Source organism: Cygnus atratus, chromosome Z (genome assembly GCF_013377495.2).
Source record: "Cygnus atratus isolate AKBS03 ecotype Queensland, Australia chromosome Z, CAtr_DNAZoo_HiC_assembly, whole genome shotgun sequence".
Lineage (NCBI taxonomy): Eukaryota > Metazoa > Chordata > Aves > Anseriformes > Anatidae > Cygnus > Cygnus atratus.
In genome coordinates, this window is record NC_066396.1 from 24,271,682 (window position 1) to 24,481,301 (window position 209,620).

At 39.0% G+C, this 209,620-nt stretch overlaps 2 protein-coding genes and 1 long non-coding RNA gene across 5 annotated transcripts; 1 reads left to right on the top strand and 2 right to left on the bottom strand.

The window, feature by feature from the left end:
• Positions 1–21,547: 21,547 nt before the first annotated feature.
• Positions 21,548–23,863, bottom strand: LOC118251413 (uncharacterized). Its single transcript, XR_004779808.2, has 2 exons — positions 23,612–23,863; positions 21,548–21,749 (listed from the first exon to the last, which is right to left on the bottom strand). It is a non-coding gene; the product is annotated as an uncharacterized LOC118251413 (long non-coding RNA).
• On the top strand, positions 23,212–109,306 carry HOMER1 (homer scaffold protein 1). 3 transcript variants are annotated; one of them, XM_035553486.2, is made up of 9 exons: positions 23,212–23,282; positions 45,210–45,366; positions 52,551–52,682; positions 57,266–57,358; positions 64,503–64,645; positions 88,674–88,830; positions 102,136–102,246; positions 103,751–103,831; positions 108,412–109,306. In XM_035553486.2, exons 1-9 carry the CDS (start codon positions 23,278–23,280, stop codon positions 108,598–108,600), a joined length of 1,068 nt encoding a protein of 355 aa, XP_035409379.1. In that variant the 5' UTR covers positions 23,212–23,277; the 3' UTR covers positions 108,601–109,306. The 3 variants fall into 3 exon arrangements, with proteins under 3 accessions (XP_035409379.1, XP_050572224.1, XP_035409378.1); XM_050716267.1 differs by lacking the exon at positions 23,212–23,282 and adding an exon at positions 23,583–23,653; XM_035553485.2 differs by lacking the exon at positions 23,212–23,282 and adding an exon at positions 44,274–44,382.
• Positions 109,307–112,665: 3,359 nt separating this feature from the next.
• Positions 112,666–201,294, bottom strand: JMY (junction mediating and regulatory protein, p53 cofactor). The gene is made up of 11 exons (XM_035553484.2): positions 200,121–201,294; positions 179,500–179,673; positions 158,915–159,065; positions 156,638–156,807; positions 146,860–147,025; positions 142,541–142,728; positions 135,585–135,671; positions 133,162–133,257; positions 131,186–131,738; positions 128,471–128,781; positions 112,666–125,549 (listed from the first exon to the last, which is right to left on the bottom strand). The coding sequence occupies exons 1-10, from the start codon at positions 200,952–200,954 to the stop codon at positions 128,474–128,476; spliced, it is 2,727 nt and encodes a 908-aa protein (XP_035409377.1). The 5' UTR covers positions 200,955–201,294; the 3' UTR covers positions 112,666–125,549; positions 128,471–128,473.
• Between the last annotated feature and the right edge of the window lie 8,326 nt (positions 201,295–209,620).

The window sequence follows — 209,620 nt, forward strand, 5'->3', positions numbered from 1 at the left end:
TTGAGGACTGATTCACTGGCGAACTTGCCTTGGTCACAGATGGAGCTGTGATGGCTAAAGGTTCTGGCCTGTGCGTTGTGCATCACATTTTGTGTACAGATAAAGAGAAAAACAATAATTTGGAAGAGCATGTGCCTGAGTAACCCATGTTGCTATGTTTTTCATTATGTGCTTTTCCTCTGCTGCTCGGCACAACTTGATATTTTCTGTGTGCCTTAATCTAGGTACTAAATCTAACCTTATTATTTTTATTTTTTTTTGGCACAGAGTGTTCAGTCTTAAGGATTTTACCCCATGTCATACCTGCATCTGTTTTTCAAAATAGCTACACGTTTCAGTGAAGCACCTCAAATAACGTGATGTTTTAAAGATCAGCAACAGCCTTATGAGACAAATCTCTGCTTTGATGTGCTGAGAGGTATTGTTCTATTCTTTTCAATATGTGCATTCTTACATCCTGACCCCAACTGTGATCTCAGAAAGTTAAAGAATAGCTCAGATCCTCTTATATCAGAAAAGAGCTTCAAAGCCTTACTTCTGGTTTTAGTCATTCATGCAAAGAATGAGACTGCTGGTCAAGAGATAACAACCATAAGAGAGGGAATTTGAGAACTAGCACTAGAAATTTCACTTGAATACCAAAACAGAATAGGATTAGGACTGGTCTTGTGTTTCTGCCTCCAAAGAGAATATTGTTCTAGAATAAAAATGGTATAATTATTAGAACAGTTTGTAAAGCAAATTAATTGGAACAACAACAGAGAAACTGAATGAACAATGAAAGAAGTATGGTCTGTAATAGAAGCAGAGTGCTGAATTCAACCTCTAAAAAATATAAATAATATTTATTTCTGGTGGATAGAGAAGAAGATGCTTTCCAGAAGTCAATTCTGGATACAGCAATTCTGGTTACTACTCTGATCCAGCAGCTGCAATCTCTGTCATAGAAAGGAAAAATTTACACAACATTTAAGTTCCTGTTTCATGTTGGTCACAATTTTCTGAAACTTCTTTAGGGCTGAAATGCTTCAGGTTTAGGTGCTGTCTGAAGGTAAATAGTGCTGGAAAGCTTGGTCAGAGCAGTTCAACATTCAATAGCACAAGCAGCATAAGTAGAAGAAAAAGCTATTCTTTTATGGAAACCTTAAAATCTTAAAAAGTCTATAGGCTCTTTTCTTGCTCCCTTAACACTGGGTAGGTAATACCTGTGGGAACTGAAGAAGCAGTATGTTTTGAATACTTTAGCAAGCAGCCCTGTGCTCATGCTTTGCCTACAGGGAAGCTACTCAACTTTCTTGAAACATTTTTGAGTATCAAAACCAGCCATAATACCTTGTTGCTTTTTATGTTACTAGTCTCCAGGACTGGGTCTGAAATAATGAAACTTGTATCAACACAGTATTTCAGTATAAGTATGCCATTTTTGTATTTTGCACTGAGACTAAACATGGCAAATACATTAAAAAAAAAAAAAAGAAATGTGACTCTAATTAAATAAATTGAGCTATACCAGGGATTAATATTGTGCAGGATCCAAAGTGAAGATTGCGGCTTTTTAAACATGATGATATATATGATATTCTTAGCGTTTTGTTTAGAAATCAGGATATTCTGGCAATGAAGCTAAACCAGAGATGTAGGTCTAAAATAAATGTTATGTATAAGACAAAAAGCAGTTTTCCTCAGGAAAACAATACAAGATTGTAATAATAATACGAATAAGTTAAATCAAGTGTACATTAAGAAACTATTTTTAAAAAGCACAAATCTATTGCTAAACATTGGCTGGTGTCCATGTCAATATCTAGGGCATTGAAAACAAGACTCAAAAGTTTAGCAAGCAAATAGTGAAGGTGAAAGTAGTAGTGCTTTTTTTTATTGTTGTTGTTGTTTTAATTAAATAAATGCAACTTTTTTTTTTTTCTCACTGTCTAACAGCCTAGTTCTGATGTTCAGCATTGAACCAGGTTCAGTGATATTTGTGTTACTCCTGTATGTGTTTTCTCTGGTGCTTTTTAATTGAGAAATAAGTTCATATATTTATTGATTACAATAAGTTTTTATTGTATTTTTATTAAGTGTATATACCGATCACACAGTATACAGTGTACTACTTACGTAAGAAGTATACCATAAGCATTGATGCGAAAATGTATAGGAACTATACAACCAGTATACATATACTTATGAATTCTGGCTTAAAATTCTAAAATACAAATTTTATATATCTGTTGTACTAATTTATAGCAAAATATGTTTGCACAGTTGTTTTTATTTGAGAGAGATGATGTAAAAATGTGCATATATATGAGTGATCTATCTTTTTCAGATTCATTATTTGTACTGTGCCATTTTAGGTTACTGCTGAGTCTACAGTATTTGTTTTTGATGAGAACCAAGACTGTTGTGATAAACATTATTGTTGTGCACTAATTCATGTAATGTCCTTACTTGCTAGTAATTTCATGACTTCAGTGCTCCAGTTTTGTAAATTTTGTAATTAGATTCCTTTAGATACAGCTTTTTTTAAAGGGAAGCCTAAGTTCTGATTTTTCCTAAATTTTACTGTTTTCTCTTTCATGTGAATAAAGACAAGTTGTAAAATAAATAAATGGAACCATGAACTTTGATTGAAAACAGTGGATGATGCCAGTTGTTCTGCACAGCTCTACAAAACTGTTTTGTTTCACTTTTTATTTATTTATTTTTAGTCCATTGTAATCCCATGAGGATATTAATGTTCATCAAGTCCTAAACTAGTGAGTAAAGTTTTTGTGAGGTTTGCCTCATAAACCATTTACTGAGGGTTAGATTTTTATCAAGGACTTTGATTACTGTTGTAAAGGTCTAGTAGACATTTCACTGTGGCCCAGTTGGTCTTTTTTTATCAGTGGCTGAGAAATAACCATTTAGGGTTAATAGATCTGGAGACAACACTTAATTAATAAATTAACTGTATGCATATATTAATATAGCCAGACTGGGGGACAAACAGATGCAATCTTTTTTCTTTCTTCAAGCACCAAGCATTTTGTTGAGACATTAAGTATTACCTCTTCTACACTTTGCTAAATTAAGCGTTGACTTAGTAGGTCTCAACTAGGGTTGAAGTTTGAACAAGTTAGGAAGGACCTACTGTGTGCTAATAAATAAGCTACAACTTGCTTGCTACCTGGTGTCTTGAGTTCCTAGCACTGCAGAAGGTTGAGTAGGTTGTGAAAGCTAGTTGTGGTGGTCAACTTAGATACTGTTGTATTACACTTCTTTACTGTCTCCTTCCTGGTTTAATGTCTGTTTTTGCTTTCTTACTTGTTTGTGGATAATGCAGCTGAATACCCAGTTTGTTTGACTCAAACACCCAGTTTGACTCAGTTTTCCCATGTTTAAAAAATAATTTTGGTCACTCAGATATATATGATGATAGTATTTTAGGGGGAAAGAATAGTGGCTTTGCTGACAAAGAAATACGTCTTTCGGCTAGACCTGTATATGAATTCCATTCTCTTTTCCCCTCCACTAGAAGATTATTAAAGGTAAGTCCTGATTTTGGCTGGGATAGAATTAAGTTTTCTTTCTAGTAGCTGGTATGGTGCTGTATTTTGGATGTGGGATGAAAGTAATGCTGTTAACACACCAACGTTTTAGTTGTTACAGAGCAGTGCTTGCACAGAGCCAAGGATTCTTACGCTTCTTGTGCTGCCCTGCCAGCAAGGAGGCTGCGGGTTCACAAGGAGCTGGGAGGGGACACAGCCAGGACAGCTGGCCCAAACTGGTCAAAAAGATGTCCAATATCACGTGGCGTCATGCTGGACAATAAAAATGAGGGAGTTGGCTGGGGGTGCTGCTACTTCTTGGGGAATGGCTGGGCATCAACTGGCTAGTCATAAGCAATTGTGTTGTGCATCATTTGCTTTGTAATTTTTGCTTTTCCTGTGATTTTTTTCTTTTTCTTTTGTTTGTTTCCCCCTTTTTCTTATTAAACTCTCCTTATCCCAACACATGAGTTTTCACACTTTTACTATTTTTGATTCTCTCCCCAGTCCCATTGCAAAGGGAGCGAGGGAACAGCTGTCTAGTAGTGCTCAACTGCCTGCCAGGTTAAATCACAGCACTACTATTCTGGGTAGTACAGGCCTCTGTACACAAAAGCTGTTTTAAAGTTTGCCAAGTTTTGCCACTAGGCAGAATGAAGTACATTTATATGTACTATAAAAACTTTGAAATAAAATGTTCTAGTATTTCAGAGTTTTTACTCTAGAAATCAGAGTATTTTTGTTGTCGAGTGTCAAGAGTACCTTAAACTTTACAATATGTGTATATGTGCCTTCTTCAGTGTTTTTCTATGAAACCTTAAAATAGGAATAACTGAAAATATGTTTTTTATTTAGCATTTAAGTAGAGCAGTCTCTAAGGATTTTGACTTATGTACTTTGACTCTGCAAACCCAAGTGTCTTTCTCTGTCAGGGTACTAACATTTATGTTACTAGTAACCTATAAAAGTGACTTTCTTTCTACAATGCAGGCAGCCAAGAGATGGACAGGTACTTATATGCGTGGAATGCCCATATGCACTCTTTCCTAAGTCAGTTACAGAAGTCTAATCAAAAGTTACAGGTTCAAACTTGGAATACTTCTGTTTACTGCAACAGGTATTCAGTGTTGCTTTTATTCATGGTCATCATTTTTCCAGATGCACATGGTGTATGTTTCTTAGTGAGTTGTAATTCAAATAAACTATTTTTTTCCCATTTTACATTTGCAGACATGTTTCTTCCTGCTTTCAGTTTTAATCTGGCATTTTTCAAGCCAGATAGTTTTTCAGCCAGTGTCATAGAGGAAATGAAACAGGGCTCCAAAGGGAAGCTGCCAGCACCTTATCTATGAAGAGGCTACAACATATCCACAACACATTACCCCAGTTTAAGGCAAGTTCAATCTTTGTTGTGAGCTCTGTATTAGTACAGTTTCTTCTGAATAATTTATAATGTTGCTGTGCAATCTGGGTTAGTATTAGGAGCCCTAGAAACTTCAGGTTTCAAAATAATCCTTCTATTGGTAAAAATATTCAGTGCAAAATACTATATTAAAGCAACACTGAAGCTAAGCTTTGGAAATACAAAAGGCAGGAAATGCAGAGTTAAGGTTGCCATGGAAACCTTAACTCTACACCTTTAGGTAGGTAGTATGTTACTGGTTTTAATTACTTTCTCTTTGTACAACTCCATTATAGGTGCCCTCTTTTTCTTATATGAATTCTGATGATATTGAATGCTATTTATAATACATATTAATTGCACTGGCTACTCAGCAAATGTTAGAAATCAGGTGTTACCAGTGACTGACTGCATGTAAATATCTTGCACGCTGATATTAAGGTGACTATATGGTGTATCTAGAAAATATTACTACAGCTAACTTGCTGGCCAAGGTATTAACAAGTGCTTTTTCTGAAATAGCACAGTGTGGCTATCACATTACAGAGCATCATCACAGCAAGAGCAGAACTGTAGAAAACACAGGCAATTTACAGGAGGTAAATTGAAAGTGGTACTTTGTGGAAAGTTTACCCATGATTGTGGTATGCTTCTTCAGCAAAGCGTAAAAAAAAAAAGAGCATGAGTGCTTTACAAATGTGCATTGTTCCCTCCAGTACTCCATCTTCTTCTTCACAAGAACACAGCTCTTGCTCCTACTCTGGTTTCCTTCCCAACAGCTTGGCAAGCCGTATGAAAACTGCAAATTTTGCGTTAGGCTGCGAAACTGAGATTTCCCCTGTCCAGTTCAAAAAGGACTACCTGAAGTTTTCTCAATTATTGAGACATTTCTTGCTTATATATAGAATCCAATACAACAATATTTTAACTTTAAAGTCCTTTTCTATAACAATCTCCACATGCCCCTCTGGCATGTGTACACATGTTTAATTTTCTTCCCACACCCAGAGTTTTATTTCTGCCGTACAGGTACCTGTTTCTATTCAGTTGTTTTACTTCTACTGCACCAGTATGCACTTCCCTGCTCTACTCACTGTAACTCTGTAGTGCCTATTCTCTCCCCAACATGCTTAAACCAGCAACCCACTCATATACCAGACAGTCAGTGAAGTTTATCTTGACTCCATTCAGTTCAAAACCCACAATACACACCTCCGTTTCCAGCAGATGATCAGCCCCTTACATTCCCAGTCAGAAATACTTTCCTTGCCCCACTAAAATCCTGTCTATTGAGGCTGATCGTCAGGCCTTCTACTGTCTACTTTCAAACTATTCCTCTGCTTACAACACCAGTTTACCCCAAATGAATCAATGTTTCATCTCTTTTCTATCTGAATGTTTTTTTTCAGATGTAAGTGTTGCATCGCACTTAAAACGTAGGGTGCATCCAGGATACCTCTGGTTACATAGGCTTGTCTGGAATCAGCATTCTGCTGTCAGCAATTGCTGGTAACACAACATACAGAGAGAAAAAGCTAAGAAACTCCCGTACAGTCAAGATGAAGACTGACAGGACCATCACCTCAGTGTATCTACCATGCTAAGACATGAAGTCAAATTGAAGGCCAGTAACTAGTTGTGTATCCCAGGTGTCAATACTGGGTCCAATGCTATTTAACATCTCCAAAAGTGATTTGGGCAACATACCCTTAGCTAGTTTGCTGATGACATTAAACTGGGAGGAGTAGCTGATACTTAGAGGGTAATACTGCCAGCTACTGCAACCTCAACAGTCTGGAGAAATGGACTGACAAGAACCTAATGAAGTTCAACAAGGGGAATTGCAAAGCTCTTTACCTGGGAAGGAGTAAGACCATGCAATAGTATATATGCTGGGGGTTGACTGGAAAGATGCTTTGCAGAAAGGAATCTTGGTGTCCTCATGGAAGACAAGTTCAACATGAGACAATACTCCTCTGTACAGCAAAGCAGGGGGGTTGGACGAGAGGACTTCCAGAAGTCCCTTCCAACCTTTGGGGCTTTCTCACAGGAGACAATGGGCAAGTCCTGTTCCTTTGACAGCCCTTGCAGGAGCCAAGTCAGGGAGCTCTGTTTGCACTAAGGCAGCTGTGCTACTTGTCTAGGAGAGAGCAGGAGTCCTGTGGGTCTGGGACTGGGGACAGTGTGTGGGGGTGAGGCAGGACAGGAGGGGCTGTCCTTGGGCTGGGTGGCCCACAGGGGTGCACCTGCAAGGACATGCTTCAGGGTGCCCTTATCTCCTCACTCCCACTGATTTCTGGGTTTTCCTTTGCTTTTCTCCTCCCAGCGCTAAAAAAGCAAAGGTATTTGGGAAACCTCTCTTGGCAGGGCATGGCATCAGGCACACAGAAGGCTCTGGAGCAGAGCAGCTCTGCAGAGATGGGCAGCATGAGACAGCTGCAGCAGGCAGGCTGCCAGTGCCCCATCTGCCTAGGCACCATCCGCCACGCAGCGCACGTGCCCGTCTGCTGCCGCTGTTTCTGCTTCCACTGCATCTGGCAGTGGGCTGCCACGAGAGCTGTGTGCCTGCTCTGCAGGCGGCCTTTTGACCACAGCCTGCATGCGCTGCAAGCAGGTTCTGGCTAACAGGAGCATGTGGTCAGCGTGTCCGCCCAGCACCAGAGGCATGTGGCCAGGGAGAGGGCACGGAGCAGGTCCCCACGGTGGCACTACAACTGCACCTGCTGACCAGCATCAAACAGCCCGCGGACAGAAGAAGGGGGCCTGTGGGAAGCCAGCGAGCACTGCAGGATGACACAGCTGCAGGGTCCTCCAGTGCCTCCTCCCTGCAAGCTCCCACAGCCAGCACTTTGGGGGAGCCAGCACTGCTGAGTGCAGGGCAGCGCCTGGCCAGCCCTGCGATGGGACTGTCCTCTGCTTTGGCATGCTGCAGCTGCGTGCTCAGCTCCTGTGCTTCCTCAACATCCAATAAACAGCTAGAAGCATTTCGGGGAGTTTTCTTCTGAACCAATCAACAACCCTCTGCAGGGAATGCTTTCCAGCACTGTCTCTGCAATGTGGGAAGGCAAAAAGGGAGTCTTTCTTGGTTCTGGTTTGTTTCCCACATATGCTGCAGCACAGCCCAATTTGCTCATCCTCTCCCAGCCTCCCTCTTCCAAGCAGCAGGACAGGGCTGTCTGAGTCCTTTGAGTATCAGCTGGGCCACTTGCCCTAAGGACCTGCTAATCCAGGTGCTATGAAGAGAAGCCATGCTGACAGCCCTGTCCGTGATTCCCTTTTCAAAAGCTGGCTGGAGAAGGACCTGAGCCTCCTAGCATAAAGCCAAACAAGCACATAATATGATGGGTGAACAATTGTCTCATGGTTCAGATTCAAAGGGTTGTAGTAAAAGGGGTTATGTCAGGCTGGAGACCAGTCATTAGTAGGGTTCCTCTGGACTCTGCTTTAGGGCTGGTTCTCTTCAGTGCTTTTATAAATGGTCTGGATGCAGGACTGGAATGCATATTAAGTAGGTTTGCAGGTGATACTATGTAAGGAGAAGCTGTTGACTCCCTTGAGAACCTTGCAGAAAGATCTTGAGTAATTAGAGGTCTGGGCAATCACCAACCACATGAAGTTTAACAAGAGCAAGTGCCAGATCCTGCACCTGGGATGGGGCAAACCTGGTTATACATCCAGGCTGGGGGACAAGAGGCTGGAGAGCAGGCCCACAGTAAGGGATCTGGGGGTTGTGGTTGACAGCAAGAAGAACATGAGTCAACAGTGTGCCCTGACAGCCAAAAGGGCCAGCCAGACCCTGAGGTGCATCAGGCACAGCATTGCTAGCTGAGAGACGTAAATGGTGGTCCCACTCTACTCTGCAGTGGTGTGGCCTCACCTTGAGTACTGTGTGTAATATAGGGACTCACAATATAAGAAGGAGATAAAACTATTAGTGTCCAAAGGAGGGCTAGAAAGATGGTTGAAGGGTCTAGAAGGGAAGACATGAGGAGCAGCTGAGGTCCCTTGGTTTGCTCAGCCCAGAGCAAAGCAGGCTGAGGGGAGGCCTCATGGCGGCCTGCAGCTCCCTCACGAGGGGAGCGGAGGGGCAGGCGCTGAGCTCTGCTCTCTGGGGACAGCGACAGGACCCAAGGAAACAGGGGAGGGTGAGGCTGGGTGTCAGGGAAAGGTTCTGCACCCAGAGGGTGCTCGGGCACTGGGACAGGCTCCCCAGGGCGGTGGTCATGGCACTGAGCTGCTGGAGTTTGAGAAGCATTTGGGCAATGCTCTCAGACACACAGTTTGATTTTTGGGTTGTCCTGTGTGGAGCCAGGAGTTGGACATGATGATCCTTGTGGTCCCTTCCAAATCAGGATGTTCTATGATTCTGTGATTCCTGGTTTGAGCTCCTGGCTTATGCAGCTTGGAGCAGGAAGCTGTTCTGTGCACCTCCCAATATCCTTTCCTTCTCCTTGCCCACACCGCTTCCTCCCCCATCCAGCTGGACCATCCCCTTCCCCTGTCTTTGGGTCTTCCCCGGGACATCCCAGCATAAGCCCCTGAACAACATCCCCTCGTAACATTTAGGTACCCTGAAATGCTCTTGCCCTGTGTCCCACAAGGACTCCCACAGCCCTTCAGGCACTGAATCCCTGCAACAACTTGCACAGGTTGCCCTGAGAGGCTGTGGAGTCTCCACCATTGGAGATCGTCAAGAGCCATCTGGACATGATCATGTGCAGCCTGCTGTAGGTGGCCCTGCTTGAACAGAAGGGTTAGACCAGGTGACTTCCAAAGGTCCCTGCCAACCTCAACCATTCAGTGACTTTGTGATACAGGTGAAGGGGCTTTTAGACTCATAGACATTTGGGGTTCAGGAGGAAACCAAACACACTTCTCTAAAACAGCAGACAAAGTCCTCCATCATAAAATCCTCTGAAATTCTGTTTAATGATAGGAAGAAACTTTTTCACTCTGAGGTTTGTCACACAATGAAACAAGTTGCCCAGAATGGTTGTGGTGTCTCCACATTTGGGAATATTAAAACTCAACTGGATAATGTTCCAAGTAATGTGCTGTAGTTGGGTCTACTTTGATCGGTGCAGTTGGACTGGAGAATTTACAGAGATCCCTTCCAGCCTCAGCTTAGTTTGATCTCTGTAAATGACTGGCAGCTGCTTTTGTCTATTCAAAATTTGTAGACAACAGCTTTGAAGTTCAACTTTGTGCAAAATATTTTAATCTTTTGTCATACCTATACTATTTTCAATTATATTGAAGATGCAAGCCTTCCTCTTAAACTGAAATAGAAGGAAAAGGAAGGGGTGTTAGTGTGCAGTAGTTATCCTTTTGCCCTCTGCCTGCTGACTATCTTATATGCCGCTTTCATTTCTACTGTGCTGTGTACACCAACAGGAGAGAAAAGAAAGATGGTGCTTAGAAGTTAGTCTATAGATCAGAACATAAGAAAAAGTAGAAAATGATGCTTATGTTTACTTTCTTAATTAAGCCTTAAATGTGTGAGGAAGAATTTTTTTAGCTGTGTCTTCCAACATTTTGCAGTAAGGGGAGAAAAATTATCCCTTATCATTTTCTGTCTCTGCCCTGGTGTTGGGTAGAGGAGCTGACAATACTCTTTCTGTGGGATAATCTTGCATATACTTTTTTCTCAACTGCATTTTTTCTTTTATCTCATAACATATGGATGTATTTGCTAATGTGCCTCTGAAAAACATATTAAACAAATACCTAGGCAGCACCTGTTTCATGACCATATAGACTACTGCCGCACATTCTTTTCATGGACAAGACTTCTTCGGTGTCCCCCACAATTCAGAGAGTCTCTGTATCATGTCCTGGCAGCACAGAACCTTGGTGCTTGTCATGAGGATGACCTACTACCCACAGCTCACCTGGTGGTTTGACTCCTGCCATGTGAGAAAAACTGCAGCATTCCGTAGCAGTGGAGCCACATGTGCAGTATAGCAAGGTGTTACATGCCTCTGATTGGAGCTGTGGCCTTCCCCCTGCAACCTATCTGACTCTGAGATTGCATACAGTAAGACAGGAAAAGATGGTTGTAACTTGGTTACCTAAATGTTATAGATTAAGTGTAATTCTCATCCACTTGCCTAGGTAAGTTAGTGGAAGGGATGTATCATCCGAGTTGTCACTGATGGTATGAATCATAACACAAGAATCCCTAGTTCCAGAAATTACAGATATATAGATAGACAGATAGATAGATAGATAGATAGTGATTGATAGCTCATTTTCAAATAATTTAGAGGCATTCCCGAAGGTATTTTTCCCCCCCTCTTACTGAGCAAAGTTTATGTATGTTTACCATGCTATCCCCTTCCCTACCACCCCTGAAGACATCGGGTCTTTCACAACATGGAATTTCACAAATAGCCTATGAATGAGATCATGCTTAAAAGGTAGTCCATAGACCAGAACATAAGAAGTGAAAAAGGTTGCACAGTGCACTCTTTGCTACTCCAAATACCGCAAGGTTCAGGGAACACAGGGCAGTCTTCTGAAAGCTATTGAACTAGCCAGAACATTTTGGCTAGCATTTATTATATAATAAATCCTGTTCTCTCTCTGTCAGAGTTTCCATAAACAGGTCAAATCTAATGTCGATATTCTTCCTTAGTAACACAGCAATATATCTGTGAATCTACTTTGATGAGAGATTGCTCTTATATTTTGGGGGTGGGAGGTATGAGAAAAGCTGTTGTGTTTTGATTACAGGAAGAGAACTCGAAACTACAGTGAGAGGTTTTGAACAGCAAAAATATTTCTAAGAGATAAGAGGTAAAAGTGTGTAAACTGTAATTATATGCTTTCCATATAATTTTCAAATGTTGTCCAAGTCTGGAGAGGTGAAGAGGTGTAGGAAATAACATCCTATTATTCTCTTTGTTAGATGTCATTAAGGGAGTACTGGGCAGCAACAGTATTTTTTCTGTGCATATTTATATGCTGTCAATTCTTTGGATAAACCATTGTTTTCTATGGCTTAAGCAACTGTCTGTTATTGACAGGGAATAACTGTCAGTTCTATATATTTGCATTTACAACTGAGGTAATAAAATAGCTGACTGCTCACCCTCAGAAATAGCTCAAACCTGATTACGACAAACAGATAAGCACCTGTTTGTGCTTTACTTTTCTATCATATATACTGGACAGTTCATGCAGGTAACTCTTTGCAGTCTGAGGAAATTAGATGTCCAAGAGCATAAGTAAACATGTTGACTTCTTCAATTCTTATCACTTCATTTTTTATTTATTTATTATTATTATTGAAGAACTACAGTGCTGAAAGGTATTAAACTTATTCCTCTTGAAAGGTCACATCATGATTTTCCTTCCTCACTTGAAGATTGTTTTATACTTATAACTAGTTTCTAACATAATCCTCAAAACACAGCTGTAATGTAACTACTGCAAGATGGAAGGGAACAACTTTCAGGATATGCTTTTTTTTAAGATCTTGACTGCTGCCATAGCACCATTCTTGTACACAGGGCAAGAAAAAAAAAAAGGAATAAATAAAAAAATTAGGATTAGCATACAAGAAATTGAGATGCAAGCAAGCTATGAGAAAACATCAAAGAAACATCTTAAATGTTAAAATTAGAACAAAATATGATTTACTTTCTTTTAAACAATTAAGAAGACATGCATTAAGACTCTGAGCTTTATTGCTTGTGGATGATTCACTGACTTCAAATTTATTAAAAAATGTAGTATATGTCCTCCTCATCCCACACAATTTTCTGACTATGGAAAAACTCTTCTGAGTGTGTCCAGATAAAATACTTAAAACATCAGGAAAAAAAAAAGTTTTAAAGGAGGTCCTTAAGGAAACAATTGGTTTATTTAAAAAAAGAGCACATCTTTCACACAGCCTGCCACCAGGCTCACCATGAGGACATACAGCATGCTGGAAGTACTGGCAGAGGCCATGAATTTGTCCACAGTGTTGTCACTCTGGTCATCTGCTGGCAGCAGCAACTCAGTGCTTAGTCTTCCTCCCACCCCTCTTTTAAAACACTGAATTTTCTGCCTTGATCTACCACAATCATTTTTAATGCCAACAGCAAGGGGCCTGCAGCAGCAGTGCCTATGCAGAGAGGCCAAGGCTGCACCAAGCCAGACACTGCCAGTTCCATACAGCTCAATGTTGAAGTCTGGGAGAAAAGGTGCAGCATGAGGAGAGAGGGAAGATGCAACAGAACCAGCCCTGCAGCCCCCCAGGTGAGTGCAGCAGGAGGGCAGGAGGTGCTCCAGGCAGGCAGCAGCAGTTCCCCTGCGGCCTGTGGAGAGGCCCCTGGTGGAGCAGGCTGTCCCCCTGCAGCCCATGGGTCCCACATGGAGCAGATCTCCACGCTGCAGCCCGTGGAGGAGCCCCCGGTGGAGCAGGTGGATGTGGCCTGGAGGAGGCTGCGGCCCATGGAGAGCCCCCGCAGGAGCAGGCCCTGGGCCGGAGCTGCGGCCCGTGGAGAGGAGCCCACGCAGGGGCAGAGTCACGGCCGAAAGGGTCACCCAGCCTGCCGGAGTGTGCAGATTGTGAGGGTGGGCTGGCAGGAGTCCACAATGCGCAAGGACATGGAGTGGGGTGTGCCTTTCTAGCATTTCTTTCTTAAAAGTTCATACTAATAAAAGCTTATATTTCAGGTTACTACAAAGTTACTACCAGAAAGCAAGTATATAGATATTTTAAGTTACTACACAAATGACCACTGTTAAAGCAGCAAACATGGTTATTTGCTTATATGCATGCTTATATATATAAGCAGTGAATATATTTTTGAATACATGTATATATATTCAAAGTGTTACCAGCATGATGCTCACAAAACCCTTCCAGGAATGGGGCCAATTGGTGACAAAGTAAGAAATGATCCATCTCACAGAGCCTGAAGTCAGCCAGCATCCCCAGTGAAATTTTGGTCTGTCCAGGAGGTCTGATAGAAGAAGTTCATGCAAGGAGAAGTCTCTGAAAGAGGGTCCATTTTGGGTAGAAATCAAGTCGTTTTTGTATTGTAGAGGCATAAGGGGTCATCAGACGCCACCACCTGAAGCACCCAGTAGCTACTTCTTTTTCACCTAGGACAGCCAATAGAGGATGTTTTTTGTTCTCTCAGACAAATGTTTACTTTTCCCAAACAGTTTTTCTATTCTTCCAGCTGAATTTGCTAATTCCCTCTTTCCCCGGCTGTTTCCCACCCTTTGACTATTGTTTACCTCTCTGGACAATAAGTAGTTTCTAGGTTTTGTGCATCTTGAGGGTATCTCAGGATGTCTGTGGTTCTCTGGTACCCAGCTGCACTTCAAAGCTGCCAGCTGTGCTTCCCAAGGATGCTTCAGGTTCACAGGGCTGGCTTTTAGGTCAGGTTCCCAGCCTAGCAGCTCCCAGACTGGCAGACTTCTTCTGTCAGTGTTTCAGCAGATATTCTCGGTCAGTGTTTTCCTGTTACAACTACCTTGTCTTTTATGGCTGCTCCCATCAGATAGGGGAGGAGTGTGAGGAGGAAGAAGTGGCCAAGACAAACTGTTATGGACTGACCACAGACCCCCATTTCCCACCCCCTTGTGCTGCTTAAGGGAGAGGTGGATAAAGGAATGAAGTTAAGTCTGGGAAAAAGGCAGAGGGAGATGTGTTTAGGTTTTTCTCTTTGTTTCTTATCATCCTACTCTATTTTGAACTGTCAGTAAATTAAATTAATTTTCTGCAAGTAAAGTGTATTTTGCCAATGGTGGTAATTGGTAAATGATCACTCTGTCTTTATACTGTTGCATAGATATTTCATCTTACTTTTTTCCCAATCCTTTTGAGGAGGGGGACAGAAACTGTGGCTGGGTGGGGATCTGCCAGCCAAGGCCAGCCCACCACCTACATCTACAGAAACTAATTTTTCAAAAAGCTACCTCATATCCTTATTCAACTGGAAAAAAAAAATCTTTTGGTGTGCACATTGGAAATATCTCACAGAAGTTATTGTAGGCTCATAACTACAATAATCTTAAACCTTAAGAAATTCAAGCTGATGGTTAAAAATCAAGTATGTTACTATGTGGAAGTCAAGATCAAAAAAGAACCATTTTCCTGTTTTGTTAGAACACACTCAGAGTTGTGGTCTGGGTGAGTGAGGGGAATATCTCAGTTTTTAGAAAAACAGTTTACTCAGCTGTGGAACCACAAGGTCTGAAATGGTTTAACCTTGAGGTCCCTGCACAGTATCATTCAGTAGAAGTTTTAGGTTTCCTTCTGTGACAAGTATGAGGATAGATATTATTAAGTTAATTAATATGCTGAAAATCAGATTTGACTTTCCATCTCAGATTTTTCTTAATTTTTCAGAGTGGGAGTTGTGCCCTTTATGGTGCTTTCCAGAAGGCAAAGGCAGAGATGTGTACAAGAATGCTCCCTAAGGTTTATGTAGTTCCTATGAAGTAAGAGAATCTGTTAAAAATAATAAAAGCACTAACTGCAGCAGACAACAGGGTGGGGGGTGGGGGGGGGGTGAATGCTACCTCATGGCACCTGTCAGGATACTCTGACCTGTTTTAACTTTCAGACTACATGTACTGGTCAATTGATGGGTAATAGATTATCCATATTTATATGGCTAAAATCAATATCAAGCAGCATCTGAAGAGATTTAAGGCTGAAAGCTAAATACTTACTAAATTGATTCAAATTACTCTGTCCTGGTGGTTTGAACAGATTTTGAGTGCTTAGGGCTCAGTTACATGGGCAAACAAGCTTATGAGCCCAAATGTCTGGTTATACACAGACCCAGCAAAAGGCATGCAACCTCAGGACATCGTGCAGTGTCTCAACAGCAGCACCCTGTCCTTTCCTGCCCTTCCATGAGGCCATGCCACAGGAGGAAGATGTTGGATGGGACTGCATGGAAGGCTGCGCTGGTTGCCCTGCCCAGCCCATGAGCTGCTAGTGTGGCTAACAGAAGACAAGGCAGAGTAGCTGAAAGGACACCATGAGGTGTTTGGACTCCTCAGCAGGCGAGAGGAATTAGAAATGAGAGGAAAAAAAAATACTATTTTTTTTATTAGACTGTTTGAAAGAAATATGAGGGTGGAAGTGTCTTTGTTGGTGGTGGGGCAAGACAGCGGGTACTGACATAGGGCTATTACAGAGCTTGTTAAGTCATTAGATGAGCAGGATCAAGATGAAAAGACAAAGAGAATAAACGGAATGCATCAGAAAATAGGAACAGAGATAGAGGAGAAAGGTAACGTCCCAGTCTGAATTCTGTATTTCACAGATTTGTGAAAAGGAAAACCTTAACCCCTTTACATAAATCATAGACATTGAAAGAACTATGCTAAACTATGCCAATTGAATTTAAATGCAAAGCCAGGCATTTGGAGGTTGGGAAATGACAGAAATGATGTTGCTTCTGTAATTTTAATTCAGCTACTTTATGTGTTTGCATTATGTTGAAATAATACATCCTTCAGTCTGTTCAAACAGAAATCCTATTAACACCAATCCTAACTGTTACAATCCCCCAAATCTTTAGTCTCCCAGGAGATGAATAGAACTAACGCCAACTTTAAAGAAGCCCCTCAGCTAGAATTGCACAGGTAGTGGAGCAAGGAGGAGTTAGGTTTCCTGGAACAGCATTTGGCTGCAATGAGTATAAAATCATCCTCTCTGTTCCTTTATTTCTCCTCTATTTGCACTTAAAACCTGCTTCTGTGGCTCTTCTATGGCTCTGTAGCCTTACACTGTAAGCCTTTTGTTCCAGGCAGGTAAAGACTGTTTCCTCCAGGAAAGGCATACTTTCCAAGTAATGCAATAAGCAAGACTTCTTAGAGGGAAGTTTTCCTTCTTCGCAGATCTGTCTTCATAGCAGAACTGTCCTATTCATCGAGTGAGGTGGGAATTCTGTGCAATATATATATATATATATAATCATGTAATAACTTCATCATTATGTATATACACAAGAAGAAGAGGAAGTTTTCCTGTATACCCTCACTTCTGGAATTTCTAATCCTTGGCAGAGGAATGGAAAAGGACTAAAACTGGGGAAAAAAGATATTCAGAATGTTCACGGCCAACTTTCTATTTCCTGCTTCACAGCATGGAGATGTTAGTACTTCTCAAAGGAAGCTTGGTCAAAACTTTCCCATGTGGACAAGATAACAAATGTGTAGGACTTCATTCTTAGCAGCAGCTGAAGTCCAGATGCATGGAAACTCTATGTAAATAGTGCCAGATGTCCTTTATGGAAAGATACACAGAAACACAGAATAAATTTATCCAAATACCACTCTCAAAGTCCCAGAAAAACTCATCGCTAAGAAGGAAAACTCAGGCAGAAAATTAGGCAGTTTCTTCAAATATTTCCAGAGAGATTCCATTGTTAGAACTTCTAGAAGAATTTTTAAAAAATAAGCAGGAAAGAAGAATTGCTGGAAACAGAAGCTAATTATTCTAAGGCAATGTCATACTCAGTAGTAAATGAGTTCTTCATATACTGCAAGCTTTCAGACACTGGGAAATAATCTTAATAGTACCAATCTACTATTTCAAAGATGGGAGCAATAGGAAGAACAGACACAGAAATTGTGGATGAAATTTGCTATTTGTTAGGAGCTCTACTAGAAATCAAGTTAGTCTGTTTTGGCAGGAGTTTGATATTTTTCTCTATCAAAAAGAGAAATGCCATATGATTGCTATGACTTAATCTTTCTGGAAACACAGATCATATTGCCTGTAATGTAAATATTACTGAAAAAGGTTTTTTTTATAAGTATGTGGTTTCTCGGATGTGACCCACAGAGAAAAGATGGCTTTTTGTCTGCAAATACAGTTTTGCCAGGAAAGGAGTGTTCTTGGAGAGGTTTCATATTCACAATGCCATTACTGCTATATTCCAAAACTAATAAGTAAAAAATATTCATCTTCTTCTTCATGTTGTTGTTTTATGTTTGTTTTACAGTATTTTCAGCATCTTCAGCTGAAATTGCAAAAATACCTGCAAGGAATTGGGGAAACAAGTTGAGTAATGTATCTAGATAAACTTGGAGTACTTAGACAGAAATGACAAGCTGACATAATCAGTCTGCTGGCATAAACTGTGCTTTCTCTGTGGTCAGAAAAAACATGGGAAGGAATTGCAGCTACTGATAAATCTGACTAAGAAATAAAAGCATTACTCAGGGCTCAGTATCTTAAAAAAAATCCTGTAGGGGTGTAGTGCCACAGAACTGTGTAGGAGATGTGTGATCTATTTCTGGTGGTAAAACAATGAGATGTTGGAAGTGGGTGCCGGAAAACTAGCATTCACTGGCAATAGGACTGAGTTAGAAATATTGGACCATAAGGCATCTGAGGGAATTATGTCATGCAGTTGCTTTCAAAAACAAATCTAGTCCTAGTTTCGCAGTACCACATTTCCTTGAATATAAAGCAGCACTTAAGTTTCTTCATCTATTCCAGAAGAAAAAAAAATGGTGAATATAAATTCTTCCAGAATCCCTCCAGGCCCACCTGATATGACAGTGAAGATTTTTTTAGACTGATGAAAATGCAGACAAAAACCTTGAGCTCAAGGAAGAAGAGGCCATTTACTCTCTTCCCCTCTCTTCTCTATTTCATTTATAAATTAAATACAGATCCTGCCAGTGAAAATGATGGAGAAGTGATCCCACTCACTGAAAGAACCATGTGTGTGGGGAGAAAGATTTGTGATTAGACAAGAGAAAGCAGGGCAAAGAAAAGGCATAAAAGAGTAGGAGGAAGGAAGAGACACAGAACAGCAGCAGTGCATGAGAAGAAGTGAGGAAAGTATGCGAGGTGCTGGCTCCCTCATCTTCAGAGGGAATAAACACTCCTTAGGGATTTTGGAATTTACACTCTTCGGGCATTAAACCAAACAGCAGCTGATATAAGGGAGCAGCCCAGAGCCGCGGCCGCAGTGGTGACTGCAGGCTGTGATCCACCAGACTGTGTCTCCCTCCAGCTACCTTCGCCTCTCCCATGTGGAGGCAGCGAAGGCTCCCACCCGCATCCTGTGATGACTCTTCAGTCATTGTCTCTTTTGCACCTGGTTTTTGAATTTAGTTCGGATGGCTGCTCTTGAAGCTACTAGCTCCTTGAAAATCAACCTTTGGATTGCCAGGAGAAATTATCAATAGGAAGTTTATACCCTTTATTCTTTCGCCCTTTAATATCTTTTGCTCCGTTGTTTGTGTTGGCCTCAGCCAGAACGTTTGGAAAGCATAATACTATGTTGTTTCACATTTTAGTTTGATAGACCAAACGAGCCAAGTTTTATTTTTCTACTCTCAAATAACAGTGCTCAGGTTCCCTAAACATCCTTATTGTTTGTCTGGTGTTGGTGCAGCTACAATTCCTCTCTTTTCAAAGTGCTGGCTGGAGCTGAACAAGGGATTGCATATCAAATCTTTCAAATGGAATTTCCCTGTCTCTCTTTATCTTTTTTACAAGGATGGTAGCTCATAACCAATGTGTGATCTACCTGTAGAGATCTGGTTTTGCATGGGGAATACAGAGGTACCATGCAGGGTTAGTGAAAACATAGACCCTTGTGTTGCTCCTTGTTTTTCCAGCCCTGTTCTGCTGCTGTTCTGGGACCTTGGCCAGGCCAGTGGCCATGTTGGTGCTCAGCAGGCTAGGGATTGGGATGGCACAGCCACCTGTTTTTTTTTTTTTTCCATCTGCAGGTATCTCACTGGGAGGTTCAACCAATGCTCCTCTCAGAGGTATTGATGCTGCTGCCAAGTTTACAGGTGTTTCCCCAGCTGGTTGGCCATTTAGGGCAAGGGTGTCAGAACAGGGCTTGGCAGCTCAGTCGCTGGCTATGAACACACATGCCAGGAATACGATGCTTCACAGCAGCAGCCAACAGGCTTTCTCCTGCACCATCCTGTGCTTTGCCCTGCCTGAAGCCATCCATCTCTTGTTTGATGGTGGCATTCCTTACAGAACGTTACAGCCACTGACCTGCTCGTAGTTTCCAGCAGGCAGCGTGTGCTCTACAGCTTAAGACCACCTCCACCAGTGCTCCAGACAAAGAAAAGGTTCTAAAGCAATGGCAAAGCTGAACCTCTAGCTATCACCATCAAATTTCACTGCATTGTATTTCTTCAGTCTTCAAGATAAGGTGACTGTGTATCGCTTCTGTTAATGGCACAGTATGCTGCCTATCATTTAAACTCCTAGCTTGCTGTCTTTGTATCTGCATGTACAGTTCAGCTTTAGCTGATGGATGTCACCATGTTTTCTTACATTAATTTGTGGAACGGCAAGACAGAGAAGTGATTTCAGTTAGCTTGGCAAGCATAAACAAAAGCTTTTTCCACCATACAAATAATGTTAACTCAACCAAATCAACCTGGAAACTTATCAAAATTGTAAAAGCATGTAATTGAGAGGAAGCTTAAGGCTTAGAGATAGCTTAGTCAGACCTGAAGAACAATAACAATAAATATGGAAGGGAAGCAAGAAATTACATGGAGCTGCTATGCTTAATTGTAACAATAAATTAACACTGTTTAAAAGAAGAACTAAGAATAAGGAGAAGAAAAATAAGAAGGAGGAGAAGATGAAGGGGGAAAAAGAGAAGACAAAGGAGGAGAAGAAAAGGATACTATAGCTTTTGTTACCCTACACAGGATCTTACCTGTCCTCACATATTTTTATAGAGGAGCATAAAACATATAGGGCATTTCACAAGTCAGTATAAATACATTCTTGGTATTCCCACACAGGGTTGTTCTGGAGATGGCAGTTTTGTTTTGTCCCTGAATCTGTTCACACCTCTGTTTCTCAAGTGCACATGCATTTTTTTTCCCCTGGGGCTCAGTGTCTGTTTGGTTTCTTTTATCTTCAGTCTCAGTGAATTCTGTTTTTGCACCCATGCAGTGGGAAAACATCATACTTCATGCAAGCCAAATACGCGAACGAGTTGAAAGGCAGAGACAGATGGAGCCATCTCTGTGATATCTAAACAAAATACTTTGGGTATAGTGAAATACTAAAGCGTTTTCATTAGTGTGCGAGCTTGAGCTGAAAGAATAAAACTGATGCAACAGTTGCTCGTATACGGATTTAGAGCCTTAGTTTCTTTGCTCTTGACCTGCTGTTACTGCACGCAAAATATCATGTGGGCCTTTTAGAAGCTCATCAATCTAGGCTTCTATCTCCTTGACATCAAGGAAAATATTTATAAGGCGTGTGCTCTTTACATTTGTCTAGACTGAACTATTTTTTATCGTAGTCTGTTTCACTCTTCACTGTTACAATGTGGAAGAAAAAAACCAGCGTGGATCTTTGTTTTTTCCCAACCAACAGAGGAGACTGCCATGAACAGGCTTGCTGCTAGAAACCTGCATATCTAGTTTGGTTTTTGGTGGGCGATGCATAGAGTTTCATCTCTCTCAGACTGAGCATGTGAACCCCCCCAAATGACAACAGCAGTCCAGAAGAGTAAAGCAGCCTAGCTGTAACTGTGCATGTCGGGCGTTGCACACATTAAACCTCAGACTGATGCCACTACAAAAAGACTAGACTTTTTGTAGCTCGGTGCCTTCACTTTAGGTTTTAAGTTAGCACGTGAGAAACGTGAAACTGAGGAAGCTGTTATTTTCTCCCTTGCGAGGCAATCCGCACAACACCTCGCTGCTGCTGGTGGGGATGATTCACGGTAGGCTTCTCTCGCTTGGGTTTGTTTGGAGATTCCCTTTGTTATCTGATCTGTCGTCTTCATCTTTCCTCTTCGACACGGGATTATTTCTACAGGCGAAAACGCTGAGGCAAGGACCTGTGAAAGACGTACATGTATGAGTTGACAACGCTCGTGGAAGCGCTTGTCTTTACCCTGGGAGATCAGACACCCTTTCACCCCAGCCTCTCGCTGGGAGAGGCTCTGTCTCAGGAGAGACCAACAGCAGCGACCGCAGCGGCGCCAGCCGGGCTGTGCCCTGCCGCACCACATCCACTGGCGGAACTCGGGTCTCCTTCCATTTCCACGGGGGGCTGACGCCCAGCGGCTCGCTCACACCCCCCCCCCCCACCCCGCCGGCCCCCTCCGTCCTCTCGCCCCGCCGCGGGGCCCGCCCGCGCCTCCCCCTCTCCCTCGCCGGGGGCGGCGGCGCCCGCAGCGGGCGCACGGAGGCGGCCATCTTCTCCCTCCCCTCCCCCCCGCCCTGCCGCCCTTCCCTATTATAGCAGCGCTTCCGGCCCGGCGGGCCGCTCTGACGTCATCCCCCGCACGGCGGTGACGTCAGCGCCGGGAGCGGTGCGTGACGTCGGTGCGTAGGGGAGCGCGGTGACGTGATGGGCTATTTAAGGGCGGCCGGGCGGCGGATGGAGGCAGAGCGGGCGGGTGCCGCGGCAGGGAGCGGCGGGGCGGTGCCGTAGGGGCGGGGCCGGGCTCCTGTCAGCGCCCGTTACCGGCACCGGCGGGACGGGACGGGCCGTGAGGGGGGGGGGGTGCGGGCGGCTGCAGGCAGCGGCGGAGCAGCCGGGCACCGCCTGACGCGGCGCTCCCTCCCTCCCCGCATCCCTCCCACCTCATCCCTCCTTCCCTCCCTCCCTCCCTCACTCCCACCCCACCGGCGGGGCTGAGCCCGCGGCCCCGCCGCAGAGCATCGCGGGCTCCGCGCCGCCCCTCCCGCCGGCACCCACCGACCGGCCGACCCAGCGCGATGCCCGCCCGCTCGCCGCAGCAGGAGGCGTGACGGCCGCCGGCGGACCCACCGCCGCCACCTCCACCACCGCCACCACCGCGGCGCCCCGCACCTCCGCAGCCGGGGGCGGGCGGGCGGAGCGGCGGCACCCCGGTGCCCGCGGGGGACGCGCGGCCGCAGCCCCCCGCCGCTGCCAGCCGCCGCCTCCTCCTTCTCCTCCTCGTCCTCCGGCCGCCGCACGCCGGGAGCCCGATGCCGGTGCCGCGGCTCGCCCTGCCTCCTCGGGAACATGCGCCGCTGCCCGCCGCGCTGCCGGCGGGGCTGCTGCTAGCCAGAGCGGCGGCGCGGAGCCCTGCGCGCACCGCCTGCCCCCGTCCCTGAGCCGCCGGCCGACAGCGCCGCAGTCGCCGGCCGACAGCCCCTCGCGGAGAAGGCAGGCGAGCGCCGGAGGGAGGAGGGGACCCGTCTGCCCCCGGAGCCGCTGCCTGCGGGCGGCCATGGGAGCCCGGCCCGCGGGGGGCGCTCCCTAGGGCGCGGGCGGCCCCGCTCGGCTGCGAGCCGCCGCCGTCCCCCCCCCCCCCCCCCCGCCCCCCCCCGGGCCTGCGAGGCGCGGCGAGGCGAGGAGCGGCCCGCGAGGCACCGCCGGTGCCCGGCGCCGCCATGGGGTAAGGATCCGGGGGGCTGCGGCGGGGCGGGGGAGGCGGCGGGGGGCAGCGCTGCGCGGCCCGGGGGTCGCGGCCGCCGGGAGCCCGGCACCTTCCTTCCCCCGGCGGGGAGGCGGCTGCGGTGTGGTCGGGTGGAGCTGGAGCCCGGGGAGGGCTGGTTTTAACTCCTCACGGGTCTCCGCGGGGCGAACGCGTGCCGGTTGCTCGGTAGAGCAAGGCAGAAACACCCCCCCCCCCCCCCAACACGCACCCCCTTACGGCGGGTCGCCCAGCCAAACCGGGGCGCGCGCTCGAGGTCTCGATTTTAAGGAAATTGGAAGCAGTAAGACCTTCGCGATGAGCCTGATTCCGTCTAATTCAGGAGGCGTAACGTAGGTACCCGCGGGAACTTTCCGCAGTTGTGTTCTCCGCGATCGGTGTAGTGAGGTGATGAAACGGAGACCCTACTGCTGTGCTTGCCCCGTAACCTCTGAACGGGGTGGAAGCTCGTCCATATGCAAAGGCAACGGAGGCCCGGTGTGGTTTGGCTAACTGCAAGGTGGAGGCAGGCTTTCAGTGCTCGACCAAGACGCTGGCTTTCTAAATGCTGCCACATAGTTCAGGGTATAATGGTTACCGCTCGAGCCCTTTGTGTTTCGGTCGTTCAGGAATTTGAATGTGAGGTCGGTAATGTGGAACTGCGAGTGCTTCTTTCCTCAAGCTGTTGAAGGCACTTGGTGTTCTCTAGTGTAGTAATTTGCTGGGAGGGAGGCAACAGCTGCATCGCTGCCGCTATCCTAGTCGCTGGAGCACGCTCCCTGTACAAGATGTAGGAAGGAACGACTTCTTTTTAGTCATTAGATTTTGGTTTCCTCCTGTATTCGTTTCCATTTAAAATAAATAGATGATACATCCAAGCAGAATAAACCTAAGCTTGCAGCTGCTGTCTACATTTTCAGGGAAGTGGTAATGTGTTTCAAAAACCTGGCAAAAGTCTAAATGATAGTATGGTGTTTGGGGTTTCTATATTCTTGAAACTGCTAAGCAGATAGGATTATTTAGCTTTTTAAATTCACGTAATGGAAAACATTTATTTAAAATCAGTACTGTTTGTAGATTTGTCATTTAGGTGTAACTCATTGCAAATTCTGAGAACGGTTGTAGAGTAATAAACTTTGTACTTTCTCCGGAACTAAACCGAGCATTTCTGGATACAAACACCTGACTTAAAACAAAACTAAACAAACAAAAAACAGAAGACCCCTCAATTTCATAAACTCACTACTGCTGCTGTTCTAGTGCAGCAGTGTTCTCATGCAGCTGTTCCCTAATGAACAGTACAAACCCTTATCTGTAGAGGGAGTGGTAATAACCCTAAATACTGAAGGACTATAAAAATTACTTGGAGAAGGAATGTGAAGTTGTTTGTGTGATGACTTCTGGGTAGTATCTTGGCACGCTGAGATGAGGAAGACAGAATTTGCTGGCACATACTCTGAAGACTCTTTAGATGGTACTCACTGGGGCATGGCAATGTAGAGTTCCTTTGCAGAACATCTTTTAACAGATGGACAAAACCAGGAATGTGGGTGTGTGTTACTGGTAGGCTCCCTGCTATGTAAGTGTGAGTGAGCAGACCCAGCACCAGCTCTGAGGTCTGCAGTTGTGTATTGGACATTTGCTAATATTCAGGGCAGAGGTCCTCTTCCAAAAGCGATCTTGAATTAGCATCTAAATGCTGTTGCCCATGGATTTCAGGCTGCTTTGAGACCAGCACGTGCTAGACTCTTAACACTGCAGTTATAAAAAATACTCTTCTGATATTCTACTAAGGTCTTAAAATTGAGACCTCTAGAAGCAAGTTGCAAGTGACTGATTATTCATGTACTTGACCACATGAGGGTCTGTGTATTATATTCTGTATTTAATGATACTGCTGTCCAGCATGAGCTTGTGTGGTGAACTTGTAGTGCCTGGCTGGTGGAGAGTTTACCTATTCCAGTGGTCAGAACAAAGAAAGTGTGGGACTGTGGAGCAATACTTACTGGCTTACCTAACCGGCAGTAGCTTTCTTAGTCATACGTGCTGTAGCGAAGAATTCACAGTTCTGCCAGCATAGTTCAGCCTGCTCAGCTCACTGTGTGCCATCTAGCACGCAAAGTAATTATGCAGTGTATGCGGTGGATACTGAGCTCTAGGTGACCTGGTCTCTGAAGCTGTACGGCAGCTAATTACTTGTTCTGAGAAACTTGAAGCTTCAGAACAGTTTATAGGGTGCAGTAGTTGAGGAGCCACTCTTCTTAGTGCTGTATCTCATGTATCTGTGGGTGTTTCTCTTCTCTTACTGGAGAAGGTAAATGAATCAAGCCTGAGGCATAGACCAGGTGCTCTGGTGTAGGATGTCCACTCTTGTTCCTCTGCCTGCTGCTCTCTCTCACTGTCTTCTACTTTGTCCTACATCGGTACGTTCTGTGCTAGTTTGTGCTGTGTCTCTTTTGTGTTGCCAGTATTGAGAAATAAAAATATTGCCAGTATTGTACAATGGCATCTTTGAGCAGGGATTTGATTATATTAAAAATCCTGAAGAAACAGTTAAGTAAACATGCTCAGAATGTGTATTGGTAGTCCAGATTAATGTATACATTGACCAATTAAATTACCTTGTTTTACCGGTCATTGGTACTGCTTTTACTTCAGTTTATGGCAGGGGAATTGGAGGTTAATATTTGTAGGCTATGATGCTTTCATTGCTGAGGCTGGAGTGAAAAGCAGTCGATGCTGGAAGCAGTATGGAAGCTGCGCAGCCATGAATTCTGGTAGAGAGTTTGCTGTTCTGTAAAGCTTAATCTCTGGGATTAATTCCCAGTTTATTGATGAGTAGTTTCTTTGTAGCTACTTTCCTTTTTGGCCTTTTGTGTTGTGGACAGGAATCCAAATTCATTTAACTGTCTTTTCCCTTCACTCTTGCTGAATGATGTGGAATTACAAGGTAAAAGTTTCTTTAGATCTGCTTGTCTCTGTCATGTCACGTTAATCAAGGTGTCTTTATAAAGACTTCAGCTTCACTTTTGTAGGACTATATTTAGTATGTTGTCTTCGCAGAGATGGTTATGGTATGTGTCAGTTTGAGATGGCAGAATTACAATACTAGAGTTCTTAAGCTGGCTAGAGAATACTGTGGAAGATGAATATTTTAAGATGTACCTATTTGCTTCATGGTTGCCTGGAAATATGTATTTTGTTTTAATTTTTGACAGTTAGGGGAAAATGGCTGTTTCTGGTTGGTCCACTCTTAGCTCCTACCCTTGTTGAGGTATGGAGGGTTGGTCAAACACATTTCCTTAAGGCATTCCTTAAGGCAAAGCCCTGTTTTGAAGGGAGGGTACTACGGTATATAGAGGAACTGAGAATTATGAACTTTAGGGTGTAATAACTTTTACAAAGCCAGTCTGAAGCCTTAGCATCTGATAATATGCATTAGTTGAGGACATGAAAAACTTGCTGTGGAAACTGGGTTTTGTTGACTTCTTGCTTTTTTTTTTCAAGGTGTTTCCAAACCAAACTCTTATCCTATAAGTTTTCGATTTCCTTTCTCTAGCTGGGCGATGGGCAATATAAAGCTGTTAGGAGCCAGAAGCATTGTTAACCATTGAATTTGACCTCACTTGAGTTCTTCAGCCTTCTTCACTCCCACGCAGATAGCTCTTCCAAAACCTCACCTAAGCAACAGTTCCATCAGCTGTGCTTCTCCTGACACAGAAATATTGCAGATAAAAGAGCAGAAGGTGTGACTTCTTGGTGGTATTTCAGTGTTAATGCAATTCCTGGTCATCTCGCCATTTCAAGTGCAAAATGAGATGCTCATTGTGGGAAAGCAGTGGCAGCAAGGTAGTTTGTGGTGTCTTCTGTAGCAGTGTGTAGAGCGTAGCAGAAACAGATCAACATCACTTGCTATAGGGAACATCCACAAAACTTGATAGTCTGTAAAAATTGGTAAGGTATAAATACCTAGACAGATGGACTGTATGTAAATCAGCTTGAAATGGTTAATAAACTACTTTGTGAGGCAGTAAGGCATGGAGACTTCTACCTGCTTAAGTTATCCTCTGTCACAGTAGTTTTATGAGCATGAAATTAGCATGAGAAATCTAAAGCAGCTCTTCTGGCTTGTCCAAACATAACTGAGTATCCTGAATGCCATGAGGGATGACCTCCATATTGATTCAGTAAAGGTGTTTTTAATAACTTCAGGTGTTTTTTTTGAACATTTGATCTGTTTCGATATTGCCATACATCGTAGATTGTATTGACCAGCTCTTTGGGTGAAGTCCTAGTTCTGCTGAAAAACATGTAAATTCTTCTCATTCATCATGCTGAGATTACTTTTATCTCAATGTCTCCAAGCAAACATCCGATGAATGTTTTCTTTGTCTTCTTGCACAGTCTCCTTCCCAACCACAACTCCTGTCATCTTGCAGGGCTCATGGCTGGATGTCATGCCGGTACTTGAGGAAATATGCAGTCTTGAAACCATAGAGACTGTTATAGACTGAAGTACTGTAGCAGGCTGTCACTTCTAACCAGGGGAAACAATGACCCCCAAAGTGGCATGAGATGGTTTATGCTTGCTAATTAATAACATAAGTTGAAATCAGGTATCGTGTTTATGGAAATTTTGTTGGAAAACATTTTCGTTGTGATTGACTCTCAAGACTGCAATTTGATGTAAAGCTCATAGCTGATCACTCTTTAAATCACAGCCTTCCAAGTCTATGCCTATGCATTAGCATACTACAAAGAGAAGACACGATCTAGCGATGCAGCACTGATTTACTACTAGTTTTTCATTAGTGTAGGTGCCTGGAACATGATTTTAGTTAAGCCCATGATTTTCTAGTGTATTCCAGATCAGTGACCATTTAAACAGTGCAAACATTATGTGCAGATTAGAAACCTAGCTCTTTCATTTGTTTAGATATCTTTAATTTTGAAGTTGTTAAGGCCTAAAATGAGTATCAAGGGATGGTCACTCTTAAAGAACTTCTAAGAGTCAAGAGTGTGAGTGTGGTATAGTGTTATCCACTGAGACTAGAGCTATACCTGCAACTCACAACACTATAGGCACGTATTTATGCAGAAATTCAGTGTGCTTGAGTTTTAATAGTGTGCCTTTTGTACCCGAGACAAACCCGCACTCTTTAAAGAGAGAAGTCTCAGGCGTCCCTTTGTGTGGTTATACTCTTAGTAGCAGGAAACTGTAACTACGAATAAAGAAACAAACTATCCTGTATTACTTGCTAATAAGTAAAAATAAGAGAATTTGGTCCGTCCTCTTTGTTTTTTTTTTTTCTTCCTAAGATACCATGTTAGGTTGAAATGTGTATTTCAAGCCCTTACTTACGTGGAAGACATCTGTAGAAGGCTCTGCAAGAGCATGGTTTTCATGCTGGTCTCACTGCAAAGCTGTTTGAAATGTGTCCAGACACAAATGAGGCGACCTTATCGCTCTCTACAGTTACCTTAAAGGAGGCTGTAGTGAGGTGGGGGTTGGTCTGTTCTCCCACGTGCCTGGTGACAGGACGAGGGGGAATGGGCGAAAGTTGCGACAGGGGAGTTTTAGGTTGGATGTTAGGAAGTACTTCTTTACCGAAAGGGTTATTAAGCATTGGAACGGGCTGCCCAGGGAGGTGGTGGAGTCGCCATCCCTGGAGGTCTTTAAAAGACGTTTAGATGTAGAGCTTAGTGATATGGTTTAGTGGAGTACTTAGTGTTAGGTCGGAGGTTGGACTCGATGATCTTGAGGTCTCTTCCAACCTAGAAGTCTGTGTCTGTGTCTGTGTCAGTGGGTGTGGAAGCATGGCACTAGTAAATGTAAAATTTTAGACCTAATTGTGAATATAGGTTTCTTTTCTTGATTCTGTTGTGAGTATCTTGACTTCTATTTTTCCCAAGGCTGGGCAGTTCAGGATCCACCAAAATTAGCATTATGTTCACGACAAGTTGGAGGGGAAAGGGTGCCAGAGGGAGCTGTGATTTTATACCACATGCAGTCTTGCATATGCACTGTTGGCCTTTGTTGCATCTACACAGTGTCCTGGTGGTAGCGTTGTGTCACCTGCTCCATTCTGCAAAGCATTCGAACAATGTTTGAATATAGTATTGATTTTTCTGGAACTGCCTCACAAATGTGCTTCTGGCAAGACATTGCATTTTGACACACATTTCTGGTGGCAGGTAGTGGTGAATGCCAGTCATCATTAAAAAAAACTTAGTCTAGGCAGACACTGTTTAAGCATTCAATAGGTCATGCTGGATTGCCAGATACAAGCATATATTGACGTTTGCAGTATCTTGTCATGATTTTTTTTCCCCAGCTACAGATACCAAGTGAGCTAACTTAAGAAATGAGTGTGACTGGTTTTGAGTAATAGCTTTACTTGAACAAGGAAGAGCTTGAAATAGGTAGTTCCTCTCAGGTTCTTCTTACTCCTCCAAGTACTTGCAAGCAATTCACATGCATTGCTTTGTCCGTCTCTTGTGTATGTATTCTATGTCAATATCTTGATCATTAAGTTTTCACTGAGCTAGCCACCAAAAAGAGGGAACAACAGAAGATAAGGACTGCTTTTTCTTGTTGCCTCTACTGTGACACAAATGCTTGACTATGCAGTGTGCCAGGTGAGCATTTTAACTGAGCTACTACACAGCTGTAAAAATACAGGAGTTGGCTCAAGCACAGTGTCATTGCGGGTTGGTTAGGCCTACCTTTTTCTACAGCAGTGTCTGTTTACCCTGGCAGGAAGCATTGAAATGTCCTAGTTTGTTCCTCAGTTTTGAAGCTGAAGTCTGGAAGGTTTTTTCTGAGGCTGTCCACCAGTTTGAGTCTCTCAGCATGTTGAGCAGTGGCATTTTTCTTCCTTTCACGGTGTCTTTTTTAGTAAAAGAAATAGCATAATACAGTCATGGTTTTAGAATTTTTGAAATGTTTTTAAATTACTTGTTCTGTAAGCAGTGTTATAGTCTTGAACCCATAGTTAATCTTGGAGCTATTCTTGTAGCAGGATATATAAGGAAATCTTCCTTGAGTTTTGAAAACTGAAGAATGACATTTTAATGGTCAACACTTTATGCTGAAGTGTTGGTGAAATAAATCATCTTTGACATGTGTTCTCACAATTCCTACTTGTGCTTGTTCATTTCCAACAGTCTGCTAGCCCTGGCTTGACTGTACAAAAATGTAAAAGAATATTGTGTTATACTGGTGAAACCAGTATATGTGTTTTCTCCAACACGTGATTCACTGTGGACTACGCTGCCTTGTAGGGTGATCTTAGGGTACAAAGTGTTCTCTATGCCAACAAAAATAAGCATATGTATTCTATGTAGCTTTGTTGTCAAATTATTCCATACCGTAACTGGGGCTCTAAGCAGCTACTTGGCCAATTGACTTTGAAACTGCTTTTGCACCAGCTGTATTTTCCATTGACTTTTGTGTGAGTATAAGTGACAGATAATCTGCAATTAGACAGGAACAATTTCTTCTCATTTAAATTATTTTCACGTTCTGAATGCTGTTTTCCAAATGCTTTGTCAGCATCCCAGTATATGTTTCTTCCATGCCAATATTTGTTCATGTTCTTCTGCAAAACATAACGGAATTTCATTCTTTCCTAAATGTGTGTCTGATTTAGCAAACTTGCTGCTCAGATGTCAAGAACTCTCTATCTAGACATAGGCAGGAATTGGGTTCCTACCATGAAATGATTGACAGTGCTTGGGAAGAGGTGTTGTCTTTTTGAACTTCTTGTCTTGAGCAAGAAATATCCCTAGCCAGAATGGCACAACAGAAGTTAATCTTAACTGAAACTTCACTGTCATGGTGACCTGCTTATGTCACCTGACATCTTAATGAAGTCAAGTTAAAAAATAAAATAGAATTCGACTGTTGAACTAATATGGTTGTATGCCAGAGGTTTGGGGAGTTAGTGGTCATGATTAAGTGTCAGACAATTAAATATTGAATATTAGTTTTATTGAATATTAAATATTTATTGAATATTAAATATTGATTAAAATTGATACTTGAAGCTTTAACAGGGGAATACAAAAGTTTGTTCTAAATAATCAAGTCATAGATATGATGTTTGCCTTTGTAAAGAAGTATTCATCTTCATCTGCATATAAACACAGGTTTTTTTTTGCAGTTAAGTATGGTACTGAACTGCACGTAGTACTCATAGAATTCTGTTCTAAAGAATTTTACCATGTGAAGTAGTTCTATTGCATAGTATGTACACTGTTTCTAAACACAAAACCTGTTAGAGATCAAGAAATGCCAGTTTCTGCTACGTGGACTTGTATTTTCTGCTTCAGTTAAACCTCTGTGGATGTGAACATGTGAGCACTGTGTGCTTTAGTTGGATAAGACTATACTATGTTTTGCATGTGAGAGTAAAATGTTTTTAAATACAGCTTTTTTAAAAGTGACTTTGCAATGGCAAGCATTCTGTAAGTAAGCGATCATAGAAACACAGAATGGTTTGGGTTAGAAGGGACCTTAAAGACCACCCAGTTCCAAGCCCCTGCCATGGGCAGGGACACCTCCCACCAGACCAGGTTGCCCAAAGCCCCATCCAGCCTGGCCTTGAGCACTTTCAGGGATGGGGCATCCACAGCTTCTCTGGGCAACCTGTGCCAGTGCCTCACCACCCTCTGAGAAAAGAATTTCTTCCTTATATCTAAGCTAAATCTATCCTGTTTTAGTTTAAACTCTCTACTCCTTGTCCTATCCCTATGCTCCCTGACAAAGAGTCCCTCCCCAGCTTTTCTGCAGGCCCCCTTTAGGTACTGGAAGGCCACTGTAAGGTCTTCCTGGAGCCTTCTCTTCTCCAGGCTGAACAACCCCAACTCCCTCAGTTTCTCTTCATAGAAGGAATAGTATAATAATAATACAAAATAGTAAACCTACTTGTTTCTGACCACTGTTTATTTCAAGGATATGGAAACAGTAAGACTTCTTATTCCTAGTGTTAAGTATCTGTTCTAACATTTATGCAAAGGAGTGAGGGAAGGAAGCTTTTGTACTTGGTTCGTATGTGAGTTTTGAGTGGATTGAACCCTACCAGTTCATTCGGGTACAATGTGAGGAAAACAGCTCCTGCTCATAAAAAAGAGGTAATACTGAGATAACTAACTAGCACTGGTTCCTGGTCTTTGATTAGATGTTTCCTCTCTATAATGGCATGAATTTATTGCTTGAATATTTTTTGAATGATTAAATACAGGCTTTAACATAGGTAAGTCTAATTCCTAGTGAAGCAGAGAAAAATAGAAAATTCTAGCTTTATCAGGTCCACAGAAACTTGGAAAAAAAACCTTCTGTGCAAACTGCTGTGCATTTTGTTTCTCAGTTCGTCAAAACGCTGAGCAGTTTCCTGAGACTGGATTCTGTATGGTAATTACACTTCCAAGAAGTAAAGTAACTTCCACTTGGGTAAATACCTGGTACCTACCTGCTAACCTAGCCAGAACAACCGTCATTGTTAGGTGCCTTTTTGATGTCTAAATTACATTTTAAAGTGTTGTTTGCAAACCAGTTGATATTCGGGTTCCAGTACAACTGACGTGTGACTCTGCCGTTACCAGTGCAACCAAAGCTAGGACATGAGCAGTCAGTGAAGAGATGCTACTTTATTCAGAAAGCAATACCTGTGGGTAGTACCAATGGGTTGTGCTTCCAGCACTGTCACCTTCCCTGTGAGCTGCTTATCGGTGAGACAGCCTAATCCTGGCATGGCTCTTCCTCTGCTGCAGACAGGGTTCATCCCTGTGGCACAGCATTTTGCATGATGTCCTGGGTGTGCCTTGAATGATTTCTCTTGCAAACTGCTCCGGAGGGATGGGATCTGGGGGTCCTGTGTTAGGATGAGTTTCAGAATCTATTTTGCATATGTGTGCTGTGAACAATCAAGGGAACAGAGATCTGTCGCTTTCAGTTATGGCTCAATATAGATGCAACCACTGCTTCCTAAATTCAATAGTGCTTACTAGGCTGTAAGTTATTAAAAGGGAGGGACTTGCTGGCATGGTAATGGCATACTCAAAGCGAATTAAAGAGGCTTTATAGTTCCTGCAGTGCTCAGTGGGATGATACAAATTGATTTGTTACTTATGAATATAAAATTAATTTGTTTACCTTTCTGGGAGTCTAATTCAGTTCCTTGACACAAATGAAATAATCCAATTCTCATCTTGTGATGTGGACCAATGATTCTTTTTGAAACATAGCATGCAGCTGCAGCAATCTGGAAGGAACTGCAGTTGGTGATGGTAGTGACAAAATGCATGTTTTTCCAGCCCGGTTCATTCTATTCACTCCATATGTAAGTTCAGATACTTCTGCTGTGCTGGTGGAAGTGTCTTCAGCACTAAGGCATCTGCAGTCGAGGTTGCACTAGTGATTTACTTCAAGGCATCTGTTTCTGAGGGTTAAATGTAAAAGCTCTCAAAACTGACTGTTAACGGGCAATTTCTTAATGTTCTATTAAGGGCTTTGTCGGGTTTAAGCAGGAAATAAAAGGAATGACAAGTGCCAAGGCCACTAGAATAAAAAGTATTTTCTCATGTAGAAGGCAAAAATTAGTAACTTAGAGATGAAGAAGGTGAAAAGGATTTGGTTGACGGGGTGAGAAGTGGTAAGATGATGTGGTTATTTCTGTATGGAGATGTACAGGGAAGCAAATGAAAATTTAAATCCAATAAAGATGGTAATGAAAGAGCAGTGCTAAGAAATGTTACAAAGAGGGTTGCTAAAAATGATGGTGCCTGGTGAGGAAGCCTTATTTTGCTACAGAAACTCATTAGAGACAAATTCCAAGTGTCTCATTCTAAGCAGGGAAGATGCCTATTCCCTGTTTTATTTTTTCCAAATGTGAACAAGTTGCCAAGCAATCTATTCTTTAGAACAGCAAAATTATGCCTAGTATTGAGTGTTTTTTCTAAAAGTCAGAGATGATCTGAAAAAATTAGTGAAGTTTAACTTCACCTAAAAATACTTATTTTTAAATACTTGCTCTGTTTATCACATACTTGCTGATTATCTCAGTCAAAGCACTTAATGAAGTGACTGTATGATCCTGTCTTCCTTTTATTCCTTTTAGGTTCCAAAATCCACGCCTCTCTCTATTGACAAATACACCATCTGTGTCCCTGTTGCCACATACTCATGAAAAACAGCAATGAGAAAGTTTGGCATAGGCTATGACGAGACTTGATGAAGGGCACAAAATCACATTGAATGTCAAATTAGAAAATATTTAATTTAGAGGAACTTACATAGTGAGTGGTAAGTTCTTGGTATGGATTTTTCCATTAACACTTTGGCATGTTTGCCTGTCCACAGAACTTGAGCAGCACGTGGTAGCTGGGGGCATTAGAGAAAAGGATTTTCTTCCAGTTTGGACCTTTAAAAATACCAGAATTATAGAAGTGATAGCAAGTTTGAATTTTATCTATCTATATATTTTTTAATCAGGTTAACAGTACACTGTACATATCTTCCAGGTACCTTTTTAATTTTTTTAACCTCTTTAGCCTATGAAGCAAGCAGCTCCACATTCACTGACTCTGTACAAAAAATCCAGAATAATTTTCTTGCTTTTTTCTTTGATGTAGAATACAAACCTTAATTTTATGTGTTCAGAATGCAGAAGTTTGTATCTTCAGTGTAGTTCAGTGTGTTCTGTTTTGATCAGGACATGACGGCACGTTGCCTCTGCTTGTTAGACCTCAGCAGAAGTGTCCTTACCATCTTGGGAGCCCCAGAAAGTAGCAGTGCTAGACTGCAAGCCATTTTGTGCAGTTAGGAGAGAGACTTCTAGCTGAGGCTCATCATGGGGAGGACAAAAATCTGAGACACTGTCTAGGCAGCAGGATGAAATGCTACAGGTGCCATCTAAGTAAGCAGAATTTTATTGCAGAGTGCTCTGTGCTCTGTCCTGTTGTTTCAGGAAATGTGTGCACAGAATCATGTTTTGGTTTCTGCTTTCTCTGATTTGTGACAAAGCAAATCATGAGTTTTTGCTGTTGATCTGAATGTAGAGCATATCTGTTAAGGCCATCTGATTTCACTGTGTCAGGGATGAATTTGATCCATTGCTTGCTTGAAGGAAAACAAGTGGAGCACTGCCGTTCACATTTTCCTTGTATTCTCAGAAATACTAATGCACCTAGGGGATTTGATTACAACTTCTCTGCTATCTCAAATTTGCTTGGGACATGAAGGGGGAAAAAAAAAGAAATTGGAAGCATCTTCATGCAGTGAAGTTACCAAAATAATTTATTCTATCAATCTCATGAGTTCTAATTTAATATACTTCTCCACCTGACATTTTAGGTGTCTGAAGAGAGGATGATGAGGCAGAGGACAATTCTTTGCTTCTGAGTGCTTTTGTATCTTCTGTGCCTGGTGATGTGATGAGGGCCAAAGAGGGCTGGCTATGAGGGGATTATTAATGTAAGATATTTAGGCAGAATCTTTTTGATGCGCTGTGCTCAAGGTATACTAACTGAAGTTATATATTAACTTTTTTTTTTAATTTTGTGTGTCCTTTTAATTGTTTTAAGAAATTTAAAGCAATGGGTCAGTCCTGTCTGTGTAGCTCTTTGTGCGTAATAGCTTTAAGGTGTATATATATGTGTATATATATAGAGAGAGATGTATAAATACTGATCAGAGTGTGTCAAAATGAATGTGATGTTAAAGTAATGAAAGGAAACAGAACAAAAAAGAGTATCAGAGACAGATGTCTAGGGGACAGCTGTTTAAGGGACTCTTGTTCCTGCTGTTTTGGAGGGTTTCACAGTCAGTGAAATGGAGTCTACTCTATTCTTTGCACCTAGTTTTCTACGTTTTTTTAGACTGTTCCCTGTCCCTGAATTATTCCCTGAATAATTCTCAAATTTCAACCAGCCTTTATAAGGGCATTGATGTTTCAAAGATAATAGATTTCTGAGAATTTTATGAGAATAAAGACAGGGTCTTCCCCAACAGCCAGAAAGGTTTCAGGTGCAAGTTTCCTTTCGTTGGACACTGGGGGGTCCAACTGTGAGATAGAATTTGGTGTTAGACAAATATTTTTTAATTCTACTATTTTTACAGATACTTAAATATCTAGCTAAAGTAGAGTAATAGAGGTTGTCATCACCATCAACTCCTTATTAAATGAACAGAATGTGGCACTGAATGATAGGGTGTCTCTTCAGGATGAAACAAAATGGTACAGGTGTAAAACCTGGTGAATATGAAGTCCTCTGTCAGATTTCCACTGGAATGGGTACCATGTTATTTCTCTTATATCTGTATTCTCTGTAAGAGAACCCACCTTATTCCCTTTACTCAGACTGATTTTCTGACATTGACTCATAGTTTGACACCTTATATTATCAAGCAGTTGTGGCCAAAACCAAATCCATAATTACCTACCTTCACTAGGAGTAATACCACTGCTCTGGAGTCTTTTCCTGTAAGATATTTTTCAAATAAACGCATCATAGACTCACAGTAGTAAACAACTTTTAAAGTAACTTGCAATATATTGTGATTTCCCATTCACTGGACTAAAGCTACTAAATCAATTTGAATTCTAAAACCAGCTATGACTAAAAAGTCTGTCACCGTTGTGCAATGCAGTTTGACTAAGAAGGGAGTCCAGCAATGCTTTTGCTTATTTACGTACTCTTTAATATTAGAAGCTGTTTCATCATTTCAGGAGGAGGTTTGCTATTATCTTTTAAAGTTATTTGACGTCTAAGGAATTTTAAAAATCCAATGTTTGAATAATTATTTAGTGTTTTCTGTCTGATTTGTAATTTTAAAGAACTATAATTATTTCAAAGCATGCTGTGTTTTGTACCATCTTTCAGACTTCCTTGTTCATATGTTAGAGTGAATGAGGAGAGAGAGAGCATGGGAGGTAGCACAGACTGTGCAGCGTAGGCAAAGGGGGAGGGGACAGGATGGGACAAGAGTCCACAGACTGGGTTTTGGACCTTTTGTGCCTAAAAATAGGCAATACCCTGTATCAGAATGTCTACTGTAGATTTTTAAAATGAGTTTTGCAAACATAGGCTACAACTTTTGCTTGGAAAAGCAAACAGAGCTGGCCAGAGATGGTTAAGCCAGCAGGCCTTGCAGCTGTCTTGTCCCATATCAGCAAAACCTTGCTTTTTGTTTGCCTGTGACAGAAGGTGAATTTCATAGAAATGAAAATATGAGCAGATAACTAAATAATTTGCTTCTGGCTTCCCATGTTTTATGTCTGTTAAGTACTGCACAGTATCTGACTTCAAGCTGAAGCACTTCAGTTGGTTGAAACTTCAGATCCTTGAAATTCTCACAAAGTGGTGATGTTTCTGGCCCAGGTAAAGGTATTGTTTCCTTAACCTTTTAGGTTTAATGGAATGTTCTAGCACATTTTTCTCCCCTCAGCTCCTGACAAATTGCTGCTATTACTTGTGATGGTATGCTAGCTCAGAAGTGGTCAAAGATCCAACACTGAAAGCTGATCGTTAAATGGGAACAAAACAGTTTAGAAAATAGCTTGAAGGCACTGCTCTCTGCAGAATTATGTAGTCATAAAGCGTACTGTGTAAAGTAAGTCACTGAACGCTACAAGTAAATAGGCATATATCGTATTAACTTATGTCAGAATACAGAAAAATAAGCTTTTAAGAGCAACTTCCTAAACTTTAACTGACTGTGAGTAAGCCTGGCTTAAACCCAAAACCTAACAGCAAAAGCAAGTTTAAGAATGTAAGTGTAAAACTAGATAAATAACTGGTGGTATGGAAGATTTTGATCTATTTGCTAAATTGTAACTTTTTTTCTTACTATTTCAAAACTTATTTTAAGATATCAAAGTTCTTACTACATGTATAAAATATAGAAAGCAAAATCTTAGGACTTACTCATTTCACAAGTATACTGAGTATATTTTGAGTACTTTATAATCTTAATTCTTATTTCAAGATGTCAGTTGTCACAGTCATTTTCTGTCCGGAAAAAGATTTTATTTTAGAGCAGTTTCCATACAACAAGAAGCCAATGTTATGTGATACTATCCCCATAAGCTACTGCACACAGTATTTATCAGACTTCAGGTATTCACACAGCATTTTTAGAACTACGGAAAATTCTGTATTTTTCTCTTGCTCTATTGTGTTTACGGAGCTTGTTGATGCAGACTCATGAGAAACCATTGGTCATGTTTGGATGCCATAGTTGACAAATTAGTTTTGACTGTAGCTGCACTGTTAATCTCTTTTCTCATTTCTTTTCAGGGATCCCTCATGAAGCTGCTTAGAGTAACAAAAGCTTGCTGCAGTTTTACAAACAAGCGAGAGTCTTTTTTTTTTTTTTTAAGACTGCAGCAGGGCATTGGGAGAAACTGTAGTCTCGGTATGCTGTCATTTTGAAAAAGCAGAAAAGTCTTTGTCTTAACCTAAATCTGAGGATAACCAGCAAACGTGTGAGAGATCTTGTAGAAGATTCACACTTTCTGATACAAAGAGAAATTGGCTTGGATGACGAATAGTACAGAGGCCCAGAGCTCAGTGCAGAATGATTGTCTGCAAAAACATGTGTGATGCCTACCAAGAGAGCTTGCAGTCCTTAGGACTGCCAGAGCATGTGATAGGCGTGCAGGCTGCCACGTGGCGGGTTCTTCTGTGTGCATCGCTGCAATGCACTGAGGGCAGTATGCTTTTTGTCCAAGCTTTGCTGTAGGTAGGGAACTCGGTGCATGGCTGTACTCCTCTGCTTTTGAGCACAGGGATGTTGTCCTGTTTTCTTTGAATATTCAGAGCATCGTCTCCCTCAGAAACTCTGAAACTGAAATCTGAAGGGTGAGATCCTGCTCTATTTGTAACTTGCAGATGTGTTGAAAAGGAACTCCAGGCATGTATTGTTGGACTCATCTTGAAAACAGTCTTTATGTGGACTCCATGTTCCTCAAAAACAGTAAGTCTTGATAATGCACGTTAGAAAACCATATTTTAACTTTTCAAGATCCATATCGGGGAAAATGGAAGTGGCTGAGATGATGGACATAACCATTCATTCTCGTGGACTTTCTGTTACTTGAATACTTTAGAGATCTCTCAGCTGAGCTGAGTAGAAGGACCCCATTATACTGGACCTGTTTGTTCTTTCATTTTTGTCTTACTATTTGTGGACGATAGTTTGGCTGGAAGATCTAAAGCTCCTGCTGTATTTCAACACTTCGGGGATCCCAGAGGAGGTTACATGAAGTTTTAGGTCTGACGGTGGGTGGCAGTGGAGAATGAGAGTGTCAGGGGTGGCGTAGGGGCAACAAAGCCATTTTGATTCAGGAAATTTCAACTAATTTAGTTATTGCCAGTTAACATGAAGACAAACAATTAAATAAACACAGAAAACACCTAATCTTTCCTGCAGACACCTCCCTAGCCCCTTCCTGATGTCCCATCCCCTTGTCACAGGTGTCACACAGCCCCTTCAGTGACAGAACAGGAGATGGGGATCTAGTGCCAGGTGGCTCCATTTCTTTTATTGCTGTTTGTTCCTTATGCTACTGCACTGGGAATTTAGCCCAGTATGAGATAGAGGGAGGTTTTTTGTTTGTTTGTTTTATACACACTGAAAGGGCAGGCAGGTAGGACATCAGCTAATGTTGTAGAAGTTCATACCTTTTTTTCACTAGCCTCATAGTTTTTAGGGTAGTTAAGAAAACAGAATACCAGGCTTGAGAAGATGTAGATACTTCAGCAGTGAGAATAACTTGGGAGTTGTGTTCGTTCAACTGTTAGGACACAGGTTTGTCTCCTAAGCCTAACCAAGGACAGATCACATACCAACAAATGGATTCGTGTATCAGTGACAAAAAACAACAACAACAAAAAAACAAAACAAAAAAACAGATGTGATGCTACCTCCTTAAGTGGTGTTTATCATCCTTCTTTAGTCCTCACATTGCCAGTTAAGTCCAAGAGGACTTACCACTTACTTCTTCTAAGTCTGTTTGACTATTGTAATGTTGCAGTGTAAGCAAATTAACAACAGCATATTGGCTATAACGTTTCTGCCATGCCTGAGCAAACATTTCTAATAGTCGATTTGCGTTACTATGACAGTGTGCTAGTCTGTTTTCTTATTCAGGATTTTTCTGGAAAAATGAATGACTTCTCATTGTAATTAGTGATGAGTTCTTGTCTTAGTTCTTATTAGTGTCTTTAATGAGTACTAAATACCTCGTGGTCATGAAAGAATGATAAGAGAAAGCTGAAAGAAAGAGAGGGAAGAGTAAGAAAGTTACAGTTTCCGCAGGATTTTTACTTATTTAAAGTTGTTTTTTATCTCTTGCAGCTCTATATTGGCAAAAGTACTTTTATATGTGTTTATGTATATATACACTTGCACGCTGTGTGTGTCTGAGCTCTTAGCGAGGGAAAAAGGAAGCTGTTCTCCTGTTTAATACAACTAGTAGTACTTCTGCTGAGTTAATTTAAACTTCCATACTGGGTGAGCATCACGTCCTGTGAGGATAATGGAATAACAAAGTCTCAGAGTAAAGACTGGTTAGCTGAAGTTGTAAATATTGTATATGTTTTACATACTAACTTATGTTTGCATCTGAATGTTTTAGCAAATCTAAAATTGAAGTAGCTCTATAGTGTGTTGCCAAATGAAAGTACAAGTGATGTAATTGTACTGCAGCTTTGAAGGTCAATAGTGGCAAATTAGTGACTGATTCTATAACATTCTTTATCCTGTAGACATAAAGTAACTTACATTCGTATGAAGAAATAATCAGTATAAACGTTCGTCATCAAGTGTCACAACTTATTCTAGTTAATCTAATTTTAGGGACATCTGAAGTTCAGCATCCTTGGTGGAAAAAAAAACCACCTAATTACCCCAGTAATGTGGCAAAATCATGATTTATCTAATTGGTTTATGCTTTTATGCCATGGTTTTTAGCAGTGTCGTCTACTAGACAGCTTGTCATTCAGCAAACCTATAGCTTTAGTTAAAGCATGGAAAGAAAAGGCTATAACTAGTTTATCAGAAGCAATAATAATAAAGTGCAAGTAAGCTTTATTGCTGTTCCATACCTGACTGTGTGTACTAGCCACATGCATGTGCCTTGCAAAGTGCTGTGGTTTGTCTTTGAGAAACACAGCTGAGCAATCAGCTAGAATTTGCAGACCACTTAATGAAGCAAATTGCGGAGACTTAGCAAGGACTATGGAAGCTTTTTGTGCTGGTAGTGCAGGAGAACAGCAACTCAGGGTTGAACAATCGAACTTTTAATGACTCTCCTACCTGCTTTAGTTGTATAGTTTTCTCTTACCTTGTACATACTGAAATCCTAACCTGTGGTCTTTTGAATGTCTCAGTTGCTAGATATCTTGTACTGTGATAGAATTGAATAGCAGTGCTGGTCAAATGTGTATTCTCTTTTTTTTTGTCTTTCTAGTTAATATGGTTAGGGCCATTATTTTCTCTTTCCAGTGTCAGTCTTCATCCAAATAATTCTGGATGGCTTCTAAGATTTTTTTTTTTTATGGTCTCAGCGTTAAAGAACTGGCTACGTTATGGTAATGTGCATTACATTGCATTTGGGTATGCTTAACTGGGAGGTAAATGGAAGATATTTTCATCTAATATTGAAGGTGAGAACAAAATTTTAAATTTGAGGAAGTAATTATAGACATTCAAAGGAGCTATAAGAATTAGTTTAAAGACTATATAAAACAAAAGGGCTATAAAAGTCACTTTTGCATAACTTTTCTGTTTGTGCAAGGGATTGGGGCCAGGAAAACAGACAGCCAACCTCAGATAGCTGGGTGGTATAGGAGAACATTAATGAAGCTGAGCGTATGAAGGACTAGCATGTGCATTGATACCCCTCGACTGTATACCTTCTTCTTTACCTCTCACTGAAACAATACTGTCCTTTGGTTTGTTCCATATTCCTTTTATAATTTCTTTGAATACGCAGTGTAGGAGAACACATCTTCTGGCAGATGGGCTTCAAGAAGCTTTAACTTCACAGCCGAGGTATACAATTCTGCTTCTGAAAGCAGCTGGCCCTGAGTGCTGTCACTGCCAAGAATTAGAAATGTTACTAAGAGTTCACATGTACTCCCTTATAATAAGGCCAGATTGAAACCCTTTGACACTGATTACCCCATGTCTTAATTTCTTCTTTTGCTTTTATTTTTGGCAGAAAAATGTATTAAGAATTTGCCTCTTACTTAAAGGGAGATGATGGCAGGGACAAAAGACATGTTTATTCACATCCTAGAAATAGGAGAAAGCAAAATAAATAAATAAAAAAACCCTACAGTTATACCCAACTTCAAATTTCGGTAGTTCATATCTTTGGGAGTTGATGGAAACATTCCCTGAAGTATACAGCAATCTATTTATCAATTAAGTGGAGTTAAATTCAAAGTGACAACTATCTTAGTGATACTAAAATATTTATAGATTTCTTTGCAATACTGTCTAGAATCAAAGAACAATTTCTGGTGGAAAGGACCTTAAAGATTACCGAGTTCCAACCCCTCTGCCATGGTCAGAGACATCTCTCACTAGATCAGGTTGTGCAAAGCCCCATCCAGCCTGGCTTTGAACACTCTCAGGGATGGGGCATCCACAGCTTCTCTGGGCAACCTGTTCCAGTTGCTCACCACCCACTGAGTGAAGAATTTCTTCCTTATATCTAACTTAAATCTCACCTCTTTTAGTTTAAAACCACTACCCCTTTCCTGTCACTACAGACCCTTGTCAAAATTCTCTGTCTTTCTTATAATGCTCCTTTAATTATTGAGAGGCCACAAGGAGGTTTGCCTGGAGCCTTCACTTCTCCATTCTGAACAATCCCAACTCCCTCAGCCTGTCCTTATAGGGGAGGTGCTCCAGCCCTCTGATCATCTTTATGGCTCTCCTCTGGACCCACTCCAACAGCTCCATGTCCTTTTTGTGCTGGGGGCTCCAGAGCTGGGTGCAGGACTCCAGGTGGGGTCTCATGAGGGCAGAGCAGAGGGGCAGAATCACCTCCCTCGCCCTGCTGGCCACGCTGCTTTTGGTGCAGCCCAGGACACGGTTGACTTTCTGGGCTGGGCTGCAAGCTCATGTGGCTGGCTGATGTTGAGCTCTTCATCCATTGTCGTCCCCAGGTTCCTCCCCATGTGGTTGCTTTCCATCCATTCATCCTCCAGTCTGTACTCATTTTTGGGATTGCCCTGATCCAAGCTGTGGGACTTCTTGGCTTTATTAAACTTTGAGGTTCCTATGGGCCCAGTTCTCAAGCCTGTCCAGGTTACTCTGGATGGTATCCCTTCCTTCTGTCACGTCAACTGCATCACTCAAGCTTGGTGTTGTCTGAAAACTTGCTGAGGATGTACTCAATCCCACTGTTATATGTCGTTAGTAATGGGTTATATCAAATAGTACTGGCCACAAGATGGATCCATGAGTGACACGACTTGTCACTGATCTCCATGTGGACATTGAGTCGTTGACCACAATTGTCTGGCTGCGGCCATCCAGACAGTTCCTTATCCACCGAATAGCGCTGCTTTCAAATCTTTCTTTCTTCAATTTAAAGAGAAGGGTGTCACAGGTGACTATGTTAAAGGCCTTGCGGAAGTCCAGGCAGATGACATTGCATCAGTTGACAAGGGAAGACCAACCAGTCACTCCATCACAGAAGGCCACCAGATTGATCAGGCACGATTTGCCCTTGGTGAAGCCGTGCTGGCTGTCTTGGAACGGCTCCTTGTCCTGCATGTGCCTGAACATTGCTTCCAGGAGGCTCTGTTCCATGTTCTTTCCAGGCACAGAGGTGGCACAGGGCAGTCATTAGTACTGCAGCTCTTCCTTCTACCTGTTTTAAAACTAGGAGTGATGTTTCCCTTTTTCTAGGCACTGGGTACTTATCTGACTGCCAAGACTTTTCAAATATGCTGGAGAGAGGCTTGGCAACTCCATCAGTCAGTTCCCTCAGGACTGTGAGATGCATGTCATCCAGCCCCATAGACTCGTGCCTGTTCAATTTCATCAGATGGTCAAGAGGTAGTCCTCCTTTTCTGGCTAATATACCTGTAGAATCCCTTCTTATGATTCTCTGCATCCCTTGCCATGTTCAACTCCAACTCTGCCTTGGCTTACTTTATCCCATCCTCACCTTTCTGGATAGCATCCCTATGGTATTCCCAGGCCACATATCTTGATAATGATCATGAGGAAAAGTATGTTTTACATTTGAAAGTAACTTTTTTTTGCATTACAGAATATTATTTGCTAAGCAGTTAACTTTGAACAGCGTATATTACACATGTTTAGTATTGCTGTGGAAACACTGAGGTGTAAAGAGAGAGGCTTTCAGAACAATTATAATGTTCCTGATCCTAATTAATGTCAGTTTTAGAGCAATCACCTTGAATTAGCCATTTTAGTTTCATATTATGGCCTAAGATTGATTTGAAAAACCAGAGTATTAAAAGATCTGAGAAGATGATCACTCAGTTTCACATGTTCTGCAATATGCAGAGCAATGAGACGAAGTTTTACACATGTATCAATGGCAGCTTAAAGGGTTAGGTGGAGGTGATGGGAGGGGAGGGAAGCGGATGGGACAGGGCTGAACTTATGTTTCGAGATGTCTTTATCTGAATGTACAGCTAGGTGTCGATTTTCGCTGTAGAAGGCTTGCATTTTGCTTGCGTATATATGTTAATGCACTTTATTTGCTGTTTGCAGCAATGCAAAAAAGTTACTGGGGAAAAAAATACCCAGCAAAGTGAAATGTGAACATCTCAGTGGGCACAACTGTTAGATAACTTATGTGCAATAACATTACTTCCCCATCAAATTCATGACTTTTACTTTCTGTCCTTCAGGGAACAACCCATCTTCAGCACCCGAGCTCATGTCTTCCAGATTGACCCAAACACTAAGAAGAACTGGGTTCCCACCAGCAAGCATGCTGTTACTGTGTCCTACTTCTATGACAGCACAAGAAATGTCTACAGGATAATCAGTTTGGATGGCTCCAAGGTAGGTTTTATTTTGGAGAACCTGCGTGCTGATTGACTTTTGTAATTTTCTAGTCTGACATCCTTCATGTATCTTCCTAGATACTTCTGTCATTAGTGATGTGCTAAAATTGTTATATTGTTTCACTAGATGTTTTCAGTGTTCATTGGAAAACAGTGTTTTACTGGTGTTAGTATTTATGTTGATAAAGCTGCTGAATTTAATGATGACCTGCTACTTAGTTAATATTGAGCCATCTAAAAAGACATTCCCTGTGAGGTGTACTAAAAAGCACAGGATGTTACAATAAGCTCTTTCTATCTCGCTGTCAATATCATTGGCTTCAGCATTATGAAAGATATCTGTTCAGTGCTTGTAATCTCTCAGTAGATACTTCTTTGTTACCTAGTCTTCCAATTTTTGGAAGTATAGAATGTGGCTCTCCATAGTAAGCTTTTATAAAAACTCATTTGGGTTGGCCTTGGGGTGAGGGTTATCTTTTTTTTTTCCAAGTTAGGAAAGATTATGTGTTGAGCTGCTATTGTAAGAAATGTTAACATAATAATCTAGAGGACTTGAGGAAAAAACTTGACTGTTGCATAGGTTCTACCCCAAGTGGGTATAAGAACAGTAGCTTTACAAACAGTATGTCAGAAATTTCAGCAATAAGATCATTAAAGATATACCAAGTGTAATCAAAAGCTGTAATTCTTTCAAGGTGCATCACTTACAGCTTCTGGGGATGTGTCAATTTATGATGGTTGGAACTAAAACACTCTGTTAAAGCATAGCAGTATTCACAGATTTCTTGGCTATTTGTTGAAAGCTGAAAAGCATTACTCTGCATTTTTAAGAATATCTAGAGTATTGCTATTTTAGTTGAGGAAAGAGAATTTCTATCCTACAGAAGTTTGTAGGAGTTTTTTGTCAAAGATCACTTATGAATACCTCTTTAGGTGACTGATACTGCCATCAAAGCTTAGAAAAATGTCTCAGAATTTAATTCATACTTTTCTTCCTTTCCCAGCCTTCTTTCCAATGATTATTCATTCTGTCAAATAATTAAGATACCTTTTGTGTGACCATTTAGAAAATACTTTTGGACTGGGGCTAGATGCTGTATGAAATGGAGGCTGGTAGTTGTAATCTGTAGCACCTAAACTGATCTGCACAGTTTACAAAACCCTTCTGATATCCACTGGAGTTCTTTTGCCTTTGTCTAAAGCTGCACTTCTTGCAACATGACTGCTGAGTTTTTGTTTACTTGCTATTTTGTCTACTGCAGCGTTTCCTTTGTATGTACAGTACTATTGGCAAAGTGTATTGATAATGCGGTCTGTCACTTATTTACTCTGGTCGCTGCAATGTTAATAATATTTTCATCCCAAGTGTTATGTATCTGACTAAAATCTAGGATCGCAATCATGATTCAGACCCATAGTTTTAGCTATCACAACACTGCTCTGAAACACACAGGTGAATAGCAGGGGGACCTGTGGAAGAACTTTTAGGAGGTTTGCAGCATAATTCTCAGTGAATTTTTTTATTTCTAATTATGGTCTTACATTTTATATGCACAGATATATTAAAAAGATATGTATGAACAGCTAAATATAAATATAAAGCATTCATTAATTTGGAGCACATACAGGCAATCTCTCTGCTATATAGCATACATGTAGTTGTATGGCAGTTGTATGTCAGTAACACTACTGGTTTCTGAGCTTATAATGCCTTATATTGTCTGTTGGTCACACAAGTTTTAAATTGGTGAAGGATTAAAAAAATGCAAATTTTCCATCTTTGAGTTTTGAATTGAAATTGCATAAAGATTTTTTCTTAATTTGCATTGAAAATATCTCAAACTTACATGTTGTCAGCTGCCAAAAACACTTGTCAAACTATGTTGGTTTTGCAGCGCTCATCCCTCAAGGGGATTAAATCGATTATCCAATATTTTCTTGAAAGACATAGTACTGGTGAGGTTTATAGCACCTTATGGGTTTGTATGTTGGAGAGAATGAAGTGCATGTGGCTGCTCAGCTACGGTGGCTTAGGTGCTGAGCAGTTACTCAGTAAGTGATAGCAAGTGATAGTGTATGTCCACCTAGACTGTAGAAAGGAAAGTTTGCAAGAGAAAGATACTTGATTTGAGTGATAATCCTACTTCTGTCATCCCTGCCCCTTTCTGCTCTTTAGGTCCTTCCTCTTCCCTTAGGGTAACTGAAAGAGCGTTAGCAAAACTTCACCCTCTGCAAAACCCTCTGTGGCTCTTAAGGAGAATAAGCATCTTTAAGAATATCTAGAGCTATATCTCAGACTGCTTATCCTGCCAGAAGCTGGATGTTTCAAATCAGAGTGCAGAGATACCTTCTCTGAGAGCTATTTTCCATACCTGTTTTTAATCAAATTTGTTTTTCTGAATTAGTAACTGGAACGCTTCTTTGTTTGTATTCTCAGAGTACCTTGAAACCAGGGAGTTTTGGTGCTGTTTTGAAGAGAAGAAATACACGAGCCACATTATTTATTTATTTTTACTCAAGTTTCAGTAGGTTTCCTGAATAAAATTTAACTTCTATACTGACTGACAGAACATGATTAAATATTTCTGCTTGAAAACAGTATGTTTGTAAGACATGATCTTTACTCACCTCTGAGAAATCCTACCATACATTTCAGATATCCACTTGAATTCGCTTGTGGAGATCCTTGGTGTGTTTTGAGAGGATTTTTTTCCTTATCCCATATCAATTAGTATGTGAGCCAGATTCAACCGAGATAGGTCCTATAGAAACAAGTTCTATTTATTCTTTTCACAGAAGCAGTAAATAAATGTATCATATAAACTGGATGAAGCAGCAGCCTTCATCCAAACAGCTTCATCCTCATCCAAACAGCTTTATTCCTTCTCAAAATTGTGTGAATTCCATCATTTTTAGTTTGTAGATTAATGCTTATGTAAAACAAAGTATAGCTGGACAAATAATTGGGTTATTGTTTCCTGTGGATGCTAGTACTTAGGTAGACTTAACTGTCCCTTTATGAGTCCTTTGAGGAGTAATTCCACAGGATGTGTTGTTATTCAGTCCACATACGTTACGCACTTTTAAAGCCTGTTCACTGATGTCCTGCCTCTGTGTAACCTCGTTTTCTGAAGCTACTGTCTTCTCTTAAAATACCTCATACAAGAAATGATGCATCTCCCTCTGACTTGCCTCTGGTAAGCACTCTAGTACCATAAAGTGTTCAGTGAACAGGCCATATTTTATAGTCACATACAGTATCTGGATCTCTGACACTGATGTCAGGGATATCCTGATGCAAGTAATCTGGTAGAACTCAAGGCTGATTTGTGTGACCTCGAGTAAATGTCTTTTATGCAACCTTTTTCTCATACAATTGAAGAATCAAGAGGAAGCCTGAAAAATGAAATCTCTAATGCAACACAACATGACAACATCGAGAAGCTGTTGCTAAGGCTTTCAGATCTCATTAATTATATAGTCACTTCATATCTTCTTGTGTCTTAGTGTTTTGTTTTGATTTTCTCCTAGGTTGTAGAAGAATGGCTCTATTATTTCTCCAGTAACACTGCAGACAGACACTAAGATTATTCCCATAACCCCTCTGTCTTTTCCATTCAGTCTCTTGCAGTCACTAAGAAAGGAAAACAAGTAAAGTGGTTCCTGCAGTACTAGTTAACACTGTGATACTGTTTTCACAGATGCAAGATTGGAAAAAATACAGTAATTTGTGCTCATCTAAAATACAAGATGACTCTGGGAAAATAGTAGCCTGTAGGTTCCATAAGCTATGCATGTAATATTTCTGAGTCAAGTCGGCCTTCCGTGTTATTGCAATAAGTGATCTTTACATTTTAATGACTTTAAAATAAACTAGAGTCAGATTAAATTGATAATCTCTTTAATGATAAATTCAGGTTTAAAGTAAGACCTGTAAGCCTAGGTCTTTGGTGATGGTTTTGAAGAAGTTCAAAGGTGCTTTATGTCTTAACTATTATTGGCATCATCTTTAGCACAAGATAAAATCATACTTAACTGCCGTAGCTGCTGCTGTTTTTTCTTGCAGGTGTTGGGTTTGCTGTCAGTAAAATGAACAGCTTAGTTAGACACATGCCCTATTTTCTCATAGCTAAACTCATTTGAAAGGAAAACATGAAAGCTATTTTGTTATTCCAATGAAATCTAAAGATAACAAAATCAGTTTTCTTCAAAAGCTAAATGTCTGCCTGTCAGATTGACTCTGTTCTGTTTTAAGATATTCTTGTACATTTAGACTAACAACATTCTTAAAAGATTGATGAAATATTTGACATTTGTTATATTGGTGACTGTACAGTGAAATCTCATGGCATACAGGAGAGCAGTTAAAAACAGTACCTATCTGAGTAGACAAGACAGGTTTGATTATAAATGATAATTTAAAAACTCTGAGTTTTTTTAAGCTGAAGGTTTGAGGGAGTAATATCTAGTATTTCCAGAAGTGGCTAACAGCATTTCTATCTGTAGAATGCTCTAGGATGCACACTTAAAGCATAATTCATTTTGCATGAAAAATTGAGCACACTAATGCTTTTAATTCAGAAAGAATTGAAAGCCTTGGTTTTCTTTTAAATTTGGTGTTTCTAATGAAAGGATTTGTCTTTGTATCAGTGGGATCTGAGTGTAATCTTCCCAGCGATAAACTTGCTATCTGCAGACTAATGCTGTCTGCTGGAGTGGAGCATCCTTATTTTTCTCTGTTGGAAAAACAGAGGGCAGAATAACAGCAACTCCTTCTCAGTGCAATTATTTTTCCTAAAATTTTTCTTCCTACCAGGAGGAAGGAGGCAAGTTAGGTAACCCAACCTAGATGCAGACTGCTGTCAGAATTGATATCACATCCTGGGCTATGCAGCCTGTTTCTGGATTTTCTCTTATGTAGCCAGCCCTGTGGTCAGCTGAAGCAGTGAGCAGCATCAGCTGAAAACTGCTTGGTTCTTCGAAGGTTTTCCACTGGGTTAGTTTGCAGTCACTGCATCAGATTCCAGTCCTCAGGCTTTCAACCTGCCTGTTGGTTGCAGGTTCTTCTGAGTTTACTCGCAATGCTCTTCTCCACCACTTCATCTGATAATCAGCATATACACTTGGAAGCTCTTTGTAGGCTTTGCTGGCACTTCAGCTGATATTTTTTCAGGCTTGCCCTGTAGAATTCAGAGCAAATTTGATGTGGATGGTAGCTGTTCATGCGGGCCCACGTTTCAAGCTTGTCCAGGTCCCTTTGGATTTTATCCCTTCCTTCTGTTGTATCGACTGCAACACTCAGCTTGGTGTCATCTGAAAACTTGCTGGGAGTGCACTTGATGCCACTGTCTGTGTCATTGGTGAAGACAGTAAACAGCACTTGTACCAAGGCAGATCCTCGAGGAACATGACTTGTCACTGATCTCCATGTGGACATTAAGTTGTTGACCACAATTGTCTGGCTGCAGCCATCCAGACAGTTCCTTATCCACCGATTAGTGCTGCCTTCAAATCCTTCCTTCTTCAATTTAAAGAGAAGAATGTCACAGGTGACTATGTTAAAGGCCTTGCGGAAGTCCAGGCAGATGACATTGGTTGGTCTTCCCTTGTCAACTGATGCAGTCACTCCATCACAGAAGGCCACCAGATTGGTCAGGCACGATTTGCCCTTGGTGAAGCCGTGCTGGCTGTCTTGGAACAGCTACTTGTCCTGCATGTGCCTGAACGTTACTTCCAGGAGGCTCTGTTCCATGTTCTTTACAAGCACAGAGGTGAGGCAGACTAGTCATTAGTACTGCAGCTCTTCCTTCTACCTGTTTTAAAACTAGGAGTGATGTTTCCCTTTTTCCAGTTACTGGGACTTACCTGATTGCCAGGACTCTTCAAATATGCCAGAGAGAGGCTTGGCAACTCCATCAGTCAGTTCCCTCAGGACCCTGCGATACATGTCGTCAAGCCCCGTAGACTTGTACCTGGTCTGTTTCATCAGGTGGTCTTGAACCTGCTCTTTGCTAACATAAAGATTCTTTCTATATTGTTTTCTGCTCACAGTATATATAATTTTCTGTGAAGTTTTAAGGATGTTCTTTATAAAAAGTTTCTCTCATGTGGTTATTAAAAAGCACATACTAACCTATGCTTTTATGAAAAGGGCTGTTAGTTGTTTAACAAATATGGTTGAAACTCTTGATAGTGCCAGACGCATAGAAAGCATATGTGCGTTTCACTTTAATATGCATGTCTTTAGCTTTATGACTAGTCTTTCTTATTTACATTGTCTGGTTATAAACTGTGCTACCTGTCAGTATTTTAGTTAAATTGAACCCATTGGTGTCATTGTAAGACTCTATCCAGGCATACTTTCAACTCAACTGTTCAAATGGTTCCACATCACAGATTTCAAATGTTAGACAAACTTTATTGTGATGGAAATCCTGTTGAAATCTATGGTTAAACTTCAGTTGGCTTTAGTGGAACCAGCATATCATCTAAAAGTTGTGTTTTTCTTTACATGAGAATAAATTTTGTGCTGGAACATGTGTCTTCCATCCTGTACATAACAAGAACGAGAGGAGAAAAATACAAAGAGTAGCTCTTCTTCTGTAGTTGTATGACCCCGTCATTGTTGGCCATGTTTGTGTGTATGCAGAGGAGAAACAATTTCTTGCAATACAGAAACTTAAAAAGAAATTGTGCTTCTTGATTAACTGCATGTTTTCTGGTGAGAGTTGCATTTGCAACAGGGGGGATTACAACATTGGAACTTGAGAGGCATTACCTTAGGGGACAAGGGAACACACTTGTGAGACAAAAAAAAACAAAAACAAAACAAAACCCAACCAACCAAAAAACTTTGCTAGTTCTTTTCTTCAGATCTCAGCCTATGTGGATGCTTTAATGGGCTCTTTTTAGACTTACTATTAAATCACTGCTTGTAATTGCATACAGGTACCCCCCCAGCTTTTGCTCTTTTTTTTTTTCAGAAGGTATGCCAATATATGTTTTCATAGTTTTAGCTGTGACTGAATTAGAAGACAGTTCCCTAGTTGCTAGTTTGTTTCATTCAGTGTACGCAGATAATTGACTATAGTGTTGGTAGTTTCAATTATAAGTAGTCTTCAAAGAAACCTGAAGCAAACAAAAGAAAAACACTTTTTTTTACAACTATTACTTTTTTTTCAGGCAATAATAAATAGCACTATCACCCCCAACATGACATTTACTAAAACATCCCAGAAGTTTGGCCAATGGGCAGACAGCAGAGCGAATACAGTCTATGGCTTGGGATTTTCATCTGAACATCACCTGTCAAAAGTAAGTATGAGGAATGGTAACTATTTGGCCAATCAAACAGCTTAAGAATAATGGATTCCTTCTGGTTGTATCTTGACTCACTGTTATTTACAAATAATTTACAAAATCTGTATCTGTCCTTATAACGTAAAAGATAAGACAGGTCACGATGGCAATATGCTTTTAACACTTTGATACCTGTGAATTTTCTAACTGATTGAGAAAAGGAAGGAGATTAAAGCTATCACACTGTATGCTCTCTATGATTTCTAATTATTAGTTAGGTTTCTCAATTTTAAAGTTTTTCTTCTGTTACAGTTTTTCATGACAGTTTAAAAGAGTAGACAATTTAGTGTTTCTTCTATATTGAGATAGTCCAGAAAAAAAAGTTGTTGATAATCTTCAGATGCATTTTTGTCTTTTAAGCCACATTCATCTTTTTTCTGCTATGTAGCGCATCTTGTTGCCAATATTTCAACATCTGTAGGCTTGAGGTAAAGCTAGTGGGGAAAATTATTCCATGTAAAATGAAAGTACAGTTTCTTGTTGGAATACAAATTTCTTGTTGAAATATTTAATGAAGAAGCTGTGCCCTATATGGCTTTTCTTTATCTGGTCTAGTTGTGTAGGAGGGTGGTCAGCCTTAATCCAAGGAAAGCAGTAACCCCCTTTGAGTTTTTCTCAAAGTAGTGGTATAGTTCCTGTGAGCGCTAATTCTACAATACCTCTTGCTATTGATACCTACTTTGGTAGGTAAGTCCATGAACATGTACAACATCACCTTTCTCCAGATAAGGACTTTCTGTTTAAGAATGTACCTCTACACTAAGAAGAAAATTTTACCAAAATATACCAAAGATCTGGAAACCCAAATGCAATAAAAACGAGTGGTAGTACATGTTCAAGTAGGGAATAATGATTTCCTTGTTTCAAAAACAACAACAACAAAAAAACAACCACAAAAAAAACCAGACCTGCCCACTTTAGAAAATGGTTGTCACTATCCAAGGGGTAAGCATGGGCCTGCTAAAAATTCATTAAAAAGAGCCCCAGTATATCTGCTTTGTTTGGACAATCTGATATGCTTATAGGGTTTCTTCATTTCATAATCAGAGCTTTCATTACTATGAAGCACCACAAATCCACAAAATTCTGAGTGATATTAATGTATTAATGCTGTATATATGCACATGCATTTATGTATATCATTACCTCAGTGAACTTAAACTTTCTCATTTATTTAAATTGGTGTGTATGTCCTAGAAGCACATGCTCACCAATATGGTTATAACTTTTGCTAATATTTCAAAGAATCTAGCCTAATAATTTGAAAAGCTATGGTAGATATTTTGTCAAATGACATGTTTGATTAGCAGTTACTCGGATTGCTATGATTCATGAAGAACACAAATCTGTTGAGAAAAATAACAAGTCACAGACCTGTTCGGAAGATGAATCCTCAGGACGTTTTCAGGAAATTGTTCCTGTAGTATACTATATCTGAATTATCAAACTATGATTTTGATTGTAATAAAAGTTGCTGATCACTGCTACTTAATTTCAGAGGTGAAAATTTTCATGTTAATGTTGTAAAATTAACAAAGATGTATTTGAGGAAAACCAAGCCTATTTAGATCACAATCTGTTTAATCACAGGAGCTGGTAGCTGTACTGATTTTGGAATCAGAAAAGTTGAATTAGAAACCCTGAATCTGCTATGTAGTTTTTAGAGAAATCACATCTGTCTTTCACATCTATCTTTCCTTTCTTGTCTTGTGTGTCTGGTCAAGTTACCAACTCTCATTTCTACGCACTGGCATTGTAGTCATGTTCACCACAGCACTCTTTGATACGCCTACTACTGTAGGACGTGAAATCTAATTAAGGGCTGGAGGTACTACTGAATGGTAGTAACGGTGCTAACAAATAAACTGTATTAATGGTTTTATTCAGAAACAGTTTGCTTCAAGAAGTTGCCTTAAAATTGATTCTGGAACGTTTTTCTGTATTTGATGTATCGAAGTCCCAAAGTGAACAGCCCTGTTATACGTAATTCGTTTTACAGTAGTATCTCTGGGCCCAAGAGAAATATTAGAAGTTCCAGGGAGCCAACAACCACAAAACACTTAGTCTAGTCTGTGAGTGATTTCAGAAGACTAATGAAACATATAATCAGGACTTCTAATAAAATATTTATTATCATGTATCAATATTATCAATATATCATTGTCTGCGTAGCTGTGTCTCTCTAAACAAGCAGGTGATTTCCAAAGCTCATACTAAGCATCTGACTTTTGGACTATTTGGTTCATGTGCCTTTGTCCTCATAAACTGACTACCAGAGTAGAGTGCAACAATGGTAAGCTCTTTCTGTATGATAATTGTGACTGAAAATATTTGATGGAAAAGTAAGGCACATGAACCAATTCCTTACATGCAAACAGAATAAAAGAAAATTAATTAAACATTTGTTTACCTTCACTAGACCTTTTCTCAATATGTCAGACCACAGATTCACTTCAAGATTGTCCTGTCAGTAGTCAGGCAGTAGTCAATGGCACTTAAAAGATGATTTCTATCTTGAAGACTATTCTCTTCAGAGTAGTACAGTAGTACTGTACTTAGTACAGTCCCTCTTGCTGGTGTAGTAGGAGCAGAATGTCTCATGACATTCAGGAAAAACTGAGGCTCATTTCTCAACCAAAAATATAAGTAATAAAATATATGTTATATATATATATATATATATATATATATATATATATATATATAAAATAAAAAACAAATTTTTATATACTTAAATTGTATATAGTGAATGATTAAATTAATAGTCACTAAAATTAAATAATTTTATATAATTGAAATGTTTATATAAAATATAAGTCATAAAATAAAATACCAAAATATTTTGATAGCATTCTTCTGTATGGGAAGAAATGCTCCTCAGATTTGCTGTCTCTTATCCCTTTGAACTAGTTAGCCTCGTTTATTCTGAGTAATTTAAGAGTATGCTATATGGCAAAAGTGTCATAATGGATGTTCTCCTCCCACAATTTTCATCTTTTCCTTAGATTATTAATCCTCCAGAGTACCCTTGTTTTCATACCGTAAGATCTCATCTTTGTTAATTAGGGATTGTTTCAAGAGATTGCTATCATCCGTCACATGAATGTATCAAGGAATTCAAGTAAATTTATGAAAATTTCCTCTACATTAGCCTTGTTGCCACTTTCTCAGAATATTTAATGCCTATCTGTCTATTCGCTATAGTTTTTTTTACAGTTTCTACCTTCTTCTGTGATACAGAAGATCACATTTACTGCCTAGCATTTCTTCAGCCATGTATTCTAAACCTCAGTGTCACGTTTTCCACTTACCAGTCCTCTGGTCCTCAAACTTATTTAAATAATAGGTTACCAATGAGATTTTGAGGTCTATCTATGAGTCCTAAATGAGTATCATATAGGTCTGGGGATCTGTTGCCAGTTCTATCATCTCTTCTAAGACCTTTTTAGATGCTGTATTAGTGTTTCAGCATGGCATTTGTCTCCTCCTGTATTCAGGAAGTGTGTGCTTTTAAATAACCTGCCAACTGAAATATAGGATTCAGGAGGAGAAAAATGATACTTCCTCAAGTACTAATAGTACACTAGGAGAACTTTAAAGACAATAAGATTTTTTGTATCTTGGATAACAAGTGAAATTCTGATTGAAAATAGTTGAGGAGATTGTGTCACACAAAAATAGCCTTCATCTTTCTAAATACATGCAGTGCAAAACAACTTCTTTGTATGCTGTTGCTGGAGAAGTTTAGAAGCTATTGAAGGTCTCCAGTGTTTCTGCAAAATTATTTCAGTCTTTAGTTGATTGTAGTAAGATCATATTCTGTATAAAAGCAGTAGCAAGTGAAAATGAGTGCTTGGCTGCTATAGCAATTGGTGTAATGTAAAGCTGAGACCCATGGAGCCAATTTTTTCTCTGGCCAGAGAATCTAGGCTAAAAGTGATTTAAGTCTGCACGGATTTCTAAACTGTTGCTTTACACGTACATGTAGCAGAGAAATCAAGCTTCATATGACAGTTACTACAAGAAATGAACCTGACTAAGTATTCCCACTGCTGATTTCTTAGTTAGCTATTGGAATTATGAATGTTAAAATTTGGGGAAAAATTAGTATTTTTTCAGTTAGGGAAGAATGGAGCTTTTTGAAGTGAGTAGTGACCACAGTAGGCTTCAGAACCCAATCATTCATTGTGAGGAAGAGAGTAAAATCTGAATCTGAAAGCCGATGTGTAAGTCAGTTTACCACTATTACTAGCCATACCTGAGGGTCTTTTTTTAACACTGTCAACAACAGATGAAACTTTGTTGAATCTCAATTTTCCTGCCATATAAACAGAATACGTTATGTCTGAAAGGTACTGGAAGGTATGTCACTGTGTGACTTGCTCAGATAAGTATCTAATAAGGAGAAAAATTAACAAGTTCCACTGACAGAATTTTATGTTGTAAAATGTTAAGTACAGCGTTCTGTTCTGCATGTAAAATAACTACTTCACGCCTACAATCTCTCTCTCTCTTTTTTTAAACTTATGTACCTTCAGTTTGCAGAAAAATTTCAGGAATTCAAAGAAGCTGCACGGCTGGCAAAAGAAAAATCCCAAGAAAAGATGGAGCTAACAAGTACACCTTCTCAAGTGAGTCTTACTGCTTGATTCAAGCCTAGTACTTTAAAGTCTATGCTACTTAACTGTTCTAAGAACTTGTATTGTATCTTACACATACATGTTGTACTAAAAAATGAACAAGGTACTGCCCAGTTACCCTGAGTCCTCTCAACTGCTCCCCACAAAGTCCAGTAGGCTGGGTGTGCGCAAGAGGTGGGGAGGGGACACAGCCAGGATAACTGACTTAAAATTACCAAAGGGATGTCCCATACCATGTTAAGGGTGGATTTATTTGCTTATTTAGGGAGGAAAAATAGGCCTCATGTTTTTTCCTATTCCTTTCTTTGAGGTTTCCCCAGAAAAGAATAAAGATATGAGTAGTTATGTAAGTAAATCCATAGTGAAGACCTTTTGTGTCTCTTCTTACCATAACTGTGAAACTTAAGTTGATACATTGTAAAGAACTTTATATAAGAATCATAAAAACAAAAATCAAAGCCAAACCAGCAAACTATTTTTGCTTATTTCCTGCTGTGTGGTATCCATTTGTGAAATGTGTTAGAGAGATGACAGTTACATGGCTAAATGTAATAAAAGTCTCATGTTGTAAAACAAGAGTTCAAAAAAGACATCTCAAAACATACAAACTGGCCTAACATAGGCCCGACAGGAAGATAACTTAATATGATATAGTCGTATTGACATTAGTCACGCCTAAAATTAATTTACTTGAAAATGGATGCTTTGAAAAAAACGAATTGCATGAGGAATTTTTGCCTCTGTTTTCCAGTGTTTCTGGCTCTGTGTGTGTAGCTATGTGTTTTATTTTAAGTGATAGTGAAGACAAAAGTAATTCCTGCTTTTGGAGGATGAAGCAGCTTTAAAACTTCAGCAGGGATTCCTGAGTAGGATTAATGTAGCTGAGTCTTTTTTTTTCTTCTGGGGAGTGCATTTTGTTCACTTTGTTCATTGAATCAGTGCATCTCTTGGGTGCTTTGCGCTACATTATGCTCCTGATCTTTGATGGAAAAAGGATGGCAGGCAGTTTACAAGATGCTGTAGAAATAGGCTTATTGCCACCAGAAAGCTACATCTGGTGTTCTTCCAAGACAAGTCAGTGGAACAACCACAAGCGTATACACAATGAACCAACTTCATGTTGTTTTCCCTGGTAGGCATTTTGCCCAGGTGCTCAGTTGGCTATCAGTATTAAAGGGAAGCCGATCACTGTACTGTAACAGGAGAAAAAAAAAGCAATCTTTTTTTAATTCAGCCTTTTTTAGTCAAGTTTTCTTGACTGTCCCTAAATTTATGGTAAATTCCATAAACAAGCACATAGACAATGGATACAGATATTTTTGATGCTATAACCTAGTATACACTTGGTTTTATAGCCAGTAGAGTACTTCAGCGAGGCCTCTAGTTACTCAATGTATATAGGCAAAGCAATTAGTGTGCTTCTATTTTGACATGTTGATTAATAGTCTGGACTCCAAAGTTAAATCTGATATTGTCAAATGGAGTTTGGACTTCCTTGGATTGGACATAATTTTGAATTACTCAGAGACAGGATGCTTTCATCTAGCCGTTGCCTAGGGTTAAAGCTTTCTCTTATTCTGTATAAGCTATTAATATTGTTCATTTTCCTGTACAGATTTCCCTGTATACGTGGAGCCCAACATTTTATACTGTAGGCAGCTATAGAAGTGTTACCTTGAGCAATTCGATAATGCACGTTGAGAGCTGCAATTTAATTACCGCACACTTAAGAATAATTTCATATTCAGGCCTTACTTTTCATTTCTTGGCTTTTAGCTGTGTTGATAAGTTAGTGTATTATTTCAAAAGATACAGTTAGTGCAAGTGCTGACACATCAGCATAATAGCCGTCACATACTTAATGCTTCTCATTAGTTCCCCAGAGAGAAGGGAGCTGAATCAGGAACTTTGGAGTTTGGAACAGATGAGAAGCGATGGCTTCACAGCATACTGTAACATTTCCATAGTGCTGGGGCTCCTTCAAAGAAATTAATAACTTGGGGGGGTGGAGATGGGTAGTTGGTAGTGGTGAAGGGAGCTGGGACCCTAGAGGCACTTGAAGGAGTACTTTCTGTCATTTTGATTGTCTACCAAAAAATGACTTCAAAATATGTAATTCCAGTGTTGCATTTCTCAGTCATTTTACAGCTCTCTTTCCCCTTGCTCTCTGGGGACAGTGACAGGACCCAAGGGAACGGCATGGAGCTGGGACAGGGGAGGGTCAGGCTGGGTGTTAGGGAGAGGTTCTACACCCAGAGGGCATGAGGCACTGGGGCAGGCTCCCCAGGGCCATTATCCCACTGCTCAACTTAAATTCTGCATTCCTGTTGTTTCTTTAACATTGCTTGTTCTCCTCTTATTGACCTGCAGCTTTTGATTTAATTTCCCAGAATATCAGGTAATATATAAACTCACCATTGAACTTGACTCAACAAAGAACTTAACTTGTCCAGAGAAGGACAGTGGTCTCAACCAACAAATTACAAAAGAGATGCTGCTTTGTTATGTGTAAGTCCCACTGAGTGCACTGCTTTCTTCAAATAAAGAGAAAAGCATTATTGCTGTGTCAAAGAACTTGCACTTTCTACCCACCTCTATTAAGATATATATAATAATACAGACGGGCTGTCTGGAGGCTTCAGTCCGAGGTGTACTTGAAAGAAGTTGTCTATTTTGGTACTTCTAAGACCACCTGTGCACAGAGGTACCCCATCTGTTGTTCCTTTATCTCAGGCTTATATAATAGGGTTTTGCAAGGGTCTTACCTTGTTTATATAAAACTAAAATACTGGCTCTCCCTACTCTGACACTTCTTCATTTCCAGACTCATCTTTCAATGGGAGAATTATTTTGTTCATGACATAAAACCCATGACAAGCCACCTATGGCCTATTTTCAGTTGCAACTTTTCCTGTACACTGAAAGAACAACACTTTGTTCTGCAGTTCACCAAGCTGCATGAGGCAGTAGCCTGAAAACTTTTCTATTTCTGCTTTTTTTGTTGTTGTTTTTGTTGTTGTTTTTTTTTGTTTGTTTTTTGAGACTAAACTTAATTAGGTTCAAGTACAGGACCAAATGGTGCAGGTTGGGGTGCCTTACCCCAGTAGTCTTAAAACCAACTGGAGTCTGAACCTCGGTTATTTTCTTATTTAAGCCACAATCTGTCCTCAGATATTTCTTGGGACCATGGTCATTTTAATAATATATCTGAAATTGTGTGGTGAGTAACTTAGTCAAAACAGTTCAACTCTTCCTTAAGTAACTCTGAGCCCCTCGTATGCACGCTATTAGGAATAGTGAACATCTGTTAAGTTTTAGTATTAGAATTTTTTATAGTGCAAGGAATTGGATGATTTGGGCAAAATGGTTGCAGTTCTCTCACTTGTTGGCTTCTTCTTTGTGCAAGCTTGCAAAGCTTTTGTTTGCTTATAAAACTTGTGAAAAAATGACTGTGGGATGTTTCAATTTCTATACTAGAACAATTATAGCGTCATATTATAGTGTCTGAATTGGTAGCTGACAGCTGTGTGCTATTGCCAGTCAGTACTGAACAGAGAAGCTCTATGAAGAATGGCAACTCCAGGGTAGCATATGGAATGCTTAATAACAACAAAAAAAAAGTGAATAATAATTAAAAAAAAAAAATTGATTTAGCTTGTTCTTAATTTTAGAACAACCTCCTCCTTTTCTACTGTTCTGTATTTTGTCACCATTGAAAGTTGGCCTGATTGGTGCTGTGAAGTCTGCTTGTTTTACTTTAGAGACTGTTCTTTGGCTGCATGTATTTTTTTTTACAGGATTCTGAAATTTTAGACATCTTTTGATGCATTGCCCTATGTTATGCATAGTTGGAATACCAAAGGCACTGTCACTTATATATTTCTTGGCATCACTAGCGTCCTGTCTACTCACTAGTAGGGCCAGGGCTCCTTTATACTGTGCAGATCTATGACAAACTCTAGAATAGCAAAATACTCCTGAGTATAATTCTCACTAACTCATGTGTCAATCCAGAACTCGTGAGTGACTGGTGTGAGTTCAATATCCCCCCAAAACCTATATATGGTGTGATAGTGGCCTTATACACAGGAGAGCTGGTAATCCTTTCTTCTCAAATGTATGAAATATCTATTTGTAGCTCTCATGAGAGGAAAATAGCAGACCTTAAAGTATATAATTTTTTCCAGAAATACATGCCATTTTCAATTTAAGCACTGTTTTTTCCATATAGGATCTATACAGTGAATGTTACAACTAAGTTATCCTGCTCTTTCAACAGGAATAGAGGGGTGAAAATCTTTTTAAGCTAACCATGATTTCTTCCCCAGCTGTGCAAAAATCTGATTTGGATGTGTGAAATTATAATGATGCAGAATAAAAACTTTGTTACTTAATCTCACAAAAATGTTTCTAGAATTCTTTTGTTCTCTCTGAATAATATAAAATGCAAATAAGTTATTTGTAAGCCTTTTTTTCAGTGTAAGTAATGCTTTTTCTGTTGCATTTGGTGCTTTATTCACAGACAGCTTTATTACATTTGGCTGCAAATAAATGTGGCAGGGATAGTTGTGAGTGTATGAGAGCACTGACTGACCTACGTTAGCGGAAGAAATATGTACTAGGTTCTGATGCTTCTCTTCTACATACATATCAGCCCCTCATGAATTTGCAGGCAGTGAAACTTTAGGTATAACATAGACTGTGATATTTCTCTGTGTGAATTTTTGTCACTTGAATTTCATTCAAATTAGAAGTCTATGAAAGTACTTTGCTGAAGAATAAGCCTAGGTAGAACCTGCACATTTTTCTTCTACTGAAATAGTTTTCATGCTTTCATAAATAAAACATGTTAATAAATAATCTTTGGCTTTATTTGTGTAATAATAACGTTGGAATTTCAGCTTAAAGATAAAAAGCAAACTAGTCTTTATGTGATATAGTATGTATTTTTCAGAACATGTAGTGCAGCTGGAGAAGAGGAGGTAGTAACAGAGATTTTGGGGCCCATAATGCCTTTCATTTAATGTTAGTGGAAACTGTTTACCACATCAGAGGATAATAATAGACAAAAATGCCTAATTTGTGTAACACAATGTATGTGCCTGAATATCTTGCCAACTATGCTTTCTTTTCACACTTAATTTCAATTCAGTTTCAGTTCATTAAAAGCATTCTGTTAAAATCAAGATTTATTTTTTTACTTTTATATTATTATGACAAAAGTAAAAATAAAAAACAGAATTTCTCTGAAGGTAGGAAACAATTTGCATTCATATAATAAGCAATTTGCATTTATTGTGTAAATTTGTGTAACAAATTAGGATCATTATTTTCTGTTTTATAACCCATAGGAACTTAAAGGTGCAGTATGGAGACAGTTGTGCACATATGTACTGTTGCTTGATAAACACTAAATACAATAGAACTTCAAGTTAGTATTAAAATGTTATAGTACGACTCTGTATCACCCACTAGTTCATGTTGTAGAGTAAGATACTTGTCAGAATGTGAGATGTATGTCTCATTATGTGAGAAGTCAGAATAAAAGCACAATTTTGATAATTGTTGTGCTGCAACTGCTTAATGTAATTCAAAGTACGATGAAAACTTTGATCTACTGTATTGTTGGTTAAGTAACACCAGTGCTTTGTGGAAGGTGATGTTGACAGCCAGAACTTAAATTCATCAAAAGATCTGCGTTTTTCCATCTGGTTAAGTCTCCAAGTCCTGGGCCACCTTTCCTCTAGATGGAGGATCAGATTCAGTACTGCATTTCAAAAAGCCTTATCTGTGTAAAGTAGTTAAAGGCTGCAAGTGGAGGCTCAAAGTTAGAGCTCGATCTTTTAAGACAGTGAGCATCTCTAGGTACTTTGCAGTTCCTTCTGTGACTGCGGTTCTTCAGCTTTCTATGCAGAAAAAAAAAAGGAAAACTCAAAGAGCTGGAAAGAGAAGCAGTTAGCCTTTCAGAGACTGTGCTTGTGGTTCAGTTTAATTATATTAAATAGCAGTGTTATCTGTTACCCATGCAGATGTTTAGATGCTTTGTGGCCATAGAGATGCTTAGTTTGTGGAAAGCTTGTTATTCAGCCATCCTCTACTGTTCAGACACCCCTCCATGACATCCACTGAACTCTGTTCATGAGTCTTCTTCATTGGAGTTAGATGTTACAACTTGATTACTAAAAGCTTAGAAAGGTATTTTAAAATCAAGATGAGCTACTTAGCTTATGACTATATTATCTCCTTTGAAAGCCATTATTTGAAAAAGAATATATTAGGAAAGAAAATGCTAAAATTAAACAACATACAGGGATTGAAAATCCTATAATGTTCTAAGTTAGGATGTGGGCTACATGGTGTACATTTTTTTAAAAGTACATACTTTTTGGTGACTAGAAAACAGCAAGTAGTATTTGTTGGCCAAAATACAAATGTACGTGCTGGCATGGTAAGGGGTGATCGAAAATGCACCAGTGCCTTCTGATAGGAGATAGCCATTGATTTTTTTTTTTCAGTTATGTAGCAGTAGTGGAAGCTGTTTGGTTGTAGCTGGAGTATTATCCTTCCCAGATAGTACCATGAACAGCAAGAGTGAGGGCCAGGCTAAGGTGACTGTGAAAGTTTTGCAGGGACTTTGCTGGCCAAGTGTTCTTTACAAGTGAGGCTCACGTGTGAGGCTGGCTGCACTAACAAGGGCCCTCCCACTGTTCACTTTGGTTAATACAGAATGTGAAGGCTGGATTTTGAAACATGTATCAGAATTTGTTTTTGTGTTAGAATATGGAGTGAGAGGTAAGAATGCTGGGTGTGAGTAGTCATCAGTTTGTGATCGAATGTAGTATCAGGCAAGAATGAGAGAAGTCTGTAGTAAGCAGGATGCTGGAGGCTTACAAAGAAAATCATATGCCAGCTGTGTTTTGCACAAGATAGTGTGAACTGATGGTAATATGCTTCTAAATTAAAATCACATGATGAAAAATATCTATGGGAGATGCAGGAAATCTGTGAGTCTCACATCAATATTGCCTAAAATTAATATCTTATTTGAGAATTATTGTTAGTGCTTGTAAGGACATTGTCTTCCTGAGGAGGTCAGTTTTTAATTCTAATTTATCATTTGTTTGTTTTACTTAAGGAATCAGCTGGAGGGGATATTCAGTCTCCTTTAACACCAGAAAGTATCAATGGGACAGATGACGAGAGAGCGACGCCGGAGGTGACACAGAATTCAGAACCAAGGGCTGAACCAACCCAGAACGCATTGCCATTTACCCATAGGTACAGATTCCATTCCCACATCCTAATCAAGTGATACCTGTCTCCTTCCTCGTTAAAGGGACCTTCTCCCATGTCGTGGCTTCCACCTGGCACACTTAAGAATTAAGTTACCTGATTTCTTATAAAATATAAAATACAGGACTGGCTTTCAGATTTGCAATATAATCTTTTTCACAAACCAAAACCATGTATGAAGATGTATCTCGAAATGAGATTGGGGAGGCATTATTTTATAATTTTATCAGCTGAGTGCAATCACTTGAACACTCATTAGTGCAGGTGTCCCTTTAACAGGAAGCATTATTTCCATGTCTGAGATCTTAGTAAAGTTAACCACTTTGTAGAATATTCCAATTAAATTTATTTTTTCGGCACATTTTCTTTAAATGACTGATAGTATTGGATCAGCCTTTCAGTGACTAGTTGTTGGAAGAAGAGGGGCTCTTACAATGCTTCTGGATTATACAATTTAAAGCAATCTTTAATTGAACAGTTCTGACAGTTGAAAACATTTTTCAACTTTTTTTAAGAACATAGGAGATGTGTAGTCCTGCTCCAGACTGAATTATAATTCATTGCACTAGGAAGCAACCTGGTCTAGTGAGAGGTGTCCCTGCCGATGGCAGGGGGTTGGAACTGGGTGATCTTTAAGTCCCCTCCAACCCAAACCGTTCTGTGATTCTATGAATGCTGTACTTCAGTGTTCTTTAAAAAAGGACTTTTTATTTAAACAATGAGTTAAGATGGATGTATCTTGCTTGTTAAAAGTTATCATTAAGTGGGATACACTTAATAAAACACATTATGGACTGAGACCATGTAGAGTACTATAAATATTTGATGAACTTAGAGCAAAACTAAGTATTCTACATTTATTTATTTTTAAATAACATGGTCTTATTGCAGCTTAAGTAGAGTTTAAGATCAACATCTGGGGAACACTAGCACCTCAGATATATCATGCAAATAATTTGAAATGAGCAAAGATGGAATTGTTGAAGACTTCTCATTTTATGTAAGAGAATAATACTATTAAAGGTATCTGGAAAAATAATCTACATTTTCAAATGAGGAAAAAAGGATACTTTTGCACTAATTTTTTAGCAGAATGATTCTGTTTATTTTTATACTTCAGCTGTTACCAGTGCATCTATCATATATTTTAGAAGAAATGCTGCTTTGTAAGAGTACTATGTGCATGTTGAAAGAGTTATTACAAATGTTGCACATCTGTCAGTGTTCTGTAAAGAGTTCATTTAAACTTGTTACTTCTGCGTTGGAATTCTCAATATTTTTGTGAAAAGTAGTTGTGTTAAAGTCCACACGCTAGAAATGTTTTTATGTTGTTGTTGTAGCTGCAAGATCTTCACTCTTTCTGTACACGTAAATGTGTTTTCTGGTATGCTAATGTAGTGACTACTTTGCTCTGCATTGAGCATGACCAAAGATATTGTTGGAACTTTCCAGTTGTAAGATGGGGTAGAATAGAGGTTACAAAACTTACATTCTTTGCATTTTTCTTTCATGTATGTAGTGAGTGCCTTTTTTTAGTTTGTCCTGTCATATATCACCAGCTAGAATAATTTTTATAAATAAAAATTTGTGTAGGCCAATGAAAAGTCCAACTGAGGCTTTTTATATACTGCTACTTAACTCAAAAGAAAATGCTTTTAAGTGCTTTCTCACAATTGTTTTCACATAGAAAGCAAAGAAGACTTTTGTGTGTGTGTGTGTGTCAAGGAACACTGTCTCAACCAGAGGGAAGCTACCATTTAAAATCTTATATTTCAGAAGTTGCCAGGTACTTCCCAGGCACCATAATATTTTTACAAGTTGATGTCTGAACTTTGTTTGGGAATGAGCTGCCTCAATTGGATTTAATTGTTAGCTCTAATGAAGGCTCTCTAAAATGGCACTATATAATACATGCATGAAAGACATGGAAGGTGGGGCCTCCAGGATTGTGTTAGTTGTGTCTAAGCGGGCATCTTTTTGAGAAGACGTGATAATATTAAGTGGGCAACTAAGCAGAGATACCTAGTTACTTGTGGTGGCTGGAAGAGCACTCTTCCAGCCAGTCTGCCTGTCCCCAGTTTAAAAAGAAAAAAAAAAAAGTAAACTAAACTTTACACTCTGATCATTTGCAACTCCCTGGGCTTTCCATGTGTCAGCGGTACAGAAAAGGATTGTAGTCCTCCTGGTTTCCTGCCCTTTTGCTGAAGCTGTGCATTGGTGGCACTCCACGTTTGACAGAGAAGGGCTGCCACGCTGAACCCTTTCCCTCTGCGCCCTGTTGACTTCTGCTGATCACTGAGCCTCCCGCACCCCGCGTTTCAGCAAGAGGGAAGTTTAGGTAGTGCTTCTGGGTGAGGAGGATAGCACTGGAAAGGTGTGTGTCTAGTCTTGTGTGCAGCAGTGCTTTGTACATATTTACCTTTATTTCAGGAACTGATCAGATGCTAGCTGCTAATTCAGAAGAAAAGGTTGTACAGTATTCCCTCCAATGAGTTCAGCTGTAGGGGATGTGCGAATTACTGATGCTGGCCGTGCTTCATTTCTCCTGTGAATAGGAAAGCTATATTCTGCTATGGCATGACAGTACCTGCTCATCCAGTGAAGGTCCTCAGCATAGGCTGGAGCATAGGGAAGGCACACGTGGAGCCACTTGGCAGGAGCCTGGGCAGCCACGGGGCAAAAGTTGGAGTTCTGTGGGCAGGACAAGGTGCCATGGCACCACACGGTTGAGGTGGGAACCACGTTGCTGCTGAGAGGGTCAGTGAGCACAGCTGAGTGCGGGTGTCTTGGCAGTAGAGGATGGAAGTAAAAGGTTGACGGGGGTTGTTTATCAAAACAGTGGTCCGGGGAAGGAGTTTCTATGTTTTTGTGTGAACTGGAAGGGCCTGATAGGAGCTGACAAGGTCAGAAATCAGAAGTGTGGAGTTCATGCTTTAGTCTACATCTTGTCATTTTTAATCTGCATACTTGAAAAATGTTCAGTTTCATTTTGTTATAACACATCCTCTCTGGACAGATACGGCATCTTCTGCAAGCATTCTTCTCTGCACTTTGTATGTTTTGGTGTAGGTAGTTGAGCTTGTGTTGTTTCTGCAGCATAAATGTAGACTACTCTGGTATTTATAGCTATTTTTTGACCATTTATATCCAAAAGCTGAATAAAAGCATTACTGAAATCACCAGAGTTTTGTTATTAGAACTTCAGTTTCCAAGTATTTCAGTAAATAATTGCTAGTATTGAAATGAACTTTGACTAGTATATGTCCACAATTCCATTCATATCCCATGAGCATAACAGAGCAAAAATCAGTCTAGTTGCTTCAATTTATCCGTAACTGGAAAGTCCTAAAGCTGTTCACAAGCAGTGTGATTCTAGTCAGATGCTCGAGAGAGAAGGATATTAAACAGTCATCAGCCTTGCACAGAAAGATAAACTCTTGCAATTAAACCTCTTTTAAACCTTTTTTTAAACTAAATATGGTTAATGTTGAATTATGAAGTAATATCACTTGGGAACTTCTACTTCTTTTAATGTATAGCCTGAGCACTGCTGTCATTACTAAATGTTGCCAGAATAAATGAAAATAAAAAGTAGCATAAACCTGGCATTAGAATTTTAATAATCTTGACTGAGACACTGATCAGTCCTTTTCTGAACTATGGTTAGTCCAGGAATGCTTTTTTTGTAACAAATGCTTGTTAATGAAATCTAATATTTAAAATTTGACTGGAAAAGGTATAGATTTTCTTTCTTAACTAAATCATGGTCTGCTTAGACATTGTTCTTTATTTCTTCCTTTTTTCCCCCCAATATTTTGTGTATTCTTTAAATAGTGATTTTTTTAAACTGAAAAATAGGTTGGTCATGAAATGGAGTTTGGAGAGAAAAAAGATGCTAAAAAATTTGTAACCACTTATGATGTGCGTGCACCTGGCTTTTAAATAAAAGTTTTAATCATGCTGGTGCATAGTATAGAATGCCTAGTCGTCTGAACGAGCCCAAAGGAATACTATTCTAAGCTTATTCAGCCTTAGAATATAATTCAAATACAAAAACTGAATAGTATGTAAATCTCCAGCTGCTGCTTGGGATGTTTTGGTACCTGCTTGGTGAAGTTGCTTTTTCTCCCCCCTTTGAAAAGAATACATTTGTTTGTAACATGTTTTATTCCATTCTTGGCACTTTAGAAAGCTGTGGGATAAAACATGCTTTCAGAAAAAGACTTACTATAAGAGGATTCTTCTGGGATGAATCTTGAACGTCTTCAATTTTCTGTCAAGCATGACTTGAACCTGTTACGTCATTTTTTCATGTAATAAGTAAAGATGTTCCATCTAAACTTAATGAAACTTGGATTTTCTACAACATAATGTTTTGATTAGACAATATACGTGTGTGTTTGTTGCTTGTTCGTTAAAATTCCTATTTTTGTATTCAAACAAGTTTTTATTATAAAATTTTGACTCATTGCCTTAGTGAAAATGAACTTATTTCAAATGATGTTTAATCTTAGATATGTTATTGTCTAGATAGCTTACTATTTAATAATGCTGCATGTAAATCCAATGCTGTAACAACAAGAAAAAAGATAAGATCCTCCTAAGATCTTGCTGCTAGCTCATGTTCTTTAACTGAGTTTTCATTAAAAGTTGTATGCAGAAATCTGTTCAGTAGACTTTTCACTTTGTGTATCATAACCATGCACTTCTATAAGCTTAAAATATTTTAGTTACATTACAGTAAAAGTATTTTGTGGATCATGTTGAATTAAGTTGGCTTTGAAGACAAGTTTTGAGTTAAGTTTTTGTGCTTTTTTTTGTTTCAATTTATAGTCAAATCCTAATGCTTGGATATTCCTTATAGTGTTATATGTAGCTTTCTTACCAAATAGGGGTGGGAGCATGCATAACTTTTTTTAACTCTTGATTTTCAGTGCTGTCTAAACTGATCATAGCATTAATTTCTATTGTGAGGAACATCAGGAGGTGTTTAATGCAAGCTCCTGCTCAACGTAGGTCAGCCATGAGATCAGATCAAGCTGCTCTAGGCCTTACGTAGTTGGTTTGAAAACCTCCAGGAATGGAGATGGCTAAACCTAGACCTTTTGAAAAGGTTTCTCTATAACATAAAAGGCAATAACTGTTTCCGGACTGCACGGTGCTACAATGAACTGTGGTATCTTAGAGCACATCAGAGGAACACTGATAAATTCAATTACTCTGTTGAGAAAAGATTATTATTTCTTCAGGCACATTTAGAGAAGAAACTCAAAGGTTCCCATTGTCAGTATAAGCACTGGTTAATAGAGCAGCTTACAAGTACTTCTTGACTTCACCTCAAACAACATTTTGTTTGATGTTGTGAAGGCCTTAGTTGTGGTGTTCTTCTGCCTCTTGTGCTCTACCAGCAAGACCCTGGTGGTCTCAGGAAGAAGCACATGGAGAAGGATTGTTCTTCCTTTCCTCCCTGACCCAACTCCCACTGCTTCCCTCACTCCTATGCTTATGCCTAGATGACTGGGATTTAGCTCAAGTCAGCTGACTTTGCAATAAAAGTTCATGCTAGGAAATTATTGATTTGCAGTGAAGATCTTGTTTGTGTAAATTATTTTTTCTCTGACTTCCCTGATTGTAACAATTACTGAAAATGCTATAGGAAATCTGGAATATGTGCTAAACCATTACATATTTTCAATCCCGTAGTGTGTCAAGCACAGTATAGTACAGGTCATACCGTAACATTTTTCATAAGATGTCTCTAGGTATGGAAGGAGAGGTGGAGAGGACTTGTATACACTACTGGAAGAATGGCCATGGTGGATGTGTTGCTTTTGCTCTTTCAAAAAAGGCAGCTCATAATGTAGATTGTAATATTTGTGGGAATGGATGAGAGCCAAAACTAAAAATAGCCCAACACTTAAAAAAAATAAATAAATAAATAAAAAATTTCACTGTCTCCCTTGAGCACCTAAGCAAGTTCTAGTTTGGAGCATGTGAATTATCCACTTCCTGTCACTTATTTAATGAGTGCTCCGAGGGGTGATTCAGAAGATGAGAGCTGGGTGTTTGAAAAACAATGATGTAAATACCATCCTCAGGGACCAGTGAGCACTCTTCTAACTTATCTATCAAGTACATTCTTAGAAGAGGAATACAATCCTTATGTAATTTAAATTAAAAAAAAAAAAAAGCATACAACTTGGAATATGTAATTTTTTCCCCTTTCAATCATATGCATAAGAATTAAAAAAAAAAAAGCCTGGTAAAAATGAAAGAGCTAAATTGCTTAAGGAATAAACTTTCATGTTCTAAAAGAATATAGCCATTCTGTTTTACCAATCCGAAATATGGATGATATTAAAAGATTACAGTTGGTGAAATACTAACAGATAAACATTGCTGTTATGATTATCACATACAGCACCAAATCAGTGTCCTTTAACACACTATCATGAACTTTCTTAGGTATTTTCAAGAATACATACTCCCTCTAGGAGTCTACTGTTAATACATAGTGGCTTTTTTACTACAGTTAGGCACTGATGGTGGAGCTATTCTCTTTATTCTATGTGTTCCTAGTAATTTAGTGGCACAATGAACTTTTTCTATTGTATGTTCTGGTACTGGGTGTGTATTCTTGTTTAAACTTGTAAGCAAGTATCTGAGGTTCATTTTATGGGATTACTTGTACATATAGTATTTAGAATATCTGTGGTTTTCTGAGTTTTAAGCTCAAACATGTAGTCATCTTTTCAAGAAGAATTCCAACTGTAGTCATAGGTGATCTTATGTAGACAGTTCGTTCCTCATATTTTCTTCACTCATACTTCCATTATTCAGTGTCTTTTGACATTGCTGAGAGTCCTCATAGGAAACCATTCTACCAATAACCAGGGATAAACTCCAAACTGAACTTTCCCAGGACATCATGAATAAGTCTGAGAGGTTGTCTTTAATACACCAGAGATGTCTGGATAATTTTCATTGAAGTTAGGTCAGCACTTCTAACTATAGCAAATACTTCTTCTACCAGTGTCTTTTGAAACTGTTTTCAACATTTTAGCATTAAAGAGCAGACACCAAAGAAATACTGCAGCTCTCAAATCACTCTTCTCCAGAGGGGAGGAAAAAAAAAGTGAAAAATGTTGAGAGGAAATGGCCACTTTGACGAATTTATATTTTTTATAAATCATCTGTAGAAAGACTTAATACTTTGAATGTACAAATGGCACTCCTTGTTTGGGTTGGAAACCTCAGTACATATTTACAGATATTTTTCAGACACCCATTTAAAAAATGTGTTCTATGTGAACAGAAAGCCATTAACACCTGAAGTTACCAGGAAAAAAAGAAACACATTTCTATCAATCCCTGAGGTCTCAAGTGCATTTTCTAACAGTTATGACCCTTGAAAAGAGAAGCCTTTTATGAAAAGCAAAAGGCAGAGGGGATGTTTTGCAGGGCAAATGTGAATGTACTTTTAACAGTGTCTGATTACTCAGACTTCGCTGTCTCATCCTGATTGGTGAGGAAAGTTGATGTGTAGAAGCATACCTTCATTTTAGGATCAATTCTTGATGAGGAAGTTGGGGGCTTTCTTTAGAGTCTGGAATTTGACTATTTGTAAACAAGACTTTCCTATGGCGATCTGTTTGGCAGGTAAGAGTATCACTCACTTTGCACTCATCAGTACATACACGTGCTTTGCCTCCCCAAAAGTGGACCTCTTCAAATAATGGCCCAACAGACTGTAAAAAGTATGTTAGAAGAGTAAAAGTTCGTAGTAGCTGATGTATAGCTGCTTCATTTCAGGTGCAAGACTTAGGCCACCTATCTTTGCCAACACAAAAACATAACAGTTATGCAACCATCTGTTTCAGTAAACAAGCACTAAAGAAACTTTTCCAGATTTGTTCATTTGCTGTTTTCTATCTCTAGAATGGACGCTGGAGTCATAATCTCATTCCGTGAAACTCGAGAATAGTCTAAATCTGGGTTTCAGGTTATGCATTCCCATCCACATAGAAAACATTGAAATGGCTACACAGTTTCAGAGAAAGGAAGATATAAAGAAGAATGTAAAATCATTATACAGAACATTGATGAACTTGTTTAATTTATAGCAGTGCTATATTCATGGTAAAATGCCCCTGTCATATTCCTGAGATGTACAGGAATATGAAGCACCCCTGAACAATTTTGAGCTCAAAGTCCACAAGCTAAAAAAAATCTTTAAACAAAAATGCAGAAAACAAGAGACAACTTTGTTTTTCATAGCTCAGAAGGCCAACATTGTCAGTCTGGTATGTTAAAATCTGTTACAACTCATTCCAATTATAGACTTTAAAATTATAGCTTTATTTTTTTCAAACCCTTGTAAACCTGTATCCCAAAGCCATTCTTTCTTGAATATTTCTGTATTGTGTATTCTTACTGAAGAAACTTCTCCACTTGTAACTCTGTAGGTTCACCCGTATTCCAAAAATTAGTTTCCCAGTTTACTGAAAAGATGGGACCTAAAATTAAATTATATGAACAAAAGAAGCTGTAAAAAAGCTCCAACAAAAAATAAGCCCAAACCTTTCAGTTATTAGGTCTTTACAAATGCAGGCTCTTTGGGTTTCCAAGTCGCTGAATACATCTGATACCAATTTAGTCCTTCTCTTGCTGATAACAACATTGTTCTTTGTCTTCTATGTTTTCTGAGGTGTAGTTTTGGATCATGAGGCATGTAGTTGTCATATGAGAAGTTGAACATATACATGTAGATAGATACCCAGTTCTGATTTTTTTTTTGTGTGCTGTATGGTTACAGTTTCACCATCATCTGGAATACCGGTTGATAACATACAAGTATGATGACAACACAAATGACTTAGTTACTATTCTTGAAATACCACAGAACTAATTTTTTTTCTCAAACTTCCAAGCGGAATATAAACAAGTACACCTTTTAAAAAACCACAGCTTTAGCAGCTCACACTGAAGATGAAATGATCAATTTACTTCATGGATTTTTATATTCCTTCTAGTCTTTTCTGTATTACTCCCTTCTTAACTGTCCCGTGTCCTTGGAGAAGAGGGAACGCTGGAAGCAGAAATCAATCTACCCAGCACCATCCTCTGCAGTGATTTAAGCTTAAGAGCCTGTAATTTAATTTATTCTTGTAGGCATTTATAAGGATATAAAGATATGGGGCAGGGGAATTTACATTACATCTGACCTGAGTTATAAGGTGTCTATCATCTTAAGTCATATAGTGTTTCCGCTTTCAGTCATGGTGAATTATTTATTAATTGTGGACTAAAAGGTACTACATAGATTCAGAAACGAGTGTTTTGCCATTTGCAAAGCACTCAGGTTGAGTTAATGAAGTCCATATGGACTTATAAATTAATTAATTTTTAATTTATTAGATAACTTTCTCCTGGGGGACTGTCCATAGAAGTCAGAGCCACTGATAGCTGACAACAAATATTTTATTTAAGTTATGGATTCTTTTCCTGTTGAAGTTATGAAATCGATAGGCTGGTCTGCCAAATTCTGCTTGGGTTAATACAAAGCAGAGAAGGTGCGTGAGTTTTGGAAATGGTTGCACCTCCTGTTCTTTTGCCATAGTTCATGCTAACTAATACCTAGAGCAGCTGGCATGGACTCCTCCAGAGGTCACAGAGCAAACAGGCTTGAATAGAGCTGAGTGAACACTTCTCTCGCCTAGAATATTTTTTACTTCCGGGCACATGTGGAGCCCAGCTCAGGCAGTGACTGTGCTGTGCCTGTTGAATTCTTCAGTTCAGAGCCAACACAGGGTAGTCTGTGTGGTGCAGAGAAATCGTGGTGAACTTGATAAAGCCATCTGATGGTCTTTTTAGGTTTACTGATAGGATCCTGCCAAATGGGTTACCTCTGCCCACTTCTTGAAAGAACTCGTACTTAAAAACTAAAGTTTGACAAAGCAGAGAAAAGCAGTTTAGAGGACTTTCTATATTAAAAATATATAGCATGACTATTTAGTGTATTTTTAAAATAATTGTTTCATATTCAAATAAAACTCTTAAGCAAAAAATAGCTTTCATCAAAGTAATTTTTGTACAGAACTTCTGTGCAGTAGAGCTGACTGACTTTCATAAGCTGTGTATGCTTTGAGGGGTCACTGCATCCCTGCAAGAGATATAGGACCAGTGGCCAGGATTTTCACATAAAGTAAAAAGCTTGTTTTTGAGTCTAAATCCTAAAGATCCACGCTGACCTATTAGTATCATACTCTTTGGAGCATAACATTTTTGTTAGATGAATTAGGACTGCAGAAGATTTTTCCCTTACTTATAGGTAGGCTTTACAAGTAAACCTAGTTAAGGTAGTAATTCTTCTGGAACATTCTGTGGCCTGTGTTCACTGGGGTAAATCAGCAAAAATCTGTCTCATTTGTGTGACAATGAGGCCTGTAAATTATGCCTTCTATAGTGCCTGACGCGTTTCACCCTAGATAGTCACCTTAGATTGGTCTTACGAATTGCCGTCTGAGGATACTTGTCTTAGCTTTCAAACATCTAAACCCGGAGAAGATGGATTTCATCCACTAAGCTCTGTTTACCGGGTCCAGCATAAGGTTGTACCTCCTGCCAACATTACAATTCAGAGTTGTGTGTCGTGTTTTCTATGGAGGTAAAACATTACCCTGCTCCTTGGCATTGCTGTCATCCTGCCATGGCTCCTTGGTAGGCTATTATTTAATTCACTTGACCCCCCCCTCTAGGTGACGGTTCCTATCAAGATAGCTCAAGCCCCTGAAAGACTAAAGTAAAAGCTCATTGATAAAGTAAGAGTCCAAAGCTGTAAGCCATTTCAAAATGCATTGGAATGTACATAAGCGTTGTTGAGGTTCCACATGCATCAGTTGTGTTATTGAAAATAGTGGTATCGGGATGGCTGTCACATTGATTATTTTCTGTTGTATTTTGTTAGGCAGACCCTTTGCAGAAGTTCAATGGCATCAACCTTCTTCCTGCAGATGTGGGTAGAGGTTAGGGGTAGTAACGCATAAAAATGGAAGTGGAATATTTTATGTCAAAAATATGAAGTACCTGATATAATCTCTTCTTGAGCTTGAAGAATAGAATGGGGAATACAGTTAAATGGAGATCAACATCACCTGTAATTTTTCATCAGTTTTATGCTTTAGGGAAGCATAAAAGAGACATTTTTTTTGTTTGACAGAGTTTTGTCAGTAATGAATTGGGTGGACACAAATCAGCAATTGTGTAGAATATGGGGGTTTCTCTTTATTGGCTTTTAAGCCACATGGCAAATGAAGGAAGCTGGAACTGGGTGAAAGTGATGAAATAAAATGCTTCAGATGTCTAGGACTCTGTTTTCTCAAGTATACATTAATAAAACATTGTTAGTGGTCCATCCATTGTGATGATTGTAGGGTTGTCGCCTTTACAATTTTTATTTTGTGGCACTTCAGTGTAATGGCGTTCTGTCTTCTCATGAAATGCAAAGGGTTTAGCTTCAAAATTCAACTTAGAACTTTGGAAACTATTCTTCTGGGAGGCTGCAACCACATAGGAAATTACAAAGTCATCTTATTTAAACAGCAAGGCCCATACAAAGCAAAACAAAACTTAACACACACATACACCAACTGAATTGTGCTTCATGCTAGTAGTAAGTTATCCAGCTCTTTCATTTGCTGGGAAAAAAAAAAAAAAAAAGAATTTTTTCCTCTCTTTAGCGAGAATAAGCATAGAAATGAAATACGGGTTTGTTGTCTCAAACCAAATACTTTTTCATGTAGGCTATACATTCCTATTAATTTCGCCTGAATTTTAAGAGGATCACTAAAATAGCTTGCTACGTTCTCAAATTGTGATCCAGTCACTGCGTGTGACTGCAACTTATACATTCACCTCGTTTCATCTGTGCTGGGCTAACATTCATTCAGAGCAGTGGGAGGCTTGGGAAAGCCTCCCACTAGTTTTTAAACTTCTCGCTTGCTTTTAAACATCTTCACGTCCTGTGGCTTGCCCTACCCTATTCCTATTCCAGATGCCTTATCAATGAAGGTGAAATAGAGCTCACAATGTTAGAAAATAAATGTGCTCCAACACTGTTGTGACATGTAGGCATAGCCTTGTGAAAGTTTGCTGTCTGTGAAATCACAACTAGCAGAAGTCACATACTGCTTCTTACTCTTTGCATCCCTCTTGGGTTTGTGATGAGTTGTGTAAATTGAGGGGGATGGGAGCAGGGACAAAAACTTTATATTCTTCTTTAAAACTGGTAGTACAGTTGAAAGAAGTGTTGAATTTGGAAGAGCTGGTCTATATATTTTTTTTCTTTCTAACTTTAAGCTGAGTTATGAGCCAAATCATCTGACCTGTGCATTGTTCTGAAAAGAGGCTGAAAGAAACAAAATCATTTAGATCCAGCAAGTCTAGGCTGAATGAAAAAGAACTAGCAATGACCAGTGAATTAAGGAAGATGACATTATGATTTTTTTCTTAAAGAAAAACTGTTAATTTTTTACAATATGGGAAAGACGGAAACTTATATAGGGTCTGTTTCTTCCAAGTATTCACCTGTTTGTCATACAAAGAGTGCCAGTATGAAAGACTTTCAAATCAAATTTAACCTTTTTTCATCAATTCAATCTCTCTTTAGTAAACTTGACTCTAGGACCAACCAAGTGCAAGAAATATATTCTTTTTGTGAATTCAGAATTGGTTTAAACAAGACAAATTTAGTACTTTGATTCTCTTTAAAAAGCTGTGATGGAAAACGACGTGAATGGCAGTATCCACAGAGAAGTGCTGCAACACACTAGCAAGTTCTTTTGTTCAAATTTGTACAGTCAATATGTGGTTTATTGTGGTCACATAGTTCATGTGGACTTACTGCTTGTTCTTCAAAATAATTCTGACAGCTCCACAGGTTATTTAGTTTGCGCTGTATACTTAAGCTATTGCCTTTGAGTAATTGTACGGCTATCATAGGAGATAAATGAAGCTTAATTAAATTTGCCATGCTTTCACGTAGCTTCCGTTCCCTTAATGGAGTAAAATGATATTGTTGTCAGCATGTAAACTGACAGTTCATCTCCGATACCAACTGTGCGATTAATTCATGTCGTCATATTTCCCAGGATAAGCAAATTGACAATTGTAATTCAAACATGAATTGCACCAGTAGTTACTATTATATGATACTGGGACATAACCTAATGTACTAGCTGGGCAGACACCAAATAGTCACCACTCAGAACCTTTTTCCCACTACCTAATTAAATACAAATATTTCTGTCATTCTATAGGACGTCTTTCTGTACCTGTAGTGGAGTTGTAAGGCCCTGCATCTGCAATGGTTGTTCTGCTAGATTCAGTTTGTTGTGATAGTGAGAACAGGAACCAGCATTAAGGGTCTTAGAGACTGAGATATCCTGTGGTATCACTGACAGAAAGTTCCAATAAAATCTAAAATAAGTGCATGCATATCTTTCACATTATACCACTCGTAATGGCTGCTCTCATCAGCAGAGGTGCAACACACTCTAGTTTAAGCTGTGATAGTGCCCAGAAACATGGCAGAAGCTTTTGCAAAGAATTTCCAACCCTGGCATGTGGTGTGTGTTGGATTTAGAGGACGGGGAGAGAGCCCTTTTACCACCTCGCTGCAATATGTGCTGCAGCCTGGCTGCCGTTCCTCAGCCCGCTCCGGTGTAGCTCTACCTGTCTTCACTCTGTCATTGCAAATCTGTCTATCTCTGCTGATCTCCGCAGAATCAACCTGTAGCTGCAGCAGCCTTGTATTGGCCGTGTCTACATGGCTAAATAAAACAGGCCTGGACATCGAAGGCCTGAACCACATCCATGTGTTACAGCATGGGCCCACACAGTGTCTCTGCGGCCCACGGCAAAGTTACTTTTGTGTAGGGTCCTTTTCCTCTTCCATGTACCTGCAAAGATTTGAGGGCTACATTGCCACCCCCGGCGTGGCTTCTCCTTGCACAACAGCAAGGACGTGCACGCGCGGCCAGAAGTGTTTCAGATGGGCAGGTGAGGGCTGCAGGTGGCGCAAAGCCTGGCAGGGTGATTTTGGAAGACTCCGTAGATGCAAGGGCACTAACCCTACCTATGTGCATGTCTTATGATCCAAACTGTGCTCAGGATTGGGCCAGCTGGTGTGGATCAGAGATGTCTGGGGAGACTGTAAATTTGTATGGCCTTCAGAAGCTCCGGGCCTTTTGGCCCTATTTTACTTAGTGGTGGAGTTGTGATCACTGGGAAAAGAGCTGTTCCTTGTCCTTACTTGTCACAGCATAGCCATGGTGAAAGTAGGAGAGTTTCTCAAACTCACAGAGATGTAATTGAGAGCACAGTTCGGATAAACCCTTAAAGCCAGAATAGCGTTCAGTAAATGAATAAGAGAACCGCAGGGCTGTCACTTAGTCTCTTACCTTTTCTTACATTAGAGACAGAGAACAGATCATATCAATGTACACATAAATTGTTGTTATAGGTAGGATTTTTGAAAGAAACTGGCCTTTTTCTACCTAGGGGCCTCTGGAAAATTAATCTGTACTAATTCAAAGAATTAATTTACAGTTAAACTGCTTTAAATTCTTGTGCGTACAAATGAGTTCCAGAATGAAAGCGGCCATAATTCGGATAAGTTCAGAGTCAGAATTCAAATAAGTTTAGAGTCAGGGTCATCGTGTCCTGCTACCTCACTTGCTGATAACCACATCATCTAATTACTTTTTTAAACTGATTAAGTGCCACAGGAGCCCAAGTCAGTTTGACTTTCTTCACAGCCAAATACCTGGTCATTTTAGAAAATGAGACAGAAGTTCCTAAATAACCTAGGTTGCTTTTGAACATTTCGTTTTGTTGGAATATTTGAAGTGTTCAGCACCATAGCAACAGCATGGAATTATGCCTCATCTACTATAGTAATTTAATATACTAAAAAAAAATGACTGGTTATCAGTTTTGAAAAATATCAGTTACATTACAAGTGTGAGAATAAAGTATCAGTTCTAGTGATACTGGTAAGCAATTTCAGAAAAGGAATGAGGGCAAATCTTTTATTTTTTACTTTTTCAGAGGACACAATGAAATTTTAGGTCTGCAAGGTCTCACAAGTGTGAGAATAAAATACTCTTACTGATACTAATAATTATTATCAATAAAAAAGCAAGGACAAATCTTTATTTTAATTTTTCAGAGTATGCTAAAATTTTAGGTCTGCAAGGATTTAATGGTTAGTGCAAAAAGGTAGGAATTAATTGGCTATGCTTGCTCTTGCAAAGAGCTAAAAGTTTTTAAAAAAGAATTATTGATTTTGTTTTATGCTATATGACCTTCATGAAGAGATAACCTAGTGTTCCTTTATTGTATAAAACCAAATGACTAAGACAAAAATTAGATCTCGTTAAAAGAATAAAATTAAAATAAAAGTTGAACCTCTTCAGAGGAATCAGAGATTTTCTTGGTGCTGCTGTGATAAATTAGATTAAATACAAGTCTTTTGTGTTGTGTTACAATATACAAAAGACATGCATTAAGTTGTTAATAGTGTAAGTTTAATGAGAAACAGTTTAAATGTCAGCTGTGTAAATAGCAGACAATACAAGAAGCTTGGAAACTTCTTTCATTGCTTCTGTGGAGAAGGGTGACTTTTTTTTAACACTACTTTAAGCTGGGTCAGGACTGTGATCTAAATCCCTGACTGATAAGGATCATAGCTGAAGCATTTGTTTTTTGTTAATGCCTTATCTTCTGCATCCCATGGACTGGCTTTCAAGAACTCTTCTACTACTACTGACTCTTAGTGTTCCGGTAATTAGTGAATACCACCTTACCTGGGCATTTTTGTTTCAAGCTTTGTTACCTTTTGAAGAGTATGATGCTAGGATACTGTGCAAAATACTTATATAGAATTTTCCATCCTTTAAAAAGAATTTAATGTCGTCTGTTCCTCAGGGGTAAGCTTCCATATTGAAAGGTCTGTGCTATGGTGGTTTCTGTTGGTCCTGTGATGAATTAAGACAGTATTATGAAATATAGAATGTAAATTTAGGTGGTAGAGATAAATAGTATATAGCCACTTATTTTCATTGCATAGTCATCTGCCACATAGTGGAAGGGGTCTGTACCATTACTGAGAGGTTTCTTTGGTCAGCTTCTTTGCAGAAGGTTCCTTCTGCAAAGGTTTTGACCCTGCCCCAGTGACCGATAAAACATGACGAGATGCCTAATAACAGAACTGCCTATAACAACACTGGAAAATCAACACTTCTGTCCACAAGCCGTATGTGTGCTTTGGACAATTCAAAACCTGAGAGCACAGTCAATCTCAAAGGTTAAGTGCAAATGAAAGGTCATATTTGAAACACCTTGAAAGAAAAATCACTAATCACTCCATAAGCACCCTTCATTCCAAATTTGCAGGAAAAGCTTCTACATTTCAGTCTTCTACACTGAGATAGGAATTAGGAGTTCAAGCATATTGTAGCTCTGAGTTGAGCGAAGAGGTGTAAACAAAAAATAATAAAAAAATAAAAATAAAAAGCAACAACAGAAAATACATCCTGGAGTGGGATAAACCTTCAACGTTTGCAAAGAATGATAGACTCTAAAAAGTTATGCCCTCACCTGCTGATTTCAGCCATTCTGTAGCCTTTCTCACTTTCAAGGTGGTTTGTTATTAATCTCCTCACTTCAGATATGATGTGCCTCATGAGCTTCCCTAATCTTTTTTGCTACTATCAAATTGTCATTTAAACTGTGCACATTATTCCAGTCTAAAGAGATGATTCACAACTCTGTTTCCCTGGTTTTGTGCTGATGTAACTCCATTGAGATCCTGTCGATATTCCTTGTCCCAAAGGGAAGAACAGATCTTTCATGCTCAGTTAACATTTCCACTTCTCTCCCCAGGGTACCTATTCTCCTTTGCTAGAAATTCTTTTGAATACTGTAATTAAGAATAAGAATCTCATTGAATATTAATTAGCTTTTCACTGGCCTCACTGAAAATATTTAAGTCAAAGCAATTTCCTGGTAATTATCTCTTGATTATAATTTTGAGAGGACTTAACATTTTTTAAAATAAATTCCAGTTTTTGAAATAAAACTTCCTTTTGCATGTGTCCAGTTTGTCACAACTACTGATAAAAACACAATAAGCAGTAGCCACGAAGAAGTCTTTTTGTTTTGTCTTATTGTTTGGGCTTCCTTTCTACAAAAGCTGTCATTATGTCCATAGCTTTCCTTCTTTTGCTGTTTTTCACTCTAATTACTTAACTATACAGCAGATGACTGTGTCCTTCATGCAAACAAGTTCAGAGTCTTTTCAGGGGTTGAATCTATTGGGCCTGTACAAGCAGACAGCTTTGTATTAAGGCAAAAATGGCAAAACAGCTCAAGACTTTTCTTTCTTGCCTATTCCTGGAATGGTGAGATAGGACCTGTTTGGTCCTCAGCTCTTTCTTCAGCTTCCCACTCACTCTAGGACTCCTAGTTAGGTATAATTAAATACATGACAAAACCCTTTTCTGCTTCCAAATTTGCTTTGAAGATTCAAAAGAGAGGAAGAGAGACTACAGAATTTTAATTTCATGCCCTAGGACATATGGTGCTTTGGACTAGCAGCAGGACAAACTAAAACCATAATGTTTAAATCCTTTCTGTCATAGAAGAAGGAAGTGGAAGTAACTTTTCACTTTTAATATATGGCCACAGCAGATGCTCTTTGAAATCTCTGAAAAGGGGTGAAATTCCCAAAATGCCAGAAGTGTGAGTTGTTTTTTTTTTTCTAAATCAGGATGTGCAGTAAGGAGGCTAAGACTAATTCTCAGTGAGAATGGAAGAGAAGACTTCTAGTGAACTTTTAGGAATACTTTGAGGAATGCTGCAATCATTCTGTGTGCCAGCAGTGTCATCATTGGCCTCTAACAGGGCAGTCATGTTGTTCCAATGAAAGCAATTGCAAGCATAGCCCCTTGCAGAGTTCTCAGCCTTCTTGCCTGGGATCTCAGCATCATCCAGAAGCTTGTGAAGTTATCTTAAAGCACCCTTCAAAGCTTACTATCTTATTCTAACAGCATCACATATAGTTTCCATTATTGCAGCCAGGAGCATTAAGCGTTCTCAGACCTCTGTAGAAGAACACTTACATGGCTTTTTTTCATGTGAAGGATTGCATAAGGACTTCAGGCAGAATTCCTTCCCAAATTCAGCTGAAAGCCTTATGTAAGTCCAAACACTTGCCTTATGCTTCCAAAGAGAAGTGACACTGATTGAATTCACTAGAACTCTCTGACACTACTGTAAGGGAACCAAATCATTTACAAGAACCCTTTGCTTCCTTGAGCTTGAAGAGCTGCTCTGTGCAGCTCACAAGAAAGGCTGTCAGAAAGGATCAACCTTTGCTGCCAGTGCAGCTAATGTGTTGCTACCAGCTGGTTGACGTACCTCTCTCGCTGATTGGTAATGCTTACTTCACCAGGCACTTGGTCTGCTTCCAGAACATGCCACTATTTATAATCTGAACAGCAGCTACAGGGACTCTGCTCCATTCATATTTGTCAAGTCTTATGGAGTTAGTTACTATACCAGATGTCAAATTTTATGGTGAAAGTACTTCAGTCTCCATTCAACCAAATTCCTCATTTCTGCCACCCCAAGACAGTACTGCTCACCATATATCTGAAGTGCAGACCAGTGACACTTGAAGAAAAGAATTTACTTGCCTTTGAGCAGATGTAGTTTGAAACCATGACTACAGTAGAGTAAGAAATCCAACTGTTAAATTAATTCATTTTTAAGCAACAATTCCAGAATTAAAAACATAGAATATTAATAAAGCATAATTCTTCACACCCTTTATTTCTGTAAATCTAAACTAAAGCTTAAACCACGTTTTATAGTGTTGATATTGCCTGCAATGCAGCAAGCGATGAATAAGCAACACTGATTCCAAAAGCAGAAAACATCTTTTAACTTGGACTGCTTTTGTTTCTTTGTTTTGTGAAGGGATCTCTTGAAGTAACTTAATTTTGAATGCAACTCATTAATGTGGGCTCCCTGCACCTGCATTTGCAAGTCTTCTTCAACTGCCTAAACATGGGGACTGAAGCTTTTGGGATTAATTTTCCTTAAGTGACCTACTTCGCAGAGAAAGATAATCATGCATTTATAGCCTCTCGCATTCTATTCAGGTCACAGATGGACAGATAGCAAAGCTATTCCTCAGTCACTTACTGGAGTTGTAGCTAATACCTAGTGAGAATGGAGATCAGGTCAATGTTAATTGGTCAGAACGCCTAAAAGTATTGAAAATCATCAAATCCTACTTCAGTCTCAAGGGGTGTCACAGTTATGCCATAGAATACCAGTCAGTGGTTTGGTCTAGGAGTGTGTTGTGGTAGTAATTAAATTATTGTGTGCTATAGAAGTTAAATATCTGACTTTGAATCCTTTGTCTTGAAGGTAGACACCATGCACCATTCTGGCAGTGAACATGTCTAACATTACCCACGTACCACATACTGTGGCCAACACCAAGGATCAGAGGTTCTGGGAAGTTTTTGAGCTTTTACTTGCTAGGAAGTGCTTATGATCCCGTGAACAGTCATCACTGCAGAGATAATTTTACATACAATCAGCGTGACCTAAACCTGTGTTACGGAAGAATTTTTTTGTATACCATGTTCAGTGGAGACAATAAAACTTGAATTTTGCTGTTAACCATAACAGACCTATTTTTTGCTCTTGCATTGGGCTTATCCTCCACTGTTGTAGAAACACTTGTGCAGCTATGTTTGTAAAGCAGTTTGTCATCTGTGTTCAAATATTCAGAATTTTCACAAGGGAATGACAAGGCTTCATTTTCTGTTATGATACTTTTAAAAGTTCAGTGGAGCTTTTCATGATGAGAAGCAGGCAAGAACAGGTATGAAAAATGTCTCTTTTTTTGAAAGACTAACTTAAAACTTAAATTGTTCCAGGAAGCCAATGACGTTAATTGTGACAAGTCTGAAAAAATAAGTATTTAAATTGTGACGTTGTCAGCAAAAGGATGCCTGGCTTTCAGAACAAAACAAAACAACATACTTATGCGGGTTGAATTCTTAAGCTGCAAACGTGTGCGTGCCTGTGTCACCGTGTTTATACATACAGCTCAGCTCTTTGCTCTGCAGTGTAACTCTGAAGGATGTCCTGGCAGAAGTTGCATTGTAATTTGGATCACTTTCATCACTGAATAAGTGTTCCCATTTCATGTGGGCAAATAATCTTGGAACACGTGAAGAATGTTTTGGTTTTGTTTCATTGTGTAATGGTTTTGTTACAACCATTAAGACACCCTGACAGAGGTGTGTTTGTATTTCCTCTGATGCAATCTAATACATTGAGGGCAAAATCAATTCCTTTTAGCAAAAAGCCTTTCAATCAGGAGTTAAATAAAAGGTTTTAGAGAGAAAGAGTATGGGTAGCCCACCTACACCTATCCTAAGGGATGTTAGTGCAGCTGTTTCATCATCAAAATCCTGGCCACAGGGTTTAGCAGTTGTTGTGAGCCCTTTGGGTTTTCGAGGCGTGTGTACTTTCAGCTTCAGGACCTGAGTGTTTACCATCCCAGGTATTAGCTCCAGAATTTTCTCTCCTGAGGGAGAATTCCCTAAAGTATGTGCCTGAAGTGTGTGTTTCTTAGTGTTCACTTTGGAGCTGTTAATGAACTTGAACACATGTAGCCCTACAGATAGGAATATCAATGCATATAATCTTAATCTAGTTTAAGGACAGCCTGTTGTAGGTGTGCTTTGATCTGTTTCTAAAATAATTAATTTAAATCAAGATAAGTCCAGTTTTAACCAAAATAATTCACAAACCATACATTTGTCTGTGTGCATGTGTGTGTGAAGAAGTTATTTGAAAATAACTACATACTGCTATGATTGGTTACAGGCTATTTTAATCAGATTACGATTTTATGAAGTATGGAAATACAAAAAAAAAAGGTGTCTTTGGCCTTTGTTTCTTGGTATGATATCCATCACATATTTGTGTCAGAGAATGTGGAGTTTTTTTCAGAAGAAACAGGGTAAGTCTAAATAGTTGAGAAGTTATAGTATATTATCAAATACAAAACTAGACTAAATTAAGTAATATGCTTCTATTTTGTGGAGCAGTAGTACAATCCACAGAAGATATTGTAGCGATTATTTGTAGGAAAAAATGTACAGTGTATGTTATAAACAACTTATGCATTACAATAGGCGTGTTCAAACCCACTGTATAGATTTCTTAGGGGTAAAAAGTAAAGTTGAGAAATAGTACTATAGTACTAGTGCAGTCCTGTTGAAAGTGACTGATTTAAAATAACAAGCTCCAAAGAAACCTTAACCAGCTTTTGAACCAGGGTAGCTATAGCAGTTACAGAAAATACATGATTTGTATTTACCGCTGACGTTCCAGTGTACAAGAAATAACTGAAGAGCTCCTAGCTGTTTTCTTGTCAGGGTGGTAAGGGCAATGGGCAAAGGTGCAGGTGAGACATGCCAGGAATCCCACTCGTGGTTACTCAGCGTTGGCTAGGACTCTGTCTTCTGGGATTTTCATTGCTTATAGTTTTGCCTTGTATTATTGTAAGTATAAAAAATACATTGAAAAAAATCCATTCACTACCCTTTTTGCATCGTCAGTTATTATATGAAGCAATCAAACAGTTCCCTTCCTGTAACCATCCCAGATAATTAGCTTATAATCTGCTGGGTTACATGAATATAGGATCTTGTGTGTATATCTCTTCCATGAGAAAAGACAAGTAGTAAGATACATTTTGTAAACGTGAGTAAGTGTCACACACACAGTTAACTTCTAGTCCTGCTGTAGCAGGGCTACTAAATAGGACCACTCACTTGCATGAACTTGGTGTGGACATTTGTTTGCAAGATCAGAACATCTAGGAGGAAAAGCGATTATGAGAACGAACTAGAATTTTTCGCATGATTTTTACAGAAGTTGTTGATCTGCTGTGCTACTATAGATGAAAAGTAAATCTGTTCAGAGAAACAGAAGTATAGATATTGTTACATAAATTTGTTCTCATCTTCTTTAATATGTGAGTCAGTGTTCCCTAATGAAGTAGGATTATCATTATATTAGTTTAGTCACTTGAAGATTTAAAATTTCCAGTGGTGAACTTCTAATTAGTAGAATAGATCATGAAATGCTAGAGCAATTTGAAAGAACCTGTATTTCTCTTCTGAAAGAGCTTGTATTCCTGTTCAAGGGAAGAAGCAGTATATCTGGAAGAAAATGCAGGAGCATGGAAGAATCAGACATCCCATTTTAGTGAAACTGTAGATGTGATCTGAGTTGATAATGAGTGGCACTTAGTGACTGGTTGACTTTGAACACCTAAGGAGTTTTTATAGGAATCATAATGTTTTTGAAATGTGCATTTGTGGAACAGGCTGTGCATATGCAAGAAGTGAAAAAAAGAAACTTGGTGGGTGAAATGGTGGCAGAATGATTCATATGTGCAAAGTTCAAATAAGCCTATGAGCTTATATACAAAATATCAGTAAACTATAATTAAACATATGGTCCCTTCCAACCCAAGCCATTCTGTGATTCTGCGATATTAAATTATATTAATTATTAGAAATAGATTACAATAATTATTCATAATTCACTATAAACTTATATGCAAAGTCATTTTGGTTAGAGTTACAGATCATTAGTTGTCAGTGATGCCTTCACTAGTAAGTTAGTTAGACAAAAATTAATTATTTTCTATATGTATTTTTCATGTAGGTGTGCAACTTACATGCAGTTGTCTTTATAAAAGTAAATGATAATGACCTATTTGCATAGAAATACAATCACCTGATATATCTGAGATGTTTATCCTTTGCTTTCTAAGTATAAGGATGGGGTCTATGGATGATGGCTGACTAATTATCTTTGAAAATTAAAATCCTGTATTTGCACAGATAATAACTAAATTATAGGCAAGGATTGTTCCTCCATGGCTATGTCAATAAATCCCAACATCACAATCCTATTTGCAATAAAGGAATAATATCTCTATGCTTCTTGATCTTTAGGTTCTTTGCTGATATTACTGAAGTTTTATTAACAGTATTATGTTGTTGAAATTCAAGATCTTTGATTCTTTAAGTCCAAATTAAGTATGGTATTTAATAATAATAAAAAGTATATTTCAGGCATAGAAGGCTTGCATTAGGGCAACTAATCTGTAGTTCCAAAGCACTACATTAGCTCTCTTAATCATGTTGGTGACAAATCTTTCCCTACTATGTCTTTCATTAAGTAATACATTGAAAAGGCACTTATACATAATACATATATATTAAAATGATGACTAATCATGTGCATATTCTAGAATTACATGCTGTTGCTTTTCCTAGAATCACAGAATGGTTTGAGTTTGAAGGGACCTTAAAGATCATCTAGTTCCAATCCCCCTGCCATGAGCAGGGATGCCTCACACTAGATCAGGTTGCCCAGGACCCTATCCACTTGATGTCTTGAACTCCAGGGATGGGGCATCCACAACTTCTCTGGGCAACCTGTTCCAGTGCCTCACCACCCTCTGCGTGAAGAATTTCCTACCAACATCTAAGTCTTCCCCCTTTTAGTTTAAAACCATTACCCTTTCTCCTATCACTATCTGCCCATGTAAAAAGTCTCTCTCCACCTTTTTTATACGTCCCCATTAAGGACTGAAAGGCTGCAATGAGGTCTTCCCTGGAGCTGGTTGGATTTCATCATCCATAACATTTTATTTAAAGAAAATAACCTCTTGAACTAGGAGGGTAGAGGTTGTTTTCCGGTAATGATATATCTATATTAAAAAATTCTGTTGATGAGTACTTTCTGAATTTGAAGTTTTGATGATTTGCACACTTGTATTCTCATTTGAACATTTAGTCCTAGAGGTTTGAACTCTCTGACCATTCTCATTCTCTCTCTGCAGTTCGACAATCAGCAAGCATTGGGAGGCAGAACTGGCCACGCTCAAGGGTAATAATGCTAAGCTCACAGCAGCCCTGCTGGAGTCCACTGCCAATGTAAAACAATGGAAACAACAGCTTGCTGCGTATCAGGAGGAAGCAGAACGTCTTCATAAGCGGGTAAGTCGAGGCAAACAGCCAGGGTCATTGACATGGAAGTACTGGTGACTGTATTCACTCATTTTGAAGTGGAACAAATAAGCTTAATGTTGGGACTTTAGGTAAATCTTTGAGACAGACACTAAAGATAATATTAAAGCACACAGAGTTTCTCAGGGAATTCTTTTGTAGCAGTTCCTTTTCTGTAGAGGGTTTTGTTGTAGCCAGAGTTATCTATGCTGTAAACCTTAGGCCACCTTTGCCAGCTTTCACTCCTGGTTTTATGCCAGCTGCATCGCATCTATTTCAGGACTTTCACCATAACATTACACGTGACTCCCTCTTACCTCTAAGCCCATAGAAACTTGACATCAGATCTGTAAGTTAAAGGAACCCTCTTGTAGTTCCCAGAGTTACCAAGGACTAGCAGCTTCCTTTTGGTCTTGCACCCAAAGAAAACCGTGTGTAGGACCAAGCTCATTCAATCAGAAATTAGAACCACAATTGGGATAGGAGTAACAGTCTTTGAGAGAGGAATAGAGTATACAATTTCTCTTTTCTTTTCCCATATAGCACTTAATATATTGGTATAATTTATTCACGTTTATCCATGTGAATTTGTCATTGTAGCTTAGGGCATATTTTTGTTCAAAATGAAGGCAAGTCTAGCACACGTATGTAGAAAAGATGTATTTGGTGGAGTTTTTTTAGAATTTTTTTAATATCAGGAGATGAACTTAGTTAAGAAAATTTAAAAAAAAAAGGCAGAAGACCTATATACACTTGTGGATGAAGACCACTTTCATGAATAAGCTGATAGACAGGAAAGGTTAAATAGCAAACACAGCAGATTTTTTAACCTGGTTTTATAGACTGTAGTCTCTTATACAAAATAGGGTGTGGAAATAACAGATAGCCAAATCCTGCAAATTGCAAAGGGTTCTTTCAGACCTGCACTGGACCTGTCCAACTGAAGGCTATCACGGGAGCAAACATCATATTGATCTGAGGATGAGAAATTCAGCAGGTTGCACCTAACCTTCACCCAGCCCTGGAAGAGTAGCAAGAATTCCCATGACTTGAGAAACCTGGGGAAATGTCAGGTTGCTGGGGCAGTCCTATACCTAGACTGATTTGAAACAAGGATCTTGAAATCCTAGCCAAAGGGGTTTAATAGGGAGGAGTGACAATTTCCAATGGACCGTAACTGCGTGTGTGATACCTGTCTGGATGAAAGGCATGAAATGTAATTAAAACTGGTGCTTTTTGCAAAGTGCTTTCAATTGAAGAAATTGATGGTTGCTGACAAAATTGCATTGCTTAGAAACTTTTCTATTCAGGCACAAGCTTGTCATGCATGTTTGTACAGAGATGTTTTCACTTTCTTGTCTCATTTAAGCGTCTCCCTTGGAAGGGTGGAAGTTCTAACCTGTTTTCCAGGTTTGTGGATGAAAGATAACAGTCAGATTTGATAAAATTTTGGTACTGCAGAATATAAGGTGGATTTCACTACTAGTTAGGTTTTACAGTGAAGATGAGGTAGCATTCTTCTTAATAAAACGTACTGACAACTTCAGTTGCAAAGGTGAGAGAGACAATAGAGTTCTGATCCAACAACAAAAAAAAAAAGTAACACAGAAAAACAGAAACTGAATTTTTTGCCTGCCCACTGTGGGGATACCCAAACAGACAAAATGAGCAAGGCATGGTGATAGAAGATCCCTTTTTCTTGATATTACTGTCACTCTTAGCCCTATCCTGTTATTGGAAATTTGTTATTGGTAAACATAATTACTGAATATAGGTTTTTTTTGTATGTTACTTTGCTTGCACCTGATACCAAGCAAACCCAGCAATTTTCCTGCAATTATTTTGTATTTCTGAGGAAATACAGAATGTTATAACGTGGGATCATCTATGATGTTCTTTTACAATCACCTTTTATGCACTTGTATTAAATCTTTCTGTAATCCAGGACCTTGGGGCTTACTAATATCTCACAAACCTCTCTGCCTATGTCTCAATGGGCATGCCCGTAAATTACTACAGCTCAAGAATACTGCCCTCTATTGGAATTGCTTTGAGAAAAATAAAGACTTGGCTAACACAGTAAATCAAACTGTCTAGGCAAAAGTGTGCAGAGGATGTTAAAAATCAATTTATCTGTTACCTATACAACACAATACAAGAGCTATTCTGACCTGCGCACTGGGCACTGATCTTTCAATTTGAAGTAGGTCCCCATTCCAAAAAGAAACTGTAATTCAGGTATTTCTCTGTTACACGGACAGAAAATGTGCTTTTGAAAAGGTGAATGTGGAGACTGTTGGCTATGGTATGTTTGATAGCAAGCAGAGTTAAGAGACTATGATGTAATCATTCTGTTAGGTTTATCTGTTAAGCTCAGTGTAAGCACCAGCTGCAACTGATCCAAAAATGCTCCCTAAATTGGAATCCATTTCTCCTGAGATTATGTAGAAGTTACATATCATGTTTTGGATGGTCCTCTTTTTTTATATAGATGATTCATATAGACACAGAAACATGAATGGGTGTACCAGTCTAAGAAAACTGACTAACGTACTGAGTTAATTTGTTTCTGTAAGTGCTTGCCCTTCTCCATAGGATAATTGTTTAGGTAATCCTCTAGACATGTGATGAACTCCATCTTTAGTTCACAGAATCACAGAATAATTTAGCATGGAGGGGAACTTTGGAGCTTATCTTGCCCAACTCCCTACTGAAAGTATGTCCAACTTTGAAATCAGATCCAGCTCCAGGGTTGGATCGGGTTACTCAGGACAGTGAGTCAAATCCAGAAAACCAGAGAACCCACAGCATCACTGGACAACCTGTTCCAATGCTTGACCACCCTTCTTGTCAAATTGGTTTTTGTAATATCTATTCAGAATATGCCGTACTGCAACTTGTGGATGATGCCAGTTCAGAAGACAAATGCTTTTTAATCCAGAAGAAACTGTGTTGAGAAAGGGTTGATAGATGGTATTTAAAAATACTCATAGAAAAAAATACTTCAAGGATAAACAAAAGTTTGGAAAATAGTTTGCATGTTTAGTCGCAATGTAGTTGTTGTTTTATATACAAAAGTTGGCTGTCACAGGATCTTGCCCACTGGAGAAGTAGAATGTGTGTAGATCTGTATTCATTAGAGGGATACACACACTTATAAGAGCGTAGTGTTGAACAAAATAGACCAGCTTTCAAAATAAAGAATTGTACTTCCACCACTAGCTGTTAAGTTTAGAGCAATTTAATAACATATTATGTGGTTTATATATAATGTGATTGTGGTATTCACTCCTTACGTGCTTTAAGTATATGTACAAGTTTTGGTGCCTGAGTCATCTATCTGCAAGCCACAGCAGACTCATACCCTCTGTCAAGTGTGGTAGTGGTGGGGAAGTAATGCATATCGATTAGGAAATTTTATCTTATTTCTGTTTTTAGCTTCCTTATTATATAAATAGCTTTATAAATAGTCTTACTTAAATAATTGCCTCTATTTAAAAATAAAGGAATGTTTTTTTTCCTGCTAATACTATTTATTAGGTGATTTTCTATGGTACCTTTCTCCACAGTTCGAATTTTGTCATGTTTTATTTATAAATATCCTTTAATTTTATATCATATCTCACCTGTATACTTATCTTTATTCTCATTCACTGTGATAAAATAGCTCCTTTGGCTCATAGAATCATAGCATCTAGGTTGGAAAAGACCTTCAAGATCACCAAGTCCAACCATCAACCTGACATAGCGAGTCCCACCACTAAACCATGTCCCTAAATGCTACATCCACACATCTCAAATACCTCCAGAGATGCTGACTCCACCAATTCCACTTCCCTGGGCAGCCTGTTACAATGGTTGTCCACCCTTTATGAGAATAAATACTCCCTGATATCCACTGTAAACCTCCCTTGGCGCAACTGAAGGCCGTTGCCTCACATCCTATCACCTGTCACCTGAGAAGAGTGACCAACACCCACCTCGCTTCAACCTCCTTTCAGGTAGTTGTAGAGAGTGATGAGATCTCCCCTCAGCCTCCTTTTCTTCAGACTAAACAGCCCCAGTTCCCTTATCCACTTCTCACAATTCTTGTTTTCTGGGCTCTTTACCAGCTTCATTGTTCTTCCCTTAATGTCTTCTGCCAACTCAATATCTTTCTTGTAGTGAGGGTCCCAAAACTGATAACTCAAGGTGCTCAAGGTGCGGTCTCACCAGTGCTGTGTCCAAGGTGACAATCCCTTCCCTAGGCCTGCTGGCCACACCATTTCTGGTGCAGGCCAGGAGGCTGTTGGCCCTCTTGGCCAGCTGGACCACAGCTGGCTCACGTTCAGCTGGCTGTAGACCAGCACCCCCAGGTCCTTTTCTACCAGGTAACTTTCCAGCCACCTTCCCCAAGCCTGTACCACTACAAGGGGTCGTTATGCCCCAAGTGCAGCACCCAGCGGTTAGCCTTGTTGAATGCCACCCAACTGGATGCAGCCCATTGACCTAGCCTATCCAGATCCTTCTGCAGATCCTTTCTACCCTCATACAGTACTCATTGTAAACTTTGATTTTTCGGGGGTTTTAAATTCTTTTAAACCCATCATTTTTTGTTCTATAGTTGTTTTCAAATTTGACTGAAATAGTTGTTCTGTGTATCACAGATTACACTTTTAAAATAATAGAAACAAAGCTACAATGCCTCCTCTTTGATTTGTGATTGCATTTAAAAAAAAATTAAGTTAATTTATCTTTTTTTTTTTCCGATTAAGATTTCCACATCTGACAATTTAGTTTCTCACATTAACCTGCACTTATTTGCTTTCTCTGAGGCTTTTGTCTTCTTTGTTCCATTTATTCTCTTCATTAGTAATGCCTAGAGCTGAGAAGAAATAGAATACAAATTCAGCGTGTCTGAGTGCAAAGTTCTCCATAAATTAAAGTTTTGTGCTCTCTTCTGTTATATTTTGAGCTTAAGTCAGAAATACTGTATGTTGATATTTTGTCAGACATATTTTTCAAAAGTTGACTAAATTTTTGAACGGATTTTTCCTCTTAAAATACAAAGAGATAATAATTTTGAGAAGACATAATGCCCAGTCAAAAGCTTAACTTAGAGCTCTGAGCCTTCTGTCTTCTAATCTGCTCAGAAGCAGCTTAACAACAAGGATTTCCCTTAAACAGGGTTGGGGAGCACTCCTACACACCCTGCGTAACATTTGAAGTCAAAAGGGATTCATGAGTTTAGAACAGCTCAGTGACAGAAAAAAACACCAACTGAAGTAGCTACTTCAGACAAACAAAATAACAGTGGTACTAACATTAATCCTGGTATCACAGAAAGGAAACGATTGAGTGGTGATATAAATTATGGAACATATCCCAAAGTTTCATCTTTGTCATGTAAAAAATTACAATTATACATTTTTTTCTTGTATGCTAACTGCTAAAGTAAATCATTCTATGACACTGGGCAATAGCTCGGAGTAATAACACCAGTGCATAATAAAAGAGCTGCAGTCCTTGAAGATCATTTATCTGCAGGAAAAGAAACCTGCAATGACAAGATGAAGGCAAGTGATCAAGCTCTTGGGTATTTCTAAAAGAGCAGAGAGGTAAACTCTTGAATTCTAGGTTGTTATTTTACCAAAATTTCGTAGGAAATTAGATAAAATTAGCTTATTATGTTCTGGTTCTTTCATCTGGTGAATGAAATAAGTATGAAGACATCTTATGCAGTCATCAAGAACACCTGACAAATAATGGATCTTGATTTCACTACTGTAAAAAGAAATTTTGAAGTGGATATTTAAAAAAATGCATGAGCATACAGAAATAAAACCACGATCATTTTACCATGCCATTTCTATGCTAATTAAAGAAAACAAAAGTCTAAATGCAGTTGGTGAAGTCCACAGGAAGTATGAGGCCCCATATAAATCATCTGCTCAGATTATCCTAAAAATGTCTATAGAAAATCTTTGCAGACCCTTAGCGGTCACCTCCACATTTCCACCACCTGCATTAATAACTGGATAGCCAAGACTCAGTTTCAAACATGCAGAAGTGCAATTGCTTGCTGAATCAGAGCCCATGCTGTGGATTTCTGATTTTCTGAGAAGTCAGTGCTCATTGAAGAATTTATTATCGCCAATATGAGACTACTGTGAATAACTTACTTAAGTGAGGAAAGAAATTTTCTAAAAGTGGAAATATGAAATAAGGTGACAGAAAGAGTGGTAAGAAGAAGAGATTTAATCCAAAAAATTATTGGCAATGCATCTTTTTTTATGTGATGTCTATCTCGTGTTATACAGTCTTCAAGACTGTGTCCCTCCTGTCCCTCCTGAAAAATATGAACTTACATTTAAACTTAGATTGCTTGATTAAAGAAAAAGGCTACTTGAGTATAACTTCCTTCTTAAATTATTGTAATTAGCATGCGGCTCGGTAGTCATGTGGTGCCATTTGTTTATGAAGAAAATAGATAAGCATTTTGCAGGGTAAATATTGTTCATTTGGCAATTTAATTGAAACAGTGGGACTATCATTTTGCTAGCATTTTTAATGCATTTAATTGAAAGAAATGTGTGTGCAGTTGGACCAATCTTAAGTGAACAAAAACCAGACAAATAAATCTGTATTTTTACATATGCATTCCATTAATCTGGAATTGCAAGCAAATTTTTGTTGCACTTGAAAATCCCGATAAAGCAAAAATACATAGGTAGCTTTTGCCCAAGTGATGTTAAGTAATATTAAATATTGACCAAACGTTCTGGGGAGTGTTAAGTTAAGAAACAACACAGTCTTAGGTCTGTGTTGGAAAGGCTAATTGTTCTAACTGTTGAATTTCTAGAAGGTATGTGGGAAAACAGTGACTTTGCTTTTTATTTTTGAAATTGCAATCATTTCCTAAAAGAAGAGTTTATGTTTTAGGGCAGGCTGTAATTACCTTCCTAAGGTCTGTTATTCCAACAGTAGAACTAGTTTCTAATAAAAAGTCCATAGCGGTACTTTAAGAATCCTAGAGAAGAGCCATGTGACCTGGCCACCTTTGTTGCATGATATTAGGGGATAACCAAAGGAAAAAATGTGAGCATTTTATTTCAAGGGATATGTATTTTTCTCTCAGATGTACATTTTTGCTCCTCCAATACCCATTTCGGCTATCATAAATTTCATACTGGTTTTGAAATTTTATTTGTTGTCAGTCTTGAATTTAGAATGTCAGAACATTTCCTTGGACAGAAGTGTCTACCACAGACTCCCAGGTTCCTTTTTAGGCATGATTCCTAATACTTATAGTCCACATCTAGCTTTTATTAAGAATCAAACCTTGTTTAATACTTGGAATTTACTGAAAAACCTGCCCTTTTTCAGACAAAGCGGGTGAATCAGATTATAGTGGTTTTGTTTCCTGTAATCAGAATGTGAAGCCAGCTTTTTTTTTTTTTTTTTTTTTTTTATGTATGGTGAACTGAAGGCAAGTCCTTTATCATCTTCTTCTGCTTGCCTTGATTTGCTTTTAGAGCAGATTTCCATTTATGACCCAAGACAATGTCTTTTTTTTTTTTTTTTTTTTTTTCTTTGTGGAAATTCACTTACACTGAATGTGGGGTGATAAAAAAGTAACTGCTGTCACTCTGGGATAGTAAAAAAAAGTGTTTTCACTTAAGGACCCTCATCCCCATCTTCATCATCTTTCTAAAAAGAAGGAATATTGTTAAGGTCTGCAGGGTATATAAAGTGCACTTTGTGGAGGCATACTGCAGCATTTTTATGTAGTCAAAGCTTTGTAGAATGAAATATAACCTATAATTCCAAAACTCTCTTGGAGAATGAGGAAATTACAGGAATTAAAAGTCCACAGGATTAAAAGATGACGTATCTGTATTGTGTTTGCTATTGCATGTATTTTATGAACTGGTCAGATAGCAGAAAAAAAACAACTTACTAACTGAATTTCAGACAAAGGGATATTCCCTGAAGTTAGTATTAACACTATCAGTTGCAAATAGCAATGCATGGCTGAAGCTCAGAGCATCAATTTTATTATACTTCTTGAATTTTCAAATATTCCTACTTCAGTTTCATTTTGTTTTTCACAAAAATCAAGCAGATGATGGATTATTCCTCTCTCATCTCTGCAGAAATATCTAACTGTAGAAAACATTTTCATATTTCCATGGCTTGAGGCTTCAGTGCCCACAGAGAAAAATGTGTCCTTTCCAGCAAAATCTTTAATTGATTTCTAAGTTGAAAAAAGTAATGTATTGTTGGTAATACACAAAACTCTTCCCCTTACCCTCAGGTTATCATTTTATCTATGGGTAAATCTTGGAAGACTACAATAGTTAATTTGCTGTCAGAAGTGATAATACAATGGTGCACTTTTTGTTTTTTTAGCAGCAACCTAGGAAAGCAATTTTCCTTGTTTTCTGCATTTTCACATTTATTAGAACCAAAATTTTTCCCAGAGTTTTTATTCTTGAAAGCTATACTAGATTGTTTTTTATGGTTGTCTTGTTTGCATGCTGTCTTCCATCTTACTGTCTACCATGAAGAACTGAGAAGCTTCTTCTGCAAAACTTATGTGAAATTTTATGCAGTTATTCCTTGTTTTGCTGAGCTACACAATATCATTTTTCTACTTACTGTGGAAAGCAAAGGGCTCTTTTTAATTTGAAGGAGGTTCATCTTCAATTATTGATGGAATAATATCACAATCACGGTTGTGATCCATTAAGCAAGGTAACTCAACCAGCTAAAAATGCATAAGTAATACTTAAATTCTGTCTTGCATGAGTACTCTCTCTGTTCTGCACTGTAGCCTGGGTTAGCAGACCTTGAATACTGTGTTCCACAATAAATATGTGTCAAAAATACCTTTAGGAAACAACAAGTTAAGATAGTCAGGTATATCTATAAAATAGACTAAAGCAACACTGAAAATGTACTTTAACCCATATTTCTCAGCATTTTTGTAATAGCTAAAGTAATTTCTTTATGAAGTTTAAAAAGAAATTAATGACTTGTAGGTACTGACTCTTAAGACAGAAAAAAAAACAGTTGTTGATTGAGATTAGAAGTATACAAATCTATCTCAAGAAAGTGATATGAAAAAAATTAATCAACCTCGAGCAAATGTAGCTCAGATTCATTCTGTCAGTAATTGCTCTGGGAGGGCAACCACTTGAAATATTTCTGTCATTCCCAGTTCTTTGCTTCTGTCTAACCAAAGTCTTCAGTCATGAAGCAGTTGTCTGTGTTAGGATTTGATACAGTCTCTACATTTGTTTTCTTCATGCTTTGATTTGGTTTGTTTTCTTGGAGAAGCTCTGTGCAATTACTGTCTTAAGCTTATATAAAATCTGTTGCCCCTTCTGTTATGTGGCCTCACTCCTCCTGCCTTGGCAACAGCTGCACAGCATGATGAAAATGTCTGCCTGGCATTCTCCTCTATTTATAGGCTGTTGACCTTAGATCAGAATTTCCAGAAAACTCTTCAATGGCCTCTGCTCAGAAGGCTTAGGCTCTGTCAGAACAAGTTGCCTTTCTGTCTTATTTCACCTGATGAATTTCTCACTAAATTATGCATTTAAGTATAATAATGTCCATATGAGAGAAAAAATAGCCCATTAAATAGTCACTAAAAAGCCCTTTCAGAATTTCTTTCTCTACAAGCAATCCTTACCTGGATGACAAATATAAAGTACAGAAGCAGGGGCTAAGAACAATATTCCTTTAAGTCTCAAATAAGAAGCCACAGTACAGACTTTTTCCAGATATGGAAGTCAGTGCAGTCTTATGATGAAGAACCTTGTTTGGTCAGTTATTATTCAAAGACTGTTTTTTCAGTCTTTGTCAGAAGTCAGAATACAGTCAGAATTCTCTACTGGAAACAAGTTTTAATCACAGATACATTATTTAGTGTTGCTGTGCAAAGACTTGAATGATTGCTTGAGCCTTGCTCTTAAATGTGAAAAAATAAATAAGGAGATGTCCCTGAAAATAGCATGTGGGAGGGTCAGACTAAAGCGTTTTAGCTTTCTGTTATGCCCCCTTCTGTGCATAACGCATAAACAGTTATTTTTGAAGTTTTTTGGACCAATGGTCATTAGAGAAATAAATTCAATTTGAAACAAGGAAATAGAGCAAGTAAATGTTATCCATGTTTTTGCCTAGAGCTTTATTTTTTGTTACTTCTGTTTTCAATTATGTATGCTTTATATCGCATCATTTTCCGTCTTACTCTGCAGATTTTTTGAAAGGTTCGTAATATGATTTTCTTTTTTAAAGGTGCATTCAGAAAGAGAGCATCATGAGCATATTTGACATCTTTTCAGATTTTTATAGGAATGGACATTTAAATAAGACTATTATTAAAGTAAACATGTTTTTAAATTGATTTTTTTTCCCAAGTTACTGGGCTTTCAGCAGTAAACAAAACAGTTGAACCATGCATTATTTTCTTGCACAAGCAGTAAAAAATGGATGTTTGCCTACAGGAAAGCTGGACCAGAGCAAGGTATCACAGCCCCTTCTGAGAGCAGTTGACTGTTGGCAAGAAAGTTTGTGGAGCAAACTCTACCCTGCTCAAGCAAAATCGACTGTGTTTGCTTAAGCAATTTCAATAGGTGTCTCAAGTTAGTATGTCCAGAGCACACTGAGGAGTGTTCATGCGAGCCGTGCAGCCAGTGGGTCTCTCACAGGAGGCGTTTCTGGCTGGTAGCAATACCCGCAGCCAAGAGCAAGGTAACATTTCACCCACCCCAGCTCAATCCACCAGCCCCCTCAGACTCCAAGCTTGCGCTAACAGTATGCATGCATCCTCACCGTGTGTGCCTGCCCAGAGGAAACCCCATGCAAAATAGTAGGGTTCAAGCTCTTCCTTAGTCACAGGGAGAGACACCTCTGCACCCTTGCTTCTAGAGCACTAGGAGAAAGGTGTTTTGGGGACTGATTTTTCCCGTCTCTCCTGTTGAGGCTGTACCACTCAGTGTAAATGAGTATTCACTGCACCAGTACTTGGTAAGAGCCAGTGGGTGCAACAGCTTTAAGAGAGAGATTGACCTTCTTGGAGGTTATCGTATAAAGTTCCAGACTTTCAAAATGGGTGGAAAAGGGTCTGAATGTGGGTTTCTAAATCAACACTACCCTGGGTTCACAGAAGCTTCTGCCTCTACTTCAAGACTTGGTTCAGCAGAAAAGTTTGGAAATGTTTACTAGGTTGAAATTCAGAAGGGGTGAAGGTGGTTGATGTGGATAAAAGTGTGGTGACGCTACTAAATGGTGAATGGTTCCTGACTGGACAAGACCCTGAGCAATGAAATACGACTTCAAAATTGGCCCGGTTTTGAATGAGGGGCCTGGGTCAAATGAGCACCAAGCTCCCTTTCCAGCCTAAATTGTTCTGCGAGTTGGTGATTCTTGATGTGTTTACACAGTGTAATGTAGAACGTGTTAGTTCAGGCACTGTTTAGACATAGCTTTATCCCAGCTGGTGTGTTGCAATTCTGGTTGGTTGTGACTGTGTAGTTATTGTAGTGAATACCGTAACAGTAACAATTGTCAGCTTGTTACAATTGTTACAAAAAATCTAAATAGATACATTTTTGTGCAGTTTTGGCAAATTGAGGAAAAGGTCTAAGACTGCAATCAAAATACTCAGTAACATATAAAACTGAACAAACTGCTGTTACTTTGTGCCATGAGCACAGATGTTTCTTCTGGGGTAATTCCAGTAAATAAGATAGTTCTTGGGGGGTCCTGTCAAGCTACCTTCTCTTCCCTCATTCCCCTTTTCCCTCCAAAGAATTGCTGTAATTTTAGTGTCTCTACATTTATTAACCTGGTGTGCAAAAATGTCAAATGACAGCTTTCCAGGAGGAGAAACGAGACTACTGTTCAGGCCACAGGGGAACACAAGGGAATTTCAAGCCCTGTGACTCAGAAAGAAAAGCTGAGAGGAATTTTGTTTTAATTTTCTTGTATTTCAATCTTGGCTTTCCCTCAACATCTCCCTGCATTCAGTAATCTACTTTTTAAGCCTGCAAACCATTCAGAGTCTTAAATTACTGGCATCACAGTGGCTTCTCTGGCTGGACTATATTGGTGGTGGAGGACACCACCCTGGATTCCTCAAGATTTTCATCTAAGAAAGAAAAATGTCCTGGAGAGTACATGCCGTCTGTCTAGGGGCTACTTCTCTAAGGAATTTAATTTGAGACCTAGGGGTTTTCCTTGACAAATTGGGTAGCACAGAAACATGCTATGTTCAAACTAGTTTTTGGGGCAGATTTGTTCTGTAGGTAGATGATGCAGCTCTGTCAAACACTGTATACTAAGACTGACAGACAGTCTGGGAAAAAAAAATGAGTTATTGGTTTTCAAATAGTATTTTTTTACAGTTTGTTCTTAAACAAAAAGGTTTTAGTGCAGAAATCCATGCAGATATGCAGTGTGAGAGTTCTCTGAAACTGCACTGTAATTTGAGAGGTACGTGAACAAAGTCTTTCTGTGTAGACTGTAGCTGCATGAAATTTTATTTCTTTAATGCATAAGCCATTTCTGACAACCATTTTTCTGTGAATGTTAGGATATTAACATCTCATCAATTAAAAAATTAGAATGAAAAGGACATACTATTGCCAGGTATCTTATCTTATCCAAGGGCAGATGGAGAATGTTTGCTGCCTGCTAATAAAGAGGAACAGTACAAATCCAAATTGTGCCATTAGTTGTTAGTTTTGTGACTGAGAGATGAAGTCTGAGACTACAGGAAGTAAGAAGCTGGCAGCTGTACATTGGTAGCTGAGTATCTTCTGATGCGGAGTCAGAAATTGAGGCTGTGAAATGTTAATTGGCGTGCTAGGAAGGGGGTGAGCATTGTGGCTTAGTTGATTAAGATGGTGCAACATTAAAAAATGTCAGATGGAGAGGTTACTTAGATCTGTGTTTAATCATCTAGATGTTACTGTTTCTGAAATGGTAATTCAGCTTCTTCTGTAAAATTTTCAATAATTAGTAAGTATAACTTTTAATTAATGTTCTTTTCAGCCTGCAATATATTAAATTTATTGTTTCCAAGTTATTACAGTAAACATTAGAAGTCACAGCAGCCATTTTCTGCAAAACAACTTGTTAAGGAATTGTATGCAGCTTCATGAGAACAGCTTCACCATTTTAATCAACATAAGTCACCCAGAACTAAGGGTATATTTCAAATTCAGCTATTTCTTTTAAGAAGTAATGGTACCTTGAAATTGTTGCAATTAATTCTCTGTGTGTTGCCACCACTTATTTCAACAGGTGACTGAGCTAGAGTGTGTGAGCAGTCAAGCCAATGCAGTCCACACACATAAAACAGAATTAAACCAGACAATACAGGAATTAGAATCTACGCTGAAGAAAAAAGAAGAGGTATTTGCTAATGTTTATTTTGGCTTTTTTGTTACATCTTTTCTAAAGGAATTCAATATTAATCTTGCAATGACTAGTAAGTGTCGTGGTATTTCCTATGGATGTAAAAATTTAATTTTTCAGCTTATTTGAAATGATCAATATTTTTCCTTCTACATCTGTCCAATATAGAGCTAGGTATCTGAAGAACAAAAAATATAATTTTTTCATCTTTGCTTTTACTCTTTGCAAAAGTAAGTCTGCATTGAGGCACGTGTGGTTTCTTTAGAGCAATCACCACACTGATGCTGTCCGCACTGACTAAGAAGGGAAGCAGTCATAAGCATGCTTTCCTTTTTCTGGAGAGAGGGGTTTGGAGCAAGAAATATATCAATGCCTTTTTTTCAGGCCAATCTGTTTTTCAGTCTATGTTAATATAGCTGACTTTTATGATCCCTAAGATAAGCCCTCTCCTTCAACGTGTGCCAAACCCTCAGCCTGTAACTTGGATGATATTTATTGTGCCATCTGCCTTGGGCTCGGCCAGCAACAGGAAAATACAAAGAATTGGAGTAACACCTGCACTGGCATGGGTCCTAGAGGAAAAAAGATTTGTGAATGACTGGGGATTTCCCCTTTATGGATGGGAAGAATGAGGTGGAGGGGGCCATGTGTGATGGTTTGCTTGCCCTGTTTAAGATCACATCCCTTGAGCCCTGCATGGGCACAGACAAAGCACGCACTGGTATGTACATTTGGAGGGCCAGTGTGTCCTGCAGGGTCTCCAGCTGTGTTGTTGTTAGCTGTTTCTGAGGAGGATGCAGGAGAAGAGCTCCTAGGAACAAACAGAACATGCTCCCAAAATGGAGGAAAGCCTTCTTCAAGCTCCCTCAGACCCGAGATTAGCCTTAGGTTGGTAATGATTCCCATTTTGGTGCCCTTGCTCTTTCACATTATGCTGAGTTGCTGAATGCAGAGATACCTTTCCAAGAGGAGTTCTGGAAGGTAAATATGCCCCTGTAGGGAGAAATATTTGTTAGTTTTAAGTCTTTTATAGAAATCAATGGTCAAGGATGGTAATTTTTTGATGCTCAGCCCTGCTGCTAGTGACATAATAAGCAGCTCACAGATGAAAATTGGATTTTTCTCATGAAAAAATGGGAAAGGATAGATTATAACAGAACATAAAAAACAAAATTTTTTCTCAAATTACAAGGACCCTTAATATTCCAAGAAAAAAAAATATTTCAAGTCTTTTGTATGGGAAGGAGGCTTGGACTTGCATGACAAAGAAAATACTTGTCTTTATTGTTGTTTATTCACAAGGGGATTGCCTTTTGGGGACTGTGATTCAGGAGTATTGGGAGCAGAGCTTAAACTTCATGTGCTATGATAGGCAATAGCCAGTTGCTAGTTTTGGTATCATTGCTACGCCTTGCTCAGGAGAAGAAGAAGCAGCCAGCTTACCTGTACTGAAGCCAATCCAAATAATATGTTGCTAAAGAAGTTGTTTCTTCTCCTTTAGGAAATAGAAAGATTGAAACAAGAAATTGACAATGCCAGAGAGCTCCAGGCACAGAGGGATTCTTTGACCCAGAAGTTACAGGTGAGCTATAGTGCATCATCTTAATTTAGATAGAAGGGCAAAATGATCTTCAAGTGAGCAGTTTACATCAGCAACTTCTGCTGTATTGATCGAAGCTGCTGGGTAAATATGTAAGTTGTAAAGTGGTGGGTCAAGATGCTCCTGGAGAATTTGGAATACAATTTCCACCTGCAGTAAGTCATTATTTTTTTACCGAGGGAACAGAACCAAATTTCATTTATAGTGCCACTGAACTCCACCCAGCTCTGAGGCAAGCAGATGTCCTTCATCAATACATGTCGTGGGCAGTTCTGGTCTCATTTTCACAGCAATGTCTTGTCATGGGTCTTGTGTGCCACTGAACTATCAGGCTTGTTGATAGGCGTCATGTTGGTATGAGTCTGTATTCAGCTTCTAAGCATTCTCTGGTAAAGGTTAAAGTGTTCTTGCAGAGTACAGACTTTAAAAACAGAATTCGACATTTTATTTTTAGGATTATACATAATTATTTAGAATCATTGTATTGTTATTGTTTGTTTTGCTTTGTGGTTTTTTGTTGTTGTTGTTGTTTTTTCTTCTTTTTTCTGTGTTGATCCTTCACTGTGTGTAGAACCAGATACCTCAGCCTACTGGAAGCAGTATACCCTCCCTTGCTATGTCTGAGCTCCTGTCCTTCTGTTGCTGGGCTGACCAGCCAGCATGGACATGACCCCCTTAGGAAGCATCAGCCTTCTGATTGAGGTTGACCCAGAGCTGAGATGGGTTTAAACTCTGAATTCAGACATCAGAGTTTTGATACAGCTGGAAAATCAGGCATTAAATAGCTCCAAATCCAAAGTGCTGAAATGTGACCATCACTATTCTGCATCTTGACCTAAATTGTGCCAAAAACAAGCTCTGCCAGGCTATCCACAGCTAAAAGATCATCAAGTGGATAATCTTTGAAATGCGTTATGTGAATTGAAACTTTCTTGAGTCTCATTTTAACCTACAGAATAAACTGCATTAGAACAAAATTACTGTATTCATTCTCCCCCATTCGTAAGTCAAATTATTTGTAAAAAAAACTATGTTATTACAGTGCTTCTTTGAAGATTGTTTTGAGTACACCTGAGCTTGCCTGTTCCACTATTCCAAAAATTGTTGCTGACTTTAAGCATGGGAGTTTTCAGATGAAAAGGAACTTATATGAGTGATTTAAAAATGAGATTATAATGAAAGTTAGAAATTGTGCTAGCAGTGGCATATGTAATATCAGCATAAGACCACATGAAAAGTAATAATGAGCTGGGAAATAGTTATCCTTAGCAAGCAGAGTTATGAGAGACTAGCAAAAGGCTAAAGATTTTTGAGAATCTGTAAATCCTAACTTTTTATTAATAATTATACTTCACAAAGGTTGTAGCTTCCTTTTGAGATATATATTTATCTTAGGAACCAAATGGATGTATTATGTATATAGGTCCATATGTCACATTGTAGGTGATCAGTTTCTCAAAATGGTTAGGATCTGACATAAAAGTTGCCATTCTTCAGGTTAAAGCTTATTACTGTCCTGATGCAGCTCTTACAAAAGATCTTAAGTCTTTGCATACTGCAGTACTCATTCTGCTTTGCCAGCAGTGGCCTTCTCCAAGCCATTTCACCCTACACCTGTGATGTCAGAGAAATTGTGTTTTCTTCCGTAGCTCCGGTCTGACCATCCCACATCTGTTCGCTTCGTTGACTCATTGTCTGTTTTCAGAGTGATTGTCTCTAGGGTCTGTATCTGTTCATCACACACTTTTCTCTTCCGCTTTGTTTTTCACCCTCTTGTGTTCATAAATGGATTATGTAACTCTATAATATTTTGGAATGCAGCCTATATGAAAAACATTATACAAAGAAATTATTATTGCAAGGTATGTTGCATTTCTGACATATTTATATCAGGGAATGAATTTGAAATCCATCACTGGGAAATCTCAGTGAGCAGCAGTATGTTATCACTGCAAAGGGTAAGTATCAGGGCCCTTGTTACTTAATAGTTTAATTAATTGAGACATATCAATCACTCATGATCAGTGTGACTCTCACAGCAAGTCAGGATATCTTTATTACTGTGCCTGATCCCTAAATACAGCTGTTGTGTATGATTTGAATATTTAATTCTGATCCTTTCTCTGACTTCCACAAGAGATTATTACAGTGCGAATATGTTGTGGTTTAGCCTGGCTGGCAGCTAAACACCACACAGCCGTTCGCTCACCCTCCCCCCTCCCTCTCTGGGATGGGGGAGAGAAACGGGAAAGTGAAGCCTGTGAGTTGAGATAAAGACAGTTTATTAAGACAGGAAAATAATAATAACAATAATAATAATAGTAGTATTAATAATAGTATTAATAATAATAATGTGTACGAAATAAGTGATGCACAATGCAATTGCTCACCACGCGCTGACCGATGCCCAGCCTATCCCCGAGCAGCCGGCCCCCCTCCCCCCCCCCCCCGGCTAGCCACCCCTATATATTGTTCAGCATGACGTCAGATGGTATGGAATACCCCTTTGGCCAGTTTGGGTCAGCTGTCCTGGGTCTGTCCCCTCCCAGCTCCTGCTGCACCCCCAGCCTGCTCGCTGGCAGGACAGAGCGAGAAGCTGAAAAGTCCTTGGCTTGGTGTAAGCACTGCTCTACAACAATTAAAACATCAGCATGTTATCAGCGCTCTTCTCATCCTAATCCAAAACATAGCACCCTGCCAGCTACTAGGAGGAAAATTAACTCTGTCCGAACTGAAACCAGGACAGAATAGCAAAAATGATTTGTTAATAATTTATTTATTTTCTAAAAGAAAATAGTCTATGAGAAGTGATTATGGCTGCTGTAAGAGCTTGGAAAAACAGTGTACAATAAACCTTGTAAAGGGCCTGAATGGATCAGAAGAGTAGGTGAGATTAATTGCAAATAAAGCAAAATGACACGAGTAGGGGAATGGATTATGTTATGTGGATACCTCTCCCCTTCTTCCATTAAGAAGCAGCAGTTCTGAGGCGGACTGTAATAGGAAGCTGCACATGATCCGGACATGAACTTGTAATTCAATACTATTATAACAATCATTAAAACTAATCTAGGGTAAGATATGTCAGGATCACAAGTAAAATTCGGTACGCAGCGTTTTCCGGAAACCAACACCAGAAGGCTTGAGCAGCCAGTATTGTGTGAAATACCAAAAGGACTGTGCCACCCAGCGGAGCTGAGGGGACACTGAGCCCCATTTCCATGCCACACGAGGTCACTTTGCCATGGAGGGCCCTAGTACCTGTGGCACTGAGGCCGTGTAGCACGTGCCAGCGCTTGGTGTGGAGGTCAGGTGTAGGCCCGGCGAGGGACAGCCTGCAGTGGGTGCCGACGGGGTTACAGTCACCTAGCTTACTTGCTCCTAACACCTGTGAGGAAGCTGATCATTGCCTAAGCACACACCTGTTTTAATTTACGTAGTTTCTACAAGCTCCCTTTTTCAGCTAGTTTCCTTTAATCCCTTGGCAACTGTTTTATCTGTGTGAAACAGATTAAAATAATCTTTCTCTTGATCCTGGCGGCAAGGGGTAATGCCTGCTCTCAGCTCTGTTGTTCGAGGCCAGTGGCCAAAAATCTGTCATTTTTACTTTGCCCCTTTACAAACAAGCAGTAGGTGAGGCACTCCGGTTATGAGGAGATGTGGCTGCGTGAAACGAGTTGCTCTGAAAACTGAGAGCGGCTCCATTAAAGCTAAGTGACCCAAACCTGCTGTAAAGGCAGGCAGCATTTAAAAAATGTCACTGCACGTAAATACTAATTTGGTATGCACTTTTCCAGAAAATGGCTGCTCAGGGTGTATGGTGTACCAAGTGCACTGTCCCTGTGCTGCCTTCAGAAGTGGTTTTCATAGCTGAAATTAAGAAATAATTATCTGCCCCCACTACAGAGCAGCTGTGAGCTCTCCTCCCAGCGCTGCTGGTGGTCCCAGCCTGGGACCACTGTGCTGCAGACCTTGGCAATGGGGCAGCCAGATGAGACACCCAGCCTGTGCTTGAGGCTTTAAGTATTCTACAAGTGGTTTCACCTTGATCGTTCTTACTCGGTTTTATTCCAGTCCTAATTTTCAGTGTGAAAAGGCATATAACTTGGGACAGAAGTAAGGTGGTACTCCTCTGTACGTAAAGCAGTGATCTGGATGGGCTTCTGTGTGAGTCCATCTGATGGGGACTGATGTCCTTGAGCAATTCATGTAGTCTAAATAAGGGGAGTTTTGAACTTAAGTAATCCTTTGAGAAGCTGTTTTCACTAGGTGGCATATTTCAGAATGGCAGAAGTGATAACTAAATATCACATACATTGTGCACCGACTAAATTTTATCTCTGTTCAAGTGAGTCTGTCCTTCAGATGAATTATTGAAAAAATGGAGGAAAGGATAGATTCTCAATCCAAATAGCAGTCTGGGTTCTGGTTTTGGCATTGTGGAAACTTCAAAGGGTCACAAATTATTCTAAAAACAAAAGTAGCGCATGAATGCCAAGAGGAGGTTAGACTGCTTTCTGTTTGTAGATAACGCATTAACATGTTATGTATTTTCTCTGAAGGAAGTAGAAATTCGAAACAAAGACCTGGAAGGCCAGCTGTCTGATCTAGAGCAACGTCTGGAGAAAAGTCAGAATGAGCAAGAAGCTTTTCGCAATAACTTGAAGACACTTTTAGAAATTCTTGATGGAAAAATATTTGAACTAACAGAGTTACGGGATAACTTGGCCAAGCTAATAGAATGCAGCTAAAGAAAATGGGATTTCAGTGCCAATCAGCTTAAAGATGCACTGTCTCTCTTTGTAGGACTGTGATGGGCTCTGCATCAAAGTTGCACAAAATTAGAAAATGCTCCTCTGAGAGGGCTTGTTTTAAATTTGAGTCATATTTCAATGTAAAATTTAGAACTCAGCTTGTAGCTAGTTGAAGAAAAAGAAACAACGAACAAAAAAAAAAAACTTGAATTACAAATTACCTCCTTGTACATTATTGGCCATAGATAACTTGAAAGATACTAACAGTAATTGAATGCAATCCTTTTCTAATTATCAGAGATGGAAGAATTAGCAGTGTCCCAGGTCACATCCCCTTTTTGTGATAGACACAATATAGGTTGTTTGCTGGTTTATTTATTTAAGATATTTAATTGCTGTGTTTTGTGCAAGAAGTTAGTGATGACAGCCCTGTATTTTGTTGTTCTTAATAATTTCTCAGGATACTTTGCACTGTGGAGAAACAGTGCCATTACCAATTTATTCTTGTCGGGGTGAGAGAGAGTTGCATCTTTAATTGAAACGAAGTTACTAACTGCTTGTGTAAAGTTCTTCCTTTTGGGGTATTTCAGTTGGTTGGTCAGTTGGTGGTTGGTTTTTTTGCTTGTTTGTTTGTTGCTTTTGTTTTTTGCCTTTTTTTTTTTTTTTAGTTTATATAAAAGACCGTATTTCTTTATGGAACTTACTCAAGTGTTCTACAATATTGTCCAATGTAAGGTTTACTTTTTCACGTGAATTCCATGTAATTACAGTGAGATATTATCTTCCACTAAATTGTATTTTGAATCCAACCAGTGATGGCAGGTGAGTCCCCCAGGAAAAAAAAGAAAGAAAGAAAGAAAGAAAACAAAACAAAGAAAAAAAAAGAAATGAGAATTTTAAATGTAAAATTTAACTTGCACAGGTAACAAGAAATAGCCAGTCATTTGTTTTCTGGCCTTGCTGCGTATATCAAATATGTATGTTAAATTAACTGTTAGCCTGTTCTGCAGGAGACTTTTTCAGAATGTCACATGAATTTCAGGTTTTGTTGTAACGGCTTATGGGGAGCACCGTTTATTATAGACTGCATTAAGAGCATAGAGCTATTGCAAGGGATTACTCATATACTGAACTTGTCCTGCCAAGAAAGCTGTTTCTAGAAGTTTTGTTGTCATAACAAATTGAAATGGAGACATGTTTACTCTTTTATGGGTCTTCATATCACATCTTTATTGAAATGACACCAGGCAATATTCTGAACTGTTAACTAAATGTTTAAAAACAGGAAATAATTGAATTCAATTATCCTCAGTGAGCAGGTTTTAAAGTTGTTCTGATGTAATTTTAACAGACTTTTGGCAAACACACATGTCTTTATATAACAGATTTATTTAAAAAAAACACACACACACAACTCTTTGAAAGGTAAGCCAAGTGTCATGTGTCTCGCATCAAAGTACATTTTTGCCATAAATTGCTTGTAACTTTGAAGAGGGCTTTTTTAAAAGGTACGAATGAGTGTCAGACTTCAGAGTCGAAAGATGCACTGACCTTTGTTTGCTCCCCAAATTAATTTGAATGTTAAACATGAAATCTAGCTGCTTATTAAATTTGTACAACACAATGCTCTCCACTTAGAGACTGCTATTGAAAACTAGAAAAGAAAAGTTTGTTTTATGTGTGTACTGTATGTATATACCATATAATACACACAGGTTATCATTTATATTAGAAATACATGCTTTATTTCTAATTTTTTTTTTTTTTCTTTACCAGTGATTTATCAGGTGTCCCCTGACTAGTCAGGAAAATGGTTTAGGTCAAATGCTAAACCATCATGTATTATACTGTATGTAGTGTACACAATGTTTAAGTTTTATCCATATTTTTAGGGTATTTTCTCACCTATTTTATTTATTAATGGGGTGGGGGGAGCTTGATTCAGCGTGCTACTGGTTGAAAACTTTGTGGTGAGCTACATGTTTTTCATTTGGTGGATTTTAGGCGATGGTGTGTACATCTTCATCAGGTCCACATGAGCAAGTTTCACCAGGTTTTAATTTATCTTGGTGATGTTTGGCCCTGATTCTCCTGTCACTTGTGCTGCTGTAAACCAGATGTGTCTCTGATGTGCTGTCAGCAACATTCAGTTGGCATAACATTTGTGGAAGTGCAAGGAAAATCTGGCCCATTAATGCTCGATGGACATACAAGGATGAAGAAACTAAAAATAAAAGAAAGTTGATGATGGAATAAATGTAATATTATTTTTAATGATATTATTATTGACATTTTTAAAGATATGATGTCATTTACATGTGGGAAAATAGTGGACAGAAATATTTCCACTTAAATTTTGTGAATATGTGTGGTACATGAGTATTTCTATGTATACGTACACACACATATGTATATAAAGAACATGGAAAAATTTAGATGTGCACATTTTTAATATTTTCCTATTGAAATTAAATTTTAAATTGGAAATTGATATTTGAGAATTTCTTTTCTCATTCAGTAGATATGCTTCATTTCATTTTTTACAATTACTGAGGGCTGCACCTTTGAATTCCTAAATAGTTGTTAAACATAAATATGGGGATATGGTGGACATACGTGCACATATAAATAAAATCTGAATGCTAAGAGTATTTTTATTGTTTATTTACAGTAGGTGGGTGTTTAGTAACTGAAACCTAAGGTTCATACTTGGGTGGTTAGACCTACTATAGCCTCTCCAATTCTGTTCTAAGAGAGTAGTTTGCCTGTTTGAAATGTTACTTTTCCCAGAGGCAGGTATAAAGAATTGTATCTATCTTTGATGAAACTATGGGAATATGTATACCTGAAGACAGTGTTGAGTACTGTAGCCTGAGAACAAGAACTTGCATGGGAGAGGCAAACAGTCACATCACATATAATTTGTTTTATGGCAACTACAGGCATGTGTAAAAAAAAAAAAAAAAAAAAAAAAAAGGCAAAAAGAATTACAGAAAAAAAAAAAGAGAAACACCTAACAAAAACTAAAGAAAAATCAAAAATACCATTTTTATTTTGAAACACATTTGCTGTTCTCTGGAGAATGTACTTTTACTCTATTTTTTTCCTTAAATCTTTTTCAAGTATGTGCAAGTGATAGCAGCAGCTACCTTAATCTTTCAGGTGCTACTGGATTTTGCATTAGCGTGTTATGTTGTGAAATCCTGACTTTGACATAAAAGATTTTTGTAAGTATATCCCCGCCTGCATAGTTAGTTTTTGAGTGTCTTGTTCATAATCCATCTGCCTCAATGATCCAGAAAATGCATTTTTCTATGTGGACAAAGTAAAATGTGTGAATTCATGTCTGTTACAGACTGGGAATTCCTTTTCCTGGCTAATATGCCCAGGAAAGAGGAGAACAAAATGAACTGATAATGCGGAAATATTGTTATATGGTCTCTACGAAAACACATTTTCAGGTAAAATATAAATAAATAAAGGGCTAAACCAGATGTTACACAAACAAGTATCGTTTAATGCTATTGGTGGCATTCCCAGGACAATTCCTTTAACAAAAACCCTGCAGGAATGAACGATGCATCAATTAAAGATGAATATTTTGGGATGTGTCTTGTCAGTTGTGGAAGGTTTCTGTTTTCTGTTCATTTTTCTACCAGTTAGGGACTAACTCCATGTTAGCCCCTTCAATAAGGGGATAAACCTTACTTTTTACATCATCTTTCATATTCTGTACTGAAGCGGCTACTGAACAGCGATCTGTGAACACCACCACGTTCATTGGGAGATTCATTTCAAAGGCAAAAATCATTTTTTTTTTTCAGAAATACAGCATGGAAAGAGGGCTGGGAAAATGTTGCAGATCTTAATTCTCTGCAGAACTGTGTGTGTCAACAAAAGCACTCAACTTGGTTGGTTAAAGAAATCTTGGATCTTGAGGCCAAATATCAGTCCAATAGGGAGATTAGGTTTGGATGTCAAAGACAATTGAAAAAAACCAAACATCAAGAAACTCTAGTGAAATGAGTGTAGTCTCGGTAACTGAACACGACAATTAAGTGCACAGTTATATGCTGATTTTTTTTCAAGAAATGGACCTGACCATGCAAAACAATGTTCAGATCGTCTTGTTTACATTTTCTCAATAATGCTGCATGTGTGCACTACCTCTGAATGGTGCTAAGCAGAGAACATACTTCACGGAGTAGTAGACATTTTCTAAAATACCGATTTTTGCTTTCTAGAATTAGTTCCTTCGCTTACTCCACTTACTTCAGATAAGTACGATGAATTTCACCCATTCTGTTAAACGTTCAGAAGCAACAAACGGAGTTTAGTTTGATCCTAGAGTCAGCTCAGCTCACCTTCGCCATCCTGGCTAAGCAACGCAGCCAACAGGCAGGTGCAGTGGTTGGCATCGCAGTGCCTGCAACAGCTCTGGGTCGTGGGGTGGGTTTCTGCTCACTCTCACAGGGTCTCATAGCTTGCCTGCCACAACCTCTCAGGGACTTGCAGCTGTCAGTGCTGCCTCTGCACTGGTGGCAGCTCCTCCTAGGACCAAAGAAACACAAGCCTAGTTTATACACGCTTTCTCCCTCCTAGCCTGGTCCTGCACAAGCTCAGCTTGGTTGGAACAACATGTGTGGTAGTTTGTGTCATTTTCAAATGCTGGTTCTTATGCTGACGGGCATGGGAAGGAGGAATAACTATCGAAGATGTTACAGATTTGTGGAGGGGGGGGGAGTGTAGAGTTTTCAAAAGGATTCCCTTAGATGGCACCAGTAGCTGTAAAATAGGCAAGAAAGTTTTGCACAGCAGAGGACAGAACATCCGAACCATGCAGCAGTGACAGAAAGTTTGTTAATCTGTGTCCTGCTTCCCCTAGGTTGTCACATCATGCCAATGTTGAGCACATCTGACTTGCCCCAGAACTCTACTGCTTCCTGAGGTCAGCGTTATTAGGCATGTGCTTTATCAATGGAGCCAAATCCTGGCAGTCTGCAAAACCCACTCCTTTCCATTCTTTTATCTTCACAAGTCTAGAGGTTTGCTGTCGGTATTAGTCACTTGCAGCGGGTGAAGACACTTCCTATTTTTCCTGCCCTCAGCTCCTACCATCTGTGGTGTTTGTGAAACAAAGTTCTTAGCTGGGTTTAGGAGGGATTTCTCTCTCTTGTCTTTAACTTTGAAGTAGTTTTGGCATCCCTGCTCTGGGGATTCTCATCTGCTCTCATGCAAGTCTAATCTCACTGCAAGGATTGGATCCAGCAGTGTCCCAGCCCTCTATGCCTCCACTAGACTGGGAGTAGCAACCCAGAAGTTTTCTTGGAAAGAGAACTTACATTTCTGTGACAGTTCTGAAGAGGAAGAATTTTTTTTCCCAGTAGATCAAGAAGGATGCAGAGTCCCAGACCATCACAAACACTACATGCATCCAGGTACTAAGGGGAGAGGAAGACCTACACTGAAAAGGTATGTTTTAGTATAATCTGTGTGGATGGATTTTCCCCCTTTTGAGTTACATTACATATGGCCATATAGGTATTTGCAAGCTAAGCTTTTCCAAGAGGGAACAAGACCTTTGAAGTTTCTTAGTCTGGATTATATTTGTTAAATCATGGCAGAATTTTCTTTAAACAAAAACAAACACAAAAAATCAAATGGGAAGCAAAATGATCTTGTACTTCTCTGCAAGAGAAACATCACAATCCTTAACTAGTAGATGGAAATGTAAAAAAAAAATTTTTCTCTACATCTCAATATGCTGTTCTTTTATGATTCCAGCAGTGTTGTTCCACAGGAACCCACAGCAGTGGCAACCAGAAATATAACTTAAAAACAAAGAAAAGCACAGTTTTCTCTTTGACTTTTACTTAGTGAGAGTACCCAGGATAGCAGGGTATAGCCGAGCAAAAGCAAGGGTTCATCTGGAGCAAGCATCCTGCACAGCACTCCCCTCTACTCCCTGCTATTCGTGGCGGTGCTGGCTGCACCCCGCCCGTCCTGGAGGCATCCCAAGGGTTTGCTAACTTTGTTCAGGAGCCGCTGACTTCAGTTGCAGCACCGTCACTGCTGGTCAAGCCCTTTTGCTGCAGAACACTCTCTGTATCTGGATACGGGCATTTTTGCTCAGCAGCTCTTAGAGAAGCAGAGTAACTTGCTGTTTTGATATAAGCACCTTTTCCCCACCCACTTGAAAGAAAAAGAAATTACGAAAGTATTATTTGGGATGGTTTCTTTTATCTTTTGAACCTACAAGTCCAAACTTTATTTCAACCCTGTTTTTTCTTCTTTTTCCTTTTTTGCATCCGTGTTCTTGTCATAAATACAACTTAGACGCACACAGAAGGTACATAGATATGTGTATGGGGTGAGGTCGATTCTGTCTGAACATTACTTAGTCTTAGAGGCATTGGAAAGCCACAGAATTGGAGAAGAGGCAACGAGGAAGCATCAGGCATGTTCTAAGCAAGTGTTACCAAAGCGTGCTGCTTGGAAATGTCACTGTACAAAGACTGCAGCTGCAGTATTCCTAAATCAGACTGGGAGAGCTTGTCACAAGGCTCCCAGCCTGGGCTGGCAGGTTGGGTAGGTAGCGATCCGGCCTGTAAAGTCGAAGGTTTTTGTCACTCGCTCCTTTGATATCTTAGAGCACCAGAAGAGGGAGCCATTACCTGGGGAAATCGTAAGCTGAGCTTCACGACCTCCTGTAAGAACAGCTCTGCCTTGTGTTGGAAAACACTGCTGCTGCGTGGAAAACACTGGTGGCAACAGTGACGGCATTTCAGGGAATCAGGCCTTCATCAGACAGAAGGGCTTGGCAGATAACATAAATTGTAATTTACAGGATTTCAGTGTATTCACAAGATTTTTTTTTTTTAAGGCAAGCCATAATCTGCTATCTCAATGACATGTTGAGGGGATAATGGAAAAAAAAACTTCATGATCTCTTGGGGCACAGGTAGGTCCCTGCTGCTGGGAAAGCTCCAGAAGGAGCAGGACCTAAATTTTGCATTCAGTTTAAGCAAGCTGGTACCAACAGCACTACGTTCCCTCTTATGCAGAAGCATTCCTGAAACTTAGCATCCACTAAGGAAGGACTTCAGCAAATTTGTGTGTCTAGGCCTGGTAGGGCAGAAAGACTTCAGATCTGTGGGCAGCTGATGGCTGGGAACAGAACACAGGTCAACCCCATATCGCTGATAGTGCAGCCTTGGCAAATGCTGGTTAGATTTCTGTTTGACATTTCTTACTGCAAATTAAAATGTGTTTGCTAAGATATGATAGTTTGTATACAAACCTAAGCAAAGCATGTCATGGTAGGCAACCTGCAGGTGTTTTCACCAGACACACAGCCTGAGTAGACTTTTTTTTTTTTTTTTTTTTTAAGTGACAAAATTTCATTTCCTGAACAGAAATTTGCTCTATCAAGCTTGTTTAATTAATTCTACCTTTGACTGAGAAAACTAGAGTTCTGCACCCCTCCCATCCTTTCCCAGAGAGGATTAAATCAGCATGCACATGCTATGAGCATCGCTCACCAGCAGGTTGCTTTCCCTGGTTGCATCTGCTGGCTGTGAGCACTGGAGGCTGAATGTCTAGAGGCTGAATGTCCCGGCCTCTCAAAGGGCCGGCCTCCACCAGGCTGAGCCTCCAGGTGCTGTTTGGTTTAATGATGAGTGGAAGAGCGGGGTGAGGTGTGTGTGTGTGTATCGGAGCAGCGGGGAGCAAGGGGATGCATGAATAGTCTGTTGCAGAGAGGACAACGTAATTTGTTCATACAGCAGTGGTGGGCAGGATGACAATTAATGGTCTGATGTTACTAGCCTTCAGCCTCTAGGCACTGTGATGGCTCATTCAGAGGCTGTGACCTTACACCAATAAAAGCCCTCAGGAAACTTACAGGAATAACATAGGTGTATGTGCTCCAGCAACAAGGGGATAGGCTATGTGATTTATTTATTTCTTAATGCCTACTCAAGACTTTTTTATTTTCCAACATGCCATTAAAAACCAAGCGTAGTGTGCAATGGCTTGTCAATGTTTTATTTTTGTGGGTCTCGGTCCACTCCGTCTGTCAGTTTACTCTCAGCAAGTGAACAGGAGGAAAAAGAAAGGTCATCACTTTATGGTGCTTCATATAAAGTTGATTCATAAAACATCTGTTGTGGTTAAACTGTGTAGTTAACATGCATGGCAGTTAGAGCATATGTTGATGATTTTGTACACTAAGTTCAGATGCATTTCTACTGAAATTTAATGGGATCAAAATAAAATATTGAGGAAGAAAAAGTATAGCCAATATAAATGCTTTGTATGTATTGCATGATTCTTTGATTTTGTTATTCCTGTGACTTTTAAATAGTAAAATACAGAGGGAGCATGATGCAAGTTAGAAAAGATTAAAAAATGAAGTAAACAGTAAATGATGCTTGAAAGACAATAAATGTGCTTGGCCTTCTATAAGCAATGTAGGACACAGATACTGAAAAGAGAAATCACACTCAGAGAAATCACCTACTGTCTTTGGTGGCAAGGAGAAAGTGAAAAGATAATACAACTGATTATCTCTGGCACAAGCCTCCAACAAACATCACAGACAGCTCACAGTTATAGTAGGAATGATGGGAGAAGGTGGCAGATGCCTGATCTTGAATGCAGTGGGGTGTTTTTTTGCCAATTTTGGTTGATTAAAGGGGAAAGGGCATGCCCCAGCACTAGTGCAGACAGGCAGCAGCTGTAATAGCACGGGCAAGAATCTCTGCCTGTTTCTATCCACCAGCCCTCCCCACCGAGGCAAGGTGTCACGGGAGATCTCAGAATCACAGAATTGTAGGGGTTGGAAGGGACCTCAAGAGATCATTGGGTCCAACCCCCCTGCCAAAGCAGGTTCCTTAGAGCAGGCTGCCCAGGTAGGCGTCCAGACAGGCCTTGAATATCTCCAGAGGAGGAGACTCCACAACCTCCCTGGGCAGCCTGTTCCAGTGCTCCGTCACCCTCACCGTGCAGAAGTTCTTTCGCATGTTGGTGCGGAACTTCCTGTGCTCCATCTTGTGGCCACTGCCCCTTGTCCTGTCCCCACAAACCACTGAAAAGAGGTTGGCCAAATCCCTCTGTCTCCCACATTTAAGATATTTGTAAACATGAATAAGATCCCCATCTTAAAAGATTTGCCATCTTTTGTCACGTTAACAAAAGTCAAGGCAGTCAGCACGGCAGGGGTGCAGATTTGCATGAAGTCTAGAGAGAGTTACACAGCTGAGAGTCTCGGAGTAAATGGGGAAGGGGCAGGAGGGCATCGCGATGGCAGCAAGACGACTGCAGGTCTGCAGTTCTGCAGGATGGAAAACTGGTCATGCCTGCACCCAAGGCTGGCCACGTGGCCATGCCAGTAGTCACCTGGTAAAACCTTTGGAGTAATCTTTTGCAGTATCAACAAAGTGATGCTTGCATCACTTACATGGCCTACATGCTACACCTGAAATTTACAGATGATGTTTTACAGTTAATTACATTGCTCCATCCTAAAAGAGGAAAAAACACATCAACAAAACTTCATGGCATTAGATCTAGATAAGCTGTTTGTGGCGTGAGCATAAAGCTCGGGCTTTGCTGGCAGTGCTGACACACTGGTGGCTCACTATAACCTCCCTGCTACAACAGGAGGAGCAAAACCTGTACAATGGGAAGCAGCATAAGAACTTCCGAGAAAAGGAACATTTCTCAGGTTTTGGAACAAACTCAACTACCATATTTATCTCTCCCTTCCCCACATCCCCTCTGCTGATCATAAACTGGTGGAATGTGAACAAACCCTAAATATACCAATGATTTCTGTGAGAAAGAGGTGTTGTTTTATAACTTTGAGATGGACTGTGGCCCAATGAATATTTATTTACAATGTACCTTTCCTTTACATCTGACGTGTAACTAATATGAAAAAAAAAATAAATGATGGTTCTACCCATCTCCCATCTTCTATGTGTTGTGCAAACATTTAGGCCTTATTCTGAGTAGCACACCACTGCCTTGGAAGTGTGCATCCAGATCTATTCACTAATTTGCAAATCTGATGCATGCATTAGACATACTTCCAGCCTGTAGGAATACCCCAAGAAGTGATTAAAAAAGGAGCGACTTACCTGCTCGAGCCAATGCCAGGGCAGACAGCAGTTGATGGCAACAAATGCTCTTAAATACAAGTTTGTTCTGTGGAGCAAAACGTGTGTGGAAGCAGACTTTTCAGGCCAGATGTGAGCACATGCTGCTGAGCACAGTGAAAGCATTTAGGAATAGACCCTGGCTACAAACATAATCCTCATCTTTCACAAGCAATAATCAGAGATGACTGAAGAATTTGCTTATTTCAAAGCAGACTTCCTACTTGTTCTGCCACAGTGCAAAATTAATAGTGTATGCCATTATTACCAGAGGCGAACAACAATACAAGTAAAATTTTGATTTGTATTTTGATGAGACTCTTTGCAGTGTAGGTTTGTATTGCCAGCAAACCTTTGTTTCAGGTTGCTATTAAAAACATCGTAACTTTTTCTTGTTTTCTGAGGATTATATAGCTCTAAACAGTTCTTATTGCATTAAGCACATAGTTTATTTATTTTTTTTTTAATTTTTATTTTTTCATGTTAAAGGACCAGCTGGGCATAGAATCTGCCTACATTGACTTACCTGCGGTGCGGTTCTTGTACCAGAAACACGAGATTGAAAGGAAAAAGGTGCACAATGCAAACAGACCTCTGTGCACCATGAGTATTTTTGTAGTTTTATCTCTAGGTAATATTCATTTTGTGGTATTACTTAAAAACACACACACACAAAACAAACAGAAAAACAACAGCTGGCAACACAAGTCTGGGAAATGATCAGCTGTGGATTTTAGGGTATTTTTCCTTCAGAAAACAGGTAGAACCTTTCTCTTCAAAACACTCATAATGATACTTCTAAAATATCTGAATTATTCATGCATGATCTAGTTTGTTTTTGAAATATTATATTGCACTTACACCAAAAAAGCAAAAATAGTGAAGGTTTTCAATTTGAGCTTTTCCATTATCATTACTGCTCTTTGTAAATTAAGTGGTTGCAGTTGGAGGCTTGCTCTCTCTCTCCATAGAATGCCATTGTCTCTAGCTAGCTCTAAACTGTAGGAAACTGCAATAAGGGATCAAAGCTCTTAACATTTCTGGACTTAAATTTCTGCTCTGTTTTTGTCTTTTCATTAAGAGATGGAAACTATTTTTTATTTGTATTTAAGCTCAATTATCCTGCATTACTTAAGAGCAAGGTTCTTCTATAATACCTAATTTATTTATATAACAATTTACAAAGATATTACTCCTTGCTGCAACATAGCTTATACACAATCATCTGCCATTAAGCAATGGCAGTAACGCAGCTTGAAGAACTAAAAGAATAACAATGGAAACTTTAGTATATATGTTTTTTTGTTGCTGTTTTTTATTTTTTTTTTGTGGGAACCAAACTATATATATATTTTTTAAACATTGCTATATACGCAAAGTAAAAACAGGACAGTGGTCAAATAAATATCCTTTAATAAAGAAAAAAGGAATCATTTTTAAGCACCAAAACTGTGAGTATGATGTTACATCGCATGTAGAAGAAGGTGAGTTCAGTACTTTGTGTACAGGTTTAAACTTCTGAGTCAAGAAAATAAAAAACCATGATACACAGCAATAAACTTGCATTGCAGAAAAGCCGCAGTAAAGAAAAAAGAGCAAAAGGCAGACAGTTAAGTGTTTTTTTTTTTTTTTTTAGTTTTTAGTTTTTAGGTATTGCTGGAAATTTTTGCTTAGTTTTTTACCTTTTTTCTTAAAGATACTTGTTGCTTAATACTTTATACCATTAAGCATTTGTAGGTATAGCAAATTTGCAGTTGTTTACAATAAAATATGCATTTAATATGTTCTTTTGAATATAATGGTGTTAAAGAGCTTCCTTAAAGCCAAGCACAGTGTGCTAGTGTTTGATTCTACCAATAATATTGCACAAAGCTAGTGAATGGCAAACTGGTTTGATTATTTCTTATTCAACAGGCTTAAAAAAAGAAGCTAGTGTCATTTACCTTTACTGATGTCATTCATGCAAGACAATCTGCAGCCATCTATATTCCTTTCATCTTATAATGATGTATTCATAAATATGTAAGACAAAATCCAAAACATATAGCAACTATAATAATGTGCTGGGACACACGAAGTGTCCCTTATCCCCAATATCTATTCTGTAATTCAGAAATAAAAAAAATGCTCCTGAAAGAATCTGAAAGTCAAGCCAGTCTAAGGCAAACTAGTTACTGAACAGGTGACAGTATCTAGAATAAAATCTCTGCAGAGTTTGGACTATACCCACTGAAATAACAATCACCCTTCTTACTTTTCCCAAATGGACACACCATTGGTTAACAGCCTTAGATATCAGCTTTAAATAATACTCCACAGTAACATTAAACTCAGCAGAGTAAAATTCATTGCTTGGTCATTTTCCATGTTAGAGGTACATCAGAGTATTCACATTTGAGAATGGAAAGACCTTTTCTGTCAAATTCTGAAGCTCTGTGCCACAGAATATAGCAGACCTGAATAAAAATACGTAGGTGTCAGGTTGCAGACTCACGACAGTCAGAGCTGGGAGTTTTGGATTAATAGTTAAACTGAACAGGAAGTGCAAAGAAATGTATATACAACAACCCATCCCCAAAATAAACTGGCATGCCCACCCACCCTCAACCCTGCTAAAAATCCTAATTTTACGTACATGTCTTAGGCAGCAATTAAATATAAATTTGTTTTGTAGGAAAAATTTAAATTACAGTATATTTATAGGTTAAAAACAGCCATTGCTGTACTTTTTACAGCATTGATAGCAGTATGTCAATGTGCTTACACCAAAGAGCAATTTGCAGTCAAGCTTAGAATGACCTACTGTCTGTCAGCTCCCGTAGCACTGAAATTATGCAACACGCTCAAATTAAGCAACAGTAAGGTGCTTGTTTGCTCCTTTTCTTTGCAATAAGCTTTGCTTGTTCTTAACATTAATTCTGTAGTGCTAAACATAACAATATATTGTCCATGCTTATGGGATCATTACCAGAAACATATATGGGTAACTTAATTACATAAGCATTACAATGAAAATAAAATCTGATAGACGTGTGAACGAAGTTGATTTACAAATTACTCTTGAAATTCAGCGCAACAAACGAATAAGGGGAACATTAACCAATACAAGTTTCTGTTTCCTCTTCTCAATAAGTTGCATCTTCAATAACGCACCTGTCATTACTTTAATAATAGACATTACAGAATATAGTGCTTATACTCAAAATGATTCTCTACAAATAATGTAATGAAGTGTGTTGAGTCCTACCCCTGATGTAGCCACAAAAGAACACAATATATAATTATACTAATTTGTTTTAAAGGTGTCTGGTGTAGGATGCAGACTATCAGATTTAAAAAATGAAAAATTAAAAGTGATGCTTAAGGAAGGTAAAAAAGCATTCATCAACCCTAGACAGGTTATTTAACTAAGACATGAGAACAGTAAGAAAGTGAACAAACTAAGAATATTGGTAATTTTTTAAAGGATCTGGAACTTCTGTGAATGAGAGGATGAAATTAATGTTGATGCAAACTCTATTTCTGAGGAAAAACTTCCTGTTTACCTTACATTTTGGTTATGTAAACAGAAATTCAGTATTTCCTGTTCCCACTCATACAAGATTTTTCAGTCCTCAACAAGCATTTACAAAATAAACATTATGCACTCCAACTCTTTATCTCACCGGATCCGTTATACAATACTACAACAGCTTTAACTTGAAGCAAGAAAGCACGTTTCTAAAGATCAAAAAAGCCTGAAAACAGACACACTGCTTAAGATAAATGACTAACAACAGACAAAGGCAGCCACCACAATGAGGCTCTCTTTCTGTGCATATGTTTAACTGTTTTTTTCTGTCGTGATGCTTGCTATGATTTCTCAAGGACCAACATATTCATCAGAACTTTTCTTAGCTACGGAGGAACCAAATTTAATGTAGGATTGTCGTAATTTCTCTAAGTTTCTTGTGGATATACTTCCCCCATTTGCTGCTCCAGCCATCCCACTGCAGAACTTCACATTGCAGAGAAGGATGGGAAGTTTTATGCATTAACTGTACTCTACATATGCACAATTTTTATATCACAATGGAGACTTATGTGAAACTGTGACATCTAGGGACTCATAGAAGATTAAAATCAAGCATTTGGGCTTTCAGCAGTATGCGGGGGAAAAAAAACATTTACTTTCCACACGGAAGATGGCAGTTCTGAACTGATATAAACTGCTTTGCTCAGCATAACAACTTCTATTTGTGTGCACATAAAACACTTGCTACTATGAGAAGTCCATTTCTATAAACTAAGCTATTACAGGAATCTACGATTTCAACTAAATATAAAACAGATTAAGGACAGTAATTTTGTATTTTTTCTCATCATGCACACATTTTCAAGGCAAAGTCGACAGATCACATGGCAAATAAATTTGAAGATTGTAGTACAGTAAAGCATTGAGCTATTTAGATATATCACAACACAATGGTAAACTGTAGACACAAACACTGTGCAAAGGGACCGTTGCACCTGTATCATAAAATTACACTATTTTCTCTTGACTTGGAATTTTGCTAGTGTCCCATATGCATACTGTAAGGAATAAAAATGCAGGCTGGAAAACAGGAGAAAATTGACAAAGAAGTTGCTCAATCACCACTAATTAATATAGCACAAAGATTCAGATGAACTATATAATTTGAATTACCATTCTACATCATAATTATGCTTTGTGCTATGGCCAAAAAATTATTTGATTAACTCAGTTTCAGGTGTGGTATGACTGGAAGTGTAGACGAACGTAGAGCAGAAACACGCCACAGTTTACAGTACAGTCAATGTCAGATGATAATGATAAACTTTGAAATTACTATTATTGCTGCATGAGCGTGGTATTAGCTTATAACCACACCATCTAACTCGAGTTAAGAGAAGCAATTTATGAAAAATATACCTTGTGGTTTTAGGTCCTTAGAAAGCCAATATCAAGCATTTTATAGAGCTGATCTTCTCAGGAGAAAAGCATACAGACCTGGCAATGAATACATACTGCAAAATCAATACATCTCTGGAATAATGCTGCTCATGGGTGCTTTGAAAATGAATGTTCACTAACTATAAATAAGGCAACAAGGTTAAGAAGATGCCTGTCAATAGCAAGGGTAAAGTGGCATCCATTTGAGATGTTTGATAGAGCTTTAATTTCAGGACAGCCACAGCAAAACAGCTGAAGGGTCCAACATCTGAGGTTCCTGTAGGTTATATAGCCTGTTGCTAAGGTAAGTACTCCTGCTCCTGTTTATAAAAGTAAATGGCAAGACATGAAATCTCCTGTTATAAGCACTGACACAGTACATGTTCCGTTATGTGACAGCAGCGATGCATAATTCCACTTAAAAAAAAAAGTCATTCACATAGTAGTTTGTTCTTCACAAAAGGAAAAGTGAATGGAACACACTACACAAAGGACAGGGATTGTGTACTTCTCAAACACAGTGTATGTCATGCTAGTAAAAATATAATGCTAGTAAAAGCTTAGCTTCCTTAAAATTTTAATGGTCTTTTTTATTCTAATATCACATGGAGTTTCTAGATAGTCAAATACTATCTCTCTGTACTGGCATACCTCTTATTATTGTGATGTTTATTGTAAGTGTAGCTGCCTGCAGCCATTAGCCATGAAGCTTAGGGTTATTACTAAGAATTCACTGCAGAGGAAATTATAACTCTCCTTTGAAAAAAAATAGTCATGATCAAAAGGAAACTTTTTTCAGACAACAGGCTTTTGGGTATGAAATACAAATATTTTTTTGCAGCCACTAAAGAGAATAATAAAAAATAGCAAGAGAAGCAACTGAAGTATTAGTATGTTTAAGTGCTTTGATCTTTTCTTAAAGGAGGCTGCTTACAGTATTCAAACAAAGCCATTTTAAACCAAAAAGAAAAATAATTTTAAGTATGAAATTACAAAATATTGCTTCTTATAATAAATGATAAAAGTATAACTAACTTGGTTTAGCATAGCTAAATATTATTTTTAAAAAGCATGAGAATGTCTACTTTAAAAAGGTTTAATACTACAAATGACCTTCTAAAAAGGTGCTGCAGTATGTCTTGCTAAATTGTACCATACTGGAAACAAATACATTCTTGAATATGTACTGAATTCAACTCTTACTTCTCATTATGTTGTAGTCACATGTTATTTTTCATCCTGACACACAATTCTTCAAACTAAGAAGAAAAAAATCTTGGTTGCACAATACTGAATTTCAGCTACAGTAGTGCAACTAGGAATTCTGCTCTTTCTGTAACATCACACTGCTACGCAGCAAGCTTCTCTGCAAGGAGCTATTTAATTGGTTTTCAAGCAGATGATATATTCAGTGCAGTGAAGGGTAGATTTTATAGCTGTTGTTTCAGCCAAATCCCAAAGTTAGTTAAATGCAAGTATTCTCTCAACTCAAAATACTCCCTTCACTTAACTGGCCACACATTAATAACAGAAATATGAAAAGTGCTTTAGAATTGGGCATTCTTGGTTATATGAAATGCACGTCTACACAACTTAGCTTTCTACTCAAACCAGAATTTTGGAACAAATAAAGAAAAAAGTGATCTGAAAAGTAACATTTCAGGTCATTTTTTCCAGGTGCTAAATCTTTTGCCAAAGAAAGGCTATTTCTTTGCCAAAAAACCTCCTGGGGAACTGATGGTCAAAACTGCTGGCTCTCAATATTCAGAAATGAAGAGGAAAAGTAATCTTCAACTGGGGTTTCTTTTCTCACTCCAGTGGCTGTAAATCACCTGTTTGGGGAAAAAAAAAAAGGAACATCTGAAAAGCTAAACAGCTTTACAAATCCTCTCTGATCAATGTATTAGGCAATTCCAACATGCAGTACTAAGTTATGTCTTTAAAAGCCTTGGTTCTCTTTGCTCCTAGGTCTAACCAAGATTCTGTACTATTGTATGGAAGCTACTACATCTTTATAATGGTTGTTCAGCTGTACTTCAGATACATGGAATGCCTCAACATTATTGTACGTGGCTTAGAGTGTCCATAAGGAAGGAAGTGCTCTTAAAGAAAAGGTAGTAACATAACTTTACACAGAAGTTAACTCATACAGCAGCTAATAAAAGAGATAACTAGGTGTCCTGCAAGAACTAATTACTATTATTTTATCTTCAAACTTCAATAATTAAGGAAATGACTTCAGTGTACATTGTTAATACTCTTTCCTCTACTGCATGTGCACTAAGACACTTTTTGGCATTTGATAAACATAAATAATATCAAATTTAGCTTTCATTCTTAAGGCAAATAATTGCATTACATTTAGCCTACAACGATGTGTACATATTAAACAAAGTTTGTAAAAAAGGTGCCAATATACTTTTATATAACTTCTTTGATCCTAAAATTTCCATGCAGCTATTTTTGGATATGCAGAGCTTAACTTAAAAATCAGTAGATCAATCTTTTCTTTTTTAAATAAAGCATGGTATTAAACTGAGAACAGCAATAACTGATAATAGTAAGAAACATTATTCTACAACAGGTTTCTGTTAGATTTTACTCCTGTGTAATAAATTCTGGGTGATCAGTCTACGTGATCAAGCAAGCACACTCATCTATGTGAAAAGTATTCATTCAGCTGAATTTCACATGGGCTTTGTTTCAACTTTCTGGTCTATCAGATTATTTCACATAATTCCATAGCATGAATTTAAAGTCTCATCTCATGAAAACAGGATTGTTTTCATAACAAAATAAGATACTGGTAAGAGAGCAGATCCCAGGTGTATGGAAAACTCCAAGGAGCAAACACACAGAACAGTGACACTGCACCCTGCTTTAGGTCCAACTATTTGTTGGGACCTCAGCATGTGGCAGGAGTACATCCTTAAAAAGGGAAAAGACTTTAACTGTACACTGGCAAGATAATTCATATTCAGGTCAGTACTTCTTTAAAAAGGAGACAAGCACTGGGCCCTACAGATACTGCATGGCTGTGATTTTCAACCTATACTTTGAACTGCTTCTAAAGGGCTGCGAAAGACAGCAGAGAAAAGTGTGTATTAAGTGTGTATTTATATTGTACAGCAATGTACGCATAAAAATTCTAAGAAGATACAGTTCCAATGGAAAATGGTTAGGGGGTCCACCAATTAGATTTAAAAAAAAGTAATTTCTGAATAAATTCTCTTATGAGTTCTATAGTGTTAAAGAGTATTCTTGCTAGGTTATCTAGGAAATGAAGAGGGAATAATTACATCAAGAAACCAAGTCAATTCCAAGGCAAGTTTTTTATAGCTATGACTTGATTTCTAAAGGGCTGTGACAATGGGAGTTTTCAGTATGCAAACTAATAGAGAACTTAGAGTTTCAGCACAAGTTTAGTACATCTGCACTCCGTGATTTTTAACTCCAAAAGTAGTATGTTTCAGATAGTAGGAACACGCCATAGTTAAACAGTAGGTATTGGCCACACTAGTGATTTGCTATTTCATGAGAAAAAAAAAGCAACATTTATTTTCCTTTTTAAAAATTTTAGATAGAATTATTTGAAAATGGCATACCAGTGAATAATTTTAGACAGTATTATATAATCGCAACAATATTCAGCAGATGATGAGTTACATCACCATCACTTCTTAAATAGCTGTACCAATTAGCCGCTCTCCAGCTACAGTAAAAAATAACCAGTATAGAATTGCCTGATTGAAAGCATCCAAAAGGTTATCTTCTTCCTACTGCTAGCTGTGTTGCAAGGATTGTAAATATTTATCTTCCATACTCTTCGAGTTCTGAACAGATTTTTAAATTCCTTAGAGATTCTCCCACCTCTCTTTTCTCAGATTTTAAATACTCACAAATAAGTTTAGTGGGACCCTTCATTCAGACTTAAGCTCATCTGCACACCAGTAGCAGAAAAGAATCACCAGAGAAGGACAGTGCTGTTGTAATCAAGAATTAAGGCTGATACAACCTTAAATGTGAAAACTCCTTTCTTGCCAATCTCTATTTTGTTCTGAAATCACTAACTTCATCTGCTGAAGTCTAATATCTGTACTTTCGAGCACTGTAATTTAATATAAAGTTCATGGGATTTGTATGAGTAGCAGAAGCATAAATTGTACATTTACTGTGTACAGTTTAGAAATTCAATTAAGTCAGAGTGTTCACAAATTGAAACCAAGCTATCAAAGAGTCAGTCACACAGGATAACCAATGAGATTTCAGTGTGTCCCGCAGTCAAATCTAATCATCCTTGTTTTGGAGCTATTCAGTCAGAAGCAGTAAACACTACATTTTTACAAGGCCAAAGGTAATTAGAAAATAATTATAGGGTATGTCCAAGAGTGACTGTGCTGCTTTGTTACTTAAAAGCATTTTTAAGCTATTTTATAAGCTGCAAACAGTCCCTTCAAATTCACTAAATAAAATAGAGCTTTATATAGGAGCAGTCCTGTCACTATTCAGCAAAAGTATTCAAACAAGAACAGGACTAAGATGTTGCCTTATAAAACTTTTTCTTAATAGAAACCTTAAATTCTTTTGAAAAGTCAGTGATACTAAATTCATATGTGCATGTTTTGTCATGTTGTACATCAGACAGTTTAGTCACATTCATACTATGTCCCCTAGATTGCATAACCTGAGGCTTAGCAGCTATTGTTATAAAAAATGTTGAAGAAATAGATTTTTTTAAATGTAAGTTAATTACAGGTTAATTTTCCCAGTCTGTGCAAGGTAAACTCTCCTCTTCATCCTCTGATTCAGGTGATGCTTCCTTAATTCGTCGCAATGCTTCATGGATGCTCCTTGTCAGAGGGTCAGTATCAGGCAGAATTGTAAAGGATTCTCTCAAAACATCTTTCTGCACTTTCTTCAGTTTCACTCCTTTCCTGATCTGTGCCAAGATGTTATTGCTATCATCTTCATCAGGAAAAGGAGGGAGACTTCTCTGCTCAACTTTTCTTAAGTGAAAGCTCCCACGCTTCAAGGAAGCCAGCACTTCATCCATCGGGGAACTCACTGCAGTAAATCAAAAGACTTTCAGTATGATTTTTACTAAATTTATTCAGTATCCAATTATGTTTCCTACATAACAAAATGTAGCCACATGCAATTCACGTAATAGTCCCATACCACAAAAATACAGGAGACTCTAGTATTTTCAATTTTATCATTCTGTAGCTCTGTTTTTGTGTTAGCCTCCAAATTTATCTTCCCTATTTCCAGGACAAAATTGGATTACACAGACAATTATAATCTCTGAAACCATGTAACCTCCTAACAGGACAGCAGTAGAACTTTTTGGACAAGTTAGCTTTCCTGTTTGCAGTCCAGAAAATTGTAATAGCTGCAGTAAACCAAATCAAAGTGTGTATTACTTTCCATTTCTTGACTTTGAAACTCAGGTAACAAACACGTATCTTAAGTACTGGATTGTGCAGTCACAGGAATGCAAGCAGAGCGAGCATCTATATCCCCAGCACTTGAATTTGTGGATGATTTACCTACGTAGTAGGTAATATGAATACTACTACATGCCAGTGAGGGAAGCAGTACAGCCAGCTGGAACAGGATACATCTTCCTTCTCCTTTGGATTCAGATATGTATAAACACCTAGTCAGCGAGTGCCTATATAAATTCCTTTCCTTTATAGTTAATGAAGACAGAGAAATAAGAGTTTACTCTTTATCACAAATCCTTCCTTTATCACCAATTTGAAATTCATTCTCTGCAGAAATAAAATCAGGCTCTGGCTTGTACAAGAACTAGAGGCAGATTTCTATGTCTCAAAATGTGATACAATAAAGTAAAACAATCCAAACTAGTCAGCATACACTAGCACATAAAAGTGCAGCACACAGATGAATATAGAGCTCTGGTTCTTTTCTTCATATTGTAGAATACATTTTTAAAACCTACTTTGCATTTGTGAGTGGACCTTGTCCAGGTGACTAATGGCCCAGACAGTCAGAATAGACATGAGGAAAAGATATGAAGATATAAGGATTGCAGATTTAAAGGAGAAAGGAAGGGATTGTAAAACACTCATCTGTTGTAGACTGACATTTCTGAAGCTCCTTAGAGAATTGAAATATGTCATGGAATACAGAGCAGCAGGTAGTGTACAGCTACAAACATTAATGATACTCTTAAGGGGAAGGATATAATTTAATTTTGTATTTGGTGTTTTATGAGGTATATCAAATTGCACATATATGTTTTATATAAAATTGAAAGCTAAAATTGGTATCAGAAAAATAAAAAGATAGGACTACAGAAAAATAAAAATAGAGCACAGCAGCAGCAAAACTGATAATGTATTTAAGACACCATACCTGTGTCCTGCAAGTCTCATAAGAACTTAAGAATTCTATAACTATTCAATTGTTTCAAGGTATTTTAGCCATTTAAGGAGCATTAAGGAGGAAACACTCTTGTTTCTGCCTGATAGATGAAAACAGCTGTAATTTTGATTTTATGTGGATGAGGAGAAATGTTGGTTGAGGGATGTCTACTGCAGTTGTAACTGACAAAAACAGAATTTTTAATAGAAAGTTATTGCAGTCATTTGCAGCAGTGTGAATCAAGGTCCACCCGAGGTACTTTTTCTCAGTGACTCCTAGGACAAAGGTGCAGATGAGTGCTTTTGAAGATTCCATCTCCATTTTTCAAATAAAAACTCTGCTCTAATATTGCGTGTTTCATCTAAACATCATTTTGTTCAAACATGGCTGCTATCTCCCCATTGTAAATATGTGATAAAGGATAACCAGTTTAAAGGATAACCAGTTAAAAGCAAACAGCACAGAATCATACAGTAAAGCTGTAACATCTCCTAACTTAGCCCTGTGCTCTATTTACTCACCTCAGTTTCCAAAGAAGTTAAGATGCTTGACTGAATTATGACAGGTTTAATTCTCAATTGTAGTTAAGTTTGTATATTCTTATTCAGCTCTCAAGTTGACGTCACAATTTGTGGATTTTTGTATGAAAATTTGAAGAAACCTTTAAGAAAACATTCTCAAGGTTTCCTATGTCCCAAGACAAGTATTCATCTTATTAGATCATAAATTATATAAAATTCTGTTATTAAAAAACCACTGAACCCTCAGGTTAAGCATATACTATTTGCATTGCTAAGCTGTAAACAAGGTAGGAAAAGATTCTTTTAGGCAAGTTTAGCTCCATTTTATAGCTAGGCTGACATGGTGCATCACATAATCAGATTTGCAAGTGTTTTCTGTTTAACTGAACATGTACACATCATGCTGTCATGAGGGTCCTAACATTTGTTTTGAGTTGCCAATGTTCTTCAGTCCATTAATAATTATAACTAAATCACAGCATACACTTTTCTATATAGCAATTCAAAAGAGGAATTGATGTATATTACATTTAAATACACAAAAATGAAAATATTACCTCTCCTTCTCTGTAAACCCTCTAGATCACCTGTCTTCTTAAGCTTCTTCTTGGCACTGACTAGCTGACTGCTGTCAAACAGATGTGCTGTTGGGACACTGGAAGAGTGCTGGACTCCCTTCTCTTCACTTTGACGTTTAACAAAGCTGTCACTTTTCTCTAAGGATTTGGTGGCATCTTCTTTTGATGGCAAGGGTGGAGGCGGAGGTGGAGGAGGCGGAGGCAAAGGGGGTGGAAGTGGTACTACAGTAACAGTCTCTGTTTGAAACTCATTACTGATGAGTGGAGAAGTACTAACATGAGGCAGTTCAGAGGTAACACCATTGGGAGGTAACGAGACATCTTGAAGTTGTTCTAAGCTTGTGGATTCCTGCACTTGCAAAGGCTGAACTGCATTTTCCAATTCCACCTCTTCACTTTTATCTTGGGTTTGTATGGTTGCTGGCAAAGATTGAGGCTGATCTACAGAGGACACCGAACTGGTTGCACATTTTCTTCTTGCATGAGCCAGTCGTAGTCTGGTTGATTTAAGTATTACTTGCCCAGGGTACCGCTAGAGTGAATAAGTTAATTACAATTAGGTAAGTACACGAAAGCACACTATTTTAGGTATTAAATACTTGTCATTAGGGTTTGCCTTTCTGACAAGTAGAATTTGTCTATTATTTTCATTCATTTTGCTCTAGACATAAAAACAAAGCAAATATATCCTTACCTTTATGCAAATACGATCCATTTTTCTTATTTCTATTCTTAGTTAAGCCATAATTTACATGTAGATAGGTCTAATCAGAGATACACACAAGTTAAAATTTAGATTTCACTAATAATTTGACTGTATGTTCAAAACTGTTTTTTCTGAAAACAAAAATTCAGAATTCCATTTTGAATTCTCTTTCTTCTCTTCTCTAAAGCTGGTCAATGGCTCTCTCTGCAACAAAGTCCTCTCTGAACTACTATGCTGGTTGTAGATGTGAATTACACTGCTTAAAAAATTACCTTTTGAAAATATCAAACATTTTTAGAATTTCCAAAGTGTTTTTAATTTGGTTCCTAAATTTGGTGTGTCTGTCTCCTCAAACAAGTGTTTTTTGTTTTTTTTAATGCAAAAGTAAAAACTGCTTCTGAAAGAGAGGTCTAAAAAATATTAAACAATTGTGACAAGCCTAAAGCAAGAGAGATTGTATCAAGATAAACATACTCATGTAAAAAGTCAGTTCACTAACAAGAACTGATTAAAATAAGTAAACTTGCCTCAATTTACCGAGTCTATGCAACTCAAAAGCCTTGCAAAAAATAGGGATATGAAGAGTATATTGACGAGCAAGGCAGCTTTCCAGTAAAGAAACTTCTATCTCATAACTATCTTACAGTCTTCACCAATTAATACAGTCTCCATTTTCTTGCACTTCAGCTCCTTTCCTTATTTTCTCTCATTCATTCCATCTTCTATTGATTTTCTGATACCAACATCGTAATAGGAAGGGACAGGTATTGGCAGGTGTTTTAACAATCAGCGGTAGTGGGGCTATGTCAGATGACAATGTTCCTTGTAGGAAGTATCTTTTGGATCATATTTCTTTTAGAAAAGTTTGCTAAATGTCTTGACGTAATATGCAGATGTGATAGACAACAGAAGCTTATTATGGTACTGATAATGCAATGACCAGAGAGATTTGCTACCACCAGTGCCATATTTTGTTGTAAATTTTCCCCAAAATAGGTAACTGAACAATGAAAGAATATACCTAATAGTATACTATAGTCCTATACTATATTCCTATATATATATATATATATATATATATATATATAGGAATTATATATATTATATATATATAATATTATATATATATATATATATATATATATATTATATATATATATTATATTCCTATACTATACTATAGGAATGAGTAAATATTTGTTTTGCAGAAGAAGAACGTGTAACAGAAGAACAACAATTCTTCTTTTACCTGCTTAAATGTGCGAAGTCTGTCCAGTGTTTTCTGTCGTTCCTGACTAACCCAGGAGCTCTTTCTTTCCTCTTCATCTTGTAGCTGATCTCGCTTCTGAGAAAATATATGGAAAATAAGTATTACATCCAATGCTATGTTTAGCATCATAAAAATACTGTATGAAAATAACTCTTCTACTAGTTTTAATGAATTACCTAACAATCTATTTCTCCAATAAATACGTTTCTGAACCTCAAAACTATGCCTTTGTTTTCCCCTTGAAAAATAGTATAAATTTCATATTTTATAACCTCACTGAAATACAAAACTCAATAAAGAAAGATTTCAGTCTGAATTTGGAATACTGGACTGGAACTTTTCACTTTGAAATATGATAAATAACATACTGAGCAACAGTATTGAACAAATTAAGTAAGCATTTTAAAATTAAAATTTACAATAGTAAACTAAAGTTTTGTATTAATCTGTCATTATTTAATCCGGCTTGATTTTCAGTAATCTTATTTAAATAAACATTTGAAGCTCTTCCTTGCAGCTAAGGCAGTAGTATTTTTTCTTGTTTGTAGATCTTACCTCAGTGGAAACACATCTGGATCCACCTCCTTTAACTAGTCATTCTTATTCATAAAATTTCAGCAAAATTACTAATTTTTTGAACAAAACGCTACAGACAAATTTATTGAAAATGGACACTAGTTATCGCATGGCAAAAGTCACTGTATGCATAAGTACAGGAATTATCAGAAGAATGATGAGGCATAGAACAAATAACTACAAAGAAAAGTCTCCTGAGCATTAACAGCAGCCTTAGTTCTTAAAAGGCTCACGGCATTGAGTGAGTAAAAGCTCATAAATGTCATTAAAATTCAGATTATCAGCTTCATGAACTTTTATTCTCATTCAACCAACATAAAAGTAGTGTCTGCCTGCCTGTTGTTTTCAGAAATCAGCTAGCTTCCCGTTGTCCTTTACAAAGAGCCAACTCCTGTGATTTCGAAGGAGATACATATAGATGCATTAGGGAAAAGAAGAGGAGGACGTGTGAAAAATGGTAAGGACAGGAAACAAAAAGGAGAAGAAGCGTGTGGTGAAACAAAGTAACAGAAATGGGGCAAATAAATTAACAGAGAAGTACAAAGAAAAGATTATAACAAGAAGAAAGGATAGTTCTCCTACCACCACGCCTGCATTTTTCATATGCAATCCAGTCAAATTTTTCCTGAAGCAGTCTCAAACCTGAGGGAGGAGCAGGTGGGCCATGTGTGTGTTTTGTTTGTTTTAGCAACCACAGTGATATTGCAACATTTATTTGGTTTCAGGCTTGGACACCTCCAAGGTTATATTTTCAAAATTTTTCATGAAAAAAGTGGCTGAGAACCTATTTTATGTAATATTGGATATTTCAATTTAAATTATTAACAGAATAAAAAAGACAAAAAATAGCTTAAATGTTCTTTATATAATGCAAGTTGGCAAATCCATGAAATAAGTAACAAAAAAGCCCTGTAATATTTGAGAGACAAGAAAGTCAATTACATTTGTCAAGTGTTAAATATGAGTGATAAATAGACTGCAATCCACGTAGCAAAATCCTTTGCATTACTGTAATAACTGAAAATGTATATTTCTAAGTTCCTGAAGAGTATGCCAGTACATGTGGTCTTTCACAAGTAGCCTTTTCATAAAATAAATTATACAGCTGACTTCCTGGACAAATGTATCAATGTTAAAAATGTATAAGGATGAAACAGAATCCCTTTCACTAATCTAAATGAAGCCTGAATTAAGAAGACTTGGATTTCAATGCATCTTTGTCAGTGATGTTTATTAAATATTGATACTGTATCAGCTCCAAAGACCCAGCCCAGAGTTTGAATACTCTTTAAAATAAAGTCTATTATGTACAGCACAAACAGTCAGACTAGGCAGCCTACTCTTGTGATGAGACTGCAGAGAACTGTGGAGCATACAGCTAGAACTATATTACACAACACAATTCAATTGATTTCTTTTCTAGTGAAAAGAGAAAGAGCAAGCTTATTACCTTGCAAGAATAAATGTGGATGGTTTCTTTACTCATTTCAGCATACCTCATGCTGCATTCAGAGACGTCCAGAATCTTCTATGTGCACATCATAACAAATTTTGCATGCAGCTTTAAGTCTAACAGTAATCACTTGGACTGTGAAACTAGCATTATTGAACCTTTTTACTTGATTGGACTGAATGACATCCTAACACAGGCATACATTCTCCCTTACCAGCACAATATGATATAAAAATCCATTATCTGAAGTTCAAGGATACGCACCATCTTTTTAAAATAGCTATCACTTTGAATACTCTACTAATGATTGTATAATGAAGAATGCAAGCTATTAACTTAAGGCTAAACTGAAAAGCAGAAAACTTGCACTTACCAGCTGAACATTATGGTGCATTTTGTACTCCTCCTCACTCTGGTGATGCTGCTGGATCTTTTCATTATGCTTTGCAATACAAATCTCCTGTAGAGACATCAAATATTATCTATAAAGTATGAATTTCAAATACTAATTTTCAATTCATAATGTAATATTTCACAAACAGCGCTAAGAATTAGAAAAATAAAAATTATTAAGCCTGTTTCAGACAACCTAATTTAGCCAAGGTGATTTAACTTACAAATAAAACCCTAAAATGGAAACAAAAGCAAGAGGAAAAAAACACAAAACAAACATTACTTTTAGCTGTCAAAAGAATATACAAGTAACAGCTGCTTGAAAAGTCTCTTCTACAAGTACGTAAGTGGCAAGAAATGCTGATTTGTCAAGTACTTCATAAAAGCCTTGTGCAGCTCCATGCGTTTGTATACATGGATAATAATCATGTATTATGTATTTCTGTTTATGCAAGTAGGTAGCTTCCCATTTACAAGTGTGAGCTTATCTTTTGCATGTGTAATCTGAAAGCACAAACATTAATAAAGTTGTTACAATTTTATGCAAACACAGTTTACTTGTTATACCAAGTTTGTGGCTGTAGTATTTGTTTTCAAAACAAGCATTTATTACGTTGCCTGCGAATAAGAATAGATTAAAAGAAAACGGGACATGTTACAGTAGATAACAAGAAGAAGCATGACACTCAAACGTAAGGTATATTATATAAAAAGACCTGATTTAAGTATCTGTTGCAAAGAATAAGCATGGGGCATACCCTTTGAGTAGGGAAGTGATGGACAAGTTCATAGGACAATTCTGAGGGACAGGACATCCCTCAATACAGGCCATGAAATTGGAGCCAGTACCGGCACCAGACAGAACTAGAACAAGGTCAGATGTGTAGTTGGAAACAAGACTCATGGCTGTGTAAGAGGGGCCACTACTAGGAAACAGTTTGGAGTGTGACTGCGACTGGAAGAACCTACGGGGCATCCCAGGATCCATCAGCTTGACTGAGTGGCTGGAGCCAGACAGGCACTTTACAGTCACACATTACTTGGGGCAGCTGATCAAGTATCAGCCATCAAGCAAGATTCTGCAGTCGTGGCAGAAAGACACAAAATCAGAGGGAAGGGATAAAAATGCCCTGTTTTAGACACTGGGAGCTGCAGAAATAAGCCTACATTCTCCTAAAAACTGACTATGCGACCACGTTCACGTTTGTAAAAGGTAGCCAGGGTTCCTGCAAAGGCAAGAAATACCATGTTGTCTTGAACATAAGTCTATCAATTTTGCTGCCATACACATGCAATGCTCTGACAAGAGCACTAGTTTCTGAGGAAATACTATCCCAACTTCAGAGGTGTACATATAACTAAATGCTGACAGGTTTTAAGTTTGCTTGTGTAGTTGGTTTTTTTTGTTTGTTTTTCCCCCTTGATTTCAATTAATAGCACCTCAAAGGATAATCCATTAAAGTTGTAACTACAGAAGTACATTCTACCTAATTTTTGCATTTCAAAGACACAGTAATAGCTTAAGAATATTATTAGAGAATCTAACTTTTTGTAAAACTTGTACTGATTTACCTGTACAGTTTATTCTATATGCATTACTTTTGATTAAAAGAATATTATGAAATAATTAAGATTGTAGGTTCTGTTTATGGTTTTTTGTTGTTGGGTTTTTGATATGCTAGCAAGACTAAAGAAGTATACAAACTGCAAGAAGATACTCTCATAAATAATTGGGATCATACTTTTCTGAAATATTCTGTTTAGCATTAATATTTAAATATTTCTGAATAAGAGCAATAAAGAAATATATTTTAAGCATTTAAAGAAAGATCATAAACTGGACAAAAACAAGTTTGGTGCTGACTTTATACTAATAAAGAATGACCTACTTCAATTTAATTAGGCCTCCATTATTTAAAAATAATAATTATTTTAAAAAAAAGCAACTAGGAGGGGCTGAAAACATGTTGCAGCACAGGACTAGAATTCTGAATCATCTTAATTACAGAAATGTTCTTAAAAAAGAAAGGTTGCAATTTCATATGGACAAATGCAGGGTTCTATTTGTAGACAAGGTGTAGACATTTTGTAGATGTAGACATATTTGTAGACAACTGACTGCAAACTAAGGATGAAGAAAAAATACTCAGGTGGAAGAACTGAAGAAAGTGACCTGGATTATTACAATCATAGAATGGCTCAGGTTTGAAGGGACCTTAAAGATCATCTAACGCCAAATCCCCTGCCCCAGGCAGGGATGCCACCCACTAGATCAGGCTGGCCAAGGCCTTGGGATGGTGCATCCACAGCTTCTCTTGGCAACCTGTTCACCACTACCTTTACAGTGAAGAATTTCCTCCTAATGTTTTGTCTAAATCTATCCTCTTTTAGTTTAAGACCATTCCCCCTTGTCCTATCATTATCTACCTGAGTAAAGAGTTCTTTTCCATCTTTTTTATAAGACTCCTCTAAGTATTGAAAGGCCACAAATAGGTCTCCCTGGAGCCTTCTCTTCTCCAGGCTGAACATCCCCAGCTCTCTCAGCCCTTCCTCACAGCAGAGGCGCTCCAGCCCTCTGATCATCTTCGTTGCCCTCCTCTGGACCTGCTCTAACGGGTCCACATCCTTCTTGTGGTGGGGGCCCCAGACCTGGATGCAGCAGTCCAGGTGGGGGACAATCACCTCCCTCCACCTGCTGGTCACTCCTCTTTTGAAGCAGCCCAGGATGCAGATGGCCTTCTGGGCTGCGAGTGTGTACTGCTGTATCATGTTTAGCCTTTCATCTACCAGAACCCCGAAGGCCTTCAGTGGATGACAAGATTAACATAAATCAATAACCTCATACTGTGGCAAAAAAAAACAAACATCATAACACGGGTATATGAACAGGAGTGTAGCCTGCCACACATGTGAAGTAATCCTTCCATCTCAGGACTGGTAAAACTTTAGTAGGAGCATGATGCCCAGTCAGAGGGCCACACTTCACAAAACATGTTGATTAACTGTACGAACTTCAGAAAGCATACAGCAGAACTATTTATTTCTCTTTTAATCATCTGACTGGTTTCTATAATATCAACTTGTGCTTCTATTGTAAAGACAGAAAAGGAGAGCTAATGAACCATTTCAACCTTTATCACTGGATAAGCTACTACATTTAAGACTAGTAACATGAAATATCATAAAATCATAGAATCATTCAGGTTAGAAAAGACCTCCAAGATCATACAGTCCAACCTTTAACCTCGTACTGGTAAGTCCACCACTAAACCATGCTACTAAGTTCTACATCTACTCATTTCTTGAAGACCACCAGGGATGGTGACTCAACCACTTTCCTGGCAGCCTGTTCCAATGCTGCACAACAGTAAAGAAATTTCTCCTAATATCCAACCTAGACCTCCGCTGGCATTACTGGAGGTCATTTCCCCTCAGCATATCACTTGGTGCTTGGGAGAAGCATATAACATATATAGAAATAATATAATATATATTATCATTTATATATATATATATATATTGCTCTTTTCTAATATATAGAAAAGAGGTCTGTACTAGTATAATTTTAGTTAGTGCCACTAAACCAAGAGGTCTGTATTAGTATTATTTTAATTAGTTCCACTAAACCTTGCTTTCAAATTGAAAAGCATCCCACTTAGAAAGTTATCTTCTCCTTTAGTAAACTCAGTGTGTGCAGGAAGCATATTGTAAGCTTTCTGTGCAGTTATACCCTTAAAATGTAATAATAGTATTATGAAAGTATACAACATAACCCTATGTTAACTGTTGCTGTAAGTACATACACCTGCTTTGGCATGGGCCGTGCTTTAACCTGTGTGCTTGCAAAGTAGTAAAGGTCTCCTATTAAATGGACACAACAGAAGAAGCTTCTTAGATCAGAGAATGCATTATAAGCATACCCCAAACTGTTTCACCAAACAGTTGCTCCTCTCCACTGCTCATGATGAGGAATACTTTTACTGGATGTCAAATAATTCAATTTCTTCTTAACTCCATTTTTTTTTCTAAGTTATTTTTACAAACAACTTCTAGATTATCATTATTACCACGACTATGCTATAAATCTAGATCCATAATAAAACAGATGTTTTTCATACTACAAACTAATTAATACTACTGTCCAGCCAGCAGGGGGTAGACTGGGTTAACAGTAGAGACATCCTGCATGAAAAAATGAAAAATCTGTAACAAGCTTTAAAGAAAAAAGGAAAATAATAATAGCAACAAAAAAATCTTTTGTTTACAACTGTCATCAACACAAAGTAACATCAGGAAATGACTGCTTAATAAATGTAAAATTTGTAAAAAAAAAAAAAAAAGCTGAGAATATAAGAATTTATACTCGTACTAGTAAAATAATTGTACAGCGAAAGAATATCAAGCTCAGCAAAGCCATACATTTAAAAACTGCTGGCCTAGTAACTCAGAAATACAACTGAGTGAGGTCTCTAACAAATCTTTAGAAAAAGCTTCTAAATAAAGGTTATTTTAAATTCTTTGATGTTATTAAGAAAAGTATCAACTGCAAAAACAAGTAAAGAATTTCTGGAAAACAAAGTGACTATAGTCACAGAAGTTTGTATTACATAGAAGTCTTATTCTACACATAATAACTGCTTCCTTTTGCTTCATTATCTCAACAGACAAAATTTTAAAATACTTGGATGGTGAAACAACCTCCTCTGAAAAATAAAAACTGATCATAGAGAATCATTTCCTATTGTTTCCTTTTTCCTTAATCATGATACACATATGCTGCTGGAAAGGAGGCATTCTCCTAGGAGTTTTCTTCAATCGCCAAAAAGCTAATAATGAGCAAGGACTATAAATTCTAAATATACCACAACATTTTTGTACACACCACCATAGGCCCTACCAAAACCCCACCAATCCAATCTGAACTTGCTTAAAACTACATTTTAAGGTGAAACAAACATTGTCTGGAACACAATCTGAAAAACATGAAATTGACTCTCAGCAGTGAATGTTACATACCTGAGAGAGACTCTTAAGAAAGAGATTTATATAGTCAGTACTTTCTAAAACCAGCCTCAAAACCTCATTCTGTTCTCCATTTAGCATTCCGTTATCACTGCACTCATTCTCACCATCTAGACTCCCCTTCTGCACCCTATCTGTATCTTTGCTCTGCATACCTAAGGTAAATCACAAAAACTTCAAGGCAAGAGCCCCCTTTTCCCCTCACAGGTCTGTAAAGTATAATGAATTTGCATCAGGAACTGTAAGTAGAATTCATTAAAAATATTTTGCAATATAACTAGAATGGCAACTCAACATATACAATGATTGCTTATGTTTCAATCAAAGACACAAGAGAGTCTTGATTTTTTAGGTAATTCAGTAATTTCAGTAAACTGAAAAGGGTTCCAAATAATATTCAGCAGTCGTAAGAGCCACTACAATAACTACCTCTAACATTAATATTGTTGGCTAATGTGCTGTGCTCTTTTCATACAAATGCTGCAGAATGCAACCAAATTACTGAGTTTGATGATTCTTTTTACCCTGACGAGCAATACTACCATACACATCCCTACATCGTGTTTTAGTGCACAGGTAGGCATGCTGCAGTGCTGTAGCCTAAAACAACCAATTTCTTCACCATAAACAAGGCATTTTATCACAGCATAACCATGAAACAAATAAACCAGTTGACAGTGCCTAGTTAATTATATTGGTATGACACGCTAAAAAATCTCTACTCCTGCTGCAGGGTTACTTCTCAACTTGGTAATTCCTTAAGCTAAGTAAGGAAAAACAACCAGCCTCTAGCTTTTAAGCAGGTCTGTGTACTCCATAAGGTGCCTGCATTGTCTCTTCATATTCAGGAGAAAATAGCATAATTATTACAATGTAGCCTACATTAATTAACATAACATGACAAACAAGAGTCCTTTATTACTTAAAGGACTAAGAAGTACTGTTTTGTGATACTTTTTGTAAAACCACATAAAATAAACACAATGGCTTTGAGCAAACTACTCCCTGTAACTGGCTAAAAAGAGAAATTGCTTTTATAATTATTTACAGTCTTCTCATATTCTACTGATCATATAAAAACACAAAATATAAAGACCGTAATTTAGAATGGGGTCTCAACTGAGACTTTTACATAGCCTTATAGTATATAGTATGGGGTAGAAATACTCTTTTTAAAAAGTATTACACTGCTCTATCAAAATTTTTATCTATTCTACTCACTAAGCTATCTTATTAATAATGCATATTGATGTAACTGCAAACTGCTTGGGAACAAAAAACAAGTCATTCTGGAAAAAAGAATTAATAAACTTACCTACATTTCATATACGATTTCAAAATCCTTGCTGTATTAAAACCATTTTCTGCACATCTCAACCATGAAATGCATCAAAAAGGAAAATGACCCTAATTTTAGTATGTAAGTATACACCTAGTTTTATAAATTAAAAATTCATTGCATATATGGTTGCTGAAAACAGAGAATCAATGACATAACCTTAGGTTTCATAGGACAAAGTGAGAGAATGAAAATATAACTTGAGAGAGAAAACACTCTAGAAGATTCTCTTCTGTAAATTATAAATCAAGACATAAATCTGTTCTCTGGAAAAACATGATAAAATCTCCATATGCAAGTATTCTGAATAGTTAATAGAAACAATTTTATATTTGTTAACTTCCAAGTGATGAAAGGTTCCTTTAAAGCTATAAGATATACTGAATTTTAAAGATATTGATTTGAAAATACATGCTATTTTGTCTAATTACACTGTAAAATAAATTTCAGTATTTATCAAATATAGTCCACAAAAATTTTAAGAGACTTGCATGTAATGTAATCGTTTGAAATATAACCTTTAGAAGTTTTATTAAATTTGCTAATTATGCTAGAAATTTGCAATTTAATAGTACCTTTTTATTTCTGAGGTAGGCTTTCTTGGCTGAAATACGTCCACGCCTTGCTTCCAGCTGGCGAATTTTTTGTTGCAATTTTTGCAGCTCCTCTTTTTGCAAGTGTGCAGATGTTGCCATATCCTCTTTTTCAAGCATGGCTTCCATACTTTCGTAAGTGTCATAATATACCACTTCATCTCTCTTCTCTGTTTTAAAAATGTCAGCAATGAAAAAGTCAAATCAATAATTTGTATTTGATTAATGTTTTGTTTTGTTCAACAACAACCTCAAGTTGCAAGACTTAATGCATAAGAGTGCTAGAGTCATTTCTGAGTAAGAACAGAAACAAAAGGTCAGTGTAATAGCATTAAAGAGCAAAGCACTATAAGGCTTTAAAGGTTGTATGACAAATAGAAATCAATACAAATGAAACATACAACCTGTTATTCAGGTAAGCTCAGAACATTAAAGAATAAACGCTGTAAATGTGTGCTTAAGTCTGTAATCTAACTTGATCACAATGCCCATGCACATCTTTGGGTCTCTTAGCTAATATAAGGAATCCACGCTGCACAGTAATATCCTTTGGTCTTCATTACAAAGTTCAGGATATACAGACTCTCTGAAGTCTTTAGCATGAGATTCTTCTGCCACAACCTACTATTAATTTCATGGGAAGGAAATTAGACAACACAACGATAAAAATCCTCTCAGAAGGTCTTTGACCTCCCAGTGATGTCCAGTGCTCAGAGGCAGCAGTGGGAGGGTAACTTCAAGGCAATCCTTCAAAGCATTACAGGCTTGTCATTGTAAATAGTTTTATCAACACTCATGATTTTTAGCCTCCTGAGTGGAGCACTCAGTGTAACGTTGAGCTCATCTCTGAATGTTGACTTCTCATCTCTTGCCAAGAAGGAAAGAGTGATAATTATCAATCCTTGCTGAATGTTTCAATGAAGAAGCAGAAAAGGTCTCGTTCCCTGCTTCATTGGCATAGCAAGTAGGAGCTGCTTGCAATACACCAAGAAAGATATGCATTACTGACGGCTTAAACAGCACTTAAAGCCAGCATGTCTGTCAAGTGACTCCTCTGCAGCACTACCAAGCCTTCTCCTTTCTCCTTTAACTACCTTTCAAGAAGACCATAACTTCCTCCTACTTCTGCTCCTAGACTATCTGGGGAAGAAGGCAGGGTCTTCTTCAGAACACTGACCGTTTTATAAAAGCAGTTTTTAGTTCATGTTACTTGTGCGCAAGGTCTCTGCTATAACCAAAAATCTGATTGTGTCATGCTAATTTCAGCTCAGCTGGACATGGCACTACCAGAAAAGAAATAACAGAATTATATCAACCCTAAAATAAAATTGAATACAAACAGATGTACTTAAGTCTTTACTTTAGTGTTCAGTTTAAAAAAAAAGTTTCATCCAGACATAAAATAGCTAAGTCATTAGAACCCCCTTTGTGAGAAACTAAGCTGTGTTTTTGCAGTAGAGAACTAATTTTCTGTATTCCAAGGTAGTTGTGTAGTCATAACAAGGAGAAATGCTAAGTAGATAAGTGGACAGTAGAAGGCCTCACTGTTCCAAAATAAGGTGGAAGCTTGAGAAAAACAGGATGAGCAGTGTGGGAACAGTAAAATAAAGATCACAGGTTCTCAAAATATAAGAATGGGGAAAAAAAAAAGGGAAAAGGGAGAAATTAAAGGGTTGAAAAAAAGAAAAATTGTACATATATGGTATAGAGGAGCGTCGAGTAGCTTGTGAACCTGTAGTACTCAGCCAATGAGGAAACAGGGGAGGTGATCAGGTGTCAGGTAATAGAGACTAAAAGGTTATGATTTGTTTACTATAATGCACTCCTAATTGGCAGGACGCCTGCCATTGCAATCGTGAATAAAATAGCTTCACAGAAGATCCTGTCTGAAGGAGAATTTACATGGAAATTGTTTTAGAACTTGCTTTCATGAAGAGTTAAGGATGAATTTATAAATGAAACCCCAACAGCTCAGCTGCAAACCAAACATACCACTCCTAAAACATCTAAAACTATTTTTTTACCAACAGAAGAAAAACTTGGCAAATCTCTTGCAACTTCCTTCAAAAACTCCGCAAGTTTTCTATGAACAGCTTTTGAGCTTCTAAAATGACTAAGTCATTTTAACTATAAGTTTGGTAAGTAGTTAAATTTCTAATGGCTCTAACACTTTCAATAAAACAGTGAGAATGATTCCTCTTTAGATAAGATCCACATTATTTCTAACTGTTCAATAGCTTCCAACTGAAACAGTAAGCCGCTATCGCTTGCTCTGTTGATGGCAATGTATCCACCTCAAATCCATCTTACAAAGATGTTTGTATGGACAGAATAACACTCTTAAAAATTTTAACTTACTAAATTCACATTTTCTGAATTTTAGTACAGGTATTTGATTAATGACAGTAAAAGACTACTACTGCCATTTAAAATACAGCAATGCATTTTTATTCAATATTTTTCAGACTCAATGTGCTGAATTCACAAAAGAAAATGCTTTTCTTCTAACTTTCAACCTCCAAATTCAATCTTGCAGAGAAATCAAATCATGCTCTCAAAAAATTCTCAGTTGGGACTTCATCTATAGTACTGCTGATGTCCTGTAAATCAGAACAGAACCCAAAACCCCCAATACATCTCCACAAAGCCCATATAGTCAATGAAGAAAGAATAGCAACAGCCTCTAGAAGTCACTAAGACACATGCATTTCAAATCACACAGATGTGCCCAATTAAAAGGCTATTATTTTACTGACTATAAGTATGCTTTAAAAAGAAAGCATAACTGAAGATGCCACAGACCATACTTTTCTGCTTTAACCCACTGAAGTCGCACATACAAAAAGACCACTACATCACTGAGAAGCTTTCATTCAGATTAGGTATAGAATAGTTTGGAAAAGGTGTAGCTCCTTTATTGTCACAATTTTCACACGATTTAGTTTTCTATTCCCTCTTGCCCAAGTAAAGTCCAATGAGGTAACTCAATCATTTGAACAAAATTTCAACACATTTAGGAACTGCATTTTCCATTTTCTGATATGTCTGAGACTTATTAAAAACTATAATTCCTTCTAACACAGACAGCTCTAGTTAAATATATATATGTAAGATTTCTTTATTAAAGAATACTTTATAATTTTAAAACAGCAAAGGAAGCCAAAACAGTGAACTATTTTGCTGCCATCCAGGAATGAGAGGGCTGTTTGTTTAGTTGACTTGGGGCTTTGTTTCATTTTGGGTCAGGCTGTGGAGCTGAGCATTTTTCGAGATTTCTGAAGAAAACATTAGTGACAACTTGTAATGACCAATTATGTCTTTACAGCAGCCTTAATGTCTGAAGGCTCTCAGTTTTTACTATCACTACACCAAAGAGAAAGGATTTTGATACACATTTCTTCTCAGCCTCCTCTTCAAGAGGTTTCCTTCAGTACAATCAGCACTGATTTCCCAAGTGCAAACAACCATCTATAAAGCACTAACTAGCTTTCCACAGAGGCGTGTGGTCAAAGCTCCCACATTTCTTTGAAGTCAGAATTTTCAATCCTGATCTTCCATAGGAGCAGTTAATATTGTTGCCACCACAAGCCTGAAAGGAGGATTCTTTTCACAACAGTGATAGGCATATTTTTTCTTTCTCCAGAGGCAAGTCAACCTACCTTCATATCTCTATTCTCAAGTGACTTTTCTATCCATAACAGAATTTGTTCCACAAGCCCTATTCACTAAACAATAAAACAGATTTATGTGAATAAAAACTTAAAGCACAAAAAGGTCCAAAGACAGAACTGGATTCAAAAACGCTGTACGAGTTGCCTGTACAACTTCAGTAGTTTGTAAGTATAAGATACAGAATAGGTTTGGAAACATGGTATTTGCACCACTGCTCTAAACGAGTAAGATGGCAATACAACAAGCTTCAAAGTTTAGCTGAAGAATTCTGACTCACAGGAATATCTTTTGGAAACTAATCACTCTGAAGAAAAAAGTAATGCCAATGCAGATTTTTATGAGACAATTCCAGTAATTAAGACATATCTTCCTCCCTGAATTTAGTTTTCCAAACCTTGCATAGTACCTTATATACTTATTTCCAAACACAGACAATGACAACCATACCAAAACTTCTCTATCTGTATGTATTCGTCTTATGAACAAGTGTAAATGTTAACAGTACGTTAGAAAATCCAGCTCGACGTGGTAGAGAAACTGTTCTCATTTCATTCCCGCAGGTTTTACTAGATTCTTAGGAAGAGAATTATCTTTTACAGATTATGTGTTAATTAAAATGCATAAAGCACCTGACATCAGTCTTCTGATGCTTTCAAGTTGTGCTGTCAGCAGTAGCTCTTCATATTTTAGGATCTCAAACTGCACTTCATATAATTGAAGCTGTAGATCGTAATAATCAGCTTCTAACTGGTCCAAATGGGCTATGGCTTCTGTACCACCCTTCAGACTTTGCATCTAAATGGAAAGAGAAAAAAACAACACAGTTGCAGGATAAGACGAATACATCGCTGACTTTATGAGTACAGCTAGATACAGTCTGGTACACTAAACATAACATGTTAAAATTAAACACATCAAGAGGAGAAGATAGGTTTTGATCAGGCACACACTTTCAGCCATCTATTATACTTGACATTTTTTCCATATGGTAAGACACTGGCTCACTCCTTGTGATTGCTGAAGTGCTAAGTCACATATTGAGTAGTGTGAGATGTCCCTACAATTCATTTACTCTACCATTTGATTCTCTAATGAGATATAATGAAATTACTATTATTTTATCTTCAAAAAGCGTAAAAGTTGGTTTGCTAACAGCATCTAAAAAAATAAAGTTGAAATTGTCAGTAAAGGTGAAGAAGGGAAAGAAGTGAAAGGTGGTGGAACTGGGAAAATTACATGTACTGATCCTCTTGTAATAACAACTTAACTGAGGAGTTTCTTTAAAAATTAAAAAAAAAAAAAGGCCAAGGGGGTAAATTGGTGCTTTTTGTCATATTTTATTCTCCTGCATTTTGTCATATTTTATTCTCCTGCATCGCACAGTTAACCTTCTTGAATAAAGGCATAACAAAGCAGAAAAGCAGAACATTTGACAAGCCGCAGCCCTTTATACTATTTTTCCTATTTTTTTCCTCAAAAAAAATCTCATAACCTTTATCTAGTACAGCAGCTTGGAAGGAAAAAGACCCAGAAAGCTTAAGGAAGTTCTGTCTCATCAGAATGTATAGAATTTTATAGAAGCACTGTTTCTGGAGTCTTTCATATGATAAAAAAATGTAGGTTTAAATATTTTTATATATTTTACCACTTGTCTCATATGTCTGACCCAGGAAAGACACAAGGAACAACCTAAGTGAGCTCAGATCATTCTCCTTTCCACCTATGGCAAGCATGCATTCAACAAAACAAGATTTAACTGCTCAACAGTTGGCAAATCGGACCATATTCAAGAAACACTGACATGCAAGTGGATCTTATAAACTCACTGTGGAAGGAAATCAAAGACAAGCAGCTCTATAACCTGCATGCAGAAGAGTTAGACACACACTCAAATTCTCTACCTTCTGAAAAATGAAGGTCTTATATTTCTCCCATATGAAAGATGAAAGTAATTGTGATTTTTACTAAGACTTGTGATCTACCTATCTCATTGAAAAGCAACATCTGCTAAGGAAAAATAAAGAGAACTAGCAAACTATACATTCAAAACCAGTTGCTAGTAGGCTTTTACATTTTTGGTGGTTTCTTCAAGGACTAAGACTGTAATTAATAGCCACAAATGGGTTTCCTAGGATTTATTTATCAGGCATTTTTTGAAATAATTATACTAAACCAGGAAGATACCTGTACTGAATCAAATCAAAAATTGTTCTTACTCAATACCCTTTTTTGGACAAAGGTTACAACAGCAAATATGCAGGAGGATGAAATGTAGTAAGCAGTGCAGTGACACTTATCTAAACTGGTTCTCCAGCCTCCTGCACAGCTTGTAGCTCAAGACTTCTTAAGATGCCTTTTATATTAAGTACACTGACTGCATTTTACTTAATGACTTTATCCTACCCCTTTTTTAAAAGCATGCAAGCTTTTAGCATCTGCATCATTGTTCACTGACATGGATTTCACAGCTTTATTAAACACTAAGGAGCAGTTCCCTAAATTATATTCTGTTCCATATGAGATTAATAGATGGAAGGACTGTGAATAGCTTCTTGAAATTTCTACTTTTAAAATTCCTTCTACTACATTACTTACTGAATGCATTTTTGATATATTAGCTATCAGCCTGAAAGGCTCATTAAGTCTTTAAGTGATTATCATAAATCTTACAATCAATAATGCATCGTTCATGTCTATCAGTCCAGTGACACCAAAACGTCTTGCTATGGCAGTCTGTTACTCTACATCCATATCACGCTACTATCTGTGATGAAAAAACAGTAAATGACGTGATGATGGCAAATTTCAGGGCAAAAGAACAGATCCTCTTCAACCTTCCAGTTTTTCCTTACTAGAGGGATAGTGTTAATTTGCCAGAGAGATTCCTGTGTTTTGGCGTTTTAAAATTAATTCCTCATTCTAAAAAAAAATATGTATATATATATATATATCGTAGATATTTTTTCCAACAAATTAATACTATGTTGTGTTGGTTTTACCCTGCTGGGCAGCTAAATTCCACCAAAACTGCTCTCTTACTGCCCCTCCTCAAAAGAAGAGGGGGGAAGAAGAAAGTACAATGGAAAGAAAAAAAAGGCTCATGGGTTGAGATAAGAATAATTTAATTAAAAGGAAAAGAAAGGGGGGAGGGGGAACAAGCAAAGGTCATGCAGAAGCATAAAGCATAAAGAAAAAAAAAAGTTCCCTACTTCCCACCAATGAGCAAGATGTTTGGCCACGTCCCAGGAAGCAGAGCCTCAATACATAGGGGCTGTCTGGGAGGACGGGCGTCTTCATAACGAGAGCCTCCCCCCCCACAGCTTTTATTGCTGAGTGTGACACCACATGGTATGGGATATCCCTTTGATCAGTTTAGGTACCTTGTCCTGGCTGTGTCCCCTCCCCACCTCTTGCCCACCCCCAGCCTGCTGGCTCTGGGGGAGTTTGGAGGGAGCCTTGGTGCTGTGCCAGTGCTGCTCAGCAGCAGACAACACTTGTGTGATACCAGTGCTGCTCTAGCTACAAGTGCAGAGCACAGCACAGTACTGTATGAGCTGCTGCAGGGAAAGTTAACTCCATCCCAGCCAGACCCAGTAGAGATGTCATTAAAACTTCTGTCACGACTTAGAACTCTTGGGCTTTGTCAGTGAACTGACAAATTCACCCAAACGTGTGTATATATACATATATATTGTGTATATTGTATATATACACACGTTTGGGTGAATTTTACAGTTCACTGACATATATATATATTCTTTAATAAAAGATGTTTACAAATTTAAATCCACAGATTTTGCAGAAAGACTGTACAGAGACATAAACTGACTATCTTCAAAAGTATCAGCTAATCAAGTTATAGCAGCTCCAAACGTATTTCAGCTGCACCAGTGTCTGCACCATAAAGGACCTTTCTGCAACCAAATCTTAGCCCTGCAAGCATACGCTACAGATGCTGCCAACTACCAGATCTATTTTAGGAATACAACATCACTATAATTCACTTTTGAGATGCAACAGAAATGGAAAAAGAATATTGTCATATGGATGTCATACAATCTAGCTATACATCTGCATCATGAAAAAGAAAAATTAGGACCTTTAATTTCAGCCATTTGTGTTGGAAGTTCATATGAGATAGTACATATGGATAATAAACCAGCATCATCACTTTTACGAAAATTTGAGCATTGTTTTTTAATTTAAGAGTGTTTGACTCTTTATGTTATCTAATCTGTTCTAGTAATTTGCTGCATCCTTGCTAGGAAAGAAAACACGTAAAAAAGTCACAGGCTGATCAACATAGTGAAAAAAATACCAGGAATTTTAAAGTGAGAATGCAATTACAGGAAAGAAACATCTTGCAATTGGATGAAGAACTAGAACTGAGGAGATATGAGTTCAATTTCCTGCTATACCTAAACTGCTTGCATTCACTCAAGCAAATAATTTAATATCTGCGGCCCTAATATAAGTTACAGTGTTTAAGGTCTTTGTTGTCTCACTCATACTAAGTGAAGAACTTAAGCAAGAACCCAGCTTTCCTAATAGTTCTATGGCAGAAAAACAGCATCTGTAAATCACCCCACAGGTAATAAAGATATAATGGATTAAAACAGAAAGCCTCTTACAAGAACTGTATCACACATACCAAGGGAACAGACAACAAGATTAATTAAAAAATAGACAAACAGAATATAGCACAGAGGGTCATCAAATCCAGCTTTCTACCACCATAGAATGCTTTCAGACAAATATAAAAATAACTGCTTTCTTAAAGCGAGTTCTTGAAGTAATTTCCATGCTGTTGCTGTAGTTCTTATTCTGCTTTTGCAAAAACAAACAAACAATAAAAAGCTCCCACAAAAGTCTGTTAGTAACTCCTACTGGAAATCTGTTCCAGTTACTCCTTCCTCTACTCCCTGCTAGAAATCTTCTTCTGTATTTAAGTATCTGCTTATTAATTCAGTTAATATCACTTGTTTTTGCACTAGTACTGAGCAGTTATTTTATTGCCACTATCAACTGTAACACTGGAAGTGAAGAAAGCAAAATCATTTATAATCTGTTACTAAAATTGACTCAAATGTGTTTAAATAAATATTCAAAGATTTCCCAATTTTAGTTTTTTACTTAGCCTTTCCAAAAATCTGGCACAGAAAGAAAAATGGCTGAGAAAAGGTAAAAGGAAAGCTACCATGGTGAAATAGTTCTCTGAAAAAAATGTTTTGTTGCATCTTTACTAAACTGCTATTTATTTCTAACAACAACAACAAAAAAGATTATTTTTTCTAGGAACAGCTACTCATGCTTTCTTGAATAAAATCCTTAATAAAATTCTTATTTTTGCCAATGCATCCAACGCAGGCAAAAGCAAAATGACAGTCATGAAATCCAACACATGCTTAAATATTCAAAGTCATTGGAAGCAGATGTATCTTTGACTCAGGCTTAATGTATAGGAAAAGAAAGAACTTTCATAATTATGAAACTATGAAAAAAATAAAGAACCCAAGCAGTACTTTGCTGAAATTAATTTTTATGAAAGCATCTCTAAATGTTTACCATATAAATTAAATTGTTTTGAAGTGAACATTTAGAACTCAGCTGTACACTTCTACAGTGGAAAAAAAAAAGACTAGTTACTAATTCCTATACACGCAGGAAGGGACTTGTTGGAATTTAAGTGTCCAGTCACTCACTTCCATTTGTCCAAACTATTTCACATACTTAGAGGATTACCAAGGATTTTCACTGTGATCTAGTGATTCTGTTTACTGTCATGAGGACAAGGCTTGGGAACCAGCCCACAAAAACAGACTCTGCTCTGCCTCAAAATGAAAGTTTTCATCATTCCCCTCAAACAAAATTCAGAAAAGCATATGGAATTTGGAGTGGTACCAAGCAGGAAATAAAATAGCTCAATATGTAACTAGTGTGGAGTTCTTCCTTTGATTTTTTTCATAGAATCATAAAATCAAATTAGGTCGGAAAAGACCTCCAAGATCATATAGTCCAACCTTTAACCTAGCACTGCCAAGTCCACTACTAAACCATGCTACTAATTTCTACATCTACGTGTTTTCTGAAGACCTCCAGGGATGGTGACTCAGTCACTTCCCTGGGCAGCCTGTTCCAATACTTCACAACTTTTTCAGTAAAGAAAAAGTCTCTAATATCCAACCTAAACCTCCTCTCACAACTTAAGGCCATTTCCTCTTGTATTATCACTCGGTGCTTGGGAGAAAAGACCAATTCCCACCTCATTATAGCCTCCTTTAAGGTACAAAAATAATAAATAAATAAAATACTGATAACCATAAAGCTAACCATTCAGACTTCACAGATGTTGTTCAAATCCCAAGTATTTATGCATGCAAAGTTGGAGCTCATATGCTGTTCCTCCTACTGTAGCAAACTGCCTAAATCCCTTATCACTCTATACTTTCAATTAAACTCCTACATATGTAAGTGCATTAGTGATTTATGAGAATCTCCATTTCTCTTAGATAAGTCAAAATATTAAAATTGGCATTTTATTAAAATTTGATGACACTAATGTTATTTCAAAGGCACCATAATTGACATGGTCAGCTTCTTTAAGCAGCTTTTGATGTGTGACTAGAGTAGTCGTTAGTATATGCATGAAAAAAAGCAAAAGCTTTAAAAAAAATACTGTCACAGTGAGAAAGAAATTAAGTATTAAAAAGAGGACTTTATTCTTAGTTCAACTGCCAACTTCAGCTGTTTTGTATTGCTTTAACCAATAAATAATATACATGAGGGTGCAAAAGGATCAAGTAGCAGGAAACCAGCTATTCTTCTCTAATAACCACATGGTAATTCCAAGTAAATTAATCAACATAATCCTTTAAAGAAACTTTTCACATGACTTTCTAGCAGGGTTTCTTTCACTTCACAACTACATACTCCCTTCACACCAAATGACAGTGTCTCCCTGAGCTGCACACACCTGGGACAGCTGGTTGGCAGATCACCTATCAGCTATACAGGCTGAGGGAGTTGGTGCTCTTCAGCCTGGAGAAGAGAAGGCTCTGGAGAGACCTCGTTGTGGCCTTCCAGTACCTAAAGGGGGCCTACAGGAAAGCTGGGGAGGGACTCTTTGTCAGGGACTGCAGTGATAGGACAAGGGGGAATGGCTTTAAACTAAGAGAGGGTAGGTTTAAACTAGATACTAGGAAAAAGTGCTTCACTCAGAGGGTACGGAGGCACTGGAACAGGCTGCCCAGAGAAGCTGAGGATGTCCCATCCCTATGTTCAAGGCCAGCTTGAATGGGCCTTTGAGCATCCTGATCTAGTGGGTGACATCCCTGACCATGCCAGGGGGGCTGAACAGGGTGATCTTTAGGGTCCCTTCCAACCCAAACCATTCTGATTCTATGTACTTACCAGGCTCAGAGGGCTGGTAGTGTGTCTAGCAGAGGTTTGGCATCCCGGACTTTGGGAAATTTCAGTCCCAAATCTTCATAATGCTACAGACCCTTGCTGATAAAAGAGCATGGTAGAGGAACAGCTGATGCTAGGTCTCTGTAGGCCTGTCAACAGGCAGGGACTACATGATATCCAATACCACTCACCAAGTTTTATTTCAAGAGATACATTGACACAAAATACAGAAGTGTATTGCTGCAATTGTAATAAATGTAACAGTGGTTATCTCTATTAAAGAAACAAGCCCAAAGCAGAGCAGTTACTGAAAAGGTTACCAGGTCAATAAACTGAACATAAAGCCTCTCCTGACTTGCTTTTTTCTAGCAAAACGAAGGCTGAGCAGACATAGCACAGCTTCCTGTAACTAAATTAGAGATTATAAATGCCAGTGAATTAGAAGAGGTATTTAAACTGAAGACCAACACTTGCAGAATAATAAAGGGCTGTAAAGGTCAGAAATATTTCCAGAAACTGTTCATGCTTTTGGCAGTGCCATGGCTATGTACAAATCATTGCTACTATGTCAGCTGGCTAATTTAGAATTGACCCCAGTGCTTTCATTCTGTTTCCGCTATGTTAGTCTCTAGGATTATCCATCTCTTCCAGTATGTCATTTCAATGATATAACAAAAATCTCCCAACTTTGTCACCAACGAACTCCACCTTTGTTGTGACATCACTAGAAAACAGAAAGAACCATACTACATGTACTACACTAACAAACCTCCTGAATGCCAATCTAACAGTACTCCTCCAACACAGCTGCTGTTATCTGCATCTTACCCAGGCTTTACCAAGTCTGTAGTATTTGTGTTTATTTCCATCATCTCCAAATAAAAGTTTTGCACAGTATTTGGAAAACTCTGTACTGAAACCAAAATCAAAAGATACTGTTCCTCCACAGGCAATTATTCATTAAAGTCTTTTAAAAGTATTATACATAGAGAAAACCATTTTATTACTGCTCAGGTGAGAAAGAGGCAGATGATCTACCTATAAACATAATGTGGAAAATGTAGCAGTTTTCTAGGTATTTAAGCAAGGACACATTTTAGGAGACAAAAAAGTGCTTGATTAACACACTAAATGAAAACTACAGAAACAAGAACATTTTTCAGAAACAAGGATATATTTTTTCATCCCTCTTAAAAATCAATCAGAAAGACGATTTTAGACTGGGAGAATAAGGGATTATTAAGAATAAGAAAAACAAGTATATTATTTCCCATTCATCTCCCTTTCCTACTCAGTAGGAGCAAAGTTGTGTAACCAAACACAGCAGGAAGGTCTTCACTTCTCAAGCTTAAAGGAAAAAAAAATCTATCTAATCATCTTTTTATTTATTTTTCAATGCCATCTCTTCCAAAAAAAACAGCTAATATATCACCAGCTAAGAAACATTTTCTTTTATGATAAGACTGCATCCTGCCACCTACAATATGAGGTTCCCTGTCACATTTGTCACATCCAAATTTGCACAGTTAGGGCTATTACATACTCAAAGCACAAAAAAGACATTTCAGAACAGAAGCTGGTCTTTGTATCACCCCATCAGCTTGTTTTGATCCAGAACTCTCAATACCTTGTAATCCTGAAGCACCATGCTGACTCACACCCATCGGATGTTTCTCATCTCTCCTTCCCAAAAGGCCCTCAATCTCTCACTTCAGAGACCTCCACCACACCACTATACTGTAACATAATTTGTTTTTCTATCCAGCCCCAAATGCTTTTCCACACTGAAACAATCATTCATTCACCAAACCAAATCTCTGTTATCAAAAATTCACAAGAGGACTCCACTGGGAGAAAAACAAAATGTGATAATGGAAAGACAGTGCACACCTTGCCTAAACATGTGAATATATTAAATACAATATTTCCAACTGTCAGTGCTAGATTCTCTCATCAACTCAGCCTGATAAACTCAGGTTTTCTGAAAACTCTTGGCTTTCTAAATACAAACTCAGCCGTGTAAAGAAGACAACTTTATTTTTCATGCTGTGGGTCTTTTATTTAATCTCTCTTCCTTGAACATCAAGCTGTCTGTCTTCTACAGAAACTCATAAAATAGGTACATAGTCTATTAGGCCTGCAAACCTACCAACCTATTTAACTGTGTTAAAGTCCTTAGTTCTCTGCATAATCTTTTTATAACAAAGCCACCAGGTTAGTGAAATTTTGCTGGCCAACATGAATTTGAAAGTACTCTAAAATAAGCAATTCCATGGTTAAAATGTACATTAACATAAGTATGACAGCCAAATTCTTAACATTTAGTATCCAGAAGACAGTGAATTTGAAAAGAGGATTGGTAGTACCTTTGCTCTGAGGAGGTATAATAAAATCCAATACACGTGATTTTTTTTTTCTGCTAAGGCATTTAAGCACAATTTTAACACATGTACTCTTTCCTCGAGTGCTCTAGCTACCACCATCCCCTCTGGAAGACTTACTTAACAAATAGATTAAGCAGAGACAAAGAAAGTGCTGTAGAACAGGCTAGTCATCCATGTAATTACTAATGTGCAGACTTCTTCCATCTGTACTGTCAGAAATTACTCCAAAAAGGTGTTCATGTCTCTGAGAGATAAAGTGTGGTGATTACATAGCAGTATATTTCTGTTCCTATCCCTTTCTCTTTCTTCTATTCATTTCAGTGGACTGCTGTACACATCAACAGTAGAAGCCATCTTCCTGATTGACTAAACAGGAAAAGGTGAAAGGAAAATACAAATAGGTGGTAGGTACAAAACCCACCACACCAACATTGCAACTCCATTTGCCTAACATGATAGGATGCGCCTAACACAGTAGGATGCTGGGAATGTTAAAATACTGACTTTTATTATTAAAGGCTGAAAAATTATGACTTTCAAGTGCATTAACACTCTTTACAGTTCTTTTTTTTCCTCTGCATGTTTAATTTTTGTATCTATTGTTATGAAAATTTACCTCTTCTTTCAATGCATGTTTCTTCTGCTCCAAACAGATTTCTTTAGCACGCATCAACTGCAAAGTCTCCTTAGAAACTGCATACTGAAGCTTTTCCATACGTTCCACTGCTGCTGCCCATGCTGCCTTACCGAATTTTTTCTGGTCTGCTCGCATTCGATCATACACAGCTACAGAAGGGGAGAAAAAGTAGAAAGCTTATCAGTTTTGTCTTCAAATCTCTAGTAATTTTACTGTAGAGACCATGCACACGCACACATTTGTATCAAAAAACATATAGAGTTCTCTTAGCAGAATAGACATTTTACAGAGTACTAACATTCATATCCAATTATTCTTAGGATTTATACAATTAGCTATTTGTTGATAATTTCATCACTGTAATTCCATTTTTTGTTATTCACAGAGGAACTATTCTAAATACATAATACCTGAACATCTGAACCACAAGTTCTAATTCTTGACTTAGTAAAAACACTGTATAATGTTACCATCTGGTCTTAAATTGCATCCCAAATTTCCCCTGCTTCAGAAAGCCTCTATCATCACACACTGGTCTCCAGTTCCCTTGATAAATTCTACATTGCAGTAGTAAGTTTAATAGAAATTTGCACAGTGAAACAAGAATTATACTTTAAAACAATAATTTCATCTTCAAGTCAATTACAATTCTACAAGAATAATGAATTTAAATAACAAAAATTAAAAAATCAAAATGCAAGTTATTTGACAGAGTCAATTTAAATTAACTAACAAAATACAATCTGCCCTTGATTCAGACTCTCTTTTTGAGCCCCAGACAACACCTGAGCTAATATACATGAGATTTTCACTGTTTTTAACATACAGAACAATCACATGGTACTGTACTTGCAAAAGCCTTGCAAAGCAAAAGCCATGAAACTCAACCAAAAGCATTTGGTCCCTAGATGTTAAAAGATATTACATGCTGTTATCGGTAATAAATACCTGTTTGTAGTCATGTGTTTTTTCCTCTGTCATGTGTTATTATTTTGGTATATAAGACCTCCCTAAAATCAGGAGGAGGCCAAAAAAACCCACACATTTAAAAAAAAAAAGACAAAGCAAAACAGGAAAACAACCTGCACACCAAAGTTCTACAGTTGTCAATAATCTCCAGACATTTTGTTTCCCAGTGTTCTTTCTCACAATCCTTACAGCTGTACATAAAAATATTATGTGGAAAAAAATAAAGTAACTATAAATATACATTCTTTATTAACTAAGGGGGTATTTTACTTGGCACATTTATCACATTAGAAAAGGAACTAAACACATTTAGAATTTGCTCTAATTAAATTCCAACATGCTTGAACTGGTTTAGTCACTTTTTCCAAGTAAGGTGGAGTTTCATGTTATCCTTAACCTGGGTTGTCACTGAAAGGAATTGTTTTGCAGTGACTGCTTCTCTTGAGGCAGATCTAGCAGTCACGCAGGGAGATGACAGGAAACCTACCCATCAAAAAAGATTTTCTCCCGGGGTACAGCTCATTCATCTTGTTGTACAATCACTATCACTAAAGGCAAAGAAAGAGACAGGAACCTGCAGTCAGGCAGGGAAAAGAGTGGGACATAAACTGTGCAAGTGGTAGCCCACAGTCAAACTAAAATAGGTAACGTGAAACCGCACCCTGAGGTTTGTTTGCCCTAATTAACCCATTTAGGTTAAAATGGTACAAGGATAACAATACAGATGTCTATGCAAGTCATACAGCTTTGTTTAACTGCACCAACTCGTTTAGTAAAACTGCCGCAAAGGTTGTAACCATAAAGATTTCCAAGCAGAGCAGTTTTCACTGAGTAGTTAAACCGAGTTGTTACTCGGTATTTAGAACTATGAAAAAATGTACAGAAAGGCCGGGGAGACAGGAAAAAGAAATGAACTGAAAGGTAATAGACACTTATGACTGTGGTCTGCCATAACCAATACAGAAGACAGAATTCATCAGGGACTCTGTGCTCCCTAAACCTTTTCCAAATGTACAATGAAGCTAATAAAATCACGCTGAGAAGATGCTTGTGAAACTTTATCTAATAATTTCTGTTCTGCCTGCTTCTGATGATGTTCTGAAAAGGCTTATTTGTGAAAGATATGAATAGACATAAAGGAAAAAACAAATGGGAATGATGACTGCATTTTTCTTACAGAAGACTGACTAAAAAAATAAGTCACACAATGCAATACAGAGCATGACAAACATTAAATAAACTATAAAGATCTTTTATTTGAAGTATAGGATAGTAGAAAATAACTACCTTTCTGTGCTTTGGCTGTTATTTCAAAGTATTTAACCGTAAGATCTTGAATAGAAAGCACAGCCATGTGGGCTTTTCTCTGCCAATCGGCATCTTCTTTTTGCAGACTCTCAATTCTTCTGGGGCCTAGGTAATCATTCGCTATTGAGATCTGAAAATAAATCAGACCATAATTAACAACACGATTAAATTGTTGCTATTTTGCAAACAGCGATCAGTTTCAGTGTGACTAAGAAAACACTTTAAAGAAAGAAAGAAAAAAAGGAGAGAAAACCACCAGCAGATCACCATGTATCCTACTCAACAGAAAAAAGTGTTTTTGTTGAAAAAGTACATTTGTGGTTTCCTTACTATTTTTACTGAAAGCACAACAAACTCCAATATAAATCTGATTTACCAATATCTTTTTGTTAAATATCATATCTTCAGACAAAAAGCATGCTTTATGCAGGCTTTTTTCCAGCCTGGGATATTCCAGTCTGAAGTAAACTAAATCTCTTAGGTCAGAATGAAGCTGGAAACAGGGAATGTGCTGGGGTGCTGGGAAGTAATCATTGGTTTTACACAAAATCACAGGGTGGTTGAGGTTGAAAGAGACTTCTGGAGAGTCAGGGACTGGGAATTCAAATACTTTTTCATTCCTAAGACCAAAGCAATTTGGTAAGTACGAGAAGCCAGTAAAAGATCTGGAGTTTCTTTTTAAAATTCATAAAATTTATAGCTTTCTCTCCCAAACTGATTTTTTACTCACTCTTTAAAAGTTAAGGTTATCAGTAGTCCCACTGCAGAAAACAGACTGTATTTCTAAGTAATTAAATATTTAAGGTTGATCCTGCAATACCAAAGCATTGATTTTGAATATTTTTATATTTTCATAGTTGAATATTTGAATATTACTTTTCAAATACTATTTCATATTCATATATTTGAATATTTCATTTATATCAGTCAAGAAGGTACCTCACTAGACAAAAAAAAAAAGCCAAAAGTACTCATAATCTTCTATGTAACCAGGTATTTTCACCTGAAGTTCTAATGTCTCAAATATTCATCTCAATTTCACAAAGCTTCAATCTGGTCTCAAAAAACCATTCCACTCTACAGGTTTACTACAACATTCAAGATCTACTTCTGTATGTGGGAAAGGAATTCGCAGGGAACTTTGTGCTGTTTCACACATCCCTGAGTTAGAGATAAGGAGGAAAATAGTGGTAAAACCAAAAACTTGAGCAAGGGCGAGATAAAGTAAATTGACTACAGTGTTAAAGATGAGCTTTGGGCAGTGGCCAATTGCTGGCTGGCTCAAGGCGTGTGTCTGAGGGTCTCTAACCAGTTGTAAGACAGATTCGGGCGCGTGGACAGCGCGGGGGGCTACAGGGAAAGTATATGTAGTAGTGAAAAAGGGCAATAAAGGTCCTCCTGTTCAAGAGCTATCAGGAGTCCGTGTCTTGCATCCCTTCAAATGGTGACCCCGACGTGATAGGGGAGGAGCAGCACTGCACAAGCGTCCAAAGGGAACCCAGACGAACAAGTCAAGCTCGCAGCTGGACTGCAGCTTCAACCCCGGGACATCACCTGAAGGACAGGTGAGCGGCTGGGCATTAATCATGGGAGCTAGCCTTTCGGCAGAGGAAGAGGCTATAGTGAAACTACTAACGCAACTCCTAATAGACAGGGGAGTAAAAAACGATCCGTTTAAGACAAAGCTATTATTGAAATTTTTGCGAAAACAAGGGCTCCCCTCAATGGCTTCCTCAGTATTTGATGTAAAAACCTGGGACCAAGTGGGGGAAAAAATATGGGAAGCAGCATCCAGTGGGGACACTAATGCTGCTGAGGTGATGACTACGTGGCGGCTGGTGACTGAGACTTTAAGATCGTGGCAGGCAGAAAAGGAAGTACAGAACGCCGCTGCCCAGGCAATAACAGCAGCCGAACCAAGATCAGAGCCTGCAAGGTCACCAGAGCGGGGATGACAAGGAAGACGGCCGCGGACCACCGCCGCAGAGCCCCTTCCCGCTGACCCCCTCGGCTCCTGCCTTGCCTGTCCCCGATAACGCCTCCTGCGGGCCTGAGCTTTCGACCCACAGGAATGATGGGAGCTGGCGTGCTGGGAAGCGCTAAAGGACGGGGACCCGGTGGGAATGGCTTTCCCGGTGCAGGTGCGACCCAACGGTCCAAATGAATATAATGCCTTCCACTGGGACCTAACTGAAGAATTAAGAAAGACTGTGCCTACATATGGATTACACGCACCATTTACTCAGTCACTGTTAGAAACCATTATGACGGGTCAGTTGTTGGTGCTGTACGATTGCCACCAGCGCCGCCGCCCGCCCTGCTGTCACCTCCGGGCCCCCGCCTGCCGCCGCTGCTGCCCACCCCTCCCAGGCCGCCCCCCCCCTCCCCCCCCCCCCGGCCCCTCTGCTGGCGCTGCAGGCCGCCGCCGGCAGCTGGGCCAAGGATGTGGGTGGATCCCCTGAAAAGGCAGCCACAGATCTCAGCAGTGAACACAAACTCAGTAAATCCCAGCAGCTGAAAAAAGTTTTCAAAGAATATGGTGCTGTAGGGGTTTCATTCCACGTTGGAATTTCATTAGGATCTCTAGGAATCATCTACCCGGCTGTGTCAAGTGGTGAGGATATGACTGCAGTTCTCTTCAAACTTGGTTTCAGTAAATCATCGCTGCAATCTAAAAGGGCTGCTGGTACACACACATTTCTGTTGGCATATGCTATTCACAAATTGTTTGCTCCAGTACGACTCAGCATTACTATAGTTTCTGTACCATTTATTGTCCGATACTGCTGGAAGATTGGTTTCTTTAAACCTCCTACCCCAAATCCGTGATAACTTCTTATGGTTTTTATTCACCCAACATGGGGCTCAAGGAATTTGAGATAAGGATGATAGTCGAGAGAAGTAACGGGCAAAACATGGACTGGATTTTTTTTTTTTATGAATGTGGTAGTTGTGAAGAATTTAAGAAAGCAGCAATTGTGAGGAATATGTTTCATACTAGTGTGGTAAAGGGACGAGGGATGGTGTGTGTGTAAATTGTCCACCTCATCGGTGTTGTGATGACGTTATGTTTATTTTGGTGTGGGGAATTCTTTTTTTTGATGTAAGTCAAGTTTGTGAAGATTGTGGTAATTGTAAAGTAAGAGTATATTGGAATGTAGTGGGTTTACGTGGCAAGGTATTGGTAGCAGGGGGCCATAGGGGTGGCTTCTGTGAAAAGAATCTAGAAGCTGCCCCATGTTAGGTAAGGGCCCCGGTGCTGACGAGAGCCGAGCCAATAAGCGATGTTGTTTGAGCCTCTGTGAGAGCAGATGTAAGAAAGAGAAAAGAAAAAAAAGAAAGAAAAAAAAAAAGGAAAAAAACGCTGCGCCACACAGCAGCTGGGAGAGTGAGAGGAGTGAGGAACAGCCTTGCAGGTGCCAAGGTCAGTGAAGGAGGAGGGGGAGAGGTGCTCCAGGTGCTGGAGCAGAAGACCCCTGCGGCCTGTGGTGAGGACCATGTTGAAGCAGGCTGTCCCCCTGCAGCCCATGGAGTACCATGGTGGAGCAGGGTTCCACGCTGCAGCCCCGCTGCCACGGTTACTACCGTGGACACCCTTTCAGCAAGAACCAGAGGGAGTGCCAGAGCGGATGCCTCCACAGTAACAGACGCCATGTTGTGGTGTATTCACGTTCATAAAATTCCATTGAACGTCAAAGGACCAATTGGGAATGACTGTAGTGTATTGCTGCTAGGACGATCAAGTACAACTTTGACCAGATTATTTGTTTTGCCGGGGATAATTGATGCCAATTATAATGGACTAATCCAAACTATGGCTTGGAAACTGTCTCCACCATTGTCAATACCAAAGGGAACTAGAATTGCTCAATTGATTCTTTTCTGAGCAGTAGTCTGCAGGACTTGTTTCAAGAACAACTCCAACAAGGACATATTGTTCCAACAAACAGCCTATGGAATTCACCAGTGTTTGTTATCAAGAAGAAGAGTGGGAAATGGAGATTACTGCATGATTTGCGACGAATCAATGCAGTGATCGAGGACATTGCGGCCAGAAAACAAACCAAAAAAAAAGAGAAAAAAAGGAAAAAAAAGAGAAAAAAAGGAAAAAAGAAAAAAACCAGTACCTTTGAATATTGTATCGGACTCGCAATATGCTGTAGGTGTTGCTCAGCGCATTGAGAGGGCACATTTGAGACATAACCCAAAGGAAAACTTGTTTCTAAAATTTAAAGAGCTGTTATTTTTGGTAGAGCAGCGAGTGCACCTGTATTGTATTATTCACATGCAGAGTCACACCATGTTACCTGGTATTCTTGCAGAGGGTAACACACGCTGACCAGCTAACTAATATGACCCTGACTGCCCTGGTGCCTAAGGTGCTAGAGCAAGCTCGGTTATCCCATGCCTTTTTCCATCAATCTGCCAAAGTCTTGGCAAAACAATTCACTATATCGATCACTGATGCCAAATTGATTGTCCAAACATGTCCTGACTGTCAACAACATGTTTCGACCCTGTCTTTAATGGTAAACCATAGAGGTCTACAGTCCTTACAGTTATGGCGAACCGACGTAACGCATATTCCAGAATTTGGTCGCTTGAAATATGTTCACGTATCGGTAGATACTTTCTCTCATGCTATTTGGGTGACAGTTGTGGTGGGTGAAACTAGTCGCCATGTCCAGGCTCACTTCCACGTTGCTTTTGTGGCGCTAGACATCCCAAAAGAAATAAAACCCGACAGTAGCCCCACCTATGGTAGTCACTCCCTTCAAACCTTTTTTCAAACTTGGGGTATCCAACACATCACAGGCATTCCTCATTCCCCCATGGGTCAAGCCATTGTTGAGTGCACACATCGCACCTTGAAAACACTGCCAAATAAACAAAAAGGGGGAGACACCAAGGAAACACCAGAGAACAGGCTGGTACAGGCACTTTACGTAATGACTCACCTATCATTACCCCTTCCTCACAAAGAGGTACCGCCCATAGTAAAACATTACAAAAGTATGAATTCCGTGCTGTCACGGGTGCCACAGTCAGAACAGGCCTTAGTAATAGTAAAAAATTTAAATACAGGTCTTCGGGAGGGACCCCAGCCTCTAATAACTTGGGGTCGAGGGTATGCTTGTGTCTCCACAGGTCACGGACCAAGATGGGTACCAGCAGGGGGGTAAGGCCATGGTTGGCCTCCTCCTCACAATCGCCACTGTCATTGGTTATTGCCAGCCCTGGGTCTCCATCCAACCACGCTGCAACATCTGGGTCACCCTTGCCAACATGACAGGACAAGAAGCGATGTGCCTGTCCCAGGCTAGTGCTAACGACCCATTCATGACATGTCTGGTGGGGAACCCGGCAGATAACAAAGACTGGACTGTCCATTTGCCACAAGCGCCCCTAGAGCCACCGGAATTAGATATCCTGGGATGTGAAAGAGCAACAGCATGTGTAAGGTTTAATTGCTCAGGCAAAAAAACAAATCACGAAACAAATGGTCAATGCCACACTTGCTCCTTATTGCGATGCATCTCTTTACTGTAATTATACAAACCTATAATAGCATCCTTCTTTGCGCCAGGAGCTGCTCTGTTCGGCTGTGGGATCGACTGTGGAACGGATGCCCCTATGTGCACCCCGAGCATTTTCCTCAGAGGGGTCTCCACTCTCAGCCGCTCACCACGGGAGCAGACAAGGACCTCCTGAAGCCGCGGACAAATTATTTTAAGTGGTATTTTCTTATGGTATGAATGAGAAGTGCAAGAGGCCTCTCTGCATGATTGTGTGATTGTGCTGTGCAAGTGAGAAGCAGCATCGCTGCGAAGCAACATCCCTAGCACTTAGTGGCTTGTTGACTGATGTAGATTCTAGTATGCACGCTACTTTACAATCGTAATTTTGCATGTGATTTTCACCCTGTTGCTTATTGTACCTTGCTTATTGCAGTGTCTGAGGTGATTGATAGAAAAATCTATAGAAAGTGTTTGGTTGATTGAAAATAAAAAAGGGGGAATTGTGGGAAAGGAATTCGCAGGGAGCTTTGTGCTGTTTCACACATCCCTGAGTTAGAGATAAGGAGGAAAGCAGCAGTAGAACCAAAAACTTGAGCAAGGGCGAGACAAAGTAAATTGGCTACAGTGTTAAAGACGAGCTTTGGGCAGTGGCCAATTGCTGGCTGGCTCAAGGCGCGTGTCTGAGGGTCTCTAACCAATTGTAAGACAGATTCGGGCACATGGACAGCGTGTGGGGCTACAGGGAAAGTATATGTAGTAGTGAAAAAGGGCAATAAACGTCTCCTGTTCAAGACCCATCAGGAGTCTGTGCCTTGCATCCCTTCATCTATATGTGCATTTAACCCATCTCTTAGAAAGATGATTTTTGAAAGTAAAAATATAGATACATTTTATGTAATTATTCATTTACAGAAAAATGTTTAAAGTAGTTTTAATACAGTACTTGAATCTACTTCATACTTCTACTTCCAAAGCCATTAAAAAAGACACATGCAAAATAAAAATGTGAACAAATCGTAAGTGAACATTAATCTTACTAGATAGGTTGTAACATGTAATCCAATGAAGCACACGTGTCACAGTTTCCACAGGTAATGCTTATGAGTGAACAGACAAGAATTTCTAAATGAAGTCAAACTGTAGGTATACATCAATGAATGATGACTGGTAAGTTAATGCTTTCCATTTACACAGAACTATGAAAAAGGACGCTCCTTTGAGAGGCAGAATAAAAATACAGTTAAAAGTCTTCCTTCTTTACTCCTAGACAAAGATGAGGTATTCTGATACAGAAACTGACGTGGGATCACTGAGTAATGTGAGCAACATTCTTGTTAGCCATCATTTCTAGGAGAATAAGGAGCCTCAAAGTAGCATTTCTGCACATTTCTTCATCTAGTTTTGCCTGCCAAAACATTATTCACACACAGCACAAGCTAGAGATTTAGCATGGCACAATACAAGCATGCCTCTGTTCCAAAGAGCAAGTATTTACAAATTACAAAAAAGGGAAGCACCTTTTGGCCCCACTTGGAACTACTGCATTCACGTCTGCGGCACACAGCACAAGAAGAATATGGACCTGTTAGAGCAGGTCCAGAGCAGGGCAACGAAGATGATCAGAGGGCTGAAGACAGGCTGATGGATTTGGGGTTATTCAGCCTGGAGAAGAGAAGGCTCTGGGGAGACCTCATTGCAACTTTTCCATACTTAAAGGGGGCTTATAGAGAAGATGGAGAACAGATTTTTACACAGGCAGAGTGTGATAGGATCAGGGGGAACAGTTTTGAATTAGAAGAATTTGAATTAGAAGAAGGGAGACTTAGATTAGATGCTAGGAGGAAATTCTTTACTCAGAGGGTGGTGAGGCACAGAAGCAGGAAGCATCCCAGAAGCATCCCAGTGAAGCTGTGGATGCCCCATCCCTGGAGGTGCTCAAGGCCAGGCTGGATGGGGCTTTGGGCAACCTGGTCTGGTGGGAGGTGTCCCTGCCCATGGCAGGGGGTTGGAACTAGATGGGCTTTAAGGTCCCTTCCAACCTGAGCCATTCTATGTAGATAATTTGTACCTATGCTGTTCCTAGTAATACACTAAATTCAAATAAACGGGCATTCATTTGGCATGATCTGGTCTGGTTGGAGATGTCCCCACCCATGGCAGGGGATTGGAACCAGATGACGAGGAGCCCCCAGTGGAGCAGGTGGATGTGGCCCGGAGGAGGCTGTGGCCCATGGAGAGCCCCCGCAGGAGCAGGCACCGGACCGGAGCTGCACGCAGGGGCAGGGGTAGAGTGACCATGAAGGAGTGGTGGAGACAAAGCGTCATGGACTGACCGCAGCCCCCATTTCCTGTTCCCCTACATCATTTCAGTGGGATGAGGTAGACAAGGGTGAATGGAGGGGAAGGTGGTGGTTGTTTGCTTTTAGTTTCTCACTGTTCTAGTCTGTTAGTAGTAGGCAATAAACTTTTTTAATCTCCCTATGTCCGTGACAATAATTTTTGAGTTATCTCCCTGTTCTTATCTCAGACCTGGAGCCCTTTCCATTTTATTTTCTCTCCCTTTCCCTTTGATGAAGGAGAGTGAGAGAGTGGCTGTGGTATAGTTCAGCTGCCCAGCTGGGTAAAACCACTACACGATAAGCAGATGGCCATGGTTCTGCAAAGCTTTAGAAAGTGGGGAAACACAAGAAGATTGAGTTGTAAACATTTATGAAGATTGTTCAAGGTGGTACAGATGCTCATAAGAAACTTTCCCTTTATGCACCTGTTCATACATATTCACATTTAAAAGATACCAAGAAGCATTCTCCACAAATGACTACTGTTTCAAAGCAGGTCCCCAAGAAGCTGCCTGAACAGGAACAGACCAACCTCACACCTTGGGGCTACTGCAATAGTAGCACACTAACTAAAAGGTTCAGTGGAGACCTGGAAAGAAACATAGGACAGAAGCATTCACTTATGGGCCTTGATCTACCTGATTTTATGCTTAACATCTATAGCTACACAGCTTGTCAATTAGCAAGACATTCACAATAGAATAGATGAGGAGATGACAATTTTTCCTGAAGTGTAGTACAAACAAACGACCAAGGCACGTCCAGTGTACATGATGTGCAAGGAGAATACACAGGCATTTTGACCTCTTCATTACATAGCTTCAATAAGGCAGCAGAACCATTCCTCTCCCCACATGCACACAATGTTAACTTACTGGCTCCAAAGCCATCACAGAATGGCTGAGCCTGGAAGGGACCTCTGGAGGCCATCTGGTCCAATTCCCCTGCTCACCCCTGCTCAAGCAGGGACACCCAGAGCAGGGTGCCCAGGATCACATCCAGGTGTGGTTTTTTTTTTTTTTTTGGTATTACCTCCAAGGAGGGAGACTCCACAGCCTCTCTGTGCAACCTGTACCCATGTTCAGTCACCCACACAGTAAAGATGTGCTTCCTGGTGTTCAGAGAGAACCTCCTGTATTCCAGTTTGTGTACACTGCCTCTTGTCCTGGCACTGGGCAACACTGAAAAGAGACTGACTCTGTCCTCTTTGCTCTCTCCCTTCAGGTATTTACGGACATCGGTGATGTTGCCCTAAGCCTCCTCTTCTTCAGTATGAAGAGTCCCAGCTCTCTCAGCCTCACCTCACAGTAGAGACACTCCAGTCCTTTCACCAGCTTCATGGTCCTTCACTGGACTCTTTCCAGTATGTCCACTTCTCTTGTACTGGCAGGCCCAGAACTAGACACTACTCCATGTGCAGCCTCACCATTGAGTACAGGAGAAGGATCACCTCCCTCAACCTGCTCATAATACTTTGCTTAATGCAGCCCAGGATACCACTAGCCTTTCTGGCAGCAAGGACACCTTCCTGGCTCAGTTCAGCTTGGTGCCCACCAGGATGCCCAGGTCCTTTTCTACAGAGCTGCTCTCCAGCTGGGTAACCCACAGCATGTCCTGATGCCTGAGGTTGTTCCCCTCCTTCCTGAACTAAAAAAAATGATGGAGGTGGGGGCATTTCTAAGGGAATGTCCATTCAGTAGATGGAGACAGAATCTAGATACCAGTGGGAAACAGTCTTTGACAAGTAAAAAACCATAACTGCTTCCTTAAGAAACGTGGCTAGGTAGGACATAAGGATAACCCTTACACTACTAACTGAAAAGCTTGTTCCCTTCACAGCTATCAAGTAGCCTATAATAATGGGAAAATAAGCTGGACCATTTGACCATAAGGAAACACTATGTTTAGTCCTTACTACTGTTGTTTAGGATATCCACAACTGGAGACTTGAGTACACTGCTTGGCCCATCAACCAGAAGCAACTGAAGTTTAAAGTGACAAATTCAGAATGAGAAGCTACAAGAATACGGGACAAGAGCCTTGGGAATCAAGAGCTACAAATGCTCACAAGAGGATATATACGAATAAGTATTAAATTGCAATACACAATTTAAAATATATAATTTAATTATATTTATATAGAAGATATATCAACTCTAATTATTTATAGTTGTATTATTATCTTAGGAAATAGAAAGTCCATGGAAAAAGCTGGTTGTTTAATTAAGGAAAGATGACAGCTGTAATAGAGAAAAAAGTTGGGGAGAAAAGAGACATAAGCTGTCTATGGAGGTTGCGACTCATGAAGAACACATGGCGGTTTGCCTACCCACCTACAATACCTTCATGAAAGAGGAAGAAGGAAGAAACAAAGCTCTCAAATCTGCAGTTTATCCTAGCTGACAGTTTAAAGAGGAGAAGGGAAACACACATGGATCACTAAACAGCAATTTGAATAGGCCCATCTTTTTGAAGACTTTGTTTTCAATGTTCTCTTCAGAATTAATCTCTTTTAATAAATGCATTTGTGACAGTAATAAATGTCATTAAGAAATTAAAGGAAGATCCTATGTGCTACTGCATTCCATTACTGTTTGCAATGCATGCGTAATATATTTAGGCTTCATTTTGCTCACTGCACATCTCTATGATGCCAGCACCCTTTGTTTTTGTAGTCCATAAAAAAGCACAGGTCATTTTATAGAATAAACAGAAATAGCAGAGAGCAGCTCAGCAGAAAGGGCTCTGGGATACTGGCTGACAGCAGGCTCAGCATGAGCCAGCAGCGCACCCAGGCAGCCAAGAGGGCAAACCGCATTTTGGGGTGCATTGAGCACGGCACAGCTGGTCAGACGTGGTGATTCTCCTGCTATGTTTAGTGTTGGTGCAGCCTCACCTTGAGCACTGTGTGCAGTTCTGGGCTCCACAAAATAAAAAAGGATGTTAAGTTACCTGAAAGTGTCCTGAGAAAGGCAACAAAGCTGGTAACAGGGCAGGAAGGCCTGTCCTGTGAGGAGAGGCTGAGGACACCGGGGTTGTCCTGTCTGGAGCTGAGGAGGCCAAGAGGCGGCCTCACTGCTCTCTGCAACTTCCTGAGGAGGGGACGTGCAGAGGGAGGTGCTGGCCTCTGCTCCTGGTCGCTGATGACAGGACACAAGGGAACAGCACAAAGCTGCACCAGGGGAAGTTCAGACTGGACAGTAGGAAAAGTTCCTTTACTGTGAGGGTGGTCAAACCCTGGGAGAGACTTTATAGAGAGGTGGCTAGGTGCCTATCAGTGTTCAAGAGGCATTTGGGTAATGCCCTCGATAATATGCCTTAACTTTTGGTTACACCTGAAGTGGTTCTGTTCTATTCTGTGTTATCAAAATGACTACTGTCCATGATAGATATGACTAAGAGAAGATGCTGAAGAATTAAAATGGACAGCAAGAAAGAAAAACTAAAAAAGTGCCATCATCTAATTGATACTTCTTGTAAACCTATGTATATGCTTCTGATTCGGTAAAAAACTATTTTAGTTAAAAATTAGGAATTTTTGATATAGTTGAAGTTTATCTAACATAAAGGACAAACTCACTTTTTGTTCTGAAGTTCCTCATTTGGACTTAAAGTTCTAAAATAAGTGTGGTCTATGAGAGAATAAATCTCACCTCACAACTAGATCACATAGCCAAATCACAGAACCACAGAATCATTTAGGTTGGAAAAAAAACCTTCAACATCATCAAGTCCAACCATCTACCTAACTACCAAGTCCACCACTAAACCATGTCCCTAAGCACCACATCCACACTTCTCTTAAATATGTCCAGGAACAGGGACTTCACCACTTCCCTGGAGAGTCCATTCCAACTTCGTGAAGCAATTCTTTCTGATATTCAATCTACACCTCCCCTGCTGCAACTTGAGGTCATTTCCTCACAACCTAAGTTTACTTTCTATCAATTATTTTCTCAGAAAGCACATTCCAGCTACTTCTTCCTAAAAAAACTGTGTTCACTTTGAGAAGAATCCAAGCCTAATTGTAAAATTGGCTAAGATATTTTTTTTCCTGAAGATGAGATTTGCTTTATAAGGCTTTCATATTTTGCATGCTTTGAAACTCAAAAAAACATTTACAGCTTTCACAAAAGTAGTTGTCAGAAAGCACACAAGAAAAGGAAGAAACAGCAGAAGCCATTAACGTCAACACATTATCGTAAACATTTATTTCCATTTGGTATCACTTCAGAGTAACTGATCGTAAAAACACGTTCCTACACTGCATGGATATGTATCAGAAAGAAAATTAATTAGTTCTTCAGAGGAAACAAACTGAAATGAGGTCCCCAGCCTAGTCTGTGAGAAAGTGAGAAGAAATAGGAGAGGCAAAACTTTTCTACCGGAGTACACAATCATGCTTCTCCAAATAATTTCAGAGATATTGCTGTTATGTCACATTTTTATCCCTTTTTTAAACAGAGCAAAGTAAGCTTACTGCAAGAAGATAGGAGAAACAGGCCTGCAATTGTAAGATTTTCTTAAGTTTTATGCAGTATACATGTCCTAAGTACAGAAATATTCCTCAAGGCTCTTGAATATTTTTAATTTCTGACTCAAGACAACTGGAACAATAAAGGACAAGACTGACAGAAAACAGACTTAGGTCACATCACATTATCGCTTAGGTAGGAGCCTGTCCTATCTCTACAGCTCCCTTTATTATCTTCCTAGACATAACTGGGAGAAAAGGAAAAGAACCCACAAGATTTAATACTAGGTCATTATATTATAGGAATGAAAAAAGTAAGTTGAAGGAGCACTATACACGGCAGAGGCAATACACAGAAAGGAAAACAACTTCATACGTAAAGGTATATTTCAGTTCAACCCCTTAGCTGCCTCTCTTTGACACAGTCCAGCAGGCAAAAAAAAAAAAAAATACTAACCACAGCATGCCAGATATATAGCAAGAAAAAGCATGCATCTCAGCTTCATCACACATTCAGGGACTCTTAAAGCTTGTTTTACAGGTTTTAATTTAATTATGCTCCCAGCTAGTAACATGAACTCAACACTATTTCCCAACAGATGTTCTAAAGCTGTATGTACAGCCCTAAATACATGCAGTGAAAGCACTGAGCTTTAAAATGGGCTTTACAGTTCTACTGGTTTTATCTAACAAATACTGAAATTAATTTTAATGTTAATACATCCAAACCAGCTCAGATTAGAGGGCTTTGAATCCTCAACATATCTGAAGCCTGTGACTACCATTAAAAACTCCAAGGGTTTGATTACCTGCATCGATATATAGGAGAATGACAAATATTTTAATTAAGGTATTAGCAGTAAAGGCAGTAACAAACTAAAGAGCAAATAGGACGTTAACACATACAGAAAAAAGACAAAACAAGAACATCATTGTACCGCAATCTACAGTGGTGAATGTTTTTTCCAGGACAACGGAGAACAATGAGAAATTAAGAAGTATTCAGCAGAGAAAAATATAGAAGATCAGAGTTATGACAAAAGTAAACAGGAATGATTGGGATTATTCAATTGCTTTTCTTTTTTTTTCCTCCAGACACATGACAGTGTACGTAAGTGCTAAAGTTAAATTACAGTTAAAATATTTTAATTAGTAATTGACAGGATTAAGGCTAATTTTTGCACCCTGAGTTTTGGCTTCCCTATTTATCCATGCATATGTGATACAACCTTTACTAACTTTTCAACTTGACTGATTGAGTTCCAGGTTAAAAAAAAGTTCACCTACAAAAGGTTAATTTAAAAAAAGAAGGAAAAATACTTGTTACATGAACACATCACTTAAGAAAGTGAGCTGAAGTGTTAAATTCAGTGGGTTTGACTGTTTCAGGAAGCTGTAGAATCCTTTTGTGAATGAAAACTTAGTATATGCAACAGACAAAATGTGAAGCACATGTACACATTCATGAATTCTTGATGTACAGTTTGTATATACAGATATACTGAACAAAAGGAAAATAACCCTTAAGAATTAGACAAGAAATCTGAATAAATCCATATAAATACCCAAGAATAGGAATACTACAAAGAACTGTAGTAACTGCAAATAAAGCCCTAATAGGTCCAGCATAAACCCAGCAAAAAGTAAAAAAGCATGAAAGGTTAGAAAAATATGTTTTGTTTTGTTTTTTAATACTACTGAAAAAAGTAGTAGATTTTAATCCATTTACAGATTTAGGAAAACTTGGACTTGCAAAATTCAGTCTCATGACTGAGTTTTTCTGTCTTTTAAGAACTTCTTAAGCTCCCTTCCTTGCCTTACACAGTCTGCTTTTAACTCTCTTCTTTCTTTCTTATTCCTTCCCTGTCTCTATCATGGCAGAAGAAAAAAAAAATCACATCTCCTGTTTATAACCTCACCCCTGGAGTGACACAAGTTAGTATTTTCTTCATGTTTAAAATCCTTTCGTATTTTGATCAAGATGTATTTTGAATGCACACTTTTGTTTTCCATCTTCCTTCACCCTTTCCCCAAATACACTATCCTAAGGTAGATCCAAGGCTTCTTCTTATTAAAAAAAAGTGAAAGAAATCATAGAATCATAGAACATCCTGTGTTGGAAAGGACCCACAAGGAATGGAATCTAACTCCTACAATATTTATACAATACTTGGACAACTATCATTATATCCTTTCCCACAGCATTCATGATTTATAGATCTATTTCTTATCTTAATGTTCATTGCCTTTTTTTGCTGTTGAAAGCATGCAATCTGATTCACTTACTCTCCTTGCACTGAGCCTGTTCACGGGAAATACCTTTACCATTCTCACTGCCATCCTGCAACTATTCTAATTCTACAGTATCTTATTGGGAGGAAGGAACAGAAACTGCAGTGTTCACAATGCAAGTATATGCAGACACATTCACAACTGCATAGAATCACGGAATGGTTTGGGTTGGAAGTAACCTTAAAGACCATCTCATTCCAACCTCCTGCCATGGGTGGGGACATCTCCAACCAGACCAGGTTGCCCAAAGCCCCATCCAGCCTGGCCTTGGACACTTACAGGGATGGGGCATCCACAGCTTCTCTGGGCAACCCGTGCCAGCACATCACCACCCTCTGAGTGAAGAATTTCTTCCATTTCTTCCTAACAGAAAGAATTCTTCCTAATTCTTTCTTTTAGTTTAAGGCCATTCCCCCTTGTCCTATCCCTACACTCTCTGACAAGGAGTCCCTCCCCTGCTTTCCTGTAGGCTCCCTTTAGGTACTGGAAGGCCACTCCTTACCCACCAAGTGGTCTTTCCGTCAAATCCATGTCTCTCCAATTTAGAGACTAGGATATCATGGGGGACAGTGTCAAATGCTTTGCACAAGTCCAGGTAGATGATTTCAGTTGCTCTTCCCCTATCCACCAATGCTGTAACCCCATTGCAGAATGTCCCCAGATTTGTCAGGCATGGTCTGCCCTTAGTGAAGCCATGTTAGCTGTCACCAGCTGTCACCTACTTATTTTCTATGTGCCTTAGCATAGTTTCCAGGAGGATCTGCTCCATGATCTTGCTGGGCACAAAGGTGAGACTGACTGGCCTGCAGTTCCCCGTATCTGCCTTTTTTCCCCCTTCTAAAAATGGGGGTTATGTCTTCCCTCTTCCAGTCAGTGGGAACTTCACCAGACTGCCACAACTTCTCCAATGTGATGGCCAGAGGCTTAGCAACTACATCCGCCAGCTCGCCCAGGACCTGCAGATTTATCTCACCAGGTCCCATGGACTTTTGCACCTTCAGGTTCCTGAGATGGTCTCGAACCTCATTTTCTCCTACATTGGGCAGTTCTTCATTCTCCCAGTCCTGTGTGGCTGGTGCTCTTGCTAGTGAAGACTGAGGCAAAAAGTGTCATTGAGTACCTCAGCCTTCTCCATGTCCTGGATAGCCAGGTCTCCCTCTTCCTTCCAGAGAGGGCCCACAACTTCCCTAGTCTTCCCTTTTATCACTGATGTACACACAGAAGCCTTTGGTGTTGCCCTTGGTATTCCTGGCCAAATTTAATTCTAAAAGGGCTTTGGCTTTCCTAACCTGATCCCCGGCTGCCCAAACAATTTCTCTGTACTCCTCCCAGGCTATCTGTCCTTCCTTCCACTCTCTGTAGTCTTCCTTTTTCTTCTTGAATTTGGCTAGGAGCTCCTTGTTCACCCACGCAGACCTCCCGGTGCTTTTGTACAACTTCCTCTTTGTTGGAATGCATCGCTCCTGAGTTTGCAGGCAGTGATCCTTGAATATTAGCCAGCTTTCTTGGACCACTCATCCCTCCAGGGCTTTGTCCCATGGTACTCTACCAAGAAGATCCCTGAAGAAGCCAAAGCCTGCTTTCCCAAAGTCCACGGTAGAGCTTGCTGTGCTCCCTCCTCACTGCCCTCTGAACACAAAACTGCACCATTTCATGATCACTGAAGCCTCGTCTGCTCTTGAGTTTCACATTCCCCACAAGCCCCTCTCTGTTGGTGAGAATGAGGTCCAGCACAGCACCTCTCCTTGTTGGCTCCTCTGTCACTTGGAGAAGGAAGTTGTCATCAGTGCATTCCAGGAACCTCCTATGCCCTGCTGTGCTGTCCCTCCAACAGTTATCAGGGTGGCTGAAGTCCTCCATGAGAACCAAGGCTTGTGAATGTGAGGCTGATGCTTTGTGTCTATAGAGGGCCTCACCTGCTTGGTCTTACTGGTCAGGTGGCCTGTAGCAGACCCCCACTACAACGTCCCCTGTCCCTGCCCTCCCTGTGATGCTGACCCGCAAGCTCTGTCAGCTCCTCATCCATCCCCAGGCAGAGCTCCACACACTCCAGCCTCTCATTGACATAGAGGGCAATGCCCCCTCCTTGTCTCCATTCAATGCCCTTATCTTTTTTTTTCCTCTAATAATTCAGAAAAAAATCCTTTTTAAGAATGCTGAATTAAGAATGCTAAAATGCCATTTTCAGAGAACTGCCTGAGATAACTGTCATACAGTTGTAACTCCTGATGCAAAAAAGTGCATACAAACAAGCACGTATACTCTTGGATGTTGTCATCACCTTTCTGTTCATTTCACCCTTCATTACTTTTCATCTATTAACAACTTTGTCTGTCATTTTATTATCCAATCCTGTCTTTTGTAAGGCAACATTCCCCAGAAGATTGGCATTCAAACAAACAGAATTTTCTAAAAAATCTTATTAGTCAGTTTTACAATTGAATATCCAAGCAGTTTTAAATTCCATTCACTTGCAGATTTAAGTGATCAGATATATGTTATGATTTGTAGTCAGCAACCTTACAAAAAGAGTTCAGGCTCCTCACTGCTCAGTCTACCAGCCTGCCTTCCATCAGTTTGCCTGTTTAGAGAAGTATTTTTCAGAAAGCCCATAATCCCCTAATTTTAAATAAGCAAAACATTTTGGTATCATTTCATATAAAGAAAAGCTATATAATCAATCTACAGGATTTATAGCTCAGAATGTGAACAGGGACTGAATATAACCTTTCTTAAATAAGCTTTTATAGTCTCAAAGCCATCACATCATAATACACTATACTACACCAGTTTCTTAAACAAGAAAGTAGTATTTTCAACAGTTTATTACCTTTATTTGCAAATCCAGCCATCTTGCATGAACTTAGATTAATATTTATTACCTGCTCTATAGGTTTTCCAAAATCCAAGTTCATCTAACTATGATTTCTGATGATACAAGAATACATGTTCAGCTACAGATATACTGAAAGAGACTTAGGCATTCTTTGAAGTGTTTCATCCATTATTCTGCTTACTACCATAGATTTTATGAGATGTTTTTCGCTAACTTGTTGTCAGTAAGTCACTAGTCTGCAACTACTGGAGAATGTTGTTTTGGAAAGTGAGAAGAATGAGGTTGAGCTGATTGCCACGCAAGTGGCATAGTTTAATCAGCGCTGCTTTAGTGTCCTCTGTGGGCCTTACATAACTTTGTTTTCAAAGTCTTCACCACAAAAAGATCATGCCCTCAGAACTATTATATGAGACTTTAAAAAAAGTAAATAAATGCCCTGTTTAAAAACCAATTAAGACATAAATTATTCTAGAGCCCATGATAGAATTTGGCAAACAGTTTTCCAGAGTGTCATTCTATTATGTAAGTCATCCCTTTTTCATTACATTTTCCAAATTCAGCAATATTTAAGCGAGGAGCTGCTTAAACTGTCTGCTTCAAACTACAGCTTTGATTCCTCATCCATACTGAGTTACCCATCCTTCACACTCAATGAATACAAAATACTATTTGAAATACTAACATATGATCAGGTTAAAAAAAATAAAAAGACTTCATCATGTACAAGAACCCTGCAATTTAGTTTCTAAATGGTTTAACTTTGTTACAAACTTTGTACGTTAAGTGAAGAAGGAATCTGCAGGGAATTCTGTTGCCCTACCCTAGCAAGTCTCCACTGAGCACACGGAATTTGGTGTTTCTCACTTCCCTCTTGTAGGCTTGTCTCTCACCTAAATTTCCATAGTAAGAGCAGAAATTCAACACCCAGATGATATTCGACAATTTTTACGTCTTGCTCCAAAAGGAGAGGACAAACACTGTTCTCAAAGATCATAGGTAAATAAATTCCGTTCTTCGTAATCTTATTTTGAAAACGGACAAAATGAAACTAACTGAAATGCTTGCTAAAACTCCAAATTCATAAAAAAATAAAATAAGACAATTTCCTCACAAATCAAAGACAGGTACCCAACAAAGAATGGCTGCAAAAATATTACATAAAGGAATTACAGAAGGCACAGACAATCTTGACCAAGTACAGGTATTTGTATCCAGGTATAATTATCCCTGTAACTTACTATTTTCATTTTAGTAACTCATTCCACAGGTTCTATCTTCCTTATCCTGCCCTACATCCAAACTCTTCCTCCTTGACAATATTTAGGCAGTGTACATTCATAGTTCCCATCTCACTGGAAACGTCAGAAATAGTTCTGTTATGTATGAAAATGGAGCTAACCCCAGCCGTAATGGTCTATAGAAACCTAAGGATCTTTATTCCATTATTAAGCCTTCCAGAAAAACATATGCAGCAAGTTAACACAAACCATCTCAAGCACAAGTTCTATTTATAAACCAGTTCCTCCACCCTAGCTACACAGCGTAATATATATTTTGTCATCATAGATACAAGTACTGCTTTCTCTCAAACAATGAAATGAAAAACAAGAGATGGCATCTTTCTCTACCACATAATACAGATGACCAAGTTTTATAGCTCACAAATTGCCAAGTTAGGAAGAGAACTTAATGTACATTAGATGCAACTATGTACAAATAAAGTAATAAACCACAGAACATGTCTCTTTAGTTTACTGAGGTTATTTCACAAAAAGGAAAAAACCGAGTTCTTTAAAACTGAAATACAAGAGATCAATGAAGCTGAAAATAGAAAAGACTCTTAATTCATATTCTATATGCAATACAGTATTTATCTCTTTTTTTTTTGACAAGAGCAAAATTTTTTTTAAAAAGCCTTTCCTGTTCTACAAATTCAAATAAAATGGAAACTATTTCAACATGCTTTGAAGAAGGCTTTTTATTAAATGTATTGTTCATAATCTTCAACAGTATAATACACCCAAAACAAATATTCATCCCAATTCTCTATGCAACATTGATCATTCATCGGTAAAAGGTATTCTTAGTTCAAATATTCTTATATTAATTATCTCACTGATAAATTTTGAGAAAGTTTCAGATTGCTGAATTTCCTGAAAAAAATTGCTTTTAGACAGCAATAGCTCAAACTAAAACTAGTTTCAGAATCTTAAATCCTCTTGCCTGTCTCCCTCATTCTATACTCAAACAGAGAAAAATCTTTTGAATCTAAACCAGTAAAATGAACTTTAGCTAACTGAGTAAGGTGCCAAGCTGAGATAAACTGACATCTGCAATATAGATTAAATGAAATTGGCTTATTTTAGCTCCTATGTCATAATATAGATTTAAAAATATTCAGAAGGCTACAGTCTAATAAACAGCAAAGGAACTGATGATTATCAAAAGTACTTCTGCAATGCAGTGAAGAGGACATTTGTTCCTTTTGGTTAAGCACTTAAAAGATGAGAAAAAAAAGTTTAAAGAGATGGGAATTATTTAAGTAAAACACATGCATCATAAAACAGTTTTACCCAAATGTAGTATTCTTCAGCTGGCTATACTAACGTAGCTCTTAAAATATACTTTTAAAGTGTTACAACAAATTTCATACTTTTAAACACACTTCCATGTTTAAACATTTCATAACGTAAGATCAGAAACTACTGACTCCTAATGGTTTATCAAATTCTCAGAAAACTAAAATGAAAAGTAATTTCCTGTAGAATCTTTTAAAGTAATTAACAATTATATATATACACTGTACAGCATGCATCTCTATTTTATGTATTAGTATCCCAGTAATCACAAATTTTTAAGTTTCACCTATTTAGCAATGAATAAGTCAAACAAAGAAGTTAAACAAGTAATGGTTAGTTACATATGTCAGAGATGTTCTCACTCTTCAAAAGCACTCCTCTGAGCATAAGAACCAGAGATATACAGTCAGAAGTTCGTGGAGAAACTATAACTGCATATATTCACAGTAAGAGAACTAATTAGTAAACAGTAAATTAAAAGCATGATTTCCCCATTAATGAGAAGTTCAGTTACCTTTACCATACCTTTATCTGCTGTCTTCTAAGCATTGCAAGTTCCCTCATATCTCGGAATGGTTGTAATAAGTACTGGTAGAGCTCCGTAGTAGCTTCTGCAAGACTACTGTAGGCTTCATCTTCCATCTGATACAGTTCAAGCAGCTCGACCATGCTTTCTGTGTTTTTGTGTTTCTCCAGAAGCTGTAAAAAAGCACCAATTTTAATTAATGTGCTCAAAATTCCTACCGAAATTGACAATTAATTAAGAACATTTTTAGCCTATCCTCTTCCCTCCTCAGTAAAATCACCACTCTGACATACCAAACAAAAAAATATATTAATCCCCACCCATATTTTGAACTTAGCCAGTTAAGTATGGCCATTTCTCAGATAATCTTAACTCAAAATGTGCAGCACTCCTATTGCTTTCTTCTCTCCAAAGATCTCGAGAAGATAGTGAAAATTAGCACAAAGAGAGCACAAAAAGCAACTCGGTGTTTGACAATCTACAACGTATTCATCAGATATGCTACTTCACATACTTCACAAAGTTGTATGGCGAGAAGGAGTGGTGGGAAAGAAAGGGAAGTCAAAGCAGAAGTCAGATTTTGAGCTTTCTAGTTGCTTTTTTCTAGCCTCCCTTTTACTTTAGACTCACATAGCTCCATTATATCAGTGCAGCTCCAGACACAAAGAAGAATCTACATAAAACAGAACAGTGATCTGCATTTCACCCTAGACAGTTTACCCATGAAGTTCAAATCCACAAAATTTCCATTAGATATCTTTAAAAAAAATGAAATTATAAGTTTTTAATAGTAACAAAACCAAAAAACTTTGTTTTATTTGAAGTATGTCTTAATTCGTATAAAAGAACATCTGAGGGCTCTGTCCATTGCCTTCCTTTATTTCTTGTGGAGTGGAAAATTCATTTATTTCTACAAATTTGCCACAATGTATGTTTTCAATTTTTATGTTTGCTTTGCATCTATTCTGGGCATTTGCCTGGGCAGACCTCACATGTTGCTGGAAATCTTTTACCATTTTCCAAAAAGAAATCTTCTACCATTTCCAATATTCCAAAAGAATATTCAAATGTTTAACTAAAACTAATCTCATGCAGACACATGGAGTACTTGATGTGTTCACAGAGACAAGATTAGCTGAAATTAATTCCCCTCTTATGCAACTTTCGGATATTTAAAGTTAGTCTCTTGTTCTTTGTATCAACAATTTAAAAGCATATATTCACAGTCCAAGTTTACTTAAATTTAATATAGATTACTTGATATAGATTAGGAATAATACAGAATAAGCATTTCCTATCTTGTCTGTGTTCAGTCAAGCTGGATGCTCAACCTACATGAAATATTCTCAGTATACCAAGCTGTACCAAGTGTAATTACTGAAAGACAAAACAGAGCGAACTGCAGATTAGAAACCGAAGCTTTGATCAACAGTCCTTTGGCATCTGGTTCATTTGTATGCCAGGAATGTCAAAACATGACATTTTACCATAGCGTCTACTCTGTTCCATGACATTTGCATTAATCTGCTATTTTGTTACCCAAATGAGTAAGATTTTATTATTTTTTTTGTGATGTAAAGTTTGCTTCTAAAGATCCTTGCAACATTACCTCAACTTCCTTTGAAGCTCTGAAGATTGGCCAAGGTTATAGACAGAACACAGGGAGGCTCTCAGTAGCTCTATTTACACGTTCAGCATTAAAGTGATTGTCAGACAACAAGCCAAAAAGAGCTTTCCCTCAGCAAGGCTCGTCAGAGAAGAGAGGTCTCGGAGAGATGGTGGAGAATGGATGTGATGTTTCTCAGCAGCAATTTGTTGTATTACCTAAGCAGTTTCACCTAGGAAATCATTACCTACTGCAAGGTAGGAACACTGCCCTTCTCCTGTCTTCCAGCAGTGCGTAATATTCTGTGGTGTTTGAGTTCTCACTGAAGGTACTGGGTAGCGTTTTGTGGCTTGCAGTCTGTAAAACCAGTATTTTAATGAGCTTTCTGGGCAAAATGTGCATGCCTTAGCTTGCAATTGTAAGGACAGAAGTCATCCCAGATGCTCTTGGGTTTGACTCCTAAGTTTCTACAGACTTCATGCATTATTCCAGTCCTCTAGCAGTTTTAACCCTTCAGTCTACACAGCCAGCATCTTCCTCAGCTCCTCTTGCCTGTTTCTAGTGCCTCAAGAAAGAGCTGCCATACTCAAGCCTTTTCCTACTCTACCTGTAGTCCCAAAACTATAATCATCTCTGTCAACATACTGAAAAAACAAATACAAAACATATCCCACAAGGCAACAAAAAGGAACTAGAGAAAACTTATCACCCTTTAAAAGAGAATCTTAAGTAAACTAATTTCCGGAACAGAACAATACAATACAGTACTTTTTTTTTCCTCCCTTCACAGATCAATCTTATGGTCTTTCTAAAAGTTCTGATATTCTGGAAGACAGTCACAACTTTGCAAAATTCAGTGTGAAAATGTGCCAGGAAATGAAGATCCGTTTCAATTTTATGATCATCAGTATAGCACGAATACATTTTCAGGACACTAACAGCATACATCTACTTATGATTAGCTGGTTGTTCAGTGAAAATCATGTCCATAATGAGAAACAGTTTCGATAATGTAAAGAAGCATCACGAAGCTCATGCACATAGAGAAAATAAGTGGGCATCATTTCAGGGTCTTGTCCATGTCTAATTTTATTTGGTCTGCTCCTGGGGTCCCGCAGTCCTATGCCTAGAGATGCTCGTCAACTCCTTCAGAGACACCAAACCCCCAGGGAGTAAACTCTTAAAAACACGTGCAAGTGAGGACAGATTATTCATTCATAATATATATATATTCTGAAATTAACAAAAGTCAAGCAACCTTTCTTCCTTCCTACAGCAAGAATCCCCAGTTTCCATTTCCTGTGCCTAATGAAGACCTTTTTCAATGAAAATGGTGATGCAGTGTCATTCAAGCTACAGTTACCAGAAGAAACATAACAAAACTGCAAAGCTGATTTAGAAACGACCAAACACCACCTTATTTGGTTACACAAAAGAGCTATCAAATAGGGATATTCTTCAAAACAGGTAGCACAGTTACTAACCTGTGAGCACAGGTTACAGACAGCCTCACTACATGCTCCCACCTATTAAGATGTTCTTATAAAAAGCTGTCAGGTGGCATTTGAGGGGAAACATCTAAACATTAACTTCCTCTACAAAAGCTGCAAATCAGCTCAAAAGCATGCTTGCATTTCATCCTCTCAAGTCAACACCATAAAACTGCTGCCTCAAATTCCACTTGGGTTAAAAGCTACAGGAGGGAAAGGGGAGAGTGAAGAAGTATCACATGATCCAGTTCTAGAAAAGAAAAACAACGCAGAATTTATGACTTGCGTTTGAACTGACATTTACGATTTGCAATGTTTAAGAGAATATGGAAGTCTCAAACTACTCTGTCCCGCTTTTTGGAACGGATGTGATTAACACACTCTTCGCTGATACAGCATGGTATGAACAGAAGATTGATAGCTTAGATTCTCCTACTAGACACAGACTAATAAGCCCAAGGGAGAGTGAAGGCTGGTTTACTGCTACCAGTCCTAAAGGGGCCACTAATATCACAGCTGCCAGCTGCATGGAGGACCTCTCCCACCCTGCTCCATAAAGCAGTCCGGTGGAAGATTTCCTGTCAAAGATCCAAGTCAGATGAAGCGTTTTTCTTAACTGGCTGCCATCCAGGCAGTACTTGGACTATCAGATAACAATAATGCTGGGTCTAGCACAGAATCCACTGAATTAATAATGTCATAAGGCAAACCTGGCCCTCCACAGTCTCACAAGTTAACTCTGTATGTTCCAATTTTCATGCAGGCAGTATCTAGAGGATATGCTGTTTTAGAAATACAAAAAAGTCAGCTATTACCTTTCAGAAAGATGGAGACATTGGCTAAGCTGGCCAAATGCCTAAACCAACCTGGTACCTTCAAACTGTGCAGTTTGCAAACTGTTAGCATAAAATATATGAACAAGTTTTGTGGCATATTTTATATCCCACTGATGATTAATTCTCAGCACAGACATTCAGTGCTACCATTCATTTACTTCAACAGCCTTGGTATGAAATTTTGACTTCCACAACTTTTTAAAATTAAATTATTTAAAGAAGTGGGTGGAGGAGGGTAGAGTAATATCCTGTACAGGCCTGACTAGTGCAATACCCATTGAATACTGCATTTATTTTAAGAATCATGTTTCACAGATGTTACATTGTTCACAACTAAATGAATCCATATATTTTAGGCAACTATTATGCAGATAGACTTTAGCCAGAGGAAACAGGGTTTCTTTTCCCCAATTTAACAGCACATATTTCAGCTATATAACAAAGATTATTTCTGTCTTCAGAATTAAAAAAAAATATTTTGTCCATAAAGCTTTAAAAGCCCTACAGAAGACAGTGCAATTATGTGTAAGTTGCCATCAGTTGGGGGTGTAATCCAATGCTTCATTTAATCAGTGAAAGGCCTTTTCTTACATTTCCTTTGCTGCTATTCCCAAAACTTTCATGGTTATTCCCATTTTGTTTTGGGTAATTTGTAAAAATTCTACAACATGACACATACCTGATTTTAGCTAAAACAAGCAATGTATTTTCCAGTCCCTTCCCAAGCTTTTACATATTTTTGAAATAATAGTAATTACAGAATGTACTACTCAGCCTGGAAAAGAGGAAGCTGAGGGGAGACCTCATTGCAGTCTACAGCTTCTTCATGAGGGGGAGTGGAGAGGCAGGTACCAATCTATTCTCTTTAGTGACCAACAATAGGACCCATGGGTATGGCGTCAAGCTGTGACAGGAGGTTCAGGCTGGACATCAGGAAGAGGTTTTTCACTGAGAGGGTTGTAGTGCACTGGAACAGGCTCCAAGTCTATTGGAGTTTAAGAAGCGTTTGGACTGTGCTCTTAGTCATTTGGTCTGAATTTTTAGGTATACCTGTGTGGTGCCAGGAGTTGGACTCAGTGATCCGTATGGGTCCCTTCCAACTCAGGATATTCTATGATACTCTCCTATTAAGTTCTCAAATGCCTGAAAGTATTACTTGCCACTTCCAGAATGAATCCACCTGATGATAAACTTGTAATAGACTACAATGAATTCCAGGCAATGAGTTACAAAGTAAAACTTCCAGAGTATATAAAATTGGGACGCAAAATTTCAGCAACCGAACTTAGACTTCAAGCTCTTACATTAGAACAGGTTTAAAATTATTTCTATTCTCTCTTCTAAAGCTGTCTTTAAACAAAGAACAATCTTCTTAATGCATGCACAAGACATATCACGGTAATGAGTAGGAATCTCAACTACATGAAATCTGTTCTACAGGTAAACTACTTTCCTCTCTCTTAAATGTATTTTCCTGTATTGAAATGTCACCTGTTGTGGTTAAAAGATCAAGCCTTGCTTCTGTTTGCATGATTGCATTGCCATCAACAGCCTTGGCTTTGTATGTAATACAGAAAGAACCATTTGCATTATTATAACAGATAAACGCACTCAAAGCAGACCAAAGCTTGACTCTCCAATACAGATCTAAGATATTTTTTAATGTTGAGATATAAACCATCTAAGAGGATACGGAGTGACTAGGACACTGTAAATAAGCCAGGTACTACTGCTCAGAATGAGAAGTGTCGGAAGCAGCACTACGTATTTCCAATCTCAAAATTAAAAGAAGATACAAACAAGTTAGTTACATATTAAACGTATTTGGAAACCACAGAGTTGATAATTAGTACCTAAAGCAATCCTCTACCTACTGAGTGGACCAAAAGGTCCAGTTTTTCCAAACAGGCTTTTGAAGATAGGGGATATCAAGTCTATGCCAATGTGTAGCAAAGGTTATTGTCTGAATTTTGGGGAGGAGTTTCTGAATGGCTGTTTATAGAAGGAATGAGCTAATTAAAATAACCAAACCAAACACACACATAAACAAGTTTATCAAACTTTGCAGCTATTCTAAAAAACAAACAGCAACACACACACACAAAACACCAAGAAAAAACAGCAACAAAAAGGTTTTGAGAAGTAAAACAGGTTCTTTAAAACCCAAGATACGAAAAGGAACACTTTCATAACATGTTTCACACTTTTCTTTTTAGGGCTGTGAAGAGCTGCTCACATAGAGTGAGTTACTTGATTAAATCCTCTTTAAACCCTGTTTAAAGCAGTCTTTTACCACAGTACCTAAACGCAGACAGCAGACCAGAAGACTAAGACCAGCATAGTGCTGACTGGCTATCTTGACCTCTTTTCAGTTATAACAGTTATTTTCATTTATGCTCAGAATAACAGCTCTTGGGATAGTAAAAATCATTTTAGTCAAGTTCGTTTACACTGCCTACCAAAATGCACCTCATTTCAATGTACTACCTGTAAAACAAGTCAGCAGAAAAAGTACTCAATTACTGGGTAAGAAAAATTGAAGTAGTATTTTAATGCAGTGAAGTGAGCCAAAATATTATTTCCATGTATGCAGCATTACTGAACAATGCAATTTCTCTCCTCCCACCCAAAATTCTAAATAGAAATCTCAGCAGAACTATGTATACATAACTCATGGGAGTATCACATGGCTCAGACTTAAAGCTGCCAGCTCTGACAACAACGTATGGCACACTAGATCTCTTCTAAAAGTTCGAGATGGAGATGTCAAAAAGTGAAAACTACGTATCTCCTTCTCTGTGAACAAGACAAACATATGTGTAATAGTGTGGTAAAGTTGCTTTTGTTTTAAGATGATACAAAATGGTACTTCTCTGATCACCTTACCATACTGTGTGTTGTGGCATGATTTAAGAGAGGTACAGCTATCATGCCAAATGAATGCCCATAAAAGCCAGCTATTTATTTGAATTTAGCGTATTACTAGGAACTGCATAGGTACAAGTTATCTACGTAGAATGGCTCAGGTTGGAAGGGACCTTAAAGCCCATCTAGTTCCAACCCCCTGCCATGGGCAGGGACACCTCCCACCAGACCAGGCTGCCCAAAGCCCCATCCAGCCTGGCCTTGAGCACCTCCAGGGATGGGGCATCCACAGCTTCTCTGGGCAACCTGTGCCAGTGCCTCACTGCCCTCTGAGTGAAGAATTTTCTCCTAACCTCTAATCTAAATCTCCCCTCTTATAGTTTAAAACCATTCCCCCTTGTCCTGTCATTATCTGACCAAAAAGTTGTTCTCCACCTTTTTTATAAGCTGCCTTTAGGTATTGGAAAGCTGTGATAAGGTCACCCTGGAGCCTTCACCCCAGAGCCTTCTCTTCTCCAGGCTGAACAGTCCCAGCTCTCTCAGCCTGTCTTCATGCAGGAGAGGTGCTCCAGCCCTCTGATCATCCTTGTGGCCCTCCTCTGGACCTGCTCTAACAGCCCCACATCCTTCTCGTGCTGGGGACTCCAGACACAGATGCAACACTCCAGGTGGGGTCTCACAAGGGCAGAGGTCCTCGGGGAGGCTCCCTTGGGGGAGGTCCCAGTTGACTGGCGGCTAGCCAATGTGACGCCCATCTATAAGAAGGGCCGGAGGGCAGACCCGGGGAACTATAGGCCTGTCAGTTTGACCTCAGTGCCAGGAAAGCTCATGGAGCAGATTATCTTGAGGGTCATCACGCGGCACTTGCAGGGCGAGCAGGCGATCAGGCCCAGTCAGCATGGGTTTATGAAAGGCAGGTCCTGCTTGACGAACCTGATCTCCTTCTATGACAAAGTGACGCGCTTGGTGGATGAGGGAAGGGCTGTGGATGTGGTTTACCTTGACCTCAGTAAGGCTTTTGACACCGTTCCCCACAACATTCTCCTCAAGAAACTGGCTGCTCGGGGCTTGGACTGGCGTACGCTTCGCTGGGTTAGAAACTGGCTGGATAGCCGGGCCCAGAGAGTTGTGGTGAATGGAGTCAAATCTGGTTGGAGGCTGGTCACAAGTGGTGTCCCCCAGGGCTCGGTACTGGGGCCGGTCCTCTTTAATATCTTTATCGATGATCTGGATGAGGGCGTCCAGTGCACCCTCAGTAAGTTTGCAGATGACACCAAGCTAAGTGCGTGTGTCGATCTGCTCGAGGGCAGGAAGGCTCTGCAGGAGGATCTGGATAGGCTGGACCGATGGGCTGAGGCCAACTGTATGAAGTTCAACAAGGCCAAGTGCCGGGTCCTGCACCTGGGGCGCAACAACCCCAAGCAGAGCTACAGGCTGGGAGATGAGTGGTTGGAAAGCTGCCTGGCCGAGAAGGACCTGGGAGTATTGGTTGATAGTCGGCTGAATATGAGCCAGCAGTGTGCTCAGGTGGCCAAGAAGCCCAACAGCATCCTGGCCTGTATAAGAAGCAGTGTGGCCAGCAGGTCTAGGGAGGTGATTGTCCCGCTGTACTCGGCTCTGGTGAGGCCACACCTCGAGTACTGTGTTCAGTTTTGGGCCCCTCACTACAGGAAGGACATGGACGTGCTCGAGCGAGTCCAGAGAAGGGCGACCAAGCTGGTGAGGGGTCTGGAGAACAAGTCTTACGAGGAGCGGCTGAGGGAGCTGGGCTTGTTCAGCCTGGAGAAGAGGAGGCTCAGGGGCGACCTTATCGCTCTCTACAGTTACCTTAAAGGAGGCTGTAGTGAGGTGGGGGTTGGTCTGTTCTCCCACGTGCCTGGTGACAGGACGAGGGGGAATGGGCGAAAGTTGCGACAGGGGAGTTTTAGGTTGGATGTTAGGAAGTACTTCTTTACCGAAAGGGTTATTAAGCATTGGAACGGGCTGCCCAGGGAGGTGGTGGAGTCACCATCCCTGGAGGTCTTTAAAAGACGTTTAGATGTAGAGCTTAGTGATATGGTTTAGTGGAGTACTTAGTGTTAGGTCGGAGGTTGGACTCGATGATCTTGAGGTCTCTTCCAACCTAGAAATCTGTGTCTGTGTCTGTGTGTCAGAACAGAGGGGCACAATCACCTCCCTCCACCTGCTGGTCACACTTCTCACTGTCTGTATCATGGGTAAAGACGTTAAACAGTACCGGTTCCAGGACAGACCCCTTAGGGGCATCTAATATTTACCTTATTTCAAGGTTAGTACGGTACTCTGGGACTCCTTCCCCTTGGAAAGGGGTAAAATAACTAAAAGATAAAGTCAGTAATGAATCACTGATTAGTTGGAACATGGTAACTTTGAACAAAAAACTTCTAGACAACACCTCACCCTGAAGGCTTGGCAAAGAGCTGTTTTTTAATTTGTGTCCTAATGAGTTCTAAGTAACTTTTTCTGCAGTAATCCAATCAAAATAAGAAATATTTAGAACATACATTAAAGAGATGTTCACGCTGTGACATAAAATACATTAATTTTTGGTCCATGGACCCTCTTTTTCTGTGCTTCTGAAGTACGATATTCATCAGAAAAACATATTCAATACTGTCAAAACTGACAGCCATCTCAAACTAATATTCGCATACAATGAGTACATTTAATTGACAAAGTATTATGACACTACTCTAAAAACCACTTTCTCTGTGTAAGGTTTGCATTGTCAGGATACAAATGAAACACCCACTCTGCTAAACAACAAATATTCTTTTACAAAAACAAATGTGAGAATTTGATGGGAACAACAAATATGCTATCATCGTCATGCTGAAGTCAACTCATGGGACTCACATAGTCAGTAAAGAATTAGTACTCTTACCAGTTTTACAACACATTTGTCATGGCAGCAGATATTCTCAAATGTCTGATACTAATCTGATGTTAGGCTTTTTAACATCTAATGCAAAGGAGGTAAAGCATTATGACAACAGGTTCCAGGCAATGGTAAGACCGAATTTACTTTTTAAAGCTGAGATGAGCTTGCTCTTACTGAAAGTATATCCCACTTCCCACCCCTCTTCTACTTCTTCTTCCAGCTCCACCCTGGTTCCATGTTTTTCTCCTCTCAGGTGCACCATTCCTCCTCTGCACTACCTTTGTCATATCTTCAGCAAGCTAACTAAGCACCAGGCAAAAAGCTATTTCCGTTGGATGAATTTACTGAGGTTTACGCTGCGTTAAATCATCAAGGACAGAGATGCAGAACAGGAAGGCACACAAAGCTGCAGGAGGATCCCACCCACCCCCACCTTCAGCATCAGCAAGCGATGCATTACAGCACGTCCAGTTCTTCAGCTCTCTTCAGCAGTGTTGTGGATTAGCCACCTTTAAACCTTGGACAACAGCTGATGGGTAACTGAAATGGCCCTTTGCATGGCTTCCCAAGGCTCATGTAGTTCAATACTGTTTCAAACTCTGCAGCACCTTATACAACAGTGAAATCACAAAAAGCCAGAGAAGTTAGGTCTAAGAAAGGAACAGGTTTAAACATGACTACACCCTATTTTTAAAGCTTCTAAAAGTAAAATACAACATCCAGTCCACTATTACAGTCCACTGTTACTAATAAAAGGCTGTGGTATGAAGAAACTCCTGAAACACCATATCATGCACACTATTTTTCCTCCTACTCTAGCAACAAATACCACACAAACAGTAAGCTATTATATCACCTTCGTAGCAGCACAACGTTTCAGAAAAGAGCAATTTAAATTAATATCAGATGAACATAGACCTGTATTCTGCAGTGTTATCCCATTGGGTTGTTTTTAGTCCTGTTTTCATAGAGAAATTATATATGTATTAAATATATATGGGTATATGTATTACATGACACAGAGAAATAAAATACATGTGTGATAAAGCAGCATGATAAAACACAGTTGAAATAATATGTACAATTTACCTATTAACTAAACTCTTCCACATCAGTTCCAATATTCCAAGTAGTTTTGCATTTTTAAAAGCCCTCCCATGTATGGATATTTTCCTGAATTTTACTTCTCTGAAGTGACAAAGGGTTCAATTTGAAATTCTGACATCTCACGTTTATAAACAAATATAAACAAATATAAAAAAGGCAAAATAACTTTCTTACAGAAGCAAACTGCAACAATTTGGGTTCTGTAGACTCAGGGCTGTTTGTAGAAAAACTAAAACTTTTTAGAAACTTCTAAAACTGATCTACAAATTTTTCTCCTTCAGAAGCCTCGCATCTGTATTCATGCCCTTTTTTTTTTTTTACCTTTTAAAGTTTCCTTAAAACAGATAGAAAGCATGAAGAGTTCTTTGACGTATTAAAAACAAATGAAAAAACACTAAATTTTCTCGTCTTCTAACATAATAATCTATGATTCTAAGTTATTGAAGAATGTTTAACAAAGCCCCCTCCCAAAAAGCATCTAGATGAAAACCATGATGCAAGGTATGTGAAAAGTTGTGCTACAACTCATTTTAGTTAAATGTTAGTTGAATACTTGAAACATTTTTCAAAAGAAAATAATCCAGTTGGAAAAGTATTGTAACAGTAGAACAAAAAAATAACAATTTTCAGAACTGGAAAAAGAAACAATAAAATGGGCTACTGAACTGACAAAGACACAGACAGACACAGACACAGATTTCTAGGTTGGAAGAGACCTCAAGATCATCGAGTCCAACCTCCGACCTAACACTAAGTACTCCACTAAACCATATCACTAAGCTCTACATCTAAACGTCTTTTAAAGACCTCCAGGGATGGCGACTCCACCACCTCCCTGGGCAGCCCGTTCCAATGCTTAATAACCCTTTCGGTAAAGAAGTACTTCCTAACATCCAACCTAAAACTCCCCTGTCGCAACTTTCGCCCATTCCCCCTCGTCCTGTCACCAGGCACGTGGGAGAACACACCAACCCCCACCTCACTACAGCTTCCTTTAAGGTAACTGTAGAGAGCGATAAGGTCGCCCCTGAGCCTCCTCTTCTCCAGGCTGAACAAGCCCAGCTCCCTCAGCCGCTCCTCGTAAGACTTGTTCTCCAGACCCCTCACCAGCTTGGTCGCCCTTCTCTGGACTCGCTCGAGCACGTCCATGTCCTTCCTGTAGCGAGGGGCCCAAAACTGAACACAGTAACATAAGAAAAACAACAAACACAGAAATGCTCACTAAGCATTCAAATTGTTGTGAATGTTTGTCTGCCCTATACATTAAAAAAAAAATCCATAGTTTTTGCTATACAAATACCATAAACAGAAAAAAAGATTAAAAAGGAAACCCAGAGATAGGAGCTTACCAGGAAAAGGGTTTTTAATTTAAAACAATCTATGCCAACATTTTTGCAACCAGTCATAGGTAGTTAAACTGCAGAAGTTTATTTATATCTACTCTCAACAGCTCCAGATGAAGATTTTCAAAAACTAGCTTGCCTAGGAAGCTGTCTTCACATTGAAACACCTTTCTGGCTGCTATAGCTAAAGGACTTAAGCAAAAGGTAAAATACAAACAGCGCAAATGTGCCACTAGTAAGAAGTTATTAGGAGTAATGTACATAGCTGAAAAGTAAGAGCTAGAAAACAAGGAGACGTTTGTGGAGATGTTGAAAGTTAAAATCTAGCACTAGGTGTTGAAGTTCTTCATGGAGTTTTCAGGCAAACTTACAATGGCTTGGTTTGTATTTCAGGCCCAAATTCTTCAGAAAATGGGAATTGGGCAAGTTTCAACAACGAACTAATTAAAACAAAAACACATTTCCCCTGCTAATTTATGCAGTTTATGACTGAAAGATACTATGAAGTCATTCATTCTCCTGTCCAAAAAAATCTGGACTATTTTCTAGACTTTAGGATCCCGTATCAAGTTTTGTATGGGCTTCAACAATTACTCTTAGAGACTAACCCATACTCTAGCAGATATCAACATCAGATTTCTGATGAGATCATGCTATTACTTCTTTTAAGGGTTCAAGAATTCTCTTTACCATTCTTAAAACATTCTTGACTGTTTGTTATTAAACAGCATTGCACTTAGAGCAGGATTTTCAATGAACTATCCAAGATCTTTGTTCTGAACGGTTATAGTGATGTTAGTACTATGCAAAACATATGACTAGTTCAAATAAATTGTTCCAGTGTATATTGTCACCCTTTCTCAAAACCATCTAGATTGGTGTATATATAACATGGTTAAACCTACAGGTTCCGTTGGCCTTGTATGTCAGACCTTCCCCAGAGCACTATCACTCTGACCACCGATAAAGCAGGACAAAACAACTGGACAGTCCATTTTTAACACAGCAAAATATTTACAACAGCATAATACCTTACTTTCACGCTTTTATTAAACGGTAAATTAACAAGTTGTGACAAGTTTTTAAAAATGAAATTTATCTATTTTAACTACCTTTCTGTTCATTTGCTTTCTAGGATAGGGAGGATGCAATGTAACAGGTGTTAAGTTACTGGCAACTCCTGAGCACTCTGGTTGCCCAACACTGCAGAGTAATGTTCTAGGTGCTGCAGGTTCCTCTGCTGACTGCAATACACGCTCATTTGCTTCTCCTGGTTTTGTATGGTACTAAAAAAATACATAGTGGCATTACACTATCAACCATAGTGGAATTATAGTAGAAAGAAATCTTAATAGTTGATTCTTCTGTGGAGAAAATACAGAAGGAAGATGAGGATCGAGCCTATTTAGAAGATACTCTCAACTGCTAAAGCAACAGGTGCAACATTATTCTACTTATGCAACCTTATTCTACTGCTATCTAGCAGACAGCATTCTGAGCAACAGGGCAGATATATACATAATATAACTGAGTTACTCAAAATATATCTTCAGAATATCTTTATTTACTGCCCTTCCCTTTCCTTTCCTCCTGCCCTGTCTTCCTTCTCTCCCCAACATACTCCTTACGGGTAAGCTTTTCTTCTATATGTATCTTTCATTTCACCAGGTCCCCACTTTATCTGAAGTCCTCTTCAATAACAGCAGTTTCATGGTGGACTGCAAGGGTTTGTTCCTATTAAGATTAAAAATTCACCTCCCAAAAGAGGAAAAATAGTAGATTTGGCCATTTCTGAAATATAAGGCTTTAGCGTGGCTTTTTAAGCTCTGTGGAAGCTATATTATGTTTATAAAGTACAACATAAACCTCAAAGACCATCTACTAGTAAGCAGTGTCTTACAGAAAGAAATGTAAGAAGATGCAATGATTAGAAAGAACCTGCTTTCCAATTCTAAGCCAGCCTGTGTTATATTATCACAGCAAGAAACTGAGGAGAAAAAAGTTACTGGATATTGAAAGCAGTATTAAAAGGCATTGACTTGAAGGCCTAAGTCCTGGAGAACATTCAGTTGAGGAGTGAGAAGGAAAGTAATGCTGGTAAAAAATGGGGAAAAAATATGCAAGAAGACAAAGTAATGTAAACATGAAGAAAAAACAACCCAACACAGCATCTAAAAGCTAAGAAATAAGGTAGGCTGTAAATCCCCAAGAGCATAATGGGTTTCGCAGTGTTTATCACATAGGTTGTACCCACCTTGTCAAAGTACTCTAGCATATGAAAATGCTAGAACTGCCTATTAGCTACAACAACTTTTAAAAGTAAAGTCTATCTCTAAAATAAACTTTTCATTAGAACACTTCCTCAACTACAAGACAAAAATGATTCCCAACCAGGGTTCAGACTGTTAAACAGAGCATATATTGCATTTCTCCCAGGTATTTTGATAGGGCAGAAAACTATAAGAACTATAAGAACAAGCTGCTGTGTTCAGTTTCTAAATATTAAGCCTATGCTTACTGATTAAGGGTTATCCTGAACAGTATTGCTATATTCTACAGAATGTACTTTTATTTTTCACATTTGTCAAGGAAAACCGAACTTTCCAAGCAGAAGTCCTTTTCTTTGCGCACATATCATTTATACATCTTGAAGAAATGTGTATTATTTTAAACATTCTCTACTGTTTTCAGATATGGTAGCAGTATTCATCATCTTCAGCTAGCTCTTGTCAAACTAAGAAGGCAAAACTAGAGAAACACATTAAGATTATCTATATGTGCATGCCATAAGTGGATTGCAAAAAGGAAAAAGAATAAAAAAATATTACTTCAAATCCAGAAGTATCAAACTCAGACTGGAAAGAGACAACAAAAAAATATTGACAAAAACAAATCTAGCACCCAAAACTTTAATTAACTTGCAATCACAAGTCACAAGCAATCAAAAGCAGCTTGCTACTACCTATGAAAGGCAAGTAAAAGGGGAAGGGCACTAGAAAAAAACAAACATTTAGTCAGGAAGATATCCAACAGAAGAAGGATGAGAGATAAAAGATCTCCAATTAAAAGGTAAACAGTTATTTTGCGTAGTACTTAGAAGGGTTTAACTCACAGGCTTAAGATAAGCAAAGACTGTGGTAATGTCAATGTCCCCTAAATACTGAATTCCTAGAAGCCATTTTAAAGCATGTGTTTTACAATGGTATGCAATAACAGCTTTGACTTTCAGCAATTTTAAGTCCACCATATGATTAAGTTGTTGCAGTATTTATTTATCCTCCGTGCAAGGAGGACCAAGCATCTCAAGTGATACAGCCTTCTCTACGTCAGTTTCCTGCCTTTCAGTGGTATCACACCATAATAAAGTGTTTAACTTGTAAGATTTATTTACATTCACAGAATTCACTCTAAGTGTGACTTAGATTTTTATTATTCACAGAAAAGTGTGGGAAGCACTCCACGTTTCATTCTGCTTACCTGAAAACGTATCATGGTATCCTCACCACTGTGTTTGATGCTTGCAGAATGAGTCAGGTGTGAACTTCCAACCACTAAAATGCCAAGCCTTTAAAATATTTATTAACTGAGGTCTAGTTTGTAACAACCAAACCTAACTGCTAATAACTCCAACTGCAGATTAGATAAATAAAAAAAGATGATGGCTGGCAAGGTTTAACACTGAGGGAGAAAAGAAGTCTTTGGTTGGACAACAGCCAGAGTACTATTATCATGCAACTGTTTCTTAGGAAGGTGAAGACTACTTACCTGTTCTATAGAGCATGCCCTACAGCTGCTGCCATACTGTATTTTGGTTACTACTAACTTAACATAGCAGTACATTGGTTAGATGGCTTATTTACTGAGTATTTAGGAGTGAATTAAAGTAGTTGTACCACAAACAACTGTTAACCACTACAACTGATGGGTACATAAAAACAGCTTTCAAACAAAAATAGGCTTGAATTTCCAGAATGCTCTAGACTGTTGCTGAGCAGTAATTAATAATTAACCCTGCTCTATTCATTTCAACAGAGATAGAGAAGTAATAATAGTAACAATAATCTACAGGATATCTTTTATTTTAATCTTCCATGCACCCTAGTTTAAATTTGAACTGGTGTTCTGTTCCCTCATGAAACACCTTATGTGTCTTCTAGATCTAGCTGTTGCAGAATCCAGGATTCTTTGCCTCTTGCATAGAGATGCTTCACTGGTTTTGATGGAAACACTACTGCTATTATTTAATTTTCGCATCACTGAATACTTTTCGTACTGTTTTGTATTAATTACTCTTGGATTACTTAACACCTTGATGTAGAAATCTCTCTTTAAATCACATGGTGCTTAGGAGTAGATCACTGAATAGGGAGAGGTCACCTCACCCCTGGAAAACTTTAATTTTCCATGGAGTGCCTCACTACCTACCATATATACACTTTAGATCTGAACACACATGGTCAGAAGCAAGAAAATAAAGACAAGTTACTAAGACTACTGCAACTATTATTTTTCACTGAAATACTAGAATAACAACAAAAGAATAACCTATGGATACTATTTAGATTTTTTTCTCATAAATAAAAATATTTGACAATGCCTTTGGAAAGCATGTGAGATCCTTTGATTTACACGTGAGCCAATACTTACTCATCTGTGTGATTTGACAGTCATATTTCACTCATTGAAAACAGTTTCCCTACTAAAGCTGTGCAGAAGTATTTTCAAAAATTATATATATAGTAATTTGAAAGAAAATAGCAAAACAGCTGTCAAAAAAATTCTTCTTATAAAGAAGTTGTTACTATAACAAAACACACAAAAGACTTTGACATTAATTTTTCTTAACCTTTCTAGCCCTTTGAGTCGAAAGAAAACTAAGCCAACCAACATAAAAATTCGCAGGGCTACTCTGGTGCTTAGTAAGATATTCCAACATACAGTGGAAGGACACTGCCACTCCCAAGGCAGTCTTAAGTTAGCCACTGAAAATCAGATTCTCTCAGAATTTCTTTAGAATTTAATCATTTACTAAGAGTTTTTTTCTGAGCTTTTATATTAAAACAACTCAGAAGAACACACAGAGAACAGATACACAAAATGGTCTTTCAAGAGTCTGCCTACAGACACAAGAATTCATAGAGAAACAGCAAAACGAAAGCAAGTCTGTGACTAGTCTTATAACTGGCACTCAAGATGTTATTGACTATTACCTGCCAAATTTCATAATGCCACAGCAATTAAGAACTCTAAGGAAAAAGAGAGATTCATTAGTACCATTAATTCAAAGATGCTGAAATAAGCGTGAAACGTAAAGATAGGGTTCCCATATTCACAACTTGCTATGCAGGAACAAGTAAAAAGATAACCATAGAAAAAATGTGTTTGTTGCCATGACTATGCCAACAAATAGTCTTAACCATAGTTTATAATAGCAGTTTTTAATCCATTAATACTGTGACTACATTCAACCTTTTGCCAACACAGCAGAGGTATAATACCATCTTTGATATTACTACACTCACATGTATTCTTTTAGATACATGTATTTACTGTAACATAGCTTTACTGTGACATAAATTTAGTGTTTCTAAATTATTCCAGAATTGTTGTGTGTTTTTTTTTTTTTTTTAAATAAAAGACGTGCTAATTTTAAATTGCAAATTATGCAGAGGAAATTAATTTCATGTCATATAGAAATACTTGCAAAGGAGCTTTCTCATCTTGGATCTGTTTCTACTTGTAACATTCTTCTGGCCTATTAAAGTTTTATAATTGAGACAATGATAAAAATGCCTATTACAAAAAGCAACAATTATTAACTGCTGTGAAAATAAACTGGCTTGTGTGTAACTTATGGAAAGCAACAAATGGCCAAATAGGGGATGCTGAAACAACGAACATGAGAGGTTTTGTTGCTCACTTTGCTTCTCCGCCTCAAAGAACATGGTCAACAGAAACTATACGCACTTCTTAAATAATGCTGTAACTGCACAGTGAATAACTGTCCAGGAGAAAGATACACTTCTGAGGTTTATAATTATTTCCTGTATATCTTAAAAGTTAAGCCAAAATCTTAGAATTCTAAACTTGTATTTTACACAACTTTAGATACATGAAAACCCTCTATATTCATTATGCTCCTTCATACTATTTCAGCTGCCAGTGCCAAGTCCTTCTCCTTCTCCTCAGAAGTTCTCTTAAGAGAGGTAAAATTGTTTAAAATTGCCGGAAACCAACATTCCAAACAGCTAACAGGCAGGCTTCAAGTACAGATGGAAAAGTAAATTAAAATGAGAGACAAAACATTGATTCAGTAGGTTCTGCTTGAAAGTATGAAAAACCTTTCCTGCAGAAATACCTGGCAGCACCCATCATCCACTGCTTCATTTGCTTAGAATTCAATGACAAGCAATATCAGTATTTGCTTAAAAGGAAAACATTATGGACCATACAAACCATTAACAGGTAAGGAAAAGAGAAACCTGAGAGCCAAAAGGGTCGAGCAAGTCATTCAATTGGTGTCTTTTCTTAAAGATGAACTACTTTTAATTAAAGAAGGATCAATTTACATCATGGGCAGTAACAGAAGTACAGCCGTACTGACTTGAGGCGCACTAGTAGATTGGTTGCCATTGGAAAGGAAGGTTGTACTGTGGTCAAATGCACAAATACATCCTGCCACTTTGACTCCACCAAATTCTCAACGTTAACAGAGAACGATGGGTTGACTAGGATAAAGCTTTCACTGCCTACCGATACCTGATTTAATTTTTGACCATAGCACTGGTCCTAACAAAACCGAAGTTGAGATTCTTCAAGAAACAAATAGTTCTTGCACAGTAATTCTGAATCAGTGTTTCTTCAAAAGCACCATGCACTTTGAGTTAGACACCCAGTTCCAAAACTCCATGTTTAACAGGAACTTCTCTCGTCCTGATCAGCCCTTTACAAAAACTGCTCAGCTGAGGGCCACATGAATCTAAGTACATACAACCAAGCATTCATGTAGCCAAAGAAAAAAGTAGACGATGGTATGCTTTCATATTCGCTGGACTAAGACTACTGCAGAACACTATCAGACAAATTACCAGTACTACAGAAAAATTAATGACAATGGATTCTTCCCTTTCAATAGCTATCTGTGGTTTTTCTTTCTTTCTGTTTTCCCATGATATATCCTAATGTTATAGTTTGGAAATAAGCTTGTACCTGAAAATACTACATTGAGATGCCCTTATCGTGATTTCATCACTGACAACAGTTTTCTCGTACTCTGTAGCTTCAGTCACTATGGAAAAGCTGGGACAGAATCCTACAAAGATTCAAAACTATGCCATCAAAACAGACAACAAGCGCATGTGCTCATACTCCATCAGGAGGAAAAAAAACATTCACCACCACACATTATTGGAACACGCAATCTTGGAAGAATATAAAGGGGCAGCTGAAGCAGCCAAACTTGATTTACAGTGATACAACAGAATTTAGATGTCATTTGCAAAAACCAAAAATTCCATAACCTGATTCGTCCACAGTCACACCTAGATAGATCTTGGTGCGTCCTGATCCAAGACCACAGAAGCATATAAACAAATGTAAGTCTCTTTTTTTTTCTTGAACTGGGAAAATCTGGGTCTTCATACACCTCAGCACACAAAGATGTGAAAAAAATCTTACACACTGATGCTAAGAAGTTAACAGAATCAACCTCCTCAACTGCTTCTGTCTGAACAGAGTACGGGCATGGGGAAGTGGGATGAAACATCCTGAAACACTCAAGTCGTGAAACATCCAAGACCTGTCAGACTCTAGCAATGTCAACGCCGTAAATCCTCACTAAGATTAGATAGCTTTCTTTTTGAAATCCCAACTCTAAGAACTTACCAAGAACGAACAAAAGTTGTAGTTATGCCAACTCCACCAGAAGACATCATCTCACTTGAAATACCAGATTCATCACCCAGAGCCTGTAAAAACCCTAGAATTTTTTTGGCCTTAAGTGCCTAAATTGTACTGTCAAAATAAACACCACATGTTGCTGCTCCTATTAAACAGGAGAAATCAGACTCCAACACATCCTGCTGCAAAGCAACGCAACAACAAAAATCTGGCAGCAAGACATTGCCAAGTCCCTGAGATCCTTGTTCACAAATGTCTACATTTGATCGCACAGAGTAAAGTAGTGAGCCACGCTGAGATAACTAGAGGAATCTACACTGTCTTAAATCCTGGCCCTAGACCCCTTGGAAAGGTTAAGTCCTGTTTTCTTACTTAGATTCTCAAAGCATCAAAAAAACAAGCAAACAAAAAATCAACTAGATAGTTTTCCTGTTTGTTTTTTTTTGTTTTGTTTTTGTCCTATGGCTCGATCGGTTCTACAAAGGCAGAGAGGAGCAGCTGGAGAGAACAACTACGTAAGATGTCACAGAGTAAGGTAAAGGCGGGGAGATCGGGACCGAGCGCAGCAGCCTCACCTCCTGGATCCGCCTGCGGGCCCGCTGCAGCACCTCCTCGTACCCCTTTTGCCGCAGCTCACTCAGGCTCTCGTAGTACTCTTCGGGGTCGTCCGTCTCGGTGAAGAGCACCTGCGAGAGGATCTTCCAGCCGCAGGTGTCCAAGCAGTGGACCAAGTAGACCTGCAGCTTGTAGCAGAGCGCGTCCATCTCCTGCTCGGACAGCTCGGGGGCCCCGAACAGCACCGTCCACATACCCGAGGGCTCCTCGGGGAAGGCGGGCAGGTAGGGCTCCAGCTCCGAGTTCACCGAGCACAGCTGCTGGTGCACGGCCCGCAGGTCCTGGAAGGAGAAGAGCCCGGCCCAGCTGCACTCCTCCCCCGCCGGCTCCGCGTCGGGAGCGGACGGCTCGGCTGCCTGCAGCGGCGACGGCGGCGGAGACGACGACAGCGAGCCGGCCGCCTCCTCCCTGCCCAGCTCCAGCACTTCGATATCTTCCGCGGCGCCACCCGCCGCCTCCGGGCCCCGCGACGGCCTGCGGGACGGGCCGCCCCGGGCGCGCAGCGGGCTCCGGGCCGGGACGGGGGGGTCGGGGCCGCAGGCCGGGCCCCTGCGCAGCGCCTTGGAGGCGGCAGCGGCGGTGGCTCCGGCCTCGGCCCCGGCTCGCCGCACGTCGCGGGACCCGCTGCGCTGCCGCTGCGCCGTGCGGTTGTGGCAGGTGATGGCGAACTTGCCCTCGATCTCGTTCCAGGCCACGATGAAGACGAACTTGTGCTTCTCGCGCTCCTGGAAGGCGTGAGGCCTCACGGCCACCCAGTCGGCCTCCAGCGTCTCCTCCAGCGCGAAGGCGGACATGGCGCTGCGCGGACCGAGCCCCGTGCCGTGCCGGGCTGTGCCGTGCCGGGCTGTGCCGTGCCGGGCTGTGCCGCCCCTCAGCCGCCCCCGCTTCTCGCCGGCCGGCAACGGCCGCCCGCAGCCCCGCGCGGCGCCTCACCGCCCACCATCAGCCATCTTAGGGCGGGCGCTCGAGGGGGCCGCCGCGGCGGGGAGGGGGAGGACGACGAGGAGGAGGAGGAGGAAGGATAAAGGGGGAGGGGGTGAGGTGAGGTGAGGCAGCGTCGCCCGGTGCCGGTGCTGGCACAGCGCCCGTCCTCCTCCGCCCTCCCGCCGCGCTGCGCTGCGCTGCCGGCGGACAATGCCCGCCCGCCCCGCCGCCCGCCGCGCAGGTACCCGCCGCGCGTCACGTGGGCAGCGGGCTCTGTTTACAAGCGGCGGCGGCAGCGCTGCGGCAACTCGACGCCGGCCCCGCCCCGCCCACCCCGACGGGACCTTCCGCCATTGGCCGCCGCTCGCCCCGCCTCCCCGCCCTCTGCCCCGCCCCTCGCGCTCACCCCGTCCCCCTTCCCGCGGACGCGGAGCGCGGGGCATGCCGGGGAGGGCGCGTGCCGGGCCGTTGGCGGCCGTTGGGGGCGGGCGCATCACGGCTCCCCCTCACGGCTCCCCCTCACGGCTCCGCCCATGCCGGTACCGGCCTCAGCAGCTACTTCCCCCTCCCCACCCCCTCCCCCCCCTCCCGAAGCCCTCCCCAGAGGCCTTGGCAGAGTTTTGTTTTTTTTTTTTTTTTTCAGTACGGAGCTTGCTTCCTGCTCTTCCCGCTCCACAAAGCGCTTTTTCTGCGTGGTTACCGGGAAGGACACGTCGCTTCGCCAGCTTACTTGCTTCGTTCTGACAAGAGATTGAACCGAAGTAGTTCAAAGGCCCTTATCAAGCGTGCCTCGCGGTGTTCCGTGCAGCAGGAGTTTGTGGTTTGGCCGAGAAAGAGCGCAGCAGCTGCAGGGAGACCTGGGGAGGAGGGCATGTTCTGAAATAGCTGTCTTGGGCAATTCTGTGCCTTTAAAAATGAAGTTAACTGATTGCGCCGAGGCACGGCGTTTTGTGCTTGTTTTGGCCTGTCCTACTTAAGAATAGGCAGTGTGGAAACCTTGCGGAGTTTTCCAAGTGTATTGAGGAGCACGTCGAAGGTTAGAGGAAGCCAGCACAGACAACTAAAGTCTGAAAGGAATGATTAATCAAATGCAATTTTAAGGCCGACGGTCCGTTTCTTGTTGCCCTTTGGGGTATTCCATTTCACTTTGTGTATAAATGAAAAAAAAAAAATCTTAATGATAGAGGTCCAAAAATAGTTTAATCAAAAATGCGATAGTATGCATTGGCTCATCTGTGGTATAGTTGTTCCTTTGTAAATTTAAGAAGCACCAGGGGAATAAAACATTTTCAGTTGAGCTTGCCAGAGAAACAGAGTGAGTCACCGTCCCTGCTTTTTTCTAAATTAAGGTACTGACTAGCATCCTGTCCTTAGAGGCTAAAGTATTTGGGGAGAGCCTCTGACAGTCCAAACATTCTTAGGTCATTAACTGAGAAACCTCATGTATTCAGGAGAGTTACATCTCAAATACCAAAAGTCACAGCTGTTAGGAAAAAGAAGGAAATGATGGCTCAGCAGCTAAAGGAAAGGACCGTAAACTGGTGTGCTTTACATCTCGGAGAACAACATTCTCTTCTGTTGCTGTAAATTAAGGCGCAGATCAAAGCACCTGTGAAATTATCTGAAAGATGAGATTATACCCCGTGTAGAAGTGGCTAAGGAAACAAGCGATCAATATGGTGGTGGGGAAACTACAGTTTGATTCTTTTAAGTATTCAGAAGCAAATTTGCAGTGGATGAATGTAAGTAGCAATCCAGTTTTGTCATTAGTAATGCATGAAAGAAGAAATAATGAAGATGCGTTTGTGTATACCCAGTCTTAAGAGAATTAAACATGGATTCAAGATTCCTCATCAGCCAAAGGATCAGAGTCCTAGTATGTCAGGTCAGCTACTGCAGAAGCCGAGGTCTTTGAAGCAGTGTTAGCCTGACTGTTCTCTAATAACAGAGGGACAAACTGGTAGAATTTAAAGGAGATACTAGGTAAATGTAGAATGAAAACTGGTATGAAACTTGCTCAGCAACAGTCAAGTTTCTGATTGGCCTCTTCTAATGCAGCAGGAAAGCTATGCCATCAGATCTCAACAGCTATTATATTTTGCCAAAATTGTGCCCTTATGGGAAAAAAAAGAGCTTGCAAGGTAGTAGCAATTTTTCAAGCTCACATTGTCATGGAGCACTGAGTAACCTTCAGAGTAACTTCGGTATTGCAGTACATGCATAACTGTTCATTCATAGCAATATAATAGGGCAGGCTTTTCAGACTATGTTGATTTGTTCATAAAGGTGGTTAAAAGAAATATGTCAATGAACTCCACTGAGTAAAACAGCAAAAAAAAAAAATTCTGAAAGGCTAGTAATGACCTTCCAAACAAGGCTTGTAATGGAGTGTACTGGTGTCCTGGGCTACCTTAGAGAGGGGTGTTGCTACCACGTTGAGGGACGTGATCCTTCTCATCACACTTGGCGATGCCACACTTGGACTGTTGTATCCAGTTCTGTGCTCCTCTGTACAAGAGTGAGGTGGAGTTACTGCAGAGAGTCCAACAAAGAGCCACAAAAATGGTCAGGGGACTGGAACACCTCTTGTAGGAGGAAAGGCTGGGAGAGCTGGGTCAGTTCAGCCTGAAGAAGGGGAGGCTCAGGGGAATCTCATCAATGTACATGAATACCTGAAGGGACGGCGCAAAGAGGGCAGAGCCAGGCTCTTTTCTGTGCTGTCCTGGGACTGGGCACCACTGAAACACAAGAGGTTCCTCCTGAGCGTCAGGAAGCATGACTTCACTGTGACTGAGCAATGGGATAGGTTACCCAGAGAGCTTGTGGTGTCTCCATTCTTGGATGTATTCAAAAGCCATCTGAGTATGGTCCTGCTTGAGCAGGGAGGGTGCACCAGATGGCCTCTGGAGTTCTCTTCCATCCTCAACCACTCTGTGACTCTGTACACTAACCAGAAGTGGGTTAGGTAGCCCCCAATCACCCTGGCTTGTGGTTGATTTACACATTTTAGAAAAGTGAAAAGTGAAACAATTACTGGGGAGTGCCTCTGTCATCTAAGAGAACATGAGCTGCGTGGAGAGTTGTGCAGCGCTGCTGCCGAGAAAGTGCTGCAGCACTTCAGTGTGTAGATCACATCGCTAACCTGGAAACTGCACATGGGGTAGGCCGAGTCAACCTCACCAGCAGGGCTGTTGGAAGTAGCAGATACTCAGCCAACAAGCTAGATTATTATGTTTCAAAGAGCCAAAGGTTTCTGAGAGCCACAAGTGCTCTATTGCTAGTGAGCTGAAATGTAAGCTTGGGAATTTAGTTGATGTCATTTTTATTTTTTTTAAAGAATTGGGTTAAATGCCAGAACTTTTATACAGGGAGTACTTTGAGTCATTGCTATCCCTGGGCAGTCTCCAAGCAGTGATTTTTAATACGATTTTAAGTTAGCAAGCCAGTGACAAATAGTTTTGCAAAGTTGCATGTGTTTATCTGTGATTTTTGTGCCTTGCAATATCATTTACCTGAACCTGTTTATGCTAGTTCTTAGACATGATCTCAGTTAAGGTTCGTGTTGGAAAAACAAGGAAACTACAGAATCCAGATTCAGCACAGAAGGGGACATACTGAACGCTTCTCAGCTGCATTGATTGTAGACTGCCTAGGCAGATCCAGACATAATAAATGCTGAACAGGGCTGGTGATAGGATGATACCATATAGAACTGCTCATACATATTTGTGGATGTGTAGGGTGGGTCGTTAATTGTCTGTCGTAAAAGGTTGGGTCATCTGTGGATTGAACAACCAGAACCACTGCAAAGTGATCTCATAGTGCTGTCTAAATTGTCTTCTGCATGCTGATGTTGTGAACAAGAACAGAAATACTCCTCTAAGTGTTTATACAAACATTGCAGCTAGCGTGTAACTCCTACAGAATGCTTCAGGCTGAAGCGAAATTACACCCCTCTGAATCTTTGAACACCTTGAATAAACTAGTTCTAGTACAAAGCATTTTTAAGAAAATGAGGTCTCAACCGAGAAGCTTGATTTGATGTTTGATCAGTTCCAAACTACCACTATTGTAATATGATTTCTGTCCAAATACAAGATTGTTGTATTCTTGGTTAACTAGCTGTGCAATTCCTTAAAATAGTTGAGATGGAGGAGAATATTCCTTAGCATGCTTCAAAGTACTGTAGCATTGTGAGTATTGTGAGGTGTCCTGAAATTGCTATTATTTTTTTAATTGCTGTTATTGTGTTAATGCAGCTATTGCAGACAAGCATTTTTAAGAGGTTTCTGCTGATAGTGTAATTCAAACTTTAGTGTGGGCAAGCCAAATAGCTATGTCTGTTTGTTGTTAGTGGGAGTCTTTTTCTGGCAAAAGGTTGTGGTTTTTTTAAGAGTATGTCTGTGTGAAGTGTGACTAGAAGCTGACTGCGTGAAAGTGTTATTGACTTTGTGATGGCTTAGGAACACTCTTCCAATAAAACATCCATCAAAAAGCACACTTTCTAGTAATAGTTGTCTCTGCACTTGAAATTCTGAAAGTATCTACCCTTTTGATATAAGAGGAGATTTGGGGCAGTTTCCAAGTATAAGGAGTTGTATTGTACAGGAGAAACAATAGAGGTGCAGAGTGTGTATTAAGCCCATCCATTCTATGTAGGAAAACTGGATACTTTGGATATTTATGCTGGCTCCAAACTGAAGAATTTTCTGCAACCAAATATTACTGCAGTTGTAGAATGTGAAATTATTACTGTGTGGTAAGCTTTATGAATATATGATAAGCTGAACATGAAATGGATTCTCTCACTGCTGAGAGGATCCGATACTTTAAATACAAATCAATCTTTCCTTGAAAGGAATCGTTCATAAAAGTCAATCTTTTCTCTTTTAACCAATCAAGGAGATTGATAAAGTTTGTGTAAGTGACAATGGAGAAAAATATGTCAGTAATACTCCAGAATCCCTCCCTGAAAGCTCAGATGATACAAAAACTAAGTTTCCAACTTAGACGTACTATTATAGTGGGAAAATTCCAAGTTTAATAAGAATTTTACTAAGTTATTTGAAAGTAATTAGTAGGCTCTGTGGCAAATAAAAAAAAATTGCAACAAGAGATACAACAGGAGCAGTCCTGTCTTGCAGGCTGGATGAGTTGGAAATGATGGTGCTTGCAGCTCTCTGTAGTGGTTTACAAAGCAATTCTTCAACTTGTTTGTTTACAGAAACCATATTCTGATGTGCTCCACCCAAGTACATGGGAATAGAAAAAATGATCCTGATGATGGAAAGAAAAATTTGTAGTTTTGAGAAAACATTTTTTTTAAGTTGTGTTAAGTGCAAAAATGCAAGAAATATTTCTGCTTTTTTTTTTTTTTTGTCATATTTAGTATCACATAAGTAAACAAAGGGAATTTGCAAATAGTTCCTTAAAAGTCATATTTTCTTTGAGGACCAGAGTGAAAAAGTCCAGTTTATATATTTTGAGAAATAAAGAAAATGCCTGCTTGGCTGTGAATACGGTGTGTCCAGCTGTGCAGCAGTGTACAGGCTGTAGTGGAGTATTGGGCGTTGTTATTCAAGGAAAGAGGAAGCAATATGCTTAGCCACATCCACAATTCACCTCAGTCAATCAAGAACATTTGTAACTAGAGAGGGGAAGCCCCAAACCACAGGACAAGCATTGAGTTATAACAGACGAAATACCTACGTGAATCTAAAAAAAAGGAAATCATAGTTCCCGTGGCAGTGAATACAGTCCACTTTCTGATTAATCAGTGCAACATATGACAAGAACACAATTCAGATGTTTTTAATTAGCCTAGTTTCCATCCTTTCTCAGCCTGATATACAGATAGATTGACAGACCAACAGCCTGATCTGTCTGCAAGATCATATGAGGTCATTGCTAAAATAATTTGATTATATGGAAAAAGGTTTATCTGAGGAATTCTGGATTGACATTTGGATGAAAAGAGTGAGTTGAAGACTACTTAGCTTTCGATTTAGTGTGTGATCCTGGCAGTTCCCATAAACATGTAAGCTGCTGTTCCTTTGCTCTGAGGGAAAAAAACTTTGAAGACTGGATGAGTCACTCTATTTCCAGTACATTTCCAGGCCATCTGACCCCTGTGCGATTCTGCAGGACTTGTGTCATTACATTGTACACTGGCTGAGATGAGCATAACAGACTATTGTATGTACAGCCAATGCTGTATTTGGGTCACAAGTGGATGGTAAAATTTCTAAATACATTCACTAAAAGGGTAAGAATAGATTAAGTAATGGGCATAAATTACTCAGTTATGTGAGGGGTAAATATACCATTTCTAGCGAATACTCAAGAGGTCCTAGCTTGAATCTGATGGATTTCATCTGTTAAGGTGTCAAAAATTGCCACTGAGCCAAGAAAGTGCCAGGATTTGTTTGCATTTTCTGTAACTTTCAGAGTTATCACAGCAGACAAGGAATCCTGAGATTTCCAGTCAAAACACCTGAGGGGAGTGACAGGAAATTTGTCTTTTGCTGTCCAGTTAATCCTTACTGCTTTCTTTGTATTGCTTAAGTTTTAGATAAATGTGAATGGCGTAAGTAAAAATACATCCAAAAAAAGGTAAATTTTAATAGAAACACTTTCTATTTGATGGTAGTTCTGTTCTTGCGTGATTCATGGATAAAAACTCTTGAAAAATAATTGTAAAATATAGTCTTATAATCAAAAATATTCTAAGCATAGTAGTTATTGAATTAAGTTTCTGATTTGTAAACATCGCACTGTTAACACTAGAGCACTGTTACTTTTTTTTTTTTTTTTTTTTTCCAACAAAACGTTCTGTTGTTTATCATTCTCTTTCATACAGGTCAGGGAAGACCATGAATACTTATTGATTAGCTTTATTATTCACACTGTCTCAAGAATACCTAGTGCATTTTGAATCATTTGTTAGCCTCTCCACAGAAACTAGTTCATGTCCAGCTTGTATGTTATCTCCCCACAGTTTCAGCTATACTGTTCTAAATACACAACCTGCTTATGTTAAAGCTGCCTTATAAACATTTGTGCAAGATTTAGTCACAGCCCTGTCTGTGGTGTAAATAGTCTTTGAATAGCAACATCTCAGAAAATCTATACATTCATCTTTGGTCATCACAATAGCAACAGAGTATGCTAGTGTGTGAGGCAGAGTTGGGGCAGAAGGTAAAACACAAGCCAGAATAATGCCAATACCAACAGACTTTGCAGCATAAAACATTTTAGACTTGTATGATGTTTACTAAGCACAGAGTATTTTCCAAGGCATTTTGGAAGTCTGTCTCCTAATAAAACGCGAGTCAGCAGGCTAGAGAGACGTTTAAAGTCTTAACAGTTTTTGAGCAGAAGTAATTATAGATAGCAGCTACAGTTTGCCAGATATTTGTTCCAGCATTTGGGGATCCAATGAGGTTGGAGACAGTTCAAGAAAGAGAACAGCCTGCTGAGTAAAATAAAATACATACTAGTGAGAAAGTCTTGCAACAAAATTCACCAGGGCACTGCGTAAATACTCTACACAACAGAATAAACTCAGTTTATGGAGTGAAAGGTCACAGCAACACTGCTGATTCTAATGGCAAGCCTGAATCCCAGGTGTCCTCTCCAAAGTTTGTCAGGGTGAGACCCTTACATCTAGGAGATCTTAGGTGTTCTCCTGCCTGCGTAAGTAGAAGGCCTGACATTCAGCCTCACTTACGAAACAAGTTCTGATCCCAATTAAACTGTTCTGGAGAAATACTGGGTAGCATGAGCTGCTGTCTGTAGACATAGCTACACCCGAAGCTGCTGCATACTTGAGTCTGATCCAGTTACTCAGTACAGGAGAAACAGATGGTATCTTCATCTGGTTCCATCTTCGGCTGAATTGCCATGTGATCGCACTGGCAGTGCTGAGAAAGGGAAGCAGTCCTTGTAAAAAGAAGTCCAAATCTCGTGTTGATGGGCCTGCATGCTTCCCGGTGAATGGTTAAATCCCCCCTTGAATCCAGATGATCAGATCTGGAAGAGTAGTGAAGTCCAAGAGAGATTTCATACAGAGCAGTAATTTGTAGTTTAAAGGAGAATGAAAAAGGGGAAATGTGTTTTGTTTCTTTTTGTAACGTCACTGGGCATTGCTGTTTGGCAACCCTCTTAAGTTGTCATTCTGCAGTGAAACAGCAGAGTTCATGTATGTGGGATGAGAGAGGTTGTAGTGTTAGAAATAATACACTTTTCTGTATCCAAATAAGTTCAGCATTAGTAGAAAGTGGTTGTTGATCTGATTCTTTGTTACTGTCATGTGACTGGTGATGAATAGCTGGTCTGAAAGCGAATCAGACTTGTAAGAAAATGAGCAGCTTTTATTTTTAGAAATAAATATTTTTCCTCTTAAGCAGTACCTGAAATCCTTTGCACAAAAATTCAGCTTCTGACTGTGGGCCCTTCAGAATGGAAACAGCATCTAAATCATTACTATGTTTATAGGCAGAAATGACACATAGCCTTTTTAATTAAAATCAGAAGG

What these genes read in the sequence shown, in the direction of transcription:
- HOMER1 (XM_035553485.2), top strand. Translation starts at nt 44,324, where the DNA reads ATGCATGTCATCCAGCCCCATAGACTCGTGCCTGTTCAATTTCATCAG. An exon ending in CTGAACATCACCTGTCAAAA is followed by an intron (nt 52,683 to 57,265) that starts GTAAGTATGAGG and finishes ATGTACCTTCAG; the next exon opens with TTTGCAGAAAAATTTCAGGA. An exon ending in CAGAACGTCTTCATAAGCGG is followed by an intron (nt 88,831 to 102,135) that starts GTAAGTCGAGGC and finishes TTATTTCAACAG; the next exon opens with GTGACTGAGCTAGAGTGTGT.
- JMY (XM_035553484.2), bottom strand. Translation starts at nt 200,954, where the DNA reads ATGTCCGCCTTCGCGCTGGAGGAGACGCTGGAGGCCGACTGGGTGGCC. An exon ending in CATCAGAAGACTGATGTCAG is followed by an intron (nt 142,729 to 146,859) that starts GTGCTTTATGCA and finishes TTTTTAAAACAG; the next exon opens with AGAAGAGAGATGAAGTGGTA. An exon ending in CCTACCTCAGAAATAAAAAG is followed by an intron (nt 135,672 to 142,540) that starts GTACTATTAAAT and finishes ATGTCTCTACAG; the next exon opens with GAGATTTGTATTGCAAAGCA.